The sequence below is a fragment of the Chiloscyllium plagiosum genome, unplaced genomic scaffold (assembly GCF_037043375.1).
Source record: "Chiloscyllium plagiosum isolate Xiang-an unplaced genomic scaffold, Cpla_swu_hap1 HiC_scaffold_42, whole genome shotgun sequence".
NCBI classification, from domain to species: Eukaryota; Metazoa; Chordata; class Chondrichthyes; order Orectolobiformes; family Hemiscylliidae; genus Chiloscyllium; species Chiloscyllium plagiosum.
In genome coordinates this window covers 25,172,590-25,446,029 of record NW_028270180.1, presented here as the reverse complement: position 1 = coordinate 25,446,029, position 273,440 = coordinate 25,172,590, and positions in this window count along the sequence as shown.

The window sequence follows — 273,440 nt, the reverse complement described above, 5'->3', positions numbered from 1 at the left end:
TGAGTGTGTGACTGTGTGTGACTGTGACTATGTGTGTGTGTGACAGAGTGTGTGTGAGTGTGCGTGACTGTGTGTGTGCGTGACTGTGTGTGTGACTGTTTGTGTGTGAGTGTGTGTGTGAGTGTGTGTGTGAGTGTGAGAGTGTGTGACTGTGTGTGAGTGAGTGTGACTGTGTGAGTGTGACTGTGTGTGAGTGTGAGAGTGTGACTCTGTGTATGTGAGAGTGTGACTCTGTGTGTGTGAGTGTGAGAGTGTGACTCAGTGTGTGAGTGTGTGTGAGTGTGACTGAGTGTGAGTGTGTGTGTGACTGAGTGTGAGTGTGTGTGTGAGTGTGTGTGTGTGTGAGTGTGACTGAGTGAGAGTGAGTGTGTGAGTGTGACTGAGTGTGAGTGTGAACTGTGACTGAGTGTGAGTGTGTGTGTGAGTGTGTGTGTGAGTGTGACTGAGTGTGTGTGAGTGTGACTGAATGTGTGTGTGTGTGACTGTATGTGTGTGTGACAGTGTGTGTGTGTGACTGTGTGTGAGTGTGACTGTGTGTGACTGAGTGTGCATGTGTGTGTGTGAGTGTGACTGAGTGTGAGTGTGACTGAGTGTGTGTGTGACTGAGTGTGTGTGTGAGTGTGACTGAGTGTGAGTGTAACTGAGTGTGTGTGTGAGTGTGACTGAGTGTGAGTGTGACTGTGTGTGAGTGTGACAGTGTGTGAGTGAGTGTGAGAGTGTGTGACTCAGTGTGTGTGTGTGTGGCAGTGTGTGTGTGTGTGACAGTGTGTGTGAGTGTGACTGTGTGTGAGTGTGACTGTGTGTGACTGAGTGTGCATGTGTGTGTGTGAGTGTGACTGAGTGTGAGTGTGACTGAGTGTGTGTGTGACTGAGTGTGTGTGTGAGTGTGACTGAGTGTGAGTGTAACTGAGTGTGTGTGTGAGTGTGACTGAGTGTGAGTGTGACTGTGTGTGAGTGTGACTGTGTGTGACTGAGTGTGCATGTGTGTGTGTGAGTGTGACTGAGTGTGAGTGTGACTGAGTGTGAGTGTGACTGAGTGTGTGTGTGACTGAGTGTGTGTGTGAGTGTGACTGAGTGTGAGTGTGACTGAGTGTGTGTGTGAGTGTGACTGTGTGTGAGTGTGACTGTGTGTGAGTGTGACTGTGTGTGAGTGTGACTCAGTGTGTGTGTGAGTGTGTGTGAGTGTGACTGTGTGACTCAGTGTGTGAGTGTGACTGTGTGTGTGACTGTGTGTGAGTGTGACTCTGTGTGTGTGTGTCTGAGTGTGACTGTGTGAGTGTGAGAGTGTGACTCTGTGTGTGTGTGACTGTGTGTGTGAATGTGACTGTGTGTGAGTGTGACTGTGTGTGTGATTGAGTGTGTGTGTGTGTCTGTGTGTGCATTTGTGTGTGTGACTGTGTGTGTGTGACTGAGTGTGCATGTGTGTGTGTGTGAGTGTGACTGAATGTGTGTGTGTGAGTGTGTGTGTGTGCGCGTGTGACTGAGTGTGAGTGTGAGTGTGACTGTGTGTGAGTGTGTGTGTGACTGTGTGAGTGTGACTGAGTGTGTGAGTGTGTGAGTGTGACTGAGTGTGTGTGTGTGAGTGTGTGTGAGTGTGACTGTGTGTGAGTGTGAGTGTGTGAGAGTGTGTGACTCAGTGTGAGTGTGACAGTGTGTGAGTGTGACAGTGTGTGAGTGACTGTTAGAGTGTGACTCAGTGTGTGTGAGTGTGACAGTGTGTGAGTGTGAGAGTGTGACTCAGTGTGTGTGTGAGTGTGTGTGTGACTGTGTGTGTGAGAGTGTGACTGTGTGTGAGTGTGACTGTGTGTGTGACTGTGTGTGTGTGACTGTGTGTGTGTGAGTGTGTGTGTGACTGAGTGTGTGTGCGTGACTGTGTGTGCATGTGTGTCTGTGACTGTGTGTGCATGTGTGTGTTACTGTGTGTGTGTGACTGAGCGTGTGTGTGTGTGAGTGTGACTGAGTGTGTGTGTGAGTGTGAGTGTGTGTGTGAGTGTGACTGAGTGTGAGTGTGTGTGTGTGAGTGTGACTGTGTGAGTGTGTGTGTGTGAGTATGACTGAGTGTGTGTGTGTGAGTGTGTGTGAGTGTGACTGTGTGTGAGTGTGAGAGTGAGTGACTCAGTGTGAGTGTGTGAGTGTGACAGTGTGAGTGAGTGTGAGAGTGTGTGACTCAGTGTGTGTGTGTGTGTGTGACAGTGTGTGTGTGAGTGTGAGAGTGTGACTCAGTGTGTGTGTGTGTGTGACTCAGTATGTGAGTGTGTGAGTGTGTGACTGTGTGAGTGTGACTGTGTGTGAGTGTGACTGTGTGAGTGTGACTGTGTGTGACTGTGTGTGACTGAGTGTGACTGAGTGTGTGTGTGTGAGTGTGACTGAGTGTGAGTGTGTGTGTGTGAGTGTGACTGAGTGTGAGTGTGTGTGTGAGTGTGACTGTGTGTGAGTGTGTGTGAGTTTGACTGTGTGTGTGTGACTGTGTTTGTGAGTGTGTGTGTGTGAGTGTGACTGTGTGTGAGTGTGTGTGAGTGTGACTGTGTTTGTGAGTGTGTGTGTGTGAGTGTGACTGAGTGTGAGTGTGTGTGTGTGAGTGTGACTGTGTGAGTGTGAGTGTGTGACTCAGTGTGAGTGTGACAGTGTGTGAGTGTGACAGTGTGTGAGTGAGTGTGAGAGTGTGTGACTCAGTGTGTGTGTGTGTGACAGTGTGTGTGTGTGTGACTGTGTGTGAGTGTGAGAGTGTGACTCTGTGTGTGTGAGTGTGAGTGTGACTCTGTGTGTGTGAGTGTGACTGTGTGTGAGTGTGAGAGTGTGACTCAGTATGTGAGTGTGTGACTGTGTGTGTGACTGTGTGTGAGTGTGACTGTGTGTGTGTGACTGAGTGTGACTGGGTTTGACTGAGTGTGTGCGCATGTGTGTGTGTGAGTGTGTGTGCATGTGTGTGTGCGTGAATGTGTGTGTGTGACTGAGTGTGCATGTGTGTGTGACTGAGTGTGAGTGTGTGTGTGAGTGTGTGTGTGTGTGTGTGTGACTATGTGTGACTGTGTGTGAGTGTGACTATGTGTGTGTGTGACTGAGTGTGTGTGACTGTGTGTGTGCGTGACTGTGTGTGTGTGTGTGTGAGTGTGAGAGTGTGTGACTGTGTGTGTGAGAGTGAGTGTGACTGTGTGAGTGTGACTGTGTGTGAGTGTGAGAGTGTGTGTGAGTGTGAGAGTGTGTGTGAGTGTGACTGAGTGGGAGTATGTGTGTGTGTGAGTGTGACTGAGAGTGAGTGTGAGAGTGTGTGACTCAGTGTGAGTGTGACAGTGTGTGAGTGTGACAGTGTGTGAGTGTGACAGTGTGTGAGTGAGTGTGAGAGTGTGTGACTCAGTGTGTGTGTGTGTGACAGTGTGTGTGAGTGTGACTGTGTGAGTGTGAGAGTGTGACTCAGTGTGTGTGAGTGTTAGAGTGTGACTGTGTGTGTGACTGTGTGTGAGTGTGACTGTGTGTGTGAGTGTGAGTGTGTGTGTGAGTGTGTGTGTGTGTGAGTGTGAGTGTGTGTGTGACTATGTGTGACTGTGTGAGTGTGACTATGTGTGTGTGTGACTGAGTGTGTGTGAGTGTGCGTGACTGTGTGTGTGCGTGACTGTGTGTGTGTGAGTGTGAGAGTGTGTGAGTGAGTGTGACTGTGTGAGGGTGACTGTGTGTGAGTGTGAGAGTGTGTGTGAGTGTGACTGAGTGTGAGTGTGTGAGTGTGACTGAGTGTGAGTGTGTGTGTGTGAGTGTGACTGAGAGTGAGTGTGAGAGTGTGTGACAGTGTGTGAGTGAGTGTGAGAGTGTGTGACTCAGTGTGTGTGTGTGTGACAGTGTGTGTGAGTGTGACTGTGTGTGAGTGTGAGAGTGTGTGTGAGTGTGACTGAGTGTGAGTGTGTGAGTGTGACTGAGTGGGAGTATGTGTGTGTGAGTGTGACTGAGAGTGAGTGTGAGAGTGTGTGACTCAGTGTGAGTGTGACAGTGTGTGAGTGTGACAGTGTGTGAGTGTGACAGTGTGTGAGTGAGTGTGAGAGTGTGTGACTCAGTGTGTGTGTGTGTGACAGTGTGTGTGAGTGTGACTGTGTGAGTGTGAGAGTGTGACTCAGTGTGTGTGAGTGTGAGAGTGTGACTGTGTGTGTGACTGTGTGTGAGTGTGACTGTGTGTGTGAGTGTGAGTGTGTGTGTGAGTGTGTGTGTGTGTGAGTGTGTGTGTGTGAGTGTGTGTGTGACTATGTGTGACTGTGTGTGAGTGTGACTATGTGTGTGTGTGACTGAGTGTGTGTGAGTGTGCGTGACTGTGTGTGTGCGTGACTGTGTGTGTGTGTGTGTGTGAGTGTGAGAGTGTGTGACTGTGTGTGTGTGTGAGTGAGTGTGACTGTGTGAGTGTGACTGTGTGTGAGTGTGAGAGTGTGTGTGAGTGTGACTGAGTGTGAGTGTGTGAGTGTGACTGAGTGTGAGTGTGTGTGTGTGAGTGTGACTGAGAGTGAGTGTGAGAGTGTGTGACAGTGTGTGAGTGTGACAGTGTGTGAGTGAGTGTGAGAGTGTGTGACTCAGTGTGTGTGTGTGTGTGACAGTGTGTGTGTGTGTGTGACAGTGTGTGTGTGTGTGACAGTGTGTGTGAGTGTGACTGTGTGTGAGTGTGAGAGTGTGACTCAGTGTGTGTGTGTGACTGTGTGTGTGTGTGTGACTGTGTGTGTGACTGAGTGTGTGTGTGACTGAGTGTGTGTGTGTATGTGTGTGCGTGACTGTGTGTGCATGTGTGTGTGTGACTGTGTGTGTGTGACTGAGTGTGAGTGTGTGAGTGTGAGTGTGTGTGTGTGAGTGTGACTGTGTGAGTGTGAGAGTGTGTGACTCAGTGTGAGTGTGACAGTGTGTGAGTGAGTGTGAGAGTGTGTGACTCAGTGTGTGTGTGTGTGTGACAGTGTGTGTGAGTGTGTGACTGTGTGTGAGTGTGAGAGTGTGACTCTGTGTGTGTGTGAGTGTGAGTGTGACTCTGTGTGTGTGAGTGTGACTGTGGGTGAGTGTGAGAGTGTGACTCAGTATGTGAGTGTGTGAGTGTGTGACTGTGTGTGTGACTGTGTGTGAGTGTGACTGTGTGTGTGACTGAGTTTGACTGAGTGTGTGTGCATGTGTGTGTGTGAGTGTGTGTGCATGTGTGTGTGCGTGACTGTGTGTGTGTGACTGAGTGTGCATGTGTGTGTGACTGAGTGTGAGTGTGTGTGTGAGTGTGTGTGTGTGTGTGTGTGACTATGTGTGACTGTGTGACTGTGTGTGAGTGTGACTGTGTGTGTGTGACTGAGTGTGTGTGTGTGTGCGTGACTGTGTGTGTGCGTGACTGTGTGTGTGAGTGTGTGTGTGTGTGAGTGTGAGAGTGTGTGACTGTGTGTGTGTGAGAGTCAGTGTGACTGTGTGAGTGTGACTGTGTGTGAGTGTGACTGTGTGTGAGTGTGAGAGTGTGTGTGAGTGTGAGAGTGTGTGTGAGTGTGACTGAGTGTGAGTATGTGAGTGTGACTGAGTGGGAGTGTGTGTGTGTGAGTGTGACTGAGAGTGAGTGTGAGAGTGTGTGACTCAGTGTGAGTGTGACAGTGTGTGAGTGTGACAGTGTGTGAGTGAGTGTGAGAGTGTGTGACTCAGTGTGTGTGTGTGTGACAGTGTGTGTGAGTGTGACTGTGTGTGAGTGTGAGAGTGTGATTCAGTGTGTGTGAGTGTGAGAGTGTGACTTTGTGTGTGACTGTGTGTGAGTGTGACTGTGTGTGTGTGAGTGTGAGTGTGTGTGTGAGTGTGTGTGTGTGTGTGAGTGTGTGTGTGTGTGAGTGTGTGTGTGTGTGAGTGTGTGTGTGACTATGTGTGACTGTGTGTGAGTGTGACTATGTGTGTGTGTGACTGAGTGTGTGTGAGTGTGCGTGACTGTGTGTGTGCGTGACTGTGTGTGTGTGTGTGAGAGTGTGTGACTGTGAGTGTGAGTGTGTGAGTGTGACTGAGTGTGAGTGTGTGTGAGTGTGACTGAGAGTGAGTGTGAGAGTGTGTGACTCAGTGTGAGTGTGACAGTGTGTGAGTGTGACAGTGTGTGAGTGTGACAGTGTGTGAGTGAGTGTGAGAGTGTGTGGCTCAGTGTGTGTGTGTGTGACAGTGTGTGTGTGTGTGACAGTGTGTGTGAGTGTGACTGTGTGTGAGTGTGAGAGTGTGACTCAGTGTGTGTGAGTGTGACTGTGTGTGAGTGTGAGAGTGTGACTGTATGTGTGACTGTGTGTGAGTGTGACTGTGTGAGTGTGAGTGTGTGTGAGAGTGTAACTGAGTGTGAGTGTGTGTGAGTGTGTGCGAGTGTGACTGAGTGTGAGTGTGTGTGTGTGAGTGTGACTGTGTGTGAGTGTGACTGAGTGTGAGTGTGTGAGTGTGACTGTGTGAGTGTGTGAGAGTGTGTGACTCAGTGTGAGTGTGACAGTGTGTGAGTGAGTGTGAGAGTGTGTGACTCTGTGTGTGTGTGTGACAGTGTGTGTGACAGTGTGTGTGTGAGTGTGACTGTGTGTGGGTGTGACAGTGTGTGTGAGTGACAGTGTGTGTGTGAGTGTGAGAGTGTGTGAGTGTGTGTGTGTGAGTGTGACTGTGTGTGAGTGAGAGTGTGACTCAGTGTGTGTGAGTGTGACTGTGTGTTAGTGTGACTGTGTGACTCAGTGTGTGTGTGTGAGTGTGTGTGAGTGTGACTGTGTGTGACTGTGTGTGAGTGTGACTGCGTGAGAGTGTGTGTGAGTGTGACTCAGTGTGTGTGTGAGTGTGACTGTGTGTGAGTGTGAGAGTGTGACTCAGTGTGTGTGTGTGTGTGTGACTGTGTGTGAGTGTGACTGTGTGTGACTGAGTGTGTGTGAGTGTGTGTGTGACTGAGTGTGTGTGTATGTGTGTGTGTGTGTGACTGTGTGTGACTGTGTGTGCATGTGTGTGTGTGACTGTGTGTGTTTGACTGAGTGTGCATGTGTGTGTTTGTGAGTGTGACTGAGTGTGAGTGTGACTGAATGTGTGTGTGTGAGTGTGAGTGTGTGTGCGTGTGACTGAGTGTGAGTGTGAGTGTGACTGTGTGTTAGTGTGTGTGTGACTGTGTGAGTGTGTGTGTGTGTGAGTGTGTGTGCGTGTGAGTGTGACTGAGTGTGTGTGTGAGTGTGTGTGTGAGTGTGACTGTGTGAGTGTGAGAGTGTGTGACTCAGTGTGAGTGTGACAGTGTGTGAGTGTGACAGTGTGTGAGTGTGACAGTGTGTGAGTGACTGTGAGACTGTGACTCAGTGTGTGTGAGTGTGACAGTGTGAGAGTGTGACTCAGTGTGTGTGACTGTGAGTGTGTGTGTGACTGTGTGTGTGAGTGTGCCTGTGTGTGAGTGTGACTGTGTGTGTGACTGAGTGTGTGTGTGTGTGACTGAGTGTGTGTGTTTGTGACTGTGTGTGTGAGTGTGTGCGTGACTGTGTGTGCATGTGTGTGTGTGACTGTGTGTGCATGTGTGTGTGTGTGACTGAGCGTGTGTGTGTGTGAGTGTGACTGAGTGTGTGTGTGAGTGTGTGTGTGAGTGTGACTGAGTGTGAGTGTGTGTGTGTGAGTGTGACTGTGTGTGACTGTGACTCTGTGTGTGTGTGTGAGTGTGACTGTGTGTGTGACTCTGTGTGACTCTGTGTGAGTGTGTGTGTGTGTGAGTGTGACTGTGTGTGAGTGTGAGAGTGTGTGACTCAGTGTGAGTGTGACAGTGTGTGAGTGTGACAGTGTGTGAGTGACTGTGAGAGTGTGACTCAGTGTGTGTGAGTGTGACAGTGTGTGAGTGTGAGAGTGTGACTCAGTGTGTGTGTGTGAGTGTGTGTGTGTGACTGAGTGTGTGTGAGTGTGTGTGTGACTGAGTGTGTGTGCGTGACTGTGTGTGCATGTGTATGTGTGTGACTGTGTGTGTGTGACTGAGCGTGTGTGTGTGTGAGTGTGACTGTGTGTGAGTGTGACTGTGTGTGAGTGTGACTGTGTGTGTGACTGAGTGTGTGTGTGTGTGACTGTGTGTGTGTGACTGAGTGTGTGTGAGTGTGTGTGTGACTGAGTGTGTGTGCGTGACTGTGTGTGCATGTGTATGTGTGTGACTGTGTGTGTGTGACTGAGCGTGTGTGTGTGTGAGTGTGACTGAGTGTGTGTGTGAGTGTGAGTGTGACTGAATGTGAGTGTGAGTGTGACAGTGTGTGTGTGAGTGTCAGTGTGTGTGTGTGTGAGTATGACTGTGTGTGAGTGTGTGTGTGACTATGTGTGACTGTGTGTGACTGTGTGTGAGTGTGACTATGTGTGTGTGTGACAGAGTGTGTGTGAGTGTGCGTGTCTGTGTGTATGCGTGACTGTGTGTGTGTGTGTGTGAGTGTGTGTGTGTGAGTGTGAGAGTGTGTGACTGTGTGTGTGTGAGTGAGTGTGACTGTGTGAGTGTGACTGTGTGTGAGTGTGAGAGTGTGACTCTGTGTGTGTGAGTGTGAGAGTGTGAGTGTGACTCAGTGTGTGAGTGTGTGTGTGTGACTGAGTGTGACTGTGTGTGTGTGTGAGTGAGTGTGACTGTGTGAGTGTGACTGTGTGTGAGTGTGAGAGTGTGACTCTGTGTGTGTGAGAGTGTGACTCTGTGTGTGTGAGTGTGAGAGTGTGAGTGTGTGAGTGTGAGAGTGTGACTCAGTGTGTGAGTGTGTGTGTGTGACTGAGTGTGAGTGTGTGAGTGTGTGTGTGTGTGAGTGTGACTGAGTGAGTGTGAGTGTGTGAGTGTGACTAAGTGAGTGTGAGTGTGAGTGTGACTGTGACTGAGTGTGACTGTGACTGAGTGTGAGTGTGACTGTGACTGAGTGTGAGTGTGTGTGACTCTGTGTGTGTGAGTGTGAGAGTGTGAGTGTGAGAGTGTGACTCAGTGTGTGAGTGTGTGTGTGTGACTGAGTGTGAGTGTGTGAGTGTGTGTGTGTGTGAGTGTGACTGAGTGAGTGTGAGTGTGTGAGTGTGACTAAGTGAGTGTGAGTGTGAGTGTGACTGTGACTGAGTGTGACTGTGACTGAGTGTGAGTGTGACTGTGACTGAGTGTGAGTGTGTGTGACTGTGTGTGTGTGTGACTGAGCGTGTGTGTGACAGTGTGAGCGTGACTGTGTATGTGTGACTGAGTGTGCATGTGTGTGTCTGAGTGTGACTTTGTGTGAGTGTGACTCTGTGTGTGTGTGTGACTGTGTGAGTGTGACTGAGTGTGTGTGAGTGTGACTGAGTGTGTGTGTGTGAGACTGAGTGTGTGTGTGAGTGTGACTGAGTGTGTGTGAGTGTGACTGAGTGTATGTGAGTGTGACTGAGTGTGTGTGTGTGTGACAGTGTGTGAGTGTGACTGTGTGTGTGTGTGACTGTGACTGTGTGTGACTGAGACTGTGTGTGACTGAGTGTGCATGTGTGTGTGAGTGTGACTGAGTGTGAGTGTGACTGAGTGTGAGTGTGACTGAGTGTGAGTGTGTGTGTGTGTGTGTGTGAGTGTGAGTGTGACTGTGTGTATGTGTGTGAGTGTGACTGTGACTGTGTGTGTGTGTGAGTGTGACTGTGTGTGAGTGTGACTGTGTGTGAGTGTGTGTGTGCGTGTGAGACTGTGTGTGTGTGTGCGTGTGTGTGCGTGTGAGACTGTTTGTGTATGTGCGTGTGTGTGTGTGAGAGACTGTGTGTGTGACTGAGTGTGTGTGTGAGTGTGTGTGTGTGAGTGTGTGCGTGACTGTGTGTGCATGTGTGTGTGTGACTGTGTGTGCATGTGTGTGTGTGACTGTGTGTGTGTGACTGAGCGTGTGTGTGTGAGTGTGACTGAGTGTGTGTGTGAGTGTGAGTGTGTGTGTGAGTGTGACTGAGTGTGAGTGTGTGTGTGTGAGTGTGACTGTGTGTGACTGTGTGTGAGTGTGACTCTGTGTGTGTGTGTGAGTGTGACTGTGTGTGTGACTCTGTGTGAGAGTGTGACTCTGTGTGAGTGTGTGTGTGTGAGTGTGACTGAGTGTGAGTGTGTGTGTGTGTGTGTGTGAGTGTGACTGTGTGTGAGTGTGAGAGTGTGTGACTCAGTGTGAATGTGACAGTGTGTGAGTGTGACTGTGTGTGACTGTGTGTGAGTGTGACTCTGTGTGTGTGTGTGTGAGTGTGACTGTGTGTGTGACTCTGTGTGAGAGTGTGACTCTGTGTGAGTGTGTGTGTGTGTGAGTGTGACTGAGTGTGAGTGTGTGTGTGTGTGTGTGTGTGTGTGAGTGTGACTGTGTGTGAGTGTGAGAGTGTGTGACTCAGTGTGAGTGTGACAGTGTGTGAGTGTGACAGTGTGTGAGTGACTGTGAGAGTGTGACTCAGTGTGTGCGAGTGTGACAGTGTGTGAGTGTGTGAGTGTGACTCTGTGTGTGTGTGTGTGAGTGTGACTGTGTGTGTGACTCTGTGTGAGAGTGTGACTCTGTGTGAGTGTGTGTGTGTGTGAGTGTGACTGAGTGTGAGTGTGTGAGTGTGTGTGTGTGTGTGAGTGTGACTGTGTGTGAGTGTGAGAGTGTGTGACTCAGTGTGAGTGTGACAGTGTGTGAGTGTGACAGTGTGTGAGTGACTCTGAGAGTGTGACTCAGTGTGTGTGAGTGTGACAGTGTGTGAGTGTGAGAGTGTGACTCAGTGTGTGTGTGTGAGTGTGTGTGTGACTGTGAGTGTGACTGTGTGTGAGTGTGACTGTGTGTGAGTGTGACTGTGTGTGTGACTGAGTGTGTGTGTGTGTGACTGTGTGTGTGTGTGACTGAGTGTGTGTGCGTGACTGTGTGTGCATGTGTATGTGTGTGACAGTGTGTGTGACTGAGCGTGTGTGTGTGTGAGTGTGACTGAGTGTGAGTGTGAGTGTGACTGAGTGTGAGTGTGACTGTGTGTGAGTGTGTGTGTGTGTGTGAGTGTGTGTGTGTGAGTATGACTGAGTGTGTGTGTGAGTGTGTGTGTGACTATGTGTGACTGTGTGTGACTGTGTGTGAGTGTGACTATGTGTGTGTGTGACAGAGTGTGTGTGAGTGTGCGTGTCTGTGTGTGTGCGTGACTGTGTGTGTGAGTGTGTGTGAGTGTGTGTGTGAGTGTGAGAGTGTGTGACTGTGTGTGTGTGAGTGAGTGTGACTGTGTGAGTGTGACTGTGTGTGAGTGTGTGAGTGTGAGTGTGACTCAGTGTGTGAGTGTGTGTGTGTGACTGAGTGTGACTGTGTGTGTGTGTGAGTGAGTGTGACTGTGTGAGTGTGACTGTGTGTGAGTGTGAGAGTGTGACTCTGTGTGTGTGAGAGTGTGACTCTGTGTGTGTGAGTGTGAGAGTGTGAGTGTGTGAGTGTGAGAGTGTGACTCAGTGTGTGAGTGTGTGTGTGTGACTGAGTGTGAGTCAGTGTGTGAGTGTGTGTGTGTGTGAGTGTGACTGAGTGAGTGTGAGTGTGTGAGTGTGACTGAGTGAGTGTGAGTGTGAGTGTGACTGTGACTGAGTGTGACTGTGACTGAGTGTGACTGTGACTGAGTGTGAGTGTGACTGTGACTGAGTGTGAGTGTGTGTGACTGTGTGTGTGTGACTGAGCGTGTGTGTGACAGTGTGAGCGTGACTGTGTATGTGTGACTGAGTGTGCATGTGTGTGTCTGAGTGTGACTTTGTGTGAGTGTGACTCTGTGTGTGTGTGTGACTGTGTGAGTGTGACTGAGTGTGTGTGAGTGTGACTGAGTGTGTGTGTGTGAGACTGAGTGTGTGTGTGAGTGTGACTGAGTGTGTGTGAGTGTGACTGAGTGTATGTGAGTGTGACTGAGTGTGTGTGTGTGTGACAGTGTGTGAGTGTGACTGTGTGTGTGTGTGACTGTGACTGTGTGTGACTGAGACTGTGTGTGACTGAGTGTGCATGTGTGTGTGAGTGTGACTGAGTGTGAGTGTGACTGAGTGTGAGTGTGTGTGTGTGTGTGTGTGTGAGTGTGAGTGTGACTGTGTGTATGTGTGTGAGTGTGACTATGTGTGTGTGTGTGTGAGTGTGAGTGTGACTGTGTGTGAGTGTGTGTGTGCGTGTGAGACTGTGTATGTGTGTGCGTGTGAGACTGTTTGTGTATGTGCGTGTGTGTGTGTGAGAGACTGTGTGTGTGACTGAGAGTATGTGTGAGTGTGTGTATGTGTGTGTGTGACTGTGTGTGCATGTGTGTGTGTGTGACTGTGTGTGTGTGACTGAGCGTGTGTGTGTGAGTGTGACTGAGTGTGAGTGTGTGTGTGTGAGTGTGACTCTGTGTGTGTGTGTGTGAGTGTGACTGTGTGTGTGACTCTGAGTGAGAGTGTGACTCTGTGTGAGTGTGTGTGTGTGAGTGTGACTGAGTGTGAGTGTGTGAGTGTGTGTGTGTGTGTGTGTGTGAGTGTGACTGTGTGTGAGTGTGAGAGTGTGTGACTCAGTGTGAGTGTGACAGTGTGTGAGTGTGACAGTGTGTGAGTGACTGTGAGAGTGTGACTCAGTGTGTGTGAGTGTGAGAGTGTGACTCAGTGTGTGTGTGTGAGTGTGTGTGTGACTGTGAGTGTGACTGTGTGTGAGTGTGACTGTGTGTGTGACTGAGTGTGTGTGTGTGTGACTGTGTGTGTGTGACTGAGTGTGTGTGTGACTGAGTGTGTGTGCGTGACTGTGTGTGCATGTGTATGTGTGTGACTGTGTGTGTGACTGAGCGTGTGTGTGTGTGTGAGTGTGACTGAGTGTGTGTGTGAGTGTGAGTGTGACTGAGTGTGTGTGTGTGAGTGTGACTGTGTGAGTGTGTGAGTGTGTGTGTGAGTGTGTGAGTGTGTGTGTGTGAGTATGACTGAGTGTGTGTGTGAGTGTGTGTGTGACTATGTGTGACTGTGTGTGACTGTGTGTGAGTGTGACTATGTGTGTGTGTGACTGAGTGTGTGTGAGTGTGCGTGTCTGTGTGTGTGCGTGACTGTGTGTGTGAGTGTGTCTGAGTGTGTGAGTGTGAGAGTGTGTGACTGTGTGTGTGTGTGAGTGTGACTGTGTGAGTGTGACTGTGTGTGAGTGTGAGAGTGTGACTCTGTGTGTGTGAGAGTGTGACTCTGTGTGTGTGAGTGTGAGAGTGTGAGTGTGTGAGTGTGAGAGTGTGACTCAGTGTGTGAGTGTGTGTGTGTGACTGAGTGTGAGTGTGTGTGTGAGTGTGTGTGTGTGTGAGTGTGACTGTGTGACTGTGTGAGTGTGACTGAGTGAGTGTGAGTGTGTGAGTGTGACTGTGACTGAGTGTGACTGTGACTGAGTGTGACTGTGACTGAGTGTGAGTGTGACTGTGACTGAGTGTGAGTGTGTGTGACTGTGTGTGTGTGTGTGTGACTGTGTGTGCGTGTGTGTGTGACTGAGCGTGTGTGTGACAGTGTGAGCGTGACTGTGTATGTGTGACTGAGTGTGCATGTGTGTGTCTGAGTGTGACTTTGTGTGAGTGTGTCTCTGTGTGTGTGTGTGACTGTGTGAGTGTGACTGTGTGTGAGTGTGACTGTGTGTGAGTGTGACTGAGTGTGTGTGTGTGAGTGTGACTGAGTGTGTGTGTGTGAGACTGAGTGTGTGTGTGTGAGACTGAGTGTGTGTGTGAGTGTGACTGAGTGTGTGTGAGTGTGACTGAGTGTGTGTGAGTGTGACTGAGTGTATGTGAGTGTGACTGAGTGTGTGTGCGTGACAGTGTGTGAGTGTGACTGTGACTGTGACTGTGTGTGACTGAGACTGTGTGTGACTGAGTGTGCATGTGTGTGTGAGTGTGACTGAGTGTGAGTGTGACTGAGTGTGAGTGTGACTGAGTGTGAGTGTGAGTGTGACTGTGTGTGAGTGTGTGTGTGCGTGTGAGACTGTGTGTGAGTGTGTGTGTGCGTGTGAGACTGTGTGTGTGTGCGTGTGTTTGCGTGTGAGACTGTTTGTGTGTGTGTGTGTGTGTGTGAGAGAGACTGTGTGTGTGACTGAGTGTGTGTGTGAGTGTGTGTGTGTGAGTGTGTGTGTGTGAGTGTGACTGAGTGTGTGTGAGTGTGACTCTGTGTTAGTGTGAGAGTGTGTGACTCAGTGTGAGTGTGACAGTGTGTGCCTGTGACAGTGTGAGAGTGTGTGAGTGTGGCTGTGTGTGTGTGAGACAGTGTGTGTGTGAGTGTGAGAGTGTGTGACTGTGTGTGTGTGAGTGTGAGAGTGTGTGACTGTGTGTGTGTGTGTGTGACAGTGTGTGTGTGAGTGTGAAAGTGTGTGATGTGTGTGTGTGACAGAGTGTGTGTGTGTGAGTGAGACTGTGTGTGAGTGTGAGAGTGTGTGTGTGCGTGAGTGTGACTGAGTGTGAGTGTGTGTGTGTGAGTGTGACTGTGTGTTAGTGTGACTGAGTGTGAGTGTGACTGAGTGTGAGTGTGACTGTGTGTGAGTGTGACTGAGTGTGTGTGTGTATGAGTGTGTGTGTGAGTGTGACTGAGTGTGAGTGTGACTGTGACTGAGTGTGAGTGTGACTGTGTGTGTGTGTGTGTGTGTGACTGAGTGCGTGTGTGACTGTGTGTGAGTGTGAGAGTGTGTGACTCAGTGTGAGTGTGACAGTGTGTGAGTGAGTGTGAGAGTGTGTGACTCAGTGTGCGTGTGTGTGACAGTGTGTGTGACAGTGTGTGTGTGACTGTGAGAGTGTGACTCAGTGTCTGTGAGTGTGACAGTGTGTGAGTGTGAGAGTGTGACTCTGTGTGTGTGTGAATGTGTGTGTGACTGTGTGTGTGTGTGACTGAGTGTGACTGTGTGTGTGTGACTGAGTGTGTGTGTGTTTGTGTGACTGAGTGTGTGTGTGTGCATGTGTGTGTGTACATGTGTGTGTGTGCATGTGTGTGCGTGACTGTGTGTGCATGTATGTGTGTGACTGTGTGTGCATGTGTGTGTGTGACTGAGTGAGTGTGACTGTGACTGAGTGTGAGTGTGTCTGTGACTGTGTGTGCATGTGTGTGTGTGTGACTGTGTGTGTGTGTGTGTGTGTGACTGAGTGTGTGTGTGACTGTGTGTGAGTGTGAGAGTGTGTGACTCAGTGTGAGTGTGACAGTGTGTGAGTGAGTGTGAGAGTGTGTGACTCAGTGTGCGTGTGTGTGACAGTGTGTGTGACAGTGTGTGTGTGACTGTGAGAGTGTGACTCAGTGTCTGTGAGTGTGACAGTGTGTGAGTGTGAGAGTGTGACTCTGTGTGTGTGACTGTGTGTGTGACTGTGTGTGTGTGTGACTGAGTGTGACTGTGTGTGTGTGACTGAGTGTGTGTGTGTGTGTGTGTGTGTGACTGAGTGTGTGTGTGTGCATGTGTGTGTGTGCGTGACTGTGTGTGCATGTGTGTGTGTGACTGTGTGTGCATGTGTGTGTGTGACTGTGTGTGTGTGACTGAGCGTGTGTGTGTGTGTGTGTGACTGAGTGTGTGTGTGTGAGTGTGACTGTGTGTGTGAGTGTGACTGTGTGTGAGTGTGACTGTGTGTGAGTGTGACTGTGTGTGACTGTGTGTGTGTGACTCAGTGTGTGTGTGAGTGTGTGTGAGTGTGACTGTGTGTGAGTGTGAGAGTGTGACTCAGTGTGTGTGTGTGACTGTGAGTGTGAGTGTGACAGTGTGTATGTGTGACTGTGTGTGAGTGTGACTGTGTGTGTGACTGAGTGTGTGTGAGTGTGTGTGTGACTGTGTGTGTGTGTGTGAGTGTGTGTGTGACTGAGTGTGTGTGTGCATGTGTGTGCGTGACTGTGTGTGACTGTGTGTGTGTGACTGAATGTGCATGTGTGTGTGTGAGTGTGACTGAGTGTGAGTGTGACTGAATGTGTGTGTGTGAGTGTGAGTGTGTGTGTGCGTGTGACTGAGTGTGAGTGTGAGTCTGACTGTGTGTGAGTGTGTGTGTGACTGTGTGTGTGAGTGTGACTGACTGTGAGTGTGTGTGTGTGTGAGTGTGACAGTGTGTGAGTGACTGTGAGAGTGTGACTCAGTGTGTGTGAGTGTGACAGTGTGTGAGTGTGAGAGTGTGACTCAGTGTGTGTGTGACTGAGTGTGTGTGAGTGTGCATGTGTGTGTGTGACTGAGTGTGTGTGTGTGTGACTGAGTGTGTGTGCGTGACTGTGTGTGCATGTGTGTCTGTGACTGTGTGTGCATGTGTGTGTGTGTGACTGTGTGAGTGTGACTGAGTGTGAGTGTGTGTGTGAGTGTGACTGTGTGTGTGAGTGTGACTGAGTGTGAGTGTGTGTGTGTGACTGAGTGTGTGTGAGTGTGTGTGTGACTGAGTGTGTGTGCGTGACTGTGTGTGCATGTGTGTCTGTGACTGTGTGTGCATGTGTGTGTGTGACTGAGTGTGTGTGTGAGTGTGAGTGTGTGTGTGAGTGTGACTGAGTGTGAGTGTGTGTGTGAGTGTGACTGTGTGTGAGTGTGTGACTGTGTGAGTGTGTGTGTGTGTGAGTATGACTGAGTGTGTGTGAGTGTGTGTGTGTGAGTGTGACGGTGTGTGAGTGTGAGAGTGTGTGACTCAGTGAGAGTGTGACAGTATGAGTGTGACAGAGTGTGAGTGTGAGAGTGTGTGACTCAGTGTGTGTGTGTGACAGTGTGTGTGACAGTGTGTGTGAGAGTGTGACTCAGTGTGTGTGTGTGTGTGTGACTGTGTGTGAGTGTGAGAGTGTGACTCAGAATGTGAGTGTGTGAATGTGTGACTGTGTGTGTGACTGTGTGTTAGTGTGACTGTGTGTGTGTGACTGAGTGTGACAGTGTGTGTGTGTGTGAGTGTGACTGAGTGTGAGTCTGTGTGTGAGTGTGACTGAGTGTGAGTGTGTGTGTGTGAGTGTGACTGAGTGTGAGTGTGTGAGTGTGACTGTGTGTGAGTGTGACAGTGTGTGACTCAGTGTGAGTGTGACAGTGTGTGAGTGAGTGTGAGAGTGTGTGACTCAGTGTGTGTGTGTGTGACAGTGTGTTTGTGAGTGTGACTGTGTGTGAGGGTGAGAGTGTGACTCAGTGTGTGAGTGTGTGAATGTGTGACTGTGTGTGACTGTGTGTTAGTGTGACTGTGTGTGTGTGACTGAGTGTGACAGAGTGTGTGTGTGTGAGTGTGACAGAGTGTGTGTGTGAGTGTGACTGAGTGTGAGTGTGTGTGTGAGTGTGACTGAGTGAGTGTGTGAGTGTGACTGAGTGTGAGTGTGTGTGTGAGTGTGACTGAGTGTGAGTGTGTGAGTGTGACTGTGTGTGAGTGTGACAGTGTGTGACTCAGTGTGAGTGTGACAGTGTGTGAGTGAGTGTGAGAGTGTGTGACTCAGTGTGTGTGTGACAGTGTGTGTGAGAGTGTGACTGTGTGTGAGTGTGTCTCAGTGTTTGTGAGTGTGACTGTGTGTGAGTGTGAGAGTGTGACTCAGTGTGTGAGTGTGTGTGTGTGACTGAGTGTGTGTGTGTGAGTGTGTGTGTGTGACTGAGTGTGAGTGTGTGTGTGAGTGTGTGTGTGTGAGTGTGACTGAGTGAGTGTGACTGTGACTGAGTGTGAGTGTGACTGTGACTGAGTGTGAGTGTGTGTGTGAGTGCGTGTGTGAGTGTGACTGAGTGTGTGTGAGTGTGACTGAGTGTGTGTGAGTGTGACTGTGTGTGTGTGACAGTGTGTGTGTGACAGTGTGTGTGTGTGACAGTGTGTGAGTGTGACTGTGTGTGACTGAGTGTGTGTGTGAGTGTGAGTGTGACTGAGTGTGTGTGTGTGAGTGTGACTGAGTGTGAGTGTGACTGTGTGTGAGTGTGACTGTGTGTGAGTGTGCATGTGTGTGAGTGTGACTCAGTGTGTGTGTGAGTGTGTGTGAGTGTGACTGTGTGACTCAGTGTGTGAGTGTGACTGAGTGTGAGTGTGACTGTGTGTGACTGTGTGTGAGTGTGACTCAGTGTGTGTGTGAGTGTGACTGTGTGAGTGTGAGAGTGTGACTCAGTGTGTGTGTGTGACTGTGTGTGTGAGTGTGACTGTGTGTGAGTGTGTGTGTGACTGAGTGTGTGTGTGTGCATGTGTGTGCGTGACTGTGTGTGACAGTGTGTGTGACTGAGTGTGCATGTGTGTGTGTGTGAGTGTGACTGAATGTGTGAGTGTGAGTGTGTGTGTGCGTGTGACTGAGTGTGAGTGTGAGTGTGTGTGTGTGTGTGACTGTGTGAGTGTGTGAGTGTGTGTGTGAGTGTGACTGAGTATGAGTGTGTGAGTGTGTGTGTGTGAGTGTGTGTGTGTGAGTGTGACTGTGTGTGAGTGTGAGAGTGTGTGACTCAGCGTGAGTGTGACAGTGTGTGAGTGTGACAGTGTGTGACTGTGACAGTGTGTGAGTGACTGTGAGAGTGTGACTCAGTGTGTGTGAGTGTGACAGTGTGTGAGTGTGAGAGTGTGACTCTGTGTGTGTGTGAGTGTGTGTGTGAGTGTGTGTGACTGTGTGTGTGTGTGACTGTGTGTGTGTGACTGAGTGTGTGTGTGTGAGTGTGACTGAGTGTGTGTGAGTGTGTGTGTGACTGAGTGTGTGTGCGTGACTGTGTGTGCATGTGTGTCAGTGACTGTGTGTGCATGTGTGTGTGTGACTGTGTGTGTGTGACTGAGCGTGTGAGTGTGACTGAGTGTGTGTGAGTGTGAGTGTGTGTGTGAGTGTGACTGAGTGTGCGTGTGTGTGTGTGAGTGTGACTGTGTGTGACTGTGTGAGTGTGTGTGTGTGTGAGTGTGACTGTGTGTGACTGTGTGTGTGTGAGAGTGAGTGACTCAGTGTGAGTGTGACAGTGTGTGAGTGTGACAGTGTGTGAGTGAGTGTGAGAGTGTGTGACTCAGTGTGTGTGTGTGTGTGACAGTGTGTGTGACAGTGTGTGTGTGAGTGTGAGAGTGTGACTCAGTGTGTGTGTGTGCGTGACTCAGTATGTGAGTGTGTGAGTGTGTGAGTGTGAATGTGTGTGAGTGTGACTGTGTGAGTGTGACTGTGTGTGTGACTGAGTGTGACTGAGTGTGTGTGTGTGAGTGTGACTGAGTGTGTGTGTGTGTGAGTGTGACTGTGTGTGAGTGTGTGTGTGTGTGACTGTGTTTTTGAGTGTGTGTGTGTGAGTGTGACTGTGTGTGAGTGTGTGTGTGTGTGACTGTGTTTGTGAGTGTGTGTGTGAGAGTGTGACTGAGTGTGAGTGTGTGAGTGTGTGTGTGCGAGTGTGACTGTGTGTGAGTGTGAGAGTGTGTGACTCAGTGTGTGTGTGTGACAGTGTGTGTGTGTGTGACTGTGTGTGCGAGAGTGTGACTCTGTGTGTGTGAGTGTGAGAGTGTGACTCTGTGTGTGTGAGTGTGACTGTGTGTGAGTGTGAGAGTGTGACTCAGTATGTGAGTGTGTGACTGTGTGTGTGACTGTGTGTGAGTGTGACTGAGTGTGACTGTGTGTGTGCATTTGTGTGTGTGAGTGTGTGTGCATGTGTGTGTGACTGAGTATGCATGTGTGTGACTGTGTGTGAGTGTGTGTGTGAGTGTGTGTGTGAGTGTGTGTGAGTGTGTGTGTCACTATTTGTGACTGTGTGACTGTGTGTGACTGTGTGTGAGTCTGACTATGTGTGTGTGTGACTGAGTGTGTGTGAGTGTGCGTGACTGTGTGTGTGCGTGACTGTGTGTGTGCGTGACTGTGTGTGTGAGTGAGTGTGACTGTGTGAGTGTGACTGTGTGTGAGTGTGACTGTGTGTGTGTGAGTGTGACTGAGTGTGAGAGTGTGTGTGAGTGTGTGTGTGTGTGTGACGGTGTGTGTGACAGTGTGTGTGAGAGTGTGACTCAGTGTGTGTGTGTGTGAGTGTGAGAGTGTGACTCAGTATGTGAGTGTGTGAGTGTGTGACTGTGTGTGTGACTGTGTGTGAGTGTGACTGTGTGTGTGACTGAGTCTGACTGAGTGTGAGTGTGTGTGCATGTGTGTGTGCGTGACTGTGTGTGTGTGACTGAGTGTGCATGTGTATGTGACTGAGTGTGCATGTGTGTGACTGAGTGTGAGTGTGTGTGTGAGTGTGTGTGTGAGTGTGTGTGAGACTATGTGTGACTGTGAGACTGTGTGTGACTGTGTGTGAGTGTGACTATGTGTGTGTGTGACTGAGAGTGTGTGAGTGTGCATGACTGTGTGTGTGCGTGACTGTGTGTGCGTGACTGTGTGTGTGAGTGTGTGTGTGTGTGTGAGTGTGTGTGTGTGTGTGAGTGTGAGAGTGTGTGACTGTGTGTGTGTGTGAGTGAGTGTGACTATGTGTGTGTGTGAGTGTGACTGAGTGTGAGAGTGTGTGTGACTGTGACTGAGTGTGAGTGTGTGTGTGTGAGTGTGACTGAGTGTGAGAGTGTGTGACTCAGTGTGAGTGTGACAGTGTGTGAGTGTGACAGTGTGTGAGTGAGTGTGAGAGTGTGTGACTCAGTGTGTGTGTGTGTTACAATGTGTGTGAGTGTGACTGTGTGTGAGTGTGAGAGTGTGACTCAGTGTGTGTGAGTGTGACTGTGTGTGAGTGTGAGAGTGTGACTGTGTGTGTGACTGTGTGTGTGACTGTGTGTGAGTGTGACTGTGTGTGTGAGTGTGAGTGTGTGTGTGAGTGTGACTGTGTGTGTGACTGTGTGTGAGTGTGACTGTGTGTGTGAGTGTGTGTGAGTGTGTGTGACTGTGACTGTGTGTGAGTGTGTGTGTGACTGTGTGTGTGAGTGTGACTGAGTGTGAGTGTGTGAGTGTAACTGCGTGTGAGTGTGAGAGTGTGTGACTCAGTGTGAGTGTGACAGTGTGTGAGTGTGACAGTGTGTGAGTGAGTGTGAGAGTGTGTGACTCAGTGTGTGTGTGTGTGACAGTGTGTGTGACAGTGTGTGTGTGAGTGTGACTGTGTGTGAGTGTGACAGTGTGTGTGTGAGTGTGAGAGTGTGTGAGTGTGTGTGAGTGTGACTGTGTGTGTGTGAGTGTGACTGTGTGTGAGTGTGTGAGTGTGACTCAGTGTTTGTGAGTGTGACTGTGTGTGAGTGTGAGAGTGTGACTCAGTGTGTGAGTGTGTGAATGTGAGACTGTGTGTGACTGTGTGTGAGTGTGACTATGTGTGTGTGTGACTGAGAGTGTGTGAGTGTGCATGACTGTGTGTGTGCGTGACTGTGTGTGCGTGACTGTGTGTGTGAGTGTGTGTGTGTGTGTGTGAGTGTGTGTGTGTGTGTGTGAGTGTGAGAGTGTGTGACTGTGTGTGTGTGTGAGTGAGTGTGACTATGTGTGTGTGTGAGTGTGACTGAGTGTGAGAGTGTGTGTGACTGTGACTGAGTGTGAGTGTGTGTGTGTGAGTGTGACTGAGTGTGAGTGAGTGTGAGAGTGTGTGACTCAGTGTGTGTGTGTGTTACAATGTGTGTGAGTGTGACTGTGTGTGAGTGTGAGAGTGTGACTCAGTGTGTGTGAGTGTGACTGTGTGTGAGTGTGAGAGTGTGACTGTGTGTGTGACTGTGTGTGTGACTGTGTGTGAGTGTGACTGTGTGTGTGAGAGTGTGAGTGTGTGTGTGAGTGTGACTGTGTGTGTGACTGTGTGTTAGTGTGACTGTGTGTGTGAGTGTGTGTGAGTGTGTGTGACTGTGACTGTGTGTGAGTGTGACTGTGTGTGAGTGTGTGTGTGACTGTGTGTGTGAGTGTGACTGAGTGTGAGTGTGTGAGTGTGACTGCGTGTGAGTGTGAGAGTGTGTGACTCAGTGTGAGTGTGACAGTGTGTGAGTGTGACAGTGTGTGAGTGAGTGTGAGAGTGTGTGACTCAGTGTGTGTGTGTGTTACAATGTGTGTGAGTGTGACTGTGTGTGAGTGTGAGAGTGTGACTCAGTGTGTGTGAGTGTGACTGTGTGTGAGTGTGAGAGTGTGACTGTGTGTGTGACTGTGTGTGTGTAAGTGTAAATGAGTGTGAGTGTGTGTGTGTGAGTGTGACTGAGTGTGAGTGTGTGAGTGTGACTGTGTGTGAGTGTGACAGTGTGTGACTCACTGTGAGTGTGACAGTGTGTGAGTGAGTGTGAGAGTGTGTGACTCAGTGTGTGTGTGTGTGACAGTGTGTGTGACAGTGTGTGTGTGAGTGTGACTGTGTGTGAGTGTGACAGTGTGTGTGTGAGTGTGAGAGTGTGTGAGTGTGTGTGAGTGTGACTGTGTGTGTGTGAGTGTGACTGTGTGTGAGTGTGTGAGTGTGACTCAGTGTTTGTGAGTGTGACTGTGTGTGAGTGTGAGAGTGTGACTCAGTGTGTGAGTGTGTGAATGTGTGACTGTGTGTGACTGTGTGTTAGTGTGACTGTGTGTGTGTGACTGAGTGTGACAGAGTGTGTGTGTGTGAGTGTGACTGAGTGTGAGTGTGTGTGTAAGTGTAAATGAGTGTGAGTGTGTGTGTGTGAGTGTGACTGAGTGTGAGTGTGTGAGTGTGACTGTGTGTGAGTGTGACAGTGTGTGACTCACTGTGAGTGTGACAGTGTGTGAGTGAGTGTGAGAGTGTGTGACTCAGTGTGTGTGTGTGTGACAGTGTGTGTGTGAGTGTGACTGTGTGTGAGTGTGTCTCAGTGTTTGTGAGTGTGACTGTGTGTGAGTGTGAGAGTGTGACTCAGTGTGTGAGTGTGTGTGTGTGACTGAGTGTGAGTGTGTGAGTGTGTGTGTGTGACTGTGTGTGTGTGAGTGTGACTGAGTGAGTGTGACTGTGACTGAGTGTGAGTGTGACCTTGACTGAGTGTGAGTGTGTGTGTGAGTGCGTGTGTGAGTGTGACTGAGTGTGTGAGTGTGACTGTGTGTGTGTGTGACAGTGTGTGTGTGACAGTGTGTGAGTGTGACTGTGTGTGACTGAGTGTGCATGTGTGTGTGTGAGTGTGACAGAGTGTGAGTGTGACTGAGTGTGAGTGTGACTGAGTGTGTGTGTGACTGAGTGTGTGTGTGAGTGTGACTCAGTGTGTGTGTGAGTGTGTGTGAGTGTGACTGTGTGTGAGTGTGACTGTGTGACTCAGTGTGTGAGTGTGACTGAGTCTGAGTGTGACTGTGTGTGACTCTGTGTGAGTGTGACTCAGTGTGTGTGTGAGTGTGACTGTGTGAGTGTGAGAGTGTGACTCAGTGTGTGTGTGTGTGACTGTGTGTGTGAGTGTGACTGTGTGTGACTGAGTGTGCATGTGTGTGTGTGAGTGTGACTGTGTGTGAGTGTGACTGTGTGTGAGTGTGACTCAGTGTGTGTGTGAGTGTGTGTGAGTGTGACTGTGTGTGAGTGTGACTGTGTGACTCAGTGTGTGAGTGTGACTGAGTCTGAGTGTGACTGTGTGTGACTCTGTGTGAGTGTGACTCAGTGTGTGTGTGAGTGTGACTGTGTGAGTGTGAGAGTGTGACTCAGTGTGTGTGTGTGTGACTGTGTGTGTGAGTGTGACTGTGTGTGAGTGTGACTGTGTGTGACTGAGTGTGTGTGAGTGTGTGTGTGACTGAGTGTGTGTGTGTGCATGTGTGTGCGTGACTGTGTGTGCATGTGTGTGTGTGACTGTGTGTGTGACTGAGTGTGCATGTGTGTGTGTGAGTGTGACTGAATGTGTGAGTGTGAGTGTGTGTGTGCGTGTGACTGAGTGTGAGTGTGAGTGTGTGTGTGACTGTGTGAGTGAGTGAGTGTGTGTGTGTGAGTGTGACTGAGTGTGAGTGTGTGAGTGTGTGTGTGTGAGTGTGACTGTGTGTGAGTGTGAGAGTGTGTGACTCAGTGTGAGTGTGACAGTGTGTGAGTGTGACAGTGTGTGAGTGTGAGTGACTGTGAGAGTGTGACTCAGTGTGTGTGAGTGTGACAGTGTGTGAGTGTGAGAGTGTGACTCTGTGTGTGTGTGAGTGTGTGTGTGAGTGTGTGTGACTGTGTGTGTGTGAGTGTGACTGTGTGTGTGACTAACTGTGTGTGTGTGTGACTGTGTGTGTGTGACTGAGTGTGTGTGTGTGTGAGTGTGACTGAGTGTGTGTGAGTGTGTGTGTGACTGAGTGTATGTGCGTGACTGTGTGTGCATGTGTGTCTGTGACTCTGTGTGCATGTGTGTGTGTGTGACCGTGTGTGTGTGACTGAGCGTATGAGTGTGACTGAGTGTGTGTAAGTGTGAGTGTGTGTGTGAGTGTGACTGAGTGTGCGTGTGTGAGTGTGACTGTGTATGAGTGTGTGTGTGTGTGTGACTGTGTGAGTTTGTGTGTGTGAGTGTGTCTGTGTGTGAGTGTGTGTGAGTGTGACTGTGTGTGTGTGTGAGAGTGAGTGACTCAGTGTGAGTGTGACAGTGTGTGAGTGTGACAGTGTGTGAGTGAGTGTGAGAGTGTGTGACTCAGTGTGTGTGTGTGTGACAGTGTGTGTGACAGTGTGTGTGTGAGTGTGAGAGTATGACTCAGTGTGTGTGTGTGCGTGACTCAGTATGTGAGTGTGTGAGTGTGACTGTGTGTGAGTGTGACTGTGTGTGTGTGACTGAGTGTGACTGAGTGTGTGTGTGTGAGTGTGACTGAGTGTGAGTGTGTGTGTGAGTGTGACTGAGTGTGTGTGTGTGAGTGTGACTGTGTGTGTGTGTGACTGTGTTTTTGAGTGTGTGTGAGTGTGAGAGTGTGTTTTTGAGTGTGTGTGTGTGAGTGTGACTGTGTGTGAGTGTGTGTGTGTGTGACTGTGTTTGTGAGTGTGTGTGTGTGAGTGTGACTGAGTGTGAGTGTGTGTGTGTGAGTGTGACCGTGTGTGAGTGTGAGAGTGTGTGACTCAGTGTGTGTGTGTGTGACAGTGTGTGTGTGTGACTGTGTGTGAGTGTGAGAGTGTGACTCTGTGTGTGTGAGTGTGAGAGTGTGACTCTGTGTGTGTGAGTGTGACTGTGTGAGTGTGACTCAGTATGTGAGTGTGTGACTGTGTGTGTGACTGTGTGTGAGTGTGACTGTGTGTGTGACTGAGTGTGACTGTGTGTGTGCATTTGTGTGTGTGAGTGTGTGTGCATGTGTGTGTGACTGAGTGTGCATGTGTGTGACTGTGAGTGTGTGTGTGAGTGTGTGTGTGTGTGACTAGTTGGGACTGTGTGACTGTGTGTGACTGTGTGTGAGTGTGACTATGTGTGTGTGTGACTGAGTGTGTGTGAGTGTGCGTGACTGTGTGTGTGTGACTGTGTGTGTGCGTGACTGTGTGTGAGTGTGTGTGTGTGTGTGAGTGTGAGAGTGTTTGACTGTGTGTGTGAGTGAGTGTGACTGTGTGAGTGTGACTGTGTGTGTGTGAGTGTGTGTGTGAGTGTGACTGAGTGTGAGAGTGTGTGTGAGTGTGACTGAGTGTGAGTGTGTGTGTGTGAGTGTGACTGAGTGTGAGTGTGAGAGTGTGTGACTCTGTGTGTGTGACTCAGTGTGAGTGTGACAGTGTGTGAGTGTGACAGTGTGTGAGTGGGTGTGTGTGTGTGACGGTGTGTGTGACAGTGTGTGTGAGAGTGTGACTCAGTGTGTGTGTGTGTGAGTGTGAGAGTGTGACTCAGTATGTGAGTGTGTGAGTGTGTGACTGTGTGTGTGACTGTGTGTGAGTGTGACTGTGTGTGTGACTGAGTGTGACTGTGTGTGTGTGACTGAGTGTGACTGAGTGTGTGTGCATGTGTGTGTGTGAGTGTGTGTGCATGTGTGTGTGCGTGACTGTGTGTGTGTGACTGAGTGTGCATGTGTATGTGACTGAGTGTGCATGTGTGTGACTGAGTGTGAGTGTGTGTGTGAGTGTGTGTGTGAGTGTGTGTGAGTGTGTGTGAGTGTGTGTGTGTGAGTGTGTGTGTGACTGTGTGACTGTGTGTGACTGTGTGTGAGTGTGACTGTGTGTGTGTGTGACTGAGTGTGTGTGAGTGTGTGTGACTGTGTGTGCGCGTGACTGTGTGTGTGAGTGTGTGTGTGTGTGTGAGTGTGAGAGTGTGTGACTGTGTGTGTGTGAGTGAGTGTGACTGTGTGTGTGTGTGAGTGTGTGTGAGTGTGACTGAGTGTGAGAGTGTGTGTGAGTGTGACTGAGTGTGAGAGTGTGTGTGAGTGTGACTGAGTGTGAGTGTGTGTGTGTGAGTGTGACTGAGTGTGAGTGTGAGAGTGTGTGACTCAGTGTGAGTGTGACAGTGTGTGAGTGTGACAGTGTGTGAGAGTGTGTGACTCAGTGTGTGTGTGTGACAGTGTGTGTGAGTGTGACTGTGTGTGAGTGTGAGAGTGTGACTCAGTGTGTGTGAGTGTGACTGTGTGAGAGTGTGACTGTGTGTGTGACTGTGTGTGAGGGTGACTGTGTGTGTGTGAGTGTGAGTGTGTGTGTGAGTGTGACTGTGTGTGTGACTGTGTGTGAGTGTGACTGTGTGTGTGAGTGTGTGTGACTGTGTGTGACTGTGACTGTGTGTGAGTGTGACTGTGTGTGAGTGTGTGTTTAACTGTGTGTGTGAGTGTGACTGAGTGTGAGTGTGTGAGTGTGACTGCGTGTGAGTGTGAGAGAGTGTGACAGTGTGTGAGTGTGACAGTGTGTGAGTGAGTGTGAGAGTGTGTGACTCAGTGTGTGTGTGTGTGACAGTGTGTGTGAGTGTGACTGTGTGTGAGTGTGACTGTGTGTGAGTGTGACAGTGTGTGTGTGAGTGTGAGAGTGTGTGAGTGTGTGTGAGTGTGACTGTGTGTGAGTGTGACTCAGTGTTTGTGAGTGTGACTGTGTGTGAGTGTGAGAGTGTGACTCAGTGTGTGAGTGTGTGAATGTGTGACTGTGTGTGACTGTGTGTTAGTGTGACTGTGTGTGTGTGACTGAGTGTGTGTGACTGAGTGTGACAGAGTGTGTGTGTGTGTGACAGAGTGTGTGTGTGAGTGTGACTGAGTGTGAGTGTGTGTGTGAGTGTGACTGAGTGTGAGTGTGTGTGTGTGAGTGTGACTGAGTGTGAGTGTGTGAGTGTGACTGTGTGTGAGTGTGACAGTGTGTGACTCAGTGTGAGTGTGACAGTGTGTGAGTGAGTGTGAGAGTGTGTGACTCAGTGTGTGTATGTGTGACAGTGTGTGTGAGTGTGACTGTGTGTGAGTGTGTCTCAGTGTTTGTGAGTGTGACTGTATGTGAGTGTGAGAGTGTGACTCAGTGTGTGTGTGTGCGACTGAGTGTGAGTGTGTGAGTGTGTGTGTGTGACTGAGTGTGAGTGTGTGTGTGTGTGTGTGTGAGTGTGACTGAGTGAGTGTGACTGTGACTGAGTGTGAGTGTGACTGTGACTGAGTGTGAGTGTGTGTGTGAGTGCGTGTGTGAGTGTGACTGAGTGTGTGTGAGTGTGACTGTGTGTGTGTGACAGTGTGTGTGTGTGTGACAGTGTGTGTGTGACAGTGTGTGAGTGTGACTGTGTGTGACTGAGTGTGCATGTGTGTGTGTGAGTGTGACAGAGTGTGAGTGTGACTGAGTGTGTGCGTGACTGAGTGTGTGTGTGAGTGTGAGTGTGACTGAGTGTGTGTGTGAGTGTGACTGAGTGTGAGTGTGACTGTGTGTGAGTGTGACTGTGTGTGAGTGTGACTCAGTGTGTGTGTGAGTGTGTGTGAGTGTGACTGTGTGTGAGTGTGACTGTGTGACTCAGTGTGTGAGTGTGACTGAGTGTGAGCGTGACTGTGTGTGACTGTGTGAGAGTGTGACTCAGTGTGTGTGTGAGTGTGACTGTGTGAGTGTGAGAGTGTGACTCAGTGTGTGTGTGTGTGACTGTGTGTGTGAGTGTGACTGTGTGTGAGTGTGACTGTGTGTGACTGAGTGTGTGTGAGTGTGACTGTGTGTGTGTGTGACAGTGTGTGTGTGTGACAGTGTGTGTGTGACAGTGTGTGAGTGTGACTGTGTGTGACTGAGTGTGCATGTGTGTGTGAGTGTGACAGAGTGTGAGTGTGACTGAGTGTGTGTGTGACTGAGTGTGTGTGTGAGTGTGAGTGTGACTGAGTGTGTGTGTGAGTGTGACTGAGTGTGAGTGTGACTGAGTGTGTGTGTGACTGAGTGTGTGTGAGTGTGTGTGTGACTGAGTGTGTGTGTGTGCATGTGTGTGCATGACTGTGTGTGTGACTGAGTGTGCATGTGTGTGTGTGAGTGTGACTGAATGTGTGAGTGTGTGTGTGCGTGTGACTGAGTGTGAGTGTGACTGTGTGTGAGTGTGTGTGTGACTGTGTGAGTGTGTGAGTGTGTGTGTGTGAGTGTGACTGAGTGTGAGTGTGTGAGTGTGTGAGTGTGCGTGTGTGAGTGTGACTGTGTGTGAGTGTGAGAGTGTGTGACTCAGTGTGAGTGTGACAGTGTGTGAGTGTGACAGTGTGTGAGTGACTGTGAGAGTGTGACTCAGTGTGTTTGAGTGTGACAGTGTGTGAGTGTGAGAGTGTGACTCTGTGTGTGTGTGAGTGTGTGTGTGAGTGTGTGTGACTGTGTGTGTGTGAGTGTGACTGTGTGTGTGACTGACTGTGTGTGTGTGACTGAGTGTGTGTGTGTGTGTGTGACTGAGTGTGTGTGAGTGTGTGTGTGACTGAGTGTGTGTGCGTGACTGTGTGTGCATGTGTGCCTGTGACTGTGTGTGCATGTGTGTGTGTGTGACTGTGTGTGTTTGACTGAGCGTGTGAGTGTGACTGAGTGTGTGTGAGTGTGAGTGTGTGTGTGAGTGTGACTGAGTGTGCGTGTGTGTGTGTGAGTGTGACTGTGTGTGAGTGTGTGTGTGTGAGACTGTCTGAGTTTGTGTGAGTGTGACTGTGTGTGTGTGTGTGAGTGTGACTGTGTGTGTGTGAGAGTGAGTGACTCAGTGTGAGTGTGACAGTGTGTGAGTGTGACAGTGTGTGAGTGAGTGTGAGAGTGTGTGACTCAGTGTGTGTGTGTGTGTGACAGTGTGTGTGACAGTGTGTGTGTGAGTGTGAGAGTGTGACTCAGTGTGTGTGTGTGCGTGACTCAGTATGTGAGTGTGTGAGTGTGTGAGTGTGACTGTGTGTGAGTGTGACTGTGTGTGTGACTGAGTGTGACTGAGTGTGTGTGTGTGAGTGTGACTGAGTGTGTGTGTGTGAGTGTGACTGAGTGTGAGTGTGTGTGTGAGTGTGACTGAGTGTGTGTGTGTTTGAGTGTGACTGTGTGTGAGTGTGTGTGTGTGTGACTGTGTTTTTGAGTGTGTGTGAGTGTGAGAGTGTGTTTTGGAGTGTGTGTGTGTGAGTGTGACTGTGTGTGAGAGTGTGTGTGTGTGACTGTGTTTGTGAGTGTGTGTGTGTGAGTGTGACTGAGTGTGAGTGTGTGAGTGTGTGTGTGTGAGTGTGACTGTGTGTGAGTGTGAGAGTGTGTGACTCAGTGTGTGTGTGTGTGACAGTGTGTGTGTGTGACTGTGTGTGAGTGTGAGAGTGTGACTCTGTGTGTGTGAGTGTGAGAGTGTGACTCTGTGTGTGTGAGTGTGACTGTGTGTGAGTGTGAGAGTGTGACTCAGTATGTGAGTGTGTAACTGTGTGTGTGACTGTGTGTGAGTGTGACTGTGTGTGTGTGACTGAGTGTGACTGTGTGTGTGCATTTGTGTGTGTGAGTGTGTGTGCATGTGTGTGTGACTGAGTGTGCATGTGTGTGACTGTGAGTGTGTGTGTGAGTGTGTGTGTGAGTGTGTGTGTGTGTGACTATGTGTGACTGTGTGTGACTGTGTGTGAGTGTGACTATGTGTGTGTGAGTGTGCGTGACTGTGTGTGTGCGTGACTGTATGTGCGTGACTGTGTGTGTGAGTGTGTGTGTGTGTGTGTGAGTGTGTGTGTGTGAGTGTGAGAGTGTGTGACCGTGTGTGTGTGTGAGTGAGTGTGACTGTGTGTGAGTGTGAGAGTGTGTGACTCAGTGTGTGTGTGTGACAGTGTGTGTGTGTGTGACTGTGTGTGAGTGTGAGAGTGTGACTCTGTGTGTGTGAGTGTGAGAGTGTGACTCTGTGTGTGTGAGTGTGACTGTGTGTGAGTGTGAGAGTGTGACTCAGTATGTGAGTGTGTAACTGTGTGTGTGACTGTGTGTGAGTGTGACTGTGTGTGTGTGACTGAGTGTGACTGTGTGTGTCAATTGTGTGTGTGAGTGTGTGTGCATGTGTGTGTGACTGAGTGTGCATGTGTGTGACTGTGAGTGTGTGTGTGAGTGTGTGTGTGTGTGACTATGTGTGACTGTGTGACTGTGTGTGAGTGTGACTATGTGTGTGTGTGACTGAGTGTGTGTGAGTGTGCGTGACTGTGTGTGTGCGTGACTGTATGTGCGTGACTGTGTGTGTGAGTGTGTGTGTGTGTGTGTGAGTGTGTGTGTGTGTGAGTGTGAGAGTGTGTGACTGTGTGTGTGTGTGAGTGAGTGTGACTGTGTGTGTGTGAGTGTGTGTAAGTGTGACTGAGTGTGAGTGTGAGTGTGTGTGTGTGAGTGTGACTGAGTGTGAGTGTGAGAGTGTGTGACTCAGTGTGAGTGTGACAGTGTGTGAGTGTGACAGTGTGTGAGTGAGTGTGAGAGTGTGTGACTCAGTGTGTGTGTGTGACAGTGTGTGTGAGTGTGACTGTGTGTGAGTGTGAGAGTGTGACTCAGTGTGTGTGAGTGTGACTGTGTGAGTGTGAGAGTGTGACTCAGTGTGTGTGAGTGTGAGAGTGTGACTGTGTGTGTGACTGTGTGTGAGTGTGACTGTGTGTGTGTGAGTGTGACTGTGTGTGTGACTGTGTGTGAGTGTGACAGTGTGTGTGAGTGTGTGTGAGTGTGACTGTGTGTGTGAGTGTGTGTGAGTGTGTGTGACTGTGACTGTGTGTGAGTATGACTGTGTGTGAGTGTGTGTGACTGTGTGTGTGAGTGTGACTGAGTGTGAGTGTGTGAGTGTGACTGTGTGTGAGTGTGAGAGTGTGTGACTCAGTGTGAGTGTGACAGTGTGTGAGTGTGACAGTGTGTGAGTGAGTGTGAGAGTGTGTGACTCAGTGTGTGTGTGTGACAGTGTGTGTGACAGTGTGTGTGTGAGTGTGACTGTGTGTGAGTGTGAGAGTGTGACTCTGTGTGTGTGAGTGTGAGAGTGTGACTCTGTGTGTGTGAGTGTGACTGTGTGTGAGTGTGAGAGTGTGACTCAGTATGTGAGTGTGTAACTGTGTGTGTGACTGTGTGTGAGTGTGACTGTCTGTGTGTGACTGAGTGTGACTGTGTGTGTGCATTTGTGTGTGTGAGTGTGTGTGCATGTGTGTGTGACTGAGTGTGCATGTGTGTGACTGTGAGTGTGTGTGTGAGTGTGTGTGTGAGTGTGTGTGTGTGTGACTATGTGTGACTGTGTGTGACTGTGTGTGAGTGTGACTATGTGTGTGTGAGTGTGCGTGACTGTGTGTGTGCGTGACTGTATGTGCGTGACTGTGTGTGTGAGTGTGTGTGTGTGTGTGAGTGTGTGTGTGTGAGTGTGAGAGTGTGTGACCGTGTGTGTGTGTGTGAGTGAGTGTGACTGTGTGTGTGTGAGTGTGTGTAAGTGTGACTGAGTGTGAGAGTGTGAGTGTGTGTGTGTGAGTGTGACTGAGTGTGAGTGTGAGAGTGTGTGACTCAGTGTGAGTGTGACAGTGTGTGAGTGTGACAGTGTGTGAGTGAGTGTGAGAGTGTGTGACTCAGTGTGTGTGTGTGACAGTGTGTGTGAGTGTGACTGTGTGTGAGTGTGAGAGTGTGACTCAGTGTGTGTGAGTGTGACTGTGTGTGAGTGTGAGAGTGTGACTCAGTGTGTGTGAGTGTGAGAGTGTGACTGTGTGTGTGACTGTGTGTGAGTGTGACTGTGTGTGTGTGAGTGTGTGTGTGAGTGTGACTGTGTGTGTGAGTGTGACTGTGTGTGTGAGTGTGACAGTGTGTGTGAGTGTGTGTGAGTGTGACTGTGTGTGTGAGTGTGTGTGAGTGTGAGAGTGTGTTTTGGAGTGTGTGTGTGCTGCTGTGTTTGTGAGTGTGTGTGTGTGAGTGTGACTGAGTGTGAGTGTGTGAGTGTGTGTGTGTGAGTGTGACTGTGTGTGAGTGTGAGAGTGTGTGACTCAGTGTGTGTGTGTGACAGTGTGTGTGTGTGTGACTGTGTGTGAGTGTGAGAGTGTGACTCTGTGTGTGAGTGTGAGAGTGTGACTCTGTGTGTGTGAGTGTGACTGTGTGTGAGTGTGAGAGTGTGACTCAGTATGTGAGTGTGTAACTGTGTGTGTGACTGTGTGTGAGTGTGACTGTGTGTGTGACTGAGTGTGACTGTGTGTGTGCATTTGTGTGTGTGAGTGTGTGTGCATGTGTGTGTGACTGAGTGTGCATGTGTGTGACTGTGAGTGTGTGTGTGAGTGTGTGTGTGTGTGACTATGTGTGACTGTGTGACTGTGTGTGAGTGTGACTATGTGTGTGTGTGACTGAGTGTGTGTGAGTGTGCGTGACTGTGTGTGTGCGTGACTGTATGTGCGTGACTGTGTGTGTGAGTGTGTGTGTGTGTGTGTGTGAGTGTGTGTGTGTGTGAGTGTGAGAGTGTGTGACTGTGTGTGTGAGTGAGTGTGACTGTGTGTGTGTGAGTGTGTGTAAGTGTGACTGAGTGTGAGAGTGTGAGTGTGTGTGTGTGAGTGTGACTGAGTGTGAGTGTGAGAGTGTGTGACTCAGTGTGAGTGTGACAGTGTGTGAGTGTGACAGTGTGTGAGTGAGTGTGAGAGTGTGTGACTCAGTGTGTGTGTGTGACAGTGTGTGTGAGTGTGACTGTGTGTGAGTGTGAGAGTGTGACTCAGTGTGTGTGAGTGTGACTGTGTGAGTGTGAGAGTGTGACTCAGTGTGTGTGAGTGTGAGAGTGTGACTGTGTGTGTGACTGTGTGTGAGTGTGACTGTGTGTGTGTGAGTGTGACTGTGTGTGTGACTGTGTGTGAGTGTGACAGTGTGTGGGAGTGTGTGTGAGTGTGACTGTGTGTGTGAGTGTGTGTGAGTGTGTGTGACTGTGACTGTGTGTGAGTATGACTGTGTGTGAGTGTGTGTGTGACTGTGTGTGTGAGTGTGACTGAGTGTGAGTGTGTGAGTGTGACTGTGTGTGAGTGTGAGAGTGTGTGACTCAGTGTGAGTGTGACAGTGTGTGAGTGTGACAGTGTGTGAGTGAGTGTGAGAGTGTGTGACTCAGTGTGTGTGTGTGACAGTGTGTGTGACAGTGTGTGTGTGAGTGTGACTGTGTGTGAGTGTGACTGTGTGTGAGTGTGACAGTGTGTGAGTGTGACAGTGTGTGTGTGAGTGTGAGAGTGTGTGAGTGTGTGTGAGTGTGACTGTGTGTGTGTGAGTGTGACTGTGTGTGAGTGTGTGAGTGTGACTCAGTGTTTGTGAGTGTGACTGTGTGTGAGTGTGAGAGTGTGACTCAGTGTGTGAGTGTGTGAATGTGTGACTGTGTGTGACTGTGTGTAAGTGTGACTGTGTGTGTGTGACTGAGTGTGACAGAGTGTGTGTGTGTGAGTGTGACAGAGTGTGTGTGTGTGTGATTGTGACTGAGTGTGAGTGTGTGTGTGTGAGTGTGACTGAGTGTGAGTGTGTGAGTGTGACTGTGTGTGAGTGTGACAGTGTGTGACTCAGTGTGAGTGTGACAGTGTGTGAGTGAGTGTGAGAGTGTGTGTCTCAGTGTGTGTGTGTGTGACAGTGTGTGTGTGAGTGTGACTGTGTGTGAGTGTGTCTCAGTGTTTGTGAGTGTGACTGTGTGTGAGTGTGAGAGTGTGACTCAGTGTGTGAGTGTGTGTGTGACTGAGTGTGAGTGTGTGTGTGAGTGTGTGTGTGTGTGAGTGTGACTGAGTGAGTGTGACTGTGACTGAGTGTGAGTGTGACTGTGACTGTGTGTGAGTGTGTGTGAGTGTGACTGTGTGTGTGTGAGAGTGAGTGACTCAGTGTGAGTGTGATAGTGTGTGAGTGTGACAGTGTGTGAGTGAGTGTGAGAGTGTGTGACTCAGTGTGTGTGTGTGTGACAGTGTGTGTGACAGTGTGTGTGTGAGTGTGACTGTGTGTGATTGTGACAGTGTGTGTGTGAGTGTGAGAGTGTGTGAGTGTGTGTGAGTGTGACTGTGTGTGTGTGAGTGTGACTGTGTGTGACTGTGTGTTAGTGTGACTGTGTGTGTGTGACTGAGGGTGACAGAGTGTGTGTGTGTGAGTGTGACAGAGTGTGTGTGTGAGTGTGACTGAGTGTGAGTGTGTGTGCGAGTGTAAATGAGTGTGAGTGTGTGTGTGTGAGTGTGACTGAGTGTGAGTGTGTGAGTGTGAATGTGTGTGAGTGTGACAGTGTGTGACTCAGTGTGAGTGTGACAGTGTGTGAGTGAGTGTGAGAGTGTGTGACTCAGTGTGTGTGTGTGTGACAGTGTGTGTGTGAGTGTGACTGTGTGTGAGTGTGTCTCAGTGTTTGTGAGTGTGACTGTGTGTGAGTGTGAGAGTGTGACTCAGTGTGTGAGTGTGTGTGTGTGACTGAGTGTGAGTGTGTGAGTGTGTGTGTGTGAGAGTGTGACTCAGTGTGTGTGAGTGTGAGAGTGTGACTGTGTGTGTGACTGTGTGTGAGTGTGACTGTGTGTGTGTGAGTGTGTGTGTGAGTGTGACTGTGTGTGTGAGTGTGACAGTGTGTGTGAGTGTGTGTGAGTGTGACTGTGTGTGTGAGTGTGTGTGAGTGTGAGAGTGTGTTTTGGAGTGTGTGTGTGTGAGTGTGACTGTGTGTGAGAGTGTGTGTGTGCTGCTGTGTTTGTGAGTGTGTGTGTGTGAGTGTGACTGAGTGTGAGTGTGTGAGTGTGTGTGTGTGAGTGTGACTGTGTGTGAGTGTGAGAGTGTGTGACTCAGTGTGTGTGTGTGACAGTGTGTGTGTGTGTGACTGTGTGTGAGTGTGAGAGTGTGACTCTGTGTGTGAGTGTGAGAGTGTGACTCTGTGTGTGTGAGTGTGACTGTGTGTGAGTGTGAGAGTGTGACTCAGTATGTGAGTGTGTAACTGTGTGTGTGACTGTGTGTGAGTGTGACTGTGTGTGTGACTGAGTGTGACTGTGTGTGTGCATTTGTGTGTGTGAGTGTGTGTGCATGTGTGTGTGACTGAGTGTGCATGTGTGTGACTGTGAGTGTGTGTGTGAGTGTGTGTGTGTGTGACTATGTGTGACTGTGTGACTGTGTGTGAGTGTGACTATGTGTGTGTGTGACTGAGTGTGTGTGAGTGTGCGTGACTGTGTGTGTGCGTGACTGTATGTGCGTGACTGTGTGTGTGAGTGTGTGTGTGTGTGTGTGTGAGTGTGTGTGTGTGTGAGTGTGAGAGTGTGTGACTGTGTGTGTGAGTGAGTGTGACTGTGTGTGTGTGAGTGTGTGTAAGTGTGACTGAGTGTGAGAGTGTGAGTGTGTGTGTGTGAGTGTGACTGAGTGTGAGTGTGAGAGTGTGTGACTCAGTGTGAGTGTGACAGTGTGTGAGTGTGACAGTGTGTGAGTGAGTGTGAGAGTGTGTGACTCAGTGTGTGTGTGTGACAGTGTGTGTGAGTGTGACTGTGTGTGAGTGTGAGAGTGTGACTCAGTGTGTGTGAGTGTGACTGTGTGAGTGTGAGAGTGTGACTCAGTGTGTGTGAGTGTGAGAGTGTGACTGTGTGTGTGACTGTGTGTGAGTGTGACTGTGTGTGTGTGAGTGTGACTGTGTGTGTGACTGTGTGTGAGTGTGACAGTGTGTGGGAGTGTGTGTGAGTGTGACTGTGTGTGTGAGTGTGTGTGAGTGTGTGTGACTGTGACTGTGTGTGAGTATGACTGTGTGTGAGTGTGTGTGTGACTGTGTGTGTGAGTGTGACTGAGTGTGAGTGTGTGAGTGTGACTGTGTGTGAGTGTGAGAGTGTGTGACTCAGTGTGAGTGTGACAGTGTGTGAGTGTGACAGTGTGTGAGTGAGTGTGAGAGTGTGTGACTCAGTGTGTGTGTGTGACAGTGTGTGTGACAGTGTGTGTGTGAGTGTGACTGTGTGTGAGTGTGACTGTGTGTGAGTGTGACAGTGTGTGTGTGAGTGTGAGAGTGTGTGAGTGTGTGTGAGTGTGACTGTGTGTGTGTGAGTGTGACTGTGTGTGAGTGTGTGAGTGTGACTCAGTGTTTGTGAGTGTGACTGTGTGTGAGTGTGAGAGTGTGACTCAGTGTGTGAGTGTGTGAATGTGTGACTGTGTGTGACTGTGTGTAAGTGTGACTGTGTGTGTGTGACTGAGTGTGACAGAGTGTGTGTGTGTGAGTGTGACAGAGTGTGTGTGTGTGTGATTGTGACTGAGTGTGAGTGTGTGTGTGTGAGTGTGACTGAGTGTGAGTGTGTGAGTGTGACTGTGTGTGAGTGTGACAGTGTGTGACTCAGTGTGAGTGTGACAGTGTGTGAGTGAGTGTGAGAGTGTGTGTCTCAGTGTGTGTGTGTGTGACAGTGTGTGTGTGAGTGTGACTGTGTGTGAGTGTGTCTCAGTGTTTGTGAGTGTGACTGTGTGTGAGTGTGAGAGTGTGACTCAGTGTGTGAGTGTGTGTGTGACTGAGTGTGAGTGTGTGTGTGAGTGTGTGTGTGTGTGAGTGTGACTGAGTGAGTGTGACTGTGACTGAGTGTGAGTGTGACTGTGACTGTGTGTGAGTGTGTGTGAGTGTGACTGTGTGTGTGTGAGAGTGAGTGACTCAGTGTGAGTGTGATAGTGTGTGAGTGTGACAGTGTGTGAGTGAGTGTGAGAGTGTGTGACTCAGTGTGTGTGTGTGTGACAGTGTGTGTGACAGTGTGTGTGTGAGTGTGACTGTGTGTGATTGTGACAGTGTGTGTGTGAGTGTGAGAGTGTGTGAGTGTGTGTGAGTGTGACTGTGTGTGTGTGAGTGTGACTGTGTGTGAGTGTGACTCAGTGTTTGTGAGTGTGACTGTGTGTGAGTGTGAGAGTGTGACTCAGTGTGTGAGTGTGTGAATGTGTGACTGTGTGTGACTGTGTGTTAGTGTGACTGTGTGTGTGTGACTGAGGGTGACAGAGTGTGTGTGTGTGAGTGTGACAGAGTGTGTGTGTGAGTGTGACTGAGTGTGAGTGTGTGTGCGAGTGTAAATGAGTGTGAGTGTGTGTGTGTGAGTGTGACTGAGTGTGAGTGTGTGAGTGTGAATGTGTGTGAGTGTGACAGTGTGTGACTCAGTGTGAGTGTGACAGTGTGTGAGTGAGTGTGAGAGTGTGTGACTCAGTGTGTGTGTGTGTGACAGTGTGTGTGTGAGTGTGACTGTGTGTGAGTGTGTCTCAGTGTTTGTGAGTGTGACTGTGTGTGAGTGTGAGAGTGTGACTCAGTGTGTGAGTGTGTGTGTGTGACTGAGTGTGAGTGTGTGAGTGTGTGTGTGTGACTGTGTGTGTGAGTGTGACTGAGTGAGTGTGACTGTGACTGAGTGTGAGTGTGACCTTGACTGAGTGTGAGTGTGTGTGTGAGTGTGTGTGTGAGTGTGTGTGTGTGTGACTATGTGTGACTGTGTGTGACTGTGTGTGAGTGTGACTATGTGTGTGTGAGTGTGCGTGACTGTGTGTGTGCGTGACTGTATGTGCGTGACTGTGTGTGTGACTGTGTGTGTGTGTGTGTGAGTGTGTGTGTGTGAGTGTGAGAGTGTGTGACCGTGTGTGTGTGTGAGTGAGTGTGACTGTGTGTGTGTGAGTGTGTGTAAGTGTGACTGAGTGTGAGAGTGTGAGTGTGTGTGTGTGAGTGTGACTGAGTGTGAGTGTGAGAGTGTGTGACTCAGTGTGAGTGTGACAGTGTGTGAGTGTGACAGTGTGTGAGTGAGTGTGAGAGTGTGTGACTCAGTGTGTGTGTGTGACAGTGTGTGTGAGTGTGACTGTGTGTGAGTGTGAGAGTGTGACTCAGTGTGTGTGAGTGTGACTGTGTGTGAGTGTGAGAGTGTGACTCAGTGTGTGTGAGTGTGAGAGTGTGACTGTGTGTGTGACTGTGTGTGAGTGTGACTGTGTGTGTGTGAGTGTGTGTGTGAGTGTGACTGTGTGTGCGACTGTGTGTGAGTGTGACAGTGTGTGTGAGTGTGTGTGAGTGTGACTGTGTGTGTGAGTGTGTGTGAGTGTGAGAGTGTGTTTTGGAGTGTGTGTGTGTGAGTGTGACTGTGTGTGAGAGTGTGTGTGTGTGACTGTGTTTGTGAGTGTGTGTGTGTGAGTGTGACTGAGTGTGAGTGTGTGAGTGTGTGTGTGTGAGTGTGACTGTGTGTGAGTGTGAGAGTGTGTGACTCAGTGTGTGTGTGTGACAGTGTGTGTGTGTGTGACTGTGTGTGAGTGTGAGAGTGTGACTCTGTGTGTGAGTGTGAGAGTGTGACTCTGTGTGTGTGAGTGTGACTGTGTGTGAGTGTGAGAGTGTGACTCAGTATGTGAGTGTGTAACTGTGTGTGTGACTGTGTGTGAGTGTGACTGTGTGTGTGACTGAGTGTGACTGTGTGTGTGCATTTGTGTGTGTGAGTGTGTGTGCATGTGTGTGTGACTGAGTGTGCATGTGTGTGACTGTGAGTGTGTGTGTGAGTGTGTGTGTGAGTGTGTGTGTGTGTGACTATGTGTGACTGTGTGACTGTGTGTGAGTGTGACTATGTGTGTGTGTGACTGAGTGTGTGTGAGTGTGCGTGACTGTGTGTGTGCGTGACTGTATGTGCGTGACTGTGTGTGTGAGTGTGTGTGTGTGTGTGTGTGAGTGTGTGTGTGTGTGAGTGTGAGAGTGTGTGACTGTGTGTGTGAGTGAGTGTGACTGTGTGTGTGTGAGTGTGTGTAAGTGTGACTGAGTGTGAGAGTGTGAGTGTGTGTGTGTGAGTGTGACTGAGTGTGAGTGTGAGAGTGTGTGACTCAGTGTGAGTGTGACAGTGTGTGAGTGTGACAGTGTGTGAGTGAGTGTGAGAGTGTGTGACTCAGTGTGTGTGTGTGACAGTGTGTGTGAGTGTGACTGTGTGTGAGTGTGAGAGTGTGACTCAGTGTGTGTGAGTGTGACTGTGTGAGTGTGAGAGTGTGACTCAGTGTGTGTGAGTGTGAGAGTGTGACTGTGTGTGTGACTGTGTGTGAGTGTGACTGTGTGTGTGTGAGTGTGACTGTGTGTGTGACTGTGTGTGAGTGTGACAGTGTGTGGGAGTGTGTGTGAGTGTGACTGTGTGTGTGAGTGTGTGTGAGTGTGTGTGACTGTGACTGTGTGTGAGTATGACTGTGTGTGAGTGTGTGTGTGACTGTGTGTGTGAGTGTGACTGAGTGTGAGTGTGTGAGTGTGACTGTGTGTGAGTGTGAGAGTGTGTGACTCAGTGTGAGTGTGACAGTGTGTGAGTGTGACAGTGTGTGAGTGAGTGTGAGAGTGTGTGACTCAGTGTGTGTGTGTGACAGTGTGTGTGACAGTGTGTGTGTGAGTGTGACTGTGTGTGAGTGTGACTGTGTGTGAGTGTGACAGTGTGTGAGTGTGACAGTGTGTGTGTGAGTGTGAGAGTGTGTGAGTGTGTGTGAGTGTGACTGTCTGTGTGTGAGTGTGACTGTGTGTGAGTGTGTGAGTGTGACTCAGTGTTTGTGAGTGTGACTGTGTGTGACTGTGAGAGTGTGACTCAGTGTGTGACTGTGTGAATGTGTGACTGTGTGTGACTGTGTGTAAGTGTGACTGTGTGTCTGTGACTGAGTGTGACAGAGTGTGTGTGTGTGAGTGTGACAGAGTGTGTGTGTGTGTGATTGTGACTGAGTGTGAGTGTGTGTGTGTGAGTGTGACTGAGTGTGAGTGTGTGAGTGTGACTGTGTGTGAGTGTGACAGTGTGTGACTCAGTGTGAGTGTGACAGTGTGTGAGTGAGTGTGAGAGTGTGTGTCTCAGTGTGTGTGTGTGTGACAGTGTGTGTGTGAGTGTGACTGTGTGTGAGTGTGTCTCAGTGTTTGTGAGTGTGACTGTGTGTGAGTGTGAGAGTGTGACTCAGTGTGTGAGTGTGTGTGTGACTGAGTGTGAGTGTGTGTGTGAGTGTGTGTGTGTGTGAGTGTGACTGAGTGAGTGTGACTGTGACTGAGTGTGAGTGTGACTGTGACTGTGTGTGAGTGTGTGTGAGTGTGACTGTGTGTGTGTGAGAGTGAGTGACTCAGTGTGAGTGTGATAGTGTGTGAGTGTGACAGTGTGTGAGTGAGTGTGAGAGTGTGTGACTCAGTGTGTGTGTGTGTGACAGTGTGTGTGACAGTGTGTGTGTGAGTGTGACTGTGTGTGATTGTGACAGTGTGTGTGTGAGTGTGAGAGTGTGTGAGTGTGTGTGAGTGTGACTGTGTGTGTGTGAGTGTGACTGTGTGTGAGTGTGACTCAGTGTTTGTGAGTGTGAATGTGTGTGAGTGTGAGAGTGTGACTCAGTGTGTGAGTGTGTGAATGTGTGACTGTGTGTGACTGTGTGTTAGTGTGACTGTGTGTGTGTGACTGAGGGTGACAGAGTGTGTGTGTGTGAGTGTGACAGAGTGTGTGTGTGAGTGTGACTGAGTGTGAGTGTGTGTGCGAGTGTAAATGAGTGTGAGTGTGTGTGTGTGAGTGTGACTGAGTGTGAGTGTGTGAGTGTGAATGTGTGTGAGTGTGACAGTGTGTGACTCAGTGTGAGTGTGACAGTGTGTGAGTGAGTGTGAGAGTGTGTGACTCAGTGTGTGTGTGTGTGACAGTGTGTGTGTGAGTGTGACTGTGTGTGAGTGTGTCTCAGTGTTTGTGAGTGTGACTGTGTGTGAGTGTGAGAGTGTGACTCAGTGTGTGAGTGTGTGTGTGTGACTGAGTGTGAGTGTGTGAGTGTGTGTGTGTGACTGTGTGTGTGAGTGTGACTGAGTGAGTGTGACTGTGACTGAGTGTGAGTGTGACCTTGACTGAGTGTGAGTGTGTGTGTGAGTGCGTGTGTGAGTGTGACTGAGTGTGTGTGAGTGTGACTGTGTGTGTGTGTGACAGTGTGTGTGCGAGTGTGAGTGTGTGTGTGTGAGTGTGACTGAGTGTGAGTGTGTGAGTGTGACTGTGTGTGAGTGTGACAGTGTGTGACTCAGTGTGAGTGCATTTGTGTGTGTGAGTGTGTGTGCATGTGTGTGTGACTGAGTGTGCATGTGTGTGACTGTGAGTGTGTGTGTGAGTGTGTGTGTGAGTGTGTGTGTGTGAGTGTGTGTGTGACTATGTGTGACTGTGTGACTGTGTGTGAGTGTGACTATGTGTGTGTGTGTGACTGAGTGTGTGTGAGTGTGCGTGTGTGTGTGAGTGTGTGTGTGTGTGTGTGTGACTGAGTGTGAGTGTGAGAGTGTCTGACTCAGTGTGAGTGTGACAGTGTGTGAGTGTGACAGTGTGTGAGTGAGTGTGAGAGTGTGTGACTCAGTGTGTGTGTGTGACAGTGTGTGTGAGTGTGACTGTGTGTAAGTGTGAGAGTGTGACTCAGTGTGTGTGAGTGTGACTGTGTGTGAGTGTGAGAGTGTGACTCAGTGTGTGTGAGTGTGAGAGTGTGACTGTGTGTGTGACTATGTGTGAGTGTGACTGTGTGTGAGTGTGTGAGTGTGAATGTGTGTGAGTGTGACAGTGTGTGACTCAGTGTGAGTGTGACAGTGTGTGAGTGAGTGTGAGAGTGTGTGACTCAGTGTGTGTGTGTGTGACAGTGTGTGTGTGAGTGTGACTGTGTGTGAGTGTGTCTCAGTGTTTGTGAGTGTGACTGTGTGTGAGTGTGAGAGTGTGACTCAGTGTGTGAGTGTGTGTGTGTGACTGAGTGTGAGTGTGTGAGCGTGTGTGTGTGACTGTGTGTGTGAGTGTGACTGAGTGAGTGTGACTGTGACTGAGTGTGAGTGTGACCTTGACTGAGTGTGAGTGTGTGTGTGAGTGCGTGTGTGAGTGTGACTGAGTGTGTGTGAGTGTGACTGTGTGTGTGTGACAGTGTGTGTGCGAGTGTGAGTGTGTGTGTGTGAGTGTGACTGAGTGTGAGTGTGTGAGTGTGACTGTGTGTGAGTGTGACAGTGTGTGACTCAGTGTGAGTGCATTTGTGTGTGTGAGTGTGTGTGCATGTGTGTGTGACTGAGTGTGCATGTGTGTGACTGTGAGTGTGTGTGTGAGTGTGTGTGTGTGTGAGTGTGTGTGTGACTATGTGTGACTGTGTGACTGTGTGTGACTGTGTGTGAGTGTGACTATGTGTGTGTGTGTGACTGAGTGTGTGTGTGTGAGTGTGCGTGACTGTGTGTGTGAGTGTGTGTGTGTGTGAGTGTGTGTGTGTGTGTGAGTGTGAGAGTGTGTGACTGTGTGTGTGTGTGAGTGAGTGTGACTGTGTGTGTGTGAGTGTGTGTGAGTGTGACTGAGTGTGTGAGTGTGACTGAGTGTGAGTGTGTGTGTGTGAGTGTGACTGAGTGTGAGTGTGAGAGTGTCTGACTCAGTGTGAGTGTGACAGTGTGTGAGTGTGACAGTGTGTGAGTGAGTGTGAGAGTGTGTGACTCAGTGTGTGTGTGTGACAGTGTGTGTGAGTGTGACTGTGTGTGAGTGTGAGAGTATGTGTCTCAGTGTGTGTGTGTGTGACAGTGTGTGTGTGAGTGTGACTGTGTGTGAGTGTGTCTCAGTGTTTGTGAGTGTGACTGTGTGTGAGTGTGAGAGTGTGACTCAGTGTGTGAGTGTGTGTGTGACTGAGTGTGAGTGTGTGTGTGAGTGTGTGTGTGAGTGTGACTGAGTGAGTGTGACTGTGACTGAGTGTGAGTGTGACTGTGACTGTGTGTGAGTGTGTGTGAGTGTGACTGTGTGTGTGTGAGAGTGAGTGACTCAGTGTGAGTGTGACAGTGTGTGAGTGTGACAGTGTGTGAGTGAGTGTGAGAGTGTGTGACTCAGTGTGTGTGTGTGACAGTGTGTGTGACAGTGTGTGTGTGAGTGTGACTGTGTGTGATTGTGACAGTGTGTGTGTGAGTGTGAGAGTGTGTGAGTGTGTGTGAGTGTGACTGTGTGTGTGTGAGTGTGACTGTGTGTGAGTGTGACTCAGTGTTTGTGAGTGTGACTGTGTGTGAGTGTGAGAGTGTGACTCAGTGTGTGAGTGTGTGAATGTGTGACTGTGTGTGACTGTGTGTTAGTGTGACTGTGTGTGTGTGACTGAGGGTGACAGAGTGTGTGTGTGTGAGTGTGACAGAGTGTGTGTGTGAGTGTGACTGAGTGTGAGTGTGTGTGCGAGTGTAAATGAGTGTGAGTGTGTGTGTGTGAGTGTGACTGAGTGTGAGTGTGTGAGTGTGAATGTGTGTGAGTGTGACAGTGTGTGACTCAGTGTGAGTGTGACAGTGTGTGAGTGAGTGTGAGAGTGTGTGACTCAGTGTGTGTGTGTGTGACAGTGTGTGTGAGAGTGTGACTGTGTGTGAGTGTGTCTCAGTGTTTGTGAGTGTGACTGTGTGTGAGTGTGAGAGTGTGACTCAGTGTGTGAGTGTGTGTGTGTGACTGAGTGTGAGTGTGTGAGTGTGTGTGTGTGACTGTGTGTGTGAGTGTGACTGAGTGAGTGTGACTGTGACTGAGTGTGAGTGTGACCTTGACTGAGTGTGAGTGTGTGTGTGAGTGCGTGTGTAAGTGTGACTGAGTGTGTGTGAGTGTGACTGTGTGTGTGTGTGACAGTGTGTGTGCGAGTGTGAGTGTGTGTGTGTGAGTGTGTGAGTGTGAGTGTGTGAGTGTGACTGTGTGTGAGTGTGACAGTGTGTGACTCAGTGTGAGTGCATTTGTGTGTGTGAGTGTGTGTGCATGTGTGTGTGACTGAGTGTGCATGTGTGTGACTGTGAGTGTGTGTGTGAGTGTGTGTGTGTGTGAGTGTGTGTGTGACTATGTGTGACTGTGTGACTGTGTGTGACTGTGTGTGAGTGTGACTATGTGTGTGTGTGTGACTGAGTGTGTGTGAGTGTGCGTGTGTGTGTGAGTGTGTGTGTGTGTGTGTGACTGAGTGTGAGTGTGAGAGTGTCTGACTCAGTGTGAGTGTGACAGTGTGTGAGTGTGACAGTGTGTGAGTGAGTGTGAGAGTGTGTGACTCAGTGTGTGTGTGTGACAGTGTGTGTGAGTGTGACTGTGTGTAAGTGTGAGAGTGTGACTCAGTGTGTGTGAGTGTGACTGTGTGTGAGTGTGAGAGTGTGACTCAGTGTGTGTGAGTGTGAGAGTGTGACTGTGTGTGTGACTATGTGTGAGTGTGACTGTGTGTGAGTGTGTGAGTGTGAATGTGTGTGAGTGTGACAGTGTGTGACTCAGTGTGAGTGTGACAGTGTGTGAGTGAGTGTGAGAGTGTGTGACTCAGTGTGTGTGTGTGTGACAGTGTGTGTGTGAGTGTGACTGTGTGTGAGTGTGTCTCAGTGTTTGTGAGTGTGACTGTGTGTGAGTGTGAGAGTGTGACTCAGTGTGTGAGTGTGTGTGTGTGACTGAGTGTGAGTGTGTGAGTGTGTGTGTGTGACTGTGTGTGTGAGTGTGACTGAGTGAGTGTGACTGTGACTGAGTGTGAGTGTGACCTTGACTGAGTGTGAGTGTGTGTGTGAGTGCGTGTGTGAGTGTGACTGAGTGTGTGTGAGTGTGACTGTGTGTGTGTGTGTGACAGTGTGTGTGCGAGTGTGAGTGTGTGTGTGTGAGTGTGACTGAGTGTGAGTGTGTGAGTGTGACTGTGTGTGAGTGTGACAGTGTGTGACTCAGTGTGAGTGCATTTGTGTGTGTGAGTGTGTGTGCATGTGTGTGTGACTGAGTGTGCATGTGTGTGACTGTGAGTGTGTGTGTGAGTGTGTGTGTGAGTGTGTGTGTGTGAGTGTGTGTGTGACTATGTGTGACTGTGTGTGACTGTGTGTGAGTGTGACTATGTGTGTGTGTGTGACTGAGTGTGTGTGAGTGTGCGTGACTGTGTGTGTGCGTGACTGTGTGTGCGTGACTGTGTGTGTGAGTGTGTGTGTGTGTGTGAGTGTGTGTGTGTGTGTGAGTGGGAGAGTGTGTGACTGTGTGTGTGTGTGAGTGAGTGTGACTGTGTGTGTGTGAGTGTGTGTGAGTGTGACTGAGTGTGAGAGTGTGTGTGAGTGTGACTGAGTGTGAGTGTGTGTGTGTGAGTGTGACTGAGTGTGAGTGTGAGAGTGTCTGACTCAGTGTGAGTGTGACAATGTGTGAGTGTGACAGTGTGTGAGTGAGTGTGAGAGTGTGTGACTCAGTGTGTGTGTGTGACAGTGTGTGTGAGTGTGACTGTGTGTGAGTGTGAGAGTGTGACTCAGTGTGTGTGAGTGTGACTGTGTGTGAGTGTGAGAGTGTGACTCAGTGTGTGTGAGTGTGAGAGTGTGACTGTGTGTGTGACTATGTGTGAGTGTGACTGTGTGAGTGTGACTGTGTGAGTGTGAGTGTGTGTGTGAGTTTGACTGTGTGTGTGACTGTGTGTGAGTGTGACTGTGTGTGTGAGTGTGTGTGAGTGTGACTGTGTGTGTGTGTGTGTGAGTGTGTGTGACTGTGACTGTGTGTGAGTGTGACTGTGTGTGAGTGTGTGTGTGACTGTGTGTGTGAGTGTGACTGAGTGTGAGTGTGTGAGTGTGACTGTGTGTGAGTGTGAGAGTGTGTGACTCAGTGTGTGTGTGTGACAGTGTGTGTGACAGTGTGTGTGTGAGTGTGACTGTGTGTGAGTGTGACTGTGTGTGAGTGTGACAGTGTGTGTGTGTGAGTGTGACTGTGTGTGTGTGAGTGTGACTGTGTGTGAGTGTGTGAGTGTGACTCAGTGTTTGTGAGTGTGACTGTGTGTGAGTGTGAGAGTGTGACTCAGTGTGTGAGTGTGTGAATGTGTGACTGTGTGTGACTGTGTGTTAGTGTGACTGTGTGTCTGTGACTGAGTGTGACAGAGTGTGTGTGTGTGAGTGTGACTTAGTGTGAATGTGTGTGTGAGTGTGACTGAGTGTGAGTGTGTGTGTGTGAGTGTGACGGAGTGTGAGTGTGTGAGTGTGACTGTGTGTGAGTGTGACAGTGTGTGACTCAGTGTGAGTGTGTGTGTGTGACTGAGTGTGAGTGTGTGTGTGAGTGTGACTGAGTGTGTGTGTGTGTGAGTGTGACTGTGTGTGAGTGTGTGTGTGTGTGACTGTGTTTTTGAGTGTGTGTGAGTGTGAGAGTGTGTTTTTGAGTGTGTGTGACAGTGTGTGTGTGAGTGTGAGAGTGTGACTCAGTGTGTGTGTGTGCGTGACTCAGTATGTGAGTGTGTGAGTGTGACTGTGTGTGAGTGTGACTGTGTGAGTGTGACTGTGTGTGTGACTGAGTGTGACTGAGTGTGTGTGTGTGAGTGTGACTGAGTGTGAGTGTGTGTGTGAGTGTGACTGAGTGTGTGTGTGTGTGAGTGTGACTGTGTGTGTGTGTGACTGTGTTTTTGAGTGTGTGTGAGTGTGAGAGTGTGTTTTTGAGTGTGTGTGTGTGTGAGTGTGACTGTGTGTGAGTGTGTGTGTGTGACTGTGTTTGTGAGTGTGTGTGTGTGTGAGTGTGACTGAGTGTGAGTGTGTGTCTGTGAGTGTGACCGTGTGTGAGTGTGAGAGTGTGTGACTCAGTGTGTGTGTGTGTGACAGTGTGTGTGTGTGAGACTGTGTGTGAGTGTGAGAGTGTGACTCTGTGTGTGTGAGTGTGAGAGTGTGACTCTGTGTGTGTGAGTGTGACTGTGTGAGTGTGACTCAGTATGTGAGTGTGTGACTGTGTGTGTGACTGTGTGTGAGTGTGACTGTGTGTGTGACTGAGTGTGACTGTGTGTGTGCATTTGTGTGTGTGAGTGTGTGTGCATGTGTGTGTGACTGAGTGTGCATGTGTGTGACTGTGAGTGTGTGTGTGAGTGTGTGTGTGAGTGTGTGTGTGTGTGTGTATGTGACTAGTTGTGACTGTGTGACTGTGTGTGACTGTGTGTGAGTGTGACTATGTGTGTGTGTGACTGAGTGTGTGTGAGTGTGCGTGACTGTGTGAGTGTGTGACTGTGTGTGTGCGTGACTGTGTGTGAGTGTGACAGTGTGTGTGTGAGTGTGAGAGTGTGTGAGTGTGTGTGAGTGTGACTGTGTGTGTGTGAGTGTGACTGTGTGTGAGTGTGTGAGTGTGACTCAGTGTTTGTGAGTGTGACTGTGTGTGAGTGTGAGAGTGTGACTCAGTGTGTGAGTGTGTGAATGTGTGACTGTGTGTGACTGTGTGTAAGTGTGACTGTGTGTCTGTGACTGAGTGTGACAGAGTGTGTGTGTGTGAGAGTGACAGAGTGTGTGTGTGTGAGAGTGACAGAGTGTGTGTGTGTGATTGTGACTGAGTGTGAGTGTGTGTGTGTGTGAGTGTGACTGAGTGTGAGTGTGTGAGTGTGACTGTGTGTGAGTGTGACAGTGTGTGACTCAGTGTGAGTGTGACAGTGTGTGAGTGAGTGTGAGAGTGTGTGTCTCAGTGTGTGTGTGTGTGACAGTGTGTGTGTGAGTGTGACTGTGTGTGAGTGTGTCTCAGTGTTTGTGAGTGTGACTGTGTGTGAGTGTGAGAGTGTGACTCAGTGTGTGAGTGTGTGTGTGACTGAGTGTGAGTGTGTGTGTGAGTGTGTGTGTGTGTGTGAGTGTGACTGAGTGAGTGTGACTGTGACTGAGTGTGAGTGTGACTGTGACTGTGTGTGAGTGTGTGTGAGTGTGACTGTGTGTGTGTGAGAGTGAGTGACTCAGTGTGAGTGTGACAGTGTGTGAGTGTGACAGTGTGTGAGTGAGTGTGAGAGTGTGTGACTCAGTGTGTGTGTGTGTGACAGTGTGTGTGACAGTGTGTGTGTGAGTGTGACTGTGTGTGATTGTGACAGTGTGTGTGTGAGTGTGAGAGTGTGTGAGTGTGTGAGTGTGACTGTGTGTGTGTGAGTGTGACTGTGTGTGAGTGTGACTCAGTGTTTGTGAGTGTGACTGTGTGTGAGTGTGAGAGTGTGACTCAGTGTGTGAGTGTGTGAATGTGTGACTGTGTGTGACTGTGTGTTAGTGTGACTGTGTGTGTGTGACTGAGGGTGACAGAGTGTGTGTGTGTGAGTGTGACAGAGTGTGTGTGTGAGTGTGACTGAGTGTGAGTGTGTGTGCGAGTGTAAATGAGTGTGAGTGTGTGTGTGTGAGTGTGACTGAGTGTGAGTGTGTGAGTGTGAATGTGTGTGAGTGTGACAGTGTGTGACTCAGTGTGAGTGTGACAGTGTGTGAGTGAGTGTGAGAGTGTGTGACTCAGTGTGTGTGTGTGTGACAGTGTGTGTGTGAGTGTGACTGTGTGTGAGTGTGTCTCAGTGTTTGTGAGTGTGACTGTGTGTGAGTGTGAGAGTGTGACTCAGTGTGTGAGTGTGTGTGTGTGACTGAGTGTGAGTGTGTGAGTGTGTGTGTGTGACTGTGTGTGTGAGTGTGACTGAGTGAGTGTGACTGTGACTGAGTGTGAGTGTGACCTTGACTGAGTGTGAGTGTGTGTGTGAGTGCGTGTGTGAGTGTGACTGAGTGTGTGTGAGTGTGACTGTGTGTGTGTGTGACAGTGTGTGTGCGAGTGTGAGTGTGTGTGTGTGAGTGTGACTGAGTGTGAGTGTGTGAGTGTGACTGTGTGTGAGTGTGACAGTGTGTGACTCAGTGTGAGTGCATTTGTGTGTGTGAGTGTGTGTGCATGTGTGTGTGACTGAGTGTGCATGTGTGTGACTGTGAGTGTGTGTGTGAGTGTGTGTGAGTGTGTGTGTGTGTGAGTGTGTGTGTGACTATGTGTGACTGTGTGACTGTGTGTGACTGTGTGTGAGTGTGACTATGTGTGTGTGTGTGACTGAGTGTGTGTGAGTGTGCGTGTGTGTGTGAGTGTGTGTGTGTGTGTGACTGAGTGTGAGTGTGAGAGTGTCTGACTCAGTGTGAGTGTGACAGTGTGTGAGTGTGACAGTGTGTGAGTGAGTGTGAGAGTGTGTGACTCAGTGTGTGTGTGTGACAGTGTGTGTGAGTGTGACTGTGTGTAAGTGTGAGAGTGTGACTCAGTGTGTGTGAGTGTGACTGTGTGTGAGTGTGAGAGTGTGACTCAGTGTGTGTGAGTGTGAGAGTGTGACTGTGTGTGTGACTATGTGTGAGTGTGACTGTGTGTGAGTGTGTGAGTGTGAATGTGTGTGAGTGTGACAGTGTGTGACTCAGTGTGAGTGTGACAGTGTGTGAGTGAGTGTGAGAGTGTGTGACTCAGTGTGTGTGTGTGTGACAGTGTGTGTGTGAGTGTGACTGTGTGTGAGTGTGTCTCAGTGTTTGTGAGTGTGACTGTGTGTGAGTGTGAGAGTGTGACTCAGTGTGTGAGTGTGTGTGTGTGACTGAGTGTGAGTGTGTGAGTGTGTGTGTGTGACTGTGTGTGTGAGTGTGACTGAGTGAGTGTGACTGTGACTGAGTGTGAGTGTGACCTTGACTGAGTGTGAGTGTGTGTGTGAGTGCGTGTGTGAGTGTGACTGAGTGTGTGTGAGTGTGACTGTGTGTGTGTGACAGAGTGTGTGCGAGTGTGAGTGTGTGTGTGTGAGTGTGACTGAGTGTGAGTGTGTGAGTGTGACTGTGTGTGAGTGTGACAGTGTGTGACTCAGTGTGAGTGCATTTGTGTGTGTGAGTGTGTGTGCATGTGTGTGTGACTGAGTGTGCATGTGTGTGACTGTGAGTGTGTGTGTGAGTGTGTGTGTGTGTGAGTGTGTGTGTGACTATGTGTGACTGTGTGACTGTGTGTGACTGTGTGTGAGTGTGACTATGTGTGTGTGTGTGACTGAGTGTGTGTGAGTGTGCGTGTGTGTGTGAGTGTGTGTGTGTGTGTGTGACTGAGTGTGAGTGTGAGAGTGTCTGACTCAGTGTGAGTGTGACAGTGTGTGAGTGTGACAGTGTGTGAGTGAGTGTGAGAGTGTGTGACTCAGTGTGTGTGTGTGACAGTGTGTGTGAGTGTGACTGAGTGTGAGAGTGTGTGTGAGTGTGACTGAGTGTGAGTGTGTGTGTGTGAGTGTGACTGAGTGTGAGTGTGAGAGTGTCTGACTCAGTGTGAGTGTGACAGTGTGTGAGTGTGACAGTGTGTGAGTGAGTGTGAGAGTGTGTGACTCAGTGTGTGTGTGTGACAGTGTGTGTGAGTGTGACTGTGTGTGAGTGTGAGAGTGTGTGTCTCAGTGTGTGTGTGTGTGACAGTGTGTGTGTGAGTGTGACTGTGTGTGAGTGTGTCTCAGTGTTTGTGAGTGTGACTGTGTGTGAGTGTGAGAGTGTGACTCAGTGTGTGAGTGTGTGTGTGACTGAGTGTGAGTGTGTGTGTGAGTGTGTGTGTGTGTGAGTGTGACTGAGTGAGTGTGACTGTGACTGAGTGTGAGTGTGACTGTGACTGTGTGTGAGTGTGTGTGAGTGTGACTGTGTGTGTGTGAGAGTGAGTGACTCAGTGTGAGTGTGACAGTGTGTGAGTGTGACAGTGTGTGAGTGAGTGTGAGAGTGTGTGACTCAGTGTGTGTGTGTGTGACAGTGTGTGTGACAGTGTGTGTGTGAGTGTGACTGTGTGTGATTGTGACAGTGTGTGTGTGAGTGTGAGAGTGTGTGAGTGTGTGTGAGTGTGACTGTGTGTGTGTGAGTGTGACTGTGTGTGAGTGTGACTCAGTGTTTGTGAGTGTGACTGTGTGTGAGTGTGAGAGTGTGACTCAGTGTGTGAGTGTGTGAATGTGTGACTGTGTGTGACTGTGTGTTAGTGTGACTGTGTGTGTGTGACTGAGGGTGACAGAGTGTGTGTGTGTGAGTGTGACAGAGTGTGTGTGTGAGTGTGACTGAGTGTGAGTGTGTGTGCGAGTGTAAATGAGTGTGAGTGTGTGTGTGTGAGTGTGACTGAGTGTGAGTGTGTGAGTGTGAATGTGTGTGAGTGTGACAGTGTGTGACTCAGTGTGAGTGTGACAGTGTGTGAGTGAGTGTGAGAGTGTGTGACTCAGTGTGTGTGTGTGTGACAGTGTGTGTGTGAGTGTGACTGTGTGTGAGTGTGTCTCAGTGTTTGTGAGTGTGACTGTGTGTGAGTGTGAGAGTGTGACTCAGTGTGTGAGTGTGTGTGTGTGACTGAGTGTGAGTGTGTGAGTGTGTGTGTGTGACTGTGTGTGTGAGTGTGACTGAGTGAGTGTGACTGTGACTGAGTGTGAGTGTGACCTTGACTGAGTGTGAGTGTGTGTGTGAGTGCGTGTGTGAGTGTGACTGAGTGTGTGTGAGTGTGACTGTGTGTGTGTGTGACAGTGTGTGTGCGAGTGTGAGTGTGTGTGTGTGAGTGTGACTGAGTGTGAGTGTGTGAGTGTGACTGTGTGTGAGTGTGACAGTGTGTGACTCAGTGTGAGTGTGACAGTGTGTGAGTGAGTGTGAGAGTGTGTGACTCAGTGTGTGTGTGTGTGACAGTGTGTGTGTGAGTGTGACTGTGTGTGAGTGTGTCTCAGTGTTTGTGAGTGTGACTGTGTGTGAGTGTGACAGTGTGTGTGCGAGTGTGAGTGTGTGTGTGTGAGTGTGACTGAGTGTGAGTGTGTGAGTGTGAATGTGTGTGAGTGTGACAGTGTGTGACTCAGTGTGAGTGTGACAGTGTGTGAGTGAGTGTGAGAGTGTGTGACTCAGTGTGTGTGTGTGTGACAGTGTGTGTGTGAGTGTGACTGTGTGTGAGTGTGTCTCAGTGTTTGTGAGTGTGACTGTGTGTGAGTGTGAGAGTGTGACTCAGTGTGTGAGTGTGTGTGTGTGACTGAGTGTGAGTGTGTGAGTGTGTGTGTGTGACTGTGTGTGTGAGTGTGACTGAGTGAGTGTGACTGTGACTGAGTGTGAGTGTGACCTTGACTGAGTGTGAGTGTGTGTGTGAGTGCGTGTGTGAGTGTGACTGAGTGTGTGTGAGTGTGACTGTGTGTGTGTGTGACAGTGTGTGTGCGAGTGTGAGTGTGTGTGTGTGAGTGTGACTGAGTGTGAGTGTGTGAGTGTGACTGTGTGTGAGTGTGACAGTGTGTGACTCAGTGTGAGTGCATTTGTGTGTGTGAGTGTGTGTGCATGTGTGTGTGACTGAGTGTGCATGTGTGTGACTGTGAGTGTGTGTGTGAGTGTGTGTGTGAGTGTGTGTGTGTGTGAGTGTGTGTGTGACTATGTGTGACTGTGTGACTGTGTGTGACTGTTTGTGAGTGTGACTATGTGTGTGTGTGTGACTGAGTGTGTGTGAGTGTGCGTGTGTGTGTGAGTGTGTGTGTGTGTGTGACTGAGTGTGAGTGTGAGAGTGTCTGACTCAGTGTGAGTGTGACAGTGTGTGAGTGTGACAGTGTGTGAGTGAGTGTGAGAGTGTGTGACTCAGTGTGTGTGTGTGACAGTGTGTGTGAGTGTGACTGAGTGTGAGAGTGTGTGTGAGTGTGACTGAGTGTGAGTGTGTGTGTGTGAGTGTGACTGAGTGTGAGTGTGAGAGTGTCTGACTCAGTGTGAGTGTGACAGTGTGTGAGTGTGACAGTGTGTGAGTGAGTGTGAGAGTGTGTGACTCAGTGTGTGTGTGTGACAGTGTGTGTGAGTGTGACTGTGTGTGAGTGTGAGAGTGTGTGTCTCAGTGTGTGTGTGTGTGACAGTGTGTGTGTGAGTGTGACTGTGTGTGAGTGTGTCTCAGTGTTTGTGAGTGTGACTGTGTGTGAGTGTGAGAGTGTGACTCAGTGTGTGAGTGTGTGTGTGACTGAGTGTGAGTGTGTGTGTGAGTGTGTGTGTGTGTGAGTGTGACTGAGTGAGTGTGACTGTGACTGAGTGTGAGTGTGACTGTGACTGTGTGTGAGTGTGTGTGAGTGTGACTGTGTGTGTGTGAGAGTGAGTGACTCAGTGTGAGTGTGACAGTGTGTGAGTGTGACAGTGTGTGAGTGAGTGTGAGAGTGTGTGACTCAGTGTGTGTGTGTGTGACAGTGTGTGTGACAGTGTGTGTGTGAGTGTGACTGTGTGTGATTGTGACAGTGTGTGTGTGAGTGTGAGAGTGTGTGAGTGTGTGTGAGTGTGACTGTGTGTGTGTGAGTGTGACTGTGTGTGAGTGTGACTCAGTGTTTGTGAGTGTGACTGTGTGTGAGTGTGAGAGTGTGACTCAGTGTGTGAGTGTGTGAATGTGTGACTGTGTGTGACTGTGTGTTAGTGTGACTGTGTGTGTGTGACTGAGGGTGACAGAGTGTGTGTGTGTGAGTGTGACAGAGTGTGTGTGTGAGTGTGACTGAGTGTGAGTGTGTGTGCGAGTGTAAATGAGTGTGAGTGTGTGTGTGTGAGTGTGACTGAGTGTGAGTGTGTGAGTGTGAATGTGTGTGAGTGTGACAGTGTGTGACTCAGTGTGAGTGTGACAGTGTGTGAGTGAGTGTGAGAGTGTGTGACTCAGTGTGTGTGTGTGTGACAGTGTGTGTGTGAGTGTGACTGTGTGTGAGTGTGTCTCAGTGTTTGTGAGTGTGACTGTGTGTGAGTGTGAGAGTGTGACTCAGTGTGTGAGTGTGTGTGTGTGACTGAGTGTGAGTGTGTGAGTGTGTGTGTGTGACTGTGTGTGTGAGTGTGACTGAGTGAGTGTGACTGTGACTGAGTGTGTGACCTTGACTGAGTGTGAGTGTGTGTGTGAGTGCGTGTGTGAGTGTGACTGAGTGTGTGTGAGTGTGACTGTGTGTGTGTGTGACAGTGTGTGTGCGAGTGTGAGTGTGTGTGTGTGAGTGTGACTGAGTGTGAGTGTGTGAGTGTGACTGTGTGTGAGTGTGACAGTGTGTGACTCAGTGTGAGTGTGACAGTGTGTGAGTGAGTGTGAGAGTGTGTGACTCAGTGTGTGTGTGTGTGACAGTGTGTGTGTGAGTGTGACTGTGTGTGAGTGTGTCTCAGTGTTTGTGAGTGTGACTGTGTGTGAGTGTGACAGTGTGTGTGCGAGTGTGAGTGTGTGTGTGTGAGTGTGACTGAGTGTGAGTGTGTGAGTGTGAATGTGTGTGAGTGTGACAGTGTGTGACTCAGTGTGAGTGTGACAGTGTGTGAGTGAGTGTGAGAGTGTGTGACTCAGTGTGTGTGTGTGTGACAGTGTGTGTGTGAGTGTGACTGTGTGTGAGTGTGTCTCAGTGTTTGTGAGTGTGACTGTGTGTGAGTGTGAGAGTGTGACTCAGTGTGTGAGTGTGTGTGTGTGACTGAGTGTGAGTGTGTGAGTGTGTGTGTGTGACTGTGTGTGTGAGTGTGACTGAGTGAGTGTGACTGTGACTGAGTGTGAGTGTGACCTTGACTGAGTGTGAGTGTGTGTGTGAGTGCGTGTGTGAGTGTGACTGAGTGTGTGTGAGTGTGACTGTGTGTGTGTGTGACAGTGTGTGTGCGAGTGTGAGTGTGTGTGTGTGAGTGTGACTGAGTGTGAGTGTGTGAGTGTGACTGTGTGTGAGTGTGACAGTGTGTGACTCAGTGTGAGTGCATTTGTGTGTGTGAGTGTGTGTGCATGTGTGTGTGACTGAGTGTGCATGTGTGTGACTGTGAGTGTGTGTGTGAGTGTGTGTGTGAGTGTGTGTGTGTGTGAGTGTGTGTGTGACTATGTGTGACTGTGTGACTGTGTGTGACTGTGTGTGAGTGTGACTATGTGTGTGTGTGTGTGACTGAGTGTGTGTGAGTGTGCGTGACTGTGTGTGTGCGTGACTGTGTGTGCGTGACTGTGTGTGTGAGTGTGTGTGTGTGTGTGAGTGTGTGTGTGTGTGAGTGTGAGAGTGTGTGACTGTGTGTGTGTGTGAGTGAGTGTGACTGTGTGTGTGTGAGTGTGTGTGAGTGTGACTGAGTGTGAGAGTGTGTGTGAGTGTGACTGAGTGTGAGTGTGTGTGTGTGAGTGTGACTGAGTGTGAGTGTGAGAGTGTCTGACTCAGTGTGAGTGTGAGAGTGTGTGAGTGTGACAGTGTGTGAGTGAGTGTGAGAGTGTGTGACTCAGTGTGTGTGTGTGACAGTGTGTGTGAGTGTGACTGTGTGTGAGTGTGAGAGTGTGACTCAGTGTGTGTGAGTGTGACTGTGTGTGAGTGTGAGAGTGTGACTCAGTGTGTGTGAGTGTGAGAGTGTGACTGTGTGTGTGACTATGTGTGAGTGTGACTGTGTGTGAGTGTGAGAGTGTGACTCAGTGTGTGTGTGTGTGTGACTGAGTGTGTGTGCGAGTGTGACTGAGTGAGTGTGACTGTGACTGAGTGTGAGTGTGACTGTGACTGTGTGTGAGTGTGTGTGAGTGTGACTGTGTGTGTGTGAGAGTGAGTGACTCAGTGTGAGTGTGACAGTGTGTGAGTGTGACAGTGTGTGAGTGAGTGTGAGAGTGTGTGACTCAGTGTGTGTGTGTGTGACTCAGTGTGTGTGTGTGTGACAGTGTGTGTGTGAGTGTGACTGTGTGTGATTGTGACAGTGTGTGTGTGAGTGTGAGAGTGTGTGAGTGTGTGTGAGTGTGACTGTGTGTGTGTGAGTGTGACTGTGTGTGAGTGTGACTCAGTGTTTGTGAGTGTGACTGTGTGTGAGTGTGAGAGTGTGACTCAGTGTGTGAGTGTGTGAATGTGTGACTGTGTGTGACTGTGTGTTAGTGTGACTGTGTGTGTGACTGAGGGTGACAGAGTGTGTGTGTGTGAGTGTGACAGAGTGTGTGTGTGAGTGTGACTGAGTGTGAGTGTGTGTGCGAGTGTAAATGAGTGTGAGTGTGTGTGTGTGAGTGTGACTGAGTGTGAGTGTGTGAGTGTGAATGTGTGTGAGTGTGACAGTGTGTGACTCAGTGCGAGTGTGACAGTGTGTGAGTGAGTGTGAGAGTGTGTGACTCAGTGTGTGTGTGTGTGACAGTGTGTGTGTGAGTGTGACTGTGTGTGAGTGTGTCTCAGTGTTTGTGAGTGTGACTGTGTGTGAGTGTGAGAGTGTGACTCAGTGTGTGAGTGTGTGTGTGTGACTGAGTGTGAGTGTGTGTGTGTGACTGTGTGTGTGAGTGTGACTGAGTGAGTGTGACTGTGACTGAGTGTGAGTGTGACCTTGACTGAGTGTGAGTGTGTGTGTGAGTGCGTGTGTGAGTGTGACTGAGTGTGTGTGAGTGTGACTGTGTGTGTGTGTGACAGTGTGTGTGCGAGTGTGAGTGTGTGTGTGTGAGTGTGACTGAGTGTGAGTGTGTGAGTGTGACTGTGTGTGAGTGTGACAGTGTGTGACTCAGTGTGAGTGCATTTGTGTGTGTGAGTGTGTGTGCATGTGTGTGTGACTGAGTGTGCATGTGTGTGACTGTGAGTGTGTGTGTGAGTGTGTGTGTGAGTGTGTGTGTGTGTGAGTGTGTGTGTGACTATGTGTGACTGTGTGACTGTGTGTGACTGTGTGTGAGTGTGACTATGTGTGTGTGTGTGACTGAGTGTGTGTGAGTGTGCGTGTGTGTGTGTGTGTGACTGAGTGTGAGTGTGAGAGTGTCTGACTCAGTGTGAGTGTGACAGTGTGTGAGTGTGACAGTGTGTGAGTGAGTGTGAGAGTGTGTGACTCAGTGTGTGTGTGTGACAGTGTGTGTGAGTGTGACTGTGTGTAAGTGTGAGAGTGTGACTCAGTGTGTGTGAGTGTGACTGTGTGTGAGTGTGAGAGTGTGACTCAGTGTGTGTGAGTGTGAGAGTGTGACTGTGTGTGTGACTATGTGTGAGTGTGACCGTGTGTGAGTGTGTGAGTGTGAATGTGTGTGAGTGTGACAGTGTGTGACTCAGTGTGAGTGTGACAGTGTGTGAGTGAGTGTGAGAGTGTGTGACTCAGTGTGTGTGTGTGTGACAGTGTGTGTGTGAGTGTGACTGTGTGTGAGTGTGAGAGTGTGACTCAGTGTGTGAGTGTGTGTGTGTGACTGAGTGTGAGTGTGTGAGTGTGTGTGTGTGACTGTGTGTGTGAGTGTGACTGAGTGAGTGTGACTGTGACTGAGTGTGAGTGTGACCTTGACTGAGTGTGAGTGTGTGTGTGAGTGCGTGTGTGAGTGTGACTGAGTGTGTGTGAGTGTGACTGTGTGTGTGTGTGACAGTGTGTGTGCGAGTGTGAGTGTGTGTGTGAGTGTGACTGAGTGTGAGTGTGTGAGTGTGACTGTGTGTGAGTGTGACAGTGTGTGACTCAGTGTGAGTGCATTTGTGTGTGTGAGTGTGTGTGCATGTGTGTGTGACTGAGTGTGCATGTGTGTGACTGTGAGTGTGTGTGTGAGTGTGTGTGTGAGTGTGTGTGTGTGAGTGTGTGTGTGACTATGTGTGACTGTGTGACTGTGTGTGACTGTGTGTGAGTGTGACTATGTGTGTGTGTGTGACTGAGTGTGTGTGAGTGTGCGTGACTGTGTGTGTGCGTGACTGTGTGTGCGTGACTGTGTGTGTGAGTGTGTGTGTGTGTGTGAGTGTGTGTGTGTGTGTGAGTGTGAGAGTGTGTGACTGTGTGTGTGTGTGAGTGAGTGTGACTGTGTGTGTGTGAGAGTGTGTGAGTGTGACTGAGTGTGAGAGTGTGTGTGAGTGTGACTGAGTGTGAGTGTGTGTGTGTGAGTGTGACTGAGTGTGAGTGTGAGAGTGTCTGACTCAGTGTGAGTGTGACAGTGTGTGAGTGTGACAGTGTGTGTGTGAGTGTGAGAGTGTGTGACTCAGTGTGTGTGTGTGACAGTGTGTGTGAGTGTGACTGTGTGTGAGTGTGAGAGTGTGACTCAGTGTGTGTGAGTGTGAGAGTGTGACTGTGTGTGTGACTATGTGTGAGTGTGACTGTGTGAGTGTGAGTGTGTGTGTGAGTGTGACTGTGTGTGTGACTGTGTGTGAGTGTGACTGTGTGTGTGAGTGTGTGTGAGTTTGACTGTGTGTGTGAGTGTGTGTGAGTGTGTGTGACTGTGACTGTGTGTGAGTGTGACTGTGTGTGAGTGTGTGTGTGACTGTGTGTGTGAGTGTGACTGAGTGTGAGTGTGTGAGTGTGACTGTGTGTGAGTGTGAGAGTGTGTGACTCAGTGTGTGTGTGTGACAGTGTGTGTGACAGTGTGTGTGTGAGTGTGACTGTGTGTGAGTGTGACAGTGTGTGTGTGAGTGTGAGAGTGTGTGAGTGTGTGTGAGTGTGACTGTGTGTGTGTGAGTGTGACTGTGTGTGAGTGTGTGAGTGTGACTCAGTGTTTGTGAGTGTGACTGTGTGTGAGTGTGAGAGTGTGACTCAGTGTGTGAGTGTGTGAATGTGTGACTGTGTGTGACTGTGTGTTAGTGTGACTGTGTGTCTGTGACTGAGTGTGACAGAGTGTGTGTGTGTGAGTGTGACTGAGTGTGAATGTGTGTGTGAGTGTGACGGAGTGTGAGTGTGTGAGTGTGACTGTGTGTGAGTGTGACAGTGTGTGACTCAGTGTGAGTGTGTGTGTGTGACTGAGTGTGAGTGTGTGTGTGAGTGTGACTGAGTGTGTGTGTGTGTGAGTGTGACTGTGTGTGAGTGTGTGTGTGTGTGACTGTGTTTTTGAGTGTGTGTGAGTGTGAGAGTGTGTTTTTGAGTGTGTGTGACAGTGTGTGTGTGAGTGTGAGAGTGTGACTCAGTGTGTGTGTGTGCGTGACTCAGTATGTGAGTGTGTGAGTGTGACTGTGTGTGAGTGTGACTGTGTGTGTGACTGAGTGTGACTGAGTGTGTGTGTGTGAGTGTGACTGAGTGTGAGTGTGTGTGTGAGTGTGACTGAGTGTGTGTGTGTGTGAGTGTGACTGTGTGTGTGTGTGACTGTGTTTTTGAGTGTGTGTGAGTGTGAGAGTGTGTTTTTGAGTGTGTGTGTGTGTGAGTGTGACTGTGTGTGAGTGTGTGTGTGACTGTGTTTGTGAGTGTGTGTGTGTGTGAGTGTGACTGAGTGTGAGTGTGTGTCTGTGAGTGTGACCGTGTGTGAGTGTGAGAGTGTGTGACTCAGTGTGTGTGTGCGTGACTGTGTGTGTGCGTGACTGTGTGTGCGTGACTGTGTGTGTGAGTGTGTGTGTGTGTGTGAGTGTGTGTGTGTGTGTGAGTGTGAGAGTGTGTGACTGTGTGTGTGTGTGAGTGAGTGTGACTGTGTGTGTGTGAGTGTTTGTGAGTGTGACTGAGTGTGAGAGTGTGTGTGAGTGTGACTGAGTGTGAGTGTGTGTGTGTGAGTGTGACTCAGTGTGAGTGTGAGAGTGTCTGACTCAGTGTGAGTGTGACAGTGTGTGAGTGTGACAGTGTGTGAGTGAGTGTGAGAGTGTGTGACTCAGTGTGTGTGTGTGACAGTGTGTGTGAGTGTGACTGTGTGTGAGTGTGAGAGTGTGACTCAGTGTGTGTGAGTGTGACTGTGTGTGAGTGTGAGAGTGTGACTCAGTGTGTGTGAGTGTGAGAGTGTGACTGTGTGTGTGACTATGTGTGAGTGTGACTGTGTGAGTGTGAGTGTGTGTGTGAGTGTGACTGTGTGTGTGACTGTGTGTGAGTGTGACTGTGTGTGTGAGTGTGTGTGAGTGTGACTGTGTGTGTGAGTGTGTGTGAGTGTGTGTGAGTGTGACTGTGTGTGAGTGTGACTGTGTGTGAGTGTGTGTGTGACTGTGTGTGTGAGTGTGACTGAGTGTGAGTGTGTGAGTGTGACTGTGTGTGAGTGTGAGAGTGTGTGACTCAGTGTGTGTGTGTGACAGTGTGTGTGACAGTGTGTGTGTGAGTGTGACTGTGTGTGAGTGTGACTGTGTGTGAGTGTGACAGTGTGTGTGTGAGTGTGAGAGTGTGTGAGTGTGTGTGAGTGTGACTGTGTGTGTGTGAGTGTGACTGTGTGTGAGTGTGTGAGTGTGACTCAGTGTTTGTGAGTGTGACTGTGTGTGAGTGTGAGAGTGTGACTCAGTGTGTGAGTGTGTGAATGTGTGACTGTGTGTGACTGTGTGTTAGTGTGACTGTGTGTCTGTGACTGAGTGTGACAGAGTGTGTGTGTGTGAGTGTGACTGAGTGTGAATGTGTGTGTGAGTGTGACTGAGTGTGAGTGTGTGTGTGTGAGTGTGACGGAGTGTGAGTGTGTGAGTGTGACTGTGTGTGAGTGTGACAGTGTGTGACTCAGTGTGAGTGTGTGTGTGTGACTGAGTGTGAGTGTGTGTGTGAGTGTGACTGAGTGTGTGTGTGTGTGAGTGTGACGGTGTGTGAGTGTGTGTGTGTGTGACTGTGTTTTTGAGTGTGTGTGAGTGTGAGAGTGTGTTTTTGAGTGTGTGTGACAGTGTGTGTGTGAGTGTGAGAGTGTGTGTGACTGTGTGTGAGTGTGACTGTGTGTGTGAGTGTGTGTGTGAGTGTGACTGTGTGTGTGAGTGTGTGTGAGTGTGACTGTGTGTGTGAGTGTGTGTGAGTGTGTGTGACTGTGACTGTGTGTGTGTGTGACTGTGTGTGAGTGTGTGTGTGACTGTGTGTGTGAGTGTGACTGAGTGTGAGTGTGTGAGTGTGACTGTGTGTGAGTGTGAGAGTGTGTGACTCAGTGTGTGTGTGTGACAGTGTGTGTGACAGTGTGTGTGTGAGTGTGACTGTGTGTGAGTGTGACTGTGTGTGAGTGTGACAGTGTGTGTGTGAGTGTGTGAGTGTGACTGTGTGTGTGTGAGTGTGACTGTGTGTGAGTGTGTGAGTGTGACTCAGTGTTTGTGAGTGTGACTGTGTGTGAGTGTGAGAGTGTGACTCAGTGTGTGAGTGTGTGAATGTGTGACTGTGTGTGACTGTGTGTTAGTGTGACTGTGTGTCTGTGACTGAGTGTGACAGAGTGTGTGTGTGTGAGTGTGACTTAGTGTGAATGTGTGTGTGAGTGTGACTGAGTGTGAGTGTGTGTGTGTGAGTGTGACGGAGTGTGAGTGTGTGAGTGTGACTGTGTGTGAGTGTGACAGTGTGTGACTCAGTGTGAGTGTGTGTGTGTGACTGAGTGTGAGTGTGTGTGTGAGTGTGACTGAGTGTGTGTGTGTGTGAGTGTGACTGTGTGTGAGTGTGTGTGTGTGTGACTGTGTTTTTGAGTGTGTGTGAGTGTGAGAGTGTGTTTTTGAGTGTGTGTGACAGTGTGTGTGTGAGTGTGAGAGTGTGACTCAGTGTGTGTGTGTGCGTGACTCAGTATGTGAGTGTGTGAGTGTGACTGTGTGTGAGTGTGACTGTGTGAGTGTGACTGTGTGTGTGACTGAGTGTGACTGAGTGTGTGAGTGTGACTGTGACTGAGTGTGAGTGTGTGTGTGAGTGTGACTGAGTGTGTGTGTGTGTGAGTGTGACTGTGTGTGTGTGTGACTGTGTTTTTGAGTGTGTGTGAGTGTGAGAGTGTGTTTTTGAGTGTGTGTGTGTGTGAGTGTGACTGTGTGTGAGTGTGTGTGTGTGACTGTGTGTGTGAGTGTGTGTGTGTGACTGTGTTTGTGAGTGTGTGTGTGTGAGTGTGACTGAGTGTGAGTGTGTGTCTGTGAGTGTGACCGTGTGTGAGTGTGAGAGTGTGTGACTCAGTGTGTGTGTGTGACAGTGTGTGTGTGTGAGACTGTGTGTGAGTGTGAGAGTGTGACTCTGTGTGTGTGAGTGTGAGAGTGTGACTCTGTGTGTGTGAGTGTGACTGTGTGAGTGTGACTCAGTATGTGAGTGTGTGACTGTGTGTGTGACTGTGTGTGAGTGTGACTGTGTGTGTGACTGAGTGTGACTGTGTGTGTGCATTTGTGTGTGTGAGTGTGTGTGCATGTGTGTGTGACTGAGTGTGCATGTGTGTGACTGTGAGTGTGTGTGTGAGTGTGTGTGTGAGTGTGTGTGTGTGTGTGTATGTGACTAGTTGTGACTGTGTGACTGTGTGTGACTGTGTGTGAGTGTGACTATGTGTGTGTGTGACTGAGTGTGAGTGTGAGAGTGTCTGACTCAGTGTGAGTGTGACAGTGTGTGAGTGTGACAGTGTGTGAGTGAGTGTGAGAGTGTGTGACTCAGTGTGTGTGTGTGACAGTGTGTGTGAGTGTGACTGTGTGTAAGTGTGAGAGTGTGACTCAGTGTGTGTGAGTGTGACTGTGTGTGAGTGTGAGAGTGTGACTCAGTGTGTGTGAGTGTGAGAGTGTGACTGTGTGTGTGACTATGTGTGAGTGTGACCGTGTGTGAGTGTGTGAGTGTGAATGTGTGTGAGTGTGACAGTGTGTGACTCAGTGTGAGTGTGACAGTGTGTGAGTGAGTGTGAGAGTGTGTGACTCAGTGTGTGTGTGTGTGACAGTGTGTGTGTGAGTGTGACTGTGTGTGAGTGTGTCTCAGTGTTTGTGAGTGTGACTGTGTGTGAGTGTGAGAGTGTGACTCAGTGTGTGAGTGTGTGTGTGTGACTGAGTGTGAGTGTGTGAGTGTGTGTGTGTGACTGTGTGTGTGAGTGTGACTGAGTGAGTGTGACTGTGACTGAGTGTGAGTGTGACCTTGACTGAGTGTGAGTGTGTGTGTGAGTGCGTGTGTGAGTGTGACTGAGTGTGTGTGAGTGTGACTGTGTGTGTGTGTGACAGTGTGTGTGCGAGTGTGAGTGTGTGTGTGAGTGTGACTGAGTGTGAGTGTGTGAGTGTGACAGTGTGTGACTCAGTGTGAGTGCATTTGTGTGTGTGAGTGTGTGTGCATGTGTGTGTGACTGAGTGTGCATGTGTGTGACTGTGAGTGTGTGTGTGAGTGTGTGTGTGAGTGTGTGTGTGTGAGTGTGTGTGTGACTATGTGTGACTGTGTGACTGTGTGTGACTGTGTGTGAGTGTGACTATGTGTGTGTGTGTGACTGAGTGTGTGTGAGTGTGCGTGACTGTGTGTGTGCGTGACTGTGTGTGCGTGACTGTGTGTGTGAGTGTGTGTGTGTGTGTGAGTGTGTGTGTGTGTGAGTGTGAGAGTGTGTGACTGTGTGTGTGTGTGAGTGAGTGTGACTGTGTGTGTGTGAGAGTGTGTGAGTGTGACTGAGTGTGAGAGTGTGTGTGAGTGTGACTGAGTGTGAGTGTGTGTGTGTGAGTGTGACTGAGTGTGAGTGTGAGAGTGTCTGACTCAGTGTGAGTGTGACAGTGTGTGAGTGTGACAGTGTGTGTGTGAGTGTGAGAGTGTGTGACTCAGTGTGTGTGTGTGACAGTGTGTGTGAGTGTGACTGTGTGTGAGTGTGAGAGTGTGACTCAGTGTGTGTGAGTGTGACTGTGTGTGAGTGTGAGAGTGTGACTCAGTGTGTGTGAGTGTGAGAGTGTGACTGTGTGTGTGACTATGTGTGAGTGTGACTGTGTGAGTGTGAGTGTGTGTGTGAGTGTGACTGTGTGTGTGTGACTGTGTGTGAGTGTGACTGTGTGTGTGAGTGTGTGTGAGTTTGACTGTGTGTGTGAGTGTGTGTGAGTGTGTGTGACTGTGACTGTGTGTGAGTGTGACTGTGTGTGACTGTGTGTGTGACTGTGTGTGTGAGTGTGACTGAGTGTGAGTGTGTGAGTGTGACTGTGTGTGAGTGTGAGAGTGTGTGACTCAGTGTGTGTGTGTGACAGTGTGTGTGACAGTGTGTGTGTGAGTGTGACTGTGTGTGAGTGTGACAGTGTGTGTGTGAGTGTGAGAGTGTGTGAGTGTGTGTGAGTGTGACTGTGTGTGTGTGAGTGTGACTGTGTGTGAGTGTGTGAGTGTGACTCAGTGTTTGTGAGTGTGACTGTGTGTGAGTGTGAGAGTGTGACTCAGTGTGTGAGTGTGTGAATGTGTGACTGTGTGTGACTGTGTGTTAGTGTGACTGTGTGTCTGTGACTGAGTGTGACAGAGTGTGTGTGTGTGAGTGTGACTGAGTGTGAATGTGTGTGTGAGTGTGACGGAGTGTGAGTGTGTGAGTGTGACTGTGTGTGAGTGTGACAGTGTGTGACTCAGTGTGAGTGTGTGTGTGTGACTGAGTGTGAGTGTGTGTGTGAGTGTGACTGAGTGTGTGTGTGTGTGAGTGTGACTGTGTGTGAGTGTGTGTGTGTGTGACTGTGTTTTTGAGTGTGTGTGAGTGTGAGAGTGTGTTTTTGAGTGTGTGTGACAGTGTGTGTGTGAGTGTGAGAGTGTGACTCAGTGTGTGTGTGTGCGTGACTCAGTATGTGAGTGTGTGAGTGTGACTGTGTGTGAGTGTGACTGTGTGAGTGTGACTGTGTGTGTGACTGAGTGTGACTGAGTGTGTGTGTGTGAGTGTGACTGAGTGTGAGTGTGTGTGTGAGTGTGACTGAGTGTGTGTGTGTGTGAGTGTGACTGTGTGTGTGTGTGACTGTGTTTTTGAGTGTGTGTGAGTGTGAGAGTGTGTTTTTGAGTGTGTGTGTGTGTGTGAGTGTGACTGTGTGTGAGTGTGTGTGTGACTGTGTTTGTGAGTGTCTGTGTGTGAGTGTGACTGAGTGTGAGTGTGTGTCTGTGAGTGTGACCGTGTGTGAGTGTGAGAGTGTGTGACTCAGTGTGTGTGTGCGTGACTGTGTGTGTGCGTGACTGTGTGTGCGTGACTGTGTGTGTGAGTGTGTGTGTGTGTGTGAGTGTGTGTGTGTGTGTGAGTGTGAGAGTGTGTGACTGTGTGTGTGTGTGTGAGTGAGTGTGACTGTGTGTGTGTGAGTGTGTGTGAGTGTGACTGAGTGTGAGAGTGTGTGTGAGTGTGACTGAGTGTGAGTGTGTGTGTGTGAGTGTGACTCAGTGTGAGTGTGAGAGTGTCTGACTCAGTGTGAGTGTGACAGTGTGTGAGTGTGACAGTGTGTGAGTGAGTGTGAGAGTGTGTGACTCAGTGTGTGTGTGTGACAGTGTGTGTGAGTGTGACTGTGTGTGAGTGTGAGAGTGTGACTCAGTGTGTGTGAGTGTGACTGTGTGTGAGTGTGAGAGTGTGACTCAGTGTGTGTGAGTGTGAGAGTGTGACTGTGTGTGTGACTATGTGTGAGTGTGACTGTGTGAGTGTGAGTGTGTGTGTGAGTGTGACTGTGTGTGTGACTGTGTGTGAGTGTGACTGTGTGTGTGAGTGTGTGTGAGTGTGACTGTGTGTGTGAGTGTGTGTGAGTGTGTGTGAGTGTGACTGTGTGTGAGTGTGACTGTGTGTGAGTGTGTGTGTGACTGTGTGTGTGAGTGTGACTGAGTGTGAGTGTGTGAGTGTGACTGTGTGTGAGTGTGAGAGTGTGTGACTCAGTGTGTGTGTGTGACAGTGTGTGTGACAGTGTGTGTGTGAGTGTGACTGTGTGTGAGTGTGACTGTGTGTGAGTGTGACAGTGTGTGTGTGAGTGTGAGAGTGTGTGAGTGTGTGTGAGTGTGACTGTGTGTGTGTGAGTGTGACTGTGTGTGAGTGTGTGAGTGTGACTCAGTGTTTGTGAGTGTGACTGTGTGTGAGTGTGAGAGTGTGACTCAGTGTGTGAGTGTGTGAATGTGTGACTGTGTGTGACTGTGTGTTAGTGTGACTGTGTGTCTGTGACTGAGTGTGACAGAGTGTGTGTGTGTGAGTGTGACTGAGTGTGAATGTGTGTGTGAGTGTGACTGAGTGTGAGTGTGTGTGTGTGAGTGTGACGGAGTGTGAGTGTGTGAGTGTGACTGTGTGTGAGTGTGACAGTGTGTGACTCAGTGTGAGTGTGTGTGTGTGACTGAGTGTGAGTGTGTGTGTGAGTGTGACTGAGTGTGTGTGTGTGTGAGTGTGACGGTGTGTGAGTGTGTGTGTGTGTGACTGTGTTTTTGAGTGTGTGTGAGTGTGAGAGTGTGTTTTTGAGTGTGTGTGACAGTGTGTGTGTGAGTGTGAGAGTGTGTGTGACTGTGTGTGAGTGTGACTGTGTGTGTGAGTGTGTGTGTGAGTGTGACTGTGTGTGTGAGTGTGTGTGAGTGTGACTGTGTGTGTGAGTGTGTGTGAGTGTGTGAGTGTGTGTGACTGTGACTGTGTGTGAGTGTGACTGTGTGTGAGTGTGTGTGTGACTGTGTGTGTGAGTGTGACTGAGTGTGAGTGTGTGAGTGTGACTGTGTGTGAGTGTGAGAGTGTGTGACTCAGTGTGTGTGTGTGACAGTGTGTGTGACAGTGTGTGTGTGAGTGTGACTGTGTGTGAGTGTGACTGTGTGTGAGTGTGACAGTGTGTGTGTGAGTGTGTGAGTGTGACTGTGTGTGTGAGTGTGACTGTGTGTGAGTGTGTGAGTGTGACTCAGTGTTTGTGAGTGTGACTGTGTGTGAGTGTGAGAGTGTGACTCAGTGTGTGAGTGTGTGAATGTGTGACTGTGTGTGACTGTGTGTTAGTGTGACTGTGTGTCTGTGACTGAGTGTGACAGAGTGTGTGTGTGTGAGTGTGACTTAGTGTGAATGTGTGTGTGAGTGTGACTGAGTGTGAGTGTGTGTGTGTGAGTGTGACGGAGTGTGAGTGTGTGAGTGTGACTGTGTGTGAGTGTGACAGTGTGTGACTCAGTGTGAGTGTGTGTGTGTGACTGAGTGTGAGTGTGTGTGTGAGTGTGACTGAGTGTGTGTGTGTGTGTGTGTGACTGTGTGTGAGTGTGTGTGTGTGTGTGACTGTGTTTTTGAGTGTGTGTGAGTGTGAGAGTGTGTTTTTGAGTGTGTGTGACAGTGTGTGTGTGAGTGTGAGAGTGTGACTCAGTGTGTGTGTGTGCGTGACTCAGTATGTGAGTGTGTGAGTGTGACTGTGTGTGAGTGTGACTGTGTGAGTGTGACTGTGTGTGTGACTGAGTGTGACTGTGTGAGTGTGACTGAGTGTGAGTGTGTGTGTGAGTGTGACTGAGTGTGTGTGTGTGTGAGTGTGACTGTGTGTGTGTGTGACTGTGTTTTTGAGTGTGTGTGAGTGTGAGAGTGTGTTTTTGAGTGTGTGTGTGTGTGAGTGTGACTGTGTGTGAGTGTGTGTGTGTGACTGTGTTTGTGAGTGTGTGTGTGTGAGTGTGACTGAGTGTGAGTGTGTGTCTGTGAGTGTGACCGTGTGTGAGTGTGAGAGTGTGTGACTCAGTGTGTGTGTGTGACAGTGTGTGTGTGTGAGACTGTGTGTGAGTGTGAGAGTGTGACTCTGTGTGTGTGAGTGTGAGAGTGTGACTCTGTGTGTGTGAGTGTGACTGTGTGAGTGTGACTCAGTATGTGAGTGTGTGACTGTGTGTGTGACTGTGTGTGAGTGTGACTGTGTGTGTGACTGAGTGTGACTGTGTGTGTGCATTTGTGTGTGTGAGTGTGTGTGCATGTGTGTGTGACTGAGTGTGCATGTGTGTGACTGTGAGTGTGTGTGTGAGTGTGTGTGTGAGTGTGTGTGTGTGTGTGTATGTGACTAGTTGTGACTGTGTGACTGTGTGTGACTGTGTGTGAGTGTGACTATGTGTGTGTGTGACTGAGTGTGTGTGAGTGTGCGTGACTGTGTGTGTGTGTGACTGTGTGTGTGCGTGACTGTGTGTGTGAGTGTGAGAGTGTTTGACTGTGTGTGTGAGTGAGTGTGACTGTGTGTGTGTGAGAGTGTGTGTGAGTGTGACTGAGTGTGAGAGTGTGTGTGAGTGTGACTGAGTGTGAGTGTGTGTGTGTGAGTGTGACTGAGTGTGAGTGTGAGAGTGTGTGACTCAGTGTGAGTGTGACTCAGTGTGAGTGTGACAGTGTGTGAGTGTGACAGTGTGTGAGTGGGTGTGTGTGTGTGACGGTGTGTGTGACAGTGTGTGTGAGAGTGTGACTCAGTGTGTGTGTGTGTGAGTGTGAGAGTGTGACTCAGTATGTGAGTGTGTGAGTGTGTGACTGTGTGTGTGACTGTGTGTGTGACTGAGTGTGACTGTGTGTGTGTGACTGAGTGTGACTGAGTGTGTGTGCATGTGTGTGTGTGAGTGTGTGTGCATGTGTGTGTGCGTGACTGTGTGTGTGTGACTGAGTGTGCATGTGTATGTGACTGAGTGTGCATGTGTGTGACTGAGTGTGAGTGTGTGTGTGAGTGTGTGTGAGTGTGTGTGTGTGTGAGTGTGTGTGTGACTGTGTGACTGTGTGTGACTGTGTGTGAGTGTGACTATGTGTGTGTGTGACTGAGTGTGTGTGAGTGTGCGTGACTGTGTGTGTGCGTGACTGTGTGTGCGTGACTGTGTGTGTGAGTGTGTGTGTGTGTGTGTGAGTGTGTGTGTGTGTGTGAGTGTGAGAGTGTGTGACTGTGTGTGTGAGTGAGTGTGACTGTGTGTGTGTGTGAGTGTGTGTGAGTGTGACTGAGTGTGTGAGTGTGACTGAGTGTGAGTGTGTGTGTGTGAGTGTGACTGAGTGTGAGTGTGAGAGTGTGTGACTCAGTGTGAGTGTGACAGTGTGTGAGTGTGACAGTGTGTGAGAGTGTGTGACAGTGTGTGTGAGTGTGACTGTGTGTGAGTGTGAGAGTGTGACTCAGAGTGTGTGAGTGTGACTGTGTGTGAGTGTGAGAGTGTGACTCAGTGTGTGTGAGTGTGACTGTGTGTGAGTGTGAGAGTGTGACTGTGTGTGTGACTGTGTGTGAGTGTGACTGTGTGTGTGTGTGAGTGTGAGTGTGTGTGTGAGTGTGACTGTGTGTGTGACTGTGTGTGAGTGTGACTGTGTGTGTGAGTGTGTGTGACTGTGACTGTGTGTGAGTGTGACTGTGTGTGAGTGTGTGTGTGACTGTGTGTGTGAGTGTGACTGAGTGTGAGTGTGTGAGTGTGACTGTGTGTGAGTGTGAGAGAGTGTGACAGTGTGTGAGTGTGACAGTGTGTGAGTGAGTGTGAGAGTGTGTGACTCAGTGTGTGTGTGTGACAGTGTGTGTGACAGTGTGTGTGTGAGTTTGACTGTGTGTGAGTGTGACTGTGTGTGAGTGTGACAGTGTGTGTGTGAGTGTGAGAATGTGTGAGAGTGTGACTGTGTGTGTGAGTGTGACTGTGTGTGAGTGTGACTCAGTGTTTGTGAGTGTGACTGTGTGTGAGTGTGAGAGTGTGACTCAGTGTGTGTGTGTGAATGTGTGACTGTGTGTGACTGTGTGTTAGTGTGACTGTGTGTGTGACTGAGTGTGACAGAGTGTGTGTGTGTGTGTGACAGTGTGTGTGTGTGAGTGTGACTGAGTGTGAGTGTGTGTGTGTGAGTGTGACTGAGTGTGAGTGTGAGTGTGACTGTGTGAGTGTGAGAGTGTGACTCAGTGTGTGTGTGTGTGACTGTGTGTGTGAGTGTGACTGTGTGTGAGTGTGTCTCAGTGTTTGTGAGTGTGACTGTATGTGAGTGTGAGAGTGTGACTCTGTGTGTGTGTGTGTGACTGAGTGTGAGTGTGTGTGTGAGACTGAGTGTGAGTGTGTGTGTGAGTGTGTGTGTGTGAGTGTGACTGAGTGAGTGTGACTGTGACTGAGTGTGAGTGTGACTGTGACTGAGTGTGAGTGTGAGTGAGTGTGTGAGTGCGTGTGTGAGTGTGACTGAATGTGTGTGAGTGTGACAGTGTGTGACTCAGTGTGAGTGTGACAGTGTGTGAGTGAGTGTGAGAGTGTGTGACTCAGTGTGTGTGTGTGACAGTGTGTGTGAGTGTGACTGTGTGTGAGTGTGTCTCAGTGTTTGTGAGTGTGACTGTATGTGAGTGTGAGAGTGTGACTCTGTGTGTGTGTGTGTGACTGAGTGTGAGTGTGTGTGTGAGACTGAGTGTGAGTGTGTGTGTGAGTGTGTGTGTGTGAGTGTGACTGAGTGAGTGTGACTGTGACTGAGTGTGAGTGTGACTGTGACTGAGTGTGAGTGTGAGTGAGTGTGTGAGTGCGTGTGTGAGTGTGACTGAGTGTGTGTGAGTGTGACTGTGTGTGTGTGTGAGACAGTGTGTGTGTGACAGTGTGTGAGTGTGACTGTGTGTGACTGAGTGTGCATGTGTGTGTGAGTGTGACTGAGTGTGTGCGTGACTGAGTGTGTGTGTGAGTGTGACTGAGTGTGTGTGTGAGTGTGACTGTGTGTGAGTGTGACTGTGTGTGAGTGTGACTGTGTGTGAGTGTGACTCAGTGTGTGTGTGAGTGTGTGTGAGTGTGACTGTGTGACTCAGTGTGTGAGTGTGACTGAGTGTGAGCGTGACTGTGTGTGACTGTGTGTGAGTGTGACTCAGTGTGTGTGTGAGGGTGACTGTGTGAGTGTGAGAGTGTGACTCAGTGTGTGTGTGTGTGACTGTGTGTGTGAGTGTGACTGTGTGTGAGTGTGACTGTGTGTGACTGAGTGTGTGTGAGTGTGACTGTGTGTGTGTGTGACAGTGTGTGTGTGACAGTGTGCGAGTGTGACTGTGTGTGTCTGAGTGTGCATGTGTGTGTGTGAGTGTGACAGAGTGTGAGTGTGACTGAGTGTGTGTGTGACTGAGTGTATGTGTGAGTGTGAATGTGACTGAGTGTGTGTGTGAGTGTGACTGAGTGTGAGTGTGTGTGAGTGTGACTGTGTGTGAGTGTGACTGTGTGACTCAGTGTGTGAGTGTGACTGAGTGAGAGTGTGACTGTGTGTGAGTGTGACTCAGTGTGTGTGTGAGTGTGACTGTGTGAGTGTGAGAGTGTGACTCAGTGTGTGTGTGTGTGACTGTGTGTGTGAGTGTGACTGTGTGTGCATGTGTGTGTGTGACTGTGTGTGTGACTGAGTGTGTGTGTGTGCATGTGTGTGCGTGACTGTGTGTGCATGTGTGTGTGTGACTGTGTGTGTGACTGAGTGTGCATGTGTGTGTGAGTGTGACTGAATGTGTGTGTGTGAGTGTGTGTGTGCGTGTGACTGAGTGTGAGTGTGACTGTGTGTGTGTGTGAGACAGTGTGTGTGTGTGACAGTGTGTGTGTGACAGTGTGTGAGTGTGACTGTGTGTGACTAAGTGTGCATGTGTGTGTGTGAGTGTGACAGAGTGTGAGTGTGACTGAGTGTGTGTGTGACTGAGTGTGTGTGTGAGTGTGAGTGTGACTGAGTGTGTGTGTGAGTGTGACTGAGTGTGAGTGTGACTGTGTGTGAGTGTGACTCAGTGTGTGTGTGAGTGTGTGTGAGTGTGACTGTGTGTGAGTGTGACTGTGTGTGAGTGTGACTGTGTGACTCTGTGTGTGAGTGTGACTGAGTGAGAGTGTGACTGTGTGTGACTGTGTGTGAGTGTGACTCAGTGTGTGTGTGAGTGTGACTGTGTGAGTGTGAGAGTGTGACTCAGTGTGTGTGTGTGTGACTGTGTGTGTGAGTGTGACTGTGTGTGAGTGTGACTGTGTGTGACTGAGTGTGTGTGAGTGTGTGTGTGACTGAGTGTGTGTGTGTGCATGTGTGTGCGTGACTGTGTGTGCATGTGTGTGTGTGACTGTGTGTGTGACTGAGTGTGCATGTGTGTGTGTGAGTGTGACTGAATGTGTGAGTGTGAGTGTGTGTGTGCGTGTGACTGAGTGTGAGTGTGACTGTGTGAGAGTGTGTGTGTGACTGTGTGATTGTGTGAGTGTGTGACTCAGTGTGAGTGTGACAGTGTGTGAGTGTGACAGTGTGTGAGTGTGACAGTGTGTGAGTGACTGTGAGAGTGTGACTCAGTGTGTGTGAGTGTGAGAGTGTGACTCTGTGTGTGTGTGAGTGTGTGTGTGAGTGTGTGTGACTGTGTGTGTGTGAGTGTGACTGTGTGTGTGACTGACTGTGTGTGTGTGTGACTGTGTGTGCGTGACTGAGTGTGTGTGTGTGTGAGTGTGACTGAGTGTGTCTGAGTGTGTGTGTGACTGAGTGTATGTGCGTGACTGTGTGTGCATGTGTGTCTGTAACTCTGTGTGCATGTGTGTGTGTGTGACTGAGCGTGTGAGTGTGACTGAGTGTGTGTGAGTGTGAGTGTGTGTGTGAGTGTGACTGAGTGTGCGTGTGTGTGTGTGAGTGTGACTGTGTATGAGTGTGTGTGTGTGTGTGACTGTGTGAGTGTGTGTGTGTGAGTGTGACTGTGTGTGAATGTGTGTGAGTGTGACTGTGTGTGTGTGAGAGTGAGTGACTCAGTGTGAGTGTGACAGTGTGTGAGTGTGACAGTGTGTGAGTGAGTGTGAGAGTGTGTGACTCAGTGTGTGTGTGTGTGACAGTGTGTGTGACAGTGTGTGTGTGAGTGTGAGAGTGTGACTCAGTGTGTGTGTGCGTGACTCAGTGTGTGAGTGTGACTGTGTGAGTGTGAATGTGTGTGTGACTGAGTGTGACTGAGTGTGTGTGTGTGAGTGTGACTGAGTGTGAGTGTGTGTGTGACTGTGTTTTTGAGTGTGTGTGAGTGTGAGAGTGTGTTTTTGAGTGTGTGTGAGTGTGACTGTGTGTGAGTGTGTGTGTGTGTGAGTGTGTTTGTGAGTGTGTGTGTGTGAGTGTGACCGAGTGTGAGTGTGTGAGTGTGTGTGTGTGAGTGTGACCGTGTGAGTGTGAGTGTGTGACTCAGTGTGTGTGTGTGTGACAGTGTGTGTGTGTGTGACTGTGTGTGAGTGTGAGAGTGTGACTCTGTGTGTGTGAGTGTGAGAGTGTGACTCTGTGTGTGTGAGTGTGACTGTGTGTGAGTGTGAGAGTGTGACTCAGTATGTGAGTGAGTGACTGTGTGTGTGACTGTGTATGAGTGTGACTGTGTGTGTGTGACTGAGTGTGACTGTGTGTGTGCATTTGTGTGTGTGAGTGTGTGTGCATGTGTGTGTGACTGTGTGTGACTATTTGTGACTGTGTGACTGTGTGTGACTGTGTGTGAGTGTGACTATGTGTGTGTGTGACTGAGTGTGTGTGAGTGTGCGTGACTGTGTGTGTGCGTGACTGTGTGTGTGTGTGAGTGTGAGAGTGTTTGACTGTGTGTGTGTGAGTGAGTGTGAGTGTGCCTGAGTGTGAGAGTGTGTGTGAGTGTGACTGAGTGTGAGTGTGTGTGTGTGAGTGTGACTGAGTGTGAGTGTGAGAGTGTGTGACTCAGTGTGAGTGTGACTCAGTGTGTGTGTGACAGTGTGTGAGTGTGACAGTGTGTGAGTGAGTGTGTGTGTGTGACGGTGTGTGTGACAGTGTGTGTGAGAGTGTGACTCAGTGTGTGTGTGTGAGTGTGAGAGTGTGACTCAGTATGTGAGTGTGTGTGTGTGACTGTGTGTGTGACTGTGTGTGAGTGTGACTGTGTGTGTGACTGAGTGTGACTGTGTGTGTGTGACTGAGTCTGACTGAGTGTGACTGAGTGTGTGTGCATGTGTGTGTGTGAGTGTGTGTGCATGTGTGTGTGCGTGACTGTGTGTGTGTGACTGAGTGTGCATGTGTATGTGACTGAGTGTGCATGTGTGTGACTGAGTGTGAGTGTGTGTGTGAGTGTGTGTGTGTGTGTGAGTATGTGTGTGAGTGTGTGTGTGTGAGTGTGTGTGTGACTATGTGTGACTGTGTGACTGTGTGTGACTGTGTGTGAGTGTGACTATGTGTGTGTGTGACTGAGTGTGTGTGAGTGTGCGTGACTGTGTGTGTGCGTGACTGTGTGTGCGTGACTGTGTGTGTGAGTGTGTGTGTGTGTGTGAGTGTGAGAGTGTGTGACTGTGTGTGTGTGTGAGTGAGTGTGCATGTGTGTGTGAGAGTGTGTGTGAGTGTGACTGAGTGTGAGAGTGTGTGTGAGTGTGACTGAGTGTGAGTGTGTGTGTGTGAGTGTGACTGAGTGTGAGTGTGAGAGTGTGTGACTCAGTGTGAGTGTGACAGTGTGTGAGTGTGACAGTGTGTGAGTGAGTGTGAGAGTGTGTGACTCAGTGTGTGTGTGTGACAGTGTGTGTGAGTGTGACTGTGTGTGAGTGTGAGAGTGTGACTCAGTGTGTGTGAGTGTGACTGTGTGTGAGTGCGAGAGTGTGACTCAGTGTGTGAGTGTGTGTGTGACTGAGTGTGAGTGTGTGTGTGAGTGTGTGTGTGTGAGTGTGACTGAGTGAGTGTGACTGTGACTGAGTGTGAGTGTGACTGTGACTGAGTGTGAGTGTGTGTGTGAGTGCGTGTGTGAGTGTGACTGAGTGTGTGTGAGTGTGACTGTGTGTGTGTGTGAGACAGTGTGTGTGTGACAGTGTGTGTGTGACAGTGTGTGTGTGACAGTGTGTGAGTGTGACTGTGTGTGACTGAGTGTGCATGTGTGTGTATGAGTGTGACAGAGTGTGAGTGTGACTGAGTGTGTGTGTGACTGAGTGTGTGTGTGACTGAGTGTGTGTGTGAGTGTGACTGAGTGTGTGTGTGAGTGTGACTGTGTTTGAGTGTGACTGTGTGTGAGTGTGACTGTGTGTGAGTGTGACTCAGTGTGTGTGTGAGTGTGTGTGAGTGTGACTGTGTGTGAGTGTGACTGTGTGACTCAGTGTGTGAGTGTGACTGAGTGAGAGTGTGACTGTGTGAGACTGTGTGTGAGTGTGACTCAGTGTGTGTGTGAGTGTGACTGTGTGAGTGTGAGAGTGTGACTCAGTGTGTGTGTGTGTGACTGTGTGTGTGAGTGTGACTGTGTGTGAGTGTGACTGTGTGTGACTGAGTGTGTGTGAGTGTGTGTGTGACTGAGTGTGTGTGTGTGCATGTGTGTGCGTGACTGTGTGTGCATGTGTGTGTGTGACAGTGTGTGTGACTGAGTGTGCATGTGTGTGTGTGAGTGTGACTGAATGTGTGAGTGTGAGTGTGTGTGTGCGTGTGACTGAGTGTGAGTGTGACTGTGTGTGAGTGTGTGTGTGACTGTGTGATTGTGTGAGTGTGTGTGTGTGAGTGTGAGTGTGTGAGTGTGTGTGTGTGTGTGTGAGTGTGTGTGTGTGAGTGTGACTGTGTGTGAGTGTGAGAGTGTGTGACTCAGTGTGAGTGTGACAGTGTGTGAGTGTGACAGTGTGTGAGTGACTGTGAGAGTGTGACTCAGTGTGTGTGCGTGTGACAGTGTGTGAGTGTGGGAATGTGACTCTGTGTGTGTGTGAGTGTGTGTGTGAGTGTGTGACTGTGTGTGTGACTCAGTGTGTGTGTGTGTGACAGTGTGTGTGACTGAGTGTGTGTGTGTGTGTGTGACTGAGTGTGTGTGTGTGTGAGTGTGACTGAGTGTGTGTGAGTGTGTGTGTGACTGAGTGTGTGTGCGTGACTGTGTGTGCATGTGTGTCTGTGACTGTGTGTGCATGTGTGTGTGTGTGACTGTGTGTGTGTGACTGAGCGTGTGAGTGTGACTGAGTGTGTGTGAGTGTGAGTGTGTGTGTGAGTGTGACTGAGTGTGCGTGTGTGTGTGTGAGTGTGACTGTGTGTGAGTGTGTGTGTGTGTGTGACTGTGTGAGTGTGTGTGTGTGAGTGTGACTGTGTGTGAGTGTGTGTGAGTGTGACTGTGTGTGTGTGAGAGTGAGTGACTCAGTGTGAGTGTGACAGTGTGTGAGTGTGACAGTGTGTGAGTGTGTGTGAGTGTGTGCGTGACTGTGTGTGCATGTGTGTGTGTGACTGTGTGTGTGACTGAGTGTGCATGTGTGTGTGTGAGTGTGACTGAATGTGTGTGTGTGAGTGTGTGTGTGCGTGTGACTGAGTGTGAGTGTGACTGTGTGTGTGTGTGAGACAGTGTGTGTGTGTGACAGTGTGTGTGTGACAGTGTGTGAGTGTGACTGTGTGTGACTGAGTGTGCATGTGTGTGTGTGAGTGTGACAGAGTGTGAGTGTGACTGAGTGTGTGTGTGACTGAGTGTGTGTGTGAGTGTGAGTGTGACTGAGTGTGTGTGTGAGTGTGACTGAGTGTGAGTGTGACTGTGTGTGAGTGTGACTGTGTGTGAGTGTGACTCAGTGTGTGTGTGAGTGTGTGTGAGTGTGACTGTGTGTGAGTGTGACTGTGTGACTCAGTGTGTGAGTGTGACTGAGTGAGAGTGTGACTGTGTGTGACGGTGTGTGAGTGTGACTCAGTGTGTGTGTGAGTGTGACTGTGTGAGTGTGAGAGTGTGACTCAGTGTGTGTGTGTGTGACTGTGTGTGTGAGTGTGACTGTGTGTGAGTGTGACTGTGTGTGACTGAGTGTGTGTGAGTGTGTGTGTGACTGAGTGTGTGTGTGTGCATGTGTGTGCGTGACTGTGTGTGCATGTGTGTGTGTGACTGTGTGTGTGACTGAGTGTGCATGTGTGTGTGTGAGTGTGACTGAATGTGTGAGTGTGAGTGTGTGTGTGCGTGTGACTGAGTGTGAGTGTGAGTGTGTGTGTGACTGTGTGAGTGAGTGTGTGTGTGTGTGTGAGTGTGAGAGTGTGTGACTGTGTGTGTGTGTGAGTGAGTGTGACTGTGTGTGTGAGAGTGTGTGTGAGTGTGACTGAGTGTGGGAGTGTGTGTGAGTGTGACTGAGTGTGAGTGTGTGTGTGTGAGTGTGACTGAGTGTGAGTGTGAGAGTGTGTGACTCAGTGTGAGTGTGACAGTGTGTGAGTGTGACAGTGTGTGAGTGAGTGTGAGAGTGTGTGACTCAGTGTGTGTGTGTGACAGTGTGTGTGAGTGTGACTGTGTGTGAGTGTGAGAGTGTGACTCAGTGTGTGTGAGTGTGACTGTGTGTGAGTGTGAGAGTGTGACTCAGTGTGTGTGAGTGTGACTGTGTGTGAGTGCGAGAGTGTGACTCAGTGTGTGAGTGTGTGTGTGACTGAGTGTGAGTGTGTGAGTGTGTGTGTGACTGAGTGTGAGTGTGACTGTGTGAGAGTGTGTGTGTGACTGTGTGATTGTGTGAGTGTGTGACTCAGTGTGAGTGTGACAGTGTGTGAGTGTGACAGTGTGTGAGTGACTGTGAGAGTGTGACTCAGTGTGTGTGAGTGTGACAGTGTGTGAGTGTGAGAGTGTGACTCTGTGTGTGTGTGAGTGTGTGTGTGAGTGTGTGTGACTGTGTGTGTGTGAGTGTGACTGTGTGTGTGACTGACTGTGTGTGTGTGTGACTGTGTGTGCGTGACTGAGTGTGTGTGTGTGTGTGAGTGTGACTGAGTGTGTCTGAGTGTGTGTGTGACTGAGTGTATGTGCGTGACTGTGTGTGCATGTGTGTCTGTAACTCTGTGTGCATGTGTGTGTGTGTGACTGAGCGTGTGAGTGTGACTGAGTGTGTGTGAGTGTGAGTGTGTGTGTGAGTGTGTGTGAGTGTGACTGTGTGTGTGTGAGAGTGAGTGACTCAGTGTGAGTGTGACAGTGTGTGAGTGTGACAGTGTGTGAGTGAGTGTGAGAGTGTGTGACTCAGTGTGTGTGTGTGTGACAGTGTGTGTGACAGTGTGTGTGTGAGTGTGAGAGTGTGACTCAGTGTGTGTGTGCGTGACTCAGTGTGTGAGTGTGACTGTGTGAGTGTGAATGTGTGTGTGACTGAGTGTGACTGAGTGTGTGTGTGTGAGTGTGACTGAGTGTGAGTGTGTGTGTGTGACTGTGTTTTTGAGTGTGTGTGAGTGTGAGAGTGTGTTTTTGAGTGTGTGTGTGTGTGTGAGTGTGACTGTGTGTGAGTGTGTTTGTGAGTGTGTGTGTGTGAGTGTGTCTGTGTGTGAGTGTGAGAGTGTGTGACTCAGTGTGAGTGTGACTCAGTGTGAGTGTGACAGTGTGTGAGTGTGACAGTGTGTGAGTGACTGTGAGAGTGTGACTCAGTGTGTGTGAGTGTGACAGTGTGTGAGTGACTGTGAGAGTGTGACTCAGTGTGTGTGAGTGTGACTGTGTGTGAGTGTGAGAGTGTGACTCAGTGTGTGTGAGTGTGACTGTGTGTGAGTGTGAGAGTGTGACTCAGAGTGTGAGTGTGTGTGTGACTGAGTGTGAGTGTGTGAGTGTGTGTGTGACTGAGTGTGAGTGTGTGTGTGAGTGTGACTGAGTGAGTGTGACTGAGTGAGTGTGACTGTGACTGAGTGTGAGTGTGACTGTGACTGAGTGTGAGTGTGACTGTGACTGAGTGTGAGTGTGTGTGTGAGTGCGTGTGTGAGTGTGACTGAGTGTGTGTGAGTGTGACTGTGTGTGTGTGAGACAGTGTGTGTGTGTGACAGTGTGTGTGTGACAGTGTGTGAGTGTGACTGTGTGTGACTGAGTGTGCATGTGTGTGTGTGAGTGTGACAGAGTGTGAGTGTGACTGAGTGTGTGTGTGACTGAGTGTGTGTGTGAGTGTGAGTGTGACTGAGTGTGTGTGTGAGTGTGACTGAGTGTGAGTGTGACTGTGTGTGAGTGTGACTGTGTGTGAGTGTGACTCAGTGTGTGTGTGAGTGTGTGTGAGTGTGACTGTGTGTGAGTGTGACTGTGTGACTCAGTGTGTGAGTGTGACTGAGTGAGAGTGTGACTGTGTGTGACTGTGTGTGAGTGTGACTCAGTGTGTGTGTGAGTGTGACTGTGTGAGTGTGAGAGTGTGACTCAGTGTGTGTGTGTGTGACTGTGTGTGTGAGTGTGACTGTGTGTGAGTGTGACTGTGTGTGACTGAGTGTGTGTGAGTGTGTGTGTGACTGAGTGTGTGTGTGTGCATGTGTGTGCGTGACTGTGTGTGCATGTGTGTGTGTGACTGTGTGTGTGACTGAGTGTGCATGTGTGTGTGTGAGTGTGAGTGTGTGTGTGCGTGTGACTGAGTGTGAGTGTGACTGTGTGAGAGTGTGTGTGTGACTGTGTGATTGTGTGAGTGTGTGACTCAGTGTGAGTGTGACAGTGTGTGAGTGTGACAGTGTGTGAGTGTGACAGTGTGTGAGTGTGACAGTGTGTGAGTGACTGTGAGAGTGTGACTCAGTGTGTGTGAGTGTGACAGTGTGTGAGTGTGAGAGTGTGACTCTGTGTGTGTGTGAGTGTGTGTGTGAGTGTGTGTGACTGTGTGTGTGTGAGTGTGACTGTGTGTGTGACTGACTGTGTGTGTGTGTGACTGTGTGTGCGTGACTGAGTGTGTGTGTGTGTGAGTGTGACTGAGTGTGTCTGAGTGTGTGTGTGACTGAGTGTATGTGCGTGACTGTGTGTGCATGTGTGTCTGTAACTCTGTGTGCATGTGTGTGTGTGTGACTGAGCGTGTGAGTGTGACTGAGTGTGTGTGAGTGTGAGTGTGTGTGTGAGTGTGACTGAGTGTGCGTGTGTGTGTGTGAGTGTGACTGTGTATGAGTGTGTGTGTGTGTGTGACTGTGTGAGTGTGTGTGTGTGTGAGTGTGACTGTGTGTGAGTGTGCGTGAGTGTGACTGTGTGTGTGTGAGAGTGAGTGACTCAGTGTGAGTGTGACAGTGTGTGAGTGTGACAGTGTGTGAGTGAGTGTGAGAGTGTGTGACTCAGTGTGTGTGTGTGTGACAGTGTGTGTGACAGTGTGTGTGTGAGTGTGAGAGTGTGACTCAGTGTGTGTGTGCGTGACTCAGTGTGTGAGTGTGACTGTGTGAGTGTGAATGTGTGTGTGACTGAGTGTGACTGAGTGTGTGTGTGTGAGTGTGACTGAGTGTGAGTGTGTGTGTGTGACTGTGTTTTTGAGTGTGTGTGAGTGTGAGAGTGTGTTTTTGAGTGTGTGTGTGTGTGAGTGTGACTGTGTGTGAGTGTGTGTGTGTGTGAGTGTGTTTGTGAGTGTGTGTGTGTGTGTGACCGAGTGTGAGTGTGTGAGTGTGTGTGTGTGAGTGTGACCGTGTGTGAGTGTGAGAGTGTGTGACTCAGTGTGTGTGTGTGTGACAGTGTGTGTGTGTGTGACTGTGTGTGAGTGTGAGAGTGTGACTCTGTGTGTGTGAGTGTGAGAGTGTGACTCTGTGTGTGTGAGTGTGACTGTGTGTGAGTGTGAGAGTGTGACTCAGTATGTGAGTGAGTGACTGTGTGTGTGACTGTGTATGAGTGTGACTGTGTGTGTGTGACTGAGTGTGACTGTGTGTGTGCATTTGTGTGTGTGAGTGTGTGTGCATGTGTGTGTGACTGTGTGTGACTATTTGTGACTGTGTGACTGTGTGTGACTGTGTGTGAGTGTGACTATGTGTGTGTGTGACTGAGTGTGTGTGAGTGTGCGTGACTGTGTGTGTGCGTGACTGTGTGTGTGTGTGTGAGTGTGAGAGTGTTTGACTGTGTGTGTGTGAGTGAGTGTGACTGTGTGAGTGTGACTGTGTGTGTGAGAGTGTGTGTGAGTGTGACTGAGTGTGATAGTGTGTGTGAGTGTGACTGAGTGTGAGTGTGTGTGTGTGAGTGTGACTGAGTGTGAGTGTGAGAGTGTGTGACTCAGTGTGAGTGTGACTCAGTGTGTGTGACAGTGTGTGAGTGTGACAGTGTGTGAGTGAGTGTGTGTGTGTGACGGTGTGTGTGACAGTGTGTGTGAGAGTGTGACTCAGTGTGTGTGTGTGAGTGTGAGAGTGTGACTCAGTATGTGAGTGTGTGTGTGTGACTGTGTGTGTGACTGTGTGTGAGTGTGACTGTGTGTGTGACTGAGTGTGACTGTGTGTGTGTGACTGAGTCTGACTGAGTGTGACTGAGTGTGTGTGCATGTGTGTGTGTGAGTGTGTGTGCATGTGTGTGTGCGTGACTGTGTGTGTGTGACTGAGTGTGCATGTGTATGTGACTGAGTGTGCATGTGTGTGACTGAGTGTGAGTGTGTGTGTGAGTGTGTGTGTGTGTGTGAGTATGTGTGTGAGTGTGTGTGTGTGAGTGTGTGTGTGACTATGTGTGACTGTGTGTGACTGTGTGTGAGTGTGACTATGTGTGTGTGTGACTGAGTGTGTGTGAGTGTGCGTGACTGTGTGTGTGCGTGACTGTGTGTGCGTGACTGTGTGTGTGAGTGTGTGTGTGTGTGTGAGTGTGTGACTGTGTGTGTGTGTGAGTGAGTGTGACTGTGTGTGTGAGAGTGTGTGTGAGTGTGACTGAGTGTGGGAGTGTGTGTGAGTGTGACTGAGTGTGAGTGTGTGTGTGTGAGTGTGACTGAGTGTGAGTGTGAGAGTGTGTGACTCAGTGTGAGTGTGACAGTGTGTGAGTGTGACAGTGTGTGAGTGAGTGTGAGAGTGTGTGACTCAGTGTGTGTGTGTGACAGTGTGTGTGAGTGTGACTGTGTGTGAGTGTGAGAGTGTGACTCAGTGTGTGTGAGTGTGACTGTATGTGAGTGTGAGAGTGTGACTCAGTGTGTGTGAGTGTGACTGTGTGTGAGTGCGAGAGTGTGACTCAGTGTGTGAGTGTGTGTGTGACTGAGTGTGAGTGTGTGAGTGTGTGTGTGACTGAGTGTGAGTGTGACTGTGTGTGAGTGTGTGTGTGACTGTGTGATTGTGTGAGTGTGTGATTGTGTGAGTGTGTGAGTGTGTGTGTGTGTGTGAGTGTGTGTGTGTGAGTGTGACTGTGTGTGAGTGTGAGAGTGTGTGACTCAGTGTGAGTGTGACAGTGTGTGAGTGTGACAGTGTGTGAGTGACTGTGAGAGTGTGACTCAGTGTGTGTGCGTGTGACAGTGTGTGAGTGTGAGAATGTGACTCTGTGTGTGTGTGAGTGTGTGTGTGAGTGTGTGACTGTGTGTGTGACTGAGTGTGTGTGTGTGTGACTGTGTGTATGACTGAGTGTGTGTGTGTGTGTGTGACTGAGTGTGTGTGTGTGTGTGTGTGACTGAGTGTGTGTGTGTGTGAGTGTGACTGAGTGTGTGTGAGTGTGTGTGTGACTGAGTGTGTGTGCGTGACTGTGTGTGCATGTGTGTCTGTGACTGTGTGTGACTATTTGTGACTGTGTGACTGTGTGTGACTGTGTGTGAGTGTGACTATGTGTGTGTGTGACTGAGTGTGTGTGAGTGTGCGTGACTGTGTGTGTGCGTGACTGTGTGTGTGTGTGTGAGTGTGAGAGTGTTTGACTGTGTGTGTGAGTGAGTGTGACTGTGTGAGTGTGACTGTGTGTGTGAGAGTGTGTGTGAGTGTGACTGAGTGTGAGAGTGTGTGTGAGTGTGACTGAGTGTGAGTGTGTGTGTGTGAGTGTGACTGAGTGTGAGTGTGAGAGTGTGTGACTCAGTGTGAGTGTGACTCAGTGTGTGTGTGACAGTGTGTGAGTGTGACAGTGTGTGAGTGAGTGTGTGTGTGTGACGGTGTGTGTGACAGTGTGTGTGAGAGTGTGACTCAGTGTGTGTGTGTGAGTGTGAGAGTGTGACTCAGTATGTCAGTGTGTGTGTGTGACTGTGTGTGTGACTGTGTGTGAGTGTGACTGTGTGTGTGACTGAGTGTGACTGTGTGTGTGACTGAGTCTGACTGAGTGTGACTGAGTGTGTGTGCATGTGTGTGTGTGAGTGTGTGTGCATGTGTGTGTGCGTGACTGTGTGTGTGTGACTGAGTGTGCATGTGTATGTGACTGAGTGTGCATGTGTGTGACTGAGTGTGAGTGAGTGTGTGAGTGTGTGTGTGTGTGTGAGTATGTGTGTGAGTGTGTGTGTGTGAGTGTGTGTGTGACTATGTGTGACTGTGTGACTGTGTGTGACTGTGTGTGAGTGTGACTATGTGTGTGTGTGACTGAGTGTGTGTGAGTGTGCGTGACTGTGTGTGTGCGTGACTGTGTGTGCGTGACTGTGTGTGTGAGTGTGTGTGTGTGTGTGAGTGTGAGAGTGTGTGACTGTGTGTGTGTGTGAGTGAGTGTGCATGTGTGTGTGAGAGTGTGTGTGAGTGTGACTGAGTGTGGGAGTGTGTGTGAGTGTGACTGAGTGTGAGTGTGTGTGTGTGAGTGTGACTGAGTGTGAGTGTGAGAGTGTGTGACTCAGTGTGAGTGTGACAGTGTGTGAGTGTGACAGTGTGTGAGTGAGTGTGAGAGTGTGTGACTCAGTGTGTGTGTGTGACAGTGTGTGTGAGTGTGACTGTGTGTGAGTGTGAGAGTGTGACTCAGTGTGTGTGAGTGTGACTGTGTGTGAGTGTGAGAGTGTGACTCAGTGTGTGTGAGTGTGACTGTGTGTGAGTGCGAGAGTGTGACTCAGTGTGTGAGTGTGTGTGTGACTGAGTGTGAGTGTGTGAGTGTGTGTGTGACTGAGTGTGAGTGTGACTGTGTGTGAGTGTGTGTGTGACTGTGTGATTGTGTGAGTGTGTGTGAGTGTGAGTGTGTGAGTGTGTGTGTGTGTGTGAGTGTGTGTGTGTGAGTGTGACTGTGTGTGAGTGTGAGAGTGTGTGACTCAGTGTGAGTGTGACAGTGTGTGAGTGTGACAGTGTGTGAGTGTGACAGTGTGTGAGTGACTGTGAGAGTGTGACTCAGTGTGTGTGCGTGTGACAGTGTGTGAATGTGAGAATGTGACTCTGTGTGTGTGTGAGTGTGTGTGTGAGTGTGTGACTGTGTGTGTGACTGAGTGTGTGTGTGTGTGACTGTGTGTGTGACTGAGTGTGTGTGTGTGTGTGTGACTGAGTGTGTGTGTGTGTGTGTGTGACTGTGTGTGTGAGAGTGTGTGTGAGTGTGACTGAGTGTGGGAGTGTGTGTGAGTGTGACTGAGTGTGAGTGTGTGTGTGTGAGTGTGACTGAGTGTGAGTGTGAGAGTGTGTGACTCAGTGTGAGTGTGACAGTGTGTGAGTGTGACAGTGTGTGAGTGAGTGTGAGAGTGTGTGACTCAGTGTGTGTGTGTGACAGTGTGTGTGAGTGTGACTGTGTGTGAGTGTGAGAGTGTGACTCAGTGTGTGTGAGTGTGACTGTGTGTGAGTGTGAGAGTGTGACTCAGTGTGTGTGAGTGTGACTGTGTGTGAGTGCGAGAGTGTGACTCAGTGTGTGAGTGTGTGTGTGACTGAGTGTGAGTGTGTGAGTGTGTGTGTGACTGAGTGTGAGTGTGACTGTGTGTGAGTGTGTGTGTGACTGTGTGATTGTGTGAGTGTGTGTGAGTGTGAGTGTGTGAGTGTGTGTGTGTGTGTGAGTGTGTGTGTGTGAGTGTGACTGTGTGTGAGTGTGAGAGTGTGTGACTCAGTGTGAGTGTGACAGTGTGTGAGTGTGACAGTGTGTGAGTGTGACAGTGTGTGAGTGACTGTGAGAGTGTGACTCAGTGTGTGTGCGTGTGACAGTGTGTGAATGTGAGAATGTGACTCTGTGTGTGTGTGAGTGTGTGTGTGAGTGTGTGACTGTGTGTGTGACTGAGTGTGTGTGTGTGTGACTGTGTGTGTGACTGAGTGTGTGTGTGTGTGTGTGACTGAGTGTGTGTGTGTGTGTGTGTGTGTGTGTGACTGAGTGTGTGTGTGTGTGAGTGTGACTGAGTGTGTGTGAGTGTGTGTGTGACTGAGTGTGTGTGCGTGACTGTGTGTGCATGTGTGTCTGTGACTGTGTGTGCATGTGTGTGTGTGTGACTGTGTGTGTGTGACTGAGCGTGTGAGTGTGACTGAGTGTGTGTGAGTGTGAGTGTGTGTGTGAGTGTGACTGAGTGTGCGTGTGTGTGTGTGAGTGTGACTGTGTGTGAGTGTGTGTGTGTGTGTGACTGTGTGAGTGTGTGTGTGTGTGAGTGTGACTGTGTGTGAGTGTGTGTGAGTGTGACTGTGTGTGTGTGAGAGTGAGTGACTCAGTGTGAGTGTGACAGTGTGTGAGTGTGACAGTGTGTGAGTGAGTGTGAGAGTGTGTGACTCAGTGTGTGTGTGTGTGTGACAGTGTGTGTGACAGTGTGTGTGTGAGTGTGAGAGTGTGACTCAGTGTGTGTGTGCGTGACTCAGTATGTGAGTGTGTGAGTGTGACTGTGTGTGAGTGTGACTGTGTGAGTGTGACTGTGTGTGTGACTGAGTGTGACTGAGTGTGTGTGTGTGAGTGTGACTGAGTGTGAGTGTGTGTGTGAGTGTGACTGAGTGTGTGTGTGTGAGTGTGACTGTGTGTGAGTGTGTGTGTGTGACTGTGTTTTTGAGTGTGTGTGAGTGTGAGAGTGTGTTTTTGAGTGTGACTGTGTGTGAGTGTGTGTGTTTGTGAGTGTGTGTGTGTGAGTGTGACTGAGTGTGAGTGTGTGTGTGTGAGTGTGACCGTGTGTGAGTGTGAGAGTGTGTGACTCAGTGTGTGTGTGTGTGACAGTGTGTGTGTGTGTGACTGTGTGTGAGTGTGAGAGTGTGACTCTGTGTGTGTGAGTGTGAGAGTGTGACTCTGTGTGTGTGAGTGTGACTGTGTGTGAGTGTGAGAGTGTGACTCAGTATGTGAGTGAGTGACTGTGTGTGTGACTGTGTATGAGTGTGACTGTGTGTGTGTGACTGAGTGAGACTGTGTGTGCATTTGTGTGTGTGAGTGTGTGTGCATGTGTGTGTGACTGTGTGTGACTATTTGTGACTGTGTGACTGTGTGAGTGTGACTATGTGTGTGTGTGACTGAGTGTGTGTGAGTGTGCGTGACTGTGTGTGTGCGTGACTGTGTGTGTGTGTGTGAGTGTGAGAGTGTTTGACTGTGTGTGTGTGAGTGAGTGTGACTGTGTGAGTGTGACTGTGTGTGTGAGAGTGTGTGTGAGTGTGACTGAGTGTGAGAGTGTGTGTGAGTGTGACTGAGTGTGAGTGTGTGTGTGTGAGTGTGACTGAGTGTGAGTGTGAGAGTGTGTGACTCAGTGTGAGTGTGACTCAGTGTGTGTGACAGTGTGTGAGTGTGACAGTGTGTGAGTGAGTGTGTGTGTGTGACGGTGTGTGTGACAGTGTGTGTGAGAGTGTGACTCAGTGTGTGTGTGTGAGTGTGAGAGTGTGACTCAGTATGTGAGTGTGTGTGTGTGACTGTGTGTGTGACTGTGTGTGAGTGTGACTGTGTGTGTGACTGAGTGTGACTGTGTGTGTGACTGAGTCTGACTGAGTGTGACTGAGTGTGTGTGCATGTGTGTGTGTGAGTGTGTGTGCATGTGTGTGTGCGTGACTGTGTGTGTGTGACTGAGTGTGCATGTGTATGTGACTGAGTGTGCATGTGTGTGACTGAGTGTGAGTGTGTGTGTGAGTGTGTGTGTGTGTGTGTGAGTATGTGTGTGAGTGTGTGTGTGTGAGTGTGTGTGTGACTATGTGTGACTGTGTGTGACTGTGTGTGAGTGTGACTATGTGTGTGTGTGACTGAGTGTGTGTGAGTGTGCGTGACTGTGTGTGTGCGTGACTGTGTGTGCGTGACTGTGTGTGTGAGTGTGTGTGTGTGTGTGAGTGTGTGACTGTGTGTGTGTGTGAGTGAGTGTGACTGTGTGTGTGAGAGTGTGTGTGAGTGTGACTGAGTGTGGGAGTGTGTGTGAGTGTGACTGAGTGTGAGTGTGTGTGTGTGAGTGTGACTGAGTGTGAGTGTGAGAGTGTGTGACTCAGTGTGAGTGTGACAGTGTGTGAGTGTGACAGTGTGTGAGTGAGTGTGAGAGTGTGTGACTCAGTGTGTGTGTGTGACAGTGTGTGTGAGTGTGACTGTGTGTGAGTGTGAGAGTGTGACTCAGTGTGTGTGAGTGTGACTGTGTGTGAGTGTGAGAGTGTGACTCAGTGTGTGTGAGTGTGACTGTGTGTGAGTGCGAGAGTGTGACTCAGTGTGTGAGTGTGTGTGTGACTGAGTGTGAGTGTGTGAGTGTGTGTGTGACTGAGTGTGAGTGTGACTGTGTGTGAGTGTGTGTGTGACTGTGTGATTGTGTGAGTGTGTGATTGTGTGAGTGTGTGAGTGTGTGTGTGTGTGAGTGTGTGTGTGTGAGTGTGACTGTGTGTGAGTGTGAGAGTGTGTGACTCAGTGTGAGTGTGACAGTGTGTGAGTGTGACAGTGTGTGAGTGACTGTGAGAGTGTGACTCAGTGTGTGTGCGTGTGACAGTGTGTGAGTGTGAGAATGTGACTCTGTGTGTGTGTGAGTGTGTGTGTGAGTGTGTGACTGTGTGTGTGACTGAGTGTGTGTGTGTGTGACTGTGTGTATGACTGAGTGTGTGTGTGTGTGTGTGACTGAGTGTGTGTGTGTGTGTGTGACTGAGTGTGTGTGTGTGTGAGTGTGACTGAGTGTGTGTGAGTGTGTGTGTGACTGAGTGTGTGTGCGTGACTGTGTGTGCATGTGTGTCTGTGACTGTGTGTGACTATTTGTGACTGTGTGACTGTGTGTGACTGTGTGTGAGTGTGACTATGTGTGTGTGTGACTGAGTGTGTGTGAGTGTGCGTGACTGTGTGTGTGCGTGACTGTGTGTGTGTGTGTGAGTGTGAGAGTGTTTGACTGTGTGTGTGTGAGTGAGTGTGACTGTGTGAGTGTGACTGTGTGTGTGAGAGTGTGTGTGAGTGTGACTGAGTGTGAGAGTGTGTGTGAGTGTGACTGAGTGTGAGTGTGTGTGTGTGAGTGTGACTGAGTGTGAGTGTGAGAGTGTGTGACTCAGTGTGAGTGTGACTCAGTGTGTGTGTGACAGTGTGTGAGTGTGACAGTGTGTGAGTGAGTGTGTGTGTGTGACGGTGTGTGTGACAGTGTGTGTGAGAGTGTGACTCAGTGTGTGTGTGTGAGTGTGAGAGTGTGACTCAGTATGTCAGTGTGTGTGTGTGACTGTGTGTGTGACTGTGTGTGAGTGTGACTGTGTGTGTGACTGAGTGTGACTGTGTGTGTGACTGAGTCTGACTGAGTGTGACTGAGTGTGTGTGCATGTGTGTGTGTGAGTGTGTGTGCATGTGTGTGTGCGTGACTGTGTGTGTGTGACTGAGTGTGCATGTGTATGTGACTGAGTGTGCATGTGTGTGACTGAGTGTGAGTGTGTGTGTGAGTGTGTGTGTGTGTGTGTGAGTATGTGTGTGAGTGTGTGTGTGTGAGTGTGTGTGTGACTATGTGTGACTGTGTGACTGTGTGTGACTGTGTGTGAGTGTGACTATGTGTGTGTGTGACTGAGTGTGTGTGAGTGTGCGTGACTGTGTGTGTGCGTGACTGTGTGTGCGTGACTGTGTGTGTGAGTGTGTGTGTGTGTGTGAGTGTGAGAGTGTGTGACTGTGTGTGTGTGTGAGTGAGTGTGACTGTGTGTGTGAGAGTGTGTGTGAGTGTGACTGAGTGTGGGAGTGTGTGTGAGTGTGACTGAGTGTGAGTGTGTGTGTGTGAGTGTGACTGAGTGTGAGTGTGAGACTCAGTGTGAGTGTGACAGTGTGTGAGTGTGACAGTGTGTGAGTGAGTGTGAGAGTGTGTGACTCAGTGTGTGTGTGTGACAGTGTGTGTGAGTGTGACTGTGTGTGAGTGTGAGAGTGTGACTCAGTGTGTGTGAGTGTGACTGTGTGTGAGTGTGAGAGTGTGACTCAGTGTGTGTGAGTGTGACTGTGTGTGAGTGCGAGAGTGTGACTCAGTGTGTGAGTGTGTGTGTGACTGAGTGTGAGTGTGTGAGTGTGTGTGTGACTGAGTGTGAGTGTGACTGTGTGTGAGTGTGTGTGTGACTGTGTGATTGTGTGAGTGTGTGTGAGTGTGAGTGTGTGAGTGTGTGTGTGTGTGTGAGTGTGTGTGTGTGAGTGTGACTGTGTGTGAGTGTGAGAGTGTGTGACTCAGTGTGAGTGTGACAGTGTGTGAGTGTGACAGTGTGTGAGTGTGACAGTGTGTGAGTGACTGTGAGAGTGTGACTCAGTGTGTGTGCGTGTGACAGTGTGTGAATGTGAGAATGTGACTCTGTGTGTGTGTGAGTGTGTGTGTGAGTGTGTGACTGTGTGTGTGACTGAGTGTGTGTGTGTGTGACTGTGTGTGTGACTGAGTGTGTGTGTGTGTGTGACTGAGTGTGTGTGTGTGTGTGTGTGACTGAGTGTGTGTGTGTGTGAGTGTGACTGAGTGTGTGTGAGTGTGTGTGTGACTGAGTGTGTGTGCGTGACTGTGTGTGCATGTGTGTCTGTGACTGTGTGTGCATGTGTGTGTGTGTGACTGTGTGTGTGTGACTGAGCGTGTGAGTGTGACTGAGTGTGTGTGAGTGTGAGTGTGTGTGTGAGTGTGACTGAGTGTGCGTGTGTGTGTGTGAGTGTGACTGTGTGTGAGTGTGTGTGTGTGTGTGACTGTGTGAGTGTGTGTGTGTGTGAGTGTGACTGTGTGTGAGTGTGTGTGAGTGTGACTGTGTGTGTGTGAGAGTGAGTGACTCAGTGTGAGTGTGACAGTGTGTGAGTGTGACAGTGTGTGAGTGAGTGTGAGAGTGTGTGACTCAGTGTGTGTGTGTGTGTGACAGTGTGTGTGACAGTGTGTGTGTGAGTGTGAGAGTGTGACTCAGTGTGTGTGTGCGTGACTCAGTATGTGAGTGTGTGAGTGTGACTGTGTGTGAGTGTGACTGTGTGAGTGTGACTGTGTGTGTGACTGAGTGTGACTGAGTGTGTGTGTGTGAGTGTGACTGAGTGTGAGTGTGTGTGTGAGTGTGACTGAGTGTGTGTGTGTGAGTGTGACTGTGTGTGAGTGTGTGTGTGTGACTGTGTTTTTGAGTGTGTGTGAGTGTGAGAGTGTGTTTTTGAGTGTGACTGTGTGTGAGTGTGTGTGTTTGTGAGTGTGTGTGTGTGAGTGTGACTGAGTGTGAGTGTGTGTGTGTGAGTGTGACCGTGTGTGAGTGTGAGAGTGTGTGACTCAGTGTGTGTGTGTGTGACAGTGTGTGTGTGTGTGACTGTGTGTGAGTGTGAGAGTGTGACTCTGTGTGTGTGAGTGTGAGAGTGTGACTCTGTGTGTGTGAGTGTGACTGTGTGTGAGTGTGAGAGTGTGACTCAGTATGTGAGTGAGTGACTGTGTGTGTGACTGTGTGTGAGTGTGAGAGTGTGTGACTCAGTGTGAGTGTGACTCAGTGTGTGTGTGACAGTGTGTGAGTGTGACAGTGTGTGAGTGAGTGTGTGTGTGTGACGGTGTGTGTGAGACAGTGTGTGTGAGAGTGTGACTCAGTGTGTGTGTGTGTGAGTGTGAGAGTGTGACTCAGTATGTGAGTGTGTGAGTGTGTGACTGTGTGTGTGACTGAGTGTGACTGTGTGTGTGTGACTGAGTCTGACTGAGTGTGACTGAGTGTGTGTGCATGTGTGTGTGTGAGTGTGTGTGCATGTGTGTGTGCGTGACTGTGTGTGTGTGACTGAGTGTGCATGTGTATGTGACTGAGTGTGCATGTGTGTGACTGAGTGTGAGTGTGTGTGTGAGTGTGTGTGTGTGTGTGAGTATGTGTGTGAGTGTGTGTGTGTGAGTGTGTGTGTGACTATGTGTGACTGTGTGACTGTGTGTGACTGTGTGTGAGTGTGACTATGTGTGTGTGTGACTGAGTGTGTGTGAGTGTGCGTGACTGTGTGTGTGCGTGACTGTGTGTGCATGACTGTGTGTGTGAGTGTGTGTGTGTGTGTGAGTGTGAGAGTGTGTGACTGTGTGTGTGTGTGAGTGAGTGTGACTGTGTGTGTGAGAGTGTGTGTGAGTGTGACTGAGTGTGGGAGTGTGTGTGAGTGTGACTGAGTGTGAGTGTGTGTGTGTGAGTGTGACTGAGTGTGAGTGTGAGAGTGTGTGACTCAGTGTGAGTGTGACAGTGTGTGAGTGTGACAGTGTGTGAGTGAGTGTGAGAGTGTGTGACTCAGTGTGTGTGTGTGACAGTGTGTGTGAGTGTGACTGTGTGTGAGTGTGAGAGTGTGACTCAGTGTGTGTGAGTGTGACTGTGTGTGAGTGTGAGAGTGTGACTCAGTGTGTGTGAGTGTGACTGTGTGTGAGTGCGAGAGTGTGACTCAGTGTGTGAGTGTGTGTGTGACTGAGTGTGAGTGTGTGAGTGTGTGTGTGACTGAGTGTGAGTGTGACTGTGTGTGAGTGTGTGTGTGACTGTGTGATTGTGTGAGTGTGTGTGAGTGTGAGTGTGTGAGTGTGTGAGTGTGTGTGTGTGTGTGAGTGTGTGTGTGTGAGTGTGACTGTGTGTGAGTGTGAGAGTGTGTGACTCAGTGTGAGTGTGACAGTGTGTGAGTGTGACAGTGTGTGAGTGTGACAGTGTGTGAGTGACTGTGAGAGTGTGACTCAGTGTGTGTGCGTGTGACAGTGTGTGAATGTGAGAATGTGACTCTGTGTGTGTGTGAGTGTGTGTGTGACTGTGTGTGTGACTGAGTGTGTGTGTGTGTGACTGTGTGTGTGACTGAGTGTGTGTGTGTGTGTGACTGAGTGTGTGTGTGTGTGTGTGACTGAGTGTGTGTGTGTGTGAGTGTGACTGAGTGTGTGTGAGTGTGTGTGTGACTGAGTGTGTGTGCGTGACTGTGTGTGCATGTGTGTCTGTGACTGTGTGTGCATGTGTGTGTGTGTGACTGTGTGTGTGTGACTGAGCGTGTGAGTGTGACTGAGTGTGTGTGAGTGTGAGTGTGTGTGTGAGTGTGACTGAGTGTGCGTGTGTGTGTGTGAGTGTGACTGTGTGTGAGTGTGTGTGTGTGTGACTGTGTGAGTGTGTGTGTGTGTGAGTGTGACTGTGTGTGAGTGTGTGTGAGTGTGACTGTGTGTGTGTGAGAGTGAGTGACTCAGTGTGAGTGTGACAGTGTGTGAGTGTGACAGTGTGTGAGTGAGTGTGAGAGTGTGTGACTCAGTGTGTGTGTGTGTGTGACAGTGTGTGTGACAGTGTGTGTGTGAGTGTGAGAGTGTGACTCAGTGTGTGTGTGCGTGACTCAGTATGTGAGTGTGTGAGTGTGACTGTGTGTGAGTGTGACTGTGTGTGTGACTGAGTGTGACTGAGTGTGTGTGTGTGAGTGTGACTGAGTGTGAGTGTGTGTGTGAGTGTGACTGAGTGTGTGTGTGTGAGTGTGACTGTGTGTGAGTGTGTGTGTGTGACTGTGTTTTTGAGTGTGTGTGAGTGTGAGAGTGTGTTTTTGAGTGTGACTGTGTGTGAGTGTGTGTGTTTGTGAGTGTGTGTGTGTGAGTGTGACTGAGTGTGAGTGTGTGTGTGTGAGTGTGACCGTGTGTGAGTGTGAGAGTGTGTGACTCAGTGTGTGTGTGTGTGACAGTGTGTGTGTGTGTGACTGTGTGTGAGTGTGAGAGTGTGACTCTGTGTGTGTGAGTGTGAGAGTGTGACTCTGTGTGTGTGAGTGTGACTGTGTGTGAGTGTGAGAGTGTGACTCAGTATGTGAGTGAGTGACTGTGTGTGTGACTGTGTGTGAGTGTGACTGTGTGTGTGTGACTGAGTGTGACTGTGTGTGTGCATTTGTGTGTGAGAGTGTGTGTGCATGTGTGTGTGACTGTGTGTGACTATTTGTGACTGTGTGTGACTGTGTGTGAGTGTGACTATGTGTGTGTGTGACTGAGTGTGTGTGAGTGTGCGTGACTGTGTGTGTGCGTGACTGTGTGTGTGCGTGACTGTGTGTGTGAGTGTGTGTGTGTGTGTGAGTGTGATAGTGTTTGACTGTGTGTGTGTGAGTGAGTGTGGCTGTGTGAGTGTGACTGTGTGTGTGAGAGTGTGTGTGAGTGTGACTGAGTGTGAGAGTGTGTGTGAGTGTGACTGAGTGTGAGTGTGTGTGTGTGAGTGTGACTGAGTGTGAGTGTGAGAGTGTGTGACTCAGTGTGAGTGTGACTCAGTGTGTGTGTGACAGTGTGTGAGTGAGTGTGTGTGTGTGACGGTGTGTGTGAGACAGTGTGTGTGAGAGTGTGACTCAGTGTGTGTGTGTGTGAGTGTGAGAGTGTGACTCAGTATGTGAGTGTGTGAGTGTGTGACTGTGTGTGTGACTGAGTGTGACTGTGTGTGTGTGACTGAGTCTGACTGAGTGTGACTGAGTGTGTGTGCATGTGTGTGTGTGAGTGTGTGTGCATGTGTGTGTGCGTGACTGTGTGTGTGTGACTGAGTGTGCATGTGTATGTGACTGAGTGTGCATGTGTGTGACTGAGTGTGAGTGTGTGTGTGAGTGTGTGTGTGTGTGAGTGTGTGTGTGAGTGTGTGTGTGTGAGTGTGTGTGTGACTATGTGTGACTGTGTGACTGTGTGTGACTGTGTGTGAGTGTGACTATGTGTGTGTGTGACTGAGTGTGTGTGAGTGTGCGTGACTGTGTGTGTGCGTGACTGTGTGTGCGTGACTGTGTGTGTGTGTGTGAGTGTGTGTGTGTGAGTGTGTGTGTGTGTGTGAGTGTGAGAGTGTGTGACTGTGTGTGTGTGTGAGTGAGTGTGACTGTGTGTGTGTGAGTGTGTGTGAGTGTGACTGAGTGTGAGAGTGCGTGTGAGTGTGACTGAGTGTGAGTGTGTGTGTGTGAGTGTGACTGAGTGTGAGTGTGAGAGTGTGTGACTCAGTGTGAGTGTGACAGTGTGTGAGTGTGACAGTGTGTGAGTGAGTGTGAGAGTGTGTGACTCAGTGTATGTGTGTGACAGTGTGTGTGAGTGTGACTGTGTGTGAGTGTGAGAGTGTGACTCAGTGTGTGTGAGTGTGACTGTGTGTGAGTGTGAGAGTGTGACTCAGTGTGTGTGAGCGTGACTGTGTGTGAGTGTGAGAGTGTGACTCAGTGTGTGTGAGTGTGACTGTGTGTGAGTGTGAGAGTGTGACTGTGTGTGAGTGTGACTGTGTGTGTGAGTGTGAGTGTGTGTGTGTGACTGTGTGTGTGACTGTGTGTGAGTGTGACTGTGTGTGTGAGTGTGTGTGACTGTGACTGTGTGTGAGTGTGACTGTGTGTGAGTGTGAGAGTGTGACTCAGTGTGTGTGAGTGTGACTGTGTGTGAGTGTGAGAGTGTGACTCAGTGTGTGTGAGTGTGACTGTGTGTGAGTGTGAGAGTGTGACTCAGTGTGTGTGAGTGTGACTGTGTGTGAGCGTGAGAGTGTGACTGTGTGTGTGACTGTGTGTGAGTGTGTGTGTGAGTGTGACTGTGTGTGTGAGTGTGTGTGAGTGTGTGTGACTGTGTGTGAGTGTGTGTGACTGTGACTGTGTGTGAGTGTGACTGTGTGTGAGTGTGTGTGTGACTGTGTGTGTGAGTGTGACTGAGTGTGTGTGTGTGAGTGTGACTGTGTGTGAGTGTGAGAGTGTGTGACTCAGTGTGAGTGTGACAGTGTGTGAGTGTGACAGTGTGTGAGTGAGTGTGAGAGTGTGTGACTCAGTGTGTGTGTGTGACAGTGTGTGTGACAGTGTGTGTGTGAGTGTGACTGTGTGTGAGTGTGACTGTGTGTGAGTGTGACAGTGTGTGTGTGAGTGTGAGAGTGTGTGAGTGTGACTGTGTGTGAGTGTGAGAGTGTGACTCAGTGTGTGTGAGTGTGACTGTGTGTTAGTGTGACTGTGTAACTCAGTGTGTGTGAGTGTGACTGTGTGTGACTGTGTGTGAGTGTGACTGTGTGTGAGTGTGTGTGAGTGTGACTCAGTATGTGTGTGAGTGTGTGTGAGTGTGACTGTGTGTGAGTGTGAGAGTGTGACTCAGTGTGTGTGTGTGACTGTGTGTGTGACTGAGTGTGTGTGAGTGTGTGTTTGACTGAGTGTGTGTGTGTGCATGACTGTGTGTGCATGTGTGTGTGACTGTGTGTGCATGTGTGTGTGTGTGACTGTGTGTGTGTGACTGAGCGTTTGTGTGTGTGAGTGTGACTGAGTGTGTGTGTGAGTGTGTGTGTGAGTGTGACTGAGTGTGAGTGTGTGTGTGAGTGTGACTGTGTGTGACTGTGTGTGAGTGTGACTCAGTGTGTGTGTGTGAGTGTGACTCAGTGTGTGTGCGTGTGTGTGTGTGACTGTGTGTGTGACTGTGTATGAGTGTGAGAGTGTGACTCTGTGTAAGTGTGTGTGTGTGTGAGTGTGACTGAGTGTGAGTGTGTGAGTGTGTGTGACTGTGTGTGAGTGTGTCTGTGTGTGAGTGTGAGAGTGTGTGACTCAGTGTGAGTGTGACTCAGTGAGTGTGACAGTGTGTGAGTGTGACAGTGTGTGAGTGACTGTGAGAGTGTGACTCAGTGTGTGTGAGTGTGACAGTGTGTGAGTGACTGTGAGAGTGTGACTCAGTGTGTGTGAGTGTGACAGTGTGTGAGTGTGAGAGTGTGACTCAGTGTGTGTGTGAGTGTGTGTGTGACTGTGTGTGAGTGTGACTGTGTGTGTGACTGAGTGTGTGTGAGTGTGTGTGTGACTGAGTGTGTGTGCGTGACTGTGTGTGCATGTGTGTCTGTGACTGTGTGTGCATGTGTGTGTGTGTGACTGTGTGAGTGTGACTGAGTGTGTGTGAGTGTGAGTGTGTGTGTGTGTGACTGAGTGTGAGTGTGTGTGTGTGAGTGTGTGACTGTGAGTGTGTGTGTGTGAGTGTGACTGTGTGTGTGTGTGTGTGTGTGACTGTGTGAGTGTGTGTGTGTGAGTATGACTGAGTGTGTGTGTGTGAGTGTGTGTGTGTGTTAGTGTGACTGTGTGTGAGTGTGAGAGTGTGACTCTGTGTGTGTGAGTGTGACTGTGTGTGAGTGTGAGATTGTGACGCAGTATGTGAGTGTGTGACTGTGTGTGTGACTGTGTGTGAGTGTGACTGTGTGTGTGTGTGACTGAGTGTGACTGTGTGTGTGCGTGTGTGTGTGTGACTGTGTGTGTGACTGTGTATGAGTGTGAGAGTGTGACTCTGTGTAAGTGTGTGTGTGTGTGAGTGTGACTGAGTGTGAGTGTGTGAGTGTGTGTGACTGTGTGTGAGTGTGTCTGTGTGTGAGTGTGAGAGTGTGTGACTCAGTGTGAGTGTGACTCAGTGAGTGTGACAGTGTGTGAGTGTGACAGTGTGTGAGTGACTGTGAGAGTGTGACTCAGTGTGTGTGAGTGTGACAGTGTGTGAGTGACTGTGAGAGTGTGACTCAGTGTGTGTGAGTGTGACAGTGTGTGAGTGTGAGAGTGTGACTCAGTGTGTGTGTGAGTGTGTGTGTGACTGTGTGTGAGTGTGACTGTGTGTGTGACTGAGTGTGTGTGAGTGTGTGTGTGACTGAGTGTGTGTGCGTGACTGTGTGTGCATGTGTGTCTGTGACTGTGTGTGCATGTGTGTGTGTGTGACTGTGTGAGTGTGACTGAGTGTGTGTGAGTGTGAGTGTGTGTGTGTGTGACTGAGTGTGAGTGTGTGTGTGTGAGTGTGACTGTGTGTGTGTGTGTGTGACTGTGTGAGTGTGTGTGTGTGAGTATGACTGAGTGTGTGTGTGTGAGTGTGTGTGTGTGTTAGTGTGACTGTGTGTGATAGTGTGACTGTGTGTGAGTGTGAGAGTGTGACTCTGTGTGTGTGAGTGTGACTGTGTGTGAGTGTGAGATTGTGACGCAGTATGTGAGTGTGTGACTGTGTGTGTGACTGTGTGTGAGTGTGACTGTGTGTGTGTGACTGAGTGTGACTGTGTGTGTGCATGTGTGTGTGTGAGTGTGTGTGCATGTGTGTGTGAGTGTGTGTGTGAGTGTGACTGTGTGTGAGTGTGTCTGTGTGTGAGTGTGAGAGTGTGTGACTCAGTGTGAGTGTGACTCAGTGTGAGTGTGACAGTGTGTGAGTGTGACAGTGTGTGAGTGACTGTGAGAGTGTGACTCAGTGTGTGTGAGTGTGACAGTGTGTGAGTGACTGTGAGAGTGTGACTCAGTGTGTGTGAGTGTGACTGTGTGTGAGTGTGAGAGTGTGACTCAGTGTGTGTGAGTGTGACTGTGTGTGAGTGTGAGAGTGTGACTCAGTGTGTGAGTGTGTGTGTGACTGAGTGTGAGTGTGTGAGTGTGTGTGTGACTGAGTGTGAGTGTGTGTGTGAGTGTGACTGAGTGAGTGTGACTGCGACTGAGTGTGAGTGTGACTGTGACTGAGTGTGAGTGTGTGTGTGAGTGCGTGTGTGAGTGTGACTGAGTGTGTGTGAGTGTGACTGTGTGTGTGTGTGAGACAGTGTGTGTGTGTGACAGTGTGTGAGTGTGACTGTGTGTGAGTGTGACTGTGTGTGACTGAGTGTGCATGTGTGTGTGTGAGTGTGACAGAGTGTGAGTGTGACTGAGTGTGTGTGTGACTGAGTGTGTGTGTGAGTGTGACTGAGTGTGTGGGTGAGTGTGACTGAGTGTGAGTGTGACTGTGTGTGAGTGTGACTGTGTGTGAGTGTGACTCAGTGTGTGTGTGAGTGTGTGTGAGTGTGACTGTGTGTGAGTGTGACTGTGTGACTCAGTGTGTGAGTGTGACTGAGTGAGAGTGTGACTGTGTGACTGTGTGTGAGTGTGACTCAGTGTGTGTGTGAGTGTGTGACTCAGTGTGTGTGTGTGTGACTGTGTGTGTGAGTGTGACTGTGTGTGAGTGTGACTGTGTGTGACTGAGTGTGTGTGAGTGTGTGTGTGACTGTGTGTGTGTGTGTGCATGTGTGTGCGTGACTGTGTGTGCATGTGTGTGTGTGACTGTGTGTGTGACTGAGTGTGCATGTGTGTGTGTGAGTGTGACTGAATGTGTGAGTGTGAGTGTGTGTGTGCGTGTGAGTGAGTGTGACTGTGTGTGACTGTGTGTGTGACTGTGTGATTGTGTGAGTGTGTGTGTGTGTGAGTGTGACTGAGTGTGAGTGTGTGAGTGTGTGTGTGAGTGTGTGTGTGAGAGTGTGACTGTGTGTGAGTGTGAGAGTGTGTGACTCAGTGTGAGTGTGACAGTGTGTGAGTGTGACAGTGTGTGAGTGTGACAGTGTGTGAGTGACTGTGAGAGTGTGACTCAGTGTGTGTGCGTGTGACAGTGTGTGAGTGTGAGAATGTGACTCTGTGAGTGTGTGAGTGTGTGTGTGAGTGTGTGACTGTGTGTGTGTGAGTGTGACTGTGTGTGTGACTGTGTGTGAGTGTGACTGTGTGACTCAGTGTGTGAGTGTGACTGAGTGAGAGTGTGACTGTGTGACTGTGTGTGAGTGTGACTCAGTGTGTGTGTGAGTGTGTGACTCAGTGTGTGTGTGTGTGACTGTGTGTGTGAGTGTGACTGTGTGTGAGTGTGACTGTGTGTGACTGAGTGTGTGTGAGTGTGTGTGTGACTGTGTGTGTGTGTGTGCATGTGTGTGCGTGACTGTGTGTGCATGTGTGTGTGTGACTGTGTGTGTGACTGAGTGTGCATGTGTGTGTGTGAGTGTGACTGAATGTGTGAGTGTGAGTGTGTGTGTGCGTGTGAGTGAGTGTGACTGTGTGTGACTGTGTGTGTGACTGTGTGATTGTGTGAGTGTGTGTGTGTGTGAGTGTGACTGAGTGTGAGTGTGTGAGTGTGTGTGTGAGTGTGTGTGTGAGAGTGTGACTGTGTGTGAGTGTGAGAGTGTGTGACTCAGTGTGAGTGTGACAGTGTGTGAGTGTGACAGTGTGTGAGTGTGACAGTGTGTGAGTGACTGTGAGAGTGTGACTCAGTGTGTGTGCGTGTGACAGTGTGTGAGTGTGAGAATGTGACTCTGTGTGTGTGTGAGTGTGTGTGTGAGTGTGTGACTGTGTGTGTGTGAGTGTGACTGTGTGTGTGACTGAGTGTGTGTGTGTGTGACTGTGTGTGTGACTGAGTGTGTGTGTGTGTGACTGAGTGTGTGTGTGTGAGTGTGACTGAGTGTGTGTGAGTGTGTGTGTGACTGAGTGTGTGTGCGTGACTGTGTGTGCATGTGTGTCTGTGACTGTGTGTGCATGTGTGTGTGTGTGACTGTGTGTGTGTGACTGAGCGTGTGAGTGTGACTGAGTGTGTGTGAGTGTGAGTGTGTGTGTGAGTGTGACTGAGTGTGCGTGTGTGTGTGTGAGTGTGACTGTGTGTGAGTGTGTGTGTGTGTGTGTGACTGTGTGAGTGTGTGTGTGTGAGTGTGACTGTGTGTGAGTGTGTGTGAGTGTGACTGTGTGTGTGTGAGAGTGAGTGACTCAGTGTGAGTGTGACAGTGTGTGAGTGTGACAGTGTGTGAGTGAGTGTGAGAGTGTGTGACTCAGTGTGTGTGTGTGTGTGACAGTGTGTGTGACAGTGTGTGTGTGAGTGTGAGAGTGTGACTCAGTGTGTGTGTGCGTGACTCAGTATGTGAGTGTGTGAGTGTGTGAGTGTGACTGTGTGTGAGTGTGACTGTGTGAGTGTGACTGTGTGTGTGACTGAGTGTGACTGAGTGTGTGTGTGTGAGTGTGACTGAGTGTGAGTGTGTGTGTGAGTGTGACTGAGTGTGTGTGTGTGTGAGTGTGACTGTGTGTGAGTGTGTGTGTGTGACTGTGTTTTTGAGTGTGTGTGAGTGTGAGAGTGTGACTCAGTGTGTGTGTGAGTGTGTGTGTGACTGTGTGTGTGACTGAGTGTGTGTGACTGAGTGTGTGTGCGTGACTGTGTGTGCATGTGTGTCTGTGACTGTGTGTGCATGTGTGTGTGTGTGAATGTGTGAGTGTGACTGAGTGTGTGTGAGTGTGACTGAGTGTGAGTGTGTGTGTGTGAGTGTGTGACTGAGTGTGAGTGTGTGTGTGTGAGTGTGACTGTGTGTGAGTGTGTGTGTGTGTGACTGTGTGAGTGTGTGTGTGTGAGTATGACTGAGTGTGTGTGTGAGTGTGTGTGTGTGAGTATGACTGAGTGTGTGTGTGAGTGTGTGTGTGTGTGTTAGTGTGACTGTGTGTGAGTGTGAGAGTGTGACTCTGTGTGTGTGAGTGTGACTGTGTGTGAGTGTGAGAGTGTGACTCAGTATGTGAGTGTGTGACTGTGTGTGTGACTGTGTGTGAGTGTGACTGTGTGTGTGTGACTGAGTGTGACTGTGTGTGTGCATGTGTGTGTGTGAGTGTGTGTGCATGTGTGTGTGACTGAGTGTGCATGTGTGTGACTGTGAGTGTATGTGTGAGTGTGTGTGTGAGTGTGTGTGTGTGTGTGAGTGTGTGTGTGACTATGTGTGACTGTGTGACTGTGTGTGACTGTGTGTGAGTGTGACTGAGTGTGTGTGAGTGTGCGTGACTGTGTGTGTGCGTGACTGTGTGTGTGTGTGTGTGTGTGTGTGTGTGTGTGAGTGTGAGAGTGTTTGACTGTGTGTGTGTGAGTGAGTGTGACTGTGTGTGTGTGAGAGTGTGTGTGAGTGTGACTGAGTGTGAGAGTGTGTGTGAGTGTGACTGAGTGTGAGTGTGTGTGTGAGTGTGACTGAGTGTGAGTGTGAGAGTGTGTGACTCAGTGTGAGTGTGACTCAGTGTGAGTGTGACAGTGTGTGAGTGTGACAGTGTGTGAGTGAGTGTGTTTGTGTGACAGTGTGTGTGACAGTGTGTGTGAGTGTGACTGTGTGTGTGACTGAGTGTGAGTGTGTGTGTGACTGAGTGTGACTGAGTGTGTGTGCATGTGTGTGTGTGAGTGTGTGTGTGTGACTGAGTGTGCATGTGTGTGACTGAGTGTGAGTGTGTGTGTGAGTGTGTGTGTGTGAGTGTGTGTGTGACTGTGTGTGACTGTGTGTGAGTGTGACTATGTGTGTGTGTGACTGAGTGTGTGTGAGTGTGCGTGACTGTGTGTGTGCGTGACTGTTTGTGTGAATGACTGTGTGTGTGAGTGTGTGTGTGTGTGTGTGTGTGTGTGTGTGTGTGAGAGTGTGTGACTGTGTGTGTGTGAGTGAGTGTGACTGAGTGTGTGTGAGTGAGCGTGTCTGTGTGTGTGCGTGACTGTGTGTGTGAGTGTGTGTGTGAGTGTGAGAGTGTGTGACTGTGTGTGTGTGAGTGAGTGTGACTGTGTGAGTGTGACTGTGTGTGAGTGTGAGAGTGTGACTCTGTGTGTTTGAGTGTGTGAGTGTGAGAGTGTGACTCAGTGTGTGAGTGTGTGTGTGACTGAGTGTGACTGTGTGTGTGTGTGAGTGAGTGTGACTGTGTGAGTATGACTGTGTGTGAGTGTGAGAGTGTGACTCTGTGTGTGTGAGAGTGTGACTCTGTGTGTGTGAGTGTGAGTGTGAGAGTGTGACTCAGTGTGTGAGTGTATGTGTGTGACTGAGTGTGAGTGTGTGTGTGAGTGTGACTGAGTGTGTGTGAGTGTCTGTGTGACTGAGTGTGTGTGCGTGACTGTGTGTGCATGTGTGTCTGTGACTGTGTGTGCATGTGTGTGTGTGTGACTGTGTGTGTGTGACTGAGCGTGTGAGTGTGACTGAGTGTGTGTGAGTGTGAGTGTGTGTGTGAGTGTGACTGAGTGTGCGTGTGTGTGTGTGAGTGTGACTGTGTGTGAGTGTGTGCGTGTGTGTGACTGTGTGAGTGTGTGTGTGTGAGAGTGTGACTGTGTGTGAGTGTGTGTGAGTGTGACTGTGTGTGTGTGAGAGTGAGTGACTCAGTGTGAGTGTGACAGTGTGTGAGTGTGACAGTGTGTGAGTGAGTGTGAGAGTGTGTGACTCAGTGTGTGTGTGTGTGTGACAGTGTGTGTGACAGTGTGTGTGTGAGTGTGAGAGTGTGACTCAGTGTGTGTGTGCGTGACTCAGTATGTGAGTGTGTGAGTGTGACTGTGTGTGAGTGTGACTGTGTGAGTGTGACTGTGTGTGTGACTGAGTGTGACTGAGTGTGTGTGTGTGAGTGTGACTGAGTGTGAGTGTGTGTGTGAGTGTGACTGAGTGTGTGTGTGTGTGAGTGTGACTGTGTGTGAGTGTGTGTGTGTGACTGTGTTTTTGAGTGTGTGTGAGTGTGAGAGTGTGTTTTTGAGTGTGACTGTGTGTGAGTGTGTGTGTTTGTGAGTGTGTGTGTGTGAGTGTGACTGAGTGTGAGTGTGTGTGTGTGAGTGTGACCGTGTGTGAGTGTGAGAGTGTGTGACTCAGTGTGTGTGTGTGTGACAGTGTGTGTGACAGTGTGTGTGTGAGTGTGACTGTGTGTGAGTGTGAGAATGTGACTCTGTGTGTGTGTGAGTGTGTGTGTGAATGTGTGTGACTGTGTGTGTGTGAGTGTGACTGTGTGTGTGACTGAGTGTGTGTGTGTGTGACTGTGTGTGTGACTGAGTGTGTGTGTGTGTGACTGAGTGTGTGTGTGAGTGTGACTGAGTGTGTGTGAGTGTGTGTGTGACTGAGTGTGTATGCGTGACTGTGTGTGCATGTGTGTCTGTGACTGTGTGTGCATGTGTGTGTGTGTGACTGTGTGTGTGTGAGTGTGTGTGTGAGTGTGACTGAGTGTGCGTGTGTGTGTGTGAGTGTGACTGTGTGTGAGTGTGTGTGTGTGTGACTGTGTGAGTGTGTGTGTGTGTGAGTGTGACTGTGTGTGAGTGTGACTGTGTGTGTGTGAGAGTGAGTGACTCAGTGTGAGTGTGACAGTGTGTGAGTGTGACAGTGTGTGAGTGAGTGTGAGAGTGTGTGACTCAGTGTGTGTGTGTGTGACAGTGTGTGTGACAGTGTGTGTGTGAGTGTGAGAGTGTGACTCAGTGTGTGTGTGCGTGACTCAGTATGTGAGTGTGTGAGTGTGACTGTGTGAGTGTGACTGTGTGTGACTGAGTGTGACTGAGTGTGTGTGTGTGAGTGTGACTGAGTGTGAGTGTGTGTGAGTGTGACTGAGTGTGTGTGTGTGTGAGTGTGATTGTGTGTGAGTGTGTGTGTGTGACTGTGTTTTTGAGTGTGTGTGAGTGTGAGAGTGTGACTCAGTGTGTGTGTGAGTGTGTGTGTGACTGTGTGTGAGTGTGACTGTGTGTGTGACTGAGTGTGTGTGAGTGTGTGTGTGACTGAGTGTGTGTGCGTGACTGTGTGTGCATGTGTGTCTGTGACTGTGTGTGCATGTGTGTGTGTGTGAATGTGTGAGTGTGACTGAGTGTGTGTGAGTGTGTGTGTGAGTGTGACTGAGTGTGAGTGTGTGTGTGTGAGTGTGTGACTGAGTGTGAGTGTGTGTGTGTGAGTGTGAGTGTGTGTGTGTGAGTGTGACTGTGTGTGCATGTGTGTGTGTGTGACTGTGTGAGTGTGTGTGTGTGAGTATGACTGAGTGTGTGTGTGAGTGTGTGTGTGTGAGTATGACTGAGTGTGTGTGTGAGTGTGTGTGTGTGTTAGTGTGACTGTGTGTGAGTGTGAGAGTGTGACTCTGTGTGTGTGAGTGTGACTGTGTGTGAGTGTGAGAGTGTGACTCAGTATGTGAGTGTGTGACTGTGTGTGTGACTGTGTGTGAGTGTGACTGTGTGTGTGTGACTGAGTGTGACTGTGTGTGTGCATGTGTGTGTGTGAGTGTGTGTGCATGTGTGTGTGACTGAGTGTGCATGTGTGTGACTGTGAGTGTATGTGTGAGTGTGTGTGTGAGTGTGTGTGTGTGTGTGAGTGTGTGTGTGACTATGTGTGACTGTGTGACTGTGTGTGACTGTGTGTGATTGTGACTGAGTGTGTGTGAGTGTGCGTGACTGTGTGTGTGCGTGACTGTGTGTGTGTGTGTGTGTGTGTGTGTGTGAGTGTGAGAGTGTTTGACTGTGTGTGTGTGAGTGAGTGTGACTGTGAGTGTGACTGTGTGTGTGTGAGAGTGTGTGTGAGTGTGACTGAGTGTGAGAGTGTGTGTGAGTGTGACTGAGTGTGAGTGTGTGTGTGAGTGTGACTGAGTGTGAGTGTGAGAGTGTGTGACTCAGTGTGAGTGTGACTCAGTGTGAGTGTGACAGTGTGTGAGTGTGACAGTGTGTGAGTGAGTGTGTTTGTGTGACAGTGTGTGTGACAGTGTGTGTGAGTGTGACTGTGTGTGTGACTGAGTGTGAGTGTGTGTGTGACTGAGTGTGACTGAGTGTGTGTGCATGTGTGTGTGTGAGTGTGTGTGTGTGACTGAGTGTGCATGTGTGTGACTGAGTGTGAGTGTGTGTGTGAGTGTGTGTGTGAGTGTGTGTGTGTGAGTGTGTGTGTGACTGTGTGTGACTGTGTGTGAGTGTGACTATGTGTGTGTGTGACTGAGTGTGCATGTGTGTGACTGAGTGTGAGTGTGTGTGTGAGTGTGTGTGTGAGTGTGTGTGTGTGAGTGTGTGTGTGACTGTGTGTGACTGTGTGTGAGTGTGACTATGTGTGTGTGTGACTGAGTGTGTGTGAGTGTGCGTCACTGTGTGTGTGTGTGACTGTTTGTGTGAATGACTGTGTGTGTGAGTGTGTGTGAGTGTGAGAGTGTGTGACTGTGTGTGTGTGAGTGTGACTGTGTGTGTGACTGAGTGTGTGTGTGTGTGACTTTGTGTGTGACTGAGTGTGTGTGTGTGACTGAGTGTGTGTGTGTGAGTGTGACTGTGTGTGAGTGTGTGTGTGACTGAGTGTGTATGCGTGACTGTGTGTGCATGTGTGTCTGTGACTGTGTGTGCATGTGTGTGTGTGTGACTGTGTGTGTGTGTGAGTGTGACTGTGTGTGAGTGTGTGTGTGTGTGTGACTGTGTGAGTGTGTGTGTGTGTGAGTGTGACTGTGTGTGAGTGTGACTCAGTGTGTGTGTGAGAGTGAGTGACTCAGTGTGAGTGTGACAGTGTGTGAGTGTGACAGTGTGTGAGTGAGTGTGAGAGTGTGTGACTCAGTGTGTGTGTGTGTGACAGTGTGTGTGACAGTGTGTGTGTGAGTGTGAGAGTGTGACTCAGTGTGTGTGTGCGTGACTCAGTATGTGAGTGTGTGAGTGTGTGAGTGTGACTGTGTGTGAGTGTGACTGTGTGAGTGTGACTGTGTGTGACTGAGTGTGACTGAGTGTGTGTGTGTGAGTGTGACTGAGTGTGAGTGTGTGTGTGAGTGTGACTGAGTGTGTGTGTGTGTGAGTGTGATTGTGTGTGAGTGTGTGTGTGTGACTGTGTTTTTGAGTGTGTGTGAGTGTGAGAGTGTGACTCAGTGTGTGTGTGAGTGTGTGTGTGACTGTGTGTGAGTGTGACTGTGTGTGTGACTGAGTGTGTGTGAGTGTGTGTGTGACTGAGTGTGTGTGCGTGACTGTGTGTGCATGTGTGTCTGTGACTGTGTGTGCATGTGTGTGTGTGTGAATGTGTGAGTGTGACTGAGTGTGTGTGAGTGTGTGTGTGAGTGTGACTGAGTGTGAGTGTGTGTGTGTGAGTGTGTGACTGAGTGTGAGTGTGTGTGTGTGAGTGTGACTGTGTGTGCATGTGTGTGTGTGTGACTGTGTGAGTGTGTGTGTGTGAGTATGACTGAGTGTGTGTGTGAGTGTGTGTGTGTGAGTATGACTGAGTGTGTGTGTGAGTGTGTGTGTGTGTTAGTGTGACTGTGTGTGAGTGTGAGAGTGTGACTCAGTATGTGAGTGTGTGACTGTGTGTGTGACTGTGTGTGAGTGTGACTGTGTGTGTGTGACTGAGTGTGACTGTGTGTGTGCATGTGTGTGTGTGAGTGTGTGTGCATGTGTGTGTGACTGAGTGTGCATGTGTGTGACTGTGAGTGTATGTGTGAGTGTGTGTGTGAGTGTGTGTGTGTGTGTGAGTGTGTGTGTGACTATGTGTGACTGTGTGACTGTGTGTGATTGTGTGTGAGTGTGACTGAGTGTGTGTGAGTGTGCGTGACTGTGTGTGTGCGTGACTGTGTGTGTGTGTGTGTGTGTGTGTGTGAGTGTGAGAGTGTTTGACTGTGTGTGTGTGAGTGAGTGTGACTGTGAGTGTGACTGTGTGTGTGTGAGAGTGTGTGTGAGTGTGACTGAGTGTGAGAGTGTGTGTGAGTGTGACTGAGTGTGAGTGTGTGTGTGAGTGTGACTGAGTGTGAGTGTGAGAGTGTGTGACTCAGTGTGAGTGTGACTCAGTGTGAGTGTGACAGTGTGTGAGTGTGACAGTGTGTGAGTGAGTGTGTTTGTGTGACAGTGTGTGTGAGTGTGACTGAGTGGGAGAGTGTGTGTGAGTGTGACTGAGTGTGAGTGTGTGTGTGTGAGTGTGACTGAGTGTGAGTGTGAGAGTGTGTGACTCAGTGTGAGTGTGACAGTGTGTGAGTGTGACAGTGTGTGAGTGAGTGTGAGAGTGTGTGACTCAGTGTGTGTGACAGTGTGTGTGAGTGTGACTGTGTGTGAGTGTGAGAGTGTGACTCAGTGTGTGTGAGTGTGACTGTGTGTGAGTGTGAGAGTGTGACTCAGTGTGTGTGAGCGTGACTGTGTGTGAGTGTGAGAGTGTGACTCAGTGTGTGTGAGTGTGACTGTGTGTGAGTGTGAGAGTGTGACTGTGTGTGTGACTGTGTGTGAGTGTGACTGTGTGTGTGTGAGTGTGAGTGTGTGTGTGAGTGTGACTGTGTGTGTGACTGTGTGTGAGTGTGACTGTGTGTGTGAGTGTGTGTGACTGTGACTGTGTGTGAGTGTGACTGTGTGTGAGTGTGAGAGTGTGACTCAGTGTGTGTGAGTGTGACTGTGTGTGAGTGTGAGAGTGTGACTCAGTGTGTGCGAGTGTGACTGTGTGTGAGTGTGAGAGTGTGACTCAGTGTGTGTGAGTGTGACTGTGTGTGAGTGTGAGAGTGTGACTGTGTGTGTGACTGTGTGTGAGTGTGAGTGTGTGTGTGAGTGTGACTGTGTGTGTGATTGTGTGTGTGAGTGTGTGTGACTGTGTGTGACTGTGTGTGAGTGTGACTGTGTGTGTGAGTGTGTGTGACTGTGACTGTGTGTGAGTGAGACTGTGTGTGAGTGTGTGTGTGACTGTGTGTGTGAGTGTGACTGAGTGTGAGTGTGTGAGTGTGACTGTGTGTGAGTGTGAGAGTGTGTGACTCAGTGTGAGTGTGACAGTGTGTGAGTGTGACAGTGTGTGAGTGAGTGTGAGAGTGTGTGACTCAGTGTGTGTGTGTGACAGTGTGTGTGTGAGTGTGACTGTGTGTGAGTGTGACTGTGTGTGAGAGTGTGTGAGTGTGTGTGAGTGTGACTGTGTGTGAGTGTGAGAGTGTGACTCAGTGTGTGTGAGTGTAACTGTGTGTTAGTGTGACTGTGTAACTCAGTGTGTGTGTGTGAGTGTGTGTGAGTGTGACTGTGTGTGACTGTGTGTGAGTGTGACTGTGTGTGAGTGTGTGTGAGTGTGACTCAGTATGTGTGTGAGTGTGTGTGAGTGTGACGGTGTGTGAGTGTGAGAGTGTGACTCAGTGTGTGTGTGTGACTGTGTGTGTGTGTGTGACTGTGTGTGTGACTGAGTGTGTGTGAGTGTGTGTTTGACTGAGTGTGTGTGTGTGCATGACTGTGTGTGCATGTGTGTGTGACTGTGTGTGCATGTGTGTGTGTGTGACTGTGTGTGTGTGACTGAGCGTTTGTGTGTGTGAGTGTGACTGAGTGTGTGTGTGAGTGTGAGTGTGTGTGTGTGAGTGTGACTGAGTGTGAGTGTGTGTGTGAGTGTGACTGTGTGTGACTGTGTGTGAGTGTGACTCAGTGTGTGTGTGAGAGTGAGTGACTCAGTGTGAGTGTGACAGTGTGTGAGTGTGACAGTGTGTGAGTGAGTGTGAGAGTGTGTGACTCAGTGTGTGTGTGTGTGACAGTGTGTGTGACAGTGTGTGTGTGAGTGTGAGAGTGTGACTCAGTGTGTGTGTGCGTGACTCAGTATGTGAGTGTGTGAGTGTGTGAGTGTGACTGTGTGTGAGTGTGACTGTGTGAGTGTGACTGTGTGTGACTGAGTGTGACTGAGTGTGTGTGTGTGAGTGTGACTGAGTGTGAGTGTGTGTGTGAGTGTGACTGAGTGTGTGTGTGTGTGAGTGTGATTGTGTGTGAGTGTGTGTGTGTGACTGTGTTTTTGAGTGTGTGTGAGTGTGAGAGTGTGACTCAGTGTGTGTGTGAGTGTGTGTGTGACTGTGTGTGAGTGTGACTGTGTGTGTGACTGAGTGTGTGTGAGTGTGTGTGTGACTGAGTGTGTGTGCGTGACTGTGTGTGCATGTGTGTCTGTGACTGTGTGTGCATGTGTGTGTGTGTGTGAATGTGTGAGTGTGACTGAGTGTGTGTGAGTGTGTGTGTGAGTGTGACTGAGTGTGAGTGTGTGTGTGTGAGTGTGTGACTGAGTGTGAGTGTGTGTGTGTGAGTGTGACTGTGTGTGCATGTGTGTGTGTGTGACTGTGTGAGTGTGTGTGTGTGAGTATGACTGAGTGTGTGTGTGAGTGTGTGTGTGTGAGTATGACTGAGTGTGTGTGTGAGTGTGTGTGTGTGTTAGTGTGACTGTGTGTGAGTGTGAGAGTGTGACTCAGTATGTGAGTGTGTGACTGTGTGTGTGACTGTGTGTGAGTGTGACTGTGTGTGTGTGACTGAGTGTGACTGTGTGTGTGCATGTGTGTGTGTGAGTGTGTGTGCATGTGTGTGTGACTGAGTGTGCATGTGTGTGACTGTGAGTGTATGTGTGAGTGTGTGTGTGAGTGTGTGTGTGTGTGTGAGTGTGTGTGTGACTATGTGTGACTGTGTGACTGTGTGTGATTGTGTGTGAGTGTGACTGAGTGTGTGTGAGTGTGCGTGACTGTGTGTGTGCGTGACTGTGTGTGTGTGTGTGTGTGTGTGTGTGTGAGTGTGAGAGTGTTTGACTGTGTGTGTGTGAGTGAGTGTGACTGTGAGTGTGACTGTGTGTGTGTGAGAGTGTGTGTGAGTGTGACTGAGTGTGAGAGTGTGTGTGAGTGTGACTGAGTGTGAGTGTGTGTGTGAGTGTGACTGAGTGTGAGTGTGAGAGTGTGTGACTCAGTGTGAGTGTGACTCAGTGTGAGTGTGACAGTGTGTGAGTGTGACAGTGTGTGAGTGAGTGTGTTTGTGTGACAGTGTGTGTGACAGTGTGTGTGAGTGTGACTGTGTGTGTGACTGAGTGTGAGTGTGTGTGTGACTGAGTGTGACTGAGTGTGTGTGCATGTGTGTGTGTGAGTGTGTGTGTGTGACTGAGTGTGCATGTGTGTGACTGAGTGTGAGTGTGTGTGTGAGTGTGTGTGTGAGTGTGTGTGTGTGAGTGTGTGTGTGACTGTGTGTGACTGTGTGTGAGTGTGACTATGTGTGTGTGTGACTGAGTGTGTGTGAGTGTGTGTGCGTGACTGTTTGTGTGAATGACTGTGTGTGTGAGTGTGTGTGTGTGTGTGAGTGTGAGAGTGTGTGACTGTGTGTGTGTGAGTGAGTGTGACTGAGTGTGTGTGAGTGAGCGTGTCTGTGTGTGTGCGTGACTGTGTGTGTGAGTGTGTGTGTGAGTGTGAGAGTGTGTGACTGTGTGTGTGTGAGTGAGTGTGACTGTGTGAGTGTGACTGTGTGTGAGTGTGAGAGTGTGACTCTGTGTGTGTGAGTGTGTGAGTGTGAGAGTGTGACTCAGTGTGTGAGTGTGTGTGTGACTGAGTGTGACTGTGTGTGTGTGTGAGTGAGTGTGACTGTGTGAGTGTGACTGTGTGTGAGTGTGAGAGTGTGACTCTGTGTGTGTGAGAGTGTGACTCTGTGTGTGTGAGTGTGAGTGTGTGAGTGTGAGAGTGTGACTCAGTGTGTGAGTGTATTGTGTGACTGAGTGTGAGTGTGTGTGAGTGTGACTGAGTGTGTGTGAGTGTGTGTGTGACTGAGTGTGTGTGCGTGACTGTGTGTGCATGTGTGTCTGTGACTGTGTGTGCATGTGTGTGTGTGTGACTGTGTGTGTGTGACTGAGCGTGTGAGTGTGACTGAGTGTGTGTGAGTGTGAGTGTGTGTGTGAGTGTGACTGAGTGTGCGTGTGTGTGTGTGAGTGTGACTGTGTGTGAGTGTGTGTGTGTGTGTGACTGTGTGAGTGTGTGTGTGTGAGAGTGTGACTGTGTGTGAGTGTGTGTGAGTGTGACTGTGTGTGTGTGAGAGTGAGTGACTCAGTGTGAGTGACAGTGTGTGAGTGTGACAGTGTGTGAGTGAGTGTGAGAGTGTGTGACTCAGTGTGTGTGTGTGTGACAGTGTGTGTGACAGTGTGTGTGTGAGTGTGAGAGTGTGACTCAGTGTGTGTGTGCGTGACTCAGTATGTGAGTGCGTGAGTGTGACTGTGTGTGAGTGTGACTGTGTGAGTGTGACTGTGTGTGTGACTGAGTGTGACTGAGTGTGTGTGTGTGAGTGTGACTGAGTGTGAGTGTGTGTGTGAGTGTGACTGAGTGTGTGTGTGTGTGAGTGTGACTGTGTGTGAGTGTGTGTGTGTGAGTGTGACTGAGTGTGAGAGTGTGTGTGTGAGTGTGACCGTGTGTGAGTGTGAGAGTGTGTGACTCAGTGTGTGTGTGTGTGACAGTGTGTGTGTGTGTGACTGTGTGTGAGTGTGAGAGTGTGACTCTGTGTGTGTGAGTGTGAGAGTGTGACTCTGTGTGTGTGAGTGTGACTGTGTGTGTGCATTTGTGTGTGTGAGTGTGTGTGCATGTGTGTGTGACTGTGTGTGACTATTTGTGACTGTGTGACTGTGTGTGACTGTGTGTGAGTGTGACTATGTGTGTGTGTGACTGAGTGTGTGTGAGTGTGCGTGACTGTGTGTGTGCGTGACTGTGTGTGTGAGTGTGTGTGTGTGTGTGAGTGTGAGAGTGTTTGACTGTGTGTGTGTGAGTGAGTGTGACTGTGAGTGTGACTGTGTGTGTGAGAGTGTGTGTGAGTGTGACTGAGTGTGAGTGTGTGTGTGTGAGTGTGACTGAGTGTGAGTGTGAGAGTGTGTGACTCAGTGTGAGTGTGACTCAGTGTGTGTGTGACAGTGTGTGAGTGTGACAGTGTGTGAGTGAGTGTGTGTGTGTGACGGTGTGTGTGAGACAGTGTGTGTGAGAGTGTGACTCAGTGTGTGTGTGTGTGAGTGTGAGAGTGTGACTCAGTATGTGAGTGTGTGAGTGTGTGACTGTGTTTGTGACTGAGTGTGACTGTGTGTGTGTGACTGAGTGTGACTGAGTGTGACTGAGTGTGTGTGCATGTGTGTGTGTGAGTGTGTGTGCATGTGTGTGTGCGTGACTGTGTGTGTGTGACTGAGTGTGCATGTGTATGTGACTGAGTGTGCATGTGTGTGACTGAGTGTGAGTGTGTGTGTGAGTGTGTGTGTGTGTGAGTGTGTGTGTGTGTGAGTGTGTGTGTGACTATGTGTGACTGTGTGACTGTGTGTGACTGTGTGTGAGTGTGACTATGTGTGTGTGTGACTGAGTGTGTGTGAGTGTGCGTGACTGTGTGTGTGCGTGACTGTGTGTGCGTGACTGTGTGTGTGAGTGTGTGTGTGTGTGTGAGTGTGTGTGTGTGTGTGAGTGTGAGAGTGTGACTGTGTGTGTGTGAGTGAGTGTGACTGTGTGTGTGTGAGTGTGTGTGAGTGTGACTGAGTGGGAGAGTGTGTGTGAGTGTGACTGAGTGTGAGTGTGTGTGTGTGAGTGTGACTGAGTGTGAGTGTGAGAGTGTGTGACTCAGTGTGAGTGTGACAGTGTGTGAGTGTGACAGTGTGTGAGTGAGTGTGAGAGTGTGTGACTCAGTGTGTGTGACAGTGTGTGTGAGTGTGACTGTGTGTGAGTGTGAGAGTGTGACTCAGTGTGTGTGAGTGTGACTGTGTGTGAGTGTGAGAGTGTGACTCAGTGTGTGTGAGCGTGACTGTGTGTGAGTGTGAGAGTGTGACTCAGTGTGTGTGAGTGTGACTGTGTGTGAGTGTGAGAGTGTGACTGTGTGTGTGACTGTGTGTGAGTGTGACTGTGTGTGTGTGAGTGTGAGTGTGTGTGTGAGTGTGACTGTGTGTGTGACTGTGTGTGAGTGTGACTGTGTGTGTGAGTGTGTGTGACTGTGACTGTGTGTGAGTGTGACTGTGTGTGAGTGTGAGAGTGTGACTCAGTGTGTGTGAGTGTGACTGTGTGTGAGTGTGAGAGTGTGACTCAGTGTGTGCGAGTGTGACTGTGTGTGAGTGTGAGGGTGTGACTCAGTGTGTGTGAGTGTGACTGTGTGTGAGTGTGAGAGTGTGACTGTGTGTGTGACTGTGTGTGAGTGTGAGTGTGTGTGTGAGTGTGACTGTGTGTGTGATTGTGTGTGTGAGTGTGTGTGACTGTGTGTGACTGTGTGTGACTGTGACTGTGTGTGTGAGTGTGTGTGAGTGTGTGTGACTGTGACTGTGTGTGAGTGAGACTGTGTGTGAGTGTGTGTGTGACTGTGTGTGTGAGTGTGACTGAGTGTGAGTGTGTGAGTGTGACTGTGTGTGAGTGTGAGAGTGTGTGACTCAGTGTGAGTGTGACAGTGTGTGAGTGTGACAGTGTGTGAGTGAGTGTGAGAGTGTGTGACTCAGTGTGTGTGTGTGACAGTGTGTGTGTGAGTGTGACTGTGTGTGAGTGTGACTGTGTGTGAGTGTGACAGTGTGTGTGTGAGTGTGAGAGTGTGTGAGTGTGTGTGAGTGTGACTGTGTGTGAGTGTGAGAGTGTGACTCAGTGTGTGTGAGTGTAACTGTGTGTTAGTGTGACTGTGTAACTCAGTGTGTGTGTGTGAGTGTGTGTGAGTGTGACTGTGTGTGACTGTGTGTGAGTGTGACTGTGTGTGAGTGTGTGTGAGTGTGACTCAGTATGTGTGTGAGTGTGTGTGAGTGTGACGGTGTGTGAGTGTGAGAGTGTGACTCAGTGTGTGTGTGTGACTGTGTGTGTGTGTGTGACTGTGTGTGTGACTGAGTGTGTGTGAGTGTGTGTTTGACTGAGTGTGTGTGTGTGCATGACTGTGTGTGCATGTGTGTGTGACTGTGTGTGCATGTGTGTGTGTGTGACTGAGCGTTTGTGTGTGTGAGTGTGACTGAGTGTGTGTGTGAGTGTGAGTGTGTGTGTGTGAGTGTGACTGAGTGTGAGTGTGTGTGTGAGTGTGACTGTGTGTGACTGTGTGTGAGTGTGACTCAGTGTGTGTGTGTGACTGTGTGTGAGTGTGACTCTGTGTGTGCGTGTGTGTGTGTGACTGTGTGTGACTGTGTATGAGTGTGAGAGTGTGACTCTGTGTAAGTGTGTGTGTGTGTGAGTGTGACTGAGTGTGAGTGTGTGTGACTGTGTGTGAGTGTGTCTGTGTGTGAGTGTGAGAGTGTGTGACTCAGTGTGAGTGTGACTCAGTGTGAGTGTGACAGTGTGTGAGTGTGACAGTGTGTGAGTGACTGTGAGAGTGTGACTCAGTGTGTGTGAGTGTGACAGTGTGTGAGTGACTGTGAGAGTGTGACTCAGTGTGTGTGAGTGTGACAGTGTGTGAGTGTGAGAGTGTGACTCAGTGTGTGTGTGAGTGTGTGTGTGACTGTGAGTGTGACTGTGTGTGTGACTGAGTGTGTGTGAGTGTGTGTGTGACTGAGTGTGTGTGCGTGACTGTGTGTGCATGTGTGTCTGTGACTGTGTGTGCATGTGTGTGTGTGTGACTGTGTGAGTGTGACTGAGTGTGTGTGAGTGTGAATGTGTGTGTGAGTGTGACTGAGTGTGAGTGTGTGTGTGTGAGTGTGTGACTGAGTGTGAGTGTGTGTGTGTGAGTGTGACTGTGTGTGAGTGTGTGTGTGACTGTGTGAGTGTGTGTGTGTGAGTATGACTGAGTGTGTGTGTGAGTGTGTGTGTGTTAGTGTGACTGTGTGTGAGTGTGAGAGTGTGACTCTGTGTGTGTGAGTGTGACTGTGTGACTGTGTGAGAGTGTGACTCAGTAAGTGAGTGTGTGACTGTGTGTGTGACTGTGTGTGAGTGTGACTGTGTGTGTTTGACTGAGTGTGACTTGTGTGTGCATGTGTGTGTGTGAGTGTGTGTGCATGTGTGTGTGAGTGTGTGTGTGAGTGTGACTGTGTGTGAGTGTTTCTGTGTGTGAGTGTGACTGTGTGTGTGACTCAGTGTGAGTGTGACTCAGTGTGAGTGTGACAGTGTGTGAGTGTGACAGTGTGTGAGTGACTGTGAGAGTGTGACTCAGTGTGTGTGAGTGTGACAGTGTGTGAGTGACTGTGAGAGTGTGACTCAGTGTGTGTGAGTGTGACTGTGTGTGAGTGTGAGAGTGTGACTCAGTGTGTGTGAGTGTGACTGTGTGTGAGTGTGAGAGTGTGACTCAGTGTGTGAGTGTGTGTGTGACTGAGTGTGAGTGTGTGAGTGTGTGTGTGACTGAGTGTGAGTGTGTGTGTGAGTGTGTGTGTGTGAGTGTGACTGAGTGAGTGTGACTGTGACTGAGTGTGAGTGTGACTGTGACTGAGTGTGAGTGTGACTGTGACTGAGTGTGAGTGTGTGTGTGAGTGCGTGTGTGAGTGTGACTGAGTGTGTGTGAGTGTGACTGTGTGTGTGTGTGAGACAGTGTGTGTGTGTGACAGTGTGTGTGTGACAGTGTGTGAGTGTGACTGTGTGTGACTGAGTGTGCATGTGTGTGTGTGAGTGTGACAGAGTGTGAGTGTGACTGAGTGTGTGTGTGACTGAGTGTGTGTGTGAGTGTGAGTGTGACTCAGTGTGTGTGTGAGTGTGACTGAGTGTGAGTGTGACTGTGTGTGAGTGTGACTGTGTGTGAGTGTGACTCAGTGTGTGTGTGAGTGTGTGTGAGTGTGACTGTGTGTGAGTGTGACTGTGTGACTCAGTGTGTGAGTGTGACTGAGTGAGAGTGTGACTGTGTGTGACTGTGTGTGAGTGTGACTCAGTGTGTGTGTGAGTGTGTGACTCAGTGTGTGTGTGTGACTGTGTGTGTGAGTGTGACTGTGTGTGAGTGTGACTGAGTGTGACTGAGTGTGTGTGAGTGTGTGTGTGACTGAGTGTGTGTGTGTGCATGTGTGTGCGTGACTGTGTGTGCATGTGTGTGTGTGACTGTGTGTGTGACTGAGTGTGCATGTGTGTGTGTGAGTGTGACTGAATGTGTGAGTGTGAGTGTGTGTGTGCGTGTGAGTGAGTGTGACTGTGTGTGACTGTGTGTGACTGTGCGTGACTGTGTGTGTGCGTGACTGTGTGTGTGTGTGTGTGAGTGTGAGAGTGTTTGACTGTGTGTGAGTGAGTGTGACTGTGTGAGTGTGACTGTGTGTGTGTGAGAGTGTGTGTGAGTGTGACTGAGTGTGAGTGTGTGTGTGAGTGTGACTGAGTGTGAGTGTGAGAGTGTGTGACTCAGTGTGAGTGTGACTCAGTGTGAGTGTGACAGTGTGTGAGTGTGACAGTGTGTGAGTGACTGTGAGAGTGTGACTCAGTGTGTGTGAGTGTGACAGTGTGTGAGTGACTGTGAGAGTGTGACTCAGTGTGTGTGAGTGTGACAGTGTGTGAGTGTGAGAGTGTGACTCAGTGTGTGTGTGTGAATGTGTGTGTGACTGTGTGTGAGTGTGACTGTGTGTGTGACTGAGTGTGTGTGAGTGTGTGTGTGACTGAGTGTGTGTGCGTGACTGTGTGTGCATGTGTGTCTGTGACTGTGTGTGCATGTGTGTGTGTGTGACTGTGTGAGTGTGACTGAGTGTGTGTGAGTGTGAATGTGTGTGTGAGTGTGACTGAGTGTGAGTGTGTGTGTGTGAGTGTGTGACTGAGTGTGAGTGTGTGTGTGTGAGTGTGACTGTGTGTGAGTGTGTGTGTGACTGTGTGAGTGTGTGTGTGTGAGTATGACTGAGTGTGTGTGTGAGTGTGTGTGTGTTAGTGTGACTGTGTGTGAGTGTGAGAGTGTGACTCTGTGTGTGTGAGTGTGACTGTGTGACTGTATGAGAGTGTGACTCAGTAAGTGAGTGTGTGACTGTGTGTGTGACTGTGTGTGAGTGTGACTGTGTGTGTTTGACTGAGTGTGACTTGTGTGTGCATGTGTGTGTGTGAGTGTGTGTGCATGTGTGTGTGAGTGTGTGTGTGAGTGTGACTGTGTGTGAGTGTGTCTGTGTGTGAGTGTGACTGTGTGTGTGACTCAGTGTGAGTGTGACTCAGTGTGAGTGTGACAGTGTGTGAGTGTGACAGTGTGTGAGTGACTGTGAGAGTGTGACTCAGTGTGTGTGAGTGTGACAGTGTGTGAGTGACTGTGAGAGTGTGACTCAGTGTGTGTGAGTGTGACTGTGTGTGAGTGTGAGAGTGTGACTCAGTGTGTGTGAGTGTGACTGTGTGTGAGTGTGAGAGTGTGACTCAGTGTGTGAGTGTGTGTGTGACTGAGTGTGAGTGTGTGAGTGTGTGTGTGACTGAGTGTGAGTGTGTGTGTGAGTGTGTGTGTGTGAGTGTGACTGAGTGAGTGTGACTGTGACTGAGTGTGAGTGTGACTGTGACTGAGTGTGAGTGTGACTGTGACTGAGTGTGAGTGTGTGTGTGAGTGCGTGTGTGAGTGTGACTGAGTGTGTGTGAGTGTGACTGTGTGTGTGTGTGAGACAGTGTGTGTGTGACAGTGTGTGTGTGACAGTGTGTGAGTGTGACTGTGTGTGACTGAGTGTGCATGTGTGTGTGTGAGTGTGACAGAGTGTGAGTGTGACTGAGTGTGTGTGTGACTGAGTGTGTGTGTGAGTGTGAGTGTGACTCAGTGTGTGTGTGAGTGTGACTGAGTGTGAGTGTGACTGTGTGTGAGTGTGACTGTGTGTGAGTGTGACTCAGTGTGTGTGTGAGTGTGTGTGAGTGTGACTGTGTGTGAGTGTGACTGTGTGACTCAGTGTGTGAGTGTGACTGAGTGAGAGTGTGACTGTGTGTGACTGTGTGTGAGTGTGACTCAGTGTGTGTGTGAGTGTGTGACTCAGTGTGTGTGTGTGACTGTGTGTGTGAGTGTGACTGTGTGTGAGTGTGACTGAGTGTGACTGAGTGTGTGTGAGTGTGTGTGTGACTGAGTGTGTGTGTGTGCATGTGTGTGCGTGACTGTGTGTGCATGTGTGTGTGTGACTGTGTGTGTGACTGAGTGTGCATGTGTGTGTGTGAGTGTGACTGAATGTGTGAGTGTGAGTGTGTGTGTGCGTGTGAGTGAGTGTGACTGTGTGTGACTGTGTGTGACTGTGCGTGACTGTGTGTGTGCGTGACTGTGTGTGTGTGTGTGTGAGTGTGAGAGTGTTTGACTGTGTGTGAGTGAGTGTGACTGTGTGAGTGTGACTGTGTGTGTGTGAGAGTGTGTGTGAGTGTGACTGAGTGTGAGTGTGTGTGTGAGTCTGACTGAGTGTGAGTGTGAGAGTGTGTGACTCAGTGTGAGTGTGACTCAGTGTGAGTGTGACAGTGTGTGAGTGTGACAGTGTGTGAGTGACTGTGAGAGTGTGACTCAGTGTGTGTGAGTGTGACAGTGTGTGAGTGACTGTGAGAGTGTGACTCAGTGTGTGTGAGTGTGACAGTGTGTGAGTGTGAGAGTGTGACTCAGTGTGTGTGTGTGAATGTGTGTGTGACTGTGTGTGAGTGTGACTGTGTGTGTGACTGAGTGTGTGTGAGTGTGTGTGTGACTGAGTGTGTGCGCGTGACTGTGTGTGCATGTGTGTCTGTGACTGTGTGTGCATGTGTGTGTGTGTGACTGTGTGAGTATGACTGAGTGTGTGTGTGAGTGTGTGTGTGTGTTAGTGTGACTGTGTGTGAGTGTGAGAGTGTGACTCTGTGTGTGTGAGTGTGAGAGTGTGAGTGTGTGAGTGTGAGAGTGTGACTCAGTGTGTGAGTGTGTGTGTGTGACTGAGTGTGAGTGTGTGTGTGTGTGTGTGTGTGTGACTGAGTGAGTGTGAGTGTGTGAGTGTGACTGAGTGAGTGTGAGTGTGTGAGTGTGACTGTGACTGAGTGTGACTGTGACTGAGTGTGAGTGTGACTGTGACTGTGACTGAGTGTGAGTGTGTGTGACTGTGTGTGTGTGTGACTGAGCGTGTGTGTGACAGTGTGAGCGTGACTGTGTATGTGTGACTGAGTGTGCATGTGTGTCTGAGTGTGACTTTGTGTGAGTGTGACTCTGTGTGTGTGTGTGACTGTGTGAGTGTGACTGTGTGTGAGTGTGACTGAGTGTGTGTGTGTGAGTGTGACTGAGTGTGTGTGTGTGAGACTGAGTGTGTGTGTGTGAGACTGAGTGTGTGTGTGAGTGTGACTGAGTGTGTGTGAGTGTGACTGAGTGTATGTGAGTGTGACTGAGTGTGTGTGTGTGTGACAGTGTGTGAGTGTGACTGTGTGTGTGTGACTGTGACTGTGTGTGACTGAAACTGTGTGTGACTGAGTGTGCATGTGTGTGTGAGTGTGACTGAGTGTGAGTGTGACTGGGTGTGAGTGTGAGTGTGAGTGTGAGTGTGACTGTGTGTGTGTGTGAGTGTGAGTGTGTGTGTGTGAGTGTGTGTGTGAGTGTGACTGTGTGTGAGTGTGTCTGTGTGTGAGTGTGAGAGTGTGTGACTCAGTGTGAGTGTGACTCAGTGTGAGTGTGACAGTGTGTGAGTGTGACAGTGTGTGAGTGACTGTGAGAGTGTGACTCAGTGTGTGTGAGTGTGACAGTGTGTGAGTGACTGTGAGAGTGTGACTCAGTGTGTGTGAGTGTGACAGTGTGTGAGTGTGAGAGTGTGACTCAGTGTGTGTGTGTGAGTGTGTGTGTGACTGTGTGAGAGTGTGACTCTGTGTGTGACTGAGTGTGTGTGAGTGTGTGTGTGACTGAGTGTGTGTGCGTGACTGTGTGTGCATGTGTGTCTGTGACTGTGTGTGCATGTGTGTGTGTGTGACTGTGTGAGTGTGACTGAGTGTGTGTGAGTGTGAGTGTGTGTGTGTGACTGTGTGAGTGTGTGTGTGTGAGTATGACTGAGTGTGTGTGTGAGTGTGTGTGTGTGTTAGTGTGACTGTGTGTGAGTGTGAGAGTGTGACTCTGTGTGTGTGAGTGTGGCTGTGTGTGAGTGTGAGAGTGTGACTCAGTATGTGTGTGTGTGACTGTGTGTGACTGTGTGTGAGTGTGACTGTGTGTGTGTGACTGAGTGTGACTGTGTGTGTGCATGTGTGTGTGTGATTGTGTGTGCATGTGTGTGTGACTGAGTGTGCATGTGTGTGACTGTGAGTGTGTGTGTGAGTGTGTGTGTGAGTGTGTGTGTGTGTGAGTGTGTGTGTGACTGTGTGTGACTGTGTGACTGTGTGTGACTGTGTGTGACTGTGCGTGACTGTGTGTGTGCGTGACTGTGTGTGTGTGTGTGTGAGTGTGAGAGTGTTTGACTGTGTGTGAGTGAGTGTGACTGTGTGAGTGTGACTGTGTGTGTGTGAGAGTGTGTGTGAGTGTGACTGAGTGTGAGTGTGTGTGTGAGTGTGACTGAGTGTGAGTGTGAGAGTGTGTGACTCAGTGTGAGTGTGACTCAGTGTGAGTGTGACAGTGTGTGAGTGTGACAGTGTGTGAGTGACTGTGAGAGTGTGACTCAGTGTGTGTGAGTGTGACAGTGTGTGAGTGACTGTGAGAGTGTGACTCAGTGTGTGTGAGTGTGACAGTGTGTGAGTGTGAGAGTGTGACTCAGTGTGTGTGTGTGAATGTGTGTGTGACTGTGTGTGAGTGTGACTGTGTGTGTGACTGAGTGTGTGTGAGTGTGTGTGTGACTGAGTGTGTGCGCGTGACTGTGTGTGCATGTGTGTCTGTGACTGTGTGTGCATGTGTGTGTGTGTGACTGTGTGAGTATGACTGAGTGTGTGTGTGAGTGTGTGTGTGTGTTAGTGTGACTGTGTGTGAGTGTGAGAGTGTGACTCTGTGTGTGTGAGTGTGACTGTGTGTGAGTGTGAGAGTGTGACTCAGTATGTGAGTGTGTGACTGTGTGTGTGACTGTGTGTGAGTGTGACTGAGTGTGACTGTGTGTGTGCATGTGTGTGTGTGAGTGTGTGTGCATGTGTGTGTGACTGAGTGTGCATGTGTTTGACTGTGAGTGTGTGTGTGAGTGTGTGTGTGAGTGTGTGTGTGACTGTGTGTGACTGTGTGTGTGCGTGACTGTGTGTGTGAGTGTGAGAGTGTTTGACTGTGTGTGTGTGAGTGAGTGTGACTGTGTGAGTGTGACTGTGTGTGTGTGAGAGTGTGTGTGAGTGTGACTGAGTGTGAGAGTGTGTGTGAGTGTGACTGAGTGTGAGTGTGAGAGTGTGTGACTCAGTGTGAGTGTGACTCAGTGTGAGTGTGACAGTGTGTGAGTGTGACAGTGTGTGAGTGAGTGTGTTTGTGTGACAGTGTGTGTGAATGACTGTGTGTGTGAGTGTGTGTGTGTGTGTGAGTGTGAGAGTGTGTGACTGTGTGTGTGCGTGACTGTGTGTGTGAATGACTGTGTGTGTGAGTGTGTGTGTGTGTGTGAGTGTGAGAGTGTGTGACTGTGTGTGTGTGTGAGTGAGTGTGACTGTGTGTGTGAGTGTGACTGAGTGTGAGTGTGAGAGTGTGTGACTCAGTGTGAGTGTGACTCAGTGTGAGTGTGACTCAGTGTGAGTGTGACAGTGTGTGAGTGTGACAGTGTGTGAGTGAGTGTGTTTGTGTGACAGTGTGTGTGACAGTGTGTGTGAGTGTGACTGTGTGTGTGACTGAGTGTGAGTGTGTGTGTGACTGAGTGTGACTGAGTGTGTGTGCATGTGTGTGTGTGAGTGTGTGTGTGTGACTGAGTGTGCATGTGTGTGACTGAGTGTGAGTGTGTGTGTGAGTGTGTGTGTGAGTGTGTGTGTGACTGTGTGTGACTGTGTGTGAGTGTGACTATGTGTGTGTGTGACTGAGTGTGTGTGAGTGTGCATGACTGTGTGTGTGCGTGACTGTGTGTGTGAATGACTGTGTGTGTGAGTGTGTGTGTGTGAGTGTGAGAGTGTGTGACTGTGTGTGTGTGTGAGTGAGTGTGACTGTGTGTGTGACTGAGCGTGTGTGAGTGTGCGTGTCTGTGTGTGTGCGTGACTGTGTGTGTGTGTGTGTGAGTGTGAGAGTGTGTGACTGTGTGTGAGTGAGTGTGACTGTGTGAGTGTGACTGTGTGTGAGTGTGAGAGTGTGACTCTGTGTGTGTGCGAGTGTGACTCTGTGTGTGTGAGTGTGAGAGTGTGAGTGTGTGAGTGTGAGAGTGTGACTCAGTGTGTGAGTGTGTGTGTGTGACTGAGTGAGTGTGTGTGTGAGTGTGTGTGTGAGTGTGACTGAGTGAGTGTGAGTGTGTGAGTGTGACTGAGTGAGTGTGAATGTGAGTGTGACTGTGACTGAGTGTGACTGTGACTGAGTGTGAGTGTGACTGTGACTGAGTGTGAGTGTGTGTGACTGTGTGTGAGTGTGACAGTGTGTGAGTGTGAGAGTGTGACTCAGTGTGTGTGTGTGAGTGTGCGTGTGACTGTGTGTGTGTGACTGTGTGTGAGTGTGACTGTGTGTGTGACTGAGTGTGTGTGTGTGTGACTGTGTGTGTGTGAGTGTGTGTGTGACTGAGTGTGTGTGCGTGACTGTTTGTGCATGTGTGTGACTGTGTGTGCATGTGTGTGTGTGACTGTGTGTGTGACTGAGCGTGTGTGTGTGTGAGTGTGACTGAGTGTGTGTGTGAGTGTGAGTGTGTGTGTGAGTGTGACTCAGTGTGTGTGTGTGTGTGAGAGTGTGACTGTGTGTGTGTGACTGTGTGTGAGTGTGAGAGTGTGACTCTGTGTGAGTGTGTGTGTGTGTGAGTGTGACTGAGTGTGAGTGTGTGAGTGTGTGTGTGTGAATGTGTGTGTGTGTGACTGTGTGTGAGTGTGTCTGTGTGTGAGTGTGAGAGTGTGTGACTCAGTGTGAGTGTGACTCAGTGTGAGTGTGACAGTATGTGAGTGTGACAGTGTGTGAGTGACTGTGAGAGTGTGACTCAGTGTGTGTGAGTGTGACAGTGTGTGAGTGTGAGAGTGTGACTCAGTGTGTGAGTGTGACTGTGTGTGTGATTGAGTGTGTGTGAGTGTGTGTGTGACTGAGTGTGTGTGCGTGACTGAGTGTGCATGTGTGTCTGTGACTGTGTGCGTGTGTGTGTGTGACTGTGTGAGTGTGACTGAGTGTGTGTGTGAGTGTGAGTGTGACTGATTGTGAGTGTGACTGAGTGTGAGTGTGTGTGAGTGTGTGTGTGTGAGTGTGTGTGTGTGAGTATGACTGAGTGTGTGTGTGTGAGTGTGTGTGTGTGTGTGTGAGTGTGAGAGTGTGTGACTCAGTGTGTGAGTGTGAGAGTGTGACTCAGTGTGAGAGTGTGTGACTCAGTGTGTGAGTGTGAGAGTGTGACTCAGTGTGTGTGAGTGTGTGTGTGACTGTGAGTGTGACTGTGTGTGAGTGTGACTGTGTGTGAGTGTGACTGTGTGTGTGACTGAGTGTGTGTGTGTGTGACTGAGTGTGTGTGTGTGAGTATGACTGAGTGTGTGTGTGTGAGTGTGTGTGTGTGTGTGTGTGAGAGTGTGTGACTCAGTGTGTGAGTGTGAGAGTGTGACTCAGTGTGAGAGTGTGTGACTCAGTGTGTGAGTGTGAGAGTGTGACTCAGTGTGTGTGTGTGTGTGTGACTGTGAGTGTGACTGTGTGTGAGTGTGACTGTGTGTGAGTGTGACTGTGTGTGTGACTGAGTGTGTGTGTGTGATTGTGTGTGTGACTGAGTGTGTGTGTGTGTGTGACTGAGTGTGTGTGTGTGAGTGTGTGTGAGTGTGTGTGTGACTGAGTGTGTGTGCGTGACTGTGTGTGCATGTGTGTCTGTGACTGTGTGTGCATGTGTGTGTGTGTGACTGTGTGTGTGTGACTGAGCGTGTGAGTGTGACTGAGTGTGTGTGAGTGTGACTGAGTGTGCGTGTGTGTGTGTGAGTGTGACTGTGTGTGAGTGTGTGTGTGTGTGTGACTGTGTGAGTGTGTGTGAGTGTGACTGTGTGTGAGTGTGTGTGAGTGTGACTGTGTGTGTGTGAGAGTGAGTGACTCAGTGTGAGTGTGACAGTGTGTGAGTGTGACTGAGTGAGTGTGAATGTGAGTGTGACTGTGACTGAGTGTGACTGTGACTGAGTGTGACTGTGACTGTGACTGAGTGTGAGTGTGTGTGACTGTGTGTGAGTGTGACAGTGTGTGAGTGTGAGAGTGTGACTCAGTGTGTGTGTGTGAGTGTGCGTGTGACTGTGTGTGTGTGACTGTGTGTGAGTGTGACTGTGTGTGTGACTGAGTGTGTGTGTGTGTGACTGTGTGTGTGTGAGTGTGTGTGTGACTGAGTGTGTGTGCGTGACTGTTCAGTGTGTGAGTGACTGTGAGAGTGTGACTCAGTGTGTGTGAGTGTGACAGTGTGTGAGTGTGAGAGTGTGACTCAGTGTGTGAGTGTGACTGTGTGTGTGTGATTGAGTGTGTGTGAGTGTGTGTGTGACTGAGTGTGTGTGCGTGACTGAGTGTGCATGTGTGTCTGTGACTGTGTGCGCGTGTGTGTGTGACTGTGTGAGTGTGACTGAGTGTGTGTGTGAGTGTGAGTGTGACTGATTGTGAGTGTGACTGAGTGTGAGTGTGTGTGAGTGTGTGTGTGTGAGTGTGTGTGTGTGAGTATGACTGAGTGTGTGTGTGTGAGTGTGTGTGTGTGTGTGTGAGTGTGAGAGTGTGTGACTCAGTGTGTGAGTGTGAGAGTGTGACTCAGTGTGAGAGTGTGTGACTCAGTGTGTGAGTGTGAGAGTGTGACTCAGTGTGTGTGAGTGTGTGTGTGACTGTGAGTGTGACTGTGTGTGAGTGTGACTGTGTGTGAGTGTGACTGTGTGTGTGACTGAGTGTGTGTGTGTGTGACTGAGTGTGTGTGTGTGTGACTGTGTGTGTGTGAGTATGACTGAGTGTGTGTGTGTGAGTGTGTGTGTGTGTGTGTGTGAGAGTGTGTGACTCAGTGTGTGAGTGTGAGAGTGTGACTCAGTGTGAGAGTGTGTGACTCAGTGTGTGAGTGTGAGAGTGTGACTCAGTGTGTGTGTGTGTGTGTGACTGTGAGTGTGACTGTGTGTGAGTGTGACTGTGTGTGAGTGTGACTGTGTGTGTGACTGAGTGTGTGTGTGTGACTGTGTGTGTGACTGAGTGTGTGTGTGTGTGTGACTGAGTGTGTGTGTGTGAGTGTGTGTGAGTGTGTGTGTGACTGAGTGTGTGTGCGTGACTGTGTGTGCATGTGTGTCTGTGACTGTGTGTGCATGTGTGTGTGTGTGACTGTGTGTGTGTGACTGAGCGTGTGAGTGTGACTGAGTGTGTGTGAGTGTGACTGAGTGTGCGTGTGTGTGTGTGAGTGTGACTGTGTGTGAGTGTGTGTGTGTGTGTGACTGTGTGAGTGTGTGTGAGTGTGACTGTGTGTGAGTGTGTGTGAGTGTGACTGTGTGTGTGTGAGAGTGAGTGACTCAGTGTGAGTGTGACAGTGTGTGAGTGTGACAGTGTGTGAGTGAGTGTGAGAGTGTGTGTGTGTGTGTGACAGTGTGTGTGACAGTGTGTGTGTGAGTGTGAGAGTGTGACTCAGTGTGTGTGTGCGTGACTCAGTATGTGAGTGTGTGAGTGTGTGAGTGTGACTGTGTGTGAGTGTAACTGTGTGAGTGTGACTGTGTGTGACTGAGTGTGACTGAGTGTGTGTGTGTGAGTGTGACTGAGTGTGAGTGTGTGTGTGAGTGTGACTGAGTGTGTGTGTGTGTGTGAGTGTGACTGTGTGTGAGTGTGTGTGTGTGACTGTGTTTTTGAGTGTGTGTGAGTGTGAGAGTGTGACTCAGTGTGTGTGTGAGTGTGTGTGTGACTGTGTGTGAGTGTGACTGTGTGTGTGACTGAGTGTGTGTGAGTGTGTGTGTGACTGAGTGTGTGTGCGTGACTGTGTGTGCATGTGTGTCTGTGACTGTGTGTGCATGTGTGTGTGTGTGAATGTGTGAGTGTGACTGAGTGTGTGTGAGTGTGACTGAGTGTGAGTGTGTGTGTGTGAGTGTGTGACTGAGTGTGAGTGTGTGTGTGTGAGTGTGACTGTGTGTGAGTGTGTGTGTGTGTGACTGTGTGAGTGTGTGTGTGTGAGTATGACTGAGTGTGTGTGTGGGTTTGTGTGTGTGAGTATGACTGAGTGTGTGTGTGAGTGTGTGTGTGTGTTAGTGTGACTGTGTGTGAGTGTGAGAGTGTGACTCTGTGTGTGTGAGTGTGACTGTGTGTGAGTGTGAGAGTGTGACTCAGTATGTGAGTGTGTGACTGTGTGTGTGACTGTGTGTGAGTGTGACTGTGTGTGACTGAGTGTGACTGTGTGTGTGCATGTGTGTGTGTGAGTGTGTGTGCATGTGTGTGTGACTGAGTGTGCATGTGTGTGACTGTGAGTGTATGTGTGAGTGTGTGTGTGAGTGTGTGTGTGAGTGTGTGTGTGTGTGAGTGTGTGTGTGACTATGTGTGACTGTGTGTGACTGTGTGTGAGTGTGACTGAGTGTGTGTGAGTGTGCGTGACTGTGTGTGTGCGTGACTGTGTGTGTGTGTGTGAGTGTGAGAGTGTTTGACTGTGTGTGTGTGAGTGAGTGTGACTGTGAGTGTGACTGTGTGTGTGTGAGAGTGTGTGTGAGTGTGACTGAGTGTGAGAGTGTGTGTGAGTGTGACTGAGTGTGAGTGTGTGTGTGAGTGTGACTGAGTGTGAGTGTGAGAGTGTGTGACTCAGTGTGAGTGTGACACAGTGTGTGAGTGTGACAGTGTGTGAGTGAGTGTGTTTGTGTGACAGTGTGTGTGACAGTGTGTGTGAGTGTGACTGTGTGTGTGACTGAGTGTGAGTGTGTGTGTGACTGAGTGTGACTGAGTGTGTGTGCATGTGTGTGTGAGTGTGTGTGTGTGACTGAGTGTGCATGTGTGTGACTGAGTGTGAGTGTGTGTGTGAGTGTGTGTGTGAGTGTGTGTGTGAGTGTGTGTGTGACTGTGTGTGACTGTGTGTGAGTGTGACTATGTGTGTGTGTGACTGAGTGTGTGTGAGTGTGCGTGACTGTGTGTGTGCGTGACTGTTTGTGTGAATGACTGTGTGTGTGAGTGTGTGTGTGTGTGTGAGTGTGTGTGTGTGTGTGAGTGTGAGAGTGTGTGACTGTGTGTGTGTGAGTGAGTGTGACTGAGTGTGTGTGAGTGAGCGTGTCTGTGTGTGTGCGTGATTGTGTGTGTGAGTGTGTGTGTGAGTGTGAGAGTGTGTGACTGTGTGTGTGTGAGTGAGTGTGACTGTGTGAGTGTGACTGTGTGTGAGTGTGAGAGTGTGACTCTGTGTGTGTGAGTGTGTGAGTGTGAGAGTGTGACTCAGTGTGTGAGTGTGTGTGTGACTGAGTGTGACTGTGTGTGTGTGTGAGTGAGTGTGACTGTGTGAGTGTGACTGTGTGTGAGTGTGAGAGTGTGACTCTGTGTGTGTGAGAGTGTGACTCTGTGTGTGTGAGTGTGAGAGTGTGAGTGTGTGAGTGTGAGAGTGTGACTCAGTGTGTGAGTGTGTGTGTGTGACTGAGTGTGAGTGTGTGTGTGAGTGTGACGGAGTGAGTGTGAGTGTGTGAGTGTGACTGAGTGAGTGTGAGTGTGACTGTGACTGAGTGTGACTGTGACTGAGTGTGACTGTGACTGAGTGTGAGTGTGACTGTGACTGAGTGTGAGTGTGTGTGACTGTGAGTGTGAGTGTGAGTGTGAGAGTGTGTGACTCAGTGTGAGTGTGACTCAGTGTGAGTGTGACAGTGTGTGAGTGTGACAGTGTGTGAGTGAGTGTGTTTGTGTGACAGTGTGTGTTACAGTGTGTGTGAGTGTGACTGTGTGTGTGACTGAGTGTGAGTGTGTGTGTGACTGAGTGTGACTGAGTGTGTGTGCATGTGTGTGTGAGTGTGTGTGTGTGACTGAGTGTGCATGTGTGTGACTGAGTGTGAGTGTGTGTGTGAGTGTGTGTGTGAGTGTGTGTGTGTGAGTGTGTGTGTGACTGTGTGTGAGTGTGACTATGTGTGTGTGTGACTCAGTGTGAGAGTGTGTGACTCAGTGTGTGAGTGTGAGAGTGTGACTCAGTGTGTGTGTGTGTGTGTGACTGTGAGTGTGACTGTGTGTGAGTGTGACTGTGTGTGAGTGTGACTGTGTGTGTGACTGAGTGTGTGTGTGTGACTGTGTGTGTGACTGAGTGTGTGTGTGTGTGTGACTGAGTGTGTGTGTGTGAGTGTGTGTGAGTGTGTGTGTGACTGAGTGTGTGTGCGTGACTGTGTGTGCATGTGTGTCTGTGACTGTGTGTGCATGTGTGTGTGTGTGACTGTGTGTGTGTGACTGAGCGTGTGAGTGTGACTGAGTGTGTGTGAGTGTGACTGAGTGTGCGTGTGTGTGTGTGAGTGTGACTGTGTGTGAGTGTGTGTGTGTGTGTGACTGTGTGAGTGTGTGTGAGTGTGACTGTGTGTGAGTGTGTGTGAGTGTGACTGTGTGTGTGTGAGAGTGAGTGACTCAGTGTGAGTGTGACAGTGTGTGAGTGTGACAGTGTGTGAGTGAGTGTGAGAGTGTGTGTGTGTGTGTGACAGTGTGTGTGACAGTGTGTGTGTGAGTGTGAGAGTGTGACTCAGTGTGTGTGTGCGTGACTCAGTATGTGAGTGTGTGAGTGTGTGAGTGTGACTGTGTGTGAGTGTAACTGTGTGAGTGTGACTGTGTGTGACTGAGTGTGACTGAGTGTGTGTGTGTGAGTGTGACTGAGTGTGAGTGTGTGTGTGAGTGTGACTGAGTGTGTGTGTGTGTGTGAGTGTGACTGTGTGTGAGTGTGTGTGTGTGACTGTGTTTTTGAGTGTGTGTGAGTGTGAGAGTGTGACTCAGTGTGTGTGTGAGTGTGTGTGTGACTGTGTGTGAGTGTGTGTGTGTGAGACTGAGTGTGTGTGTGTGAGACTGAGTGTGTGTGTGAGTGTGACTGAGTGTGTGTGAGTGTGACTGAGTGTATGTGAGTGTGACTGAGTGTGTGTGTGTGACAGTGTGTGAGTGTGACTGTGTGTGTGTGTGTGACTGTGACTGTGTGTGACTGAGACTGTGTGTGACTGAGTGTGCATGTGTGTGTGAGTGTGACTGAGTGTGAGTGTGACTGAGTGTGAGTGTGACTGAGTGTGAGTGTGAGTGTGTGTGTGTGTGTGTGTGAGTGTGACTGTGTGTATGTGTGTGAGTGTGAGTGTGACTGTGTGTGTGTGTGAGTGTGACTGTGTGTGAGTGTGACTGTGTGTGAGTGTGACTGTGTGTGAGTGTGTGTGTGAGTGTGACTGAGTGTGAGTGTGTGTGTGTGAGTATGACTGAGTGTGTGTGTGTGAGTGTGTGTGTGTGAGTGTGAGAGTGTGTGACTCAGTGTGTGAGTGTGAGAGTGTGACTCAGTGTGAGAGTGTGTGACTCAGTGTGTGAGTGTGAGAGTGTGACTCAGTGTGTGTGAGTGTGTGTGTGACTGTGAGTGTGACTGTGTGTGAGTGTGACTGTGTGTGTGTGACTGTGACTGTGTGTGACTGAGACTGTGTGTGACTGAGTGTGCATGTGTGTGTGAGTGTGACTGAGTGTGAGTGTGACTGAGTGTGAGTGTGACTGAGTGTGAGTGTGAGTGTGTGTGTGTGTGTGTGTGAGTGTGACTGTGTGTATGTGTGTGAGTGTGAGTGTGACTGTGTGTGTGTGTGAGTGTGACTGTGTGTGAGTGTGACTGTGTGTGAGTGTGTGTGTGCGTGTGAGACTGTGTGTGTGTGTGCGTGTGTGTGCGTGTGAGACTGTTTGTGTGTGTGCGTGTGTGTGTGAGAGACTGTGTGTGTGACTGAGTGTGTGTGTGAGTGTGTGTGTGTGAGTGTGTGCGTGACTGTGTGTGCATGTGTGTGTGACTGTGTGTGCATGTGTGTGTGTGTGACTGTGTGTGTGTGACTGAGCGTGTGTGTGTGTGAGTGTGACTGAGTGTGTGTGTGTGTGAGTGTGTGTGTGAGTGTGACTGAGTGTGAGTGTGTGTGTGTGAGTGTGACTGTGTGTGACTGTGTGTGAGTGTGACTCTGTGTGTGTGTGTGTGAGTGTGACTGTGTGCGTGACTCTGTGTGAGAGTGTGACTCTGTGTGAGTGTGTGTGTGTGAGTGTGACTGAGTGTGAGTGTGTGAGTGTGTGTGTGTGTGAGTGTGACTGTGTGTGAGTGTGAGAGTGTGTGACTCAGTGTGAGTGTGACAGTGTGTGAGTGTGACAGTGTGTGAGTGACTGTGAGAGTGTGACTCAGTGTGTGTGAGTGTGACAGTGTGTGAGTGTGAGAGTGTGACTCAGTGTGTGTGAGTGTGTGTGTGACTGTGAGTGTGACTGTGTGAGTGTGACTGTGTGTGTGACTGAGTGTGTGTGTGTGTGACTGTGTGTGTGTGAGTGTGTGTGTGACTGAGTGTGTGTGCGTGACTGTGTGTGCATGTGTATGTGTGTGACTGTGTGTGTGTGACTGAGCGTGTGTGTGTGAGTGTGACTGAGTGTGAGTGTGACTGAGTGTGAGTGTGTGTGTGTGTGAGTGTGACTGTGTGTGAGTGTGTGTGTGTGTGAGTGTGACAGTGTGTGAGTATGACTGAGTGTGTGTGTGAGTGTGTGTGTGACTGTGTGTGACTGTGTGTGAGTGTGACTATGTGTGTGTGTGACTGAGTGTGTGTGAGTGTGCGTGACTGTGTGTGTGAGTGTGTGTGAGTGTGTGTGTGTGAGTGTGTGACTGTGTGTGTGTGAGTGAGTGTGACTGTGTGAGTGTGACTGTGTGTGAGTGTGAGAGTGTCACTCTGTGTGTGTGAGTGTGTGAGTGTGAGTGTGACTCAGTGTGTGAGTGTGTGTGTGTGACTGAGTGTGACTGTGTGTGTGTGAGTGAGTGTGACTGTGTGAGTGTGACTGTGTGTGAGTGTGAGAGTGTGACTCTGTGTGTGTGAGTGTGAGAGTGTGAGTGTGTGAGTGTGAGAGTGTGACTCAGTGTGTGAGTGTGTGTGTGTGACTGAGTGTGAGTGTGTGTGTGTGTGTGTGTGTGTGACTGAGTGAGTGTGAGTGTGTGAGTGTGACTGAGTGAGTGTGAGTGTGTGAGTGTGACTGTGACTGAGTGTGACTGTGACTGAGTGTGAGTGTGACTGTGACTGTGACTGAGTGTGAGTGTGTGTGACTGTGTGTGTGTGACTGAGCGTGTGTGTGACAGTGTGAGCGTGACTGTGTATGTGTGACTGAGTGTGCATGTGTGTCTGAGTGTGACTTTGTGTGAGTGTGACTCTGTGTGTGTGTGTGACTGTGTGAGTGTGACTGTGTGTGAGTGTGACTGAGTGTGTGTGTGTGAGTGTGACTGAGTGTGTGTGTGTGAGACTGAGTGTGTGTGCGAGTGTGACTGAGTGTGTGTGAGTGTGACTGAGTGTATGTGAGTGTGACTGAGTGTGTGAGTGTGACTGTGTGTGTGTGACTGTGACTGTGTGTGACTGAGACTGTGTGTGACTGAGTGTGCATGTGTGTGTGAGTGTGACTGAGTGTGAGTGTGACTGAGTGTGAGTGTGTGTGTGTGTGTGTGTGAGTGTGAGTGTGACTGTGTGTGTGTGTGTGTGAGTGTGAGTGTGACTGTGTGTGTGTGAGTGTGTGTGTGTGAGTGTGTGTGTGAGTGTGACTGTGTGTGAGTGTGTCTGTGTGTGAGTGTGAGAGTGTGTGACTCAGTGTGAGTGTGACTCAGTGTGAGTGTGACAGTGTGTGAGTGTGACAGTGTGTGAGTGACTGTGAGAGTGTGACTCAGTGTGTGTGAGTGTGACAGTGTGTGAGTGACTGTGAGAGTGTGACTCAGTGTGTGTGAGTGTGACAGTGTGTGAGTGTGAGAGTGTGACTCAGTGTGTGTGTGTGAGTGTGTGTGTGACTGTGTGAGAGTGTGACTGTGTGTGTGACTGAGTGTGTGTGAGTGTGTGTGTGACTGAGTGTGTGTGCGTGACTGTGTGTGCATGTGTGTCTGTGACTGTGTGTGCATGTGTGTGTGTGTGACTGTGTGAGTGTGACTGAGTGTGTGTGAGTGTGAGTGTGTGTGTGTGTGAGTGTGTGTGTGTGTGTGTGTGACTGTGTGAGTGTGTGTGTGTGAGTATGACTGAGTGTGTGTGTGTGTTAGTGTGACTGTGTGTGAGTGTGAGAGTGTGACTCTGTGTGTGTGAGTGTGACTGTGTGTGAGTGTGAGAGTGTGACTCAGTATGTGAGTGTGTGACTGTGTGTGTGACTGTGTGTGAGTGTGACTGTGTGTGTGTGACTGAGTGTGACTGTGTGTGTGCATGTGTGTGTGTGATTGTGTGTGCATGTGTGTGTGACTGAGTGTGCATGTGTGTGACTGTGTGAGTGTGTGTGTGTGTGAGTGTGTGTGTGACTGTGTGTGACTGTGTGTGACTGTGTGTGACTGTGCGTGACTGTGTGTGTGCGTGACTGTGTGTGTGTGTGTGTGTGAGTGTGAGAGTGTTTGACTGTGTGTGAGTGAGTGTGACTGTGTGAGTGTGACTGTGTGTGTGTGAGAGTGTGTGTGAGTGTGACTGAGTGTGAGAGTGTGTGTGAGTGTGACTGAGTGTGAGTGTCTGTGTGAGTGTGACTGAGTGTGAGTGTGAGAGTGTGTGACTCAGTGTGAGTGTGACTCAGTGTGAGTGTGACAGTGTGTGAGTGTGACAGTGTGTGAGTGACTGTGAGAGTGTGACTCAGTGTGTGTGAGTGTGACAGTGTGTGAGTGACTGTGAGAGTGTGACTCAGTGTGTGTGAGTGTGACAGTGTGTGAGTGTGAGAGTGTGACTCAGTGTGTGTGTGTGAATGTGTGTGTGACTGTGTGTGAGTGTGACTGTGTGTGTGACTGAGTGTGTGTGAGTGTGTGTGTGACTGAGTGTGTGTGTGTGACTGTGTGTGCATGTGTGTCTGTGACTGTGTGTATGTGTGTGTGTGTGACTGTGTGAGTATGACTGAGTGTGTGTGTGAGTGTGTGTGTGTTAGTGTGACTGTGTGTGAGTGTGAGAGTGTGACTCTGTGTGTGTGAGTGTGACTGTGTGTGAGTGTGAGAGTGTGACTCAGTATGTGAGTGTGTGACTGTGTGTGTGACTGTGTGTGAGTGTGACTGTGTGTGTGTGACTGAGTGTGACTGTGTGTGTGCATGTGTGTGTGTGAGTGTGTGTGCATGTGTGTGTGACTGAGTGTGCATGTGTTTGACTGTGAGTGTGTGTGTGAGTGTGTGTGTGAGTGTGTGTGTGAGTGTGTGTGTGACTGTGTGTGAGTGTGCGTGACTGTGTGTGTGCGTGACTGTGTGTGTGTGTGTGAGTGTGAGAGTGTTTGACTGTGTGTGTGTGAGTGAGTGTGACTGTGTGAGTGTGACTGTGTGTGTGAGAGAGTGTGTGTGAGTGTGACTGAGTGTGAGAGTGTGTGTGAGTGTGACTGAGTGTGAGTGTGTGTGTGAGTGTGACTGAGTGTGTGTGAGTGTGACTGAGTGTATGTGAGTGTGACTGAGTGTGTGTGAGTGACAGTGTGTGAGTGTGACTGTGTGTGTGTGTGACTGTGACTGTGTGTGACTGAGACTGTGTGTGACTGAGTGTGCATGTGTGTGTGAGTGTGACTGAATGTGAGTGTGACTGAGTGTGAGTGTGACTGAGTGTGAGTGTGAGTGTGTGTGTGTGTGTGTGTGAGTGTGACTGTGTGTATGTGTGTGAGTGTGAGTGTGACTGTGTGTGTGTGTGAGTGTGACTGTGTGTGAGTGTGACTGTGTGTGAGTGTGTGTGTGCGTGTGAGACTGTGTGTGTGTGTGCGTGTGTGTGCGTGTGAGACTGTTTGTGTGTGTGCGTGTGTGTGTGAGAGACTGTGTGTGTGACTGAGTGTGTGTGTGAGTGTGTGTGTGTGAGTGTGTGCGTGACTGTGTGTGCATGTGTGTCTGTGACTGTGTGTGCGTGTGTGTGTGTGACTGTGTGTGTGTGACTGAGCGTGTGTGTGTGTGAGTGTGACTGAGTGTGTGTGTGTGTGTGAGTGTGTGTGTGAGTGTGACTGAGTGTGAGTGTGTGTGTGTGAGTGTGACTGTGTGTGACTGTGTGTGAGTGTGACTCTGTGTGGGTGGGTGTGAGTGTGACTGTGTGCGTGACTCTGTGTGAGAGTGTGACTCTGTGTGAGTGTGTGTGTGTGAGTGTGACTGAGTGTGAGTGTGTGAGTGTGTGTGTGTGTGTGTGAGTGTGACTGTGTGTGAGTGTGAGAGTGTGTGACTCAGTGTGAGTGTGACAGTGTGTGAGTGTGACAGTGTGTGAGTGACTGTGAGAGTGTGACTCAGTGTGTGTGAGTGTGACAGTGTGTGAGTGTGAGAGTGTGACTCAGTGTGTGTGAGTGTGTGTGTGACTGTGAGTGTGACTGTGTGAGTGTGACTGTGTGTGTGACTGAGTGTGTGTGTGTGTGACTGTGTGTGTGTGACTGAGTATGTGTGAGTGTGTGTGTGAGACTGAGTGTGTGTGCGTGACTGTGTGTGCATGTGTATGTGTGTGACTGTGTGTGTGTGACTGAGCGTGTGTGTGTGAGTGTGAGTGTGACTGAGTGTGAGTGTGTGTGTGTGTGAGTGTGACTGTGTGTGAGTGTGTGTGTGTGTGAGTGTGACAGTGTGTGAGTATGACTGAGTGTGTGTGTGAGTGTGTGTGTGACTGTGTGTGACTGTGTGTGAGTGTGACTATGTGTGTGTGTGACTGAGTGTGTGTGAGTGTGCGTGTCTGTGTGTGTGCGTGACTGTGTGTGAGTGTGTGTGAGTGTGTGTGTGTGAGTGTGTGACTGTGTGTGTGTGAGTGAGTGTGACTGTGTGAGTGTGACTGTGTGTGAGTGTGAGAGTGTCACTCTGTGTGTGTGAGTGTGTGAGTGTGAGTGTGACTCAGTGTGTGAGTGTGTGTGTGTGACTGAGTGTGACTGTGTGTGTGTGAGTGAGTGTGACTGTGTGAGTGTGACTGTGTGTGAGTGTGAGAGTGTGACTCTGTGTGTGTGAGTGTGAGAGTGTGAGTGTGTGAGTGTGAGAGTGTGACTCAGTGTGTGAGTGTGTGTGTGTGACTGAGTGTGAGTGTGTGTGTGTGTGTGTGTGTGTGTGTGTGACTGAGTGAGTGTGAGTGTGTGAGTGTGACTGAGTGAGTGTGAGTGTGTGAGTGTGACTGTGACTGAGTGTGACTGTGACTGAGTGTGAGTGTGACTGTGACTGTGACTGAGTGTGAGTGTGTGTGACTGTGTGTGTGTGACTGAGCGTGTGTGTGACAGTGTGAGCGTGACTGTGTATGTGTGACTGAGTGTGCATGTGTGTCTGAGTGTGACTTTGTGTGAGTGTGACTCTGTGTGTATGTGTGACTGTGTGAGTGTGACTGTGTGTGAGTGTGACTGAGTGTGTGTGTGTGAGTGTGACTGAGTGTGTGTGTGAGACTGAGTGTGTGTGCGAGTGTGACTGAGTGTGTGTGAGTGTGACTGAGTGTATGTGAGTGTGACTGAATGTGTGTGAGTGTGACTGTGTGTGTGTGACTGTGACTGTGTGTGACTGAGACTGTGTGTGACTGAGTGTGCATGTGTGTGTGAGTGTGACTGAGTGTGAGTGTGACTGAGTGTGAGTGTGTGTGTGTGTGTGTGAGTGTGAGTGTGACTGTGTGTGTGTGTGTGTGAGTGTGAGTGTGACTGTGTGTGTGTGAGTGTGTGTGTGTGAGTGTGTGTGTGAGTGTGACTGTGTGTGAGTGTGTCTGTGTGTGAGTGTGAGAGTGTGTGACTCAGTGTGAGTGTGACTCAGTGTGAGTGTGACAGTGTGTGAGTGTGACAGTGTGTGAGTGACTGTGAGAGTGTGACTCAGTGTGTGTGAGTGTGACAGTGTGTGAGTGACTGTGAGAGTGTGACTCAGTGTGTGTGAGTGTGACAGTGTGTGAGTGTGAGAGTGTGACTCAGTGTGTGTGTGTGAGTGTGTGTGTGACTGTGTGAGAGTGTGACTGTGTGTGTGACTGAGTGTGTGTGAGTGTGTGTGTGACTGAGTGTGTGTGCGTGACTGTGTGTGCATGTGTGTCTGTGACTGTGTGTGCATGTGTGTGTGTGTGACTGTGTGAGTGTGACTGAGTGTGTGTGAGTGTGAGTGTGTGTGTGTGAGTGTGTGTGTGTGTGTGTGTGACTGTGTGAGTGTGTGTGTGTGAGTATGACTGAGTGTGTGTGTGAGTGTGTGTTAGTGTGACTGTGTGTGAGTGTGAGAGTGTGACTCTGTGTGTGTGAGTGTGACTGTGTGTGAGTGTGAGAGTGTGACTCAGTATGTGAGTGTGTGACTGTGTGTGTGACTGTGTGTGAGTGTGACTGTGTGTGTGTGACTGAGTGTGACTGTGTGTGTGCATGTGTGTGTGTGATTGTGTGTGCATGTGTGTGTGACTGAGTGTGCATGTGTGTGACTGAGTGTGTGTGTGAGTGTGTGTGTGTGTGAGTGTGTGTGTGACTGTGTGTGACTGTGTGACTGTGTGTGACTGTGTGTGACTGTGCGTGACTGTGTGTGTGCGTGACTGTGTGTGTGTGTGTGTGTGTGAGTGTGAGAGTGTTTGACTGTGTGTGAGTGAGTGTGACTGTGTGAGTGTGACTGTGTGTGTGTGAGAGTGTGTGTGAGTGTGACTGAGTGTGAGAGTGTGTGTGAGTGTGACTGAGTGTGAGTGTGTGTGTGAGTGTGACTGAGTGTGAGTGTGAGAGTGTGTGACTCAGTGTGAGTGTGACTCAGTGTGAGTGTGACAGTGTGTGAGTGTGACTCAGTGTGTGTGAGTGTGACAGTGTGTGAGTGACTGTGAGAGTGTGACTCAGTGTGTGTGAGTGTGACAGTGTGTGAGTGTGAGAGTGTGACTCAGTGTGTGTGTGTGAATGTGTGTGTGACTGTGTGTGAGTGTGACTGTGTGTGTGACTGAGTGTGTGTGAGTGTGTGTGTGACTGAGTGTGTGTGTGTGACTGTGTGTGCATGTGTGTCTGTGACTGTGTGTGCATGTGTGTGTGTGTGACTGTGTGAGTATGACTGAGTGTGTGTGTGAGTGTGTGTGTGTGTTAGTGTGACTGTGTGTGAGTGTGAGAGTGTGACTCTGTGTGTGTGAGTGTGACTGTGTGTGAGTGTGAGAGTGTGACTCAGTATGTGAGTGTGTGACTGTGTGTGTGACTGTGTGTGAGTGTGACTGTGTGTGACTGAGTGTGACTGTGTGTGTGCATGTGTGTGTGTGAGTGTGTGTGCATGTGTGTGTGACTGAGTGTGCATGTGTTTGACTGTGAGTGTGTGTGTGAGTGTGTGTGTGAGTGTGTGTGTGAGTGTGTGTGTGACTGTGTGTGAGTGTGCGTGACTGTGTGTGTGCGTGACTGTGTGTGTGTGTGTGAGTGTGAGAGTGTTTGACTGTGTGTGTGTGAGTGAGTGTGACTGTGTGAGTGTGACTGTGTGTGTGTGAGAGTGTGTGTGAGTGTGACTGAGTGTGAGAGTGTGTGTGAGTGTGAGTGTGTGTGTGAGTGTGACTGAGTGTGAGTGTGAGAGTGTGTGACTCAGTGTGAGTGTGACTCAGTGTGAGTGTGACAGTGTGTGAGTGTGACAGTGTGTGAGTGAGTGTGTTTGTGTGACAGTGTGTGTGACAGTGTGTGTGAGTGTGACTGTGTGTGTGACTGAGTGTGAGTGTGTGTGTGACTGAGTGTGACTGAGTGTGTGTGCATGTGTGTGTGTGCGTGTGTGTGTGTGACTGAGTGTGCATGTGTGTGACTGAGTGTGAGTGTGTGTGAGAGTGTGTGTGTGAGTGTGTGTGTGTGTGAGTGTGTGTGTGACTGTGTGTGACTGTGTGTGAGTGTGACTATGTGTGTGTGTGACTGAGTGTGTGTGAGTGTGCGTGACTGTGTGTGTGCGTGACTGTGTGTGTGAATGACTGTGTGTGTGAGTGTGTGTGTGTGAGTGTGTGTGTGTGTGTGTGTGTGTGTGTGTGTGTGTGAGAGTGTGTGACTGTGTGTGTGTGTGAGTGAGTGTGACTGTGTGTGTGACTGAGTGTGTGTGAGTGTGCGTGTCTGTGTGTGTGCGTGACTGTGTGTGTGTGTGTGTGAGTGTGAGAGTGTGTGACTGTGTGTGTGTGAGTGAGTGTGACTGTGTGAGTGTGACTGTGTGTGAGTGTGAGAGTGTGACTCTGTGTGTGTGAGAGTGTGACTCTGTGTGTGTGAGTGTGAGAGTGTGAGTGTGAGAGTGTGACTCAGTGTGTGAGTGTGTGTGTGTGACTGAGTGAGTGTGTGTGTGAGTGTGTGTGTGTGTGAGTGTGACTGAGTGAGTGTGAGTGTGTGAGTGTGACTGAGTGAGTGTGAGTGTGAGTGTGACTGTGACTGAGTGTGACTGTGACTGAGTGTGACTGTGACTGAGTGTGAGTGTGAGTGTGACTGAGTGTGAGTGTGTGTGACTGTGTGTGTGTGTGACTCAGTGTGTGTGAGTGTGACAGTGTGTGAGTGTGAGAGTGTGACTCAGTGTGTGTGTGTGTGTGCGTGTGACTGTGTGTGTGTGACTGTGTGTGAGTGTGACTGTGTGTGACTGAGTGTGTGTGTGTGAGTGTGTGTGTGACTGAGTGTGTGTGCGTGACTGTTTGTGCATGTGTGTGTGTGACTGTGTGTGCATGTGTGTGTGTGACTGTGTGTGTGACTGAGCGTGTGTGTGTGTGAGTGTGACTGAGTGTGTGTGTGAGTGTGAGTGTGTGTGTGAGTGTGACTGAGTGTGAGTGTGTGTGTGAGTGTGACTGTGTGTGAGTGTGACTCAGTGTGTGTGTGTGTGACTGTGTGTGAGTGTGACTCAGTGTGTGTGTGAGTGTGACTGTGTGTGTGTGACTGTGTGTGAGTGTGAGAGTGTGACTCTGTGTGAGTGTGTGTGTGTGTGAGTGTGACTGAGTGTGAGTGTGTGTGTGTGTGAGTGTGTGTGTGTGTGACTGTGTGTGAGTGTGTCTGTGTGTGAGTGTGAGAGTGTGTGACTCAGTGTGAGTGTGACTCAGTGTGAGTGTGACAGTATGTGAGTGTGACAGTGTGTGAGTGACTGTGAGAGTGTGACTCAGTGTGTGTGAGTGTGACAGTGTGTGAGTGTGAGAGTGTGACTCAGTGTGTGAGTGTGACTGTGTGTGTGATTGAGTGTGTGTGAGTGTGTGTGTGACTGAGTGTGTGTGCGTGACTGAGTGTGCATGTGTGTCTGTGACTGTGTGTGCGTGTGTGTGTGTGACTGTGTGAGTGTGACTGAGTGTGTGTGTGAGTGTGAGTGTGACTGATTGTGAGTGTGAGTGTGTGTGTGTGTGACTGTGTGAGTGTGTGTGTGTGTGACTGTGTGAGTGTGTGTGTGTGAGTATGACTGAGTGTGTGTGTGTGAGTGTGTGTGTGTGTGAGTGTGACTGAGTGTGTGTGTGAGTGTGAGTGTGTGTGTGAGTGTGACTGAGTGTGAGTGTGTGTGTGAGTGTGACTGTGTGTGAGTGTGACTCAGTGTGTGTGTGTGTGACTGTGTGTGAGTGTGAGAGTGTGTGACTCAGTGTGAGTGTGACTCAGTGTGAGTGTGACAGTGTGTGAGTGTGACAGTGTGTGAGTGACTGTGAGAGTGTGACTCAGTGTGTGTGAGTGTGACAGTGTGTGAGTGACTGTGAGAGTGTGACTCAGTGTGTGTGAGTGTGACAGTGTGTGAGTGTGAGAGTGTGACTCAGTGTGTGTGTGTGAATGTGTGTGTGACTGTGTGTGAGTGTGACTGTGTGTGTGACTGAGTGTGTGTGAGTGTGTGTGTGACTGAGTGTGTGTGTGTGACTGTGTGTGCATGTGTGTCTGTGACTGTGTGTATGTGTGTGTGTGTGACTGTGTGAGTATGACTGAGTGTGTGTGTGAGTGTGTGTGTGTGTTAGTGTGACTGTGTGTGAGTGTGAGAGTGTGACTCTGTGTGTGTGAGTGTGACTGTGTGTGAGTGTGAGAGTGTGACTCAGTATGTGAGTGTGTGACTGTGTGTGTGACTGTGTGTGAGTGTGACTGTGTGTGTGTGACTGAGTGTGACTGTGTGTGTGCATGTGTGTGTGTGAGTGTGTGTGCATGTGTGTGTGACTGAGTGTGCATGTGTTTGACTGTGAGTGTGTGTGTGAGTGTGTGTGTGAGTGTGTGTGTGAGTGTGTGTGTGACTGTGTGTGAGTGTGCGTGACTGTGTGTGTGCGTGACTGTGTGTGTGTGTGTGAGTGTGAGAGTGTTTGACTGTGTGTGTGTGAGTGAGTGTGACTGTGTGAGTGTGACTGTGTGTGTGAGAGAGTGTGTGTGAGTGTGACTGAGTGTGAGAGTGTGTGTGAGTGTGACTGAGTGTGAGTGTGTGTGTGAGTGTGACTGAGTGTGTGTGAGTGTGACTGAGTGTATGTGAGTGTGACTGAGTGTGTGTGTGTGACAGTGTGTGAGTGTGACTGTGTGTGTGTGTGACTGTGACTGTGTGTGACTGAGACTGTGTGTGACTGAGTGTGCATGTGTGTGTGAGTGTGACTGAGTGTGAGTGTGACTGAGTGTGAGTGTGACTGAGTGTGAGTGTGAGTGTGTGTGTGTGTGTGTGTGTGAGTGTGACTGTGTGTATGTGTGTGAGTGTGAGTGTGACTGTGTGTGTGTGTGAGTGTGACTGTGTGTGAGTGTGACTGTGTGTGAGTGTGTGTGTGCGTGTGAGACTGTGTGTGTGTGTGCGTGTGTGTGCGTGTGAGACTGTTTGTGTGTGTGCGTGTGTGTGTGAGAGACTGTGTGTGTGACTGAGTGTGTGTGTGAGTGTGTGTGTGTGAGTGTGTGCGTGACTGTGTGTGCATGTGTGTCTGTGACTGTGTGTGCGTGTGTGTGTGTGACTGTGTGTGTGTGACTGAGCGTGTGTGTGTGTGAGTGTGACTGAGTGTGTGTGTGTGTGTGAGTGTGTGTGTGAGTGTGACTGAGTGTGAGTGTGTGTGTGTGAGTGTGACTGTGTGTGACTGTGTGTGAGTGTGACTCTGTGTGGGTGGGTGTGAGTGTGACTGTGTGCGTGACTCTGTGTGAGAGTGTGACTCTGTGTGAGTGTGTGTGTGTGAGTGTGACTGAGTGTGAGTGTGTGAGTGTGTGTGTGTGTGTGTGAGTGTGACTGTGTGTGAGTGTGAGAGTGTGTGACTCAGTGTGAGTGTGACAGTGTGTGAGTGTGACAGTGTGTGAGTGACTGTGAGAGTGTGACTCAGTGTGTGTGAGTGTGACAGTGTGTGAGTGTGAGAGTGTGACTCAGTGTGTGTGAGTGTGTGTGTGACTGTGAGTGTGACTGTGTGAGTGTGACTGTGTGTGTGACTGAGTGTGTGTGTGTGTGACTGTGTGTGTGTGACTGAGTATGTGTGAGTGTGTGTGTGACTGAGTGTGTGTGCGTGACTGTGTGTGCATGTGTATGTGTGTGACTGAGCGTGTGTGACTGAGCGTGTGTGTGTGAGTGTGAGTGTGACTGAGTGTGAGTGTGTGTGTGTGTGAGTGTGACTGTGTGTGAGTGTGTGTGTGTGTGAGTGTGACAGTGTGTGAGTATGACTGAGTGTGTGTGTGAGTGTGTGTGTGACTGTGTGTGACTGTGTGTGAGTGTGACTATGTGTGTGTGTGACTGAGTGTGTGTGAGTGTGCGTGTCTGTGTGTGTGCGTGACTGTGTGTGTGAGTGTGTGTGAGTGTGTGTGTGTGAGTGTGTGACTGTGTGTGTGTGAGTGAGTGTGACTGTGTGAGTGTGACTGTGTGTGAGTGTGAGAGTGTCACTCTGTGTGTGTGAGTGTGTGAGTGTGAGTGTGACTCAGTGTGTGAGTGTGTGTGTGTGACTGAGTGTGACTGTGTGTGTGTGAGTGAGTGTGACTGTGTGAGTGTGACTGTGTGTGAGTGTGAGAGTGTGACTCTGTGTGTGTGAGTGTGAGAGTGTGAGTGTGTGAGTGTGAGAGTGTGACTCAGTGTGTGAGTGTGTGTGTGTGACTGAGTGTGAGTGTGTGTGTGTGTGTGTGTGTGTGTGTGTGACTGAGTGAGTGTGAGTGTGTGAGTGTGACTGAGTGAGTGTGAGTGTGTGAGTGTGACTGAGTGAGTGTGAGTGTGTGAGTGTGACTGTGACTGAGTGTGAGTGTGAGTGTGACTGTGACTGTGACTGAGTGTGAGTGTGTGTGACTGTGTGTGTGTGACTGAGCGTGTGTGTGACAGTGTGAGCGTGACTGTGTATGTGTGACTGAGTGTGCATGTGTGACTTTGTGTGAGTGTGACTCTGTGTGTATGTGTGACTGTGTGAGTGTGACTGTGTGTGAGTGTGACTGAGTGTGTGTGTGTGAGTGTGACTGAGTGTGTGTGTGAGACTGAGTGTGTGTGCGAGTGTGACTGAGTGTGTGTGAGTGTGACTGAGTGTATGTGAGTGTGACTGAATGTGTGTGAGTGTGACTGTGTGTGTGTGACTGTGACTGTGTGTGACTGAGACTGTGTGTGACTGAGTGTGCATGTGTGTGTGAGTGTGACTGAGTGTGAGTGTGACTGAGTGTGAGTGTGTGTGTGTGTGTGTGAGTGTGAGTGTGACTGTGTGTGTGTGTGTGTGAGTGTGAGTGTGACTGTGTGTGTGTGAGTGTGTGTGTGTGAGTGTGTGTGTGAGTGTGACTGTGTGTGAGTGTGAGAGTGTGTGACTCAGTGTTTGTGAGTGTGACTGTGTGTGAGTGTGAGAGTGTGACTCAGTATGTGAGTGTGTGTGACTGTGTGTGAGTGTGACTGTGTGTGTGTGACTGAGTGTGACTGTGTGTGTGTGCATGTGTGTGTGTGAGTGTGTGTGCATGTGTGTGTGTGTGGCTGTGTGTGTGTGTGACTGAGTGTGACTGTGTGTGTTTGTGAGTGTGACTGAGTGTGAGTGTGACTGTGTGTGTGAGTGTGTGTGTGACTGAGTGTGTGTGTGTGCATGTGTGTGCGTGACTGTGTGTGCATGTGTGTGACAGTGTGTGAGTGTGTGTGAATGTGAGTGTGTGAGTGTGACTGTGTGTGAGTGTGAGAGTGTGACTCTGTCTGTGTGTGTGAGTGTGAGAGTGTGACTCAGTGTGTGAGTGTGCGTGTAAGTGTGTGTGAGTGTGACTGAGTGTGTGTGAGTGTGACTGTGTGAGTGTGAGAGTGTGTGACTGAGTGTGAGTGTGAGAGTGTGTGACTGTGTGTGACAGTATGTGTGTGTGAGTGTGTGAGTGTGACTGTGTGAGTGTGAGAGTGTGACTCTGTGTGTGTGTGTGTGTGAGTGTGTGTGTGAGTATGAGACTGAGTGTGACTGTGTGTGTGTGACTGTGCGTGTGTGTGACTGTGTGTGCATGTGTGCGTGACTGTGTGTGTGTGTGACTGAGTGTGAGTGTGTGTGTGACTGTGTGTGTGAGTGTGACTGTGTGTGTGAGTGTGACTGTGTGTGTGTGACTGTGTGGGTGTGCATGTGTGTGTGCGTGACTGTGTGTGTGTGTGACTGAGTGTGCATGTGTGAATGAGTGTGCATGTGTGTGTGTGAGTGTGACTGTGTGTGAGTGTGAGAGTGTGTGACTCAGTGGGTGTGTGTGTATGTGTGACAGTGTGTGTGAGTGTGAGTGTGTGAGTGTGACTTGTGTGAGTGTGAGAGTGTGACCCAGTGTGTGAGTGTGACTGAGTGTGAGTGTGACTCAGTGTGTGAGTGTGTGTGTGACAGTGTGTGTGTGAGTGTGAGTGTGTGAGTGTGATTGTGTGTGAGTGTGAGAGTGTGACTCTGTGGGTGAGTGTGTGTGTGAGTGTGACTGTGTGTGAGTGTGAGAGTGTGACTCAGTGTGTGTGTGTGTGAGTGTGTGTGAGTGTGAGAGTGTGACTCTGTGTGTGAGTGTGAGAGTGTGACTCTGTGTGTGTGTGTGTGTGTGTGTGTGAGTGTGACTGTGTGTGAGTGTGAGATTGTGACTCTGTGTGTGAGTGTGAGAGTGTGACTCAGTGTGTGTGTGTGAGTGTGTGTGAGTGTGACTGTGTGAGAGTGTGAGTGTGACTGTGTGAGTGTGAGAGTGTGACTCTGTGTGTGTGTGTGAGTGTGTGTGTGATAATGAGACTGTGAGTGTGACTGTGTGTGAGTGTGACTGTGTGTGTGTGAGAGTGTGTGACTCAGTGTGTGAGTGTGACTGTGTGTGAGTGTGACTCTGTGTGTGTGTGTGAGTGTGAGAGTATGAGTGTGAGAGTGTGACTCTGTGTGTGTGTGTGTGTGTGTGAGTGTGTGTGTGAGTATGAGACTGTGAGTGTGACTGTGTGTGAGTGTGACTGTGTGTGACTGTGTGTGTGACTGAGTGTGAGTGTGTGTGTGAGTGTGTGTGTGTGACTGTGTGTGTGAGTGTGACTGTGTGTGTGCATGTGTGTGTGCGTGACTGTGTGTGTGTGAGTGTGTGTGTGTGACTGAGTGTGCATGTGTGAATTAGTGTGCGTGTGAGTGTGTGACTGTGTGTGAGTGTGAGAGTGTGTGACTCAGTGGGTGTGTGTGTATGTGTGACAGTGTGTGTGAGTGTGAGTGTGTGAGTGTGACTTGTGTGAGTGTGAGAGTGTGACCCAGTGTGTGTGTGAGAGTGTGACTGTGTGTGAGTGTGAGTGTGACTCAGTGTGTGAGTGTGTGTGTGAGTGTGTGTGTGACAGTGTGTGTGTGAGTGTGAGTGTGTGGGTGTGACTGTGTGTGAGTGTGAGAGTGTGACTCAGTGTGTGAGTGTGTGTGTGAGTGAGTGTGTAAGTGTGTGAGTGTGACTGAGTGTGTGTGAGTGTGACTCAGTGTGTGAGTGTGACTGTGTGTGAGTGTGAGAGTGTGTGACTGTGTGTGAGTGTGAGAGTGTGTGACTGTGTGACTGTGTGTGTGACAGTGTGTGTGTGAGTGTGACTGTGTGTGAGTGTGAGAGTGTGACTGTGTGTGTGCATGTGTGTGTGCGTGACTGTGTGTGTGTGTGAGTGTGTGTGTGTGACTGAGTGTGCATGTGTGAATGAGTGTGCATGTGTGTGTGAGTGTGTGACTGTGTGTGAGTGTGAGAGTGTGTGACTCAGTGGGTGTGTGTGTATGTGTGACAGAGTGTGTGAGTGTGACTTGTGTGAGTGTGAGAGTGTGACCCAGTGTGTGTGTGTGAGTGTGACTGTGTGTGAGTGTGAGTGTGACTCAGTGTGTGAGTGTGTGTGTGACAGTGTGTGTGTGAGTGTGAGTGTGTGGGTGTGACTGTGTGTGAGTGTGAGAGTGTGACTCAGTGTGTGAGTGTGTGTGTGAGTGAGTGTGTAAGTGTGTGAGTGTGACTGAGTGTGTGTGAGTGTGACTCAGTGTGTGAGTGTGACTGTGTGTGAGTGTGAGAGTGTGTGACTGTGTGTGAGTGTGAGAGTGTGTGACTGTGTGACTGTGTGTGTGACAGTGTGTGTGTGAGTGTGACTGTGTGTGAGTGTGAGAGTGTGACTCTGTGTGTGTGAGAGTGTGACTCTGTGTGTGTGTGGGTGTGTGAGTGTGAGAGTGTGACTCTGTGTGTGTGAGTGTGAGAGTGTGACTCAGTGTGTGAGTGTGTGTATGTGTGTGTGTGAGTGTGAGTGTGACTCAGTGTGTGAGTGTGTGTGACTGAGTGTGAGTGTGTGTGTGTGGGAGTGTGACTGAGTGTGAGTGTGACTGTGTGTGAGTGTGAGAGTGTGTGACTGTGTGTGTGAGTGTGAGTGTGTGTGACTGTGTGTGTTAGTGTGAGAGTGTGTGACTGTGTGAGTGTGTGTGTGACAGTGTGTGAGTGTGTGTGAATGTGAGTGTGTGAGTGTGACTGTGTGTGAGTGTGAGAGTGTGACTCTGTCTGTGTGTGTGAGTGTGAGAGTGTGACTCAGTGTGTGAGTGTGTGTGCAAGTGTGTGTGTGAGTGTGACTGAGTGAGTGTGAGTGTGTGAGTGTGACTGTGTGAGTGTGAGAGTGTGTGACTGAGTGTGAGTGTGAGAGTGTGTGACTGTGTGTGACAGTGTGTGTGTGTGAGTGTGTGAGTGTGACTGTGTGAGTGTGAGAGTGTGACTCTGTGTGTGTGTGTGTGTGTGAGTGTGTGTGTGAGTATGAGACTGAGTGTGACTGTGTGTGTGACTGTGTGTGCATGTGTGCGTGACTGTGTGTGTGTGTGACTGAGTGTGAGTGTGACTGAGTGTGAGTGTGTGTGTGAGTGTGTGTGTGTGACTGTGTGTGTGAGTGTGACTGTGTGTGTGTGACTGTGGGTGTGCATGTGTGTGTGCGTGACTGTGTGTGTGTGAGTGTGTGTGTGTGACTGAGTGTGCATGTGTGAATGAGTGTGCATGTGTGTGTGTGAGTGTGACTGTGTGTGAGTGTGAGAGTGTGTGACTCAGTGGGTGTGTGTGTATGTGTGACAGTGTATGTGAGTGTGAGTGTGTGAGTGTGACTTGTGTGAGTGTGAGAGTGTGACCCAGTGTGTGTGTGTGAGTGTGACTGTGTGTGTGAGTGTGTGTGTGACAGTGTGTGTGTGAGTGTGACTGTGTGTGAGTGTGTGAGTGTGACTCTGTGTGTGAGTGTGTGTGTGAGTGTGACTCTGTGTGTGAGTGTGAGAGTGTGACTCTGGGTGTGTGTGAGTGTGTGTGAGTGTGACTCAGTGTGTGAGTGTGTGAGTGTGAGTGTGTGTGTGAGTGTGTGTGAGTGTGAGAGTGTGACTCAGTGTGTGTGTGTGTGTGAGTGTGACTGTGTGTGAGTGTGAGAGTGTGACTCTGTGTGTGAGTGTGAGAGTGTGACTCTGTGTGTGTGTGTGTGTGTGAGTGTGACTGTGTGTGAGTGTGAGAGTGTGACTCTGTGTGTGAGTGTGAGAGTGTGATTCAGTGTGTGTGTGTCAGTGTGTGTGAGTGTGACTGTGTGAGAGTGTGAGTGTGACTGTGTGTGAGTGTGAGAGTGTGACTCTGTGTGTGTGTGTGAGTGTGTGTATGAGTATGAGACTGTGAGTGTGACTGTGTGTGAGTGTGACTGTGTGTGTGTGTGAGAGTGTGTGACTCAGTGTGTGTGTGTGTGAGTGTGTGTGTGAGTATGAGACTGAGTGTGACTGTGTGTGAGTGTGACTGTGTGTGTGTGACTGTGTGTGACTGTGTGTGTGACTGTGCATGTGTGCGTGACTGTGTGTGTGTGTGACTGAGTGTGAGTGTGACTGAGTGTGAGTGTGTGTGTGAGTGTGTGTGTGACTGTGTGTGTGAGTGTGACTGTGTGTGTGTGACTGTGTGGGTGTGCATGTGTGTGTGCGTGACTGTGTGTGTGTGGGTGTGTGTGTGTGACTGAGTGTGCATGTGTGAATGAGTGTGCATGTGTGTGTGTGAGTGTGACTGTGTGTGAGTGTGAGAGTGTGTGACTCAGTGTGTGAGTGTGTGTGTGTGTGATTGTGTGACTCAGTGTGTGTGTGTGAGTGTGACTGAGTGTGTGTGTGTGCGTGACTGTCTGTTCGTGACTGTGTGTGCGTGAGTGACTGAGTGTGCGTGTGTAAATGAGTGTGCATGTGTGTGTGAGTGTGACTGTGAGTGTGAGAGTGTGTGACTCAGTGTGTGTGTGACAGTGCGTGTGTGAGTGTGTGTGAGTGTGAGTGTCTGAGTGTGACTGTGTGTGAGTGTGAGGGTGTGACTCTGTGTGTGTGTGAGTGTGACTGTGTGTGAGTGTGAGAGTGTGACTCAGTGTGTGTGTGTGTGCGTGTTTGTGTGTGAGTGTGAGTATGACTCAGTGTGTGAGTGTGTGTGTGAGTGTGTGTGTAAGTGTGTGAGTGTGACTGAGTGTGTGAGTGTGACTGAGTGAGTGTGTGAGTGTGTGTGTGTGAGTGTGACTCTGTGTGAGTGTGTGTGTGTGACTGTGTGTGAGTGTGAGAGTGTGTGACTCAGTGTGAGCGTGACAGTGTGTGAGTGTCACATTGTGTGAGTGAGTGTGAGAGTGTGTGACTCAGTGTGTGTGTGTGACAGTGTGTGTGAGTGTGACTGTGTGTGAGTGTGAGAGTGTGACTCAGTGTGTGAGTGTGAGAGTGTGACTCAGTGTGTGTGAGTGTGACTGTGTGTGAGTGTGAGAGTGTGACTGTGTGTGTGACTGTGTGTGAGTGTGACTGAGTGTGTGTGACTGAGTGTGTGTGCATGTGTGTGTGCGTGACTGTGTGTGTGACTGAGTGTGCGTGACTGTGTGTGTGAGAGTGTGTGTGACTGAGTGTGCGTGTGTGACTGAGTGTGCATTTGCGTGTGAGTGTGACTGAGTGTGAGTGTGAGAGTGTGTGACTGTGAGTGTGTGTGTGTGACTGTGTGTGAGTGTGAGAGTGTGACCCTGTGTGTGTGTGTGAGTGTGACTCTGTGTGTGTGTGTGAGTGTGAGAGTGTGAGTGTGAGAGTGTGACTCTGTGTGTGTGTGTGTGTATGAGACGTGAGTGTGACTGTGTGTGAGTGTGACTGTGTGTGTGACTGTGTGTGTGACTGAGTGTGAGTGTGTGTGTGAGTGTGTGACTGTGTGTGTGAGTGTGACTGTGTGTGTGTGCATGTGTGTGTGTGACTGTGTGTGTGAGTGTGTGTGTGTGTGACTGAGTGTGCATGTGTGAATGAGTGTGCATGTGTATGTGTGTGAGTGTGGCTGTGTGAGAGTGTGAGAGTGTGTGACTCAGTGGGTGTGTGTGTATGTGTGACAGTGTGTGTGAGTGTGAGTGTGTGAGTGTGACTTGTGTGAGTGTGAGAGTGTGACCCAGTGTGTGTGTGTGTGAGTGTGACTGTGTGTGAGTGTGAGTGTGACTCAGTGTGTGAGTGTGTGTGTGTGACTGTGTGTGAGTGTGAGAGTGTGTGACTCAGTGTGAGCGTGACAGTGTGTGAGTGTCACATTGTGTGAGTGAGTGTGAGAGTGTGTGACTCAGTGTGTGTGTGTGACAGTGTGTGTGAGTGTGACTGTGTGTGAGTGTGAGAGTGTGACTCAGTGTGTGAGTGTGAGAGTGTGACTCAGTGTGTGTGAGTGTGACTGTGTGTGAGTGTGAGAGTGTGACTGTGTGTGTGACTGTGTGTGAGTGTGACTGTGTGTGTGATTGTGACCGTGTGTGTGTGAGTGTGACTGTGTGTGTGAGACTGAGTGTGACTGAGTGTGTGTGACTGAGTGTGTGTGCATGTGTGTGTGCGTGACTGTGTGTGTGACTGAGTGTGCGTGACTGTGTGTGTGAGAGTGTGTGTGACTGAGTGTGCGTGTGTGACTGAGTGTGCATTTGCGTGTGAGTGTGACTGAGTGTGAGTGTGAGAGTGTGTGACTGTGAGTGTGTGTGTGTGACTGTGTGTGAGTGTGAGAGTGTGACCCTGTGTGTGTGTGTGTGAGTGTGACTCTGTGTGTGTGTGTGTGTGTGTGAGTGTGAGAGTGTGACTGTGTGTGTGTGTGTGTGTGTGAGTATGAGACTGTGAGTGTGACTGTGTGTGAGTGTGACTGTGTGTGTGACTGAGTGTGAGTGTGTGTGTGAGTGTGTGTGTGTGACTGTGTGTGTGAGTGTGACTGTGTGTGTGTGCATGTGTGTGTGACTGTGTGTGTGAGTGTGTGTGTGTGTGACTGAGTGTGCATGTGTGAATGAGTGTGCATGTGTATGTGTGTGAGTGTGACTGTGTGAGAGTGTGAGAGTGTGTGACTCAGTGGGTGTGTGTGTATGTGTGACAGTGTGTGTGAGTGTGAGTGTGTGAGTGTGACTTGTGTGAGTGTGAGAGTGTGACCCAGTGTGTGTGTGTGTGAGTGTGACTGTGTGTGAGTGTGAGTGTGACTCAGTGCGTGAGTGTGTGTGTGAGAGTGTGTGTGTAAGTGTGTGAGTGTGACTGAGTGTGTGTGAGTGTGTGTTTGTGAGTGTGACTCAGTGTGTGAGTGTGACTGTGTGTGAGTGTGTGACTGTGTGTGAGTGTGAGAGTGTGTGACTGTGTGACTGTGTGTGTGACAGTGTGTGTGTGAGTGTGACTGTGTGCGAGTGTGAGAGTGTGACTCTGTGTGTGTGAGAGTGTGACTCTGTGTGTGTGTGGGTGTGTGAGTGTGAGACTGTGACTCAGTGTGTGAGTGTGTGTATGTGTGTGTGTGAGTGTGAGTGTGACTCAGTGTGTGAGTGTGTGTGACTGTGTGTGAGTGTGTGTGTGAGTGTGACTCAGTGTGTGAGTGTGTGTGACTGAGTGTGAGTGTGAGTGTGACTGAGTGAGTGTGAGTGTGTGTGTGAGTGTGACTGAGTGAGTGTGTGTGTGTGTGTGGGAGTGTGACTGAGTGTGAGTGTGACTGTGTGTGAGTGTGAGAGTGTGTGACTGTGTGTGTTAGTGTGAGAGTGTGTGACTGTGTGTGTGACAGTGCGTGTGTGAGTGTGTGTGAGTGTGAGTGTCTGAGTGTGACTGTGTGTGAGTGTGAGGGTGTGACTCTGTGTGTGTGTGAGTGTGACTGTGTGTGAGTGTGAGAGTGTGACTCAGTGTGTGTGTGTGTGCGTGTTTGTGTGTGAGTGTGAGTATGACTCAGTGTGTGAGTGTGTGTGTGAGTGTGTGTGTAAGTGTGTGAGTGTGACTGAGTGTGTGAGTGTGACTGAGTGAGTGTGTGAGTGTGTGTGTGTGAGTGTGACTCTGTGTGAGTGTGTGTGTGTGACTGTGTGTGAGTGTGAGAGTGTGTGACACAGTGTGAGCGTGACAGTGTGTGAGTGTCACATTGTGTGAGTGAGTGTGAGAGTGTGTGACTCAGTGTGTGTGTGTGTGACAGTGTGTGTGAGTGTGACTGTGTGTGAGTGTGACTCAGTGTGTGAGTGTGAGAGTGTGACTCAGTGTGTGTGAGTGTGACTGTGTGTGAGTGTGAGAGTGTGACTGTGTGTGTGACTGTGTGTGAGTGTGACTGTGTGTGTGATTGTGACCGTGTGTGTGTGAGTGTGACTGTGTGTGTGAGACTGAGTGTGACTGAGTGTGTGTGACTGATTGTGTGTGCATGTGTGTGTGCGTGACTGTGTGTGTGACTGAGTGTGCGTGACTGTGTGTGTGAGAGTGTGTGTGACTGAGTGTGCGTGTGTGACTGAGTGTGCATTTGCGTGTGAGTGTGACTGAGTGTGAGTGTGAGAGTGTGTGACTGTGAGTGTGTGTGTGTGACTGTGTGTGAGTGTGAGAGTGTGACCCTGTGTGTGTGTGTGAGTGTGACTCTGTGTGTGTGTGTGAGTGTGAGAGTGTGAGTGTGAGAGTGTGACTCTGTGTGTGTGTGTGTGTGTGTGTGTGTGTGTGAGACGTGAGTGTGACTGTGTGTGAGTGTGACTGTGTGTGTGACTGAGTGTGAGTGTGTGTGTGAGTGTGTGACTGTGTGTGTGAGTGTGACTGTGTGTGTGCATGTGTGTGTGTGACTGTGTGTGTGAGTGTGTGTGTGTGTGACTGAGTGTGCATGTGTGAATGAGTGTGCATGTGTATGTGTGTGAGTGTGACTGTGTGAGAGTGTGAGAGTGTGTGACTCAGTGGGTGTGTGTGTATGTGTGACAGTGTGTGTGAGTGTGAGTGTGTGAGTGTGACTTGTGTGAGTGTGAGAGTGTGACCCAGTGTGTGTGTGTGTGAGTGTGACTGTGTGTGAGTGTGAGTGTGACTCAGTGTGTGAGTGTGTGTGTGAGAGTGTGTGTGTAAGTGTGTGAGTGTGACTGAGTGTGTGTGAGTGTGTGTTTGTGAGTGTGACTCAGTGTGTGAGTGTGACTGTGTGTGAGTGTGTGACTGTGTGTGAGTGCGAGAGTGTGTGACTGTGTGTGTGACAGTGTGAGTGTGACTGTGTGCGAGTGTGAGAGTGTGACTCTGTGTGTGTGAGAGTGTGACTCTGTGTGTGTGTGGGTGTGTGAGTGTGAGAGTGTGACTCTGTGTGTGTGAGTGTGAGAGTGTGACTCAGTGTGTGAGTGTGTGTATGTGTGTGTGTGAGTGTGAGTGTGACTCAGTGTGTGAGTGTGTGTGACTGAGTGTGAGTGTGTGTGTGAGTGTGACTCAGTGTGTGAGTGTGTGTGACTGAGTGTGAGTGTGAGTGTGACTGAGTGAGTGTGAGTGTGTGTGTGAGTGTGACTGAGTGAGTGTGTGTGTGTGTGTGGGAGTGTGACCGAGTGTGAGTGTGACTGTGTGTGAGTGTGAGAGTGTGTGACTGTGTGTGTTAGTGTGAGAGTGTGTGACTGTGTGTGTGACAGTGTGTGAGTGTATGTGAATGTGAGTGTGTGAGTGTGACTGTGTGTGAGTGTGAGAGTGTGACTCTGTCTGTGTGTGTGAGTGTGAGAGTGTGACTCAGTGTGTGAGTGTGTGTGTAAGTGTGTGTGAGTGTGACTGAGTGAGTGTGAGTGTGTGAGTGTGACTGAGTGAGTGTGAGTGTGTGAGTGTGACTGTGTGAGTGTGAGAGTGTGTGACTGAGTGTGAGTGTGAGAGTGTGTGACTGTGTGTGACAGTAAGTGTGTGTGAGTGTGTGAGTGTGACTGTGTGAGTGTGAGAGTGTGACTCTGTGTGTGTGTGTGTGTGAGTGTGTGTGTGAGTATGAGACTGAGTGTGACTGTGTGTGTGTGACTGTGTGTGTGTGTGACTGAGTGTGAGTGTGTGTGTATGACTGTGTGTGTGAGTGTGACTGTGTGTGTGTGACTGTGTGGGTGTGCATGTGTGTGTGCGTGACTGTGTGTGTGAGTGTGTGTGTGTGACTGAGTGTGCGTGTGTGAATGAGTGTGCATGTGTGTGTGTCAGTGTGACTGTGTGTGAGTGTGAGAGTGTGTGACTCAGTGGGTGTGTGTGTATGTGTGACAGTGTGTGTGAGTGTGAGTGTGTGAGTGTGACTTGTGTGAGTGTGAGAGTGTGACCTAGTGTGTGTGCGTGAGTGAGACTGTGTGTGAGTGTGAGTGTGACTCAGTGTGTGAGTGTGTGTGTGACAGTGTGTGTATGAGTGTGAGTGTGAGAGTGTGAGAGTGTGACTCAGTGTGTGTGTGTGTGAGTGTGTGTGAGTGTGAGAGTGTGACTCTGTGTGTGAGTGTGAGAGTGTGACTCTGTGTGTGTGTGTGTGTGAGTGTGTGTGAGTGTGACTGTGTGTGAGTGTGAGAGTGTGACTCTGTGTGTGAGTGTGAGAGTGTAACTCAGTGTGTGTGTGTGTGTGTGTGTGAGTGTGACTGTGTGAGAGTGTGAGTGTGACTGTGTGTGAGTGTGAGAGTGTGACTCTGTGTGTGTGTGTGAGTGTGTGTGTGAGTATGAGACTGTGAGTGTGACTGTGTGTGAGTGTGACTGTGTGTGTGTGAGAGTGTGTGACTCAGTGTGTGTGTGTGTGAGTGTGTGTGAGTATGAGACTGAGTGTGACTGTGTGTGAGTGTGACTGTGTGTGTGTGAGTGTGAGTGTGTGTGTGACTGTGTGTGAGTGTGAGAGTGTGACTCTGTGTGTGAGTGTGTGTGTGAGTGTGACTGTGTGTGAGTGTGAGAGTGTGACTCAGTGTGAGTGTGTGTGAGTGTGACTGTGTGTGAGTGTGAGAGTGTGAGTGTGACTGTGTGTGAGTGTGAGAGTGTGACTCAGTGAGTGAGTTTGTGTGTAAGTGTGTGTGTGAGTGTGACTGAGTGAGTGTGAGTGTGTGAGTGTGACTGTGTGAGTGTGAGAGTGTGTGACTGAGTGTGAGTGTGAGGGTGTGTGACAGTGTGTGTGTGTGAGTGTGTGAGTGTGACTGTGTGAGTGTGAGAGTGTGACTCTGTGTGTGTGTGTGTGTGTGTGTGTGTGAGTATGAGACTGAGTGTGACTGTGTGTGTGACTGTGTGTGCATGTGTGCGTGACTGTGTGTGTGTGTGACTGAGTGTGACTGTGTGAGTGTGACTGTGTGTGTGTGACTGTGTGGGTGTGCATGTGTGTGTGTGCGTGACTGTGTGTGTGTGAGTGTGTGTGTGTGACTGAGTGTGCATGTGTGAATGAGTGTGCATGTGTGTGTGTGAGTGTGACTGTGTGTGAGTGTGAGAGTGTGTGACTCAGTGGGTGTGTGTGTATGTGTGACAGTGTGTGTGAGTGTGAGTGTGTGAGTGTGACTTGTGTGAGTGTGAGAGTGTGACCCAGTGTGTGTGTGTGAGTGTGACTGTGTGTGTGAGTGTGTGTGTGACAGTGTGTGTGTGAGTGTGAGTGTGTGAGTGTGACTGTGTGTGAGTGTGTGAGTGTGACTCTGTGTGTGAGTGTGAGAGTGTGACTCAGTGTGTGTGTGTGTGTGTGAGTGTGACTGTGTGTGAGTGTGAGAGTGTGACTCTGTGTGTGAGTGTGAGAGTGTGACTCTGTGTGTGTGGGTGTGAGTGTGTGAGAGTGTGACTCTGTGTGTGAGTGTGAGAGTGTGACTCAGTGTGTGAGTGTGTGTGTGAGTGTGTGTGTAAGTGTGTGAGTGTGACTGAGTGTGTGAGTGTGACTGAGTGAGTGTGTGAGTGTGTGTGTGTGAGTGTGACTCTGTGTGAGTGTGTGTGTGTGACTGTGTGTGAGTGTGAGAGTGTGTGACACAGTGTGAGCGTGACAGTGTGTGAGTGTCACATTGTGTGAGTGAGTGTGAGAGTGTGTGACTCAGTGTGTGTGTGTGTGTGTGACAGTGTGTGTGAGTGTGACTGTGTGTGAGTGTGAGAGTGTGACTCAGTGTGTGAGTGTGAGAGTGTGACTCAGTGTGTGTGAGTGTGACTGTGTGTGAGTGTGAGAGTGTGACTGTGTGTGTGACTGTGTGTGAGTGTGACTGTGTGTGTGATTGTGACCGTGTGTGTGTGAGTGTGACTGTGTGTGTGAGACTGAGTGTGACTGAGTGTGTGTGACTGAGTGTGTGTGCATGTGTGTGTGCGTGACTGTGTGTGTGACTGAGTGTGCGTGACTGTGTGTGTGAGAGTGTGTGTGACTGAGTGTGCGTGTGTGACTGAGTGTGCATTTGCGTGTGAGTGTGACTGAGTGTGAGTGTGAGAGTGTGTGACTGTGAGTGTGTGTGTGTGACTGTGTGTGAGTGTGAGAGTGTGACCCTGTGTGTGTGTGTGAGTGTGACTCTGTGTGTGTGTGTGAGTGTGAGAGTGTGAGTGTGAGAGTGTGACTCTGTGTGTGTGTGTGTGTGTGTGTGTGTGTGTATGAGACGTGAGTGTGACTGTGTGTGAGTGTGACTGTGTGTGTGACTGTGTGTGTGACTGAGTGTGAGTGTGTGTGTGAGTGTGTGACTGTGTGTGTGAGTGTGACTGTGTGTGTGTGCATGTGTGTGTGTGACTGTGTGTGTGAGTGTGTGTGTGTGTGACTGAGTGTGCATGTGTGAATGAGTGTGCATGTGTATGTGTGTGAGTGTGACTGTGTGAGAGTGTGAGAGTGTGTGACTCAGTGGGTGTGTGTGTATGTGTGACAGTGTGTGTGAGTGTGAGTGTGTGAGTGTGACTTGTGTGAGTGTGAGAGTGTGACCCAGTGTGTGTGTGTGTGAGTGTGACTGTGTGTGAGTGTGAGTGTGACTCAGTGTGTGAGTGTGACTGTGTGTGAGTGTGTGTGTGTAAGTGTGTGAGTGTGACTGAGTGTGTGTGAGTGTGTGTTTGTGAGTGTGACTCAGTGTGTGAGTGTGACTGTGTGTGAGTGTGTGACTGTGTGTGAGTGCGAGAGTGTGTGACTGTGTGTGTGACAGTGTGAGTGTGACTGTGTGCGAGTGTGAGAGTGTGACTCTGTGTGTGTGAGAGTGTGACTCTGTGTGTGTGTGGGTGTGTGAGTGTGAGAGTGTGACTCTGTGTGTGTGAGTGTGAGAGTGTGACTCAGTGTGTGAGTGTGTGTATGTGTGTGTGTGAGTGTGAGTGTGACTCAGTGTGTGAGTGTGTGTGACTGAGTGTGAGTGTGTGTGTGAGTGTGACTCAGTGTGTGAGTGTGTGTGACTGAGTGTGAGTGTGAGTGTGACTGAGTGAGTGTGAGTGTGTGTGTGAGTGTGACTGAGTGAGTGTGTGTGTGTGTGTGGGAGTGTGACCGAGTGTGAGTGTGACTGTGTGTGAGTGTGAGAGTGTGTGACTGTGTGTGTTAGTGTGAGAGTGTGTGACTGTGTGTGTGACAGTGTGTGAGTGTATGTGAATGTGAGTGTGTGAGTGTGACTGTGTGTGAGTGTGAGAGTGTGACTCTGTCTGTGTGTGTGAGTGTGAGAGTGTGACTCAGTGTGTGAGTGTGTGTGTAAGTGTGTGTGAGTGTGACTGAGTGAGTGTGAGTGTGTGAGTGTGACTGAGTGAGTGTGAGTGTGTGAGTGTGACTGTGTGAGTGTGAGAGTGTGTGACTGAGTGTGAGTGTGAGAGTGTGTGACTGTGTGTGACAGTAAGTGTGTGTGAGTGTGTGAGTGTGACTGTGTGAGTGTGAGAGTGTGACTCTGTGTGTGTGTGTGTGTGAGTGTGTGTGTGAGTATGAGACTGAGTGTGACTGTGTGTGTGTGACTGTGTGTGTGTGTGACTGAGTGTGAGTGTGTGTGTATGACTGTGTGTGTGAGTGTGACTGTGTGTGTGTGACTGTGTGGGTGTGCATGTGTGTGTGCGTGACTGTGTGTGTGAGTGTGTGTGTGTGACTGAGTGTGCGTGTGTGAATGAGTGTGCATGTGTGTGTGTCAGTGTGACTGTGTGTGAGTGTGAGAGTGTGTGACTCAGTGGGTGTGTGTGTATGTGTGACAGTGTGTGTGAGTGTGAGTGTGTGAGTGTGACTTGTGTGAGTGTGAGAGTGTGACCTAGTGTGTGTGCGTGAGTGAGACTGTGTGTGAGTGTGAGTGTGACTCAGTGTGTGAGTGTGTGTGTGACAGTGTGTGTATGAGTGTGAGTGTGAGAGTGTGAGAGTGTGACTCAGTGTGTGTGTGTGTGAGTGTGTGTGAGTGTGAGAGTGTGACTCTGTGTGTGAGTGTGAGAGTGTGACTCTGTGTGTGTGTGTGTGTGAGTGTGTGTGAGTGTGACTGTGTGTGAGTGTGAGAGTGTGACTCTGTGTGTGAGTGTGAGAGTGTAACTCAGTGTGTGTGTGTGTGTGTGTGTGAGTGTGACTGTGTGAGAGTGTGAGTGTGACTGTGTGTGAGTGTGAGAGTGTGACTCTGTGTGTGTGTGTGAGTGTGTGTGTGAGTATGAGACTGTGAGTGTGACTGTGTGTGAGTGTGACTGTGTGTGTGTGAGAGTGTGTGACTCAGTGTGTGTGTGTGTGAGTGTGTGTGAGTATGAGACTGAGTGTGACTGTGTGTGAGTGTGACTGTGTGTGTGTGAGTGTGAGTGTGTGTGTGACTGTGTGTGAGTGTGAGAGTGTGACTCTGTGTGTGAGTGTGTGTGTGTGACTGAGTGTGCATGTATGAATGAGTGTGCATGTGTGTGTGTGAGTGTGACTGTGTGTGAGTGTGAGAGTGTGTGACTCAGTGGGTGTGTGTGTATGTGTGACAGTGTGTGTGAGTGTGAGTGTGTGAGTGTGACTTGTGTGAGTGTGAGAGTGTGACCCAGTGTGTGTATGTGTGAGTGTGACTGTGTGTGAGTGTGAGTGTGACTCAGTGTGTGAGTGTGTGTGTGACAGTGTGTGTATGAGTGTGAGTGTGTGAGTGTGACTGTGTGTGAGTGTGAGAGTGTGACTCTGTGGGTGAGTGTGTGTGTGAGTGTGACTGTGTGTGAGTGTGAGAGTGTGACTCAGTGTGTGTGTGTGTGAGTGTGTGTGAGTGTGAGAGTGTGACTCTGTGTGTGAGTGTGAGAGTGTGACTCTGTGTGTGTGTGTGTCACAGTGTGTGTGAGTGTGACTGTGTGTGAGTGTGAGAGTGTGACTCTGTGTGTGAGTGTGAGAGTGTGACTCAGTGTGTGTGTGTGTGTGTGTGTGAGTGTGTGTGAGTGTGACTGTGTGAGAGTGTGAGTGTGACTGTGTGTGAGTGTGAGAGTGTGACTCTGTGTGTGTGTGTGAGTGTGTGTATGAGTATGAGACTGTGAGTGTGACTGTGTGTGAGAGTGACTGTGTGTGTGTGAGAGAGTGTGTGACTCAGTGTGTGTGTGTGAGTGTGACTGTGTGTGTGTGACTGTGTGTGACTGTTTGTGCATGTGTGCGTGACTGTGTGTGTGTGTGACTGAGTGTGAGTGTGACTGAGTGTGAGTGTGTGTGTGAGTGTGTGTGTGTGACTGTGTGTGTGAGTGTGACTGTGTGTGTGTGACTGTGTGGGTGTGCATGTGTGTGTGCGTGACTGTGTGTGTGTGGGTGTGTGTGTGTGACTGAGTGTGCATGTGTGAATGAGTGTGCATGTGTGTGTGTGAGTGTGACTGTGTGTGAGTGTGAGAGTGTGTGACTCTGTGTGTGTGATTGTGTGACTCAGTGTGTGTGTGTGAGTGTGACTGAGTGTGACTGAGTGTGTGTGTGTGCGTGACTGTCTGTTCATGACTGTGTGTGCGTGAGTGACTGAGTGTGCGTGTGTGAATGAGTGTGCATGTGTGTGTGAGTGTGACTGTGAGTGTGAGAGTGTGTGACTCAGTGTGTGTGTGACAGTGTGAGTGTGAGTGTCTGAGTGTGACTGTGTGTGAGTGTGAGGGTGTGACTCTGTGTGAGTGTGAGTGTGTGAGTGTGACTGTGTGTGAGTGTGAGAGTGTGACTCTGTGTGTGTGTGCGTGTTTGTGTGTGTGGGTGTGAGTGTGTGTGTGTGAGTGTGACTGTGTGTTCGTGTGAGAGTGTGTGACTCAGTGTGTGTGACAGTGTGTGAGTGTGTCAGTGTGTGAGTGTGACTGTGTGTGAGTGTGACTGTGTGTGTGACAGTGTGTGTGTGACTGTGTGTGTGACTGTGTGTGAGTGTGATAGTGTGAGTGTGACTGTGTGTGAGTGTGTGTGAGTGTGACTCTGTGTGTGTGTGAGTGTGACTGTGTGTGAGTGTGAGTGTGTGTGACTGAGTGTGTGTGTGACTGAGTGTGTGTGAGTGTGTGTGTGACTGAGTGTGTGTGAGTGTGTGTGTGACTGAGTGTGTGTGTGTGTGAGTGTGTGTGTGACTGAGTGTGTGTGTGTGCATGTGTGTGCGTGACTGTGTGTGCATGTGTGTGTGACTGTGTGTGCATGTGTGTGTGTGTGAGTGTGACTGAGTGTGTGTGTGTGAGTGTGTGTGTGAGTGTGACTGAGAGTGAGTGTGTGTGTGAGTGTGACTGAGTGTGAGTGTGTGTGTGTGAGTGTGACTGAGAGTGAGTGTGTGTGTGAGTGTGACTGAGTGTGAGTGTGTGTGTGTGAGTGTGACTGTGTGTGAGTGTGTGTGTGAGTGTGACTGAGTGTGAGTGTGTGAGTGTGTGTGTGTGAGTGTGTGTGTGTGTGACTGTGTGTGAGTGTGAGAGTGTGTGACTCAGTGTGAGTGTGACAGTGTGTGAGTGTCACAGTGTGTGAGTGAGTGTGAGAGTGTGTGACTCTGTGTGTGTGTGTGACAGTGTGTGTGAGTGTGACTGTGTGTGAGTGTGAGAGTGTGACTCAGTGTGTGAGTGTGAGAGTGTGACTCAGTGTGTGTGAGTGTGACTGTGTGTGAGTGTGAGAGTGTGACTGTGTGTGTGACTGTGTGTGAGTGTGACTGTGTGTGTGATTGTGACCGTGTGTGTGTGTGTGACTGTGTGTGTGAGACTGAATGTGACTGAGTGTGTGTGACTGAGTGTGTGTGCATGTGTGTGTGCGTGACTGTGTGTGCGTGACTGTGTGTGTGAGAGTGTGTGTGACTGAGTGTGCGTGTGTCACTGAGTGTGCACTTGCGTGTGAGTGTGACTGAGTGTGTGACTGTGAGTGTGTGAGTGTGACTGTGTGTGAGTGTGAGAGTGTGACTCTGTGTGTGTGTGTGTGAGTGTGACTCTGTGTGTGTGTGTGAGTGTGAGAGTGTGAGTGTGAGAGTGTGACTCTGTGTGTGAGTGTGTGTGAGTGTGTGTGTGAGTATGAGACTGTGAGTGTGACTGTGTGTGAGTGTGACTGTGTGTGTGACTGTGTGTGTGACTGAGTGTGAGTGTGTGTGTGAGTGTGTGTGTGACTGTGTGTGTGAGTGTGACTGTGTGTGTGTGACTGTGTGTGTGCATGTGTGTGTGCGTGACTGTGTGTGTGTGTGTGTGTGTGTGACTGAGTGTGCATGTGTGAATGAGTGTGCATGTGTGTGTGTGTGAGTGTGACTGTGTGTGAGTGTGAGAGTGTGTGACTCAGTGGGTGTGTGTGTATGTGTGACAGTGTGTGTGAGTGTGTGTGTGTGAGTGTGACTTGTGTGAGTGTGAGAGTGTGACCCAGTGTGTGTGTGTGAGTGTGACTGTGTGTGAGTGTGAGTGTGACTCAGTGTGTGAGTGTGTGTGTGAGTGTGTGTGTAAGTGTGTGAGTGTGACTGAGTGTGTGTGAGTGCGACTGAGTGAGTGTGAGTGTGTGTTTGTGAGTGTGACTCAGTGTGTGAGTGTGACTGTGTGAGAGTGTGTGACTGTGTGTGAGTGTGAGAGTGTGTGACAGTGTGTGTGTGAGTGTGACTGTGTGTGAGTGTGAGAGTGTGACTCTGTGTGTGTGTGTGGGTGTGTGAGTGTGAGAGTGTGACTCTGTGTGTGTGAGTGTGAGAGTGTGACTCAGTGTGTGAGTGTGTGTATGTGTGTGTGTGAGTGTGAGTGTGACTCAGTGTGTAACTGTGTGTGACCGAGTGTGAGTGTGTGAGTGTGACTGAGTGAGTGAGTGTGTGTGTGTGAGTGTGACTGAGTGTGAGTGTGACTGTGTGTGAGTGTGAGAGTGTGTGACTGTGTGTGTGAGTGTGAGAGTGTGTGACTGTGTGTTAGTGTGAGAGTGTGTGACTGTGTGACTGTGCGTGTGACAGTGTGTGAGCGTGTGTGAATGTGAGTGTGTGACTGTGTGTGAGTGTGAGAGTGTGACTCAGTGTGTGAGTGTGTGTGTAAGTGTGTGTGAGTGTGACTGAGTGAGTGTGAGTGTGTGAGTGTGACTGTGTGAGTGTGAGAGTGTGTGACTGAGTGTGCATGTGTGAATGAGTGTGCATGTGTGTGTGTGAGTGTGACTGTGTGTGAGTGTGAGAGTGTGTGACTCAGTGGGTGTGTGTGTATGTGTGACAGTGTGTGTGAGTGTGAGTGTGTGAGTGTGACTTGTGTGAGTGTGAGAGTGTGACCCAGTGTGTGTGTGTGAGTGTGACTGTGTGTGTGAGTGTGTGTGTGACAGTGTGTGTGTGAGTGTGAGTGTGTGAGTGTGACTGTGTGTGAGTGTGACTCTGTGTGTGAGTGTGTGTGACTGTGTGTGAGTGTGAGAGTGTGACTCAGTGTGTGTGTGTGTGTGAGTGTGACTGTGTGTGAGTGTGTGAGTGTGAGAGTGTGACTCTGGGTGTGGGTGTGAGTGTGTGTGAGTGTGACTGTGTGTGAGTGTGAGAGTGTGACTCTGTGTGTGAGTGTGAGAGTGTGACTCAGTGTGTGTGTGTGTGTGAGTGTGTGTGAGTGTGACTGTGTGAGAGTGTGAGTGTGACTGTGTGTGAGTGTGAGAGTGTGACTCTGTGTGTGTGTGTGAGTGTGTGTATGAGTATGAGACTGTGAGTGTGACTGTGTGTGAGTGTGACTGTGTGTGTGAGAGAGAGTGTGTGACTCAGTGTGTGTGTGTGTGTGAGTGTGTGTGTGAGTATGAGACTAGGTGTGACTGTGTGTGAGTATGACTGTGTGTGTGTGACTGTGTGTGACTGTTTGTGCATGTGTGCGTGACTGTGTGTGTGTGTGACTGAGTGTGAGTGTGACTGAGTGTGAGTGTGTGTGTGAGTGTGTGTGTGTGACTGTATGTGTGAGTGTGACTGTGTGTGTGTGACTGTGTGGGTGTGCATGTGTGTGTGCGTGACTGTGTGTGTGTGGGTGTGTGTGTGTGACTGAGTGTGCATGTGTGAATGAGTGTGCATGTGTGTGTGTGAGTGTGACTGTGTGTGAGTGTGAGAGTGTGTGACTCAGTGTGTGAGTGTGTGTGTGTGTGATTGTGTGACTCAGTGTGTGTGTGTGAGTGTGACTGAGTGTGACTGAGTGTGTGTGTGTGCGTGACTGTCTGTTCGTGACTGTGTGTGCGTGAGTGACTGAGTGTGTGTGTGAAAATGAGTGTGCATGTGTGTGTGAGTGTGACTGTGAGTGTGAGAGTGTGTGACTCAGTGTGTGTGTGACAGTGCGTGTGTGAGTGTGTGTGAGTGTGAGTGTCTGAGTGTGACTGTGTGTGAGTGTGAGAGTGTGACTCAGTGTGTGTGTGTGTGCGTGTTTGTGTGTGAGTGTGAGTATGACTCAGTGTGTGAGTGTGTGTGTGAGTGTGTGTGTAAGTGTGTGAGTGTGACTGAGTGAGTGTGTGAGTGTGTGTGTGTGAGTGTGACTGTGTGTGAGTGTGTGTGTGTGTGACTGTGTGTGAGTGTGAGAGTGTGTGACTCAGTGTGAGTGTGACAGTGTGTGAGTGTCACAGTGTGTGAGTGAGTGTGAGAGTGTGTGACTCAGTGTGTGTGTGTGTGACAGTGTGTGTGAGTGTGACTGTGTGTGAGTGTGAGAGTGTGACTCAGTGTGTGAGTGTGAGAGTGTGACTCAGTGTGTGTGAGTGTGACTGTGTGTGAGTGTGAGAGTGTGACTGTGTGTGTGACTGTGTGTGAGTGTGACTGTGTGTGTGATTGTGACCGTGTGTGTGTGAGTGTGACTGTGTGTGTGAGACTGAGTGTGACTGAGTGTGTGTGACTGAGTGTGTGTGCATGTGTGTGTGCGTGACTGTGTGTGTGACTGAGTGTGCGTGACTGTGTGTGTGAGAGTGTGTGTGACTGAGTGTGCGTGTGTGACTGAGTGTGCATTTGCGTGTGAGTGTGACTGAGTGTGAGTGTGAGAGTGTGTGACTGTGAGTGTGTGAGTGTGACTGTGTGTGTGTGACTGAGTGTGAGTGTGACTGAGTGTGAGTGTGTGTGTGAGTGTGTGTGTGACTGTGTGTGTGAGTGTGACTGTGTGTGTGTGACTGTGTGTGTGCATGTGTGTGTGCGTGACTGTGTGTGTGTGTGTGTGTGTGTGACTGAGTGTGCATGTGTGAATGAGTGTGCATGTGTGTGTGTGTGAGTGTGACTGTGTGTGAGTGTGAGAGTGTGTGACTCAGTGGGTGTGTGTGTATGTGTGACAGTGTGTGTGAGTGTGTGTGTGTGAGTGTGACTTGTGTGAGTGTGAGAGTGTGACCCAGTGTGTGTGTGTGAGTGTGACTGTGTGTGAGTGTGAGTGTGACTCAGTGTGTGAGTGTGTGTGTGAGTGTGTGTGTAAGTGTGTGAGTGTGACTGAGTGTGTGTGAGTGCGACTGAGTGAGTGTGAGTGTGTGTTTGTGAGTGTGACTCAGTGTGTGAGTGTGACTGTGTGAGAGTGTGTGACTGTGTGTGAGTGTGAGAGTGTGTGACAGTGTGTGTGTGAGTGTGACTGTGTGTGAGTGTGAGAGTGTGACTCTGTGTGTGTGTGGGTGTGTGAGTGTGAGAGTGTGACTCTGTGTGTGTGAGTGTGAGAGTGTGACTCAGTGTGTGAGTGTGTGTATGTGTGTGTGTGAGTGTGAGTGTGACTCAGTGTGTAACTGTGTGTGACCGAGTGTGAGTGTGTGAGTGTGACTGAGTGAGTGAGTGTGTGTGTGTGAGTGTGACTGAGTGTGAGTGTGACTGTGTGTGAGTGTGAGAGTGTGTGACTGTGTGTGTGAGTGTGAGAGTGTGTGACTGTGTGTTAGTGTGAGAGTGTGTGACTGTGTGACTGTGCGTGTGACAGTGTGTGAGCGTGTGTGAATGTGAGTGTGTGACTGTGACTGTGTGTGAGTGTGAGAGTGTGACTCAGTGTGTGAGTGTGTGTGTAAGTGTGTGTGAGTGTGACTGAGTGAGTGTGAGTGTGTGAGTGTGACTGTGTGAGTGTGAGAGTGTGTGACTGAGTGTGCATGTGTGAATGAGTGTGCATGTGTGTGTGTGAGTGTGACTGTGTGTGAGTGTGAGAGTGTGTGACTCAGTGGGTGTGTGTGTATGTGTGACAGTGTGTGTGAGTGTGAGTGTGTGAGTGTGACTTGTGTGAGTGTGAGAGTGTGACCCAGTGTGTGTGTGTGAGTGTGACTGTGTGTGTGAGTGTGTGTGTGACAGTGTGTGTGTGAGTGTGAGTGTGTGAGTGTGACTGTGTGTGAGTGTGACTCTGTGTGTGAGTGTGTGTGACTGTGTGTGAGTGTGAGAGTGTGACTCAGTGTGTGTGTGTGTGTGAGTGTGACTGTGTGTGAGTGTGTGAGTGTGAGAGTGTGACTCTGGGTGTGGGTGTGAGTGTGTGTGAGTGTGACTGTGTGTGAGTGTGAGAGTGTGACTCTGTGTGTGAGTGTGAGAGTGTGACTCAGTGTGTGTGTGTGTGTGAGTGTGTGTGAGTGTGACTGTGTGAGAGTGTGAGTGTGACTGTGTGTGAGTGTGAGAGTGTGACTCTGTGTGTGTGTGTGAGTGTGTGTATGAGTATGAGACTGTGAGTGTGACTGTGTGTGAGTGTGACTGTGTGTGTGAGAGAGAGTGTGTGACTCAGTGTGTGTGTGTGTGTGAGTGTGTGTGTGAGTATGAGACTAGGTGTGACTGTGTGTGAGTATGACTGTGTGTGTGTGACTGTGTGTGACTGTTTGTGCATGTGTGCGTGACTGTGTGTGTGTGTGACTGAGTGTGAGTGTGACTGAGTGTGAGTGTGTGTGTGAGTGTGTGTGTGTGACTGTATGTGTGAGTGTGACTGTGTGTGTGTGACTGTGTGGGTGTGCATGTGTGTGTGCGTGACTGTGTGTGTGTGGGTGTGTGTGTGTGACTGAGTGTGCATGTGTGAATGAGTGTGCATGTGTGTGTGTGAGTGTGACTGTGTGTGAGTGTGAGAGTGTGTGACTCAGTGTGTGAGTGTGTGTGTGTGTGATTGTGTGACTCAGTGTGTGTGTGTGAGTGTGACTGAGTGTGACTGAGTGTGTGTGTGTGCGTGACTGTCTGTTCGTGACTGTGTGTGCGTGAGTGACTGAGTGTGTGTGTGAAAATGAGTGTGCATGTGTGTGTGAGTGTGACTGTGAGTGTGAGAGTGTGTGACTCAGTGTGTGTGTGACAGTGCGTGTGTGAGTGTGTGTGAGTGTGAGTGTCTGAGTGTGACTGTGTGTGAGTGTGAGAGTGTGACTCAGTGTGTGTGTGTGTGCGTGTTTGTGTGTGAGTGTGAGTATGACTCAGTGTGTGAGTGTGTGTGTGAGTGTGTGTGTAAGTGTGTGAGTGTGACTGAGTGAGTGTGTGAGTGTGTGTGTGTGAGTGTGACTGTGTGTGAGTGTGTGTGTGTGTGACTGTGTGTGAGTGTGAGAGTGTGTGACTCAGTGTGAGTGTGACAGTGTGTGAGTGTCACAGTGTGTGAGTGAGTGTGAGAGTGTGTGACTCAGTGTGTGTGTGTGTGACAGTGTGTGTGAGTGTGACTGTGTGTGAGTGTGAGAGTGTGACTCAGTGTGTGAGTGTGAGAGTGTGACTCAGTGTGTGTGAGTGTGACTGTGTGTGAGTGTGAGAGTGTGACTGTGTGTGTGACTGTGTGTGAGTGTGACTGTGTGTGTGATTGTGACCGTGTGTGTGTGAGTGTGACTGTGTGTGTGAGACTGAGTGTGACTGAGTGTGTGTGACTGAGTGTGTGTGCATGTGTGTGTGCGTGACTGTGTGTGTGACTGAGTGTGCGTGACTGTGTGTGTGAGAGTGTGTGTGACTGAGTGTGCGTGTGTGACTGAGTGTGCATTTGCGTGTGAGTGTGACTGAGTGTGAGTGTGAGAGTGTGTGACTGTGAGTGTGTGAGTGTGACTGTGTGTGAGTGTGAGAGTGTGACCCTGTGTGTGTGTGTGTGAGTGTGACTCTGTGTGTGTGTGTGTGAGTATGAGACTGTGAGTGTGACTGTGTGTGAGTGTGACTGTGTGTGTGACTGTGTGTGTGACTGAGTGTGAGTGTGTGTGTGAGTGTGTGTGTGACTGTGTGTGTGAGTGTGACTGTGTGTGTGTGCATGTGTGTGTGTGACTGTGTGTGTGAGTGTGTGTGTGTGACTGAGTGTGCATGTGTGAATGAGTGTGCATGTGTATGTGTGTGAGTGTGACTGTGTGAGAGTGTGAGAGTGTGTGACTCAGTGGGTGTGTGTGTATGTGTGACAGTGTGTGTGAGTGTGAGTGTGTGAGTGTGACTTGTGTGAGTGTGAGAGTGTGACCCAGTGTGTGTGTGTGTGAGTGTGACTGTGTGTGAGTGTGAGTGTGACTCAGTGTGTGAGTGTGTGTGTGTGTGTAAGTGTGTGAGTGTGACTGAGTGTGTGTGAGTGTGTGTTTGTGAGTGTGACTCAGTGTGTGAGTGTGACTGTGTGAGAGTGTGTGACTGTGTGTGTGACAGTGTGTGTGTGAGTGTGACTGTGTGCGAGTGTGAGAGTGTGACTCTGTGTGTGTGAGAGTGTGACTCTGTGTGTGTGAGTGTGAGAGTGTGACTCAGTGTGTGAGTGTGTGTATGTGTGTGTGTGAGTGTGAGTGTGACTCAGTGTGTGAGTGTGTGTGACTGAGTGTGAGTGTGTGTGTGAGTGTGACTCAGTGTGTGAGTGTGTGTGACTGAGTGTGAGTGTGTGTGTGAGTGTGACTGAGTGAGTGTGAGTGTGTGTGTGAGTGTGACTGAGTGAGTGTGTGTGTGTGTGTGGGAGTGTGACTGAGTGTGAGTGTGACTGTGTGTGAGTGTGAGAGTGTGTGACTGTGTGTGTGAGTGTGAGAGTGTGTGACTGTGTGTGTTAGTGTGAGAGTGTGTGACTGTGTGTGTGACAGTGTGTGAGTGTATGTGAATGTGAGTGTGTGAGTGTGACTGTGTGTGAGTGTGAGAGTGTGACTCTGTCTGTGTGTGTGAGTGTGAGAGTGTGACTCAGTGTGTGAGTGTGTGTGTAAGTGTGTGTGAGTGTGACTGAGTGAGTGTGAGTGTGTGAGTGTGACTGTGTGAGTGTGAGAGTGTGTGACTGAGTGTGAGTGTGAGAGTGTGTGACTGTGTGTGACAGTATGTGTGTGTGAGTGTGTGAGTGTGACTGTGTGAGAGTGTGACTCTGTGTGTGTGTGTGTGAGTGTGTGTGTGAGTATGAGACTGAGTGTGACTGTGTGTGTGAGACTGTGTGTGTGTGTGACTGTGTGTGCATGTGTGCGTGACTGTGTGTGTGTGTGACTGAGTGTGAGTGTGTGTGTATGACTGTGTGTGTGAGTGTGACTGTGTGTGTGTGACTGTGTGGGTGTGCATGTGTGTGTGCGTGACTGTGTGTGTGAGTGTGTGTGTGACTGAGTGTGCATGTGTGAATGAGTGTGCATGTGTGTGTGTGAGTGTGACTGTGTGTGAGAGTGTGTGACTCAGTGGGTGTGTGTGTATGTGTGACAGTGTGTGTGAGTGTGAGTGTGTGAGTGTGACTTGTGTGAGTGTGAGAGTGTGACCCAGTGTGTGTGTGTGTGAGTGTGACTGTGTGTGAGTGTGAGTGTGACTCAGTGTGTGAGTGTGTGTGTGACAGTGTGTGTATGAGTGTGAGTGTGTGAGTGTGACTGTGTGTGAGTGTGAGAGTGTGACTCTGTGGGTGAGTGTGTGTGTGAGTGTGACTGGGTGTGAGTGTGAGAGTGTGACTCAGTGTGTGTGTGTGTGAGTGTGTGTGAGTGTGAGAGTGTGACTCTGTGTGTGAGTGTGTGTGTGAGTGTGTGTGTGTGTGACTGAGTGTGAGTGTGTGTGAGTGTGTGTGTGTGACTGTGTGTGAGTGTGACTGTGTGTGTGACTGTGTGGGTGTGCATGTGTGTGTGCGTGACTGTGTGTGTGAGTGTGTGTGTGTGACTGAGTGTGCATGTGTGAATGAGTGTGCATGTGTGTGTGTGAGTGTGACTGTGTGTGAGTGTGAGAGTGTGTGACTCAGTGTGTGAGTGTGTGTGTGTGATTGTGTGACTCAGTGTGTGTGTGTGAGTGTGACTGAGTGTGACTGAGTGTGTGTGTGTGTGTGTGACTGTCTGTTCATGACTGTGTGTGCGTGAGTGACTGAGTGTGCGTGTGTGAATGAGTGTGCATGTGTGTGTGAGTGTGACTGTGAGTGTGAGAGTGTGTGACTCAGTGTGTGTGTGACAGTGTGAGTGTGAGTGTCTGAGTGTGACTGTGTGTGAGTGTGAGGGTGTGACTCTGTGTGAGTGTGAGTGTGTGAGTGTGACTGTGTGTGAGTGTGAGAGTGTGACTCTGTGTGTGTGTGCGTGTTTGTGTGTGTGGGTGTGAGTGTGTGTGTGTGAGTGTGACTGTGTGTTCGTGTGAGAGTGTGTGACTCAGTGTGTGTGACAGTGTGTGAGTGTGTCAGTGTGTGAGTGTGACTGTGTGTGAGTGTGACTGTGTGTGTGACAGTGTGTGTGTGACTGTGTGTGTGACTGTGTGTGAGTGTGATAGTGTGAGTGTGACTGTGTGTGAGTGTGTGTGAGTGTGACTCTGTGTGTGTGTGAGTGTGACTGTGTGTGAGTGTGAGTGTGTGTGACTGAGTGTGTGTGTGACTGAATGTGTGTGAGTGTGTGTGTGACTGAGTGTGTGTGAGTGTGTGTGTGACTGAGTGTGTGTGTGTGTGAGTGTGTGTGTGACTGAGTGTGTGTGTGTGCATGTGTGTGCGTGACTGTGTGTGCATGTGTGTGTGACTGTGTGTGCATGTGTGTGTGTGTGTGAGTGTGACTGAGTGTGTGTGTGTGAGTGTGTGTGTGAGTGTGACTGAGAGTGAGTGTGTGTGTGAGTGTGACTGAGTGTGAGTGTGTGTGTGTGAGTGTGACTGAGAGTGAGTGTGTGTGTGAGTGTGACTGAGTGTGAGTGTGTGTGTGTGAGTGTGACTGTGTGTGAGTGTGTGTGTGAGTGTGACTGAGTGTGAGTGTGTGAGTGTGTGTGTGTGAGTGTGTGTGTGTGTGACTGTGTGTGAGTGTGAGAGTGTGTGACTCAGTGTGAGTGTGACAGTGTGTGAGTGTCACAGTGTGTGAGTGAGTGTGAGAGTGTGTGACTCTGTGTGTGTGTGTGACAGTGTGTGTGAGTGTGACTGTGTGTGAGTGTGAGAGTGTGACTCAGTGTGTGAGTGTGAGAGTGTGACTCAGTGTGTGTGAGTGTGACTGTGTGTGAGTGTGAGAGTGTGACTGTGTGTGTGACTGTGTGTGAGAGTGACTGTGTGTGTGATTGTGACCGTGTGTGTGTGTGTGACTGTGTGTGTGAGACTGAATGTGACTGAGTGTGTGTGACTGAGTGTGTGTGCATGTGTGTGTGCGTGACTGTGTGTGCGTGACTGTGTGTGTGAGAGTGTGTGTGACTGAGTGTGCGTGTGTGACTGAGTGTGCACTTGCGTGTGAGTGTGACTGAGTGTGTGACTGTGAGTGTGTGAGTGTGACTGTGTGTGAGTGTGAGAGTGTGACTCTGTGTGTGTGTGTGTGAGTGTGACTCTGTGTGTGTGTGTGTGAGTGTGAGAGTGTGAGTGTGAGAGTGTGACTCTGTGTGTGAGTGTGTGTGAGTGTGTGTGTGAGTATGAGACTGTGAGTGTGACTGTGTGTGAGTGTGACTGTGTGTGTGACTGTGTGTGTGACTGAGTGTGAGTGTGTGTGTGAGTGTGTGTGTGCATGTGTGTGTGCGTGACTGTGTGTGTGTGTGTGTGTGTGACTGAGTGTGCATGTGTGAATGAGTGTGCATGTGTGTGTGTGTGAGTGTGACTGTGTGTGAGTGTGAGAGTGTGTGACTCAGTGGGTGTGTGTGTATGTGTGACAGTGAGTGTGTGTGTGTGAGTGTGACTTGTGTGAGTGTGAGAGTGTGACCCAGTGTGTGTGTGTGAGTGTGACTGAGTGTGAGTGTGACTCAGTGTGTGAGTGTGTGTGTGAGTGTGTGTGTAAGTGTGTGAGTGCGACTGAGTGAGTGTGAGTGTGTGTTTGTGAGTGTGACTCAGTGTGTGAGTGTGACTGTGTGAGAGTGTGTGACTGTGTGTGAGTGTGAGAGTGTGTGACAGTGTGTGTGTGAGTGTGACTGTGTGTGAGTGTGAGAGTGTGACTCTGTGTGTGTGTGGGTGTGTGAGTGTGAGAGTGTGACTCTGTGTGTGTGAGTGTGAGAGTGTGACTCAGTGTGTGAGTGTGTGTATGTGTGTGTGTGAGTGTGAGTGTGACTCAGTGTGTAACTGTGTGTGACCGAGTGTGAGTGTGTGAGTGTGACTGAGTGAGTGAGTGTGTGTGTGTGAGTGTGACTGAGTGTGAGTGTGACTGTGTGTGAGTGTGAGAGTGTGTGACTGTGTGTGTGAGTGTGAGAGTGTGTGACTGTGTGTTAGTGTGAGAGTGTGTGACTGTGTGACTGTGCGTGTGACAGTGTGTGAGCGTGTGTGAATGTGAGTGTGTGAGTGTGACTGTGTGTGAGTGTGAGAGTGTGACTCAGTGTGTGAGTGTGTGTGTAAGTGTGTGTGAGTGTGACTGAGTGAGTGTGAGTGTGTGAGTGTGACTGTGTGAGTGTGAGAGTGTGAGACTGAGTGTGAGTGTGAGAGTGTGTGACTGTGTGTGACAGTGTGTGTGTGTGAGTGTGTGAGTGTGACTGTGTGAGTGTGGGAGTGTGACTCTGTGTGTGTGTGTGTGAGTGTGTGTGTGAGTATGAGACTGAGTGTGACTGTGTGTGTGTGACTGTGTGTGTGTGACTGTGTGTGTGACTGTGTGTGCATGTGTGCGTGACTGTGTGTGTGTGACTGAGTGTGAGTGTGTGTGTGAGTGTGTGTGTGACTGTGTGTGTGTGACTGTGTGGGTGTGCATGTGTGTGTGCGTGACTGTGTGTGTGTGAGTGTGTGTGTGTGACTGAGTGTGCATGTGTGAATGAGTGTGCATGTGTGTGTGTGAGTGTGACTGTGTGTGAGTGTGAGAGTGTGTGACTCAGTGGGTGTGTGTGTATGTGTGACAGTGTGTGTGAGTGTGAGTGTGTGAGTGTGACTTGTGTGAGTGTGAGAGTGTGACCCAGTGTGTGTGTGTGAGTGTGACTGTGTGTGAGTGTGAGTGTGACTCAGTGTGTGAGTGTGTGTGTGACAGTGTGTGTGTGAGTGTGAATGTGTGAGTGTGACTGTGTGTGAGTGTGAGAGTGTGACTCTGTGTGTGAGTGTGTGTGTGAGTGTGACTGTGTGTGAGTGTGAGAGTGTGACTCAGTGTGTGTGTGAGTGTGTGTGAGTGTGACTGTGTGTGAGTGTGAGAGTGTGACTCTGTGTGTGAGTGTGAGAGTGTGACTCTGTGTGTGTGTGAGTGTGTGTGAGTGTGACTGTGTGTGAGTGTGAGAGTGTGACTCTGTGTGTGAGTGTGAGAGTGTGACTCAGTGTGTGTGTGTGAGTGTGACTGTGTGAGAGTGTGAGTGTGACTGTGTGTGAGTGTGAGAGTGTGACTCTGTGTGTGTGTGTGAGTGTGTGTGTGAGTATGAGACTGTGAGTGTGACTGTGCGTGAGTGTGACTGTGTGTGTGTGAGAGTGTGTGACTCAGTGTGTGTGTGTGAGTGTGTGTGAGTATGAGACTGAGTGTGACTGTGTGTGTGACTGTGTGTGTGTGACTGTGTGTGACTGTGTGTGTGACTGTGTGTGCATGTGTGCATGACTGTGTGTGTGTGTGACTGAGTGTGAGTGTGACTGAGTGTGAGTGTGGCTGAGTGTGAGTGTGACTGTGTGTGTGAGTGTGACTGAGTGTGTGTGACTGTGTGGGTGTGCATGTGTGTGTGCGTGACTGTGTGTGTGTGAGTGTGTGTGTGTGACTGAGTGTGCATGTGTGAATGAGTGTGCATGTGTGTGTGTGAGTGTGACTGTGTGTGAGTGTGAGAGTGTGTGACTCAGTGGGTGTGTGTGTATGTGTGACAGTGTGTGTGAGTGTGAGTGTGACTTGTGTGAGTGTGAGAGTGTGACCCAGTGTGTGTGTGTGAGTGTGACTGTGTGTGAGTGTGAGTGTGACTCAGTGTGTGAGTGTGTGTGTGAGTGTGTGTGTGACAGTGTGTGTGTGAGTGTGTGAGTGTGACTGTGTGTGAGTGTGAGAGTGTGACTCAGTGTGTGTGTGTGTGTGAGTGTGTGTGAGTGTGACTGTGTGTGAGTGTGAGAGTGTGACTCTGTGTGTGTGTGAGAGTGTGACTCTGTGTGTGAGTGTGAGAGTGTGACTGTGTGTGAGTGTGTGAGTGTGTGTGAGTGTGACTGTGTGTGAGTGTGAGAGTGTGACTCTGTGTATGAGTGTGAGAGTGTGACTCAGTGTGTGTGTGTGTGAGTGTGTGACTCAGTGTGTGTGTGTGTGAGTGTGTGAGTGTGACTGTGTGTGTGTGAGTGTGACTGTGTGTGTGAGTGTGACTGAGTGAGTGTGAGTGTGTGAGTGTGACTGTGTGTGAGTGTGAGAGTGTGTGACTGAGTGTGAGTGTGAGTGTGTGTGAGTGTGTGAGTGTGACTGTGTGTGAGTGTGAGAGTGTGAGTGTGACTGTGTGTGTGTGACTGTGTGTGCATGTGTGTGTGCGTGACTGTGTGTGTGTGCATGACTGTGTGTGCGCGTGACTGTGTGTATGTGTGACTGAGTGTGAGTGTGTGTGTGACTGTGTGTGAGTGTGACTGTGTGTGTGACTGTGTGTGCGTGACTGTGTGGGTGTGTGTGTGACTGAGTGTGCATGTGTGAATGAGTGTGCATGTGTGAATGAGTGTGCATGTGTGTGTGTGAGTGTGAGTGTGACTGTGTGTGAGTGTGAGAGTGTGTGACTCAGTGGGTGTGTGTGTATGTGTGACAGTGTGTGTGAGTGTGAGTGTGTGAGTGCGACTTGTGTGAGTGCGAGAGTGTGACCCAGTGTGTGTGTGAGTGTGACTGTGTGTGAGTGTGAGTGTGACTCAGTGTGTGAGTGTGTGTGTGAGTGTGTGTGTGACAGTGTGTGTGTGAGTGTGAGTGTGTGTGTGACTGTGTGTGAGTGTGAGAGTGTGACTCAGTGTGTGAGTGTGTGTGTGAGTGTGACTGTGTGTGAGTGTGAGAGTGTGACTCAGTGTGTGTGTGTGTGTGAGTGTGTGTGAGTGTGACTGTGTGAGAGTGTGAGTGTGACTGTGTGTGAGTGTGAGAGTGTGACTCTGTGTGTGTGTGTGAGTGTGTGTATGAGTATGAGACTGTGAGTGTGACTGTGTGTGAGTGTGACTGTGTGTGTGAGAGAGAGTGTGTGACTCAGTGTGTGTGTGTGTGAGTGTGTGTGTGAGTATGAGACTAGGTGTGACTGTGTGTGAGTGTGACTGTGTGTGTGTGACTGTGTGTGACTGTTTGTGCATGTGTGCGTGACTGTGTGTGTGTGTGACTGAGTGTGAGTGTGACTGAGTGTGAGTGTGTGTGTGAGTGTGTGTGTGTGACTGTATGTGTGAGTGTGACTGTGTGTGTGTGACTGTGTGGGTGTGCATGTGTGTGTGCGTGACTGTGTGTGTGTGGGTGTGTGTGTGTGACTGAGTGTGCATGTGTGAATGAGTGTGCATGTGTGTGTGTGAGTGTGACTGTGTGTGAGTGTGAGAGTGTGTGACTCAGTGTGTGAGTGTGTGTGTGTGTGATTGTGTGACTCAGTGTGTGTGTGTGAGTGTGACTGAGTGTGACTGAGTGTGTGTGTGTGCGTGACTGTCTGTTCGTGACTGTGTGTGCGTGAGTGACTGAGTGTGCGTGTGAAAATGAGTGTGCATGTGTGTGTGAGTGTGACTGTGAGTGTGAGAGTGTGTGACTCAGTGTGTGTGTGACAGTGCGTGTGTGAGTGTGTGTGAGTGTGAGTGTCTGAGTGTGACTGTGTGTGAGTGTGAGAGTGTGACTCAGTGTGTGTGTGTGTGCGTGTTTGTGTGTGAGTGTGAGTATGACTCAGTGTGTGAGTGTGTGTGTGAGTGTGTGTGTAAGTGTGTGAGTGTGACTGAGTGAGTGTGTGAGTGTGTGTGTGTGAGTGTGACTGTGTGTGAGTGTGTGTGTGTGTGACTGTGTGTGAGTGTGAGAGTGTGTGACTCAGTGTGAGTGTGACAGTGTGTGAGTGTCACAGTGTGTGAGTGAGTGTGAGAGTGTGTGACTCAGTGTGTGTGTGTGTGACAGTGTGTGTGAGTGTGACTGTGTGTGAGTGTGAGAGTGTGACTCAGTGTGTGAGTGTGAGAGTGTGACTCAGTGTGTGTGAGTGTGACTGTGTGTGAGTGTGAGAGTGTGACTGTGTGTGTGACTGTGTGTGAGTGTGACTGTGTGTGTGATTGTGACCGTGTGTGTGTGAGTGTGACTGTGTGTGTGAGACTGAGTGTGACTGAGTGTGTGTGACTGAGTGTGTGTGCATGTGTGTGTGCGTGACTGTGTGTGACTGAGTGTGCGTGACTGTGTGTGTGAGAGTGTGTGTGACTGAGTGTGCGTGTGTGACTGAGTGTGCATTTGCGTGAGAGTGTGTGACTGTGAGTGTGTGAGTGTGACTGTGTGTGAGTGTGAGAGTGTGACCCTGTGTGTGTGTGTGTGAGTGTGACTCTGTGTGTGTGTGTGTGAGTATGAGACTGTGAGTGTGACTGTGTGTGAGTGTGACTGTGTGTGTGACTGTGTGTGTGACTGAGTGTGAGTGTGTGTGTGAGTGTATGTGTGACTGTGTGTGTGAGTGTGACTGTGTGTGTGTGCATGTGTGTGTGTGTGACTGTGTGTGTGAGTGTGTGTGTGTGACTGAGTGTGCATGTGTGAATGAGTGTGCATGTGTGAATGAGTGTGCATGTGTATGTGTGTGAGTGTGACTGTGTGAGAGTGTGAGAGTGTGTGACTCAGTGGGTGTGTGTGTATGTGTGACAGTGTGTGTGAGTGTGAGTGTGTGAGTGTGACTTGTGTGAGTGTGAGAGTGTGACCCAGTGTGTGTGTGTGTGAGTGTGACTGTGTGTGAGTGTGAGTGTGACTCAGTGTGTGAGTGTGTGTGTGTGTGTAAGTGTGTGAGTGTGACTGAGTGTGTGTGAGTGTGTGTTTGTGAGTGTGACTCAGTGTGTGAGTGTGACTGTGTGAGAGTGTGTGACTGTGTGTGAGTGTGAGAGTGTGTGACTGTGTGTGTGACAGTGTGTGTGTGAGTGTGACTGTGTGCGAGTGTGAGAGTGTGACTCTGTGTGTGTGAGAGTGTGACTCTGTGTGTGTGAGTGTGAGAGTGTGACTCAGTGTGTGAGTGTGTGTATGTGTGTGTGTGAGTGTGAGTGTGACTCAGTGTGTGAGTGTGTGTGACTGAGTGTGAGTGTGTGTGTGAGTGTGACTCAGTGTGTGAGTGTGTGTGACTGAGTGTGAGTGTGTGTGTGAGTGTGACTGAGTGAGTGTGAGTGTGTGTGTGAGTGTGACTGAGTGAGTGTGTGTGTGTGTGTGGGAGTGTGACTGAGTGTGAGTGTGACTGTGTGTGAGTGTGAGAGTGTGTGACTGTGTGTGTGAGTGTGAGAGTGTGTGACTGTGTGTGTTAGTGTGAGAGTGTGTGACTGTGTGTGTGACAGTGTGTGAGTGTATGTGAATGTGAGTGTGTGAGTGTGACTGTGTGTGAGTGTGAGAGTGTGACTCTGTCTGTGTGTGTGAGTGTGAGAGTGTGACTCAGTGTGTGAGTGTGTGTGTAAGTGTGTGTGAGTGTGACTGAGTGAGTGTGAGTGTGTGAGTGTGACTGTGTGAGTGTGAGAGTGTGTGACTGAGTGTGAGTGTGAGAGTGTGTGACTGTGTGTGACAGTATGTGTGTGTGAGTGTGTGAGTGTGACTGTGTGAGAGTGTGACTCTGTGTGTGTGTGTGTGAGTGTGTGTGTGAGTATGAGACTGAGTGTGACTGTGTGTGTGAGACTGTGTGTGTGTGTGACTGTGTGTGCATGTGTGCGTGACTGTGTGTGTGTGTGACTGAGTGTGAGTGTGTGTGTATGACTGTGTGTGTGAGTGTGACTGTGTGTGTGTGACTGTGTGGGTGTGCATGTGTGTGTGCGTGACTGTGTGTGTGAGTGTGTGTGTGACTGAGTGTGCATGTGTGAATGAGTGTGCATGTGTGTGTGTGAGTGTGACTGTGTGTGAGAGTGTGTGACTCAGTGGGTGTGTGTGTATGTGTGACAGTGTGTGTGAGTGTGAGTGTGTGAGTGTGACTTGTGTGAGTGTGAGAGTGTGACCCAGTGTGTGTGTGTGTGAGTGTGACTGTGTGTGAGTGTGAGTGTGACTCAGTGTGTGAGTGTGTGTGTGACAGTGTGTGTATGAGTGTGAGTGTGTGAGTGTGACTGTGTGTGAGTGTGAGAGTGTGACTCTGTGGGTGAGTGTGTGTGTGAGTGTGACTGTGTGTGAGTGTGAGAGTGTGACTCAGTGTGTGTGTGTGTGAGTGTGTGTGAGTGTGAGAGTGTGACTCTGTGTGTGAGTGTGTGTGTGAGTGTGTGTGTGTGTGACTGAGTGTGAGTGTGTGTGAGTGTGTGTGTGTGACTGTGTGTGAGTGTGACTGTGTGTGTGACTGTGTGGGTGTGCATGTGTGTGTGCGTGACTGTGTGTGTGAGTGTGTGTGTGTGACTGAGTGTGCATGTGTGAATGAGTGTGCATGTGTGTGTGTGAGTGTGACTGTGTGTGAGTGTGAGAGTGTGTGACTCAGTGTGTGAGTGTGTGTGTGTGATTGTGTGACTCAGTGTGTGTGTGTGAGTGTGACTGAGTGTGACTGAGTGTGTGTGTGTGTGTGTGACTGTCTGTTCATGACTGTGTGTGCGTGAGTGACTGAGTGTGCGTGTGTGAATGAGTGTGCATGTGTGTGTGAGTGTGACTGTGAGTGTGAGAGTGTGTGACTCAGTGTGTGTGTGACAGTGTGAGTGTCTGAGTGTGACTGTGTGTGAGTGTGAGGGTGTGACTCTGTGTGAGTGTGAGTGTGTGAGTGTGACTGTGTGTGAGTGTGAGAGTGTGACTCTGTGTGTGTGTGCGTGTTTGTGTGTGTGGGTGTGAGTGTGTGTGTGTGAGTGTGACTGTGTGTTCGTGTGAGAGTGTGTGACTCAGTGTGTGTGACAGTGTGTGAGTGTGTCAGTGTGTGAGTGTGACTGTGTGTGTGACAGTGTGTGTGTGACTGTGTGTGACTGTGTGTGAGTGTGATAGTGTGAGTGTGACTGTGTGTGAGTGTGTGTGAGTGTGACTCTGTGTGTGTGTGAGTGTGACTGTGTGTGAGTGTGAGTGTGTGTGACTGAGTGTGTGTGTGACTGAGTGTGTGTGAGTGTGTGTGTGACTGAGTGTGTGTGAGTGTGTGTGTGACTGAGTGTGTGTGTGTGTGAGTGTGTGTGTGACTGAGTGTGTGTGTGTGCATGTGTGTGCGTGACTGTGTGTGCATGTGTGTGTGACTGTGTGTGCATGTGTGTGTGTGTGAGTGTGACTGAGTGTGTGTGTGTGAGTGTGTGTGTGAGTGTGACTGAGAGTGAGTGTGTGTGTGAGTGTGACTGAGTGTGAGTGTGTGTGTGTGAGTGTGACTGAGAGTGAGTGTGTGTGTGAGTGTGACTGAGTGTGAGTGTGTGTGTGTGAGTGTGACTGTGTGTGAGTGTGTGTGTGAGTGTGACTGAGTGTGAGTGTGTGAGTGTGTGTGTGTGTGACTGTGTGTGAGTGTGAGAGTGTGTGACTCAGTGTGAGTGTGACAGTGTGTGAGTGTCACAGTGTGTGAGTGAGTGTGAGAGTGTGTGACTCTGTGTGTGTGTGTGACAGTGTGTGTGAGTGTGACTGTGTGTGAGTGTGAGAGTGTGACTCAGTGTGTGAGTGTGAGAGTGTGACTCAGTGTGTGTGAGTGTGACTGTGTGTGAGTGTGAGAGTGTGACTGTGTGTGTGACTGTGTGTGAGAGTGACTGTGTGTGTGATTGTGACCGTGTGTGTGTGTGTGACTGTGTGTGTGAGACTGAATGTGACTGAGTGTGTGTGACTGAGTGTGTGTGCATGTGTGTGTGCGTGACTGTGTGTGCGTGACTGTGTGTGTGAGAGTGTGTGTGACTGAGTGTGCGTGTGTGACTGAGTGTGCACTTGCGTGTGAGTGTGACTGAGTGTGTGACTGTGAGTGTGTGAGTGTGACTGTGTGTGAGTGTGAGAGTGTGACTCTGTGTGTGTGTGTGTGAGTGTGACTCTGTGTGTGTGTGTGTGAGTGTGAGAGTGTGAGTGTGAGAGTGTGACTCTGTGTGTGAGTGTGTGTGAGTGTGTGTGTGAGTATGAGACTGTGAGTGTGACTGTGTGTGAGTGTGACTGTGTGTGTGACTGTGTGTGTGACTGAGTGTGAGTGTGTGTGTGAGTGTGTGTGTGACTGTGTGTGTGAGTGTGACTGTGTGTGTGTGACTGTGTGTGTGCATGTGTGTGTGCGTGACTGTGTGTGTGTGTGTGTGTGTGACTGAGTGTGCATGTGTGAATGAGTGTGCATGTGTGTGTGTGTGAGTGTGACTGTGTGTGAGTGTGAGAGTGTGTGACTCAGTGGGTGTGTGTGTATGTGTGACAGTGAGTGTGTGTGTGTGAGTGTGACTTGTGTGAGTGTGAGAGTGTGACCCAGTGTGTGTGTGTGAGTGTGACTGAGTGTGAGTGTGACTCAGTGTGTGAGTGTGTGTGTGAGTGTGTGTGTAAGTGTGTGAGTGCGACTGAGTGAGTGTGAGTGTGTGTTTGTGAGTGTGACTCAGTGTGTGAGTGTGACTGTGTGAGAGTGTGTGACTGTGTGTGAGTGTGAGAGTGTGTGACAGTGTGTGTGTGAGTGTGACTGTGTGTGAGTGTGAGAGTGTGACTCTGTGTGTGTGTGGGTGTGTGAGTGTGAGAGTGTGACTCTGTGTGTGTGAGTGTGAGAGTGTGACTCAGTGTGTGAGTGTGTGTATGTGTGTGTGTGAGTGTGAGTGTGACTCAGTGTGTAACTGTGTGTGACCGAGTGTGAGTGTGTGAGTGTGACTGAGTGAGTGAGTGTGTGTGTGTGAGTGTGACTGAGTGTGAGTGTGACTGTGTGTGAGTGTGAGAGTGTGTGACTGTGTGTGTGAGTGTGAGAGTGTGTGACTGTGTGTTAGTGTGAGAGTGTGTGACTGTGTGACTGTGCGTGTGACAGTGTGTGAGCGTGTGTGAATGTGAGTGTGTGAGTGTGACTGTGTGTGAGTGTGAGAGTGTGACTCAGTGTGTGAGTGTGTGTGTAAGTGTGTGTGAGTGTGACTGAGTGAGTGTGAGTGTGTGAGTGTGACTGTGTGAGTGTGAGAGTGTGTGACTGAGTGTGAGTGTGAGAGTGTGTGACTGTGTGTGACAGTGTGTGTGTGTGAGTGTGTGAGTGTGACTGTGTGAGTGTGGGAGTGTGACTCTGTGTGTGTGTGTGTGAGTGTGTGTGTGAGTATGAGACTGAGTGTGACTGTGTGTGTGTGACTGTGTGTGTGTGACTGTGTGTGTGACTGTGTGTGCATGTGTGCGTGACTGTGTGTGTGTGACTGAGTGTGAGTGTGTGTGTGACTGTGTGTGTGTGACTGTGTGGGTGTGCATGTGTGTGTGCGTGACTGTGTGTGTGTGAGTGTGTGTGTGTGACTGAGTGTGCATGTGTGAATGAGTGTGCATGTGTGTGTGTGAGTGTGACTGTGTGTGAGTGTGAGAGTGTGTGACTCAGTGGGTGTGTGTGTATGTGTGACAGTGTGTGTGAGTGTGAGTGTGTGAGTGTGACTTGTGTGAGTGTGAGAGTGTGACCCAGTGTGTGTGTGTGAGTGTGACTGTGTGTGAGTGTGAGTGTGACTCAGTGTGTGAGTGTGTGTGTGACAGTGTGTGTGTGAGTGTGAATGTGTGAGTGTGACTGTGTGTGAGTGTGAGAGTGTGACTCTGTGTGTGAGTGTGTGTGTGAGTGTGACTGTGTGTGAGTGTGAGAGTGTGACTCAGTGTGTGTGTGAGTGTGTGTGAGTGTGACTGTGTGTGAGTGTGAGAGTGTGACTCTGTGTGTGAGTGTGAGAGTGTGACTCTGTGTGTGTGTGAGTGTGTGTGAGTGTGACTGTGTGTGAGTGTGAGAGTGTGACTCTGTGTGTGAGTGTGAGAGTGTGACTCAGTGTGTGTGTGTGAGTGTGACTGTGTGAGAGTGTGAGTGTGACTGTGTGTGAGTGTGAGAGTGTGACTCTGTGTGTGTGTGTGAGTGTGTGTGTGAGTATGAGACTGTGAGTGTGACTGTGCGTGAGTGTGACTGTGTGTGTGTGAGAGTGTGTGACTCAGTGTGTGTGTGTGAGTGTGTGTGAGTATGAGACTGAGTGTGACTGTGTGTGTGACTGTGTGTGTGTGACTGTGTGTGACTGTGTGTGTGACTGTGTGTGCATGTGTGCATGACTGTGTGTGTGTGTGACTGAGTGTGAGTGTGACTGAGTGTGAGTGTGGCTGAGTGTGAGTGTGACTGTGTGTGTGAGTGTGACTGAGTGTGTGTGACTGTGTGGGTGTGCATGTGTGTGTGCGTGACTGTGTGTGTGTGAGTGTGTGTGTGTGACTGAGTGTGCATGTGTGAATGAGTGTGCATGTGTGTGTGTGAGTGTGACTGTGTGTGAGTGTGAGAGTGTGTGACTCAGTGGGTGTGTGTGTATGTGTGACAGTGTGTGTGAGTGTGAGTGTGTGAGTGTGACTTGTGTGAGTGTGAGAGTGTGACCCAGTGTGTGTGTGTGAGTGTGACTGTGTGTGAGTGTGAGTGTGACTCAGTGTGTGAGTGTGTGTGTGAGTGTGTGTGTGACAGTGTGTGTGTGAGTGTGAGTGTGTGAGTGTGACTGTGTGTGAGTGTGAGAGTGTGACTCAGTGTGTGTGTGTGTGTGAGTGTGTGTGAGTGTGACTGTGTGTGAGTGTGAGAGTGTGACTCTGTGTGTGTGTGAGAGTGTGACTCTGTGTGTGAGTGTGAGAGTGTGACTGTGTGTGTGAGTGTGTGAGTGTGTGTGAGTGTGACTGTGTGTGAGTGTGAGAGTGTGACTCTGTGTATGAGTGTGAGAGTGTGACTCAGTGTGTGTGTGTGTGAGTGTGTGACTCAGTGTGTGTGTGTGTGAGTGTGTGTGAGTGTGACTGTGTGAGTGTGACTGTGTGTGTGTGAGTGTGACTGTGTGTGTGAGTGTGACTGAGTGAGTGTGAGTGTGTGAGTGTGACTGTGTGTGAGTGTGAGAGTGTGTGACTGAGTGTGAGTGTGAGTGTGTGTGAGTGTGTGAGTGTGACTGTGTGTGAGTGTGAGAGTGTGAGTGTGACTGTGTGTGTGTGACTGTGTGTGCATGTGTGTGTGCGTGACTGTGTGTGTGTGCATGACTGTGTGTGCGCGTGACTGTGTGTATGTGTGACTGAGTGTGAGTGTGTGTGTGACTGTGTGTGAGTGTGACTGTGTGTGTGACTGTGTGTGCGTGACTGTGTGGGTGTGTGTGTGACTGAGTGTGCATGTGTGAATGAGTGTGCATGTGTGAATGAGTGTGCATGTGTGTGTGTGAGTGTGAGTGTGACTGTGTGTGAGTGTGAGAGTGTGTGACTCAGTGGGTGTGTGTGTATGTGTGACAGTGTGTGTGAGTGTGAGTGTGTGAGTGCGACTTGTGTGAGTGCGAGAGTGTGACCCAGTGTGTGTGTGAGTGTGACTGTGTGTGAGTGTGAGTGTGACTCAGTGTGTGAGTGTGTGTGTGAGTGTGTGTGTGACAGTGTGTGTGTGAGTGTGAGTGTGTGTGTGACTGTGTGTGAGTGTGAGAGTGTGACTCAGTGTGTGAGTGTGTGTGTGAGTGTGACTGTGTGTGAGTGTGAGAGTGTGACTCAGTGTGTGTGTGAGTGTGTGTGAGTGTGACTGTGTGTGGGTGTGAGAGTGTGAGTGTGACTGTGTGTAAGTGTGAGAGTGTGCATGTGTGTGTGTGTGAGTGTGACTGTGTGTGTGTGTGAGAGTGTGTGACTCAGTGGGTGTGTGTGTATGTGTGACAGTGTGTGTGAGTGTGAGTGTGTGAGTGTGACTTGTGTGAGTACGAGAGTGTGACCCAGTGTGTGTGTGTGAGTGTGACTGTGTGTGAGTGTGAGAGTGTGACTCAGTGTGTGAGTGTGTGTGTGAGTGTGTTTGTGACAGTGTGTGTGTGAGTGTGAGTGTGTGTGTGACTGTGTGTGAGTGTGAGAGTGTGACTCTGTGTGTGAGTGTGTGTGTGAGTGTGACTGTGTGTGAGTGTGAGTGTGTGTGAGAGTGTGTGACTGAGTGTGAGTGTGAGAGTGTGTGACTGTGTGTGACAGTGTGTGTGTGTGAGTGTGTGAGTGTGACTGTGTGAGTGTGAGAGTGTGACTCTGTGTGTGTGTGTGTGTGTGAGTATGAGACTGAGTGTGACTGTGTGTGTGTGACTGTGTGTGTGACTGTGTGTGCATGTGTGCGTGTGGGTGTGAGTGTGACTGTGAGTGTGACTCAGTGTGTGAGTGTGTGTGTGAGTGTGTGTGTGACAGTGTGTGTGTGAGTGTGAGTGTGTGTGTGACTGTGTGTGAGTGTGAGAGTGTGACTCTGTGTGTGAGTGTGTGTGTGAGTGTGACTGTGTGTGAGTGTGAGAGTGTGACTCAGTGTGTGTGTGTGAGTGTGTGTGAGTGTGACTGAGTGAGTGTGAGTGTGTGAGTGTGACTGTGTGAGTGTGAGAGTGTGTGACTGAGTGTGAGTGTGAGAGTGTGTGACTGTGTGTGACAGTGTGTGTGTGTGAGTGTGTGAGTGTGACTGTGTGAGTGTGAGAGTGTGACTCTGTGTGTGTGTGTGAGTGTGTGTGTGAGTATGAGACTGAGTGTGACTGTGTGTGTGTGACTGTGTGTGTGACTGTGTGTGTGAGTGTGTGTGCATGTGTGCGTGACTGTGTGTGTGTGACTGAGTGTGAGTGTGACTGAGTGTGAGTGTGTGTGTGTGACTGTGTGGGTGTGCAAGTGTGTGTGCGTGACTGTGTGTGTGTGAGTGTGTGTGTGTGACTGAGTGTGCATGTGTGAATGAGTGTGCATGTGTGTGTGTGTGAGTGTGACTGTGTGTGAGTGTGAGAGTGTGTGACTCAGTGGGTGTGTGTGTATGTGTGACAGTGTGTGTGAGTGTGAGTGTGTGAGTGTGACTTGTGTGAGTGTGAGAGTGTGACCCAGTGTGTGTGTGTGAGTGTGACTGTGACTCAGTGTGTGAGTGTGTGTGTGACAGTGTGAGTGTGAGTGTGTGAGTGTGACTGTGTGTGAGTGTGAGAGTGTGACTCTGTGTGTGATTGTGTGTGTGAGTGTGACTGTGTGTGAGTGTGAGAGTGTGACTCAGTGTGTGTGTGTGTGTGTGAGTGTGACTGTGTGTGAGTGTGAGAGTGTGACTCTGTGTGTGAGTGTGAGAGTGTGACTCTGTGTGTGTGTGAGTGTGTGTGAGTGTGACTGTGTGTGAGTGTGAGAGTGTGACTCTGTGTGTGTGTGTGAGTGTGTGTGTGAGTATGAGACTGTGAGTGTGACTGTGCGTGAGTGTGACTGTGTGTGTGTGAGAGTGTGTGACTCAGTGTGTGTGTGAGTGTGTGTGAGTATGAGACTGAGTGTGACTGTGTGTGAGTGTGACTGTGTGTGTGTGACTGTGTGTGACTGTGTGTGTGACTGTGTGTGCATGTGTGCGTGACTGTGTGTGTGTGTGACTGAGTGTGAGTGTGTGTGTGTGTGTGTGAGTGTGAGAGTGTGACTCTGTGTGTGTGTGTGAGTGTGTGTGTGAGTATGAGACTGTGAGTGTGACTGTGCGTGAGTGTGACTGTGTGTGTGTGAGAGTGTGTGACTCAGTGTGTGTGTGAGTGTGTGTGAGTATGAGACTGAGTGTGACTGTGTGTGAGTGTGACTGTGTGTGTGTGACTGTGTGTGACTGTGTGTGTGACTGTGTGTGCATGTGTGCGTGACTGTGTGTGAGTGTGTGTGTGACTGTGTGTGTGACTGTGTGTGTGAGTGTGACTGTGTGTGTGACTGTGTGGGTGTGCATGTGTGTGTGCGTGACTGTGTGTGTGTGAGTGTGTGTGTGTGACTGAGTGTGCATGTGCGAATGAGTGTGCATGTGTGTGTGTGAGTGTGACTGTGTGTGAGTGTGAGAGTGTGTGACTCAGTGGGTGTGTGTGTGAGTGTGAGTGTGTGAGTGTGACTTGTGGAGTGTGTGAGTGTGACTTGTGTGAGTGTGACAGTGTGACCCAGTGTGTGTGTGTGAGTGTGACTGTGTGTGAGTGTGAGTGTGACTCAGTGTGTGAGTGTGTGTGTGAGTGTGTGTGTGACAGTGTGTGTGTGAGTGTGAGTGTGTGAGTGTGACTGTGTGTGAGTGTGAGAGTGTGACTCTGTGTGTGAGTGTATGTGTGAGTGTGACTGTGTGTGTGTGAGAGTGTGACTCAGTGTGTGTGTGTGTGTGAGTGTGTGTGAGTGTGACTGTGTGTGAGTGTGAGCGTGTGACTCTGTGTGTGAGTGTGAGAGTGTGACTCTGTGTGTGAGTGTGAGAGTGTGACTGTGTGTGTGTGTGTGAGTGTGTGTGAGTGTGACTGTGTGTGAGTGTGAGAGTGTGACTCTGTGTATGAGTGTGAGAGTGTGACTCAGTGTGTGTGTGTGAGTGTGTGTGAGTGTGACTGTGTGAGAGTGTGAGTGTGACTGTGTGTGAGTGTGAGTGTGTGACTCTGTGTGTGTGTGAGTGTGTGTGTGAGTATGAGACTGTGAGTGTGACTGTTTGTGAGTGTGACTGTGTGTGTGTGTGAGAGTGTGTGACACAGTGTGTGTGTGTGTGAGTGTGTGTGAGTGTGACTGTGTGTGTGTGAGTGTCACTGTGTGTGTGAGTGTGACTGAGTGAGTGTGAGTGTGTGAGTGTGACTGTGTGTGAGTGTGAGAGTGTGTGACAGAGTGAGTGTGTGACTGTGTGTGAGTGTGACTGTGTGTGTGTGACTGTGTGTGCATGTGTGTGTGCGTGACTGTGTGTATGACTGTGTGTGCGCGTGACTGTGTGTATGTGTGACTGAGTGTGAGTGTGTGTATGACTGTGTGTGAGTGTGACTGTGTGTGTGACTGTGTGTGCGTGTGTGACTGTGTGTGAGTGTGAGAGTGTTTGACTCAGTGGGTGTGTGTGTATGTGTGACAGTGTGAGTGTGTGAGTGTGACTTGTGAGAGTGTGACCCAGTGTGTGTGTGTGAGTGTGACTGTGTGTGAGTGTGAGTGTGACTCAGTGTGTGAGTGTGTGTGTGTGTGTGTGTGACAGTGTGTGTGTGAGTGTGTGTGTGACTGTGTGTGAGTGTGAGAGTGTGACTCTGTGTGTGAGTGTGTGTGTGAGTGTGACTGTGTGTGAGTGTGAGAGTGTGACTCAGTGTGTGTGTGTGAGTGTGACTGTGTGTGAGTGTGAGAGTGTGAGTGTGACTGTGTGTAAGTGTGAGAGTGTGACCCAGTGTGTGTGTGTGTGAGTGTGACTGTGTGTGAGTGTGAGTGTGACTCAGTGTGTGAGTGTGTGTGTGAGTGTGTGTGTGACAGTGTGTGTGTAAGTGTGAGTGTGTGTGTGACTGTGTGTGAGTGTGAGAGTGTGACTCTGTGTGTGAGTGTGTGTGTGAGTGTGACTGTGTGTGAGTGTGAGAGTGTGACTCAGTGTGTGTGTGTGAGTGTGTGTGAGTGTGACTGTGTGTGAGTGTGAGTGTGAGAGTGTGAGTGTGACTGTGTGTGAGTGTGAGAGTGTGACTCAGTGTGTGAGTGTTTGTGTAAGTGTGTGTGAGTGTGACTGAGTGAGTGTGAGTGTGTGAGTGTGACTGTGTGAGTGTGAGAGTGTGTGACTGAGTGTGAGTGTGAGAGTGTGTGACTGTGTGTGACAGTGTGCATGTATGTGACTGTGTGAGTGTGAGAGTGTGACTCTGTGTGTGTGTGTGTGTGTGTGTGAGTATGAGACTGAGTGTGACTGTGTGTGTGACTGTGTGTGTGTGACTGTGTGCGTGACTGTGTGTGCATGTGTGCGTGACTGAGTGTGAGTGTGACTGAGTGTGAGTGTGTGTGTGAGTGTGAGTGTGTGTGTGACTGTGTGTGAGTGTGAGAGTGTGACTCTGTGTGTGAGTGTGTGTGTGAGTGTGACTGTGTGTGAGTGTGAGAGTGTGACTCAGTGTGTGTGTGTGAGTGTGTGTGAGTGTGACTGTGTGTGAGTGTGAGTGTGAGAGTGTGAGTGTGACTGTGTGTGAGTGTGAGAGTGTGACTCAGTGTGTGAGTGTGTGTGTAAGTGTGTGTGAGTGTGACTGAGTGAGTGTGAGTGTGTGAGTGTGACTGTGTGAGTGTGAGAGTGTGTGACTGAGTGTGAGTGTGAGAGTGTGTGACTGTGTGTGACAGTGTGTGTGTGTGAGTGTGTGAGTGTGAGTGTGTGTGTGTGTGTGTGTGAGAGTATGAGACTGAGTGTAACTGTGTGTGTGTGACTGTGTGTGTGTGGCTGTGTGCGTGACTGTGTGTGCATGTGTGCGTGACTGTGTGTGTGTGACTGAGTGTGAGTGTGGCTGAGTGTGAGTGTGTGTGTGAGTGTGTGTGTGTGACTGTGTGTGTGTGACTGTGTGGGTGTGCATGTGTGTGAGTGTGAGAGTGTGACTCAGTGTGTGTGTGTGTGTGAGTGTGTGTGAGTGTGACTGTGTGTGAGTGTGAGCGTGTGACTCTGTGTGTGAGTGTGACTCTGTGTGTGAGTGTGAGAGTGTGACTGTGTGTGTGTGTGTGAGTGTGTGTGAGTGTGACTGTGTGTGAGTGTGAGAGTGTGACTCTGTGTATGAGTGTGAGAGTGTGACTCTGTGTGAGTGTGTGTGAGTGTGACTGTGTGAGAGTGTGAGTGTGACTGTGTGTGAGTGTGAGAGTGTGGCTCTGTGTGTGTGTATGTGTGTGAGTATGAGACTGTGAGTGTGACTGTTTGTGAGTGTGACTGTGTGTGTGTGTGAGAGTGTGTGACTCAGTGTGTGTGTGTGAGTGTGTGTGAGTGTGACTGTGTGTGTGTGAGTGTGACTGTGTGTGTGAGTGTGACTGAGTGAGTGTGAGTGTGTGAGTGTGACTGTGTGTGAGTGTGAGAGTGTGTGACTGAGTGAGTGTGTGAGTGTGACTGTGTGTGAGTGTGAGAGTGTGAGTGTGACTGTGTGTGTGTGACTGTGTGTGCATGTGTGTGTGCGTGACTGTGTGTGTATGACTGTGTGTGCGCGTGACTGTGTGTATGTGTGACTGAGTGTGAGAGTGTGTGTGACTGTGTGTGAGTGTGACTGTGTGTGTGACTGTGTGTGCGTGTGTGTGTGTGTGACTGTGTGTGAGTGTGAGAGTGTGTGACTCAGTGGGTGTGTGTGTATGTGTGACAGTGTGAGTGTGTGAGTGTGACTTGTGAGAGTGTGACCCAGTGTGTGTGTGTGAGTGTGACTGTGTGTGAGTGTGAGTGTGACTCAGTGTGTGAGTGTGTGTGTGTGACAGTGTGTGTGTGAGTGTGTGTGTGACTGTGTGTGAGTGTGAGAGTGTGACTCTGTGTGTGAGTGTGTGTGTGAGTGTGACTGTGTGTGAGTGTGAGAGTGTGACTCAGTGTGTGTGTGTGAGTGTGTGTGAGTGTGACTGTGTGTGAGTGTGAGAGTGTGAGTGTGACTGTGTGTAAGTGTGAGAGTGTGACCCAGTGTGTGTGTGTGAGTGTGACTGTGTGTGAGTGTGAGTGTGACTCAGTGTGTGAGTGTGTGTGTGAGTGTGTGTGTGACAGTGTGTGTGTAAGTGTGAGTGTGTGTGTGACTGTGTGTGAGTGTGAGAGTGTGACTCTGTGTGTGTGTGTGTGTGTGTGAGTATGAGACTGAGTGTGACTGTGTGTGTGTGACTGTGTGTGTGTGACTGTGTGCGTGACTGTGTGTGCATGTGTGCGTGACTGTGTGTGTGTGACTGAGTGTGAGTGTGACTGAGTGTGAGTGTGTGTGTGAGTGTGAGTGTGTGTGTGACTGTGTGTGTGAGTGTGTGAGTGTGTGTGAGTGTGTGAGTGTGTGTGAGTGTGACTGTGTGTGAGTGTGAGAGTGTGACTCTGTGTATGAGTGTGAGAGTGTGACTCAGTGTGTGTGTGTGTGAGTGTGTGACTCAGTGTGTGTGTGTGTGAGTGTGTGTGAGTGTGACTGTGTGAGTGTGACTGTGTGTGTGTGAGTGTGACTGTGTGTGTGAGTGTGACTGAGTGAGTGTGAGTGTGTGAGTGTGACTGTGTGTGAGTGTGAGAGTGTGTGACTGAGTGTGAGTGTGAGTGTGTGTGAGTGTGTGAGTGTGACTGTGTGTGAGTGTGAGAGTGTGAGTGTGACTGTGTGTGTGTGACTGTGTGTGCATGTGTGTGTGCGTGACTGTGTGTGTGTGCATGACTGTGTGTGCGCGTGACTGTGTGTATGTGTGACTGAGTGTGAGTGTGTGTGTGACTGTGTGTGAGTGTGACTGTGTGTGTGACTGTGTGTGCGTGACTGTGTGGGTGTGTGTGTGACTGAGTGTGCATGTGTGAATGAGTGTGCATGTGTGAATGAGTGTGCATGTGTGTGTGTGAGTGTGAGTGTGACTGTGTGTGAGTGTGAGAGTGTGTGACTCAGTGGGTGTGTGTGTATGTGTGACAGTGTGTGTGAGTGTGAGTGTGTGAGTGCGACTTGTGTGAGTGCGAGAGTGTGACCCAGTGTGTGTGTGAGTGTGACTGTGTGTGAGTGTGAGTGTGACTCAGTGTGTGAGTGTGTGTGTGAGTGTGTGTGTGACAGTGTGTGTGTGAGTGTGAGTGTGTGTGTGACTGTGTGTGAGTGTGAGAGTGTGACTCAGTGTGTGAGTGTGTGTGTGAGTGTGACTGTGTGTGAGTGTGAGAGTGTGACTCAGTGTGTGTGTGAGTGTGTGTGAGTGTGACTGTGTGTGGGTGTGAGAGTGTGAGTGTGACTGTGTGTAAGTGTGAGAGTGTGCATGTGTGTGTGTGTGAGTGTGACTGTGTGTGTGTGTGAGAGTGTGTGACTCAGTGGGTGTGTGTGTATGTGTGACAGTGTGTGTGAGTGTGAGTGTGTGAGTGTGACTTGTGTGAGTACGAGAGTGTGACCCAGTGTGTGTGTGTGAGTGTGACTGTGTGTGAGTGTGAGAGTGTGACTCAGTGTGTGAGTGTGTGTGTGAGTGTGTTTGTGACAGTGTGTGTGTGAGTGTGAGTGTGTGTGTGACTGTGTGTGAGTGTGAGAGTGTGACTCTGTGTGTGAGTGTGTGTGTGAGTGTGACTGTGTGTGAGTGTGAGTGTGTGTGAGAGTGTGTGACTGAGTGTGAGTGTGAGAGTGTGTGACTGTGTGTGACAGTGTGTGTGTGTGAGTGTGTGAGTGTGACTGTGTGAGTGTGAGAGTGTGACTCTGTGTGTGTGTGTGTGTGTGAGTATGAGACTGAGTGTGACTGTGTGTGTGTGACTGTGTGTGTGACTGTGTGTGCATGTGTGCGTGTGGGTGTGAGTGTGACTGTGAGTGTGACTCAGTGTGTGAGTGTGTGTGTGAGTGTGTGTGTGACAGTGTGTGTGTGAGTGTGAGTGTGTGTGTGACTGTGTGTGAGTGTGAGAGTGTGACTCTGTGTGTGAGTGTGTGTGTGAGTGTGACTGTGTGTGAGTGTGAGAGTGTGACTCAGTGTGTGTGTGTGAGTGTGTGTGAGTGTGACTGAGTGAGTGTGAGTGTGTGAGTGTGACTGTGTGAGTGTGAGAGTGTGTGACTGAGTGTGAGTGTGAGAGTGTGTGACTGTGTGTGACAGTGTGTGTGTGTGAGTGTGTGAGTGTGACTGTGTGAGTGTGAGAGTGTGACTCTGTGTGTGTGTGTGAGTGTGTGTGTGAGTATGAGACTGAGTGTGACTGTGTGTGTGTGACTGTGTGTGTGACTGTGTGTGTGAGTGTGTGTGCATGTGTGCGTGACTGTGTGTGTGTGACTGAGTGTGAGTGTGACTGAGTGTGAGTGTGTGTGTGTGACTGTGTGGGTGTGCAAGTGTGTGTGCGTGACTGTGTGTGTGTGAGTGTGTGTGTGTGACTGAGTGTGCATGTGTGAATGAGTGTGCATGTGTGTGTGTGTGAGTGTGACTGTGTGTGAGTGTGAGAGTGTGTGACTCAGTGGGTGTGTGTGTATGTGTGACAGTGTGTGTGAGTGTGAGTGTGTGAGTGTGACTTGTGTGAGTGTGAGAGTGTGACCCAGTGTGTGTGTGTGAGTGTGACTGTGACTCAGTGTGTGAGTGTGTGTGTGACAGTGTGAGTGTGAGTGTGTGAGTGTGACTGTGTGTGAGTGTGAGAGTGTGACTCTGTGTGTGATTGTGTGTGTGAGTGTGACTGTGTGTGAGTGTGAGAGTGTGACTCAGTGTGTGTGTGTGTGTGTGAGTGTGACTGTGTGTGAGTGTGAGAGTGTGACTCTGTGTGTGAGTGTGAGAGTGTGACTCTGTGTGTGTGTGAGTGTGTGTGAGTGTGACTGTGTGTGAGTGTGAGAGTGTGACTCTGTGTGTGTGTGTGAGTGTGTGTGTGAGTATGAGACTGTGAGTGTGACTGTGCGTGAGTGTGACTGTGTGTGTGTGAGAGTGTGTGACTCAGTGTGTGTGTGAGTGTGTGTGAGTATGAGACTGAGTGTGACTGTGTGTGAGTGTGACTGTGTGTGTGTGACTGTGTGTGACTGTGTGTGTGACTGTGTGTGCATGTGTGCGTGACTGTGTGTGTGTGTGACTGAGTGTGAGTGTGTGTGTGTGTGTGTGAGTGTGAGAGTGTGACTCTGTGTGTGTGTGTGAGTGTGTGTGTGAGTATGAGACTGTGAGTGTGACTGTGCGTGAGTGTGACTGTGTGTGTGTGAGAGTGTGTGACTCAGTGTGTGTGTGAGTGTGTGCGAGTATGAGACTGAGTGTGACTGTGTGTGAGTGTGACTGTGTGTGTGTGACTGTGTGTGACTGTGTGTGTGACTGTGTGTGCATGTGTGCGTGACTGTGTGTGAGTGTGTGTGTGACTGTGTGTGTGACTGTGTGTGTGAGTGTGACTGTGTGTGTGACTGTGTGGGTGTGCATGTGTGTGTGCGTGACTGTGTGTGTGTGAGTGTGTGTGTGTGTGACTGAGTGTGCATGTGCGAATGAGTGTGCATGTGTGTGTGTGAGTGTGACTGTGTGTGAGTGTGAGAGTGTGTGACTCAGTGGGTGTGTGTGTGAGTGTGAGTGTGTGAGTGTGACTTGTGGAGTGTGTGAGTGTGACTTGTGTGAGTGTGACAGTGTGACCCAGTGTGTGTGTGTGAGTGTGACTGTGTGTGAGTGTGAGTGTGACTCAGTGTGTGAGTGTGTGTGTGAGTGTGTGTGTGACAGTGTGTGTGTGAGTGTGAGTGTGTGAGTGTGACTGTGTGTGAGTGTGAGAGTGTGACTCTGTGTGTGAGTGTATGTGTGAGTGTGACTGTGTGTGAGTGTGAGAGTGTGACTCAGTGTGTGTGTGTGTGTGAGTGTGTGTGAGTGTGACTGTGTGTGAGTGTGAGCGTGTGACTCTGTGTGTGAGTGTGAGAGTGTGACTCTGTGTGTGAGTGTGAGAGTGTGACTGTGTGTGTGTGTGTGAGTGTGTGTGAGTGTGACTGTGTGTGAGTGTGAGAGTGTGACTCTGTGTATGAGTGTGAGAGTGTGACTCAGTGTGTGTGTGTGAGTGTGTGTGAGTGTGACTGTGTGAGAGTGTGAGTGTGACTGTGTGTGAGTGTGAGAGTGTGACTCTGTGTGTGTGTGAGTGTGTGTGTGAGTATGAGACTGTGAGTGTGACTGTTTGTGAGTGTGACTGTGTGTGTGTGTGAGAGTGTGTGACACAGTGTGTGTGTGTGTGAGTGTGTGTGAGTGTGACTGTGTGTGTGTGAGTGTCACTGTGTGTGTGAGTGTGACTGAGTGAGTGTGAGTGTGTGAGTGTGACTGTGTGTGAGTGTGAGAGTGTGTGACAGAGTGAGTGTGTGACTGTGTGTGAGTGTGACTGTGTGTGTGTGACTGTGTGTGCATGTGTGTGTGCGTGACTGTGTGTATGACTGTGTGTGCGCGTGACTGTGTGTATGTGTGACTGAGTGTGAGTGTGTGTATGACTGTGTGTGAGTGTGACTGTGTGTGTGACTGTGTGTGCGTGTGTGACTGTGTGTGAGTGTGAGAGTGTTTGACTCAGTGGGTGTGTGTGTATGTGTGACAGTGTGAGTGTGTGAGTGTGACTTGTGAGAGTGTGACCCAGTGTGTGTGTGTGAGTGTGACTGTGTGTGAGTGTGAGTGTGACTCAGTGTGTGAGTGTGTGTGTGTGTGTGTGTGACAGTGTGTGTGTGAGTGTGTGTGTGACTGTGTGTGAGTGTGAGAGTGTGACTCTGTGTGTGAGTGTGTGTGTGAGTGTGACTGTGTGTGAGTGTGAGAGTGTGACTCAGTGTGTGTGTGTGAGTGTGACTGTGTGTGAGTGTGAGAGTGTGAGTGTGACTGTGTGTAAGTGTGAGAGTGTGACCCAGTGTGTGTGTGTGTGAGTGTGACTGTGTGTGAGTGTGAGTGTGACTCAGTGTGTGAGTGTGTGTGTGAGTGTGTGTGTGACAGTGTGTGTGTAAGTGTGAGTGTGTGTGTGACTGTGTGTGAGTGTGAGAGTGTGACTCTGTGTGTGAGTGTGTGTGTGAGTGTGACTGTGTGTGAGTGTGAGAGTGTGACTCAGTGTGTGTGTGTGAGTGTGTGTGAGTGTGACTGTGTGTGAGTGTGAGTGTGAGAGTGTGAGTGTGACTGTGTGTGAGTGTGAGAGTGTGACTCAGTGTGTGAGTGTTTGTGTAAGTGTGTGTGAGTGTGACTGAGTGAGTGTGAGTGTGTGAGTGTGACTGTGTGAGTGTGAGAGTGTGTGACTGAGTGTGAGTGTGAGAGTGTGTGACTGTGTGTGACAGTGTGCATGTATGTGACTGTGTGAGTGTGAGAGTGTGACTCTGTGTGTGTGTGTGTGTGTGAGTATGAGACTGAGTGTGACTGTGTGTGTGACTGTGTGTGTGTGACTGTGTGCGTGACTGTGTGTGCATGTGTGCGTGACTGAGTGTGAGTGTGACTGAGTGTGAGTGTGTGTGTGAGTGTGAGTGTGTGTGTGACTGTGTGTGAGTGTGAGAGTGTGACTCTGTGTGTGAGTGTGTGTGTGAGTGTGACTGTGTGTGAGTGTGAGAGTGTGACTCAGTGTGTGTGTGTGAGTGTGTGTGAGTGTGACTGTGTGTGAGTGTGAGTGTGAGAGTGTGAGTGTGACTGTGTGTGAGTGTGAGAGTGTGACTCAGTGTGTGAGTGTGTGTGTAAGTGTGTGTGAGTGTGACTGAGTGAGTGTGAGTGTGTGAGTGTGACTGTGTGAGTGTGAGAGTGTGTGACTGAGTGTGAGTGTGAGAGTGTGTGACAGTGTGTGTGTGTGAGTGTGTGAGTGTGAGTGTGTGTGTGTGTGTGTGTGAGAGTATGAGACTGAGTGTAACTGTGTGTGTGTGACTGTGTGTGTGTGGCTGTGTGCGTGACTGTGTGTGCATGTGTGCGTGACTGTGTGTGTGTGACTGAGTGTGAGTGTGGCTGAGTGTGAGTGTGTGTGTGAGTGTGTGTGTGTGACTGTGTGTGTGTGACTGTGTGGGTGTGCATGTGTGTGAGTGTGAGAGTGTGACTCAGTGTGTGTGTGTGTGTGAGTGTGTGTGAGTGTGACTGTGTGTGAGTGTGAGCGTGTGACTCTGTGTGTGAGTGTGAGAGTGTGACTCTGTGTGTGAGTGTGAGAGTGTGACTGTGTGTGTGTGTGTGAGTGTGTGTGAGTGTGACTGTGTGTGAGTGTGAGAGTGTGACTCTGTGTATGAGTGTGAGAGTGTGACTCTGTGTGTGTGTGTGTGAGTGTGTGTGAGTGTGACTGTGTGAGAGTGTGAGTGTGACTGTGTGTGAGTGTGAGAGTGTGGCTCTGTGTGTGTGTATGTGTGTGAGTATGAGACTGTGAGTGTGACTGTTTGTGAGTGTGACTGTGTGTGTGTGTGAGAGTGTGTGACTCAGTGTGTGTGTGTGAGTGTGTGTGAGTGTGACTGTGTGTGTGTGAGTGTGACTGTGTGTGTGAGTGTGACTGAGTGAGTGTGAGTGTGTGAGTGTGACTGTGTGTGAGTGTGAGAGTGTGTGACTGAGTGAGTGTGTGAGTGTGACTGTGTGTGAGTGTGAGAGTGTGAGTGTGACTGTGTGTGTGTGACTGTGTGTGCATGTGTGTGTGCGTGACTGTGTGTGTATGACTGTGTGTGCGCGTGACTGTGTGTATGTGTGACTGAGTGTGAGAGTGTGTGTGACTGTGTGTGAGTGTGACTGTGTGTGTGACTGTGTGTGCGTGTGTGTGTGTGTGACTGTGTGTGAGTGTGAGAGTGTGTGACTCAGTGGGTGTGTGTGTATGTGTGACAGTGTGAGTGTGTGAGTGTGACTTGTGAGAGTGTGACCCAGTGTGTGTGTGTGAGTGTGACTGTGTGTGAGTGTGAGTGTGACTCAGTGTGTGAGTGTGTGTGTGTGACAGTGTGTGTGTGAGTGTGTGTGTGACTGTGTGTGAGTGTGAGAGTGTGACTCTGTGTGTGAGTGTGTGTGTGAGTGTGACTGTGTGTGAGTGTGAGAGTGTGACTCAGTGTGTGTGTGTGAGTGTGTGTGAGTGTGACTGTGTGTGAGTGTGAGAGTGTGAGTGTGACTGTGTGTAAGTGTGAGAGTGTGACCCAGTGTGTGTGTGTGAGTGTGACTGTGTGTGAGTGTGAGTGTGACTCAGTGTGTGAGTGTGTGTGTGAGTGTGTGTGTGACAGTGTGTGTGTAAGTGTGAGTGTGTGTGTGACTGTGTGTGAGTGTGAGAGTGTGACTCTGTGTGTGTGTGTGTGTGTGAGTATGAGACTGAGTGTGACTGTGTGTGTGTGACTGTGTGTGTGTGACTGTGTGCGTGACTGTGTGTGCATGTGTGCGTGACTGTGTGTGTGTGACTGAGTGTGAGTGTGACTGAGTGTGAGTGTGTGTGTGAGTGTGAGTGTGTGTGTGACTGTGTGTGAGTGTGAGAGTGTGACTCTGTGTGTGAGTGTGTGTGTGAGTGTGACTGTGTGTGAGTGTGAGAGTGTGACTCAGTGTGTGTGTGTGAGTGTGTGTGAGTGTGACTGTGTGTGAGTGTGAGTGTGAGAGTGTGAGTGTGACTGTGTGTGAGTGTGAGAGTGTGACTCAGTGTGTGAGTGTGTGTGTAAGTGTGTGTGAGTGTGACTGAGTGAGTGTGAGTGTGTGAGTGTGACTGTGTGAGTGTGAGAGTGTGTGACTGAGTGTGAGTGTGAGAGTGTGTGACTGTGTGTGACAGTGTGTGTGTGTGAGTGTGTGAGTGTGACTGTGTGAGTGTGTGAGTGTGACTCTGTGTGTGTGTGTGTGTGTGTGTGTGAGTATGAGACTGAGTGTGACTGTGTGTGTGTGACTGTGTGTGTGTGGCTGTGTGTGTGACTGTGTGTGCATGTGTGCGTGACTGTGTGTGTGTGACTGAGTGTGAGTGTGGCTGAGTGTGAGTGTGTGTGTGAGTGTGTGTGTGTGACTGTGTGTGTGTGACTGTGTGGGTGTGCATGTGTGTGAGTGTGACTGTGTGTGTGTGAGTGTGTGTGTGACTGAGTGTGCATGTGTGAATGAGTGTGCATGTGTGTGTGTGAGTGTGACTGTGTGTGAGTGTGAGAGTGTGTGACTCAGTGGGTGTGTGTGTATGTGTGACAGTGTGAGTGTGTGAGTGTGACTTGTGAGAGTGTGACCCAGTGTGTGTGTGTGAGTGTGACTGTGTGTGAGTGTGAGTGTGACTCAGTGTGTGAGTGTGTGTGTGTGTGTGTGTGACAGTGTGTGTGTGAGTGTGTGTGTGACTGTGTGTGAGTGTGAGAGTGTGACTCTGTGTGTGAGTGTGTGTGTGAGTGTGACTGTGTGTGAGTGTGAGAGTGTGACTCAGTGTGTGTGTGTGAGTGTGACTGTGTGTGAGTGTGAGAGTGTGAGTGTGACTGTGTGTAAGTGTGAGAGTGTGACCCAGTGTGTGTGTGTGTGAGTGTGACTGTGTGTGAGTGTGAGTGTGACTCAGTGTGTGAGTGTGTGTGTGAGTGTGTGTGTGACAGTGTGTGTGTAAGTGTGAGTGTGTGTGTGACTGTGTGTGAGTGTGAGAGTGTGACTCTGTGTGTGAGTGTGTGTGTGAGTGTGACTGTGTGTGAGTGTGAGAGTGTGACTCAGTGTGTGTGTGTGTGTGTGAGTGTGACTGTGTGTGAGTGTGAGTGTGAGAGTGTGAGTGTGACTGTGTGTGAGTGTGAGAGTGTGACTCAGTGTGTGAGTGTTTGTGTAAGTGTGTGTGAGTGTGACTGAGTGAGTGTGAGTGTGTGAGTGTGACTGTGTGAGTGTGAGAGTGTGTGACTGAGTGTGAGTGTGAGAGTGTGTGACTGTGTGTGACAGTGTGCATGTATGTGACTGTGTGAGTGTGAGAGTGTGACTCTGTGTGTGTGTGTGTGTGTGAGTATGAGACTGAGTGTGACTGTGTGTGTGACTGTGTGTGTGTGACTGTGTGCGTGACTGTGTGTGCATGTGTGCGTGACTGAGTGTGAGTGTGACTGAGTGTGAGTGTGTGTGTGAGTGTGAGTGTGTGTGTGACTGTGTGTGAGTGTGAGAGTGTGACTCTGTGTGTGAGTGTGTGTGTGAGTGTGACTGTGTGTGAGTGTGAGAGTGTGACTCAGTGTGTGTGTGTGAGTGTGTGTGAGTGTGACTGTGTGTGAGTGTGAGTGTGAGAGTGTGAGTGTGACTGTGTGTGAGTGTGAGAGTGTGACTCAGTGTGTGAGTGTGTGTGTAAGTGTGTGTGAGTGTGACTGAGTGAGTGTGAGTGTGTGAGTGTGACTGTGTGAGTGTGAGAGTGTGTGACTGAGTGTGAGTGTGAGAGTGTGTGACTGTGTGTGACAGTGTGTGTGTGTGAGTGTGTGAGTGTGAGTGTGTGTGTGTGTGTGTGTGAGAGTATGAGACTGAGTGTAACTGTGTGTGTGTGACTGTGTGTGTGTGGCTGTGTGCGTGACTGTGTGTGCATGTGTGCGTGACTGTGTGTGTGTGACTGAGTGTGAGTGTGGCTGAGTGTGAGTGTGTGTGTGAGTGTGTGTGTGTGACTGTGTGTGTGTGACTGTGTGGGTGTGCATGTGTGTGAGTGTGAGAGTGTGACTCAGTGTGTGTGTGTGTGTGAGTGTGTGTGAGTGTGACTGTGTGTGAGTGTGAGCGTGTGACTCTGTGTGTGAGTGTGAGAGTGTGACTCTGTGTGTGAGTGTGAGAGTGTGACTGTGTGTGTGTGTGTGAGTGTGTGTGAGTGTGACTGTGTGTGAGTGTGAGAGTGTGACTCTGTGTATGAGTGTGAGAGTGTGACTCTGTGTGTGTGTGTGTGAGTGTGTGTGAGTGTGACTGTGTGAGAGTGTGAGTGTGACTGTGTGTGAGTGTGAGAGTGTGGCTCTGTGTGTGTGTATGTGTGTGAGTATGAGACTGTGAGTGTGACTGTTTGTGAGTGTGACTGTGTGTGTGTGTGAGAGTGTGTGACTCAGTGTGTGTGTGTGAGTGTGTGTGAGTGTGACTGTGTGTGTGTGAGTGTGACTGTGTGTGTGAGTGTGACTGAGTGAGTGTGAGTGTGTGAGTGTGACTGTGTGTGAGTGTGAGAGTGTGTGACTGAGTGAGTGTGTGAGTGTGACTGTGTGTGAGTGTGAGAGTGTGAGTGTGACTGTGTGTGTGTGACTGTGTGTGCATGTGTGTGTGCGTGACTGTGTGTGTATGACTGTGTGTGCGCGTGACTGTGTGTATGTGTGACTGAGTGTGAGAGTGTGTGTGACTGTGTGTGAGTGTGACTGTGTGTGTGACTGTGTGTGCGTGTGTGTGTGTGTGACTGTGTGTGAGTGTGAGAGTGTGTGACTCAGTGGGTGTGTGTGTATGTGTGACAGTGTGAGTGTGTGAGTGTGACTTGTGAGAGTGTGACCCAGTGTGTGTGTGTGAGTGTGACTGTGTGTGAGTGTGAGTGTGACTCAGTGTGTGAGTGTGTGTGTGTGACAGTGTGTGTGTGAGTGTGTGTGTGACTGTGTGTGAGTGTGAGAGTGTGACTCTGTGTGTGAGTGTGTGTGTGAGTGTGACTGTGTGTGAGTGTGAGAGTGTGACTCAGTGTGTGTGTGTGAGTGTGTGTGAGTGTGACTGTGTGTGAGTGTGAGAGTGTGAGTGTGACTGTGTGTAAGTGTGAGAGTGTGACCCAGTGTGTGTGTGTGAGTGTGACTGTGTGTGAGTGTGAGTGTGACTCAGTGTGTGAGTGTGTGTGTGAGTGTGTGTGTGACAGTGTGTGTGTAAGTGTGAGTGTGTGTGTGACTGTGTGTGAGTGTGAGAGTGTGACTCTGTGTGTGTGTGTGTGTGTGTGAGTATGAGACTGAGTGTGACTGTGTGTGTGTGACTGTGTGTGTGTGACTGTGTGCGTGACTGTGTGTGCATGTGTGCGTGACTGTGTGTGTGTGACTGAGTGTGAGTGTGACTGAGTGTGAGTGTGTGTGTGAGTGTGAGTGTGTGTGTGACTGTGTGTGAGTGTGAGAGTGTGACTCTGTGTGTGAGTGTGTGTGTGAGTGTGACTGTGTGTGAGTGTGAGAGTGTGACTCAGTGTGTGTGTGTGAGTGTGTGTGAGTGTGACTGTGTGTGAGTGTGAGTGTGAGAGTGTGAGTGTGACTGTGTGTGAGTGTGAGAGTGTGACTCAGTGTGTGAGTGTGTGTGTAAGTGTGTGTGAGTGTGACTGAGTGAGTGTGAGTGTGTGAGTGTGACTGTGTGAGTGTGAGAGTGTGTGACTGAGTGTGAGTGTGAGAGTGTGTGACTGTGTGTGACAGTGTGTGTGTGTGAGTGTGTGAGTGTGACTGTGTGAGTGTGTGAGTGTGACTCTGTGTGTGTGTGTGTGTGTGTGTGTGAGTATGAGACTGAGTGTGACTGTGTGTGTGTGACTGTGTGTGTATGTGTGCGTGACTGTGTGTGTGTGACTGAGTGTGAGTGTGGCTGAGTGTGAGTGTGTGTGTGAGTGTGTGTGTGTGACTGTGTGTGTGTGACTGTGTGGGTGTGCATGTGTGTGAGTGTGACTGTGTGTGTGTGAGTGTGTGTGTGTGACTGAGTGTGCATGTGTGAATGAGTGTGCATGTGTGTGTGTGAGTGTGACTGTGTGTGAGTGTGAGAGTGTGTGACTCAGTGGGTGTGTGTGTATGTGTGACAGTGTGTGTGAGTGTGAGTGTGTGAGTGTGACTTGTGTGAGTGTGAGAGTGTGACCCAGTGTGTGTGTGTGAGTGTGACTGTGTGTGAGTGTGAGTGTGACTCAGTGTGTGAGTGTGTGTGTGTGACAGTGTGTGTGTGAGTGTGAGTGTGTGAGTGTGAGAGTGTGACTCTGTGTGTGAGTGTGACTGTGTGTGAGTGTGAGATGTGACTCAGTGTGTGTGTGTGTGTGAGTGTGTGTGAGTGTGACTGTGTGTGAGTGTGAGAGTGTGACTCTGTGTGGGAGTGTGAGAGTGTGACTCTGTGTGTGTGTGTGAGTGTGTGTGAGTGTGACTGTGTGTGAGTGTGAGAGTGTGACTCTGTGTGTGAGTGTGAGAGTGTGACTCAGTGTGTGAGTGTGTGTGTGAGTGTGACTGTGTGTGAGTGTGAGAGTGTGACTCAGTGTGTGTGTGTGTGTGAGTGTGTGTGAGTGTGACTGTGTGTGAGTGTGAGAGTGTGACTCTGTGTGTGAGTGTGAGAGTGTGACTCTGTGTGTGTGTGTGAGTGTGTGTGAGTGTGACTGTGTGTGAGTGTGAGAGTGTGACTCTGTGTGTGAGTGTGAGAGTGTGACTCAGTGTGTGTGTGTGTGTGAGTGTGTGTGAGTGTGACTGTGTGAGAGTGTGAGTGTGACTGTGTGTGAGTGTGAGAGTGTGACTCTGTGTGTGTGTGTGAGTGTGTGTGTGAGTATGAGACTGAGTGTGACTGTGCGTGAGTGTGACTGTGTGCGTGTGAGAGTGTGTGACTCAGTGTGTGTGAGTGTGTGTGAGTATGAGACTCAGTGTGACTGTGTGTGAGTGTGACTGTGTGTGTGTGACTGTGTGTGACTGTGTGCGTCTGTGTGCGTGACTGTGTGTGTGTGTGACTGAGTGTGAGTGCGTGTGTGTGTGTGCGTGACTGTGTGTGTGTGAGTGTGACTGTGTGTGTGTGACTGTGTGGGTGTGCATGTGTGTGTGCGTGACTGTGTGTGTGAGTGTGTGTGTGTGACTGAGTGTGCATGTGTGAATGAGTGTGCATGTGTGTGTGTGTGAATGTGACTGTGTGAGAGTGTGAGAGTGTGTGACTCAGTGGGTGTGTGTGCATGTGTGACAGTGTGTGTGAGTGTGAGTGTGTGAGTGTGACTTGTGTGAGTGTGAGAGTGTGACCCAGTGTGTGTGTGTGAGTGTGACTGTGTGTGTGTGAGTGTGACTCAGTGTGTGAGTGTGTGTGTGACAGTGTGTGTGTGAGTGTGAGTGTGTGAGTGTGACTGTGTGTGAGTGTGAGAGTGTGACTCTGTGTGTGAGTGTGTGTGTGAGTGTGACTGTGTGTGAGTGTGAGAGTGTGACTCAGTGTGTGTGTGTGTGTGAGTGTGTGTCAGTGTGACTGTGTGTGAGTGTGAGAGTGTGTGTGAGTATGAGACTGTGAGTGTGACTGTTTGTGAGTGTGACTGTGTGTGTGAGAGTGTGTGACTCAGTGTGTGTGTGTGTGTGAGTGTGTGTGAGTGTGACTGTGTGAGTGTGACTGTGTGTGTGTGAGTGTGACTGTGTGTGTGAGTGTGACTGAGTGAGTGTGAGTGTGTGAGTGTGACTGTGTGTGAGTGTGAGAGTGTGTGACTGAGTGTGAGTGTGAGTGTGTGTGAGTGTGACTGTGTGTGAGTGTGAGAGTCTGAGTGTGACTGTGTGTGTGTGACTGTGTGTGCATGTGTGTGTGCGTGACTGTGTGTGTGCATGACTGTGTGTGCGCGTGACTGTGTGTATGTGTGACTGAGTGTGAGTGTGTGTGTGACTGTGTGTGAGTGTGACTGTGTGTGTGACTGTGTGTGGTGACTGTGTGTGTGTGTGACTGAGTGTGCATGTGTGAATGAGTGTGCATGTGTGAATGAGTGTGCATGTGTGTGTGTGTGAGTGTGACTGTGTGTGCGTGTGAGAGTGTGTGACTCAGTGGGTGTGTGTGTATATGTGACAGTGTGTGTGAGTGTGAGTGTGTGAGTGTGACTTGTGTGAGTGCGAGAGTGTGACCCAGTGTGTGTGTGTGAGTGTGACTGTGTGTGAGTGTGAGTGTGACTCAGTGTGTGAGTGTGTGTGTGAGTGTGTGTGTGACAGTGTGTGTGTGAGTGTGAGTGTGTGTGTGACTGTGTGTGAGTGTGAGAGTGTGACTCTGTGTGTGAGTGTGTGTGTGAGTGTGACTGTGTGTGAGTGTGAGAGTGTGACTCAGTGTGTGTGTGTGAGTGTGTGTGAGTGTGACTGTGTGTGAGTGTGAGAGTGTGAGTGTGACCCAGTGTGTGTGTGTGAGTGTGACTGTGTGTGAGTGTGAGTGTGACTCAGTGTGTGAGTGTGTGTGTGAGTGTGTGTGTGACAGTGTGTGTGTGAGTGTGAGTGTGTGTGTGACTGTGTGTGAGTGTGAGAGTGTGACTCTGTGTGTGAGTGTGTGTGTGAGTGTGACTGTGTGAGTGTGAGAGTGTGACTCAGTGTGTGTGTGTGAGTGTGTGTGAGTGTGACTGTGTGTGAGTGTGAGAGTGTGAGTGTGACTGTGTGTGAGTGAGAGTGTGACTCAGTGTGTGTGTGTGTGAGTGTGTGTGAGTGTGACTGTGTGTGTGAGAGTGTGACTCAGTGTGTGAGTGTGTGTATGAGTGTCCGTGTGACTGTGTGTGTGAGTGTGACTCTGTGTGTGTGTGTGTGACTGTGTGTGAGTGTGAGTGTGTGACTCAGTGTGTGAGTGTGTGTGTGAGTGTGTGTGTAAGTGTGTGAGTGTGACTGAGTGTGTGAGTGTGACTGAGTGAGTGTGTGAGTGTGTGTGTGTGAGTGTGACTGTGTGTGAGTGTGTGTGTGTGTGACTGTGTGTGAGTGTGAGAGTGTGTGACTCAGTGTGAGTGTCACAATGTGTGAGTGTCACAGTGTGTGAGTGAGTGTGAGAGTGTGTGACTCAGTGTGTGTGAGTGTGACTGTGTGTGAGTGTGAGAGTGTGACTGTGTGTGTGACTGTGTGTGTGATTGTGACCGTGTGTGTGAGTGTGACTGTGTGTGTGAGACTGAGTGTGACTGAGTGTGTGTGACTGAGTGTGTGTGCATGTGTGTGTGCATGACTGTGTGTGTGACTGAGTGTGCGTGACTGTGTGTGTGAGAGTGTGTGTGACTGAGTGTGCGTGTGTGACTGAGTGTGCATTTGCGTGTGAGTGTGACTGAGTGTGAGTGTGAGAGTGTGTGACTGTGAGTGTGTGAGTGTGACTGTGTGTGAGTGTGAGAGTGTGACTCTGTGAGTGTGAGAGTGTGACTCTGTGTGTGTGTGAGTGTGACTCTGTGTGTGTGTGTGTGTGTGTGTGAGTGTGAGAGTGTGAGTGTGAGAGTGTGACTGTGTGTGTGTGTGTGTGTGTGAGTATGAGACTGTGAGTGTGACTGTGTGTGAGTGTGACTGTGTGTGTGACTGTGTGTGTGACTGAGTGTGAGTGTGTGTGTGAGTGTGTGTGTGTGTGACTGTTTGTGTGTGTGTGACTGTGTGTGTGTGACTGTGTGTGTGTGAGTGTGTGTGTGTGACTGAGTGTGCATGTGTGAATGAGTGTGCATGTGTGTGTCTGTGAGTGTGACTGTGTGTGAGTGTGAGAGTGGGTGACTCAGTGGGTGTGTGTGTATGTGTGAAAGTGTGTGTGAGTGTGAGTGTGTGAGTGTGACTTGTGTGAGTGTGAGAGTGTGACCCAGTGTGTGTGTGTGAGTGTGACTGTGTGTGAGTGTGTGTGTGTGTGACTGTGTGTGAGTGTGAGAGTGTGTGACTCAGTGTGAGTGTCACAATGTGTGAGTGTCACAGTGTGTGAGTGAGTGTGAGAGTGTGTGACTCAGTGTGTGTGAGTGTGACTGTGTGTGAGTGTGAGAGTGTGACTGTGTGTGTGACTGTGTGTGAGTGTGACTGTGTGTGTGATTGTGACCGTGTGTGTGAGTGTGACTGTGTGTGTGAGACTGAGTGTGACTGAGTGTGTGTGACTGAGTGTGTGTGCATGTGTGTGTGCATGACTGTGTGTGTGACTGAGTGTGCGTGACTGTGTGTGTGAGAGTGTGTGTGACTGAGTGTGCGTGTGTGACTGAGTGTGCATTTGCGTGTGAGTGTGACTGAGTGTGAGTGTGAGAGTGTGTGACTGTGAGTGTGTGAGTGTGACTGTGTGTGAGTGTGAGAGTGTGACTCTGTGAGTGTGAGAGTGTGACTCTGTGTGTGTGTGAGTGTGACTCTGTGTGTGTGTGTGTGTGTGTGTGAGTGTGAGAGTGTGAGTGTGAGAGTGTGACTGTGTGTGTGTGTGTGTGTGTGAGTATGAGACTGTGAGTGTGACTGTGTGTGAGTGTGACTGTGTGTGTGACTGTGTGTGTGACTGAGTGTGAGTGTGTGTGTGTGTGACTGTTTGTGTGTGTGTGACTGTGTGTGTGTGACTGTGTGTGTGAGTGTGTGTGTGTGACTGAGTGTGCATGTGTGAATGAGTGTGCATGTGTGTGTCTGTGAGTGTGACTGTGTGTGAGTGTGAGAGTGGGTGACTCAGTGGGTGTGTGTGTATGTGTGAAAGTGTGTGTGAGTGTGAGTGTGTGAGTGTGACTTGTGTGAGTGTGAGAGTGTGACCCAGTGTGTGTGTGTGAGTGTGACTGTGTGTGAGTGTGAGTGTGACTCAGTGTGTGAGTGTGTGTGTAAGTGTGTGAGTGTGACTGAGTGTGTGTGAGTGTGAGTGTGACTGTGTGTGAGTGTGAGTGTGACTCAGTGTGTGAGTGTGACTGTGTGTGAGTGTGAGAGTGTGTGACTGTGTGTGTGACAGTGTGTGTGTGAGTGTGACTGTGTGTGAGTGTGAGAGTGTGACTCTGTGTGTGTGAGAGTGTGACTCTGTGTGGGTGTGTGAGTGTGAGAGTGTGACTCAGTGTGCGAGTGTGTGTATGTGTGTGTGTGAGTTTGAGTGTGTGTGTGACTGTGTGTGAGTGTGAGAGTGTGACTCTGTGTGTGAGTGTGTGTGTGAGTGTGAGAGTGTGACTCATTGTGTGTGTGTGAGTGTGTGTGAGTGTGACTGTGTGTGAGTGTGAGAGTGTGAGTGTGACTGTGTGTAAGTGTGAGAGTGTGACCCAGTGTGTGTGTGTGTGAGTGTGACTGTGTGTGAGTGTGAGAGTGTGTGACTGAGTGTGAGTGTGAATGTGTGTGAGTGTGACTGTGTGTGACTGTGAGAGTGTGAGTGTGACTGTGTGTGTGTGACTGTGTGTGCATGTGTGTGTGCGTGACTGTGTGTGTGCATGACTGTGTGTGCGCGTGACTGTGTGTATGTGTGACTGAGTGTGAGTGTGTGTGTGACTGTGTGTGAGTGTGACTGTGTGTGTGACTGTGTGTGCGTGACTGTGTGTGTGTGTGACTGAGTGTGCATGTGTGAATGAGTGTGCATGTGTGAATGAGTGTGCATGTGTGTGTGTATGAGTGTGAGTGTGAGAGTGTGTGACTCAGTGGGTATATGTGACAGTGTGTGTGAGTGTGAGTGTGTGAGTGTGACTTGTGTGAGTGTGAGAGTGTGACCCAGTGTGTGTGTGTGAGTGTGACTGTGTGTGAGTGTGAGTGTGACTCAGTGTGTGAGTGTGTGTGTGACAGTGTGTGTGAGTGTGAGTGTGTGAGTGTGACTTGTGTGAGTGTGAGAGTGTGACCCAGTGTGTGTGTGTGAGTGTGACTGTGTGTGAGTGTGAGTGTGACTCAGTGTGTGAGTGTGTGTGTGACAGTGTGTGTGTGAGTGTGAGTGTGTGTGTGACTGTGTGTGAGTGTGAGAGTGTGACTCTGTGTGTGAGTGTGTGTGTGAGTGTGACTGTGTGTGAGTGTGAGAGTGTGACTCAGTGTGTGTGTGTGAGTGTGTGTGAGTGTGACTGTGTGTGAGTGTGAGAGTGTGAGTGTGACCCAGTGTGTGTGTGAGTGTGACTGTGTGTGAGTGTGAGTGTGACTCAGTGTGTGAGTGTGTGTGTGAGTGTGTGTGTGACAGTGTGTGTGTGAGTGTGAGTGTGTGTGTGACTGTGTGTGAGTGTGAGAGTGTGACTCTGTGTGTGAGTGTGAGAGTGTGACTCTGTGTGTGAGTGTGTGTGTGAGTGTGACTGTGTGAGTGTGAGAGTGTGACTCAGTGTGTGTGTGTGAGTGTGTGTGAGTGTGACTGTGTGTGAGTGTGAGAGTGTGAGTGTGACTGTGCGTGAGTGAGAGTGTGACTCAGTGTGTGTGTGTGTGAGTGTGTGTGAGTGTGACTGTGTGTGTGAGAGTGTGACTCAGTGTGTGAGTGTGTGTATGAGTGTCCGTGTGACTGTGTGTGTGTGAGTGTGACTCTGTGTGTGTGTGTGTGACTGTGTGTGAGTGTGAGAGTGTGACTCAGTGTGTGAGTGTGTGTGTGAGTGTGTGTGTAAGTGTGTGAGTGTGACTGAGTGTGTGAGTGTGACTGAGTGAGTGTGTGAGTGTGTGTGTGTGAGTGTGACTGTGTGTGAGTGTGTGTGTGTGTGACTGTGTGTGAGTGTGAGAGTGTGTGACTCAGTGTGAGTGTCACAGAGTGTGAGTGTCACAGTGTGTGAGTGTCACAGTGTGTGAGTGAGTGTGAGAGTGTGTGACTCAGTGTGTGTGTGTGACAGTGTGTGTGAGTGACTGTGTGTGAGTGTGAGAGTGTGACTCAGTGTGTGAGTGTGAGAGTGTGACTCAGTGTGTGTGTGTGAGTGTGTGTAAGTGTGACTGTGTGTGAGTGTGTGTGTGACTGTGTGTGAGTGTGACTGTGTGTGTGATTGTGACCGTGTGTGTGAGTGTGACTGTGTGTGTGAGACTGAGTGTGACTGAGTGTGTGTGACTGAGTGTGTGTGCATGTGTGTGTGCATGACTGTGTGTGTGACTGAGTGTGCGTGACTGTGTGTGTGAGAGTGTGTGTGACTGAGTGTGCGTGTGTGACTGAGTGTGCATTTGCGTGTGAGTGTGACTGAGTGTGAGTGTGAGAGTGTGTGACTGTGAGTGTGTGAGTGTGACTGTGTGTGAGTGTGAGAGTGTGACTCTGTGTGTGTGAGTGTGACTCTGTGTGTGTGTGAGTGTGACTCTGTGTGTGTGTGTGTGTGAGTGTGAGAGTGTGACTGTGTGTGTGTGTGTGTGTGTGAGTATGAGACTGTGAGTGTGACTGTGTGTGAGTGTGACTGTGTGTGTGACTGTGTGTGTGACTGAGTGTGAGTGTGTGTGTGAGTGTGTGTGTGTGACTGTTTGTGTGTGTGTGACTGTGTGTGTGACTGTGTGTGTGTGCGTGACTGTGTGTGTGACTGTGTGTGTGTGCGTGACTGTGTGTGTGTGAGTGTGTGTGTGTGACTGAGTGTGCATGTGTGAATGAGTGTGCATGTGTGTGTCTGTGAGTGTGACTGTGTGTGAGTGTGAGAGTGGGTGACTCAGTGGGTGTGTGTGTATGTGTGACAGTGTGTGTGAGTGTGAGTGTGTGAGTGTGACTTGTGTGAGTGTGAGAGTGTGACCCAGTGTGTGTGTGTGAGTATGACTGTGTGTGAGTGTGAGTGTGACTCAGTGTGTGAGTGTGTGTGTAAGTGTGTGAGTGTGACTGAGTGTGTGTGAGTGTGAGTGTGTGTTTGTGAGTGTGACTCAGTGTGTGAGTGTGACTGTGTGTGAGTGTGAGAGTGTGTGACTGTGTGTGTGACAGTGTGTGTGTGAGTGTGACTGTGTGTGAGTGTGAGAGTGTGACTCTGTGTGTGTGAGAGTGTGACTCTGTGTGGGTGTGTGAGTGTGAGTGTGACTCTGTGTGTGTGAGTGTGAGAGTGTGACTCAGTGTGCGAGTGTGTGTATGTGTGTGTGTGAGTTTGAGTGTGTGTGTGACTGTGTGTGAGTGTGAGAGTGTGACTCTGTGTGTGAGTGTGTGTGTGAGTGTGACTGTGTGTGAGTGTGAGAGTGTGACTCAGTGTGTGTGTGTGAGTGTGTGTGAGTGTGACTGTGTGTGAGTGTGACTGTGTGTGAGTGTGAGAGTGTGAGTGTGACTGTGTGTAAGTGTGAGAGTGTGACCCAGTGTGTGTGTGTGTGAGTGTGACTGTGTGTGAGTGTGAGTGTGACTCAGTGTGTGAGTGTGTGTGTGAGTGTGTGTGTGACAGTGTGTGTGTGAGTGTGAGTGTGTGTGTGACTGTGTGTGAGTGTGAGAGTGTGACTCTGTGTGTGAGTGTGTGTGTGAGTGTGACTGTGTGTGAGTGTGAGAGTGTGACTCAGTGTGTGTGTGTGAGTGTGTGTGAGTGTGACTGTGTGTGAGTGTGAGTGTGAGAGTGTGAGTGTGACTGTGTGTGAGTGTGAGAGTGTGACTCAGTGTGTGAGTGTGTGTGTAAGTGTGTGTGAGTGTGACTGAGTGAGTGTGAGTGTGTGAGTGTGACTGTGTGAGTGTGAGAGTGTGTGACTGAGTGTGAGTGTGAGAGTGTGTGACTGTGTGTGACAGTGTGTGTGTGTGAGTGTGTGAGTGTGACTGAGTGAGTGTGAGTGTGTGAGTGTGACTGTGTGAGTGTGAGGGTGTGTGACTGAGTGTGAGTGTGAGAGTGTGTGACAGTGTGTGAGTGTGTGACTGTGTGTGTGACAGTGTGTGTGTGAGTGTGACTGTGTGTGAGTGTGAGAGTGTGACTCTGTGTGTGTGAGAGTGTGACTCTGTGTGGGTGTGTGAGTGTGAGAGTGTGACTCTGTGTGTGTGAGTGTGAGAGTGTGACTCAGTGTGCGAGTGTGTGTATGTGTGTGTGTGAGTTTGGGTGTGTGTGTGACTGTGTGTGAGTGTGAGAGTGTGACTCTGTGTGTGAGTGTGTGTGTGAGTGTGACTGTGTGTGAGTGTGAGAGTGTGACTCAGTGTGTGTGTGTGAGTGTGTGTGAGTGTGACTGTGTGTGAGTGTGACTGTGTGTGAGTGTGAGAGTGTGAGTGTGACTGTGTGTAAGTGTGAGAGTGTGACCCAGTGTGTGTGTGTGAGTGTGACTGTGTGTGAGTGTGAGTGTGACTCAGTGTGTGAGTGTGTGTGTGAGTGTGTGTGTGACAGTGTGTGTGTGAGTGTGAGTGTGTGTGTGACTGTGTGTGAGTGTGAGAGTGTGACTCTGTGTGTGAGTGTGTGTGTGAGTGTGACTGTGTGTGAGTGTGAGAGTGTGACTCAGTGTGTGTGTGTGAGTGTGTGTGAGTGTGACTGTGTGTGAGTGTGAGTGTGAGAGTGTGAGTGTGACTGTGTGTGAGTGTGAGAGTGTGACTCAGTGTGTGAGTGTGTGTGTAAGTGTGTGTGAGTGTGACTGAGTGAGTGTGAGTGTGTGAGTGTGACTGTGTGAGTGTGAGAGTGTGTGACTGAGTGTGAGTGTGAGAGTGTGTGACTGTGTGTGACAGTGTGTGTGTGTGAGTGTGACTGAGTGAGTGTGAGTGTGTGAGTGTGACTGTGTGAGTGTGAGAGTGTGTGACTGAGTGTGAGTGTGAGAGTGTGTGACAGTGTGTGAGTGTGTGAGTGTGTGAGTGTGACTGTGTGAGTGTGAGAGTGTGACTCTGTGTGTGTGTGTGTGTGTGTGTGTGTGTGAGTATGAGACTGAGTGTGACTGTGTGTGTGTGACTGTGTGTGCATGTGTGCGTGACTGTGTGTGTGACTGAGTGTGAGTGTGACTGAGTGTGAGTGTGTGTGTGAGTGTGTGTGTGTGACTGTGTGGGTGTGCATGTGTGTGTGCGTGACTGTGTGTGTGTGTGTGTGACTGAGTGTGCATGTGTGAATGAGTGTGCATGTGTGTGTGTGAGTGTGACTGTGTGTGAGTGTGAGAGTGTGTGACTCAGTGGGTGTGTGTGTATGTGTGACAGTGTGTGTGAGTGTGAGTGTGTGAGTGTGACTTGTGTGAGTGTGAGAGTGTGACCCAGTGTGTGTGTGTGAGTGTGACTGTGTGTGAGTGTGAGTGTGACTCAGTGTGTGAGTGTGTGTGTGACAGTGTGTGTGTGAGTGTGAGTGTGTGAGTGTGACTGTGTGTGTGAGTGTGTGTGTGAGTGTGACTGTGTGTGAGTGTGAGAGTGTGACTCAGTGTGTGTGTGTGTGTGAGTGTGTGTGAGTGTGACTGTGTGTGAGTGTGAGAGTGTGACTCTGTGTGTGAGTGTGAGAGTGTGACTCTGTGTGTGTGTGTGAGTGTGTGTGAGTGTGTGTGAGTGTGACTGTGTGTGTGTGAGAGTGTGACTCTGTGTGTGAGTGTGAGAGTGTGACTCAGTGTGTGTGTGTGTGAGTGTGTGTGAGTGTGACTGTGTGAGAGTGTGAGTGTGACTGTGTGTGTGTGTGAGAGTGTGACTCTGTGTGTGTGTGTGAGTGTGTGTGTGAGTATGAGACTGTGAGTGTGACTGTGCGTGAGTGTGACTGTGTGTGTGTGAGAGTGTGTGACTCAGTGTGTGTGTGAGTGTGTGTGAGTATGAGACTGAGTGTGACTGTGTGTGTGTGACTGTGTGTGACTATGTGTGTGACTGTGTGTGCATGTGTGCGTGACTGTGTGTGTGTGTGACTGAGTGTGAGTGTGTGTGTGTGTGTGTGTGTGTGTGACTGTGTGTGTGAGTGTGACTGTGTGTGTGTGACTGTGTGGGTGTGCATGTGTGTGTGCGTGACTGTGTGTGTGTGAGTGTGTGTGTGTGACTGAGTGTGCATGTGTGAATGAGTGTGCATGTGTGTGTGTGAGTGTGACTGTGTGTGAGTGTGAGAGTGTGTGACTCAGTGGGTGTGTGTGTATGTGTGACAGTGTGTGTGAGTGTGAGTGTGTGAGTGTGACTTGTGTGAGTGTGAGAGTGTGACCCAGTGTGTGAGTGACTGTGTGTGAGTGTGAGTGTGACTCAGTGTGTGAGTGTGTGTGTGAGTGTGTGTGTGACAGTGTGAGTGTGTGTGTGAGTGTGTGTGTGACAGTGTGTGTGTGAGTGTGAGTGTGTGAGTGTGACTGTGTGTGAGTGTGAGAGTGTGACTCTGTGTGTGAGTGTGTGTGTGAGTGTGACTGTGTGTGAGTGTGAGAGTGTGACTCAGTGTGTGTGAGTGTGTGTGAGTGTGACTGTGTGTGAGTGTGAGAGTGTGTGTGAGTATGAGACTGTGAGTGTGACTGTTTGTGAGTGTGACTGTGTGTGAGAGTGTGTGACTCTGTGTGTGTGTGTGTGTGAGTGTGACTGTGTGTGTGTGAGTGTGACTGTGTGTGTGAGTGTGACTGAGTGAGTGTGAGTGTGTGAGTGTGACTGTGTGTGAGTGTGAGAGTGTGTGACTGAGTGTGAGTGTGTGTGAGTGTGTGAGTGTGACTGTGTGTGAGTGTGAGAGTGTGTGTGTGAGAGTGTGTGACTCAGTGTGTGTGTGTGTGTGAGTGTGACTGTGTGAGTGTGACTGTGTGTGTGTGAGTGTGACTGTGTGTATGAGTGTGACTGAGTGAGTGTGAGTGTGTGAGTGTGACTGTGTGTGAGTGTGAGAGTGTGTGACTGAGTGTGAGTGTGAGTGTGTGTGAGTGTGTGAGTGTGACTGTATGTGAGTGTGAGAGTGTGAGTGTCTCTGTGTGTGTGTGACTGTGTGTGCATGTATGTGTGCGTGACTGTGTGTGTGCATGACTGTGTGTGCGCGTGACTGTGTGTATGTGTGACTGAGTGTGAGTGTGTGTGTGACTGTGTGTGAGTGTGTGTGTGACTGTGTGTGTGACTGTGTGTGCGTGACTGTGTGTGTGTGACTGAGTGTGCATGTGTGAATGAGTGTGCATGTGTGAATGAGTGTGCATGTGTGTGTGTGTGAGTGTGACTGTGTGTGAGTGTGAGAGTGTGTGACTCAGTGGGTGTGTGTGTATGTGTGACAGTGTGTGTGAGTGTGAGTGTGTGAGTGTGACTTGTGTGAGTGCGAGAGTGTGACCCAGTGTGTGTGTGTGAGTGTGACTGTGTGTGAGTGTGAGTGTGACTCAGTGTGTGAGTGTGTGTGTGACAGTGTGTGTGTGAGTGTGAGTGTGTGTGTGACTGTGCGTGAGTGTGAGAGTGTGACTCTGTGTGTGAGTGTGTGTGTGAGTGTGACTGTGTGTGAGTGTGAGAGTGTGACTCAGTGTGTGTGTGTGAGTGTGTGTGAGTGTGACTGTGTGTGAGTGTGAGAGTGTGAGTGTGACTGTGTGTGAGTGTGAGAGTGTGACTCAGTGTGTGAGTGTGTGTGTAAGTGTGTGTGAGTGTGACTGAGTGAGTGTGAGTGTGTGAGTGTGACTGTGTGAGTGTGAGAGTGTGTGACTGAGTGTGAGTGTGAGAGTGTGTGACTGTGTGTGACAGTGTGTGTGTGTGAGTGTGTGAGTGTGACTGTGTGAGTGTGAGAGTGTGACTCTGTGTGTGTGTGTGTGTGAGTGTGTGTGTGAGTATGAGACTGAGTGTGACTGTGTGTGTGTGACTGTGTGTGTGACTGTGTGTGCATGTGTGCGTGACTGTGTGTGTGTGACTGAGTCTGAGTGTGACTGAGTGTGAGTGTGTGTGTGAGTGTGTGTGTGTGACTGTGTGGGTGTGCATGTGTGTGTGCGTGACTGTGTGTGTGTGAGTGTGTGTGTGTGACTGAGTGTGCATGTGTGAATGAGTGTGCATGTGTGTGTGTGAGTGTGACTGTGTGTGAGTGTGAGAGTGTGTGACTCAGTGGGTGTGTGTGTATGTGTGACAGTGTGTGTGAGTGTGAGTGTGTGAGTGTGACTTGTGTGAGTGTGAGAGTGTGACCCAGTGTGTGTGTGTGCGTGTGACTGTGTGTGAGTGTGAGTGTGACTCAGTGTGTGAGTGTGTGTGTGACAGTGTGAGTGTGAGTGTGTGAGTGTGACTGTGTGTGAGTGTGAGAGTGTGACTCTGTGTGTGAGTGTGTGTGTGAGTGTGACTGTGTGTGAGTGTGAGAGTGTGACTCAGTGTGTGTGTGTGAGTGTGTGTGAGTGTGACTGTGTGTGAGTGTGAGTGTGACTGTGTGTGAGTGTGAGAGTGTGACTCAGTGTGTGAGTGTGTGTGTAAGTGTGTGTGAGTGTGACTGAGTGAGTGTGAGTGTGTGAGTGTGACTGTGTGAGTGTGAGAGTGTGTGACTGAGTGTGAGTGTGAGAGTGTGTGACTGTGTGTGACAGTGTGTGTGTGTGAGTGTGTGAGTGTGTGAGTGTGACTGAGTGAGTGTGAGTGTGTGAGTGTGACTGTGTGAGTGTGAGGGTGTGTGACTGAGTGTGAGTGTGAGAGTGTGTGACAGTGTGTGAGTGTGTGACTGTGTGTGTGACAGTGTGTGTGTGAGTGTGACTGTGTGTGAGTGTGAGAGTGTGACTCTGTGTGTGTGAGAGTGTGACTCTGTGTGGGTGTGTGAGTGTGAGAGTGTGACTCTGTGTGTGTGAGTGTGAGAGTGTGACTCAGTGTGCGAGTGTGTGTATGTGTGTGTGTGAGTTTGGGTGTGTGTGTGACTGTGTGTGAGTGTGAGAGTGTGACTCTGTGTGTGAGTGTGTGTGTGAGTGTGACTGTGTGTGAGTGTGAGAGTGTGACTCAGTGTGTGTGTGTGAGTGTGTGTGAGTGTGACTGTGTGTGAGTGTGACTGTGTGTGAGTGTGAGAGTGTGAGTGTGACTGTGTGTAAGTGTGAGAGTGTGACCCAGTGTGTGTGTGTGAGTGTGACTGTGTGTGAGTGTGAGTGTGACTCAGTGTGTGAGTGTGTGTGTGAGTGTGTGTGTGACAGTGTGTGTGTGAGTGTGAGTGTGTGTGTGACTGTGTGTGAGTGTGAGAGTGTGACTCTGTGTGTGAGTGTGTGTGTGAGTGTGACTGTGTGTGAGTGTGAGAGTGTGACTCAGTGTGTGTGTGTGAGTGTGTGTGAGTGTGACTGTGTGTGAGTGTGAGTGTGAGAGTGTGAGTGTGACTGTGTGTGAGTGTGAGAGTGTGACTCAGTGTGTGAGTGTGTGTGTAAGTGTGTGTGAGTGTGACTGAGTGAGTGTGAGTGTGTGAGTGTGACTGTGTGAGTGTGAGAGTGTGACTCTGTGTGTGAGTGTGAGAGTGTGACTCAGTGTGTGTGTGTGTGTGAGTGTGTGTGAGTGTGACTGTGTGAGAGTGTGACTCTGTGTGTGTGTGAGTGTGACTGTGTGTGAGTGTGAGAGTGTGAGTGTGACTGTGTGTGAGTGTGAGAGTGTGACCCAGTGTGTGTGTGTGAGTGTGACTGTGTGTGAGTGTGAGTGTGACTCAGTGTGTGAGTGTGTGTGTGAGTGTGTGTGTGACAGTGTGTGTGTGAGTGTGAGTGTGTGTGTGACTGTGTGTGAGTGTGATAGTGTGACTCTGTGTGTGAGTGCGTGTGTGAGTGTGACTGTGTGTGAGTGTGAGAGTGTGACTCAGTGTGTGTGTGTGAGTGTGTGTGAGTGTGACTGTGTGTGAGTGAGAGTGTGACTCAGTGTGTGTGTGTGTGTGTGAGTGTGTGTGCATGTGTGTGTGCGTGACTGTGTGTGTGCATGACTGTGTGTGCGCGTGACTGTGTGTATGTGTGACTGAGTGTGAGTGTGTGTGTGACTGTGTGTGAGTGTGACTGTGTGTGTGACTGTGTGTGCGTGACTGTGTGTGTGTGACTGAGTGTGCATGTGTGAATGAGTGTGCATGTGTGAATGAGTGTGCATGTGTGTGTGTGTGAGTGTGACTGTGTGTGAGTGTGAGAGTGTGTGACTCAGTGGGTGTGTGTGTATGTGTGACAGTGTGTGTGAGTGTGAGTGTGTGAGTGTGACTTGTGTGAGTGCGAGAGTGTGACCCAGTGTGTGTGTGTGAGTGTGACTGTGTGTGAGTGTGAGTGTGACTCAGTGTGTGAGTGTGTGTGAGAGTGTGTGTGTGACAGTGTGTGTGTGAGTGTGAGTGTGTGTGTGACTGTGTGTGAGTGTGAGAGTGTGACTCTGTGTGTGAGTGTGTGTGTGAGTGTGACTGTGTGTGAGTGTGAGAGTGTGACTCAGTGTGTGTGTGTGAGTGTGTGTGAGTGTGACTGTGTGTGAGTGTGAGTGTGAGAGTGTGAGTGTGACTGTGTGTGAGTGTGAGAGTGTGACTCAGTGTGTGAGTGTGTGTGTAAGTGTGTGTGAGTGTGACTGAGTGAGTGTGAGTGTGTGAGTGTGACTGTGTGAGTGTGAGAGTGTGTGACTGAGTGTGAGTGTGAGAGTGTGTGACTGTGTGTGACAGTGTGTGTGTGTGAGTGTGTGTGTGTGTGACTGTGTGTGCATGTGTGCGTGACTGTGTGTGTGACTGAGTGTGAGTGTGACTGAGTGTGAGTGTGTGTGTGAGTGTGTGTGTGTGACTGTGTGGGTGTGCATGTGTGTGTGCGTGACTGTGTGTGTGTGTGTGTGACTGAGTGTGCATGTGTGAATGAGTGTGCATGTGTGTGTGTGAGTGTGACTGTGTGTGAGTGTGAGAGTGTGTGACTCAGTGGGTGTGTGTGTATGTGTGACAGTGTGTGTGAGTGTGAGTGTGTGAGTGTGACTTGTGTGAGTGTGAGAGTGTGACCCAGTGTGTGTGTGTGAGTGTGACTGTGTGTGAGTGTGAGTGTGACTCAGTGTGTGAGTGTGTGTGTGACAGTGTGTGTGTGAGTGTGAGTGTGTGAGTGTGACTGTGTGTGTGAGTGTGTGTGTGAGTGTGACTGTGTGTGAGTGTGAGAGTGTGACTCAGTGTGTGTGTGTGGGTGAGTGTGTGGGTGAGTGTGACTGTGTGTGAGTGTGAGAGTGTGACTCTGTGTGTGAGTGTGAGAGTGTGACTCTGTGTGTGTGTGTGAGTGTGTGTGAGTGTGTGTGAGTGTGACTGTGTGTGTGTGAGAGTGTGACTCTGTGTGTGAGTGTGAGAGTGTGACTCAGTGTGTGTGTGTGTGAGTGTGTGTGAGTGTGACTGTGTGAGAGTGTGAGTGTGACTGTGTGTGTGTGTGAGAGTGTGACTCTGTGTGTGTGTGTGAGTGTGTGTGTGAGTATGAGACTGTGAGTGTGACTGTGCGTGAGTGTGACTGTGTGTGTGTGAGAGTGTGTGACTCAGTGTGTGTGTGAGTGTGTGTGAGTATGAGACTGAGTGTGACTGTGTGTGTGTGACTGTGTGTGACTATGTGTGTGACTGTGTGTGCATGTGTGCGTGACTGTGTGTGTGTGTGACTGAGTGTGAGTGTGTGTGTGTGTGTGTGTGTGTGTGACTGTGTGTGTGAGTGTGACTGTGTGTGTGTGACTGTGTGGGTGTGCATGTGTGTGTGCGTGACTGTGTGTGTGTGAGTGTGTGTGTGTGACTGAGTGTGCATGTGTGAATGAGTGTGCATGTGTGTGTGTGAGTGTGACTGTGTGTGAGTGTGAGAGTGTGTGACTCAGTGGGTGTGGGTGTATGTGTGACAGTGTGTGTGAGTGTGAGTGTGTGAGTGTGACTTGTGTGAGTGTGAGAGTGTGACCCAGTGTGTGAGTGACTGTGTGTGAGTGTGAGTGTGACTCAGTGTGTGAGTGTGTGTGTGAGTGTGTGTGTGACAGTGTGAGTGTGTGTGTGAGTGTGTGTGTGACAGTGTGTGTGTGAGTGTGAGTGTGTGAGTGTGACTGTGTGTGAGTGTGAGAGTGTGACTCTGTGTGTGAGTGTGTGTGTGAGTGTGACTGTGTGTGAGTGTGAGAGTGTGACTCAGTGTGTGTGAGTGTGTGTGAGTGTGACTGTGTGTGAGTGTGAGAGTGTGTGTGAGTATGAGACTGTGAGTGTGACTGTTTGTGAGTGTGACTGTGTGTGAGAGTGTGTGACTCTGTGTGTGTGTGTGTGTGAGTGTGACTGTGTGTGTGTGAGTGTGACTGTGTGTGTGAGTGTGACTGAGTGAGTGTGAGTGTGTGAGTGTGACTGTGTGTGAGTGTGAGAGTGTGTGACTGAGTGTGAGTGTGTGTGAGTGTGTGAGTGTGACTGTGTGAGAGTGTGTGTGTGAGAGTGTGTGACTCAGTGTGTGTGTGTGTGTGAGTGTGACTGTGTGAGTGTGACTGTGTGTGTGTGAGTGTGACTGTGTGTATGAGTGTGACTGAGTGAGTGTGAGTGTGTGAGTGTGACTGTGTGTGAGTGTGAGAGTGTGTGACTGAGTGTGAGTGTGAGTGTGTGTGAGTGTGTGAGTGTGACTGTATGTGAGTGTGAGAGTGTGAGTGTCTCTGTGTGTGTGTGACTGTGTGTGCATGTATGTGTGCGTGACTGTGTGTGTGCATGACTGTGTGTGCGCGTGACTGTGTGTATGTGTGACTGAGTGTGAGTGTGTGTGTGACTGTGTGTGAGTGTGTGTGTGACTGTGTGTGTGACTGTGTGTGCGTGACTGTGTGTGTGTGTGACTGAGTGTGCATGTGTGAATGAGTGTGCATGTGTGAATGAGTGTGCATGTGTGTGTGTGTGAGTGTGACTGTGTGTGAGTGTGAGAGTGTGTGACTCAGTGGGTGTGTGTGTATGTGTGACAGTGTGTGTGAGTGTGAGTGTGTGAGTGTGACTTGTGTGAGTGCGAGAGTGTGACCCAGTGTGTGTGTGTGAGTGTGACTGTGTGTGAGTGTGAGTGTGACTCAGTGTGTGAGTGTGTGTGTGACAGTGTGTGTGTGAGTGTGAGTGTGTGTGTGACTGTGTGTGAGTGTGAGAGTGTGACTCTGTGTGTGAGTGTGTGTGTGAGTGTGACTGTGTGTGAGTGTGAGAGTGTGACTCAGTGTGTGTGTGTGAGTGTGTGTGAGTGTGACTGTGTGTGAGTGTGAGAGTGTGAGTGTGACTGTGTGTGAGTGTGAGAGTGTGACTCAGTGTGTGAGTGTGTGTGTAAGTGTGTGTGAGTGTGACTGAGTGAGTGTGAGTGTGTGAGTGTGACTGTGTGAGTGTGAGAGTGTGTGACTGAGTGTGAGTGTGAGAGTGTGTGACTGTGTGTGACAGTGTGTGTGTGTGAGTGTGTGAGTGTGACTGTGTGAGTGTGAGAGTGTGACTCTGTGTGTGTGTGTGTGAGTGTGTGTGTGAGTATGAGACTGAGTGTGACTGTGTGTGTGTGACTGTGTGTGTGACTGTGTGTGCATGTGTGCGTGACTGTGTGTGTGTGACTGAGTCTGAGTGTGACTGAGTGTGAGTGTGTGTGTGAGTGTGTGGGTGTGCATGTGTGTGTGCGTGACTGTGTGTGTGTGAGTGTGTGTGTGTGACTGAGTGTGCATGTGTGAATGAGTGTGCATGTGTGTGTGTGAGTGTGACTGTGTGTGAGTGTGAGAGTGTGTGACTCAGTGGGTGTGTGTGTATGTGTGACAGTGTGTGTGAGTGTGAGTGTGTGAGTGTGACTTGTGTGAGTGTGAGAGTGTGACCCAGTGTGTGTGTGTGCGTGTGACTGTGTGTGAGTGTGAGTGTGACTCAGTGTGTGAGTGTGTGTGTGACAGTGTGAGTGTGAGTGTGTGAGTGTGACTGTGTGTGAGTGTGAGAGTGTGACTCTGTGTGTGAGTGTGTGTGTGTGTGACTGTGTGTGAGTGTGAGAGTGTGACTCAGTGTGTGTGTGTGTGAGTGTGTGTGAGTGTGACTGTGTGTGAGTGTGAGAGTGTGACTCTGTGTGTGAGTGTGAGAGTGTGACTCTGTGTGTGTGTGAGTGTGTGTGAGTGTGACTGTGTGTGAGTGTGAGAGTGTGACTCTGTGTGTGAGTGTGAGAGTGTGACTCAGTGTGTGTGTGTGTGTGAGTGTGTGTGAGTGTGACTGTGTGAGAGTGTGACTCTGTGTGTGTGTGAGTGTGACTGTGTGTGAGTGTGAGAGTGTGAGTGTGACTGTGTGTGAGTGTGAGAGTGTGACCCAGTGTGTGTGTGTGAGTGTGACTGTGTGTGAGTGTGAGTGTGACTCAGTGTGTGAGTGTGTGTGTGAGTGTGTGTGTGACAGTGTGTGTGTGAGTGTGAGTGTGTGTGTGACTGTGTGTGAGTGTGATAGTGTGACTCTGTGTGTGAGTGCGTGTGTGAGTGTGACTGTGTGTGAGTGTGAGAGTGTGACTCAGTGTGTGTGTGTGAGTGTGTGTGAGTGTGACTGTGTGTGAGTGAGAGTGTGACTCAGTGTGTGTGTGTGTGTGTGAGTGTGTGTGCATGTGTGTGTGCGTGACTGTGTGTGTGCATGACTGTGTGTGCGCGTGACTGTGTGTATGTGTGACTGAGTGTGAGTGTGTGTGTGACTGTGTGTGAGTGTGACTGTGTGTGTGACTGTGTGTGCGTGACTGTGTGTGTGTGTGACTGAGTGTGCATGTGTGAATGAGTGTGCATGTGTGAATGAGTGTGCATGTGTGTGTGTGTGAGTGTGACTGTGTGTGAGTGTGAGAGTGTGTGACTCAGTGGGTGTGTGTGTATGTGTGACAGTGTGTGTGAGTGTGAGTGTGTGAGTGTGACTTGTGTGAGTGCGAGAGTGTGACCCAGTGTGTGTGTGTGAGTGTGACTGTGTGTGAGTGTGAGTGTGACTCAGTGTGTGAGTGTGTGTGAGAGTGTGTGTGTGACAGTGTGTGTGTGAGTGTGAGTGTGTGTGTGACTGTGTGTGAGTGTGAGAGTGTGACTCTGTGTGTGAGTGTGTGTGTGAGTGTGACTGTGTGTGAGTGTGAGAGTGTGACTCAGTGTGTGTGTGTGAGTGTGTGTGAGTGTGACTGTGTGTGAGTGTGAGTGTGAGAGTGTGAGTGTGACTGTGTGTGAGTGTGAGAGTGTGACTCAGTGTGTGAGTGTGTGTGTAAGTGTGTGTGAGTGTGACTGAGTGAGTGTGAGTGTGTGAGTGTGACTGTGTGAGTGTGAGAGTGTGTGACTGAGTGTGAGTGTGAGAGTGTGTGACTGTGTGTGACAGTGTGTGTGTGTGAGTGTGACTGTGTGTGAGTGTGAGAGTGTGACTCTGTGTGTGTGTGTGTGTGAGTGTGTGTGTGAGTATGAGACTGAGTGTGACTGTGTGTGTGTGACTGTGTGTGTGACTGTGTGTGCATGTGTGCGTGACTGTGTGTGTGTGACTGAGTCTGAGTGTGACTGAGTGTGAGTGTGTGTGTGAGTGTGTGTGTGTGACTGTGTGGGTGTGCATGTGTGTGTGCGTGACTGTGTGTGTGTGAGTGTGTGTGTGTGACTGAGTGTGCATGTGTGAATGAGTGTGCATGTGTGTGTGTGAGTGTGACTGTGTGTGAGTGTGAGTGTGTGAGTGTGACTTGTGTGAGTGTGAGAGTGTGACCCAGTGTGTGTGTGTGCGTGTGACTGTGTGTGAGTGTGAGTGTGACTCAGTGTGTGAGTGTGTGTGTGACAGTGTGTGTGTGAGTGTGACTGTGTGTGAGTGTGAGAGTGTGACTCTGTGTGTGAGTGTGTGTGTGAGTGTGACTGTGTGTGAGTGTGAGAGTGTGACTCAGTGTGTGTGTGTGTGTGAGTGTGTGTGAGTGTGACTGTGTGTGAGTGTGAGAGTGTGACTCTGTGTGTGAGTGTGAGAGTGTGACTCTGTGTGTGTGTGAGTGTGTGTGAGTGTGACTGTGTGTGAGTGTGAGAGTGTGACTCTGTGTGTGAGTGTGAGAGTGTGACTCAGTGTGTGTGTGTGTGTGTGAGTGTGACTGTGTGAGAGTGTGACTCTGTGTGTGAGTGTGTGTGTGAGTGTGACTGTGTGTGAGTGTGAGAGTGTGACTCAGTGTGTGTGTGTGAGTGTGTGTGAGTGTGACTGTGTGTGAGTGTGAGAGTGTGAGTGTGACTGTGTGTGAGTGTGAGAGTGTGACCCAGTGTGTGTGTGTGAGTGTGACTGTGTGTGAGTGTGAGTGTGAGTGTGTGTGTGACAGTGTGTGTGTGAGTGTGAGTGTGTGTGTGACTGTGTGTGAGTGTGAGAGTGTGACTCTGTGTGTGTGAGTGTGACTGTGTGTGAGTGTGAGAGTGTGACTGTGTGTGTGTGTGTGAGTGTGTGTGAGTGTGACTGTGTGTGAGTGTGAGTGTGAGAGTGTGAGTGTGACTGTGTGTGAGTGAGAGTGTGACTCAGTGTGTGTGTGTGTGTGAGTGTGTGTGAGTGTGACTGTGTGTGTGAGAGTGTGACTCAGTGTGTGAGTGTGTGTATGAGTGTCCGTGTGACTGTGTGTGTGTGAGTGTGACTCTGTGTGTGTGTGTGTGACTGTGTGTGAGTGTGAGAGTGTGACTCAGTGTGTGAGTGTGTGTGTGAGTGTGTGTGTAAGTGTGTGAGTGTGACTGAGTGAGTGTGTGTGTGTGAGTGTGACTGTGTGTGAGTGTGTGTGTGTGACTGTGTGTGTGTGAGTGTGACTGTGTGTGAGTGTGAGAGTGTGACTCTGTGTGTGAGTGTGTGTGTGAGTGTGACTGTGTGTGAGTGTGAGAGTGTGACTCAGTGTGTGTGTGTGTGTGAGTGTGTGTGAGTGTGACTGTGTGTGAGTGTGAGAGTGTGACTCTGTGTGTGAGTGTGAGAGTGTGACTCTGTGTGTGTGTGAGTGTGTGTGAGTGTGACTGTGTGTGAGTGTGAGAGTGTGACTCTGTGTGTGAGTGTGAGAGTGTGACTCAGTGTGTGTGTGTGTGTGTGAGTGTGACTGTGTGAGAGTGTGACTCTGTGTGTGAGTGTGTGTGTGAGTGTGACTGTGTGTGAGTGTGAGAGTGTGACTCAGTGTGTGTGTGTGAGTGTGTGTGAGTGTGACTGTGTGTGAGTGTGAGAGTGTGAGTGTGACTGTGTGTGAGTGTGAGAGTGTGACCCAGTGTGTGTGTGTGAGTGTGACTGTGTGTGAGTGTGAGTGTGAGTGTGTGTGTGACAGTGTGTGTGTGAGTGTGAGTGTGTGTGTGACTGTGTGTGAGTGTGAGAGTGTGACTCTGTGTGTGTGAGTGTGACTGTGTGTGAGTGTGAGAGTGTGACTGTGTGTGTGTGTGTGAGTGTGTGTGAGTGTGACTGTGTGTGAGTGTGAGTGTGAGAGTGTGAGTGTGACTGTGTGTGAGTGAGAGTGTGACTCAGTGTGTGTGTGTGTGTGAGTGTGTGTGAGTGTGACTGTGTGTGTGAGAGTGTGACTCAGTGTGTGAGTGTGTGTATGAGTGTCCGTGTGACTGTGTGTGTGTGAGTGTGACTCTGTGTGTGTGTGTGTGACTGTGTGTGAGTGTGAGAGTGTGACTCAGTGTGTGAGTGTGTGTGTGAGTGTGTGTGTAAGTGTGTGAGTGTGACTGAGTGAGTGTGTGTGTGTGAGTGTGACTGTGTGTGAGTGTGTGTGTGTGACTGTGTGTGAGTGTGAGAGTGTGTGACTCAGTGTGAGTGTCACAGTGTGTGAGTGTCACAGTGTGTGAGTGAGTGTGAGAGTGTGTGACTCAGTGTGTGTGTGTGACAGTGTGTGTGAGTGTGACTGTGTGTGAGTGTGAGAGTGTGACTCAGTGTGTGAGTGTGAGAGTGTGACTCAGTGTGTGTGAGTGTGACTGTGTGTGAGTGTGAGAGTGTGACTGTGTGTGAGTGTGACTGTGTGTGTGATTGTGACCGTGTGTGTGAGTGTGACTGAGTGTGTGTGACTGAGTGTGTGTGCATGTGTGTGTGCGTGACTGTGTGTGTGACTGAGTGTGCGTGACTGTGTGTGTGAGAGTGTGTGTGACTGAGTGTGCGTGTGTGACTGAGTGTGCATTTGCGTGTGAGTGTGACTGAGTGTGAGTGTGAGAGTGTGTGACTGTGAGTGTGTGAGTGTGACTGTGTGTGAGTGTGAGAGTGTGACTCTGTGTGTGTGTGTGAGTGTGACTCTGTGTGTGTGTGAGTGTGAGAGTGTGAGTGTGAGAGTGTGACTGTGTGTGTGTGTGTGTGTGTGAGTATGAGACTGTGAGTGTGACTGTGTGTGAGTGTGACTGTGTGTGTGACTGTGTGTGACTGAGTGTGAGTGTGTGTGTGAGTGTGTGTGTGTGACTGTTTGTGTGTGTGTGACTGTGTGTGTGCATGTGTGTGTGCGTGACTGTGTGTGTGTGAGTGTGTGTGTGTGACTGAGTGTGCATGTGTGAATGAGTGTGCATGTGTGTGTCTGTGAGTGTGACTGTGTGTGAGTGTGAGAGTGTGTGACTCAGTGTGTGTGTGTGACAGTGTGTGTGAGTGTGATTGTGTGTGAGTGTGAGAGTGTGACTCAGTGTGTGAGTGTGAGAGTGTGACTCAGTGTGTGTGAGTGTGACTGTGTGTGAGTGTGAGTGTGTGACTGTATGTGAGTGTGAGAGTGTGACTCAGTGTGTGAGTGTGAGAGTGTGACTCAGTGTGTGTGAGTGTGACTGTGTGTGAGTGAGAGTGTGACTCAGTGTGTGTGTGTGTGTGAGTGTGTGTGAGTGTGACTGTGTGTGTGAGAGTGTGACCGTGTGTGTGAGTGTGACTGTGTGTGTGAGACTGAGTGTGACTGAGTATGTGTGACTGAGTGTGTGTGCATGTGTGTGTGCGTGACTGTGTGTGTGACTGAGTGTGCGTGACTGTGTGTGTGAGAGTGTGTGTGACTGAGTGTGCGTGTGTGACTGAGTGTGCATTTGCGTGTGAGTGTGACTGAGTGTGAGTGTGAGAGTGTGTGACTGTGAGTGTGTGAGTGTGACTGTGTGTGAGTGTGAGAGTGTGACTCTGTGTGTGTGTGTGTGAGTGTGACTCTGTGTGTGTGTGTGTGAGTGTGAGAGTGTGAGTGTGAGAGTGTGACTGTGTGTGTGTCTGTGTGTGTGTGTCAGTATGAGACTGTGAGTGTGACTGTGTGTGAGTGTGACTGTGTGTGTGACTGTGTGTGTGACTGAGTGTGAGTGTGTGTGTGTGAGTGTGTGTGTGTGACTGTTTGTGTGAGTGTGACTGTGTGTGTGTGACTGTGTGTGTGTGCATGTGTGTGTGCGTGACTGTGTGTGTGTTAGTGTGTGTGTGTGACTGAGTGTGCATGTGTGAATGAGTGTGCATGTGTGTGTCTGTGAGTGTGACTGTGTGTGAGTGTGAGAGTGTGTGACTCAGTGGGTGTGTGTGTATGTGTGACAGTGTGTGTGAGTGTGAGTGTGTGAGTGTGACTTGTGTGAGTGTGAGAGTGTGACCCAGTGTGTGTGTGTGAGTGTGACTGTGTGTGAGTGTGACCCAGTGTGTGAGTGTGTGTGTGAGTGTGTGTGTAAGTGTGTGAGTGTGACTGAGTGTGTGTGAGTGTGAGTGTGTGTTTGTGAGTGTGACTCAGTGTGTGAGTGTGACTGTGTGTGAGTGTGAGAGTGTGTGACTGTGTGACTGTGTGTGTGACAGTGTGTGTGTGAGTGTGACTGTGTGTGAGTGTGAGAGTGTGACTCTGTGTGTGTGAGAGTGTGACTCTGTGTGGGTCTGTGAGTGTGAGAGTGTGACTCTGTGTGTGTGAGTGTGAGAGTGTGACTCAGTGTGTGAGTGTGTGTATGTGGGTGTGTGAGTGTGAGTGTGACTCAGTGTGTGAGTGTGTGTGACTGAGTGTGAGTGTGTGAGTGTGTGTGACTGAGTGTGAGTGTGTGTGTGTGTGAGTGTGACTGAGTGTGCATGTGTGAATGAGTGTGCATGTGTGTGTCTGTGAGTGTGACTGTGTGTGAGTGTGAGAGTGTGTGACTCAGTGGGTGTGTGTGTATGTGTGACAGTGTGTGTGAGTGTGAGTGTGTGAGTGTGACTTGTGTGAGTGTGAGAGTGTGACCCAGTGTGTGTGTGTGAGTGTGACTGTGTGTGAGTGTGACTCAGTGTGTGAGTGTGTGTGTGAGTGTGTGTGTAAGTGTGTGAGTGTGACTGAGTGTGTGTGAGTGTGAGTGTGTGTTTGTGAGTGTGACTCAGTGTGTGAGTGTGACTGTGTGTGAGTGTGAGAGTGTGTGACTGTGTGACTGTGTGTGTGACAGTGTGTGTGTGTGTGTGACTGTGTGTGAGTGTGAGAGTGTGACTCTGTGTGTGTGAGAGTGTGACTCTGTGTGAGTGTGTGAGTGTGAGAGTGTGACTCTGTGTGTGTGAGTGTGAGAGTGTGACTCAGTGTGTGAGTGTGTGTATGTGGGTGTGTGAGTTTGAGTGTGACTCAGTGTGTGAGTGTGTGTGACTGAGTGTGAGTGTGTGAGTGTGTGTGACTGAGTGTGAGTGTGTGTGTGTGAGTGTGACTGAGTGAGTGTGAGTGTGTGTGTGTGGGAGTGTGACTGAGTGTGAGTGTTACTGTGTGTGAGTGTGAGAGTGTGTGACTGTGTGTGTGAGTGTGAGAGTGTGTGACTGTGTGTGTTAGTGTGAGAGTGTGTGACTGTGTGTGTGACAGTGTGTGAGTGTGTGTGAATGTGAGTGTGTGAGTGTGACTGTGTGTGAGTGTGAGAGTGTGACTCTGTCTGTGTGTGAGTGTGAGAGTGTGACTCAGTGTGTGAGTGTGTGTGTAAGTGTGTGTGTGAGTGTGACTGAGTGAGTGTGAGTGTGTGAGTGTGACTGTGTGAGTGTGAGAGTGTGTGACTGAGTGTGAGTGTGAGAGTGTGTGACTGTGTGTGACAGTATGTGTGTGTGAGTGTGTGAGTGTGACTGTGTGAGTGTGAGAGTGTGACTCTGTGTGTGTGTGTGTGAGTGTGTGTGTGAGTATGAGACTGAGTGTGACTGTGTGTGTGTGACTGTGTGTGTGACTGTGTGTGCATGTGTGTGTGACTGAGTGTGAGTGTGTGAGTGTGTGTGTGACTGTGTGTGTGAGTGTGACTGTGTGGGTGTGCATGTGTGTGTGCGTGACTGTGTGTGTGTGAGTGTGTGTGTGTGACTGAGTGTGCATGTGTGTGTGTGAGTGTGACTGTGTGTGAGAGTGTGTGACTCAGTGGGTGTGTGTGTATGTGTGACAGTGTGTGTGAGTGTGTGTGTGAGTGTGACTTGTGTGAGTGTGAGAGTGTGACCCAGTGTGTGTGTGTGAGTGTGACTGTGTGTGAGTGTGAGTGTGACTCAGTGTGTGAGTGTGTGTGTGACAGTGTGTGTGTGAGTGTGAGTGTGTGAGTGTGACTGTGTGTGAGTGTGAGAGTGTGACTGTGTGTGTGAGTGTGACTGTGTGTGAGTGTGAGAGTGTGACTCAGTGTGTGTGTGTGTGTGAGTGTGTGTGAGTGTGACTGTGTGTGAGTGTGAGAGTGTGACTCTCTGTATGAGTGTGAGAGTGTGACTCAGTGTGTGTGTGAGTGTGTGTGAGTGTGACTGTGTGTGTGTGACTGTGTGTCTGCATGTGTGTGCGTGTGACTGAGTGTGCATGTGTGAATGAGTGTGCATGTGTGTGTGTGTGAGTGTGACTGTGTGTGAGTGTGAGAGTGTGTGACTCAGTGGGTGTGTGTGTATGTGTGACAGTGTGTGTGAGTGTGTGAGTGTGACTTGTGTGAGTGTGAGAGTGTGACCCAGTGTGTGTGTGAGTGTGAGTGTGACTCAGTGTGTGAATGTGTGTGTGACAGTGTGTGTGTGAGTGTGAGTGTGTGAGTGTGACTGTGTGTGAGTGTGAGCGTGTGACTCTGTGTGTGAGTGTGTGTGTGAGTGTGACTGTGTGTGAGTGTGAGAGTGTGACTCTGTGTGTGTGAGAATGTGACTCAGTGTGTGTGTGTGAGTGTGTGTGAGTGTGAGAGTGTGACTCTGTGTGTGAGTGTGAGAGTGTGACTCTGTGTGTGTGAGTGTGAGAGTGTGACTCTGTGTGTGTGTGTGTGAGTGTATGTGAGTGTGACTGTGTGTGAGTGTGAGAGTGTGACTCTGTGTGTGAGTGTGAGAGTGTGACTCAGTGTGTGTGTGTGAGTGTGTGTGAGTGTGACTGTGTGAGAGTGTGAGTGTGACTGTGTGTGAGTGTGAGAGTGTGACTCTGTGTGTGTGTGTGAGTGTGTGTGTGAGTATGAGACTGAGAGTGTGACTGTGTGTGAGTGTGACTGTGTGTGTGTGAGAGTGTGTGACTCAGTGTGTGTGTGTGTGTGAGTGTGTGTGTGAGTATGAGACTGAGTGTGACTGTGTGTGAGTGTGACTGTGTGTGTGTGAGTGTGTGTGTGACTGTGTGTGCATGGAAGCGTGACTGTGTGTGTGTGACTGAGTGTGAGTGTGACTGAGTGTGAGTGTGTGTGTGAGTGTGTGTGACTGTGTGTGTGAGTGTGGCTGTGTGTGTGTGACTGTGTGGGTGTGCATGTGTGTGTGCGTGACTGTGTGTGTGTGAGTGTGTGTGTGTGAGTGACTGAGTGTGCATGTGTGAATGAGTGTGACTGTGTGTGAGTGTGAGAGTGTGTGACTCAGTGTGTGAGTGTGTGTGAGTGTGAGTGTCTGAGTGTGACTGTGTGTGAGTGTGAGGGTGTGACTCTGTGTGAGTGTGAGTGTGTGAGTGTGACTGTGTGTGAGTGTGAGAGTGTGACTCAGTGTGAGTGTGTGCGTGTTTGTGTGTGTGGGTGTGAGTGTGTGTGTGTGAGTGTGACTGTGTGTTAGTGTGAGAGTGTGTGACTCACTGTGTGTGACAGTGTGTGAGTGTGACAGTGTGTGAGTGTGACTGTGTGTGAGTGGAACTGTGTGTGTGACAGTGTGTGTGTGTGTGACTGTGTGTGAGTGTGATAGTGTGAGTGTGACTGTGTGTGAGTGTGTGTGAGTGTGACTCAGTGTGTGTGTGAGAGTGTGACTCTGTGTGTGTGTGTGAGTGTGACTGTGTGTGAGTGTGAGTGTGTGTGACTGAGTGTGTGTGACTGAGTGTGTGTGAGTGTGTGTGTGACTGAGTGTGTGTGTGTGAGTGTGTGACTGAGTGTGTGTGTGTGCATGTGTGTGCGTGACTGTGTGTGCATGTGTGTGTGTGACTGTGTGTGCATGTGTGTGTGTGTGTGTGAGTGTGACTGAGAGTGAGTGTGTGTGTGAGTGTGACTGAGTGTGAGTGTGTGTGTGAGTGTGACTGAGAGTGAGTGTGTGTGTGAGTGTGACTGAGTGTGAGTGTGTGTGTGTGAGTGTGACTGTGTGTGAGTGTGTGTGTGAGTGTGACTGAGTGTGAGTGTGTGAGTGTGTGTGTGTGAGTGTGACTGTGTGTGAGTGTGTGTGTGACTGTGTGAGAGTGTGTGACTCAGTGTGAGTGTGACAGTGTGTGAGTGTCACAGCGTGTGAGTGAGTGTGTGACTCAGTGTGTGTGTGTGTGACAGTGTGTGTGAGTGTGACTGTGTGTGAGTGTGAGAGTGTGACACAGTGTGTGAGTGTGAGAGTGTGACTCAGTGTATGTGAGTGTGACTGTGTGTGAGTGTGAGAGTGTGACTGTGTGTGTGACGGTGTGTGAGTGTGACTGTGTGTGTGATTGTGACCGTGTGTGTGTGAGTGTGACTGTGTGTGAGTGTGTGTGCGTGAGTGTGACTGAGAGTGAGTGTGTGTGTGAGTGTGACTGAGTGTGAGTGTGTGTGTGTGAGTGTGACTGTGTGTGAGTGTGTGTGTGAGTGTGACTGAGTGTGAGTGTGTGTGTGAGTGTGACTGAGTGTGAGTGTGTGTGTGTGTGAGTGTGACTGAGAGTGAGTGTGTGTGTGAGTGTGACTGAGTGTGAGTGTGTGGGTGTGAGTGTGACTGTGTGTGAGTGTGTGTGTGAGTGTGACTGAGTGTGAGTGTGTGAGTGTGTGTGTGTGAGTGTGTGTGTGTGACTGTGTGAGAGTGTGTGACTCAGTGTGAGTGTGACAGTGTGTGAGTGTGACAGTGTGTGAGTGTCACAGTGTGTGAGTGAGTGTGAGAGTGTGTGACTCTGTGTGTGTGTGTGACAGTGTGTGTGAGTGTGACTGTGCGTGAGTGTGAGAGTGTGACTCAGTGTGTGAGAGTGAGAGTGTGACTCAGTGTGTGTGAGTGTGACTGTGTGTGAGTGTGAGAGTGTGACTGTGTGTGTGACTGTGTGTGAGTGTGACTGTGTGTGTGATTGTGACCGTGTGTGTGTGAGTGTGACTGTGTGTGTGAGACTGAGTGTGACTGAGTGTGTGTGCCTGAGTGTGTGTGCATGTGTGTGTGCGTGACTGTGTGTGTGACTGAGTGTGCGTGACTGTGTGTGTCAGAGTTTGTGTGACTGAGTGTGCGTGTGTGACTGAGTGTGCATTTGCGTGTGAGTGTGACTGAGTGTGAGTGTGAGAGTGTGTGACTGTGAGTGTGTGAGTGTGACTGTGTGTGAGTGTGAGAGTGTGACTCTGTGTGTGTGTGTGTGTGAGTGTGACTCTGTGTGTGTGTGTGTGAGTGTGAGAGTGTGACTCTGTGTGTGAGTGTGTGAGTGTGTGTGTGAGTATGAGACTGTGAGTGTGACTGTGTGTGAGTGTGACTGTGTGTGTGACTGAGTGTGAGTGTGTATGTGAGTGTGTGTGTGTGACTGTGTGTGTGCATGTGTGTGTGCGTGACTGTGTGTGTGTGTGTGTGTGTGACTGAGTGTGCATGTGTGAATGAGTGTGCATGTGTGTGTGTGTGTGTGAGTGTGACTGTGTTTGAGTGTGAGAGTGTGTGACTCAGTGGGTGTGTGTGTATGTCTGACAGTGTGTGTGAGTGTGTGAGTGTGACTTGTGTGAGTGTGAGAGTGTGACCCAGTGTGTGTGTGTGAGTGTGACTGTGTGTGAGTGTGAGTGTGTGTGTAAGGGTGTGAGTGTGACTGAGTGTGTGTGAGTGTGACTGAGTGAGTGTGAGTGTGTGTTTGTGAGTGTGACTCAGTGTGTGAGTGTGACTGTGTGTGAGTGTGAGAGTGTGTGACTGTGTGACTGTGTGTGACAGTGTGTGTGTGAGTGTGACTGTGTGTGAGTGTGAGAGTGTGACACTGTGTGTGTGAGAGTGTGACTCTGTGTGTGTGAGTGTGAGAGTGTGACTTGTGTGAGTGTGAGAGTGTGACCCAGTGTGTGTGTGTGAGTGTGACTGTGTGTGAGTGTGACTCAGTGTGTGAGTGTGTGTGTGAGTGTGTGTGTAAGTGTGTGAGTGTGACTGAGTGTGTGTGAGTGTGAGTGTGTGTTTGTGAGTGTGACTCAGTGTGTGAGTGTGACTGTGTGTGAGTGTGAGAGTGTGTGACTGTGTGACTGTGTGTGTGACAGTGTGTGTGTGAGTGTGACTGTGTGTGAGTGTGAGAGTGTGACTCTGTGTGTGTGAGAGTGTGACTCTGTGTGGGTGTGTGAGTGTGAGAGTGTGACTCTGTGTGTGTGAGTGTGAGAGTGTGACTCAGTGTGTGAGTGTGTGTATGTGGGTGTGCGAGTTTGAGTGTGACTCAGTGTGTGAGTGTGTGTGACTGAGTGTGAGTGTGTGAGTGTGTGTGACTGAGTGTGAGTGTGTGTGTGTGAGTGTGACTGAGTGAGTGTGAGTGTGTGTGTGTGGGAGTGTGACTGAGTGTGAGTGTGACTGTGTGTGAGTGTGAGAGTGTGTGACTGTGTGTGTGAGTGTGAGAGTGTGTGACTGTGTGTGTTAGTGTGAGAGTGTGGGACTGTGTGTGTGACAGTGTGTGAGTGTGTGTGAATGTGAGTGTGTGAGTGTGACTGTGTGTGAGTGTGAGAGTGTGACTCTGTCTGTGTGTGAGTGTGAGAGTGTGACTGAGTGTGTGAGTGTGTGTGTGAGTGTGTGTGTGACAGTGTGTGTGTGAGTGTGAGTGTGTGAGTGTGACTGTGTGTGAGTGTGAGAGTGTGACTGTGTGTGTGAGTGTGTGTGTGAGTGTGTGTGTGACAGTGTGTGTGTGAGTGTGAGTGTGTGAGTGTGACTGTGTGTGAGTGTGAGAGTGTGACTGTGTGTGTGAGTGTGACTGTGTGTGAGTGTGAGAGTGTGACTCAGTGTGTGTGTGTGTGTGTGAGTGTGTGTGAGTGTGACTGTGTGTGAGTGTGAGAGTGTGACTCTCTGTATGAGTGTGAGAGTGTGACTCAGTGTGTGTGTGAGTGTGTGTGAGTGTGACTGTGTGTGTGTGACTGTGTGTCTGCATGTGTGTGCGTGTGACTGAGTGTGCATGTGTGAATGAGTGTGCATGTGTGTGTGTGTGAGTGTGACTGTGTGTGAGTGTGAGAGTGTGTGACTCAGTGGGTGTGTGTGTATGTGTGACAGTGTGTGTGAGTGTGTGAGTGTGACTTGTGTGAGTGTGAGAGTGTGACCCAGTGTGTGTGTGTGTGAGTGTGACTGTGTGTGAGTGTGAGAGTGTGTGACAGTGTGTGTGTGAGTGTGAGTGTGTGAGTGTGACTGTGTGTGAGTGTGTGTGTGAGTGTGACTGTGTGTGAGTGTGAGAGTGTGACTCTGTGTGTGTGAGAATGTGACTCAGTGTGTGTGTGTGACTGTGTGTGAGTGTGAGCGTGTGACTCTGTGTGTGAGTGTGACTGTGTGTGAGTGTGAGAATGTGACTCAGTGTGTGTGTGTGAGTGTGTGTGAGTGTGAGAGTGTGACTCTGTGTGTGAGTGTGAGAGTGTGACTCTGTGTGTGTGTGTGTGAGTGTGAGAGTGTGACTCTGTGTGTGTGTGTGTGAGTGTGTGTGAGTGTGACTGTGTGTGAGTGTGAGAGTGTGACTCTGTGTGTGAGTGTGAGAGTGTGACTCAGTGTGTGTGTGTGTGTGAGTGTGTGTGAGTGTGACTGTGTGAGAGTGTGAGTGTGACTGTGTGTGAGTGTGAGAGTGTGACTCTGTGTGTGTGTGTGAGTGTGTGTGTGAGTATGAGACTGAGAGTGTGACTGTGTGTGAGTGTGACTGTGTGTGTGTGAGAGTGTGTGACTCAGTGTGTGTGTGTGTGTGAGTGTGTGTGTGAGTATGAGACTGAGTGTGACTGTGTGTGAGTGTGACTGTGTGTGTGTGACTGTGTGTGTGACTGTGTGTGCATGGAAGCGTGACTGTGTGTGTGTGACTGAGTGTGAGTGTGACTGAGTGTGAGTGTGTGTGTGAGTGTGTGTGACTGTGTGTGTGAGTGTGGCTGTGTGTGTGTGACTGTGTGGGTGTGCATGTGTGTGTGCGTGACTGTGTGTGTGTGAGTGTGTGTGTGTGAGTGACTGAGTGTGCATGTGTGAATGAGTGTGACTGTGTGTGAGTGTGAGAGTGTGTGACTCAGTGTGTGAGTGTGTGAGTGTGTGTGAGTGTGAGTGTCTGAGTGTGACTGTGTGTGAGTGTGAGGGTGTGACTCTGTGTGAGTGTGAGTGTGTGAGTGTGACTGTGTGTGAGTGTGAGAGTGTGACTCAGTGTGAGTGTGTGCGTGTTTGTGTGTGTGGGTGTGAGTGTGTGTGTGTGAGTGTGACTGTGTGTTAGTGTGAGAGTGTGTGACTCACTGTGTGTGACAGTGTGTGAGTGTGACAGTGTGTGAGTGTGACTGTGTGTGAGTGGAACTGTGTGTGTGACAGTGTGTGTGTGTGTGACTGTGTGTGTGACTGTGTGTGAGTGTGATAGTGTGAGTGTGACTGTGTGTGAGTGTGTGTGAGTGTGACTCAGTGTGTGTGTGAGAGTGTGACTCTGTGTGTGTGTGTGAGTGTGACTGTGTGTGAGTGTGAGTGTGTGTGACTGAGTGTGTGTGTGACTGAGTGTGTGTGACTGAGTGTGTGTGAGTGTGTGTGTGACTGAGTGTGTGTGTGTGAGTGTGTGACTGAGTGTGTGTGTGTGCATGTGTGTGCGTGACTGTGTGTGCATGTGTGTGTGTGACTGTGTGTGCATGTGTGTGTGTGTGAGTGTGACTGAGTGTGTGTGTGTGAGTGTGTGTGTGAGTGTGACTGAGAGTGAGTGTGTGTGTGAGTGTGACTGAGTGTGAGTGTGTGTGTGAGTGTGACTGAGAGTGAGTGTGTGTGTGAGTGTGACTGAGTGTGAGTGTGTGTGTGTGAGTGTGACTGTGTGTGAGTGTGTGTGTGAGTGTGACTGAGTGTGAGTGTGTGAGTGTGTGTGTGTGAGTGTGACTGTGTGTGAGTGTGTGTGTGACTGTGTGAGAGTGTGTGACTCAGTGTGAGTGTGACAGTGTGTGAGTGTCACAGTGTGTGAGTGAGTGTGTGACTCAGTGTGTGTGTGTGTGACAGTGTGTGTGAGTGTGACTGTGTGTGAGTGTGAGAGTGTGACACAGTGTGTGAGTGTGAGAGTGTGACTCAGTGTATGTGAGTGTGACTGTGTGTGAGTGTGAGAGTGTGACTGTGTGTGTGACGGTGTGTGAGTGTGACTGTGTGTGTGATTGTGACCGTGTGTGTGTGCGTGAGTGTGACTGAGAGTGAGTGTGTGTGTGAGTGTGACTGAGTGTGAGTGTGTGTGTGTGAGTGTGACTGTGTGTGAGTGTGTGTGTGAGTGTGACTGAGTGTGAGTGTGTGTGTGAGTGTGACTGAGTGTGAGTGTGTGTGTGTGAGTGTGACTGAGAGTGAGTGTGTGTGTGAGTGTGACTGAGTGTGAGTGTGTGTGTGTGAGTGTGACTGTGTGTGAGTGTGACTGAGTGTGAGTGTGTGTGTGTGAGTGTGTGTGTGTGACTGTGTGTGAGTGTGAGAGTGTGTGACTCAGTGTGAGTGTGACAGTGTGTGAGTGTGACAGTGTGTGAGTGTCACAGTGTGTGAGTGAGTGTGAGAGTGTGTGACTCTGTGTGTGTGTGTGACAGTGTGTGTGAGTGTGACTGTGCGTGAGTGTGAGAGTGTGACTCAGTGTGTGAGAGTGAGAGTGTGACTCAGTGTGTGTGAGTGTGACTGTGTGTGAGTGTGAGAGTGTGACTGTGTGTGTGACTGTGTGTGAGTGTGACTGTGTGTGTGATTGTGACCGTGTGTGTGTGAGTGTGACTGTGTGTGTGAGACTGAGTGTGACTGAGTGTGTGTGCCTGAGTGTGTGTGCATGTGTGTGTGCGTGACTGTGTGTGTGACTGAGTGTGCGTGACTGTGTGTGTAAGAGTGTGTGTGACTGAGTGTGCGTGTGTGACTGAGTGTGCATTTGCGTGTGAGTGTGACTGAGTGTGAGTGTGAGAGTGTGTGACTGTGAGTGTGACTGTGTGTGAGTGTGAGAGTGTGACTCTGTGTGTGTGTGTGTGAGTGTGACTCTGTGTGTGTGTGTGTGAGTGTGAGAGTGTGACTCTGTGTGTGAGTGTGTGTGAGTGTGTGTGTGAGTATGAGACTGTGAGTGTGACTGTGTGTGAGTGTGACTGTGTGTGACTGAGTGTGAGTGTGTATGTGAGTGTGTGTGCATGTGTGTGTGCGTGACTGTGTGTGTGTGTGTGTGTGTGTGACTGAGTGTGCATGTGTGAATGAGTGTGCATGTGTGTGTGTGTGTGAGTGTGACTGTGTTTGAGTGTGAGAGTGTGTGACTCAGTGGGTGTGTGTGTATGTCTGACAGTGTGTGTGAGTGTGAGTGTGTGAGTGTGACTTGTGTGAGTGTGAGAGTGTGACCCAGTGTGTGTGTGTGACTGTGTGTGAGTGTGAGTGTGACTCAGTGTGTGAGTGTGTGTGTGAGTGTGTGTGTAAGGGTGTGAGTGTGACTGAGTGTGTGTGAGTGTGACTGAGTGAGTGTGAGTGTGTGTTTGTGAGTGTGACTCAGTGTGTGAGTGTGACTGTGTGTGAGTGTGAGAGTGTGTGACTGTGTGTGAGTGTGAGAGTGTGTGACTGTGTGACTGTGTGTGACAGTGTGTGTGTGAGTGTGACTGTGTGTGAGTGTGAGAGTGTGACACTGTGTGTGTGAGAGTGTGACTCTGTGTGTGTGTGAGTGTGAGAGTGTGACTCTGTGTGTGTGAGTGTGAGAGTGTGACTCAGTGTGTGAGTGTGTGTGTGTGAGTGTGAGTGTGACTCAGTGTGTGAGTGTGTGTGACTGAGTGTGAGTGTGTGTGTGTGAGTGTGACTGAGTGAGTGTGAGTGTGTGTGTGGGAGTGTGACTGAGTGTGAGTGTGACTGTGTGTGAGTGTGAGAGTGTGTGACTGTGTTTGTGAGTGTGAGAGTGTGTGACTGTGTGTGTTAGTGTGAGAGTGTGTGACTGTGTGTGTGACAGTGTGTGAGTGTGTGTGAATGTGAATGTGTGAGTGTGACTGTGTGTGAGTGTGAGAGTGTGACTCTGTCTGTGTGTGTGAGTGTGAGAGTGTGACTCAGTGTGTGAGTGTGTGTGTAAGTGTGTGAGTGTGACTGTGTGAGTGTGAGAGTGTGTGACTGAGTGTGAGTGTGAGAGTGTGTGACTGTGTGTGACAGTGTGTGTGTGTGTGAGTGTGACTGTGTGAGTGTGAGAGTGTGACTCTGTGTGTGTGTGTGAGTGTGTGTGTATGAGACTGAGTGTGACTGTGTGTGTGTGACTGTATGTGAGTGTGACTGAGTGTGAGTGTGTGTGTGAGTGTGTGTGTGACTGTGTGTGAGTGTGACTGTGTGTGTGTGACTGTGTGGGTGTGCATGTGTGTGTGCGTGACTGTGTGTGTGAGTGTGTGTGTGTGACTGAGTGTGCATGTGTGAATGAGTGTGCATGTGTGTGTGAGTGTGACTGTGTGTGAGTGTGAGAGTGTGTGACTCAGTGGGTGTGTGTGTATGTGTGACAGTGTGTGTGAGAGTGAGTGTGTGAGTGTGACTTGTGTGAGTGTGAGAGTGTGACCCAGTGTGTGTGTGTGAGTGTGACTGTGTGTGAGTGTGAGTGTGACTCAGTGTGTGAGTGTGTGTGTGACTGTGTGTGAGTGTGAGAGTGTGACTCTGTGTGTGAGTGTGTGTGTGAGTGTGACTGTGTGTGAGTGTGAGAGTGTGACTCTGTGTGTGAGTGTGAGAGTGTGACTCTGTGTGTGAGTGTGTGAGTGTGTGTGAGTGTGACTGTGTGAGAGTGTGAGTGTGACTGTGTGTGAGTGTGAGAGTGTGACTCTGTGTGTGTGTGTGAGTGTGTGTGTGAGTGAGAGTGTGTGACTCAGTGTGTGAGTGTGTGTGAGTATGAGACTGAGTGTGACTGTGTGTGAGTGTGACTGTGTGTGTGTCACTGTGTGTGACTGTGAGTGTGACTGTTTGTGAGTGTGACTGTGTGTGTGTGTGAGAGTGTGTGACTCAGTGTGTGTGTGTGTGTGAGTGTGTGTGAGTATGAGACTGAGTGTGACTGTGTGTGAGTGTGACTGTGTGTGTCACTGTGTGTGACTGTGTGTGTGACTGTGTGTGTGACTGTGTGTGCATGTGTGCGTGACTGAGTGTGAGTGTGACTGAGTGTGAGTGTGTGTGTGAGTGTGTGTGTGTGACTGTGTGTGTGAGTGTGACTGTGTGTGTGTGACTGTGTGGGTGTGCATGTGTGTGTGCGTGACTGTGTGTGTGTGAGTGTGTGTGTGTGACTGAGTGTGCATGTGTGAATGAGTGTGCATGTGTGTGTGTGAGTGTGACTGTGTGTGAGTGTGAGAGTGTGTGACTCAGTGGGTGTGTGTGTATGTGTGACAGTGTGTGTGAGTGTGACTCAGTGTGTGAGTGTGTGTGTGAGTGTGTGTGTGACAGTGTGTGTGTGAGTGTGAGTGTGTGAGTGTGACTGTGTGTGAGTGTGAGAGTGTGACTCTGTGTGTGAGTGTGTGTGTGAGTGTGACTGTGTGTGAGTGTGAGAGTGTGACTCAGTGAGTGTGTGTGAGTGTGACTGTGTGTGTGTGTGAGAGTGTGACTCTGTGTGTGAGTGTGAGAGTGTGACTCTGTGTGTGTGTGTGAGTGTTTGTGAGTGTGACTGTGTGTGAGTGTGAGAGTGTGACTCTGTGGTGAGTGTGAGAGTGTGCCTCAGTGTGTGTGTGTGTGAGAGTGTGTGTGAGTGTGACTGTGTGAGAGTGTGAGTGTGACTGTGTGTGAGTGTGAGAGTGTGACTCTGTGTGTGTGTGTGAGTGTGTGTGTGAGTATGAGACTGTGAGTGTGACTGTGCGTGAGTGTGACTGTGTGTGTGTGACTCAGTGTGTGTGTGTGTGTGTGAGTGTGACTGTGTGTGTGAGTGTGACTGAGTGAGTGTGAGTGTGTGAGTGTGACTGTGTGTGAGTGTGAGAGTGTGTGACTGAGTGTGAGTGTGTGCGAGTGTGTGAGTGTGAATGTGTGTGTGTGACTGTGTGTGTGTGACTGTGTGTGCATGTGTGTGTGCGTGACTGTGTGTGTGTGCATGACTGTGTGTGCGCATGACTGTGTGTATGTGTGACTGAGTGTGAGTGTGTGTGTGACTGTGTGTGAGTGTGACTGTGTGTGTGACTGTGTGTGCGTGACTGTGTGGGTGTGTGTGTGACTGAGTGTGCATGTGTGAATGAGTGTGCATGTGTGAATGAGTGTGCATGTGCATGTGTGTGAGTGTGACTGTGTGTGAGTGTGAGAGTGTGTGACTCAGTGGGTGTGTGTGTATGTGTGACAGTGTGTGTGAGTGTGAGTGTGTGAGTGTGACTTGTGTGAGTGTGAGAGTGTGACCCAGTGTGTGTGTGTGAGTGTGACTGTGAGTGAGTGTGAGTGTGACTGTGTGTGAGTGTGAGAGTGTGACTCTGTGTGTGTGTGTGAGTGTGTGTGTGAGTATGAGACTGTGAGTGTGACTGTGTGTGTGTGTGAGAGTGTGTGACTCAGTGTGTGTGTGTGTGTGTGAGTGTGTGTGAGTGTGACTGTGAGAGAGTGTGAGTGTGACTGTGTGTGAGTGTGAGAGTGTGACTCTGTGTGTGTGTGTGAGTGTGTGTGTGAGTATGAGACTGTGAGTGTGACTGTTTGTGAGTGTGACTGTGTGTGTGTGTGAGAGTGTGTGACTCAGTGTGTGAGTGTGTGTGAGTATGAGACTGAGTGTGACTGTGTGTGAGTGTGACTGTGTGTGTGTGACTGTGTGTGACTGTGTGTGTGACTGTGTGTGCATGTGTGCGTGACTGTGTGTGTGTGACTGAGTGTGAGTGTGTGTGTGAGTGTGTGTGTGTGTGACTGTGTGTGTGAGTGTGACTGTGTGTGTGTGACTGTGGGTGTGCATGTGTGTGTGCGTGACTGTGTGTGTGTGTGTGACTGAGTGTGCATGTGTGAATGAGTGTGCATGTGTGTGTGTGAGTGTGACTGTGTGTGAGTGTGAGAGTGTGTGACTCAGTGGGTGTGTGTGTTTGTGTGACAGTGTGTGTGAGTGTGAGTGTGTGAGTGTGACTTGTGTGAGTGTGAGAGTGTGACCGAGTGTGTGTGTGTGAGTGTGACTGTGTGTGAGTGTGAGTGTGACTCAGTGTGTGAGTGTGTGTGTGACAGTGTGTGTGTGAGTGTGAGTGTGTGAGTGTGACTGTGTGTGAGTGTGAGAGTGTGACTCTGTGTGTGAGTGTGTGTGTGACTGTGTGTGAGTGTGAGAGTGTGACTCAGTGTGTGTGTGTGTGAGTGTGTGTGAGTGTGACTGTGTGAGAGTGTGACTCTGTGTGTGAGTGTGAGAGTGTGACTCTGTGTGTGAGTGTGAGAGTGTGACTCTGTGTGTGTGTGTGTGAGTGTGTGTGAGTGTGACTGTGTGAGTGTGAGCGTGTGACTCTGTGTGAGTGTGAGAGTGTGACTCAGTGTGTGTGTGTGTGAGTGTGTGTGTGAGTGTGACTGTGTGAGAGTGTGAGTGTGACTGTGTGTGAGTGTGAGAGTGTGACTCTGTGTGTGTGTGAGTGTGTGTGTGAGTATGAGACTGTGAGTGTGACTGTTTGTGAGTGTGACTGTGTGTGTGTGTGAGAGTGTGTGACTCAGTGTGTGTGTGTGAGTGTGTGTGAGTGTGACTGTGTGAGTGTGACTGTGTGTGTGTGAGTGTGACTGTGTGTGTGAGTGTGACTGAGTGAGTGTGAGTGTGTGAGTGTGACTGTGTGTGAGTGTGTGACTGAGTGTGTGTGTGAGTGTGTGAGTGTGACTGTGTGTGAGTGTGACAGTGTGAGTGTGACTGTGTGTGTGTGACTGTGTGTGCATGTGTGTGTGCGTGACTGTGTGTGTGTGCATGACTGTGTGTGCGCGTGACTGTGTGTATGTGTGACTGAGTGTGAGTGTGTGTGTGACTGTGTGTGAGTGTGTGTGTGACTGTGTGTGAGTGTGACTGTGTGTGTGACTGTGTGTGCGTGACTGTGTGTGTGTGTGTGAGACTGAGTGTGCATGTGTGAATGAGTGTGCATGTGTGAATGAGTGTGCATGTGCATGTGTGTGAGTGTGACTGTGTGTGAGTGTGAGAGTGTGTGACTCAGTGGGTGTGTGTGTATGTGTGACAGTGTGTGTGAGTGTGAGTGTGTGAGTGTGACTTGTGTGAGTGTGAGAGTATGACCCAGTGTGTGTGTGTGAGTGTGACTGTGTGTGAGTGTGAGTGTGACTCAGTGTGTGAGTGTGTGTGTGACAGTGTGTGTGAGTGTGAGTGTGTGAGTGTGACTTGTGTGAGTGTGAGAGTGTGACCCAGTGTGTGTGTGTGAGTGTGACTGTGTGTGAGTGTGTGACTCAGTGTGTGAGTGTGTGTGTGAGTGTGTGTGTGACAGTGTGTGTGTGAGTGTGAGTGTGTGTGTGACTGTGTGTGAGTGTGAGAGTGTGACTCTGTGTGTGAGTGTGTGTGTGAGTGTGACTGTGTGTGAGTGTGAGAGTGTGACTCAGTGTGTGTGTGTGAGTGTGTGTGAGTGTGACTGTGTGTGAGTGTGAGAGTGTGAGTGTGACTGTGTGTGAGTGTGAGAGTGTGACGCAGTGTGTGTGTGTGAGTGTGACTGTGTGTGAGTGTGAGTGTGACTCAGTGTGTGAGTGTGTGTGTAAGTGTGTGTGTGACAGTGTGTGTGTGACTCTGTGTGTGTGTGTGTGTGTGTGAGTATGAGACTGTGAGTGTGACTGTTTGTGAGTGTGACTGTGTGTGTGTGAGAGAGTGTGTGACTCAGTGTGTGTGTGTGTGAGAGTGTGTGACTCAGTGTGTGTGTGTGTGAGTGTGTGTGTGAGTATGAGACTGAGTGTGACTGTGTGTGAGTGTGACTGTGTGTGACTGTGTGTGTGACTGTGTGTGCATGTGTGTGTGAGTGTGTGTGTGTGACTGAGTGTGAGTGTGTGTGTGAGTGTGTGTGTGTGACTGTGTGTGTGAGTGTGACTGTGTGGGTGTGCATGTGTGTGTGCGTGACTGTGTGTGTGTGAGTGTGTGTGTGTGACTGTGTGTGTGAGTGTGACTGTGTGAGAGTGTGAGTGTGACTGTGTGTGAGTGTGAGAGTGTGACTCTGTGTGTGTGTGTGAGTGTGTGTGTGAGTGAGAGTGTGTGACTCAGTGTGTGAGTGTGTGTGAGTATGAGACTGAGTGTGACTGTGTGTGAGTGTGACTGTGTGTGTGTCACTGTGTGTGACTGTGAGTGTGACTGTTTGTGAGTGTGACTGTGTGTGTGTGTGAGAGTGTGTGACTCAGTGTGTGTGTGTGTGTGTGTGTGTGAGTATGAGACTGAGTGTGACTGTGTGTGAGTGTGACTGTGTGTGTCACTGTGTGTGACTGTGTGTGTGACTGTGTGTGTGACTGTGTGTGCATGTGTGCGTGACTGAGTGTGAGTGTGACTGAGTGTGAGTGTGTGTGTGAGTGTGTGTGTGTGACTGTGTGTGTGAGTGTGACTGTGTGTGTGTGACTGTGTGGGTGTGCATGTGTGTGTGCGTGACTGTGTGTGTGTGAGTGTGTGTGTGTGACTGAGTGTGCATGTGTGAATGAGTGTGCATGTGTGTGTGTGAGTGTGACTGTGTGTGAGTGTGAGAGTGTGTGACTCAGTGGGTGTGTGTGTATGTGTGACAGTGTGTGTGAGTGTGACTCAGTGTGTGAGTGTGTGTGTGAGTGTGTGTGTGACAGTGTGTGTGTGAGTGTGAGTGTGTGAGTGTGACTGTGTGTGAGTGTGAGAGTGTGACTCTGTGTGTGAGTGTGTGTGTGAGTGTGACTGTGTGTGAGTGTGAGAGTGTGACTCAGTGAGTGTGTGTGAGTGTGACTGTGTGTGTGTGTGAGAGTGTGACTCTGTGTGTGAGTGTGAGAGTGTGACTCTGTGTGTGTGTGTGAGTGTTTGTGAGTGTGACTGTGTGTGAGTGTGAGAGTGTGACTCTGTGGTGAGTGTGAGAGTGTGCCTCAGTGTGTGTGTGTGTGAGAGTGTGTGTGAGTGTGACTGTGTGAGAGTGTGAGTGTGACTGTGTGTGAGTGTGAGAGTGTGACTCTGTGTGTGTGTGTGAGTGTGTGTGTGAGTATGAGACTGTGAGTGTGACTGTGCGTGAGTGTGACTGTGTGTGTGTGACTCAGTGTGTGTGTGTGTGTGTGAGTGTGACTGTGTGTGTGAGTGTGACTGAGTGAGTGTGAGTGTGTGAGTGTGACTGTGTGTGAGTGTGAGAGTGTGTGACTGAGTGTGAGTGTGTGCGAGTGTGTGAGTGTGAATGTGTGTGAGTGTGAGAGTGTGAGTGTGACTGTGTGTGTGTGACTGTGTGTGCATGTGTGTGTGCGTGACTGTGTGTGTGTGCATGACTGTGTGTGCGCATGACTGTGTGTATGTGTGACTGAGTGTGAGTGTGTGTGTGACTGTGTGTGAGTGTGACTGTGTGTGTGACTGTGTGTGCGTGACTGTGTGGGTGTGTGTGTGACTGAGTGTGCATGTGTGAATGAGTGTGCATGTGTGAATGAGTGTGCATGTGCATGTGTGTGAGTGTGACTGTGTGTGAGTGTGAGAGTGTGTGACTCAGTGGGTGTGTGTGTATGTGTGACAGTGTGTGTGAGTGTGAGTGTGTGAGTGTGACTTGTGTGAGTGTGAGAGTGTGACCCAGTGTGTGTGTGTGAGTGTGACTGTGAGTGAGTGTGAGTGTGACTGTGTGTGAGTGTGAGAGTGTGACTCTGTGTGTGTGTGTGAGTGTGTGTGTGAGTATGAGACTGTGAGTGTGACTGTGTGTGTGTGTGAGAGTGTGTGACTCAGTGTGTGTGTGTGTGTGTGAGTGTGTGTGAGTGTGACTGTGAGAGAGTGTGAGTGTGACTGTGTGTGAGTGTGAGAGTGTGACTCTGTGTGTGTGTGTGAGTGTGTGTGTGAGTATGAGACTGTGAGTGTGACTGTTTGTGAGTGTGACTGTGTGTGTGTGTGAGAGTGTGTGACTCAGTGTGTGAGTGTGTGTGAGTATGAGACTGAGTGTGACTGTGTGTGAGTGTGACTGTGTGTGTGTGACTGTGTGTGACTGTGTGTGTGACTGTGTGTGCATGTGTGCATGACTGTGTGTGTGTGACTGAGTGTGAGTGTGTGTGTGTGTGTGTGACTGTGTGTGTGAGTGTGACTGTGTGTGTGTGACTGTGGGTGTGCATGTGTGTGTGCGTGACTGTGTGTGTGTGTGTGACTGAGTGTGCATGTGTGAATGAGTGTGCATGTGTGTGTGTGAGTGTGACTGTGTGTGAGTGTGAGAGTGTGTGACTCAGTGGGTGTGTGTGTTTGTGTGACAGTGTGTGTGAGTGTGAGTGTGTGAGTGTGACTTGTGTGAGTGTGAGAGTGTGACCGAGTGTGTGTGTGTGAGTGTGACTGTGTGTGAGTGTGAGTGTGACTCAGTGTGTGAGTGTGTGTGTGACAGTGTGTGTGTGAGTGTGAGTGTGTGAGTGTGACTGTGTGTGAGTGTGAGAGTGTGACTCTGTGTGTGAGTGTGTGTGTGACTGTGTGTGAGTGTGAGAGTGTGACTCAGTGTGTGTGTGTGTGAGTGTGTGTGAGTGTGACTGTGTGAGAGTGTGACTCTGTGTGTGAGTGTGAGAGTGTGACTCTGTGTGTGAGTGTGAGAGTGTGACTCTGTGTGTGTGTGTGTGAGTGTGTGTGAGTGTGACTGTGTGAGTGTGAGCGTGTGACTCTGTGTGAGTGTGAGAGTGTGACTCAGTGTGTGTGTGTGTGAGTGTGTGTGTGAGTGTGACTGTGTGAGAGTGTGAGTGTGACTGTGTGTGAGTGTGAGAGTGTGACTCTGTGTGTGTGTGAGTGTGTGTGTGAGTATGAGACTGTGAGTGTGACTGTTTGTGAGTGTGACTGTGTGTGTGTGTGAGAGTGTGTGACTCAGTGTGTGTGTGTGAGTGTGTGTGAGTGTGACTGTGTGAGTGTGACTGTGTGTGTGTGAGTGTGACTGTGTGTGTGAGTGTGACTGAGTGAGTGTGAGTGTGTGAGTGTGACTGTGTGTGAGTGTGAGAGTGTGTGACTGAGTGTGAGTGTGTGCGAGTGTGTGAGTGTGAATGTGTGTGAGTGTGAGAGTGTGAGTGTGACTGTGTGTGTGTGACTGTGTGTGCATGTGTGTGTGCGTGACTGTGTGTGTGTGCATGACTGTGTGTGCGCATGACTGTGTGTATGTGTGACTGAGTGTGAGTGTGTGTGTGACTGTGTGTGAGTGTGACTGTGTGTGTGACTGTGTGTGCGTGACTGTGTGGGTGTGTGTGTGACTGAGTGTGCATGTGTGAATGAGTGTGCATGTGTGAATGAGTGTGCATGTGCATGTGTGTGAGTGTGACTGTGTGTGAGTGTGAGAGTGTGTGACTCAGTGGGTGTGTGTGTATGTGTGACAGTGTGTGTGAGTGTGAGTGTGTGAGTGTGACTTGTGTGAGTGTGAGAGTGTGACCCAGTGTGTGTGTGTGAGTGTGACTGTGAGTGAGTGTGAGTGTGACTGTGTGTGAGTGTGAGAGTGTGACTCTGTGTGTGTGTGTGAGTGTGTGTGTGAGTATGAGACTGTGAGTGTGACTGTGTGTGTGTGTGAGAGTGTGTGACTCAGTGTGTGTGTGTGTGTGTGAGTGTGTGTGAGTGTGACTGTGAGAGAGTGTGAGTGTGACTGTGTGTGAGTGTGAGAGTGTGACTCTGTGTGTGTGTGTGAGTGTGTGTGTGAGTATGAGACTGTGAGTGTGACTGTTTGTGAGTGTGACTGTGTGTGTGTGTGAGAGTGTGTGACTCAGTGTGTGAGTGTGTGTGAGTATGAGACTGAGTGTGACTGTGTGTGAGTGTGACTGTGTGTGTGTGACTGTGTGTGACTGTGTGTGTGACTGTGTGTGCATGTGTGCGTGACTGTGTGTGTGTGACTGAGTGTGAGTGTGTGTGTGAGTGTGTGTGTGTGTGACTGTGTGTGTGAGTGTGACTGTGTGTGTGTGACTGTGGGTGTGCATGTGTGTGTGCGTGACTGTGTGTGTGTGTGTGACTGAGTGTGCATGTGTGAATGAGTGTGCATGTGTGTGTGTGAGTGTGACTGTGTGTGAGTGTGAGAGTGTGTGACTCAGTGGGTGTGTGTGTTTGTGTGACAGTGTGTGTGAGTGTGAGTGTGTGAGTGTGACTTGTGTGAGTGTGAGAGTGTGACCGAGTGTGTGTGTGTGAGTGTGACTGTGTGTGAGTGTGAGTGTGACTCAGTGTGTGAGTGTGTGTGTGACAGTGTGTGTGTGAGTGTGAGTGTGTGAGTGTGACTGTGTGTGAGTGTGAGAGTGTGACTCTGTGTGTGAGTGTGTGTGTGACTGTGTGTGAGTGTGAGAGTGTGACTCAGTGTGTGTGTGTGTGAGTGTGTGTGAGTGTGACTGTGTGAGAGTGTGACTCTGTGTGTGAGTGTGAGAGTGTGACTCTGTGTGTGAGTGTGAGAGTGTGACTCTGTGTGTGTGTGTGAGTGTGTGTGAGTGTGACTGTGTGAGTGTGAGCGTGTGACTCTGTGTGAGTGTGAGAGTGTGACTCAGTGTGTGTGTGTGTGAGTGTGTGTGTGAGTGTGACTGTGTGAGAGTGTGAGTGTGACTGTGTGTGAGTGTGAGAGTGTGACTCTGTGTGTGTGTGAGTGTGTGTGTGAGTATGAGACTGTGAGTGTGACTGTTTGTGAGTGTGACTGTGTGTGTGTGTGAGAGTGTGTGACTCAGTGTGTGTGTGTGAGTGTGTGTGAGTGTGACTGTGTGAGTGTGACTGTGTGTGTGTGAGTGTGACTGTGTGTGTGAGTGTGACTGAGTGAGTGTGAGTGTGTGAGTGTGACTGTGTGTGAGTGTGTGACTGAGTGTGTGTGTGAGTGTGTGAGTGTGACTGTGTGTGAGTGTGACAGTGTGAGTGTGACTGTGTGTGTGTGACTGTGTGTGCATGTGTGTGTGCGTGACTGTGTGTGTGTGCATGACTGTGTGTGCGCGTGACTGTGTGTATGTGTGACTGAGTGTGAGTGTGTGTGTGACTGTGTGTGAGTGTGTGTGTGACTGTGTGTGAGTGTGACTGTGTGTGTGACTGTGTGTGCGTGACTGTGTGTGTGTGTGTGAGACTGAGTGTGCATGTGTGAATGAGTGTGCATGTGTGAATGAGTGTGCATGTGCATGTGTGTGAGTGTGACTGTGTGTGAGTGTGAGAGTGTGTGACTCAGTGGGTGTGTGTGTATGTGTGACAGTGTGTGTGAGTGTGAGTGTGTGAGTGTGACTTGTGTGAGTGTGAGAGTATGACCCAGTGTGTGTGTGTGAGTGTGACTGTGTGTGAGTGTGAGTGTGACTCAGTGTGTGAGTGTGTGTGTGACAGTGTGTGTGAGTGTGAGTGTGTGAGTGTGACTTGTGTGAGTGTGAGAGTGTGACCCAGTGTGTGTGTGTGAGTGTGACTGTGTGTGAGTGTGAGTGTGACTCAGTGTGTGAGTGTGTGTGTGAGTGTGTGTGTGACAGTGTGTGTGTGAGTGTGAGTGTGTGTGTGACTGTGTGTGAGTGTGAGAGTGTGACTCTGTGTGTGAGTGTGTGTGTGAGTGTGACTGTGTGTGAGTGTGAGAGTGTGACTCAGTGTGTGTGTGTGAGTGTGTGTGAGTGTGACTGTGTGTGAGTGTGAGAGTGTGAGTGTGACTGTGTGTGAGTGTGAGAGTGTGACGCAGTGTGTGTGTGTGAGTGTGACTGTGTGTGAGTGTGAGTGTGACTCAGTGTGTGAGTGTGTGTGTAAGTGTGTGTGTGACAGTGTGTGTGTGACTCTGTGTGTGTGTGTGTGTGTGTGAGTATGAGACTGTGAGTGTGACTGTTTGTGAGTGTGACTGTGTGTGTGAGAGAGAGTGTGTGACTCAGTGTGTGTGTGTGTGAGAGTGTGTGACTCAGTGTGTGTGTGTGTGAGTGTGTGTGTGAGTATGAGACTGAGTGTGACTGTGTGTGAGTGTGACTGTGTGTGACTGTGTGTGTGACTGTGTGTGCATGTGTGTGTGAGTGTGTGTGTGTGACTGAGTGTGAGTGTGTGTGTGAGTGTGTGTGTGTGACTGTGTGTGTGAGTGTGACTGTGTGGGTGTGCATGTGTGTGTGCGTGACTGTGTGTGTGTGAGTGTGTGTGTGTGACTGTGTGTGTGAGTGTGACTGTGTGGGTGTGAGTGTGTGTGTGTGAGTGTGTGTGTGTGTGACTGAGTGTGCATGTGAGAATGAGTGTGCATGTGTGTGTGTGAGTGTGACTGTGTGTGAGTGTGAGAGTGTGTGACTCAGTGTGTGTGTGTGAGTGTGTGTGTGTGAGTATGAGACTGTGAGTGTGACTGTTTGTGAGTGTGACTGTGTGTGTGTGTGACTCAGTGTGTGTGTGTGTGTGTGAGTTTGTGTGAGTGTGACTGTGTGAGTGTGACTGTGTGTGAGTGTGACTGTGTGTGTGAGTGTGACTGAGTGAGTGTGAGTGTGTGAGTGTGACTGTGTGTGAGTGTGAGAGTGTGAGTGTGAGTGTGTGCGAGTGTGTGAGTGTGACTGTGTGAGAGTGTGAGAGTGTGAGTGTGACTGTGTGTGTGTGACTGTGTGCATGTGTGTGTGCGTGACTGTGTGTGTGTGCATGACTGTGTGTGCGCGTGACTGTGTGTATGTGTGACTGAGTGTGAGTGTGTGTGTGAGTGTGACTGTGTGTGTGACTGTGTGTGCGTGACTGTGTGGGTGTGTGTGTGACTGAGTGTGCATGTGTGAATGAGTGTGCATGTGTGAATGAGTGTGCATGTGCATGTGTGTGAGTGTGACTGTGTGTGAGTGTGAGAGTGTGTGACTCAGTGGGTGTGTGTGTATGTGTGACAGTGTGTGTGAGTGTGTGTGTGTGAGTGTGACTTGTGTGAGTGTGACCCTGTGTGTGTGTGAGTGTGACTGTGTGTGAGTGTGAGTGTGACTGTGTGTGAGTGTGAGAGTGTGACTCTGTGTGTGTGTGTGAGTGTGTGTGTGAGAATGAGACTGTGAGTGTGACTGTGTGTGTGTGTGAGAGTGTGTGACTCAGTGTGTGTGAGTGTGTGTGAGTGTGACTGTGTGAGAGTGTGAGTGTGAATGTGTGTGAGTGTGAGAGTGTGACTCTGTGTGTGTGTGTGAGTGTGTGTGTGAGTATGAGACTGTGAGTGTGACTGTTTGTGAGTGTGACTGTGTGTGTGTGTGAGAGAGTGTGACTCAGTGTGTGTGTGTGTGTGAGTGTGACTGTGTGTGAGTGTGAGAGTGTGACTCAGTGTGTGTGTGTGAGTGTGTGTGAGTGTGACTGTGTGTGAGTGTGAGAGTGTGACTCTGTGGGTGAGTGTGAGAGTGTGACTCTGTGTGTGTGAGTGTGAGAGTGTGACTGTGTGTGTGTGTGTGTGTGTGTGTGTGTGTGAGTGTGTGTGAGTGTGACTGTGTGTGAGTGTGAGAGTGTGACTCTGTGTGTGAGTGTGAGAGTGTGACTCTGTGTGTGTGTGTGAGAGTGTGTGAGAGTGTGAGTGTAAGTGTGTGTGAGTGTGAGAGTGTGACTCTGTGTGTGTGTGAGTGTGTGTGTGAGTATGAGATTGTGAGTGTGACTGTTTGTGAGTGTGACTGTGTGTGTGTGTGAGAGTGTGTGACTCAGTGTGTGTGTGTGTGTGTGTGAGTATGAGACTGAGTGTGACTGTGTGTGAGTGTGACTGTGTGTGTGTGACTGTGTGTGACTGTGTGTGTGACTGTGTGTGCATGTGTGCGTGACTGTGTGTGTATGTGACTGAGTGTGAGTGTGTGTGTGAGTGTGTGTGTGTGTGACTGTGTGTGTGAGTGTGACTGTGTGTGTGTGACTGTGTGGGTGTGCATGTGTGTGTGCGTGACTGTGTGTGTGAGTGTGTGTGTGTGACTGAGTGTGTATGTGTGAATGAGTGTGCATGTGTGTGTGTGAGTGTGACTGTGTGTGAGTGTGAGAGTGTGTGACTCAGTGGGTGTGTGTGTATGTGTGACAGTGTGTGTGAGTGTGAGTGTGTGAGTGTGACTTGTGTGAGTGTGAGAGTGTGACCGAGTGTGTGCGCGTGACATACACACAGTCACGCGCACACACAGTCATGCACACACACACAGTCACGCACACACACATGCACACACAGTCACACACACACAGTCACACTCACACTCTCACACTCACACACAGTCACACTCACACACTCACACACACTCACACTCACACTCAGTCACACACTCTCACACTCACACACAGTCACACTCACACACTCACACTCACTCAGTCACACTCACACACACAGTCACACTCACACACACACAGTCACACTCACACAGTCACACACACACACACACACTGAGTCACACACTCTCATATACACACACACAGTCACACTCACAAACAGTCACACTCACAGTCTCATACTCACACACACACTCACACACACACAGAGTCACACTCTCACACTCACACACAGCCACACTCACACTCTCACACAGTCACACTCACACACACACACACACACACACACTGAGTCACACTCTCACACTCACACACAGAGTCACACTCTCACACTCACACACAGTCACACTCACACACACTCACACACACACACACACAGAGTCACACTCTCACACTTACACACAGAGTCACACTCTCACACTCACACACAGTCACACTCACACACACACACACACACTGAGTCACACTCTCACACTCACACAGTCACACTCACACACACTCACACACAGAGTCACACTCTCACACTCACACACAGTCACACTCACACTCACACACACACTGTCACACACACACTCACACACAGAGTCACACTCACACTCACACACAGTCACACTCACACACACACACTGGGTCACACTCTCACACTCACACAAGTCACACTCACACACTCACACTCACACACACTGTCACACATACACACACACCCACTGAGTCACACACTCTCACACTCACACACAGTCACACTCACACACACACACATGCACACTCATTCACACATGCACACTCAGTCACACACACACACTCACACACACACAGTCACGCACACACACATGCACACCCACACAGTCACACACACACAGTCACACTCACACACACAGTCACACACACACACTCACACACACACTCACACTCAGTCACACTCACACTCAGTCACACACACACACTCACACACACATGCACACACAGTCACACACACAGTCACACACAGTCACACTCACACACAGTCACACTCAGTCTCATACTCACACACACTCACACACACACACACACTGAGTCACACACTCTCACACACACACACAGTCACACTCACAAACAGTCACACTCACAGTCTCATACTCACACACACACACACACACACACACAGAGTCACACACACACTGTCACACACACACTTACACACACACTCACACACTGAGTCACACTCACACACAGTCACACACACACACTGCGTCACACTCTCACACTCACACACAGTCACACTCACACTCTCACACTCACACACAGTCACACTCACACACACTCACACACACACACTGAGTCACACTCTCACACTCACACACAGTCACACTCACACACAGAGTCACACTCTCACACACAGTCACACACACACTCACACTCACACACACACTGTCACACACACACTCACACACACACTCACACACTGAGTCACACTCACACTCACACACAGTCACACTCACACACACACACTGGGTCACACTCTCACACTCACACAAGTCACACTCACACACTCACACTCACACACACTGTCACACACACACTCACACACACACTCACACACTGAGTCACACTCACACTCACACACAGTCACACTCACACACACACAGGGTCACACTCTCACACTCACACAAGTCACACTCACACACTCACACTCACACACACTGTCACACATACACACACACCCACTGAGTCACACACTCTCACACTCACACACAGTCACACTCACACACATGCACATGCACACTCATTCACACATGCACACTCATTCACACATGCACACTCAGTGACACACACACAGTCACGCACACACAGTCACACACACATTCACACTCACACACAGTCACACACACACTCACACACAGTCACACACACACTCACACTCAGTCACACATACACACAGTCACGCGCACACACAGTCATGCACACACACAGTCACGCACACACACATGCACACACAGTCACACACACACAGTCACACTCACACTCTCACACTCACACACAGTCACACTCACACTCACACACACACTGTCACACACACACTCACACACAGAGTCACACTCACACTCACACACAGTCACACTCACACACACACACTGGGTCACACTCTCACACTCACACAAGTCACACTCACACACTCACACTCACACACACTGTCACACATACACACACACCCACTGAGTCACACACTCTCACACTCACACACAGTCACACTCACACACACACATGCACACTCATTCACACATGCACACTCAGTCACACACACACACTCACACACACACAGTCACGCACACACACATGCACACCCACACAGTCACACACACACAGTCACACTCACACACACAGTCACACACACACACTCACACACACACTCACACTCAGTCACACTCACACTCAGTCACACACACACACTCACACACACATGCACACACAGTCACACACACAGTCACACACAGTCACACTCACACACAGTCACACTCAGTCTCATACTCACACACACTCACACACACACACACACTGAGTCACACACTCTCACACACACACACAGTCACACTCACAAACAGTCACACTCACAGTCTCATACTCACACACACACACACACACACACACAGAGTCACACACACACTGTCACACACACACTTACACACACACTCACACACTGAGTCACACTCACACACAGTCACACACACACACTGCGTCACACTCTCACACTCACACACAGTCACACTCACACTCTCACACTCACACACAGTCACACTCACACACACTCACACACACACACTGAGTCACACTCTCACACTCACACACAGTCACACTCACACACACACTCACACACAGAGTCACACTCTCACACACAGTCACACACACACTCACACTCACACACACACAGTCACACTCACACACACACACTGGGTCACACTCTCACACTCACACAAGTCACACTCACACACTCACACTCACACACACTGTCACACACACACTCACACACACACTCACACACTGAGTCACACTCACACTCACACACAGTCACACTCACACACACACAGGGTCACACTCTCACACTCACACAAGTCACACTCACACACTCACACTCACACACACTGTCACACATACACACACACCCACTGAGTCACACACTCTCACACTCACACACAGTCACACTCACACACATGCACATGCACACTCATTCACACATGCACACTCATTCACACATGCACACTCAGTGACACACACACAGTCACGCACACACAGTCACACACACATTCACACTCACACACAGTCACACACACACTCACACACAGTCACACACACACTCACACTCAGTCACACATACACACAGTCACGCGCACACACAGTCATGCACACACACAGTCACGCACACACACATGCACACACAGTCACACACACACAGTCACACTCACACTCTCACACTCACACACAGTCACACTCACACACTCACACACACTCACACTCACACTCAGTCACACACTCTCACACTCACACACAGTCACACTCACACACTCACACTCACTCAGTCACACTCACACACAGTCACACTCACACACACGCAGTCACACTCACACAGTCACACTCACACACACTCACACACACACACACACTGAGTCACACACTCTCACACACACACAGTCACACTCACAAACAGTCACACTCACAGTCTCATTCACACACACACACAGAGTCACACTCTCACACTCACACACAGTCACACTCACACTCTCACACAGTCACACTCACACACACTCACACACACACACTGAGTCACACTCTCACACTCACACACAGAGTCACACGCTCACACTCACACACAGTCACACTCACACACACTCTCACACGCACACACAGAGTCACACTCTCACACTCACACACAGCGTCACACTCTCACACAGTCACACTCACACACACTCACACACACACACACACACTGAGTCACACTCTCACACTCACACACAGTCACACACACACTCACACACAGAGTCACACTCTCACACTCACACACAGTCACACTCACACACTCACACTCACACACACACTGTCACACACACACTCACACACTGAGTCACACTCACACTCACACACAGTCACACTCACACACACACTCGGTCACACTCTCACACTCACACAAGTCACACTCACACACTCACACTGTGTGTGTGTATGTGTGACAGTGTGTGTGAGTGTGAGTGTGTGAGTGTGACTTGTGTGAGTGTGAGAGTGTGACCCAGTGTGTGTGTGAGTGTGTGAGTGTGTGTGTGACAGTGTGTGTGTGAGTGTGAGTGTGTGAGTGTGACTGTGTGTGAGTGTGACAGTGTGTATGTGGGTGTGTGTGTATGTGTGACAGTGTGTGTGAGTGTGTGTGTGTGAGTGTGACTGTGTGTGAGTGTGAGTGTGACTCAGTGTGTGAGTGTGTGTGTGAGTGTGTGTGTGACAGTGTGTGTGTGAGTGTGAGTGTGTGAGTGTGACTGTGTGTGAGTGTGTGAGTGTGTGTGTGAGTGTGACTGTGTGTGAGTGTGAGAGTGTGACTCAGTGTGTGTGTGTGTGTGAGTGTGTGTGAGTGTGACTGTGTGTGAGTGTGAGAGTGTGACTCTGTGTGTGAGTGTGAGAGTGTGACTCTGTGTGTGAGTGTGTGAGAGTGTGACTGTTGTAGAGTGTGAGTGTGACTGTGTGTGAGTGTGAGAGTGTGACTCTGTGTGTGTGTGTGAGTGTGTGTGTGAGTATGAGACTGTGAGTGTGACTGTTTGTGAGTGTGACTGTGTGTGTGTGAGAGTGTGTGACTCAGTGTGTGTGTGTGAGTGTGTGTGAGTGTGACTGTGTGAGTGTGACTGTGTGTGTGTGAGTGTGACTGTGTGTGTGAGTGTGACTGAGTGAGTGTGAGTGTGTGAGTGTGACTGTGTGTGAGTGTGAGAGTGTGTGACTGAGTGTGAGTGTGAGTGTGTGTGAGTGTATGAGTGTGAGAGTGTGTGTGAGTGTGAGAGTGTGAGTGTGACTGTGTGTGTGTGACTGTGTGTGCATGTGTGTGTGCGTGACTGTGTGTGTGCATGACTGTGTGTGCGCGTGACTGTGTGTATGTGTGACTGAGTGTGAGTGTGTGTGTGAGTGTGACTGTGTGTGTGTGACTGTGTGTGTGTGTGTGTGACTGAGTGTGCATGTGTGAATGAGTGTGCATGTGTGAATGAGTGTGCATGTGCATGTGTGTGAGTGTGACTGTGTGTGAGTGTGAGAGTGAGAGTGTGACTTGTGAGAGTGTGACCCAGTGTGTGTGTGTGAGTGTGACTGTGTGTGAGTGTGAGTGTGACTCAGTGTGTGAGTGTGTGTGTGAGTGTGTGTGTGACAGTGTGTGTGAGTGTGAGTGTGTGAGTGTGACTTGTGAGAGTGTGACCCAGTGTGTGTGTGTGAGTGTGACTGTGTGTGAGTGTGAGTGTGACTCAGTGTGTGAGTGTGTGTGTGAGTGTGTGTGTGACAGTGTGTGTGTGAGTGTGTGTGTGACTGTGTGTGAGTGTGAGAGTGTGACTCTGTGTGTGAGTGTGACTGTGTGTGAGTGTGAGAGTGTGGCTCAGTGTGTGTGTGTGAGTGTGTGTGAGTGTGACTGTGTGTGAGTGTGAGAGTGTGAGTGTGACTGTGTGTGAGTGTGAGAGTGTGACCCAGTGTGTGTGTGTGAGTGTGACTGTGTGTGAGTGTGAGTGTGACTCAGTGTGTGAGTGTGTGTGTGACAGTGTGTGTGTGAGTGTGAGTGTGTGTGTGACTGTGTGTGAGTGTGAGAGTGTGACTCTGTGTGTGAGTGTGTGAGTGAGTGTGACTGTGTGTGAGTGTGAGAGTGTGACTCAGTGTGTGTGTGTGAGTGTGTGTGAGTGTGACTGTGTGTGAGTGTGAGAGTGTGACTCTGTGTGAGAGTGTGAGTGTGACTGTGTGTGAGTGAGAGTGTGACTCAGTGTGTGTGTGTGAGTGTGTGTGAGTGTGACTGTGTGTGTGAGAGTGTGACTCAGTGTGTGAGTGTGTGTATGAGTGTCCGTGTGACTGTGTGTGTGTGAGTGTGACTCTGTGTGTGTGTGTGTGACTGTGTGTGTGAGTGTGAGAGTGAGTGTGACTGTGTGTGAGTGTGAGAGTGTGACTCAGTGTGTGTGTGTGAGTGTGTGTGTGTGAGTGTCTGTGTGACTGTGTGTGTGAGTGTGACTGTGTGTGAGTGTGACTCTGTGTGTGTGTGTGTGACTGTGTGTGAGTGTGAGAGTGAGTGTGACTGTGTGTGAGTGTGAGAGTGTGACTCTGTGTGTGTGTGTGTGAGTGTGACTGTGTGTGAGTGTGAGAGTGTGACTCAGTGTGTGAGTGTGACTCTGTGTGTGTGAGTGTGTGTGTGTGACTGTGTGACTGTGTGTGTGTGAGTGTGACTATGTGTGTGACTGAGAGTGTGTGTGTGTGCATGTGTGTGTGCGTGACTGTGTGTGAGTGTGTGTGCATGACTGTGTGTGTGTGCGTGACTGTGTGTGCGTGACTGTGTGCGTGTGCATGACTGTGTGTGTGAGTGTGTGTGACTGTGTGTGTGACTGTGTGTGTGTGTGACAGTGTGTGTGTGACTGTGTGTGTCTGTGTGACTGTGTGTGTGTCTGTGTGACTGTGTGTGTGAGTGTGACTGAGTGTGACTGTGTGTGTGTGCGTGACTGTCTGTGCATGACTGTGTGTGCGTGAGTGACTGAATGTGCGTGTGTGAATGAGTGTGCATGTGTGTGTGAGTGTGAGTGTGAGAGTGTGTGACTCAGTGTGTGTGTGACAGTGTGTGTGAGTGTGTGTGAGTGTGAGTGTCTGAGTGTGACTGTGTGTGAGTGTGAGGGTGTGACTCTGTGTGAGTGTGTGTGAGTGTGAGTGTGTGAGTGTGACTTTGTGTGAGTGTGAGAGTGTGACTCAGTGTGTGAGTGTGTGACTCTGTGTGTGTGTGTGAGAGTATGTGACTCAGTGTGTGTGTGTGTGAGTGTGTGTGAGTGTGACTGTGTGTGAGTGTGAGAGTGTGACTCAGTGTGTGAGTGTGTGTGTGTGAGAGTGGGACTCAGTGTGTGAGTGTGTGTGTGTGAGTGTGTGACTCAGTGTGTGTGTGTGTGTGACTCAGTGTGTGTGTGTGACAGTGTGTGTGTGAGTGTGACTGTGTGTGTGTGAGTGTGACTTGTGAGAGTGTGTGGGTGTGACCCAGTGTGTGTGAGTGTGACTGTGTGTGAGTGAGAGAGTGTGACTCAGTGTGTGTGAGTGTGACTGTGTGTGAGTGTGAGTGTGACTGTGTGAGTGCGTGTGTGAGTGTGTGTGTGACTGTGTGTGTGTGAGTGTGACAGTGTGAGTGTGTGAGTGTGACTGTGTGTGAGTGTGAGAGTGTGACTCAGTGTGTGAGTGTGTGTATGAGTGTCTGTGTGACTGTGTGTGTGTGTGAGTGTGACTCTGTGCGTGTGAGTGTGAGAGTGAGTGTGACTGTGTGTGAGTGTGAGAGTGTGACTCAGTGTGTGTGTGTGAGTGTGTGTGTGAGTGTCTGTGTGACTATGTGTGTGTGAGTGTGACTGTGTGCGAGTGTGACTCTGTGTGTGTGTGTGTGACTGTGTGAGAGTGAGTGTGACTGTGTGTGAGTGTGAGAGTGTGACTCTGTGTGTGTGTGTGTGAGTGTGACTGTGTGTGAGTGTGAGAGTGTGACTCAGTGTGTGAGTGTGTGTGTTTGAATGTGTGACTGTGTGTGTGTGAGTGTGACTGTGTGTGAGTGTGTGTGTGACTGTGTGACTGTGTGTGTGTGAGTGTGACTATGTGTGTGACTGAGAGTGTGTGTGTGCGTGACTGTGTGTGAGTGTGTGTGCATGACTGTGTGTGTGTGTGTGACTGTGTGTGTGCGTGACTGTGTGTGTGTGCATGACTGTGTGACTGTGTGTGTGTGAGTGTGTGTGACTGTGTGTGTGTGTGTGTGACTGTGTGTGTGAGTGTGACTGAGTGTGACTGTGTGTGTGTGTGTGTGTGCATGACTGTCTGTGCGTGACTGTGTGTGCGTGAGTGACTGAGTGTGTGTTTGTGAATGAGTGTGCATGTGTGTGTGAGTGTGACTGTGAGTGTGAGAGTGTGTGACTCAGTGTGTGTGTGAGTGTGAGTGTCTGAGTGTGACTGTGTGTGAGTGTGAGGGTGTGACTCTGTGTGAGTGTGTGTGAGTGTGAGTGTGTGAGTGTGACTGTGTGTGAGTGTGTGACTCAGTGTGTGTGTGAGAGTGTGTGACTCAGTGTGTGTGTGAGAGTGTGTGTGAGTGTGACTGTGTGTGAGTGTGAGAGTGTGACTCAATGTGTGTGTGTGAGACTGTTTGTGAGTGTGACTGTGTGAGAGTGTGACTCAGTGTGTGAGTGTGTGTGTGTGTGAGTGTGTGACTCTGTGTGTGTGTGAGTGAGTGTGTGACTCAGTGTATGTGTGTGACAGTGTGTGTGTGAGTGTGACTGTGTGTGTGTGAGTGTGACTTGTGTGAGTGTGGGGGTGTGACCCAGTGTGTGTGTGTATGAGTGTGACTGTGTGTGAGTGAGAGAGTGTGACTCTGTGTGTGTGTGTGTGTGTGAGTGTGTGTGTGTGTGTGAGTGTGTGTGTGTGTGTGAGTGTGACTGTGTGTGTGTGAGTGTGACTGTGAGTGTGTGTGTGAGTGTGTGTGTGACTGTGTGACTGTGTGTGTGAGTGTGACTGTGTGTGTGACTGAGTGTGACTGTGTGTGTGACTGAGTGTGACTGTGTGTGTGACTGAGTGTGAGTGTGCGTGACTGTGTATGTGACTGAGTGTGCATGTGTGTGACTGAGTGTGACTGTGTGTGTCTGAGTGTGCATGTGTGTGTCTGAGTGTGCATGTGTGTGTGTGTGAGTGTGACTGAGTGTGAGTGTGTGTGTGTGAGTGTGTGTGACTGTGTGTGTGACTGTGTGTGTGAGTGTGACTGAGTGTGTGTGTGTGACTGTGTGTGCGTGACTGTGTGTGATTGTGACTGTGTGTGTGACTGAGTGTGACTGTGTGTGTGACTGTGTGTGCATGTGTGTCTGTGTGACTGTGTGTGTGCGTGACTGTGTGTGAGTGTGACTGAGTGTGAGTGTGTGTGTGAATGTGTGTGAGTGTGACTGTGTGTGTGACTGTGTGTGTGCATGTGTGTGTGCGTGACTGTGTGTGTGCGTGACTGTGTGTGTGTGAGTGTGTGTGTGTGTGAGTGTGTGTGTTTGACTGAGTGTGCATGTGTGAATGAGTGTGCATGTGTGTGTGTGTGCGTGTGACTGTGTGTGAGTGTGAGAGTGTGTGACTCAGTGTGTGTGTGACAGTGTGTGTGAGTGTGTGTGAGTGTGAGTGTCTGAGTGTGACTGTGTGTGAGTGTGAGGGTGTGACTCTGTGTGAGTGTGTGTGAGTGTGACTTTGTGTGAGTGTGAGAGTGTGACTCAGTGTGTGTGAGTGTGAGAGTGTGACTCAGTGTGTGTGTGTGTGTGAGAGTATGTGACTCAGTGTGTGTGTGAGTGTGTGTGAGTGTGACTGTGTGTGAGTGTGAGAGTGTGACTCAGTGTGTGAGTGTGTGTGTGAGAGAGTGTGACTCAGTGTGTGAGTGTGTGTGTGTGAGTGTGTGACTCAGTGTGTGTGTGTGTGACTCAGTGTGTGTGTGTGACAGTGTGTGTGTGAGTGTGACTGTGTGTGTGTGAGTGTGACTTGTGAGAGTGTGGGGGTGTGACCCAGTGTGTGTGAGTGTGACTGTGTGTGAGTGAGAGAGTGTGACTCAGTGTGTGTGAGTGTGACTGTGTGTGAGTGAGAGAGTGTGACTCAGTGTGTGTGAGTGTGACTGTGTGTGAGTGTGAGTGTGACTGTGTGAGTGTGTGTGTGAGTGTGTGTGTGACTGTGTGTGTGTGAGTGTGACAGTGTGAGTGTGTGAGTGTGACTGTGTGTGAGTGTGAGAGTGTGACTCAGTGTGTGAGTGTGTGTATGAGTGTCTGTGTGACTGTGTGTGTGTGTGAGTGTGACTCTGTGCGTGTGAGTGTGAGAGTGAGTGTGACTGTGTGTGAGTGTGAGAGCGTGACTCAGTGTGTGTGTGTGAGTGTGTGTGTGTGAGTGTCTGTGTGACTATGTGTGTCTGAGTGTGACTGTGTGTGAGTGTGACTCTGTGTGTGTGTGTGTGACTGTGTGAGAGTGAGTGTGACTGTGTGTGAGTGTGAGAGTGTGACTCAGTGTGTGAGTGTGTGTGTGTGACTGTGTGACTGTGTGTGTGTGAGTGTGACTGTGTGTGAGTGTGTGTGTGACTGTGTGTGTGTGTGTGTGTGCGTGACTGTGTGTGTGTGTGTGTGACTGTGTGTGTGTGAGTGTGTGTGACTGTGTGTGTGTGACAGTGTGTGACTGTGTGTGTGTGACTGTGTGTGTGAGTGTGACTGAGTGTGACTGTGTGCGTGTGTGTGTGTGCATGACTGTCTGTGCGTGACTGTGTGTGCGTGAGTGACTGAGTGTGTGTTTGTGAATGAGTGTGCATGTGTGTGTGAGTGTGACTGTGAGTGTGAGAGTGTGTGACTCAGTGTGTGTGTGAGTGTGAGTGTCTGAGTGTGACTGTGTGTGAGTGTGAGGGTGTGACTCTGTGTGAGTGTGTGAGAGTGTGAGTGTGTGAGTGTGACTGTGTGTGAGTGTGTGACTCAGTGTGTGTGTGTGTGAGAGTGTGTGACTCAGTGTGTGTGTGAGAGTGTGTGTGAGTGTGACTGTGTGTAAGTGTGAGAGTGTGACTCAATGTGTGTGTGTGAGACTGTTTGTGAGTGTGACTGTGTGAGAGTGTGACTCAGTGTGTGAGTGTGTGACTCAGTGTGTGAGTGTGTGTGTGTGTGAGTGTGTGACTCAGTGTGTGTGTGTGTGTGAGTGTGTGACTCAGTGTATGTGTGTGACAGTGTGTGTGTGAGTGTGACTGTGTGTGTGTGAGTGTGACTTGTGTGAGTGTGGGGGTGTGACCCAGTGTGTGTGTGTATGAGTGTGACTGTGTGTGAGTGAGAGAGTGTGACTCTGTGTGTGTGTGTGTGTGTGTGTGTGTGTGTGTGTGAGTGTGTGTGTGTGTGTGTGAGTGTGACTGTGTGTGTGTGAGTGTGACTGTGAGTGTGTGTGTGAGTGTGTGTGTGACTGTGTGACTGTGTGTGTGAGTGTGACTGTGTGTGTGTGACTGTGTGTGTGACTGAGTGTGACTGTGTGTGTGACTGAGTGTGAGTGTGCGTGACTGTGTGTGTGACTGAGTGTGCATGTGTGTGACTGAGTGTGACTGTGTGTGTCTGAGTGTGCATGTGTGTGTCTGAGTGTGCATGTGTGTGTGTGTGAGTGTGACTGAGTGTGAGTGTGTGTGTGTGAGTGTGTGTGACTGTGTGTGTGACTGTGTGTGACTGTGTGTGTGAGTGTGACTGTGTGTGTGAGTGTGACTGAGTGTGTGTGTGTGACTGTGTGTGCGTGACTGTGTGTGATTGTGACTGTGTGTGTGACTGTGTGTGTGACTGTGTGTGCATGTGTGTGTGTGTGACTGTGTGTGTGCGTGACTGTGTGTGAGTGTGACTGAGTGTGAGTGTGTGTGTGAGTGTGTGTGAGTGTGACTGTGTGTGTGACTGTGTGTGTGCATGTGTGTGTGCGTGACTGTGTGTGTGCGTGACTGTGTGTGTGAGTGTGTGTGTGTGTGAGTGTGTGTGTTTGACTGAGTGTGCATGTGTGAATGAGTGTGCATGTGTGTGTGTGTGTGCGTGTGACTGTGTGTGAGTGTGAGAGTGTGTGACTCAGTGTGTGTGTGTATGTGTGACAGTGTGTGTGAGTGTGTAAGTGTGACTTGTGTGAGTGTGAGAGTGTGACCCAGTGTGTGTGTGTGTGTGTGAATGTGTGAGAGTGTGACTCAGTGTGTGTGTGACAGTGTGTGTGTGAGTGTGTGAGTGTGACTGTGTGTGAGTGTGAGAGTGTGACTCAGTGTGTGTGTGTGTGTGAGTGTGTGACTCTGTGTGTATGTGTGAGTGTGAGTGTGACTGTGTGTGAGTGTGAGAATGTGACTCAATGTGTGTGTGTGAGAGACTGTTTGTGAGTGTGACTGTGTGAGAGTGTGACTCAGTGTGTGAGTGTTTGTGTGAGTGTGTGTGTGACAGTGTGTGTGTGAGTGTGACTGTGTGTGAGTGTGACTGTGTGTGAGTGTGAGAGTGTGACTCTGTGTTTGTGTGACTGTGTGTGAGTGTGACTGAGCGTGTGTGCATGTGTGTGTGTGTGTGAGTGTGTGTGTGTGAGTGTGTGTGCGTGACTGTGTGTGTGTGTGACTGTGTGTGAGTGAGAGTGTGACTCAGTGTGTGTGTGTGTGTGTGAGTGTGACTGTGTGTGTGAGAGTGTGACTCAGTGTGTGAGTGTGTGTATGAGTGTCCGTGTGACTGTGTGTGTGTGAGTGTGACTCTGTGTGTGTGTGTGTGACTGTGTGTGTGAGAGTGAGTGTGACTGTGTGTGAGTGTGAGAGTGTGACTCAGTGTGTGTGTGTGAGTGTCTGTGTGACTGTGTGTGTGTGAGTGTGACTCTGTGTGTGTGTGTGTGACTGTGTGTGAGTGTGAGAGTGAGTGTGACTGTGTGTGAGTGTGACTCTGTGTGTGTGTGTGTGAGTGTGTGTGAGTGTGACTGTGTGTGAGTGTGAGAGTGTGACTCAGTGTGTGAGTGTGTGTGTGTGTGTGTGAGTGTGACTCTTTGTGTGTGTGTGACTATGTGTGTGACTGTGTGACTGTGTGTGTGTGAGTGTGACTATGTGTGTGACTGAGAGTGTGTGTGTGTGTGCATGTGTGTGTGCGTGACTGTGTGTGTGTGTGTGCATGACTGTGTGTGTGTGCGTGACTGTGTGTGCGTGACTGTGTGTGCGGGTGCATGACTGTGTGACTGTGTGTGTGAGTGTGTGTGAGTGTGTGTGACTGTGTGTGTGTGTGTGACTGTGTGTGTGTGTGTGTGACTGTGTGTGTGTCTGTGTGACTGTGTGTGTGTCTGTGTGACTGTGTGTGTGAGTGTGACTGAGTGTGACTGTGTGTGTGTGCGTGACTGTCTGTGCGTGACTGTGTGTGCGTGAGTGACTGAGTGTGCGTGTGTGAATGAGTGTGCATGTGTGTGTGAGTGTGACTGTGAGTGTGAGAGTGTGTGACTCAGTGTGTGTGTGACAGTGTGTGTGAGTGTGAGTGTCTGAGTGTGACTGTGTGTGAGTGTGAGGGTGTGACTCTGTGTGAGTGTGTGTGAGTGTGTGAGTGTGACTTTGTGTGAGTGTGAGAGTGTGACTCAGTGTGTGTGAGTGTGTGTGTGACTGTGTGTGTGAGTGTGACTGTGTGAGTGTGACTGAGTGTGACTGTGTGTGTGACTGAGTGTGACTGTGTGTGTGACTGAGTGTGAGTGTGCGTGACTGAGTGTGCATGTGTGTGTCTGAGTGTGACTGAGTGTGAGTGTGTGTGTGTGAGTGTGTGTGACTGTGTGTGTGACTGTGTGTGTGAGTGTGACTGTGTGTGTGAGTGTGACTGAGTGTGTGTGTGTGTGACTGTGTGTGCGTGACTGTGTGTGAGTGTGACTGTGTGTGTGACTGAGTGTGACTGTGTGTGTGTGACTGTGTGTGTGACTGTGTGTGCACGTGTGTGTGCGTGACTGTGTGTGTGCGTGACTGTGTGTGAGTGTGACTGAGTGTGAGTGTGACTGTGTGTGAGTGTGAGTGTGAGAGTGTGAGTGTGACTGTGTGTGAGTGAGAGTGTGACTCAGTGTGTGTGTGTGTGAGTGTGTGTGAGTGTGACTGTGTGTGTGAGAGTGTGACTCAGTGTGTGAGTGTGTGTATGAGTGTCCGTGTGACTGTGTGTGTGTGAGTGTGACTCTGTGTGTGTGTGTGTGACTGTGTGTGAGTGTGAGAGTGAGTGTGACTGTGTGTGAGTGTGAGAGTGTGACTCAGTGTGTGTGTGTGAGTGTGTGTGTGTGAGTGTCTGTGTGACTGTGTGTGAGTGTGACTCTGTGTGTGTGTGTGACTGTGTGTGAGTGTGAGAGTGAGTGTGACTGTGTGTGTGTGTGTGAGTGTGTGTGAGTGTGACTGTGTGTGAGTGTGAGAGTGTGACTCAGTGTGTGAGTGTGTGTGTGAGTGTGACTCTGTGTGTGTGTGTGTGAGTGTGTGTGTGACTGTGTGACTGTGTGTGTGTGAGTGTGACTATGTTTGTGACTGAGAGTGTGTGTGTGTGTGTGCATGTGTGTGTGCGTGACTGTGTGTGAGTGTGTGTGCATGACTGTGTGTGTGTGCGTGACTGTGTGTGCGTGACTGTGTGTGCGTGTGCATGACTGTGTGACTGTGTGTGTGAGTGTGTGTGAGTGTGTGTGTCTGTGTGTGTGACTGTGTGTGTGTGTGACTGTGTGTGTGTCTGTGTGACTGTGTGTGTGTCTGTGTGACTGTGTGTGTGAGTGTGACTGAGTGTGACTGTGTGTGTGTGCGTGACTGTCTGTGCGTGACTGTGTGTGCGTGAGTGACTGAGTGTGCGTGTGTGAATGAGTGTGCATGTGTGTGTGAGTGTGACTGTGAGTGTGAGAGTGTGTGACTCAGTGTGTGTGTGACAGTGTGTGTGTGAGTGTGTGTGAGTGTGAGTGTCTGAGTGTGACTGTGTGTGAGTGTGAGGGTGTGACTCTGTGTGAGTGTGTGTGAGTGTGAGTGTGTGAGTGTGACTTTGTGTGAGTGTGAGAGTGTGACTCAGTGTGTGAGTGTGTGACTCAGTGTGTGTGTGTGTGAGAGTATGTGACACAGTGTGTGTGAGTGTGTGTGAGTGTGACTGTGTGTGAGTGTGAGAGTGTGACTCAATGTGTGTGTGTGTGTGAGACTGTTTGTGAGTGTGACTGTGTGAGAGTGTGACTCAGTGTGTGAGTGTGTGTGTGTGAGAGTGTGACTCAGTGTGTGAGTGTGTGTGTGTGAGTGTGTGACTCAGTGTGTGTGTGTGTGTGACTCAGTGTGTGTGTGTGACAGTGTGTGTGTGAGTGTGACTGTGTGTGTGTGAGTGTGACTTGTGTGAGTGTGGGGGTGTGACCCAGTGTGTGTGAGTGTGACTGTGTGTGAGTGAGAGAGTGTGACTCAGTGTGTGTGAGTGTGACTGTGTGTGAGTGTGAGTGTGAGTGTGTGTGTGAGTGTGTGTGTGACTGTGTGTGTGTGAGTGTGACAGTGTGTGTGTGTGAGTGTGACAGTGTGTGTGTGTGAGTGTGTGAGTGTGACTGTGTGTGAGTGTGAGAGTGTGACTCAGTGTGTGAGTGTGTGTATGAGTGTCTGTGTGACTGTGTGTGTGTGAGTGTGACTCTGTGCGTGTGAGTGTGAGAGTGAGTGTGACTGTGTGTGAGTGTGAGAGTGTGACTCAGTGTGTGTGTGTGAGTGTGTGTGTGAGTGTCTGTGTGACTGTGTGTGTGTGAGTGTGACTGTGTGTGAGTGTGACTCTGTGTGTGTGTGTGACTGTGTGAGAGTGTGAGAGTGAGTGTGACTGTGTGAGAGTGTGAGAGTGAGTGTGACTGTGTGTGAGTGTGAGTGTGACTCTGTGTGTGTGTGTGTGTGAGTGTGTGTGAGTGTGACTGTGTGTGAGTGTGAGAGTGTGACTCAGTGTGTGTGTGTGACTGTGTGACTGTGTGTGTGAGTGTGACTGTGTGTGAGTGTGACTCTGTGTGTGAGTGTGTGTGTGACTGTGTGTGTGTGAGTGTGACTATGTGTGTGACTGAGAGTGTGTGTGTGTGCATGTGTGTGTGCGTGACTGTGTGTGAGTGTGTGTGCATGACTGTGTGTGTGTGCGTGACTGTGTGTGTGCGTGACTGTGTGTGTGTGCATGACTGTGTGACTGTGTGTGTGTGAGTGTGTGTGACTGTGTCTGTGTGACTGTGTGTGTGTGTGTGACTGAGTGTGACTGTGTGTGTGTGTGTGCATGACTGTCTGTGAGTGACTGAGTGTGTGTGTGTGAATGAGTGTGCATGTGTGTGTGAGTGTGACTGTGAGTGTGAGAGTGTGTGACTCAGTGTGTAAGTGAGTGTGAGTGTCTGAGTGTGACTGTGTGTGAGTGTGAGGGTGTGACTCTGTGTGAGTGTGTGTGAGTGTGTGAGTGTGACTGTGTGTGAGTGTGAGAGTGTGACTCAGTGTGTGAGTGTGTGATTGTGTGTGTGTGAGTGTGTGACTCAGTGTGTGTGTGTGAGTGTGTGACTCAGTGTGTGTGTGTGAGCGTGTGTGAGTGTGGGGGTGTGACCCAGTGTGTGTGTGTATGAGTGTGACTGTGTGTGAGTGAGAGAGTGTGACTCAGTGTGTGTGTGTGTGTGAGTGTGTGTGTGTGAGAGTGAGTGTTACTGTGTGACTATGTGTGTGACTGAGAGTGTGTGTGTGTGTGCATGTGGGTGTGCGTGACTGTGTGTGAGTGTGTGTGCATGTGTGTGTGCATGACTGTGTGTGTGTGTGTGCGTGACTGTGTGTGTGTGCGTGAATGACTGTGTGACAGTGTGTGACTGTGTGACTGTGTGTGTGTGACTGTGTGTGTGAGTGTGACTGAGTGTGACTGTGTGTGTGTGCGTGTGCATGACTGTCTGTGCGTGACTGTGTGTGCGTGAGTGACTGAGTGTGTGTGTGTAAATGAGTGTGCATGTGTGTGTGAGTGTGACGGTGAGTGTGAGAGTGTGTGACTCAGTGTGTGTGTGAGTGTGAGTGTCTGAGTGTGACTGTGTGTGAGTGTGAGAGTGTGACCCAGTGTGTGAGTGTGTGTGTGTGTGAGTGTGTGACTCAGTGTCTGTGTGTGTGAGAGTGTGTGACTCAGTGAGTGTGTGAGTGTGACTGTGTGTGAGTGTGAGAGTGTGACTCAATGTGTGTGTGTGAGACTGTTTGTGAGTGTGACTGTGTGAGAGTGTGACTCAGTGTGTGAGTGTGTGACTCAGTGTGTGAGTGTGTGTGTGTGTGAGTGTGTGACTCAGTGTGTGTGTGTGTGTGAGTGTGACTGTGTGTGTGTGTGAGTGTGACTTGTGTGAGTGTGGGGGTGTGACCCAGTGTGTGTGTGTATGAGTGTGACTGTGTGTGAGTGAGAGAGTGTGACTCTGTGTGTGTTTGTGTGAGTGTGTGTGTGTGTGTGAGTGTGACTGTGTGTGAGTGTGAGTGTGACTGTGTGTGAGTGTGAGTGTGACTGTGAGTGTGTGTGTGAGTGTGTGTGTGACTGTGTGTGTGAGTGTGACTGTGTGTGTGTGACTGAGTGTGACTGTGTGTGTGACTGAGTGTGACTGTGTGTGTGACTGAGTGTGAGTGCGCGTGACTATGTGTGTGACTGAGTGTGCATGTGTGTGTCTGAGTGTGCATGTGTGTGTGTGAGTGTGACTGAGTGTGAGTGTGTGTGTGAGTGTGACTGTGTGTGAGAGTGTGACTGAGTGTGTGTGTGTGTGACTGTGTGTGCGTGACTGTGTGTGAGTGTGACTGTGTGTGTGACTGAGCGTGACTGTGTGTGTGACTGTGTGTGTGACTGTGTGTGCATGTGTGTGTGCGTGACTGTGTGTGTGCATGACTGTGTGTGAGTGTGACTGAGTGTGAGTGTGACTGAGTGTGAGTGTGTGTGTGAGTGTGTGTGAGTGTGACTGTGTGTGTGCATGTGTGTGCGTGACTGTGTGTGTGCATGACTGTGTGTGTGTGAGTGTGACTGAGTGTGACTGTGTGTGTGTGTGTGTGTAAATGAGTGTGCATGTGTGTGTGAGTGTGACTGTGAGTGTGAGAGTGTGTGACTCAGTGTGTGTGTGAGTGTGAGTGTCTGAGTGTGACTGTGTGTGAGTGTGAGAGTGTGACCCAGTGTGTGAGTGTGTGTGTGTGTGAGTGTGTGACTCAGTGTCTGTGTGTGTGAGAGTGTGTGACTCAGTGTGTGTGTGAGAGTGTGTGAGTGTGACTGTGTGTGAGTGTGAGAGTGTGACTCAATGTGTGTGTGTGAGACTGTTTGTGAGTGTGACTGTGTGAGAGTGTGACTCAGTGTGTGAGTGTGTGACTCAGTGTGTGAGTGTGTGTGTGTGTGAGTGTGTGACTCAGTGTGTGTGTGTGTGTGAGTGTGTGACTCAGTGTGTGTGTGTGACAGTGTGTGTGTGAGTGTGAATGTGTGTGTGAGTGTGACTTGTGTGAGTGTGGGGGTGTGACCCAGTGTGTGTGTGTATGAGTGTGACTGTGTGAGTGAGAGAGTGTGACTCTGTGTGTGTTTGTGTGAGTGTGTGTGTGTGTGTGTGTGAGTGTGAGTGTGTGTGAGTGTGAGTGTGACTGTGTGTGAGTGTGACTGTGAGTGTGTGTGTGAGTGTGTGTGTGACTGTGTGACTGTGTGTGTGAGTGTGACTGTGTGTGTGTGACTGAGTGTGACTGTGTGTGTGACTGAGTGTGACTGTGTGTGTGACTGAGTGTGAGTGCGCGTGACTATGTGTGTGACTGAGTGTGCATGTGTGTGTCTGAGTGTGCATGTGTGTGTGTGAGTATGACTGAGTGTGAGTGTGACTGTGTGTGAGAGTGTGACTGAGTGTGTGTGTGTGTGACTGTGTGCGTGACTGTGTGTGAGTGTGACTGTGTGTGTGACTGAGCGTGACTGTGTGTGTGTGACTGTGTGTGTGACTGTGTGTGCATGTGTGTGTGCGTGACTGTGTGTGTGCATGACTGTGTGTGAGTGTGACTGAGTGTGAGTGTGACTGAGTGTGAGTGTGTGTGTGAGTGTGTGTGAGTGTGACTGTGTGTGTGACTGTGTGTGTGCATGTGTGTGTGCGTGACTGTGTGTGCGTGACTGTGTGAGTGTGAGTGTGTGTGTGTGTGTGAATGAGTGTGCATGTGTGTGTGTGTGCGTGTGACTGTGTGTGAGTGTGAGAGTGTGTGACTCAGTGTGTGTGTGTGTATGTGTGACAGTGTTTGTGAGTGTGTAAGTGTGACTTGTGTGAGTGTGAGAGTGTGACCCAGTGTGTGTGTGTGAATGTGACTGTGTGAGAGTGTGACTCAGTGTGTGTGTGTGTGTGAGTGTGTGACTCTGTGTGTGTGTGTGAGTGTGAGTGTGACTGTGTGTGAGTGTGAGAGTGTGACTCAATGTGTGTGTGTGAGAGACTGTTTGTGAGTGTGACTGTGTGAGAGTGTGACTCAGTGTGTGAGTGTTTGTGTGTGTGAGTGTGTGTGTGTGACAGTGTGTGTGTGAGTGTGACTGTGTGTGAGTGTGACTGTGTGTGAGTGTGAGAGTGTGACTCTGTGTTTGTGTGACTGTGTGTGAGTGTGACTGAGCGTGTGTGCATGTGTGTGTGTGTGCATGTGTGTGTGTGTGACTGTGTGTGAGTGTGAGTGTGTGACTCAGTGTGTGAGTGTGTGTGTGAGAGTGTGTGACTCTGTGTGTGTTTGTGTGAGAGTGTGTGACTCAGTGTGTGTGTGTGAGTGTGACTGTTTGTGAGTGTGAGAGAGTGACTCAATGTGTGTGTGTGTGTGAGAGACTGTTTGTGAGTGTGACTGTGTGAGAGTGTGACTCAGTGTGTGAGTGTGTGTGTGAGAGTGTGACTCAGTGTGTGTGTGAGTGTGTGACTCAGTGTGTGTGTGTGACAGTGTGAGTGTGTGTGAGTGTGACTGTGTGTGTGTGTGAGTCTGACTTGTGTGAGTGTGGGAGTGTGACCCAGTGTGTGTGTGTGTGAGTGTGACTGTGTGTGAGTGAGAGAGTGTGACTCTGTGTGTGTGTGTGTGTGTGTGAGTGTGTGTGTGTGTGTGAGTGTGACTGTGTGTGAGTGTGAGTGTGACTGTGTGAGTGTGTGTGTGAGGGTGTGTGTGACTGTGTGACTGTGTGTGTGAGTGTGACTGTGTGTGTGACTGAGTGTGACTGTGTGTGTGACTGAGTGTGAGTGTGCGTGATTGTGTGTGTGACTGAGTGTGCATGTGAGTGTGACTGTGTGACTGTGTGTGAGTGTGACTGTGTGTGTGAGCGTGACTGTGTGTGTGACTGTGTGTGTGTGTGCGTGTGTGTGTGTGTGCATGTGTGTGTGTGTGCATGTGTGTGCGTGACTGTGTGTGTGTGTGTGTGTGCGTGACTGTGTGTGTGAGTGTGTGTGCGTGACTGTGTGTGTGTGAGTGTGTGTGTGACTGAGTGTGCATGTGTGTGTGAGTGTGAGTGTGACTGTGAGAGTGTGTGACTCAGTGTGTGTGTGAGTGTGTGTGTGTGACAGTGTGTGAGTGTCACAGTGTGTGAGTGTGACAGTGTGTGAGTGAGTGTGAGAGTGTGTGACTCAGTGTGTGTGTGTGACAGTGTGTGTGTGAGTAAGACTGTGTGTGAGTGAGAGTGTGACTCAGTGTGTGTTAAAGTGACTGTGTGTGAGTGTGAGAGTGTGACTGTGTGTGTGACTGTGTGTGAGTGTGACTGTGTGTGTGTGTGACTGAGTGTGACTGTGTGTGTGACTGAGTGTGACAGTGTGTGTGACTGAGTGTGTGTGCATGTGTGTGTGCATGACTGTGTGTGAGACTGAGTGTGCGTGTGTGTGTGTGTGTGACTGAGTGTGAGTGTGAGTGTGTGTGTGACTGTGTGTGTGAGTGTGACTGTGTGTGAGTGTGACTATGTGTGTGTGTGACTGAGTGTGACTGTGTGTGTGCGTGACTGTGTGTGTGAGTGTGTGTGTGACTGAGTGTGCGTGTGTGACTGAGTGTGCATTTGTGTGTGTGTGACTGAGTGTGAGTGTGTGACTGTGTGTGTGAGTGTGAGTGTGACTGTGTGTGTGTGAGTGTGACTGTGTGTGAGTGTGAGAGTGTGACTCTGTGTGTGTGTGTGAGTGTGAGTGTGACTCAGTGTGTGTGTGTGTAAGTGTGTGTGAGTGTGACTGAGTGTGTGTGTGTGTGTAAGTGTGTGTGAGTGTGACTGAGTGTGTGTGTGTGTGAGTGTGACTGAGTGAGTGTGAGTGTGTGTTTGTGAGTGTGACTGAGTGTGAGTGTGTGTGTGTGTGAGTGTGACTGTGTGTGAGTGTGAGTGTGAGAGTGTGTGACTGTGTGTGTGTGACAGTGTGTGTGAGTGTGAGTGTGTGAGTGTGACTGTGTGTGAGTGTGAGAGTGTGACTCTGTGTGTGTGTGAGTGTGACTCTGTGTGTGTGTGTGTGTGGGTGTGTGAGTGTGAGAGTGTGACTCTGTGTGTGTGAGTGTGAGAGTGTGACTCAGTGTGTGAGTGTGTATATGTGTGTGTGAGTGTGAGTGTGACTCAGTGTGTGAGTGTGTGTGTGTGTGACTGAGTGTGAGTGTGTGTGTGAGTGTGTGTGTGTGTGAGTGTGACTGAGTGTGTGAGTGTGACTGTGTGAGAGTGTGTGACTGTGTGTGTGAGTGTGAGAGTGTGTGACTGTGTGACTGTGTGTGTGACAGTGTGTGAGTGTGTGTGAATGTGAGTGTGTGACTGTGTGTGTGAGTGTGAGAGTGTGTGACTGTGTGACTGTGTGTGTGACAGTGTGTGAGTGTGTGTGAATGTGAGTGTGTGACTGTGTGTGTGACAGTGTGTGAGTGTGTGTGAATGTGAGTGTGTGACTCTGTCTGTGTGAGTGAGTATGACTGTGTGTGAGTGTGACTTTGTGTGTGTGAGTGTGAGAGTGTGACTCAGTGTGTGAGTGTGTGTGTGAGTGTGACTGAGTGTGAGTGTGAGTGTGACTGAGTGAGTGTGAGTCTGTGAGTGTGTGACTGAGTGTGAGTGTGTGTGTGTGACTGAGTATGAGTGTGAGAGTGTGTGACTGTGTGTGACAGTGTGTGTGTGTGAGTGTGACTGTGTGTGAGTGTGAGAGTGTGACTCTGTGTGTGTGTGAGTGTGAGAGTGTGACTCTGTGTGTGTGTGAGTGTGTGTGTGAGTGTGAGACTGTGAGTGTGACTGTGTGTGTGACTGAGTGTGATTGTGTGTGTGTGACTGTGTGTGTGACTGTATGTGCATGTGTGTGTGTGACTGTGTGTGTGCGTGACTGTGTGTGAGTGTGACTGAGTGTGAGTGTGACTGTGTGTGAGTGTGTGTGAGTGTGACTGTGTGTGTGTGCATGTGTGTGTGCATGTGTGTGTGTGTGACTGTGTGTGTGTGCATGTGTGTGTGTGCATGTGTGTGTGTGTGACTGTGTGTGTGTGCATGTGTGTGTGCGTGACTGTGTGTGCGTGACAGTGTGTGTGTGAGTGTGTGTGTGACTGTGTGTGCATGTGTGAATGAGTGTGCATGTGTGTGTGTGTGAGTGTGACTGTGTGTGAGTGTGAGTGTGTGACTCAGTGTGTGTGTGTATGTGTGACAGTGTGTGTGAGTGTGTAAGTGTGACTTGTGTGAGAGTGTGACCCAGTGTGTGTGTGTGTGAGTGTGACTGTGTGAGAGTGTGACTCAGTGTGTGTGTGTGACAGTGTATGTGAGTGTGTGAGTGTGACTGTGTGTGAGTGTGAGAGTGTGACTCTGTGTGTGAGTGTGACTGTGTGTGAGTGTGAGAGTGTGTGACTCAATGTGTGTGTGTGTGAGTGTGAGTGTGTGAGTGTGACTGTGTGTGAGTGTGAGAGTGTGACTCTGTGTGAGTGTGACTGTGAGTGTGAGAGTGTGACTCAGTGTGTGTGTGTGAGTGTGACTATGTGTGAGTGTGAGAGTGTGAGTGTGACTGTGTGTGAGTGAGAGTGTGACTCAGTGTGTGTGTGTGAGTGTGTGTGTGTCTGTGTGACTATGACTGTGTGCGAGTGTGACTCTGTGTGTGTGTGTGTGTGAGTGTGAGAGTGAGTGTGACTGTGTGTGAGTGTGAGAGTGTGACTCAGTGTGTGTGTGAGTGTGTGTGTGAGTGTCTGTGTGACTGTGTGAGAGTGTGAGTGTGACTGTGTGTGAGTGTGAGAGTGTGTGACTGTGTGTGTGAGTGTGAGAGTGTGTGACTGTGTGACTGTGTGTGTGACAGTGTGTGTGAATGTGAGTGTGTGAGTGTGTGACTCTGTCTGTGTGAGTGAGTGTTACTTTGTGTGTGTGTGAGTGTGAGAGTGTGGCTCAGTGTGTGTGTGTGTGTAAGTGTGTGTGAGTGTGACTGAGTGTGAGTGTGACTGAGTGAGTGTGAGAGTGTGTGACTGAGTGTGAGTGTGTGTGTGACTGAGTGTGAGTGTGAGAGTGTGTGACAGTGTGTGTGTGTGAGTGTGACTGTGTGTGAGTGTGAGAGTGTGACTCTGTGTGTGTGAGTGTGTGTGTGTGAGTGTGAGACTGTGAGTGTGACTGTGTGTGAGTGTGACTGTGTGTGTGACTGAGTGTGACTGTGTGTGTGACTGTGTGTGCATGTGTGTGTGCGTGACTGTGTGTGCATGACTGTGTGTGAGTGTGACTGAGTGTGAGTGTGTGTGAGTGTGTGTGAGTGTGACTGTGTGTGTGACTGTGTGTGTGTGTGACTGTGTGTGTGTGAGTGAGTGTGTGTGTGTGACTGAGTGTGCATGTGTGAATGAGTGTGCATGTGTGTGTGTGAGTGTGACTGTGTGTGAGTGTGAGAGTGTGTGACTCAGTGTGTGTGTGTCTGTGTGACAGTGTGTGTGAGTGTGTAAGTGTGACTTGTGTGAGTGTGAGAGTGTGACCCAGTGTGTGTGTGTGAGTGTGACTGTGTGAGAGTGTGACTCAGTGTGTGTGTGACAGTGTGTGTGTGAGTGTGACTGTGTGTGAGTGTGAGAGTGTGACTCTGTGTGTGAGTGTGAGAGTGTGTGACTCAATGTGTGTGTGACAGTGTGTGTGAGTGTGAGTGTGTGAGTGTGACTGTGTGTGAGTGTGAGAGTGTGACTCTGTGTGTGAGTGTGAGAGTGTGAGTGTGACTGTGTGTGAGTGAGAGTGTGACTCAGTGTGTGTGTGAGTGTCTGTGTGACTGTGACTGTGTGCGAGTGTGACTCTGTGTGTGTGTGTGTGTGTGAGACTGTGTGTGTGTGTGACTGTGTGTGTGTGAGAGTGAGTGTGACTGTGTGTGAGTGTGAGAGTGTGACTCAGTGTGTGTGTGAGTGTGTGTGTGAGTGTCTGTGTGACTGTGTGTGTGTGTGACTGTGTGTGAGTGTGACTCTGTGTGTGTGTGTGACTGTGTGTGAGTGTGAGAGTGAGTGTGACTGTGTGTGAGTGTGAGAGTGTGACTCTGTGTGTGTGTGAGTGTGTGTGTGACTGTGTGTGTGTGAGTGTGACTGTGTGTGTGTGAGTGTGACTGTATGTGTGTGACTGAGAGTGTGTGTGCATGTGTGTGTGCGTGTGACTGTGTGTGAGTGTGAGAGTGTGACTGTGTGTGTGACTGTGTGTGTGTGTGACTGTGTGTGAGTGTGACTGTGTGTGTGTGACTGAGTGTGACTGTGTGTGTGTGACTGAGTGTGACAGTGTGTGTGACTGAGTGTGTGTGCATGTGTGTGTGCATGACTGTGTGTGTGTGACTGAGTGTGCGTGTGTGTGTGTGTGACTGAGTGTGCATGTGTGTGTGTGTGACTGAGTGTGAGTGTGTGTGTGTGAGTGTGTGTGTGACTGTGTGTGTGAGTGTGACTGTGTGTGAGTGTGACTATGTGTGTGTGTGACTGAGTGTGACTGTGTGTGTGCGTGACTGTGTGTGTGAGTGTGTGTGTGACTGAGTGTGCGTGTGTGACTGAGTGTGCATTTGTGTGTGAGTGTGACTGAGTGTGAGTGTGAGAGTGTGTGAGTGTGACTGTGTGTGTGTGAGTGTGACTGTGTGTGAGTGTGAGAGTGTGACTCTGTGTGTGTGTGTGAGTGTGAGTGTGACTCAGTGTGTGTGTGTGTAAGTGTGTGTGAGTGTGAGTGTGTGTGTGTGTAAGTGTATGTGAGTGTGACTGAGTGTGTGTGTGAGTGTGACTGAGTGAGTGTGAGTGTGTGTTTGTGAGTGTGACTGAGTGTGAGTGTGAGTGTGTGTGTGAGTGTGACTGTGTGTGAGTGTGACTGTGTGTGAGTGTGAGAGTGTGTGACTGTGTGTGTGAGTGTGAGAGTGTGTGACTGTGTGTGTGTGACAGTGTGTGTGAGTGTGAGTGTGTGAGTGTGACTCTGTGTGTGTGTGAGTGTGACTCTGTGTGTGTGTGTGGGTGTGTGAGTGTGAGAGTGTGACTTTGTGTGTGTGAGTGTGAGAGTGTGACTCAGTGTGTGAGTGTGTATATGTGTGTGTGTGTGTGAGTGTGTGTGTGTGACTGAGTGTGTGTGTGTGAGTGTGACTGGGTGAGTGTGTGTGTGTGAGTGTGAGTGTGACTGTGTGAGTGTGCGAGTGTGTGACTGTGTGTGTGACAGTGTGTGACTGTGTGTGTGACAGTGTGAGTGTGTGTGTGAGTGTGTGACTCTGTCTGTGTGAGTGAGTGTGACTGTGTGTGAGTGTGACTTTGTGTGTGTGTGTGTGAGAGTGTGAGAGTGTGACTCAGTGTGTGAGTGTGTGTGAGTGTGACTGAGTGTGAGTGTGAGTGTAACTGAGTGAGTGTGAGTCTGTGAGTGTGTGACTGAGTGTGAGTGTGTGTGTGACTGAGTGTGAGTGTGAGAGTGTGTGACTGTGTGTGACAGCGTGTGTGTGAGTGTGTGAGTGTGACTGTGTGTGAGTGTGAGAGTGTGACTCTGTGTGTGTGTGTGTGTGAGTGTGAGACTGTGACTGTGACTGTGTGTGTGACTGAGTGTGACTGTGTGTGTGTGACTGTGTGTGCATGTGTGTGTGTGTGACTGTTTGTGTGCGTGACTGTGTGTGAGTGTGACTGAGTGTGAGTGTGACTGTGTGTGAGTGTGACTGTGTGTGAGTGTGACTGTGTGTGTGAGCATGTGTGTGTGTGCATGTGTGTGTGTGTGACTGTGTGTGTGTGCATGTGTGTGTGTGACTGTGTGTGAGTGCATGTGTGTGTGCGTGACTGTGTGTGTGTGAGAGTGTGTGTGTGTGACTGAGTGTGTGTGTGTGACTGAGTGTGCATGTGTGTGTGTGTGAGTGTGACTGTGTGTGAGTGTGAGTGTGTGTGACTCAGTGTGTGTGTGTATGTGTGACAGTGTGTGTGAGTGTGACCCAGTGTGTGTGTGTGAGTGTGACTGTGTGAGAGTGTGACTCAGTGTGTGTGTGACAGTGTATGTGAGTGTGTGAGTGTGACTGTGTGTGAGTGTGAGAGTGTGACTCTGTGTGTGAGTGTGACTGTGTGTGAGTGTGAGAGTGTGTGACTCAATGTGTGTGTGACAGTGTGTGTGTGAGTGTGAGTGTGTGAGTGTGACTGTGTGTGTGTGAGAGTGTGACTCTGTGTGTGAGTGTGAATGTGAGTGTGATAGTGTGACTCAGTGTATGTGTGAGTGTGACTATGTGAGAGTGTGACTCAGTGTGTGTGTGTGAGTATGTGTGTGTGTCTGTGTGACTATGACTGTGTGCGAGTGTGACTCTGTGTGTGTGTGTGTGTGGTGAAAGGGTTAAAATTGTGTCCCAATACATGTGTGAATCTAACCGGAATGGAGGTGTTGCTTAGTCCCGTGTGAATCTTATTACACACCTCCCCGTGTGAATCTTCTTATCTGTATGTAACCAGAATGGAATGTGTTTTTTAGCCTTGCTCTGCTGTTCACATGAATGTTTATATCTGGAAAAGAGTATATCAGCTGGAAAAGTCTCCAGTTCGGTGAGTCTGCTCCGGGGTTACGTTTAACCGCCGAGCGTGGGTTGTTGGCAACCGCTCTATGAGAACTGACGGCTCCCAGTTCCGGTAACACGTAGAGTGAGTATAAACCAGACCCGTTGTAAGTACGAGACCTGGTTGTGGCAACGCTGCGGGGAATAAAACACTTATATTCTAGCAGACTCGCCTCTTGGCTGTTTGTTCTGTGTCAGACTACTTTCCTGCGAGCCTGGTCCTTGACCTTGAGAATTTTTTAAAACATTTTGGCGTAGTCGGCAGGATCAATCGCAATTGAGGAAAGATTTTGATACAGAACAATGTTTTGGAAAAAGGCTAAGAAACCAGAGGAACAAACTGTGGAGGTCCCGACCGTCCCGGGATGGCATGGACCGTGGCATGGTGTGGCAGTTTGTTTGAGAAATGGTGGGGGGCGACTGGAGAACTGGGAGGCTGAGGGCGTAGGAACCCCAGGGTCGCTGCTGTCCACCCTTGAGAGGATCCCAGTCCTGCCGAAGAACCCCTTGCCTGGGGTACAGCGGAGGATGTGGGCCTGTGCGGCGGCTTGTAGACAACAGTCAGACAAGCGCCAAAAAGCTGAAGCAGAATTAGCCCTCCTGAAACATGAGCAGGGACTCAGTTCGGGAGATGCCTCTATGTTGAGGCAGGAAATTATGAAGTTAAAAGCTGAATTGACAGCATTAACTGAACTAGCAGGACGAACTATTATGTATCTGTCTGCTAAGAAACGGAAAGAGAAAAGGAAGGTCCCTCGAACCCCGGACCCAGTACAAGTACGGGCGTTTGTAGCCCAGTTAAATAACGGGGATCGGTGGGATATCGATCATTGGGATGGGAACATTTGGGGAGATTCAGATGATCAGTACGAAGAGGACCCACCCGTACTCCAAGCTAAACCAGTGGTTAGGAGAAAGCAGGTTCAGAGACGTCTCCCAGTGCAACGGGAGGTAATGTTAGATGAGGAAGGAAACCCTATACGGAATGAACAAGGGGAGGCAATTATGCATGAATTACCGCGGGCTCAGCCTCCTGCAGAATTCTCTGAATTAACGGAAGACTTCACTACCGATGAGGTGCTGTTTATCACCCAGAAAACCCGACGTAATCCTGGGGAGCCGTTAGAGCTATGGCTAATTCGGCTCCTCGAGGAAGGGGGGCAACAAGTGCAGGTAGACTATCAGGATGCTCCCAAGTTTGGTGGATTAGCAAAGGATGCTGCCATAGACCTGGGGTACCGCAGACAAGCCAAGGATATGGTAATAGATCGCAGTATGGGGACCTTATTTGGGATGTATGCCAGGGCAGTGGCCGAACAGTATCCCTTCCCGTCCGATTGGCCCCCCTTGGAAGGAACTTGGACAACAATTAAGGAAGGGGTTCAGAGGCTAACCCGTTTGTGTGTGCGGGATGCCCTGTTGCTGGGAGTGCTGGACGAGGTAGATAACACAAATGTTAGTAGACAGACTAGAGACCACCTAGTGAAGACTGCCCCCCCCCCATTATAAACCACTGTTATTAACCATAATGTTGAGTGGACGGGGAGAAACCCTAGGAGATGCCCGTAGTATGATGAGGGAGATGGGTGGTTTGGGGGATTGGGGACCCACAACCCGTGCTTCTCAGGGGGGCACGGAGGGGCGTCGCCCTGAGGCTCGGGCAGGGGGAAAAGTAAACCCTAATCAAGGAAGTAACCAAGGCCCCTCACGGCGTGCTTTGTGGCAAGCTTTGATACGGGCGCAGGTCCCAGCATCGGAGATTGATGGCCTACCTACACCGGAATTAAAAGACTTATGCAGACGAAAGGGACTGAAGGTGTCCCGGGTAGAGACGGAGTCCCGACCCACTATGGAAGACCTAGTGGAATTACTAACACAAAAATGTCAGACACGGGGTCCGGTTGTTAATGAGCCTCGAAGGGGTGGAACTTCCACTTCCCAGCGGTGGGAATCCTCGGAGGACGAGGAGGAGGAGGAGGTACGGCCTCCCCTCCGAGAGTGTTATAAAGTGGATAGGCGTGGCCGGAAACCTAGTAAGAAAGGCAAGAACAAAGAAGGGCAAGGCAAACGTCTTTACCCAGTGCTGTCTGGGGAAGATGAATGGGAGGAACAATAGGAATCGGGCCAAGCCCCAAGGGTTTGCCCACGAACGAGCCAATGGTCAGCAGATGACATTCGCAAATCCGTCCAAACCGTTATGGCTCTAGTGGACACAGGGGCGGAGGCCACCTTAATCTATGGGACGCCCCATAAGTTTAAAGGAACCCCAGTCACGCTGGTTGGGCTGGGAGGTAATCTGATTGAAGGAAAAACAGTACAATTGCCCCTAAAGATAGGTACAATGCCCATTAAAACTTATTCAATTATCATTACACCGGTTAGAGAATGGATCCTGGGAATGGACATTCTGGCCGGTTTAACACTTCACCTCCAACAAGGGAAGTTTGAATTTGGAATCACGAAAATGGCTTTGCGCTGTAGGACGGTGTTAGTGGGAAAGGTTAAAATGGACCCCTTCCCCATCCCGATCGCCGATCGCGTAATAAGTCTTAGACAGTATAGGATTCCCGGCGGACATAAAGAAATATCCGCCACAATTAAGGATTATTTGGAAGCGGGAGTGCTTAGGACATGCACCACGGCGTGGAATAACCCCTTATGGCCCGTACATAAAGCCGATGGGTCATGGCGGATGACGGCAGATTATCGGCAACTAAACCGTCACACTCCGGCCTTGACGGCAGCGGTCCCGGATGCCGTCACTATTATAGGACGAATCCAACATCATCCAGGGGTGTGGTACGGAGTAATTGATTTGGCTAATGCCTTCTTCACAATTCCTATTCCCGAAGATAGGCAGGAACAGTTCGCATTCACTTGGGAGGGTAGACAATTCACGTTCACGCGACTGCCCCAAGGATATCTGCATAGCCCTACTATCTG